Raw genomic sequence first — 288,358 nt, 5'->3', positions numbered from 1 at the left:
ATGATTTGAAAATGATTTGACATTTTCTTATAACTTGTCCTGTTTGCTTTGACTTTATCTATCGTTTAGAACATGCTCTTAAAATAACAAAGTTCAACAATCAGTAATCCAGTTAAAGTATGGATGAAATAGCTACAGTTTTAATAAATGGCAAATATGGAAATAAAAATAAAGATTTAAATGTTTGTTTTCATATATTTATTTGCTATTAGTATTAGATGAAGAATTACACATCTGTTATTTTAAATAGAAAGGAAAACTAGATAATTAATAAGTCTAGGTTTAATTTGTGCTTGTATTATGCCATCTAATCATCAAATGATTTCAGTAAGTTCACAAAAATAAGAAAACTTTTTTTGGTCAGGAGAATATATTAATATCAAATTTTTGAAAGTAAAAATGTGCAGGCATTTTTTCATATCTCATTGGTAAATGTGGACTTATTTAAAACAGAACATCTGACTTAAAGTAAATAATTTGTCTTGACAAAAGAGCTTGAGTCAGGTTGCTAATTAATAGCTTCTCTGCTGTGTACTTAATAGAGCAACAGACTACAACTAGAGAAACCTGGATATCATCCTGGGCTCTGCCATCAACTATCTGAGTGATCTGAGCAATGTGCTGCTAGAGATTTTAATTTCTTTATGAAACAGTGAAAATTATCTAGGCTGACCAGATTAAGAGAAACCAGAATCTAGAATTTCTTTCTCTCACCAAGTAAGAGTTGAGTCGTGTTCAAATCAGAGATTGATTTCAGTTGATCTTAGTTTCACATTTGCCATGGAAACACCACTCAGTACTAATTTTGATCAAACAGAAACATTGGATGCCATGCAATACTTATTACACAGTAGGAGCTTGTTGAGGAAGATTTGCATAATAATGATCTATTTGCTTATTTTTTGACAACAGTTATTTGAAAAGTAGAATCACTTAGCCCTTCCATGACAGAAGCTCCGGAGAGATTCAGAATGACCCAGACATTCAAAATGTCAAAACTTGCTTGAATTCTTAATGAAAAGAAACTTGGTATCAAAAAACTAAAAGAAATTGTGATGAAGTACAGGTATTTTTCCTGTGTCAAAAAATGGTGAGTTCCCTTAGAGTGTAGCACTGTGGTTTGCTCATTGGAAAGGAATGAACGTTTGGGAAATAAATCATCTTTTGGCATTGCCCTTTCACCTTTATACTGTTTAACTACTTATTCCAGGGAACACCTACAGAACAAGTGCCACTTGGCATTTTGCTATAAAATATAATATTTATTTTCAGCTTTCAGTATAGAAAGTGAGTTTATAGTCTCAGGAAATGTAATTATCACTATGTTTGCAATGATTTAAAATATCCATATCAAGGAAGACCACTTATGACATTCAACTGATCTCATTTATTATATTATTATGCAGACTTCTAGCACCGCTATAGTTAATGGCCTCACAGCATCATGTTAGTAACACCATTTTTAATAACCTTAACTCAACTAGATTGAAAATAAATCTCCTTGGGGATTCAGGCTAAAACCTAGTAAACCAGTTTTTAAGTTAATCACATTTTCTGTTTTACATCATTTAAGATCAGTTGAAATTTTAAGATTTAAAAGAAATTTGCCCCCACAGTATAAGTACTGTCATGTATAACCTCAATGATCAAATTTAAATATATTGTGTGCTATAAAGCATTTTAAAATGAATAGCTCTCCTTAATAAGTAATACTGATCATGTGTCAGGCATTGCACTAACCCCTTTTCATATATTTTTCATTGATTTAACATAAAAATTTTGAGGTCTTACTATGTGGCATGCCTATGTAAAGCAATAAGACATGATGAGAATAGACATAAGATCTCTACCTTTATGGCTCTCCCAGTTTATAGAGAAATATATTAATACTTATTATGAATCAATGCAAAATTATAAATGTTATTAAAAAATAAGTGCATACTAGTCTCAGGAAACATAACTTCACGCTGGCATTCTAATTATATAAGTAAGAGGCATTATTACATTTTTCTGGGAAATTGACTTAATCACTATAAACCTAAATCTCAAAAATAAGTAAACCCAAGATTCAAACTGAAGGTATATATCTGCCAATCTCAGGTGGAACTATACTTTGTTATAGTAATAAATAAATTTGTTATATAGATAAGGAAATCCTTTCTCAAAAAAATTTTAAAAACAAATCAAAAGAATATTGAGCCATTCTAGAATACTATCAATAGTTAATACTAATATTTTTATTATTTTTGTGAAAGTATATGTATCCAATTGTCAGACTATGTTCAAACCTTCAATGTAATGTCATCACAATGACATCCAAGACTATCTAAAAATACATTTTTTTCTATTTTCTATTACTCTATCACAAAAATTAGATTGCATGCTTTTTTCCCCAGCCATTTGTTGGGAATTCTTGACTTAAGATGGAGGCAAGCATGTGGTGTATATGAAATTCACTACTGGGGAGAAGTGCAATTCTCAAATCAATTCACAGTAAAAATCCCAAAAGGTAGATGTTCAGAACTGCTAGGGCTGTTATGCAATCCAGCTGCTTCTCACATGTGCAGCTCAAGGTAGCATATTCCAGGGCATATAACAACAGAGATTTAATTATTTAAAAAAGGTAAACAATTCTCCTGAGCAACACTATTCAGGCCTGTTTGACTTGTATGTTTGAGCATATTGACAGAGACTCAGTGTAATAGTATAAAAGCAACCCCGTTGTCTTGGCTCATAGTAAACTATCATGAACCCCACTTTTCACCTACAAAGTGAAAATAGTATCTTCTCCTAAAGTGAAGTTACAAAAAAAATATATGGAGGACATTCGTACTGTACTTGACAATCTTTCTTTTCTCTTTTTCCTCTTATTCAAACATTTTCATTCTTTTCAGCGTCTATCTCATATGTTGAAAGTGTGCCCTACTGCTGCTCTAATTAGAAGTTCTTTCCATGGAAAAGTCATGAATGATGGAACTCATGGGACTGAAGCTCACCTTACTGACTCCTAACCAAGTAGGTCAGATAATCTCTAATATGCTTAAACATCTAAGAATGATCAAAATTTTGTGGGGCAAAAAAAGCCTTAGACCTAAAAGCATATAACCACGGAACTCCTGAAACAAAAATTGAGATGGAATCACTGTAATAATAAAAATAATAATAGATCAGTATAATGGAAGAATATTCCACAAAGAAATGTTATTGTAAGAGAGGCAATTAGTAACTAACTCAGCATTTCAATGCATTAGGAAAAGAATAGTATACTGAGCAAATAGTGCTAGTCCCGGAGATTATGCATCAGATAGAAACAGTGAATGCATTGTTCCTGATATCACATATAATTATTATAAGACTACATAAATTAAATTTTAAGCATAATACAAATAATAAATTTTAGGGCAGAATTTAGAACTACATCCAATCAAGAAACCCAGAAACTATTAAAAAGCAAAGTAAATTTAAATATGAATTTTAAAAAGCAAAAAGATTAACAGTGGCCTTGGGGAAACATGGACAACATACATAAGAAATATAGGTTAACATTAATATGCAGAAGGTTTCAGTTCAGTTCAGTCACTCAGTCGTGTCTGACTCTGTGACCCCATGGACTGCAGCATGCCAGGATTCCCTATCCATCACCAACTCCCAGAGCTTGCTTAAACTCATATTCATCGAGTTGGTGATGCCATCCAACCATCTCATCCTCTGTCATCCCCTTCTCCTCCTGCCTGCAATCTTTCCCAGCATCTGGGTCTTTTCTAGTGAGTTAGTTCTTGGCACCAGGTAGCCAAAGTATTGGAGTTTCAGCTTCAGCATCAGTCCTTCCAATGAATATTCAGGACTGATTTCCTTTAGGATTGACTGGTTGGATCTCCTTGCAGTCCAAGGGATTCTCAAGAGTCTTCTCCAATACCAAGTTCAAAATCATTAATTCTTTGGTGCTCAGCTTTCTTTATAGTCCAACTCTCACATTGGACTAGAATGCAAAAGTAGGAAGTCAAGAGATACCTGGAGTAACAGATCAAAGGCAGAAGGTTTATACTGATTTTAAAAACAGAAATAGAAACAGTTCAATATAAAAGTTTTCAAAGAATCAATAAATATGTGAAAATACGCTGAACTGTTCAGCAGCCAGGGAAATAGAAACTATTAGTACAATTTTAATTGTACTATTAGTACAATTTTAGTTGCCCTAACGTGTCAATTTTCACCCATGAGATTTAAAAGATTTAGAAATATCATATATTGATGATACATTAATCATGGAAACTCTACTGCTGTTTAGAATTTAACTTTGCAATATCTTTTAGAATTATAAATGTGTGTGCCCTTTGATCTAACAATTTTGCTTTTAAGAAAACATCTTGGAGAAATAAAATATTTATAGATATTCATTGACTAAAATAATTTAAAACCATTTAGTTAAATCAATTAAACCTGATGAGTGGGTGGAAGGAAGTCATGATGCATTGATGAATAAGAAAGACAGTTTGCAAAAAAAAGCCCTAGAAAACTGTGATGAATAATCCTTTTTAATGAAAACAATTTATGAGAAAATGGCATGAATATGTTTGTATGTATTTATACTTTGCATTTTATATATGGCTATGGAGAAATATAGTAGACGCTATCAACTGGGACATCAACACTGCTATATCATGAAAATAGAAAGTATAAAATGGAGAGGAAAGAAGACTATTGAGTTTTAAGGAAATACATACTATTAAAACAATTTCAGTGGTTGCATTGTGTCCCTGATAATTTTGTTCACACTGTTAAATTCTTTATCAAATACTCTTTCTGGAATAACCTATATACCATGTATCTTTTGCAAGTTTCTCATAATATACAGACCTATAAGATACTATCATTTCTTCCTAAAGAATTCAAATATGTACAATTGTTTAAGTATCATGCCGGGGATTTCAGAGAAGAAAAATTTTATATCAGCTAAAATCAGGAAATTTTCATGGATGACAAACTTTTAAAGGATATGAGAATAAAAAAGTATTTTAGTGAGTTGGAATATAACAGAAGTTTCATTTGAACTTGTAAGAAGATAAAAAGACATACAGGCACATACACATACAGCTGAATCACGGATAATCCCCCCTTCAGTACTGAGGTAATATTTAAAAACATATCACAGAACAGAATAATATTCAGAAGAAATTGCAGAAGAAACTCTCACATCACAAAAATGGGAAAAATTAATAAGAAGAAAACAACAAAAAGAAAAATAAAAAGAAATAAAAGATTCAGACATGATTCAGTGTCTGCTGGCTCTATTCTTCTCTGTCTGTTACAGATGGAAAAAGAGACTGTATGACTAAATCCCTAATATCTCTCACTTAGTATCATTTAATTTCCAGAAAAAAAACTGACAACCATTGCAGATGGTTAGAATTTTAGCAAAAGAGGAAAAATTGCAAGGAATTTCTATTTTTAAAGAATCACTATTAAAATGAGACCTCTATCTAAAACCCAGATATATTCTACATAATGGTACAATAAAATCTAGCTAGGTGAAATGGACTCTGACTTACAAGTGTAATGACACCTCTTACATGGCAACAGGGCCCTGTCAAAGTTATACTGCACCTACAACACTCTATTTTTCAACAAAGTAAATACAACAGTACTTATTGCTCAAATTGGAGCTTGCCAGGTGGCTCTAGTGGTAAAGAACCTGCTTGCCAATGCAGGAGAAGTAATGGACGAGGGTTCAAATCCTGGGTCAGGGAGATCCCCTAGAGGAGGGCACGGCAACCCACTCCAGTATTCTTGCCTGGAGAATGCCATGGACAGAGGAGCCTGGAGGGCTATAGTTCATAGGGTCACAAAGATTTGGACACGACTGAAGCGACTTAGCATGCACATGCATGGTCAAACTAGTTCTGAGAAGAAGAAAAACAATTCTCAGATGAGATGGTTTGGATGGTGACAATAATTTACTCATGCTTTTGAACTGTGGTTTTGGAGAAGACTCTTGAGAGTTCCTTGGACTGCAAGGAGATCCAATCAGTCCATCCTAAAGGAGATCAGTCCTGGGTATTCATTGGAAGGACTGATGTTGAAGCTGAAACTTTAATACATTGTCCACCTGATGTGAAGAGCTGACTCATTTGAAAAGACCCTGATGCTGGGAAAGATTGAGGGCAGGAGGAGAAGGAGGCAACAGAGGATGAGATGGTTCGATGGCATCACCGACACAATGGACATGGGTTTGGGTGGACTCCTGGAGTAAGTGATGGACAGGGAGGCCTGGTGTGCCACTGTTTATGGGGTCTCAAAGAGTTGGACATGAAGAGAAACTGAACTGAACTGAAGTGAACTACACAAATTAAAGGTTGCATGCTGCTGCTGCTGCTAAGTCGCTTCAGTCGTGTCCGACTCTGTGCGACCCCATAGACGGCAGCCCACCAGGCTCCGCCGTCCCTGGGATTCTCCAGGCAAGAATACTGGAGTGGGTTGCCATTTCCTTCTCCAGTGCACGAAAGCGAAAAGTGAAAGTGAAGTCGCTCAGTCGTGTCCGACTCTTAGCGACCCCATGGACTGTAGCCTACCAGGCCCCTCGGTCCATGGGATTTTCCAGGCAAGAGTACTGGAGTGGGGTGCCATTGCCTTCTCCGAAAGGTTGCATAGTCCTGCCTACTATGTCTCTTTCACTTGTTTTCCTATACTCTGCAAAATTTCCCTTGGCATCTGTTTTTCAAGTTGGTTATACTTTAATTGTCAAAGGTTGCATAGTCCTGACAATTAAAGTATAACCAACTTGAAAAACAGATGCCAAGAGAAATTTTGCAGAGTATAGGAAAACAAGTGAAAGAGACATAGTAGACAGGAAAAAAAAAACAAAACACTCTAATCTGGAATAAGATACAGATTTAGGAATAGGAATATCTTTTCCCAAAATGCTTTGTGCTCTAGGATAATTTAATACGAAAATGAACTGAATATAAGGAAAGTTCATTTCAGTCGATTAGTCATGTCCAACTCTTTGTGATCCCATGGAACACAGCACACCAGGCCTCCCTGTCCATCACCAACTCCCGGAATCCACCCAAACCCATACCCATTGAGTCGGTGATGCCATCCAACCATCTCATCCTCTGTCGTCCCCTTTTCCTTCTGCCCTAAATCTTTCCAAGCTTCAGGGTCTTTTCAAAAGAGTCAGCTCCTTGCATCAGATGGCCAAAGTATTGGAGTTTCAGCTTCAACATCAGTCCTTTCAATGAACACCCAGGATTGATCTCCTTTACGATAGACTGGTTGGATCTCTTTGCAGTCCAAGGGACTCTCAAGGGTCTTCACCATCATCACAGTTCAAAAGCATCAATTCTTCGGCGCTCAGCTTTCTTCACCGTCCAACTCTCACATCCATACATGACCATTGGAAAAACCATAGCCTTGACTAGATGGAACTTTGTTGACCAAGTAATGTCTCTGCTTTTTAATATGCTGTCTAGGTTGGTCATAACTTTCCTTCCAAGGAGTAAGCGTCTTTTAATTTCATGGCTGCAATCACCAGCTGCATTGATTTTGGAGCCCCAAAATATAAAGTCAGCCACTGTTTCCACTGTTTCCCCATCTATTTGCCATGAAGTGATGGGACCAGATGCCATGATCTTAGTTTTCTGAATGTTGAGCTTTAAGCCAACTTTTTCACTCTCCTTTTTCACTTTCATCAAGGGGCCCTTCAGTTCTTCTTCACTTTCTGCCATAAGGGTGGTGTCATCTGCATATCTGAGGTTATTGATATTTCTCCCGGTAATTTTGATTCCAGCTTGTACTTCCTCCAGCCCAGCATTTCTCATGATGTACTCTGCATATAAGTTAAATAAGCAGGGTGACAATATACAGCGTTGACATACTCCTTTTCCTATTTGGAATAATATAAGGAAAACCCAGATACAATTTGAAAATACAGAGAGGGTGGAAAGGAAGGATGGGAGTTCTAAGAAAATCATATTTATATTATTAAAGGAATAATTATTGATGTTCATTCAAAGAATACTAGAGACACAACTGTAGCTGAACAAACTCACTAATATATTTCAATGATGGAGATCTCACACCTTGAGCAACCACGGGATGTCCCAGGAAGAGAAGGTTGGAACTTATTATAGGATTTGATCTGTGCTCAGTGTTTTGGGAGAATGGCTTCAATAAAAGAAGACTTTACTCTGCATTGCATGCTGTCAGAAAGCAGGATAATTCAGTGACTACCTTCATAAATTTTATCAGAGAGACAGAAAGAGTGAAGTGAGACTAAACATGTTACCAAAAGGAAACATCAATCATTTACATTAAGCAAAATAGTAAAACATTTAGTCACTTTTATAGTATGAATAAAGTGCATGTTTTATCTTCATTCAGATGTGATTACAGAGTAATCTTGATTTTGTGTTGATCCATTATTGTCACATCGGAGAAGGCAATGGCACCCCACTCCAGTACTCTTGCCTGGAAAATCCCATGGACGGAGGAGCCTGGTAGGCTGTAGTCCATGGGGTGGCTAAGAGTCAGACACGACTGAGCGATTTCACTTTCACTTTTCACTTTCATGCATTGGAGAAGGAAATGGCAACCCACTCCAGTGTTCTTGCCCGGAGAATCCCAGGGATGGGGGAGCCTGGTGGCCTGCCGTCTATGGGGTTGCACAGAGTCGGACACGACTGAAGCGACTTAGCAGCAGCAGCAGCAGCAGCATATGTACAAGTATTAGAATTTAACAGGACATTTTTTCAGGGATTTGTGAACTTCAGATTAATGTTTCTTTAGTAGAAGAGATAATGGTTCTTAACATTTCCAGTTAAGGCAAAGAAAACAATTATATTTTACAATTAATTTCAGTGTAGGTGTTCTTTTAATTCAGGTTCAGGAAGTCTCTATTTCTTGAGACCTTTCATGTGTAAGACTACCTGAATATCTTCAGTAAGCCTGAATAACCATGTAACTATATATTTTTCATAGGCCAAACATTATTTTAAAAACTCATTTAGACATTGTCTCATAAACAATAGTGTCAAATAGAATGGAAAAATTCTGGAGAGCTATAATGCCTTTTCCCACTGTATATATGACTTGCTTTTTCTGCTTGCCCATCTGGCCAGCTAACATTCTCTAAATATGCTTAGAGAAATGTTTGAGCTAATGTTAACAATGTTATTTTTGATGGTATGATTCTGGATGTATTAGCCATCTATTCTTACACTTTATAAACTAAATGTTTATTAATGTATGCATTTAAAGTGAAGTTTTTTTTTCTTTTTTTTAAAGGGGAAGAATAGAAGCAGTATGGAGCATGGAAAGAAAATTCAGTGGAAAACACAAAATGTATTCCAGGAAAATGCATGAAATGATGAAGGTGTGGCTGCTGCATAAACTGAAGAAAGGTTTCCATGCCAAGCTGAAGGTCTTTAAACATGATCAGTGAAACAGAGGAATTATTGGAAGGTTTTGCATAGAGTAAGCTGTGTTCTTCAAGAGAATTAATAGGCCAGGCATAGCCAGGGGAAACTCTTCAGATAAAGAGACACCTGAAACAAGAAAAACTGCAGTTTCTTTCTTTGACTGATATGAAATAGATAATGAGGCCTGCAGCAAAGGAAAAATAAGGTTTTTGGTTCAGGGTTTTATTTTTCTTTTTCCTTCTAGCAACTTCCTAACATGAATCCTGGATGGAGAATACTGATGCACATGGAAGTGCTAAGGTCATGCTCAGTACTGACTTGAAATATTTGAGAGCTCTGATTTACCCCTGTCCTTAACTCCAAATCAAACAGCCTAAAAATATACTGCAGCTATTCTAATAAACTATGAAACCTAGGAAAATGAAAGAATATAGCACTTCAGAAGTTGTCATCTTAGATATTTTGGCTAGAAAATAACTTGTGTCAGTACATTATGACACTGATGATTTAACCCCTGGCTGGAAAACGAAATAAGCACCATTCTTTACTATACATGTTCCATTTGATGCTTGAAGTTTTTGTTTTGTTTTTTGTTTTTCCAGTATATCTGTGAAGTATTAAAATTTTAAAAAGAAAATCACCAATATAATGTCTGGAAATTTCCCAAAGGCCAAAAGTATTACACAACTCTTTCATTTTCAATAACCTTAATCCTGCTCTAGCTTAAGGCTTTAGGATTGCTTCCTATTAGCAGAACACCTTATAATCTAAAAAAGTTTTACAGAACTATAAAATACATTAATTGAATGACTGCTCTATGAGGGAGGAGTTGTAGGAGATAATGGGATCATATATGCAATTTTCCATGGAAATATGAACAATCTTTCATCTATTGTACTTTCTACTGAGTTTAATATTCTAATTACAAATATTCTATTTTCTTTACCTTGCAAAATATACATTATATGATAAAATGATGAAGTAGGCTTTAAGTTTAAATTATACCTTTAGTCTCATGTTTTTTTCTACTAGGATGTCAAGTCTAAATTTTTAAAGCCAAAGTTATCAACTAAAATGTAGTTCTACAAGTATGGCATATGATTCTTTAATAGTATATCAGAATGCTACATACATATTCAGGGAAAAATAATTCAATACAACCTCTGATAATGAAATCACATCTTAAAACTTAGTGCCTCACCTTACAATCCATATATTTAGAATCAGTTTGTGCTCAAACCTAGGATCACAGTAGTTTACACAACTAATTTAGGAGAAATATGTTTGGCTTTTTTTCCAAACCTTTATTTCAATATTAATGCCTACTTGATAATTGTTATATATATATATATATATATATATATATATATATATATAAAATTTTAACTACAACAATTTGTTCATCTAAGGATGCACTGCTAGAATGTCTAGAAAGTACAACATGTAGTAAAGGATAGAAAATATATTAGGGCAACATCATTAAGGCCTTAACCAGGAAATATAAACAAACACTTTAACATTTCCATTTGTAATCTCAATGGCAACCTTCCATACAAAAATAATAGACTAAAAGTTGTTTGCTTTGTTCACAAATGGTTCAAGATTTACACTGAGAAATCACTAATGAAGGGTTTAGGAAAGATAAGGACCAAGAGAGGAAATAAATAGGTTCAGTTGAATTTTTAAGTTTTTAAATTTGGCAGTCTATAATTTCAGTAAGAGCGTTTTTAATAGATCTATTTCTGTGTTTTTTTTTCCTCTACCCTGTTCAGCCTATCACAGTTATACATACTCTTTAAAGACCAGTTTAAACCAACACCAACATGGAAATCTTCCAGTCACTATTTCACCTCAAATGAAAACTAATCTCTATTTAAGAAGCAAAATGGCCAATAATTGAGTTAGCTCCTCTCTGTTAATTAACACTTGCTGTTTTATTTTTAATTTTAGCAACAGCTTTTCATAATGGACTTTAGAACACTTAAGTAGTTTGCCAAAGGTGATACAAGTTCTACTAGGATTTGAATTTAGAAATACCAGTCTCCAAATCTCATGATTCCTGTACAAACATATTTTCTTTTATTCTGGATAAAACAAAAGAGACTCTCAAAATAGTCAGTATACTCATTCTGGTTATAAGTTACTACTATTCTTATAAACTATCTGATTTGATATCAATAGGATACCTTCAAGTTTCACTGGGAGGCAGTAAAAACATTTATAGCCCCCTGCAGATTCAATAGACTATAAATGTGGGTAGGCTTGCCTGGCAGTAAAACTTAACTATATTTATGTGTAACTCAGAAATTCCACTAAGTGAAACAGAAATAGAATATATAAGCAGTGGAAGTCTTATCCTGAACAGTTGTGTCAATAAAAAGAAAATGTGAGAAAGAAAAAGCAAATTGTGCCCTGCTCTTACCAAAAACACTTTTAGTATACATTACTGTGTGCTTCTCATTTCTGTTTGTGGACTAAATTAAAATATTGGATTTTCCCTCCTAGTAACCTGACCTAGAGTTAGCATGACCTGACAGCAGGGGAAGGATGGTGCATCGATGTCCTCAGGATCCTGACCCTGGGAAGGTCCGGGATCACCACTAACATGCTTAACATACTAGTTGCTCAGTCATGTCTGACTCTTTGAGACTCCATGGACTGTAATCTGCCAGGCTCCTCTGTACATAGGGATTCTCCAGGCAAGAATACTGGAGTGGGTTGCCATTCTTTTCTCCTGAGGATCTTCCCAACCCAGGGATCAAACCCAGGTCTCCCGTATTACAGGCAGATTCTTTATGGTCTGAATCATCAGGAAAGTTCATAACAGGAACTACTGTGATATTCTACTTGGTTTGCTTTTTCTTTAAAAATAACTTATTTTTAAGTGGATCAATTCAAATTCTTAATCATATTTTAAGGAACAGCCAACTCCTCAGTACTTTATCCAATAATTCCTAATTCAATGTTATTTTCTCTTATTTTTAATTTTTAATTTTTTAACGCAGGAATAGCTAAACATTTATCTTGAATAATGTTAATGAAACCCCCAAAATTTTGGATGAACATTTCGTATAACTTTCTTCACAATAACATAGTTTAACTTTTCTCATAGGTACTCATAAATTAATCCATGTCTTCATTCATCTTATATTTAACAATTTACTTCATGTGCCAAATGCATAGTGAGATGAATAAGACCTAGATCATCCCCTAAGAAGTTAGCTATGTTTGCACTGTCCAGTATGATAGCCACTAGGGCACGTGGCTACTGTGCACTTGAAATACAGGTACTTGGAAATGAGAGGTGATGTAAGTATAAGATAATCACCAGACTTTAAATACTTGAAGATTTTGAACAAGTATATAAAATATCTGACTAACATTTTTATACTGACCATGTGTTGAGATGATTATATATTGAATATGCAGGGTTAAATATCATATTATTAGATTAATTTCATCCATTTCTAATGTTTTAATCATTTTACTAGAAAGATTTAAATAACATTTGTGGCTTACACTATATTCCCATTAGACTGCAATGGCCTATAGAATCATAGATGCAGTTTTTAGACTTAAGGAAATATATGTTCTAAATATATACTAGAGTATTAGATACATAAAAATATGTCAATTGGGACTTTTTTTTAGTTTCGTGAAAGATTCACAGCTGAAGTGAATAAGGTACAAATGCACATGATTCTAAATAGCAAAGGAAGAAACAAATGCAGGACTAAGAATAAGGTAATGGGGTTTAGTAACTAATACCTGTCTCCAATGTACATCAAGCATGATAAGGTTTTAGTCACTGGAATATGGGGAATGGTTATGAAGGAATTGCCAGAAATATAGAACACTGAATATAAAATACTCTTCATCCCCATAGTGGAGAGTATGGGGATGCCCCTCTTCCCCATCCCACCTCAAGGCAAGTGAAGAAGGCACCAAGAGAACTTTCAGAGGTTGTGGATGCTTGCCAGGAGGGACACTCATAGCTTACTACTGAAAACATGCTGACTGATCTGCTTAAACTCTTCAGCTTGTCCAGGGTGGACAAAATTCAAAAGCACTATTGGGAGAATCTTTACATAGAGGTAGGGGTAGGGCAGAGCTACCTGTAATGACTTTCCTCCAAAATAGCATCAACAGGAGGCTTCCTTTAACAGTGTGGGAAAAAATAGAGAGAGAGAGAACAATAATGGAAACAAGTTGCACTCCAGTGGTGGGTGAGGGAGAGAGAATACTTCAGTTCCATAAGGCCAGATAGATACCACAAAGGTAGCTGGAATTGACATATCTTAAAAGGCTACTGCCCAAGAGAAGTACCTAGTGGGGCCAAAGGGGTTCCAGAAGAAAGAATCTGTCTTGAGTTCCACTACAGGTTAATGGTTGTAGGTTGATTAATATAAAGTCAGCCAGAGATTGTATCACCATGTTGGAACAGTGAAATTCAGAAAGCTTTTCACAGTTTTGAAAAGATGTACCAATAAGTCCACAAAAAAAGAGCCAGCACCAGAACATCTACTTCTCACCAGCTAATATTGAATCACAGGTGTCAGCTAAGTAAAGAAGTATATGCCCTTCTTCTTCTCATCCTGCTTTACCAGTCCAACTCTAAATGAGCCAGAAGCTGGGAATGAGGAGCTGAGGCAAAATGGAACATGGAGTGTCTGAAACAGATCACAACATTCTTCCCTACAGACTCAGAAAAAAAAAAAAGATCAGGCTTGAGCTGAAGTTCAAGGAGAAGACTGAAAATAAATGTGAGAGCAAAGCTTTGATTTAGACTTTTCCTAAATTTGAATTAATAGAAACAAATATTTTATTTTATATTATTGTATTTTTAATTGTTTTAATGTCTAGAAGTAAACAGAATGTTATGGGATCTACCCAAGATCCCATGGGATAAAAATTAGCATGTGATAAAGCATGTTTGAAATAAGTAGCAAGAAAAAAAATAATTTTATTATATAACTATTCATTTTTGCCTATTACTGCTGCTGCTGCTGCTGCTAAGTTACTTCAGTCGTGTCCGACTCTGTGCGACCCCATAGACGGCAGCCCACCAGGCTCCGCCATCCCTGGGATTCTCCAGGCAAGAATACTGGAGTGGGTTGCCATTTCCTTCTCCAGTGCATGAAAGGGAAAAGTGAAAGTGAAGTCGCTCAGTCGTGTCCAACTCTTAGCGACCCCATGGACTGTAGCCTACCAGGCTCCTCCATCCATGGGATTTTCCAGGGAAGAGTACTGGAGTGGGGTGCCATTGCCTTCTCCTTTGCCTATTAAGTACCTCTTAAATGAGAAATGTGGTAAATTGTGAAAGAAAACTTATCAGATCTGATACTGCCTTGAAATGTTTCCTACAAAACTAATTAAACTTTAAATATTACCACTTCACAAAAATTATAAATCTTTATTTCTCTTAAATAACAATACAAGAAGCAGTTATATCTGCTTAATAATTTAAATTCAAACATAACCAGACAACGTTTCAGAAAAATACATAACCAGCCTAGTGGGTCTCTTCTCACAGAGGTTTCACACCTCTGTAAGGTGTATCTTGAGTCTGTGTGGAGGCAACTTGGATAGAACTAGAATAAACTCATCAAGGAATTATGTGTTTCTCCTCAGTCTCCTTCTTGGGGACATTTGAAGCTGATGGGGCAGAGAAAACCCATGACTGGTCCAGACCTCAGTGCCCATGTACCCAAAAAGGAACAGTAGAGATTGCCAAAACTGGAGGGACTTTATGTCAGTGTTGGTAGGGAGCATATCAGAGTGATGTGCAAGGTTTATTAGAAGCAGGATTCACTTCCAGGTAAAAAAAAGAAACTGCATGGAGATGGCAAGAGCTCCAGGCAACATGTGTGACCTCTGAGAACAAAACACTGTTCAAGTGATAAAATGGAAGCAGATCCCATGATAGACCATCAGCTAGGCAGGAAAGTAAGAAGTGATGTTCAGTTTAGTTCAGTTCAGTTGCTCAGTCGTGTCCGACTCTTTGCAACCCTATGAATCGCAGCATGCCAGGCCTCCCTGTCCATCACCAACTTGCAGAGTCTACCCAAACCCATGTCCATCGAGTCGGTGATGCCATCCAACCATCTCATCCTCTGTCGTCCCCTTCTCCTCCCGCCCCCAATCCTTCCCAGCATTAGGGTCTTTTCCAATGAGTCAACTCTTCGCATGAGGTGGCCAAAGTATTGGAGTTTCAGCTTCAACATCAGTCCTTCCAATGAACACCCAGGACTGACCTCCTTTACGATGGACTGGTTGGATCTCCTTGCAGTCCAAGGGACTCTCAAGAGTCTTCTCCAACACCACAGTTCAAAGGCATAAATTCTTCGGTGTTCAGCTTTCTTCACCATCCAACTCTCACATCCATACATGACTACTGGAGAAATCATAGCCTTGACTAGAAGGACCTTTGTTGGCAAAGTAATGTCTCTGCTTTTAAATATGCTATCTAGGTTGGTCATAACTTTCCTTCCAAGGAGTAAGTGTCTTTTAATTTCACGGCTGCAATCACCATCTCCAGTGATTTTGGAGCCCAAAAATTAAAGTCTGACACTGTTTCCACTGTTTACCCATCTATTTCCCATGAAGTGATGGGACCAGATGCCATGATCTTAGTTTTCTGAATGTTGAGCTTTAAGCCAACTTCTTCACTCTCCTCTTTCACTTTCATCAAGAGGCTCTTTAGTTCTTCTTCGCTTTCTGCCATAAGGGTGGTGTCATCTGCATATCTGAGGTTATTGATATTTCTCTCGGCAATCTTGATTCCAGCTTGTGTTTCTTCCAGCCCAGCGTTTCTCATGATGTACTCTGCATATATGATATACATACTTTGCATATATGATGTACTCTATGTACTCTGCACATACAGAATTGATGTTAGGAGCAGAAAAATTAGTTGCTTATAAGTGCCTGACACTTGAAAAGTATTTATTTTTAATATTTTCTTATATTGTAATGTAAAATGAAAGTACAAACTTCGTAACAGTCAGCATGATAACTCTTCACAAATTAAACATATCTATGTAATCAAGGCCCAAAATAAGAAATAGAGTATCATTAGGGCATTAGATATTTCTTTAATGATCCTTTCCAGTCATTACCATCTCTGCAACGTTCCCATTATCCTGAACATAAAAGCATATATTGCTGCTAATTCACTTCAGTCGTGTCTGACTCTGTGCAACCCATAGACGGCAGCCCACCAGGCTCCTCCATCCCTGGGATTCTCCAGGCAAGAATACTGGAGTGGGTTGACATTTCCTTCGCCAAAAAGCATATATTAGTCTTACCTAATTGTTTTCGCCATTATAAGTTAAATTATATAGTATATAAGTTTTACATCTGACTTATCTGACTCAAGAGTATTTTGTAATATTCATCCAGGTTTTTCTCTATAGTTGTAGGTCATTAATTCTCATTGCTGAATAATAGTTCACTGTGTCACTATATTACAATTTACCTACTACTCTCTTATTCTCACCTTGGTAATTTCTGCTGCTGCTGCTGCTGCTGCTGCTGCTAAGTCGTTTCAGCCGTGTTCTAGTTTGAGGCAATTATTAATAGTGCTGCTATAAATATCCTACCTCATATCTTTAACTAAACCTTCAGATCTATTTCATCTGAGTATATACTTAGGTATAGAACTGCTACATCATGAAGCATTCAATTCAAATTTAGTAAATGCTGATTAACAGTTTTCCTATGTTACTGTAGTAATTTATACACCCACAGGATTGTAGAAAAATTGTGCTGGCTATATATCTTCATTGCACTTGACCTTTCTCTCTGTTTCATTTTGGCCATTCTGATGGTATCACATTGGAAGTTTTGATTTGCATTTCCTAATGACTAATGATGTTAATCATATCTTTATTAAATATTTGGATTTTTTTTATTATTGTATTTTCAACTTTTCTCCTCATTTTGCTGTTGGGTTACTAATCTTTTTTCTTATTTATTAAAACTTCCTCAAGTATTCTAGATGAGCCTATTTTTCATATACATATAAATATTTTGTCCTCTATGTCTTATTAGTATGCAGTATTAATGGTAACTGACTATAGGAGTTATTAATTTTGATACAGTACAACTTCACATTTTTCATTCATAGTTAATTCTTTTTGTGTCCAGTTAAATAACTCTTGCCTACTTGAATGTCACAAAGATGTTCTCCTTTTAAGTTTTCCCCTAACACTGTATTGTTGTGCCCCAGCCATGTCTGAATACCATATAAATTACTCTCGAGTACTGAGGCAAAGTTTCTGTATCAGTTAGTTTGACACTATAACAATCAATGGTTGCTTATTATAAATTGATTGATATACTGTTGCTGCTGTTGCTAAGTTGCTTCAGTCGTGTCCGACTCTGTGCGACCCCATAGGCAGCAGCCCACCAGGCTTCGCTGTCCCTGGGATTCTCCAGGCAAGAACATTGGAGTGTGTTGCCATTTCCTTCTCCAATGCATGAAAGTGAAGTGAAAGTGAAGTTGCTCAGTCGTGTCCGACTCCTAGTGACCCCATGGACTGCAGCCTACCAGGTTCCTCCGTCCATGGGATTCTCCAGGCAAGAGTACTGGAGTGTGTTGCCATTGCCTTCTCTGGATTGATACACTGATAGGATTAAATGCAACCAGTGTTTGGACACGTATCTCAATAAATCCTGATTTTATTTTGTTTTCTTACAAAATATTCAAGGTTTATTTTTAACCCTTCTCTTGCCATTTATCATACCAAACATATTTCCAGGAAATATGACCACAGGGGATATTCTGACATTTATGAGCTCATTCTAGCTAACACATTTCTGACATGTGAAAGTTTATTAAATTTATAACCTATAGATGCTGGAAGGTACTGATGCATCTTAGGGAAGCCAGGTTACACAATCAAGACTGTGATGCTCTATGTGTATGAAAGTGAAAGTTGCTCAGTCATGTCTGACTCTTTGCCACTCCATCGACTTCAGCCTGCAAGGCTTCTCTGTCCATGGAATTCTCCAGGCCAGAACACTGGAGGGGTAGCTGTTCCCTTCTCCAGAGGATCTTCCCAACCTATGCACCAAACCCAGGTCTCCCACATTGCAGGTAGATTCTTTACCATCTGAGCTACCAGGGAAGCCCTTGTGTGTATAGGAGTTTTGATTTTTTTAAAAAAGAATTGGAAATATTTACTTGTGCTGACCTAAAATTAATGCATCTCTCCATATGTTAGATACAAGTAAAAAGAGTAAAAGAAAATTTTCAGCCATTGGTTCAAATTCATTATTTCCCCATTAGGCTCAATAAATCTGCATTTTTCAAAGTCTGATGAATAATATGTGAAAGACAATGTGTTTTATACATAACTAAGACATGTATTCTCTTACTGTCAGTTATTATCTTTGTAATACAACTTTATTTAAGATGGCATTTAATGTCTCAGTAAGATTTATAATGCAGAACATCTGTATTATTTCATAAAATGCACATTACTTACAGCTCTTCATGGTACTGCCTAGTAGCTGCTGGATAGTTTTTTTAGTAATGGCTGGGCTTCCTAGTTTACCTGTGAGAAGAAAACATGAAGCCCAGATGGTCTGCATCAATTACGCTGTAAAAAGTGTTGGCTGGCCTTCTCCTTCCCAGCAGGATTCCTATTGATCTGAGTTCTGTCAGGATCTGATCCAAGGCTTGTGGACAAGCACTTTGTTTCTACAAGTGTCATTCTCCTTATTAGTAAAATGAAGATGTCTGTGTTATTAGCTGAAGTATAGTTGACTTACAGTATTATGTTCGTTTCAAGTGTACAGTATAATGATTCAATATTTTTACAGATTATACTCCTTAAGTTTGTTTTAACTCTATGTTTGCAAAGACCTGAGTTTTCAGGGGCATGAGGACATGCAAACAGAGCTCCAGAAGCTTCTGCCCACTTTCATATATTGTAGTTCTAGGAAAATCTTTATTTAAATATTTAAACCTTTAAGCATGATTAACAAGAATGCAGTTGCTGTAAAGTGTTTAAAAACTCTCAATTTAATGTAAGTTAGAATTGAAATTTTATCATGGCTTAGCTACTTAACAAGTTTTAAGAGAGAAAACAAAATCTCCCTCTCTTGATCACTTCATCTATAAAAAGGGGGATTATAATAATGCCTCATAAGGTAGCTTGACTAGCAAATTAAGTAATCCAAGAAGAGTACTTATTACAGATATTAAAAAACAGTAGACACACAAAAAATATCATCAGTGCTCTTTCACTTTTTGTCGTACATAATATGTATTCTTAATCAAATATAATAATAATATTAAATCGAAATTGATTTTGTTATCAATCATAGCATTTTTATAATACAATAAGTCAAAGGTTACCCTCAGAAAAGCAAAAGAAAAAAGGACTGTGTTAGCTTCCTAGGGCTACCGTAACAAACTATTTAATACCACAAACCAGGTGGCTCTAAATGACAGGCATCTATTTTCTCACAGCTCAGGAAGCTAGAACTCTGATATCAAAATGTTAGCAGTGTGTGCTCCTTCTGAAGGCTCTAGCAAAGAATCCTATCTGGCTTATTCCTAGCTTCTGGTGGATGCCAGCAATCCTTGGCAATGCTGGCTTGCTGTCATATGCCACCTCCTTCAAGGGCCTTCCTGCTATAAGAGTGGGTCTTTATTTCCCATTCTTTCCTTTTATTATAAAAACATTTGTCATTGGCTCTTGAGATTTAGGGTTCGTCCATATCCAGCATGACCTCACCATAATATGATTTCATCTGCAAAGACACGGTTTCCAAATAAGGTTGCATCCACAGATATAGAGGGTTATGATTTCAACATACCTTATTTGAGAGACACAATGCAACCCACAATAGGCTCCACAAAAATGCAGACAGATATTGAGTTTAACATGTTAAATAATTGAAAGTATGCATACCCTAAGAATAATTAGGCATTAAGAAGAGGGAGTTGAAGAAGTCTTGACACAATGTGAACAAATTTAACTATATTGAAAATATGCCTTGTTAATGTATTTGTTGTTGTTCAGTCACTCAGTCATGTCTGACTCTTTGTGACCCCATGGACTGCAGCACCTCAAGCCTCCCTATCCTTCACCATCTCCAGGAGTTTACTCAAACTCCTGTCTATTGAGTCAGTGTTGCCATCCAACCATCTCATCCTATGTTGCCCTGTTCTCCTGCTCCCCTCAATCTTTTTCAGCATCAGGGTGTTTTCCAATGAGTTGGCTCTTCCCATCAGGTGGCCAAAGTATTGGAGTTTCAGCTTCAGCATCAGTCCTTCCAGTGAATATTCAGGGTTGATTTCCTTTAAGATTGATTGGTTGGATCTCCTTGCCATCCAAGGGACTCTTAAGGGTCTACTCCAACACCACAGTTCAAAAGCATCAGTTCTTCAGTGCTCAGCCTTCTTTATGGTCCAACTCTCACATCCGTACATGACTACTAGAAAAACCATAGCTTTGACCAGACAGACCTTTGTTAGTAAAGTGATGCTTCTACTTTTAATACGCTGTCTACATTTGCTATAGCTTTTCTTCAAGGAGCAAGCATCTTTTAATTTCATGGCTGCAGTCACCGTCTGCAGTGATTTTGGAGACCAAGAAAATAAAAGCTGTCACTGTTTCCATTTTTTTCTTCATCTATTTGCCGTTAAGTGATGGGACCAGATGGCATGACCTTCGTTTTTTTGAATATTGATGTCTAGATCACTCAACTTTTTATAATATCCTAAAAAGTCCTCCTTGCATTAATTATTAATTCAGTGTAATTACGGTCAAAATAACAAAATATTTTTGAATATGGATGTGGACTTCAAACAAAGTACATCTAAGATTTATGGAATTGAACAAAGTGTCAATAACAGGCAAGTCAAATTAGAAGGAAAGGAATATGGTTATAGGTCTTGAGCTACTATGCAATGAAAAATTATTAAGCTATCATAATTATGACACTGTAACACTGTCACGCAAACAAATAGATGAATGGACCTAATTAAATAGCACAGAACCAGATCTAAATATACATGAAATCTTGTATTTTGAAAGATACAGTACTATAGATCAGTGGTGAACATTTAAATGTTGCTTAAACGATTGTTTACTCATAAAGGAGAAAAAAATTAAAATCTTCTCTTATGCAACAAATGACTCCAGATAGATTAAAAATAAATATAAAAAGTGAACTTTAAAACTTCTAAAAGACATGTAGGAAATTATTTGTATGATATCTGGGTAGGTAGAATCTCAGAAGAAATTATAAAATCTAAAATGACATATTAAAGGAAAACACTGGTAAAGTTATCACATTAAAATTCAAGTATTTTGAATGACAAGTAAAAACACTGAAAAGATGGAAAGATAAGTAAAAGCTTGTGGAAAACAAATGTTAGAAAGTATCTATAAACCTAAACAAGAAAATGAATATTTTGAAGTATATAGAAAAAATGAAATTTTAATGGCAATAAAAACAAATAAAAACATGAGTAAGCTAAAATATCAATTTGCAGAAAAATTTGAACAACATCATCACATATATACAAAATTAAAAGGATTAAAAAATGCTTGGGAATGAGAAAAAGCCAAGCTAGCAGTATTTCAGAAAAAAAGATTAATAAGAATGATATTATTGTGTTATAATATATATTTCTTCAGATGAAAATTATTATAATGGTAACTTATTATTCTTTATACCTTTCTATGTATGACTTTTCACAATATTTTTAAAATACATATAATAGTAAAATCACCCTCATTCCATTATTATCTTAAATCACAAAAATGCATTTTAGATATCCTAATACTAAATTTGGTGAGGAGGGGATGAAAAGATACCAGCATTTTTTTTTCATTCATCTATAGCTCTTCATTTAAAAATAGAAAAACAAGGATAGCAAAACAAAAATTCATAAACAGCATCAAAAAAGAAAACCAAAAATATACAAGCAACTCTTGAAGTTCAATTTCAGAAAAATAAATGACTCCACCAAAAAATGGGCCAAAGAACTAAACAGACACTTTTCCAAAGAAGACATACAGATGGCTAACAAACACATGAAAAGATGCTCAACATCACTCATTATCAGAGAAATGCAAATCAAAACCACAATGAGGTACCATTTCACGCCCGTCAGAATGGCTGCTATCCAAAAGTCTACAAGCAATAAATGCTGGAGAGGGTGTGGAGAAAAGGGAACCCTCTTACACTGTTGGTGGGAATGCAAACTAGCACAGCCACTATGGAGAACAGCGTGGAGATTCCTCAAAAAACTGGAAATAGAACTGCCATATGACCCAGCAATCCCACTGCTGGGCATACACACTGAGGAAACCAGACTTGAAAGAGACATGTGTACCCCAATGTTCATCGCAGCACTGTTTATAATAGCCAGGACATGGAAGCAGCCTAGATGCCCATCAGCAGACAAATGGATAAGGAAGCTGTGGTACATATACACAATGGACTATTACTCAGCCATTAAAAAGAATACATTTGAATCAATTCTAATGAGGTGGAGGAAACTGGAGCCTATTATACAGAGTGAAGTAAGCCAGAAAGAAAAACACCAATACAGTATACTAACACATACATATGGTATTTAGTTAATCGGTAAAGATAACCATGTATGCGAGACATCAAAAGAGACACAGATAAATAGAACAGTTTTATGGACTCTGTGGGAGAGGGAGAGAGCGGGATGATATGGGAGAATGGCACTGAAGCATGTACATTATCATATGTGAAACGAATCGCCAGTCCAGTTTCGATGCATGATACAGGGTGCTCGGGGCTGGTGCACTGGGATGACCCGGAGGGATGGGATGGGGAGGGAGGTGGGAGGGGGTTCTGGAAGGGGAACACATGTACACCCATGGTGGATTCATGTCAGTGTATGGCAAAACATATACAATATTGTAAAGTTAAAAAATAGATAAATAAACTAATTAAGAAAAAAAAAGAAAATCAGATGACTGGGTTAGCTTCAAAATAACAAACACTGGTAACAGCAGGAACTGTGCTGTGTTCGCAGCTGTGTAAGAGGAAGCAGTGGATCATTTGACTGAACTATGTTCTAAATGAGTTAAGAGGTACTCATTTCAAAGCCTGAATTACCAACCTAAGAATGGCTACTGATGGGGAGGAGATTCACACACTCCACAGAATTTCACAGTAAATTCTGAAGGACCCAGAGCAGTCTGATATCCTAATTCCACAATGTTACCAGTAAACATAACAAAGCCCCACAGGTAAAATCACTTGCTGGGAACTGAATCAAAATTGAGCAGCGACAATTAATAGGGAACTGAAACCAAGAAAACACAGAAAAAAAGGAGTTAGATGGGAATGTAAATTGGTACAGCCACTCTGGAGAACAGTGTGGGAGGTTCCTCAAAAAAACTAAAAATAGAGCTAACATATGATCCAGCAATCCCATTGCTGGGCAGAGAAAATCATGGTTTGAAAGCATAAATGCCTATTCCCACCCTCAGTGTTCATTGAAGCACTATTTATAAAATAGCTAAGACATGGAAGAAACCTAAATGTTCACTGATAGATGGATGAAGAACTGGTACATATATACAATGGAATGTTCCTCAGACATTAAAATGAATTGAATATAGCCATTTGCAGCATCATGGATAGATCTAGAGATTGCCATACTGAGTGAAGTAAGTCTGACATTACTTATACACAGAATCTAAAAAAATGATAAATGAACTCATTTACAAAACAGAAACAGCCTCAGAGACTTAAAGAATGAACCTTTGGTTAAAGGAGAAAAGAATGGGTGGTGTCAGATTGGGAGTTTGGGATTGACATGTACACAGTGATATATGTAAAACAGATAATGAATAAGAACCTACTCTATAGCACACAGAACTCTGTTCAATATTCTGATATAACCTAAATGAGAAAAGAATTTGAAAAAGAATAGATATATGTATATTCATCACAGAATCACTTTGCCGTACACCTGACTCTAACACAACATTGTTATTGACTAAATTCTAATATAAATTACAAATTAAAAAATACAGTTTTACTCAATTAATAGTTTTAGTAAATGTAATGAGTAAAACCTATATCTAATAGATAATCTTCTAGATACAGCAATAAATATGTTTTAAAAAACTGAATAGATTAAAATATTCTAGAAAAAAGTTAATATTCCACTAACATCTTAAAAACAAAGATAATTAAAATAATCCAAAAGGCAATCAAGTAGTAAAATATTTTTTCCATAAGAAACCAAAGTTGGCCAAATATGTTTTCTATGACATGGAATATGAGGAAAATATTAGTAAAAATAAAATTTCACCAGAGCCTTTTGACTTGAAGCAAATGGTATTAGGATGAAAAGAGGGAAAGGGCCATATGGGAAGAAGAAACAGAAATAATGAATGAAAACCAGCACTGAAACAAACATTGTTTGTTAAATACTGACTCAAGATGTTTCATTAAAAGGTATGGTGGTTTTAGTTGCTAAGCTGTGTCTGACTCTTGCAGCCCCATGGACTATAGCCTACCAGGCTCCTCTGTCTATGCAATTCTCCAGACAAGAATACTGGAGTGGGTTACCATTTCCTTCTCTAATTAAAAGGTTAATGGACTTTATTTTGAATGATACATCCACTCGATTTTTGGCTAGGACAAACCATACTTTTTCTTTCTCTTTTGGTTTATTTCCTTTGACCAAACAAACAAACAAACAGTTAATAAATTATGTTGGGTCACTTAAAATTTTTCTAAATTTCAAGTGTTAGACTGCATTTGCCATTCTCCACAATTCATGGAGAAATATTTCCAGTGATTACCAAAGAAGGGTATCCCTTTTTATAAATGTGAAATTCACTCAGTTGTGTCCAACTCTTTGTGACCTCAGGTACTATACACTCCATGGAATTCTCTGGGCCAGAATACTGGAGTGGGTAGCCATTCCCTTCTTCAGAGGATCTTCCCAACCCAGGGATCAAACCCAGGTCTCCTGCATTGCAGGCAGATTTTTTACCAACTGAGCCACCAGGGAAGCCCATTTTTATAAAAGGGCCCCATGTTAAACATCACTCTGCTTGTTGTTTAATTATGTCCATGCAAGACATCACTGTGGTTGTTAGTATTGTTTAAGAAGCTACTGAGATTGTGTCCTGACCATTATTAAAAAAAAAAAAATCCCACTTGCTTGTATACCGTGTATATGAACTAACAGAAAATAAGAAACACCGTATTCTGCAAGAAATGGATTCACTGAAAAAGGCATACAAGCTAAAACCAGAAAATTATAATAAACAGAAGCAGTTTTGCTAGCTTCCTATAAAGCCATTCTTTTAAAGTAATAGTGAATTTAAGTGTCAGTTAAAAAGTCTCCATTTGATCCTTATGTCAATTTATGATTCGTATTTGACGGCAAATTTCAATAGTCTTAATCAACAAAACGATTGATATTATGGACTGCTAGCCTTTTTTTTCTCTAAATATATTATTAAGGATAGAACAATATGCTGAGCTATGAGGATATTTCAATAAATCCCTAGTAATAATTTAAAGAAGCCTCCGTGATGGCTCAGCAGGTAAAGACTCCTCCTGAAGTGCAAGAGACACAGGAGATGTGGGTTCAATTCCTGGGTCAGGAATATCCCCTGGAGGAAGAAACCACGCTAGTATTCTTGCCTGGGAAATCCCATGGACAGAGGAGCCTGGAGGGATACAGTCCAAAGAGTCACGAAGAGTTGAACACAACAGAGCATGAGCACAAGACAAGGATAATATAAAACTGATTTGATGAAGAATATAAATTTTAACATGAAAAGGACACTCTTTCAGCTTTCCATCAACTTATTGGCAACCAATACAAAAGATAAACTTCACGAAGGCTGTCAGGGGCAGATAGCTGGAATACTTTATACTGACTTCTCCAGTTTATTTCATGAATACACTGCATAAATACTATCATAAACTGTGAAAACTACACTGTGTTTGAACATAGTAAACACTTAAAACCACTCTTTGTTAACCATTTTCACAGTTGGTTGTTTGGTGTTCATTCTCTCCTTTACCATATAATTATAACGGTGATAATAATAACATGTGATGGGTATTGAGTACCTATGTCATGACAGGCAGTATTCTAAGTGCTTTATATACACTAACCTATTACAGTTCTTTGAGTAAGGTGCTTTGGTTACTGCCACTTTGGAAATGACAAAACTGTGACCCAGAAAATTAAGAAATTTGCACAAAAGCACATAGTGGAGAGGAAATGAAGATGGAATTCACACTGAGCTAGACCAAACCTAAGGCCTGAAATTTAATCCCTGCAAAGTACCAGCTTCATAGAACAAGGTTTACAGACACTGAAAGAGATGTTTTTCAGTTCTAAAGCCTCACAAACTGAAATACCAAATAGTTACTTGAAGGTATAGTATATAAGGGCTTTCATTTAAAATTACACATTAGACTTAGAAAATTTCTTTCTAAATAAAACACTTATATAGGTCTAAGTTATTTCAGTTTTCAAGCTTGTTTATTTTTAGAGAGTTTATGATATATCTTTTCTTCCTGAGAAAGATGTTTATGTTTTCCAACTCAAACTTTTCTCCTTTTCCAAACTTAAAGTGTACTAAAAACACATTCTGAAACAGGATTTTTAGAGGTGAGCCTGTAAGTCTTGGTAACTTTCCACAGAGAAGTAGTAGATTAGAAAGATCATTCCCTTCTCACTGTCACTTTCTTTGATTATAAACCTAAAAAGCTTATAATCTTTCCAAAATTCTGTTGTCTATCTGGACGTCAGGCTAAAACTTAGAGAGAAGTAGGGCTCTCAGGTTTAAAAAAATTAGAGTATAGTATATCAAATAAAAATTTAATTTCAGATAAACAAGAAATCATATTGTGTTGTATTTTACCTGGCAACGCTTAAGAAGAAGCGTGGAAAAGGTGAAATAACAGAGGCATTTCAATGGTTTGAATAAATGTCAAAATATTATCTACCTAGGCTGGGAAGGATTGGGGGCAGTAGGAGAAGGGGACGACAGAGGATGAGATGGCTGGATGGCATCACCGACTCGATGCACATGGGTTTGGGTAAACTCCAGGAGTTGGTGATGGACAGGGAGGCCTGGTGTGCTGCGATTCACGGGGTCGCAAAGAGTCGGACACGACTGAGCGACCGAACTGCACTGAGGCTACCGATTCTGGGCACATGTGGTATAATGGTGCACTAGTAAATTAATTGTGGGAAAGGATAATAGGGTTGATATCTAGCATCTACCAACTTCCATGGTGTAAATGACTGCAAATGGTACCTCAAGATTATGGATTATCTTGGAATATTTATCAGTTAAAATAGGTCACCAGCAGTTAACATACTCCAGCAGACAGGCCATATGACTCACTACCTACTTTTGGGCACCTCCTAACAAAGACAAATTAAACAGGAAGCCAGCTTGGAAGCTTCTGGTGGTCAGCATTATAAAGGGAATAAAGTATCACTGGACGGTAAGTAGAGGAGCAGAAATGCAATAATATAGAGACAAATCTCTATGTCAGAGCCCTGTTCAGAGAGGCAAACCATATGATTAGGAGGAAAATTTTGAGATCTACTTTAGATCCCATGGATTTTGTTTAATTGTCTTCTAAAGACGATCAAAACGGCAAGCGGCACTGTGGTCCCTCCCACCTCTCCCTCTCCCTCAGGAGTGTAAGGAAGTCTAGAAAAGTATCAAATTCCTATGTATACAGAAGAGCTCAAGTTTGTCAAGAACACATTCTTCTCTGTTTTTTCTCTCTCTCACTCTAACACTCAATGACTCCACTGGATTAATGCTGAAAAAAAATAAGAATACTGGTTTGGATGAATGTCAAAATATGATCTACCTAGGCTACTAATTTGGGGCCCATTTGGCATAATGGTGCATGAGTAAATAGGTTGTGCGAAAGGACAACAGGGTTGATTACCAGCATATACAAACTTCCACAGTGTAAATGACTGCCATAGTACATTTAAGGCCCCCCAAGCTGGCTTGCTAAATTCCTAAATGCTTGATAATTAGCTCTTGCAAGAGTAAAAGAGCAGTTTCTGCACAGGATATACATTGGTCACATTCTATCTCAGGATTAAAATGATAGAAACGTGCTCAAAAGCCCTTTCCAGAAGCAAGTGATGTCCGGGGGTTTTAGATAAGTGTGGTAGAAGGTACAGAGTGAATAAACAATTGCTTAAAACCAAGTAGGGGGGAGGAGAGGAAGAAAGAGATGTCACAAATTAGGATAATTTAAATACTTCAGAAATGTATAAACACCATACTTGTAAGTGTTCAGAGAGATTTCTTCAGGTGTCTCTTTAATCTTCCTGTCTCACAGGACACCTTCCATGATCACTCCTTAATATCTGCACCTACTAGAATACATGATATGCTTCAATTCTCAGTAAACAGTCAAAAATATATTATAACTAACTGCTAATATCTGTGTAAATATCAATCATGTCTGACTATGAGGTCTCTCAAGGTGAGGGCAAATCTTATTCTTATTTGTATCCCAGAATCTTTCAGTCTCTGGTAAATAGATGATCAATAAAATAAAGCTTGGTAGAACTGAGTATCAAAAAGCCTTAAGGTGTTTAGAAGAAAGCTGGTGTTTAGAGGATACTTATCCCATCACTTCACTTTTAATTTCTCCAAAGAAAAAAGAGCAAGAATTTATCATCCTTATCAGAGTGCCAAGTAAACTGAGTTTCGTGCTATTGTTTTGCGTCCTCCATCCCAAATGTTGATAGAATTTCCTTTTTGAAAGCTTTGTTCAGTTATCTCTGTGGTGAACTCACAGAATTGGAGCTCTTGCTGTAATCTTAGTATATGGTTTCTGTGACTGGAGTAGACACCATTTCAACAGGAGTCATACCTTGTGATGAAAGTGTCAAGTTCACACACTCTGATCTACTGAATACAAGCACAGCATGCAACAGATCAAAGTGGCCTGTCAGGGAGAGACTGATGAGAATATATTTCATTTCAGGCCTTATGCCTACTTACTGATGAGAAATAAGAAAAACAAAGGGCATAAATGATAAATTTGCTGAATTTGCTTTAATATCATTCTATAAAGTAATGCCATTTACACTGAAATCAAACCTATGGTTGTCATCCTTAAAGTCACAAAAAATTTTATTTTCTTAAGGAGTAAACTCAGAATCATGAGTGAAATCATGCCATCATCTGGATCATGCAATTGTCATTTCTGAAATATTTTCTCATGCTTTTGAGATAATATGATGTGTTAGCGGCCTCTGAATATATTGAACTACATTTAAATTTAACAATCCTCTGCTTCAATTGAAACAGTCTCAGTAAAGCAGATCATGAAACATAATCCTTAAAACTCCAGAAGTCACAGGTTAAGAATAAACATGATATATATATATAGGACTTCCCTGGCAGTGCAGTGCATAAGAATCCGCCTGCCAATGCAGGGGACACCGGTTTTCTCCCTGGTCTGGGAAGATTTCACATGCCGTGGAGCAAATAAGCCTGTGCACCATGAGTACTGAGCCCACGCTCTACAACTACTGAATCTGGTGCACCTAGAGCCTGCGCTCTGCAACAAAAGAAGCCACCACAACGAGAAGTCTGTGGATGGCAAAGAAAAGTAGCCCAGCTTGCCGCAACAAGAGAAAAGCCTGGGCACAGCAATGAAGACTCAGTGCAATAAAAAATAAATAAATAAATACATATATTTATTTATCTACTATCGGAGAAGGCAATGGCACCCCACTCCAGTACTCTTGCCTGGAAAATCCCATGGATGGAGGAGCCTGGTAGGCTACAGTCCATGGGGTCGCTAAGAGTCAGACACGACTGAGCGACTTCACTTTTACTTTTCCCTTTCATGCACTGGAGAAGGAAATGGCACCCCACTCCAGTATTCTTGCCTGGAGAATCCCAGGGATGGGGGAGCCTGGTGAGCTGCCGTCCATGGGGTCGCACAGAGTCGGACACGACTGAAGCGACTTAGCAGCTTAGCATTTATCTACTATATGTTATACATGTAATAAGTAGAAAAGTTTTATATAGATTTTTTTTCTAAACTGAACCTTATGACACAACTAGCATATGAAAGGTGGAAACATCTTCACATTATTTTAATCAGCAATAAATATGCTTGTCAACAATAGCTTTGAGGTAAATAAAATTATACCAATGATATAACACTCTATTGGGAAAAGAACTCTAAGCAACATTTGTCACATTTGGTATAGGTCTTTTACTATTAAATCTATTGTTTCCATTTGATATTTAGAAATATACCAGAACTTCAATACTACTTTTAGGAAAATCTAGATATCTAGGAATTCCAGATAATTAAGCACTGACTGATTAAATATTAAGCCTCAGAGAAAAGGTGTATGATTCAGAAACCAAAATTGGTATCAATTCCTGAAGACAAGTTTAAAATAAAGCTGAAGATCTGATTATAAAGATTAATTTTAATTGATATAGCAAATAGAAATAAAGTGTTAATGTGAGTTTATTTTAGAAATTTGGCATTTTTACTGTAAGTCATTCATATTAAATTGCCAATTATGTAGTTTTTATTAGACGTGGTCATGCTTATGAAATTTTCCTATCTATTTAACCGAAACTTACTTTGAGGTTAATTATCTGTAGTTTTTCTTGATATTTTTCTTAGTAATCCTATTAAATATTTATATAGGCTATCATATAATATTAAATCATATTTTTAAAATCAGTATGGCATGCATCTTTATTCAATTGTCCTGCAAAGGTGTATTTAGTTAGTAGTTTTAAAGTTAGCTGATGTTATAAGATTGATTTCCAAAAAGACTATAATATTTCACATTCAGACAAGCAATATATGACTGCCTTTTTCCCAACATGCTTATTAATAAAACTGCTATTTTGTAGTTTTTTTCAGTTTTATTTCTGTGATTAGTTCTTTTTAGTATAATTTGCATATTCTTATCCCTTGAATTTAAACAAGATTTTAATTCCATAGAGAATTAGATCAAGTCAACAGATTTGTACCTTTTAGACACTTCTTTATGCATTAAAAAAAGTTTAATATGTGATGTTATCACAACCAAAATTGACATGTTACCAAGTTGAGATAAAATATAATTAAATAAATATACACATAGAAATATAGATATAAAGAGAATCAATGGTAAGTATTAATGAAAAATTAAGGCCGATGATTGGAATATGCAGTTTTAAATAGGATAATCAAAGGAGGTATAATGGATACTATGACTTATGAACAGAAACTTGAAAAGGGATAGGGAGGATATTTTAGATCGAAAAAATTGATGCAAAGGTGTCAAATAAGGACCATGTTTAGTGGGAAGAATTGTCAGGATGTTATACTGAGAGAAAGAAAAAAATCACAAAGATGAGTTTACAGAAATAAGGAGAGAAGATCATGGGGAGCCTGAAGGTCACAAGAGTTTGACTGACTCTGCTTCACATGGGAAACCACTGGAGAGTTTCGTGGAGAGGCATGCTAGGATCTGAAAACGAAAAGTGAAATTGAAAGTCACTCAGTCCTGTCTGAATCTTTGTGACCTCATGGACTTCTCCAGGCCAGAATACTGGAGTGGGTAGCCGTTCCCTTCTCCAGGGATCTTCCCAACCCAGGGATCGAACCCAGGTCTCCCACATTGCAGGCAGATTCTTTACCAGCTGAGCCACAAGGGAAGCCCACTATGATTTGACCTATGTTTAAAATGAGAACATTCTGCCTAAGGTGTTGGGCACAAACTAAGGAAACAAGTTATAACAAAAAGGAGGGACAACAGTTTCAGAACGTCATAGATTCAGTAGGTGAGAAGTGGCTGGGTTTTGAGTATATTTTAAAGGGAATGTCAACAGGTTAGCTGATGTGATTTTTAAGAGAAAAAGAAGAGTCAAAGATGAATATAAGTTTTCTGACCTGAATATCTGAAAGGGAAGATTAGACATTCATTGAAATGAAGAGAATGACCAGAGGAAGAAGTTTAAAGGGGAAGACAAGGGGCTTGATGTTATGAATAATAAGTTTAAAATATATTTTAGATATCCACATGGAAATACTGAACAGACTATTAGATAAATATATCTAGGATTCTGTAGAGAACAAGACTGGATATATAAATTCTGTAGTCATCAGCATACAGATGATATATAAAATGAAGAAAAATAGACAAACTCAACAAATAAGGGAATAATAGTAAATGATAAGTTACTGCACCTTGATCATTAAAAGTTAAGAGTTTGGGGAAATGTGGGGAATTCATTGAATGAAAAGGAAGAGCAATCTCAGTAGAAGGAAAATGAGGAAAATATGGTATCCTGGAAACCAAATGTAGAAAGGAATATTTGTGATCACCTGTGTCAAATGCTTCCAATAAGGAAGATGAAATGGAATAGATTCTTACATTTAGCATATTAAGGGACTTAGTGTCCTGGATAGTATTAATAGTGGCTTTGACAGACTAGAGGAGACAAATGCCTATTGAGAATTGGTTCAAGATAGACTGGGAGAAGAAATTGAAACTTCCTTGTGGAATTCTAATATAAAGACATCAGAAAAATCAGCATGGTTTGAGGCTATAAGATAAAGAGAATAATGTTTTCTCAACATGACCCCTAGGAGATATGGGCAAGCTTAGCAGTTGCACCACAGCACACAAGAGTGAAGTTCTATTATTAAGGGAAGGTATACACAAATTGAGGGAAATTCACATGAGAATATGTTATACAAAACTTAAAAGGAATAGATTCAAGGAACTTCCTTGGTGGCTCAGTAGTAAAGAATCCTCCTGCCAATGCAGGAGACACAGGTTCAATCCCTGATCTTGGAAGACCCCACATGCCGGAGAAGCAACTAAACCCATGTGCCATAACTACCAAGTTTGTGTTCTAGAGCCCGGAAATTGCAACTACTGAAGCCTGCGTGCCCTAGAGCCAGTGCTCTTCAATAAGAGAAGTCATGAAAATGAGAAGCCCATGGACCACAACAAAGAGCAGCCCCCACTGGCCGCAACTAGAAAAAAGTCCACACAGCAATGAAGATCTAGCGCAGCCAAAAGAAGAGAAAAGGATTAAAAAGAATATATGTAAGGAAACAGAGCAACATATGCCATCTTTTTAAAAAAGAAAATTATGAAGTAAAAATATAAAATAGGGGAGAGGAGCAGTGAGAGGAAGGGAGGAAAAAGAGAAGACAGGATTATAACTTTTTTTTTTTAGGAATATTGGTTTTAGATTTTAACCAAGAAATTACTTATTTCATCTTATGGCTTTTACTTCATATGTGTGCCATGTCACTTCAATTGTGTCCAGCTCTTTGGGACCCCATGGACTGTAGCCCACCAGGCTTCTCTGTCCACGGGATTCTTCAGGTAAGTATACTGAAGTGGGTTTACATGCCCTCCTCCAGGTGATCTTCCTGACCCAGGGATCAAAACCACATCTCTATGTCTCTTGCATTGGCAGGCCGATTCTTTACACTAGTGCCACCTGAGAAGTCCTCATTTCATATAGATACATATATGTACACACATAAGTGCATATATATAAAATATATGTGTGTGTGTGTATATATATATATATATATATATACATACACAGTGTATATATGTTTATCTATATTTGTATACACAAACATGTATGTTTTGATTCAAGCCTTTTAAGCCAAAAAAGAAGTTACATAGAAAACTGAGATCTCATTTGTACTCACCCCAGTTTCATTTCTTCATTAGTATCCCTGAGAAAACTAACATCACCAGTATAACATACATCTTTCCAGTTTCTCATTTTATATTTTTCCCAGATATGAATATATTCAGAAACAATACAGAGTGTTTGTGAGTATGTTTCTGTGTGACTCCTCTTATTAACTTGCTTTTCTATCTAACGTTATATTTTCTCTGTCTCTGGTGTTAATATGAAATAATGTCTCCCATTTTATCTGGCAGATAGTAGTCCATAGCACACATATTTGATATTTTAGATACGCCTTCCCTTAATGAGGGACATTTAGTTTGTTCCCAGTTGCTTGCTGGCCAACTGTAAATCACAGCCCTCCACTGATTCAGAATGTAGATGCTTCCTTGCCCCTAGAGCTTCCAGTTCTTTTACATCTGTTTAATGAACTGAAGCACTCTGCGATGATGTTCCATATTAACTCCATTTTATTGATTAGGAAACAAGGCTCAGAGAAATTAAATAATTTCCAAAGATCATCAAGGTGATATGTGGGGAGCCAAAATTTGTATACAGGTCTAGGTCATTCAAGAAATAGTGTTCTAACCAAAGGATTGTATACTATATACCTGATTCACAGAACTGAATCATTATGTCTTTTATTTTCCTATGTTTTCATAAAGAAAACATTTTTCCTAAACATCTAATTTATGACAATGATGAATACCAGTAACTAAATAAGCTAAAATTCAGCTGATAATGGCACCCCATTCCAGTACTGTTGCCTGGAAAATCCCATGGACGTAGGAGCCTCGTAGGCTACAGTCCATGGGGTCGCTAAGAGTCGGACGACTGAGGAACTTCACTTTCACTTTTCCCTTTCATGCACTGGAGAAAGAAACAGCAACCCACTCCAGTATTCTTGCCTGGAGAATCCCAGGGACGGCGGAGCCTGGCGGGCTGCCATCTATAGGGTCGCACAGAGTCGGACATGACTGAAGCGACTTAGCAGAAGCAGCAGCAGCAGCAACTGATAAAAGGTTTTGTTTACAAAAAGAAATATTTTTTGAAAATATTTTACTTAGTTTAAAAGTTACAAAGAAAGACACATTTTTGACTTAAAGATGATAGATTGTGATTGTTTCTAACTCAGTTTAAGACACTCAAATGATAAAGACATGAACACATGGGATTGCTTCTGGGTGAAGGCAACTCAAGTTTATCATCTTCGGGTCACAAGTTTGATTCTTTTCAAGCCTAATGCTGACTGAAAATCACCACCCTTTGACAGCTATATGTCCTTATTATTATTTATTTTTTATCACAAAACAGTAAGAGTCAGCATTTTTATCTCTGTGTATAAAGCCTCAGTTAAAAAATAAAAGATAAAGTGATGATCAGATATTTTCCTCTGAAGACCACAAAAGTTTCTCTAAAAGCTAGAGAAAAATCTTTACAATTAATAAGAGTTCCATATTTGAGTAACAGAAAAAAATTCCTCACTATATATATACACACACACACATGTGCGTGTGTGTGTGTATTTGTGTGTGTGTGTTGTTGGGGGTGGGGAATGGATGAGAGTAGAGAGAAATCCTGCACAACAATGAAAATAGGTAAAAGCTAAATTTACCCAAAAAGAGACTGCTGCAGACTTGGAAATCTTTCATGAATGTATTTTCTAAAACCAGAGATTCCCTCACTCTTCCAACATATTTGCTCTCATTAGAGAAGTTAACAAACTGCAGTCAAAATTCTCCTTTAAAGGTGGCTTTAAGGAGCAGATGAATATCAACTACTGTTTTCATAGAGAAAATGTGGCTACAATTTTCTTGCATACATACTGTAGGAACTGTTCAGTTTTTTAAATATGTAGGATATACAAAACATTGAGCATAATTAATGTAAAAATTTTTAAATATTATGAAAGTGAAACATTTTAATATTAACAGTTTCAAACTGTCCCTAAGATATCAATACAGACTTTCCTATAGATAACTTTTATTTCCTTTTTAAATCACCCTTATTTTCAAATGTATATGAAGCTTTTTAAACTAATACATTCTTAAGAATGGCTCATTCATATCGAATTTCTTAAACAGTGAGTTTTTAAAATCCATTTGTCCATTAAGTGCTGCTGCTGCTGCTAAGTTGTTTCAGTCATGCCTGACCCTGTGTGACCCCATAGACAGCAGCCCACCAGGCTCCCCCGTCCCTGGGATTCTCAAGGCAAGAACACTGGAGTGGGTTGCCATTTCCTTCTCCAATGCATGAAAGTGAAAAGTGAAAGTGAACCGATTCAAATGTATTTTTTTTAATGGCTGAGTAATATTCCATTGTGTATATGTACCATAGCTTCCTTATCCATTCATCTGACTGGAACCCATAATACAGAGTGAAGTAAGCCAGAAAGAAAAACACTAATACAGTATACTAATGCATATATATGGAATTTGAAAAATGGTAACAATAACCCTATATGCGAGACAGAATAAGAGACACAGATGCATAGAACAGTCTTATGGACTCTGAGGGAGAAGGTGAGGGTGGGACGTTCTGGGAGAATAGCATTGAAACAAGTATATTATCATATGTGAAACAGAACACCATTCCACGTTCGATGCATGAGACAAATGCTCAGGGCTGGGGCAATGGGATGACCCAGAGGGATGGGATTGGGAGGGAGGTGGGAGGAGGGTCCAGGAAGGGTAACACATGTAAACCCATGGCTGATTCATGTCAATGTATGGCAAAAACTACTACAATATTGTAAAGTAATTAGCCCCCAACTAAAATAAATAAATTTGTTTAAAAAAATAAAAATAAATAAAATTAAACTAAAATAAATAAATAAATAAAAGGAAGAGTAAACCAAAAAAAAAAAGTGAAAGTGAAGTCACTCAGTCATGTCTGACTCTTAGCGACCACATGGACTGCAGCCTACCAGGCTCCTCCATCCATGGGATTTTCCAGGCAAGAGTACTGGAGTGGGATGCCATTGCCTTCTCCGTTAAGTGCTGCTAATCAGGGCAAAAACAAAGAGAATCTGTTTGCTACATATACGGCAAACATTTGTTTAGCAAATAGATAACTCATATATATCTATAGGAAATAAAATAATAGAAAAGGGGAAGTGAAATAGCGCAGATATTTCACAGAAGAGAAAATATGAATTGCCAATAAATACAATGATTAATATTGTTAGACTTTAGTGCAATGTCATTTAAAACAACAGTAACAAATCATCGCAAACCCATCAGAATGGCAAATTTAAAAGGTTAGATAATGATAAGATGAGGCCAGAATTAACACCAGAAACTTTAATTCATTGTGGATGAAAGAGAACCTTGATACACTCACTTTGGAAACAATTTCATATTACCTAGTAAAACCTAATAAGATCAGGCTTTGAGCCAGCAAATCCAAATCAAGTCTATAACCTAGAGAAACCCTCATTTTTGTTAAGTAAGACCTGTACAAGAATGATCACAGCAGCAATACTTGTAATGACAAGAACCTGGGAACTGAAATTTATCTTGAAACATGAATGGAAGAACGAATAATGGTATATACATAAACTGAAGACTGTGCAGTAGTATAAATGAATAGAATATGTCCTATACTTCATTATAATTGCATCTCAAAAATACAATGTTGAGTGATAAAATAAGTCTCACAGGAATACTAAATGTATGACACTACTCATATAAAGTTTCAAACTTGCAAAATAAACAGTATGTGTTTTACTAATCAAAACAAGTAGTAAGTGAAAGTGAAAGTGTTAGTCACACAGTCAAGACCAAGTCTTTGCAACCCCACCGACTGTTGCCCTGCCAGGCTTCTCTGTCCATGGAATTCTCTAGGCAAGAATACTGGAGTGGGTAGCCATTTCCTTTCTCCAGAGGGTCTTCCTAACCCATTGATTGAACCCAGGTCTCCTGCATTGCAGACGGATTCTTTACCATATGAGCCACCAGGGAAGCCCAAACATGTAGTAAACTGTAAAGGAAAGCAACAGAATGATGTGTACCTGCTCAGTCACTCAGTCATGTCTGACTCTCTTGTGAGCCCATGGACCATAACTCACCAGGCTCCTCTGTCCATGGAATTTTCCAGGCAAGAATACCAGAATGGGTTGCCATTTCCTACTGCAAGGGATCTTCCTGACCCAGGTATTGACATACGCCTCTCACATCTCCTGACTTGGCAGGTGGATTCTTTATCACTGAGCCATTACAGAATGATAATAACATTAAAATTAGAGATGGTGCTTAAATTAAAATCTGTGGGATTGGATTATATACAAACTTTACATGGGGATTTTCAAAGAACTTGTGATATCAGTGTCCCCTTTCTTTGTTATTGACTTCCAGGCACTCAGTGGTGTCTGATCCTTTGTGACACCATGGACTGCAACATGCCAGGCTTCCCTGTCCTTCACTATTTCCCAGAGTTTGCTCAAACTTATGTCCAGTGAATCAGTGATGCCATGATGCCATCCAACCATCTCACTCTCTGTCATCTCCTTCTCCTCCTGCTGTCAATCTTTCCCAACATCAGGGTCTTTTCCAATGTGTTAGTTTTTTGCATCAAGTGGCCAAAGTATTGGAGTATCAACTTCAGCATCAGTCCTTCCAATGAATATTCAGGACTGATTTCCTTTAGGATGGACTGTTTGGATCTCCTTGCAGTCTATGGACTCTCAAGAGTCCTCCAACATCACAGTTAAAAAATATCAGTTCTTCAGAGCTCAACCTTCTTTATAGTCCAACTCTCACATCTGTACATGACTACTAGAAAAACTTCTTTATAGTCTAATTCTCACTACTGTACGTGACTGTATGGACCTTTGTTGGGAAAGTGATGTCTCTTCTTTTTAATATGCTCTCTAGGTTTGTCAGCTTTTCTTCCAAGAAAGAAGTATCTTTTAATTTCCCAGCTTCAGTCCCCAGCCACAGTGATTTTGGAGCCCAGGAAAATAAAATCTGTCATAGCTCAGTTTTTTCCCCATCTAATTGCCATAAGTCCTATTCCTTAATCACTTTTCAATATAAATATATAAGTGAATAGGAAAAGATAGAAAAAATAAGACACTGAAAGATGAACTCCCCAGTCAGTAGGTGCCCAATATGCTACTGGAGATCAGTGGAGAAATAAATCAAGAAAGAATGAAGAGATAGAGCCAAAGCAAAAACAACACCCAGATGGTGATGTGACTGGTGATGGAAGTAAAGTCTGATGCTGTAAAGACCAATATTGCATAGGAACCTGGAATGTTAGGTCCATGAATCAAGGCAAATTGCAAGTGGTCAAACAGGAGATGGCAAGAGTGAATATTGACATTCTAGGAATAAGCAAACTAAAGTGGACTGGAATGGGTGAATTTAACTCAGATGACCATTATATCTACTACTGTGGGAAAGAATCCCTTAGAAGAAATGGAGGAGCTATCATAGTCAAAAAAGAGTCCATAATGCAGTGCTTGGATGCGGTCTCAAAAATGACAGAATGATCTCTGTTCGTTTCCAAGACAAACCATTCAATGTCACAGTAATCCAAGTCGATGCCTGACCAGCAATGCTGAAGAAGCAGAAGTAGAACGGTTATATAAAGACCTACAAGACCTTCGAGAACTAACAACCAAAAAAGAGGTCCTTTTCATTATAGGGGACTGGAATTCAAAAGTAGGAAGTCAAGAGATACCTGGAGTAAGAGGCAATTTGGCCTTGAAGTACAGAATGTAGCAGGGCAAGGGCTGATAGAGTATTGCCAAGAGAATGCACTGGTCATAGCAAACACCCTCTTCCAACAACACAAGAGAAGACTACACACGGACATCACCAGATGGTCAATACCTAAATCAGACTGATTATCTTCTTGGCAGCCAAAGATGGAGAATCTCTATACAGTCAGCAAAAACAACACTGGGAGTTGACTGTAGCTCAGATCATGAACTCCTTATTGACAAATTCAGTTTTAAATTGAAGAAAGTAGAGAAAACCACTAGACCATTTATGTATAACCTAAATCAAATCCCTTCGATTATACAGTGGAAGTGAGAAATAGAATCAAGGGAATACAAATGATAGACAGAGTACCTGAAGAACTATGGACAGAGGTTCCTAACACCATACAGGAAGCAGTGATCAAGACCATCTCCATGAAAAAGAAATGCAAAAAGGCAAAATGTTTACCTAAGGAGGCCTTACGAATAGCTGTGAAAAGAAGAGAAGCTAAAGGCAAAGGAGAAAAGGAAAGTTATACCCATTTGAATGCAGAGTTCCAAAGAATAGCAAGGAGAGATAAAAAAACTTTCCTCAATGATCAGTGCAAAGAAATAGAGAAAAAAATAGAATGTGAAAGATTAGAGATCTCTTCAAGAAAATTAGAGATACCAAGGGAATATTTCATGCAAAGATGGGCTCAATAAAGTAAAGAAATGATATGGACTTAACAGAACCAGAAGATATTAGGAAGAGGTGGCAAGAATACACAGAACTATACAAAAAAGATCTTCATGACCCAGATGATCATGATGGTGTGATCACTCATCTAGAGCCAGACATTCTGGAATGTGAAGTCAAGTGGGCCTTAGGAAGCATTACTACAAGCAAAGCTAGTGGAGGTGATGGAACGCCAGTTGAGCTATTTCAAATCCTAAAAGATGATGCTGTGAAAGTGCTGTACGCAATATGCCAGCAAATATGGAAAATTCAACAGTGGCCACAGGACTGGAAAAGGTCAACTTCATTCCAATTTCAAAGAAAGGCAATGCCAACAAATGCTCAAACTACCACACAATTGCATTCATCTCACACGTTAGCAAAGTAATGCTCAAAATTCTCCAAGCCACACTTCAATAGCATGTGAACCGTGAACTTCCAGATGCTCCAGCTGGATTTAGAAAAGCTAGAAGAACCAGAGATCAAATTTTCAATATCCGCTGTATCATTGAATAAGCAAGAGAGTTCCAGAAAACCATCTATTTCTGCTTTATTGAATATGCCAAAGCTTTTCACTGTGTGGATCACACAAACCATTGAAAATTCTTAAAGATATGGGAATACCAAACCACCTGACCTGCCTCTTGAGAAATCTGTATGCAGGTCAGGAAGCAACAGTTAGAACTGGACATGGAACAGACTTATTCCAAATAGAGAAAGGAATACGTCAAGGCTGTATATTGTCACCCTGCTTATTGAACTTACATGCAGAGTACATCATGAGAAATGCTGGGCTGGAGGAAGCACAAGCTGGAATCAAGATTGCTGGGAGAAATATCAATAACCTCAGATATGCAGATGATACCACTCTTATGGCAGAAAGTGAGGAACAACTAAAGAGCCTCTTGATGCAAATGAAATAGAATAGTGAAAAAGTTGGCTTAAAACTCAACATTCAGAAAAAAAATCATGGCATCTGGTCCCATCACTTCATGGCAAATAGATGGGGAAACAGTGTGAAGAGTTACAGACCTTATTTTCTTGGGCTCCAAAATCACTGCAGATGGTGATTGCAGCCATGAAATTAAAAGATGTTTGCTCCTTGGAAGAAAAGTTATGACCAACCTAGACAGCTTATTAAAAACCAGAGACATTACTTTGCCAACAATGATCTGTCTAGTCAAGGCTATGGTTTTTCCAATAGTCTTGTATGGATGCGTATAAAAAATGTGAGCGCTATAGAATTGGTGCTTTTGAACCATGGTGTTAAAAAAGACTCTTGAGAGTCCCTTGGACTGCAAGGAGATCCAACCAGTCCATTCTCAAGGAAATCAGTCCTGAATATTCATTGGAAGGACTGATGCTGAAGCTGAAACTCCAATACTTTGGCCACTTAATGCGAAGAGCTGACTCATTTGAAAAGACCCTGATGCTGGGAAAGATTGAAGGCAGGAGGAGAATGGGATGACAGAGGAAGAGATGGTTGGATGGTAACACTGACTCAATGGCCATGAGTTTGAGTAAACTCCCGGAGTTGCTAATGGACAGGGAGCCCTGGCGTGCTGCAGTCCACGGGATCACAAAGAGTTGGATACAACTGAGTGACTGAACTGAGTGACTGATATAACTGAATGAATGAATATATGTACAAACAAATGAATGAAACCACAAGACATAATGATGATTCACAGGGGCCAAAAATTGGGAGTTGCTTTGGTTTCCCTTTCTAAAGGCAAGGGGGAGCCAGTACTTTGAAAACTAGAAGAAAAGTATAAGTGGGAAAGAAAGAAAATTAATAATAGTGTAGTGAGTCAAGTATTATGGCCATAGCTGTCTGCAGCAGGAAGAGAATTCATAGTATCAATAATGGCTGTTGGGAATTGGGTTGGTGGGAATGGGGAGTAGACTGAAGGGAAGGATATTTATAGCATATATGCAAAAGTTAATTAATTTGCCTACATACTAATAACGATTTTTACATCAGGAGTTTCTCTGTGAGTAAAATTTTTTAAATGCTTAGTTTCAAAGACATACAGATAGAGCAGCAGTATAAAGAACTGTAAATTGTTGGATAATGACCTCAATCTAGCTCTCTCTTTACCCAAACAGAACTCTTTAACCACCAACAATTATTTCTTAGATTTTTAGCTTTTAGGGAAACAAATGGCAGATCATGATCAATAGAGGGAAAAAATATGTAAATGTAATGCTGTCACTGATAAATTCTGTAAAAGGTGAAGTCATTTCACCCTTTTACTTATAATTATTTGTCAGTTAAATGAGGAGATTATGCAGAATCATATATAAACATCTTCTCTATTATCTTTGATTAGTTCTAATATCTTTGATTCCATAATAATTTACATGACATACTCTATTTTAGTAAATGTGGAGAATGCATCTACAAATGTCTTAGAAATAGAGTCACTGTAATCTTGAAACTTAACTTTCATTTTTTCTAAATCTGTTAAGCATTTTCCTAATCTTCCCTCTGAAAAAGTAAATCCGTAATGAGACACACTGAATTCATCTCACTTCTACAAACAAAGATTAAGGAATGTTAAAATTATTGATTTATGTGTGAGCTAATATAATACCATATCTACAGATAGCAAATATTATACTTCTTGGTGTAAGAAATGAGCAACTTGCAAGTACCATTGCAAGATCAAATTTCAAGAGTATGAAATTTTCATGTTCACAATCAACATTCTATCATAAGGAAATAATAAGCCTTGCTTTTTGCTACTCTAAAGTTTACCTGGCTCCCTAGAAGTTATCCTGTATCTTGCTGAAAAGCTTTGCAGCCAATTTTAAGCCTGAAATTAAACATGCATGATCAGAATTTTGTAGCTCCCTTAGGTTCAATTCAATATGAAGATCATAATATAGGTTTGCTTAGAATCCAATTTATTGAAGGGGATTAGTTTTTATTACCTGGGAGGGTCAGTTAATATTTCAAGTAGAAGCTGAATATACTTTTATTTTAACTTCCCCCTTCTCCTAAAATTTTCTGGCACTAAAGGTGAAAATATCCAGTTCTGATTTCTTATGCATAGCAGAACAATCTGTCACTAATCAGCAAAGCAGACATGTGAGTAATACTTGGACTTTCCTTTCACATTTTAAAGAAAATACAGTCTCATTTGGTAAATGACACAAGGAAGAGAAAGGAAAGCCTGAATTGTTGAATATAAACTATCTCTATGCTAATTGCAGGATGTAATGAGGCCAATAATTCTGTCAAGTCTGCTAGCTTCAGCCTCTATCTCCCTGTACATCCATGGATTTTAATGGACAGCAGTACTGAGGCCACCATTATTACTGCAGTCAAGGAATAGTGGGCAAGTATAGTCAACTGAAACTGTTTTCTAGAATTGAATATTTGATAAATTCATAAGAGCACTGGCCTAAGCAAATTCTCTATGGAGAGGTTTTTTTTTTTCTCACTTAAATTGAAAAAAAAATACTCTACTTTAAAAATCAATGCTCTTATAGAACATGTTGATCAAGATCTAAAGAAATATTATTTAATATCTAACAGAAATGATTAACTCATCACATAAAAAACTCATTATATCATTTTTGATCACCAAAACCTGCCTAATCTTTAGTTTGATCTCTTTTTAAAAATATACCTTCATACAAGAATTGAAGCACAGAATACTGTAAATTTATTCTACTCTTGAAGTTTTTCATATTTTTTGAAAATAGATCATAAAACTGAGGACACGTATGGATATTGGACAGGAGCTGACAGAAGAAATTAGCCAAAGAAAAATGCCTTCCTGATTTTTACATTGTCAGTAAAATAAGTCATAATTGAGGTTTATAATTTTACTACATTGAAACAAAGCAAGCTCTAAAAATTTACCAACAACTGTATGGTATATACCATTTTCTATTCTTTGGCAAGAAAAAGTAACATTTCCTATGACATAATTTAAACATTGTACAGGAGACAGGGATCAAGACCATCCCCAAGAAAAAGAAATGCAAAAAAACAAAATGGCTCTCTTAGGAGGCATTACAAATAGCTGTGAAGAGAAGACAACCCAAAGGCAAAGGAGAAAAGGAAAGAAACACCCATTTGAATGCAGAGTTCCAAAGAATATCAAAGAGAGATAAGAAAGCCTTCCTCAATGATGAGTGCAAAGAAGCAGAGGAAAACAATAGAATGGGAAAGACTAGAGATCTTTTCAAGAAAATTAGAGATACCAAGGGAATATTTCATGCAAAGATGGGCTCAATAAAGGACAGAAATGGTATGGAAGAAGATATTAAGAAGAGGTGGCAAGAATACACAGAAGAAAGGTACAAAAAAGATCTTCATGACTCAGATAACCATGATGGTGTGATCACTCACCTAGAGCCAGACATTCTAGAATGTGAAGTCAAGTGGGCCTTAGGAAGCATCACTATGAACAAAGCTAGTGGAGGTGATGGAATTCCAGTTGAGCTATTTCAAATCCTAAAAGATGATGCTATAAAAGTGCTGCACTCAATATGTCAGCAAATTTGGAAAAGTCAGCAGTAGCCACAGGACTGGAAAAGGTCATTTTCATTCCAATCCCAAAGAAAGGCAATGCCAAAGAATGCTCAAACTACCGCACAATTGTACTCATCTCACACACTAGTAGAGTATTGCTCAAAATTCTCCAAGCCAGGCTTCAAAAATATGTGAACCATGAACTTCCAGATGTTCAAGCTGGTTTTTGAAAAGGCAGAGGAACCAGAGATCAAATTGCCAACATCTGCTGGATCATTGAAAAAGCAAGAGAGTTCCAGAAAAACATCCATTTCTACTTTATTGACTATGCCACAGCCTTTGACTATGTGGATCACAACAAACTGTGGAAATTATGAAAGAGATAGGAATACCAGACCACCTGATCTGCCCCTTGAGAAACTTCTATGCAGATCAGGAAGCAACAGCTAGAACTGGACATGAAACAACAGACTAGTTCCAAATAGGAAAAGGAGTACGTCAAGGTTATACATTGTCACCCAGTTTGTTGAACTTATATGCAGAGTGCCTCATGAGAAAATCTGGCCTGGAAAAAGCACAAGCTGGAATCAAGATTGCTGAGAGAAATATCAATAACCTCAGATATGCAAATGACATCACCCTTATGGCAGAAAGTGAAGAAGAACTGAAGAGCCTCTTGATGAAAGTGAAAGAGGAGAGTGAAAAAATTGCCTTACAACTCAACATTCAGAAAACTACAATCATAGCATCCTGTGCCATCACTTCATGGCAAATAGATGGGGAAACAATGGAAACAGTGACAGACTTTTGACTTTTCCAAAATCATTACAGATGGTGACTGCAGCCATGAAATTAAAAGATGCTTACTCCTTGGAAGGAAAGTTATGACCAACATAGACAGCATATTAAAAAGCGGAGACATTACTTTGCCAACAAAGGTCCATCTAGTCAGGGCTATGGTTTTTCCAGTAGTCATGTATGGATGTGAGAGTTGGACTATAAAGAAAGCTGAGCACCAAAGAACTGATACTTTTGAACTGTTGTGTTGGAGAAGACTTTGGAGAGTCCCTAGGACTGCAAGGAGACCCAGCCTGTCCATCCTATAGGAGATCAGTCCTGAGTGTTCATTGGAAGGGCTGATGATGAAGCTGAAACTTCAATACTTTGGCTACCTGATGCGAAGAACTAACTCATTTGAAAAGACCCTGATGCTGGGAAAGATTGAAGGTAGGAAGCGAAGGGGATGACAGAGGATGAGATGGTTGGATGGCGTCACTGACTCAATGGACATGAGTTTGGGTAAACTTTGGGAGTTGGTGATGGAGAGGGAAGCCTGGAGTGCTGCAGTCCATGGGGTCACAAAGAGTTGGACATGATTGAGCGAGTGAACTGAGCTGAACTGAATTTAACATTTACATATTATTTCCTATTGATAAAAGTATCTTTACAATATGTATTAGCACATTTAATTTTGAAAAAAATTGTAAACTAAACATATTCATTTGTACTTTACAAATGTAGAAACTAGGGTTGACAGAACTGAAGTCCTGTAGCTGGCAGATGGTAGAGCTAGCATGTACTTTCTGACTCCAAAATTAGTTTATTTCCAGTTGTCAGCACTTAAAATTCAGCATGTTTTATAGTCAATTTTATCAATAAAAAATCTCAACTCCAAGATTGAAAATATATTTATAGTAATTATATTTTGGAATATGGTTGTGTAAAAGGATATTATATATATAACACAATAAAAAATACAGCTATTTCTTTCTAACCTCTCTTCTTAGCTTCTGCTTAGAGGAAGAAAAGAGCTATATACTTGGATAAGCTTTAAATTCGTGAATCTCAGCATTTCTAGGTTTTAAGATTCTCTATTAAAGGATCGGTGCTTTCTAACACAAATGGAGACACACACATTATATTCCATGGTTGAAGTTCTTAGGCAAGTTTCTATCTAGGGGTCAACAAAACTGTCGAAACCTATGTACATTGGGCATTATGTTCACTGGATATCAGGGTCCACGTGTGTCATTCTTTATGTCTGAGTAGAAGTGGGTGCCTGGAACTACGTTCTCCAAGCCCTGATCCCACTCCTCCTGCCTTTTGGTGCTTAAAGGCATCTATTTCTCATTTCTTACCATGCCAATGCTCACAGTCATCAGGACTCTGCCTGAGAAGATCCTCTGAATGACTTCTGTGAAACAGAAGTCTGACCAATAATTCCACCCTCTGTGAGCAGGGCACACAAGAACATTTGGATTCTTGCACACTGGATCCGGGCAGCCAGGAACTTACAGCCAGTCACCCCACACTGCTGCTACTCTATCAGTCCTTTCTGATTGGACCTGGCCAACTACAAGGCTCCTCTCAGAGTCCTGGTTCTCAAAACTGTTTGGTCATTAGAATCACTGAGGTGATAAAAAAACACCAACAACCGCCCGATGGTCCAAGACTGATCTAACTATATTCTTTACCATCAGAAAAACTAAATGAGAATTTCAGTGTATGGGAAACCCAACGTTGGTATTTTTAAAGATTATCTAGCTGATTTTAATGACCAGCCTAGACCAGCATCGTACAAGCCTGTGGCCTTCTCTGGGCTGTTTCAGGGAGTCATTACATCACTCCTCCCTACCCTGTGGTCTGGGACTATTCCAGGCCTGTCTGTATGGCTCAGCTATGCCACAGACCCCCTTCCTATGCTCAACTACAGATTCCACCAGAGAAGGAAGAAGTGGAGGACAGAAAGCGTGACCTCCTCACTTAACATATTACATCTTAGACCTCAGTTTTAGTGATTACACCTTAATTAAATATTCCTCATAAAAAACCAATGCTATCCATATCCATTGATTATCAGAGTAAGTGAAAAGTCCTGCCTAAGCATTTATTCACAAATCTTGTTAAATAAGCTATGGAAAAATAACATGATTGGGTTTCAAGTTCCTCAGTCAAAAAGCAAAAAAATAATACTCCCAGAGTCACCCTAAGAGTAAACAGCAATAAAATGAATTTGATAATATACAGTATGACCAAATGAAGAGTACTAATATTATTAAAATAAAACAAAATATACCTAGTATTTTTAGGAAAGAGAATATTTACCTGACTTACTTTAAAGTTATATTAATTTATGATTAATTTTTATTTTATTTTATACTAAAAAATACTATTAATATATGTTCCTTAAATCTCTTTTTGGTCTTAAAAAGATAATACTATGGCTCTCTGTCCTGAATTTAACATTTTTGAAAGTTGATGGGGTTGCAAGATTTCTGTCCTAGACACAGGTCACTTCATCTGAATACTCCACGTGCACATCCAGTTGCTGCCACTTTTATCACTGCAGCACTGTTTTTCCTTTTACTATATTAGCTGGAGGTTAGGTCAGACAGTTTTCCACATGTGCAACATGGTCTAAACCAGTTTTTCACATATCAACTGCTTAAACACATTTTTTAATCATCTGTGTGTGTGTGTGAATCTCTATGTGTTACATCTGTTTTGTGTGGGTAAAACTTCAGGGTAACTCAAAAGATGATTGGGACCTTCTACATGGCTTCCCTTGAGCTCTTTAGCTGTTGCTCTGAAGCCTTCCAAACACTTTACAATACTTTCTCTAGCTTTATGAAGCTGAGATTTTTGATTTAATATTCAACCCAAAGAAACTTTCCCAGTACACTGAGCCTCTACAGTTTTGCCCTGTTTCTCCATCAAGGACATAAGGATTAGGTCTCTTCACCTACTTTTAGAAATGATCCCAGTGCTGTGTTAATTCTCCTGTATAGCAAAGTGAATCAACCATATGTATCAAAAAAAAAAAAAATCCCGTTAATTTGGGTCCCCTTTCCATTTAGTTCACTACAGAGCACTGAGTAGAGTTCCCTGAGCTGTACAATAGGTTCTCATTAGTTATCTATTTTATACACAGAATCGTGAGTGTATATATGTCAATTCCAATCCCCAAATTCATCCCATTTTAGTGCCCATATGTTTGTTCTCTACATCTGTTTCTCTATTTCTGTTTTGTAAATAAGATCATTTCAAAAACACAAATGACCCAATCAAAATATAGGCTGAAGACCTAAATAGACATTTCTCCAAAGAAGACACACAAATGGCCAACAAACACATGAAAAAATGCTCAAATTAAGTGATTGTTAGAGAAATGCAAATCAAAACTACAATGATATATATCACATGCATCAATGCATCAATATATACAATGATTTACATGCATCATAATGATCACCATCAAAAAATATGCAAACAATAAATGCCAGAGAGGGTGTGGAGAAAAGGGTACCCTCTTACACTATTGGTGGGAATATAAATTGATACAGCCAACAGGGAGAATGGTATGAAGTTTCCTTATAAAACTAAAAGCAGAACTAACATATAACCTGGCAATCCCACATCTGGGCATATACCCAGAGAAAACCATAATTCAAAATGACACATGCCCCCCAGCATTCACTGCAGCACTATTTACGTTACTCAGGACATGGTAGCAACCTAAATATTCAATAGACAAATAGACAAAGAAGATATACATATATACAATGGAATATTAGTCATAAAAGGACTAAAACTGAATCATTTGTAGAGAAGCAGATGAACCTAGAGACTGCCATACAAAGTACAGTAAGTCAGAAAGAAAAAATTAATATCATATATTAATGCATATATGTGGAATCATAAAAAAATTATATAGATGATCCATACACATTTTTTTAAATAAATTTATTTATTTTAGTTGGGGGCTAATTACTTTACAATATTGTAATAGTTTTTGCCATACATTGACATGAATCAGCCATGGGTTTACATGAGTTCCCCTTCCTGGACCCCCCACCCACCTCCCTCCCCATCCCATCCCTCTGGGTCATCCCATTGCCCTGGCCCTGAGCCCTTGTCTCATGCATCGAACATGGAATGGTGTTCTGTTTCACATATGATAATATACATGTTTCAATGCTATTCTCCCAGAACATCCCACCCTCACCTTCTCCCTCAGAGTCCATAAAATTTTTCTATGCATACACATTTTTAAAAGCAAAATAACATTACTGTTATGCTCCTGTCACCCTTAACCTAAAAAGTCTTTGCAAAAACAAACACCACTGTAGTCAGTAACTTTATGCCATTTATAATTGAATGTGAAATAACTTTGACATTCTGAAAGTTCAAGTTAGGAAAATAGCAATTGCTCTGATTGATGGGAATAATGGTTTGTGTCCACACTGTGTCCTTCAATGGTACCGCTATTATTATTAGATAAAGAAAAAAAAAAAACATGGCAGGGCAAGGATGAAATTTTCCTGATTTCTTAGAATAGAACAATATTTTTTTCTACTGAAGGCTAAGCTGTCAGCAAACCAAGATATGCCATTTATGTCAGTGTTTATGAGGATATTAAATTTTCTGTGAATTATTTATCACAGTATATTTTTGTCAAAATGTAATTTAATTGCAAATAACATTTGGCATTTTCCAAGTAGCTTATATTTATTTCACTATTAAAATAGAAAGTGATCAGAATTATTTTCAATAATATCAAGGCCGTTTCAATACAACATAAAGTCTACTAATTTAGACCAAGAATTTAAATCTATAATTTACATTTTATAAAAGCATTTTCAGTTTGATATTGTAAATTCTACTTGAAAGAAGAACATTAAGGAGCTCAAGCATATTATGAGCAACCTTTACAGTATTTTATTATAGTTATAACCACATAGGAGATTGTTCTTCTATCACTCTCACTTTAAAATAAAATCAATGTTCTTTAAAACTGAGAAGCTTGTTTATTTAATCAGTATGATATAATTGAGGTTCTCACATATTGCCACATGTCTAATTTTTAAACAGTGATTAGGTGAGTTAAAGAATTTTTAGAAGCAACAATCTGAAGTGTTTCTCTCTTTCAATGGAAGTGCCATTGTCTGTCAACTAGTCTCAAGAACTGATCATTATAATGCATTTATAATGTTACTAATTAAATACTCTTTAAGGATTATACATAAAGCTGACTTTGAAATGATTCTTTAAATTTAATTGTGTAACAATATAGTTAACTCATTCTGTTCTTTAGATCCACATTTTGTGTACATACATGACTACCATTCTAGTATAATCTTCAAGAGGCACTAAAATGCAAACATATGGTCTTTCAAAATAATATACATCACTTGTGTTTTGTCATCTCTACAAGTTTGTAGTCTTCTAGTATTGCTCCTGGGCTAAGCTCATTAATTACTTCTTGGCAGTAGTAAATTCAAAAATTAAATTGGCAATTGGGCAATCATTATATTGTACATATATAAGCTTTTGTTTTACTGCTGATTCAATAAAGATTTTAAGAGAAAAACACTCCTCTGTCCATGGAATTCTCCAGACAAGAATACTGGAGTGGGTAGCCATTTCCTTCTCCAGGGCATCTTCCTGACCCAGGGATTGAACCTGGATCTCCTCCATTGCAGGCAGATTCTTTACTGTGTGAGCCACTAGGGAAGCTCTGGTAGTAGTAAATTCAATAATTAAATTGGTAATTGCACCATCTTTATTTTGTACATGTGTATATATATGCTATGCTAAGTCACTTCAGTCGTGTCTGACTCTGTGCGACCCCATAGACGGCAGCTCACCAGGCTCCTCCGTCCATGGGATTTTCCAGGCAAGAGTACTGGAGTGGGTATATATATACACACACACACACACACATATATATATTTGCTTTTGTTTTACTGCTGATTCAATAAAGATTTTAAGAGAACATTTTTAAAGATTTTTCTTTTTTTTCTTACTGACATAGCATTCTATTTGCTTTTTTAACATTTTCCTTTGGGCTTTAAGAAAATTTTTACCTTTCAAAAACCATTTAAATATATTGTTTCTGGTATTAAATCATTCATCAAGTAAATGTGATCTAAGTCCCTTAATACAGATGATATAACTACCCTAGTCAATAACAAAGTTTAAGGCCTTAGAAGAGTATCAGATAAATATTTCAACTACTTGATTTGACAGATGTCCTGACAGTCATAAATTTTCACACTTGATTAAAAAAAAAATAATTTACCAAGCTAAATGCAGGAGATTTGTGTTCGATCCCTGGGTCAAGAAGATCCTTTGGAGAAGAGAATGGCTACCTGCTCCAGTATTCTTGCCTCGAGAATTCTAAGGACAGAGGAGCCTGGTGGGGTTACAGTCCATGGTGTGGCAAACAGTCAGACACAACTGAGAGAGTAACACTTTCACTTTCAGCATCACTGACTCAATGGACATGAATTTGAGCAAACTCAAGGAGATAGTGAAGGACCGAGGAACCTGGTGGGCTACAGTCCACAGGATGTCAAAGAGTCGGAAATGACTTAGGAACTGAACAACAACAGCCTAAAGTTTGGATCAAAGGAAACGTTTCTTTCCACTAAAAGATGAATGGAAAAGAAAACCTTTAATCTCAGAAGAGAGTGATAAATTAACCAATATTTCCTGCATTTATAGTTGTTAGTCATATCAACTCAGAATATAATTCAATTGAGCACAAGACCTTATCTATTTACTGTTTTCTTAATGTGATAAAGAAAACAGAGCTCAGAGTGAGAGAAATCTACAGGTGAATTGACACTTAGACTCAAACAATATAGATCAAGAAAATAAGGGACATAATAGAGTCTTAGTCCAAAGGATTAATGATTTAGTTCAAGTGACAAAATGATACTAGTATAATTGCTAAGGAAAAACTTGGGCACCTTTTGAGATAATGGAAGGAAAAAAAAATCAGGAAGAAAAAAGGGACTAAATATATTGAAGGTGAAAAGTGAAAGTTGCTCAGTTGTGTTAACTCTTTGCTACCCCATGGTCTGCAGCCCACCAGGCTCCTCTGTCCATGGGATTCTCCATGCAAGAATACTGGAATGGGTAGTCATTTCCTTCCGCAGGTATCTCTCCAACCCAGGGATCAAACTGAGGTCTCCTGCATTGCAGGCAGATTCTTTACCATCTGAGCCACCAGGGAAACCTAAAATATATTGAATATATATCAATATAGTGTGTGGATGCTGAAAACTTTATCTACTAAGTAATTCCCCCTCCAAAAAACCAACAAAATGAAATAACCACAAAAATCTAGGCAGCAGTAATAATATTATCTGTACAGTATATTTATATCATAATACATTATATATATAGTTGACTCCTGAACAATATGGGTTTGAAAAGCTTGGGTTCAATTGCAGATATTTTTCAAAAGTAAATACTACATTACTATAGGATCTGTGGTTGGCTGAATCCTCAGATGTGGAAGAACAGTGGATATGGAGGGCCAGCCAACTGTAAGTTATACAAGGATCAACCCTTACATTAATCAACAGTCAACTGCATTGTCAAGTCACAAAACTAAAGTGATCTAGTAATGAATTTGATGTCCTTTATTCAAAGGAACACAATCCATAGATTGGGGCATGCAGCGCCTTACAAACAGTTGAGCATTGTTCACAAGAGATTTGGGGCAAGAGAGATTTTTACAGAGCTTTAGAAAAGGCACTATGGAAACAGGAAAAGATTAACTAGGAGATGGGGACTTTCCTTATAAGGCCAGCAGGTCCTATTTTCAAGGATAAGATAAGTTAGCTAAAGTTGAAATAGAGGACTACCATTGGTGTATGTTAGGTTTCCTTGACAGGTGTTTCCTGACAGTGTAGACTTAGGCTGAAGTTTAAATTTGTGACATGGGCCAGACTACCGGGTAGCCTCAATTTTCTGGGTCCCAATGGACGTATTAACTTTAATAATACACTATAATGAAGATTCTGGTCCCAATTCCAGTGTATGTACTTAATTTAATGCACAATTTTAAGAAAATTTATTAAATATGTAAATAATATATTCAACATGTATGGAATTAAATATATATTAATATAAATATATATAAAATTACTATTAAACAAACCACTCCACTTATAATTAATTACTTGCCAGGCATTGTTGAAAGGCAAGTGTGCTACAACATTGTTCCTTGAAATATAATTGAATATAAATTCACTTTACCTTGGCCATTCTATCAAGTAATGATTTGCATAGCAAAAGAACCTCATGAAACTAGGGCTCCAACTTGTAATGGATCTCATAGTATGTTTCCCTAGCTTCAGATTTGTTAAGGAGAGTTTATTAGATTGGTGAATCATGAGGTTGGCCTCCTAAAGTAGTGAGCCCTATGGCTTGAGTCTACAATTCTCTCCAATGTAACCTGATAGCACTTATCACTAGACTTGTTCAACAGATGGTACAACAAAGCAGTTAAATTGCGGAGACACTGGGTCAGCTTATGCCTACTTCCTATTGATCTATACACAACCCTTGTCAGAGATCATATGCCTTCCTGCTAACCCCTTTGGTGGGGAAGAGAGTGAGGCTATGAGATGTCAAAGGCAAGGGTACATCAAAAGATGCCCTTAATCCAGTTACTACAGTGCTTAGAATTGTCAAACACATTCCTCAAGGATACTTATCAGAAGACAGACTAGAGTATTAGTCTTGAAATACTAAATCCCCAATGAAAAGTTATTGCAAAATGCATCTTCTCTATTTTTTTATATAAACCACCACCTCAATAAAGTGAAATACTCTCTATATGACTATATCTCCCAAAATCCACAAGTCCCAGATTCGCACTGACTCCTTAGTAGTGTTTCACATTGAGATTTTTGTTTTCTTTTAAAGGGTTAGGAAGAATTTCCATGTGAAGGGGAAGTAGGTTTAGTGGCTAGAAAGCAGAAGGACATATGTATTTATGCTTTGTGCCTGTGAGACAAACCTACTAGTGATAACACAAGGGCAGGAGATTGTGGGAGTGAGGTGCACCATCTTATTTAGCACCAGCTAGCCCATTCTTTTATCTTCTTGCTTTTATGAGAAGAAAAGTCACTTGTTCTTTCAGAGTTTTCTTTTAACAGGATGAGTTTCCCCTCTCCTTCCATCCTTTCTCTCTCTCCTCCTCTCACTCTGTCTCTCTCTGTGTTCTCTCTCTTTCTCTCTCACAAAACACACACACAAACACACACATTTTTTCTTTACTCTTGCCTCTCTCTATACTCTCACTGGGAAAGGGCTATTCAACAATATAAGACAGAACATCACAAGTTATTATTCTCCCCATGGCTGCCTAGGTAAGCTCCAAGAACCCATTTTTTCCTTCTTGGCAATGGTTACATTTCAGAGGAGAAAGCATAACACTTCAGGTCCACACCAAGTCCTTAAATACAGCTTTATGAGCAATGAGGTGCTCAGAGTATTTCAATTTCCACTTAGCTCCTTAATATATTGCTCAACTGTTGGGTCTCTGGGGTAGAAAGGACAAATGAATGATTAGTCACTCAGTCATGTCAGACTCTTTGGGACCCCAAGGAATGTAGCCCACCAGGATCCTTTGTTCATGGGATTTTCCAGGCAAGAATACTGGAGTAGGTTGCTATTCTCTTCCCCAAAACAACTTCCCTACCCCGGGATCAAACTCAGGTCTCCTGCATTGCAGGTGGATTCTTTACTGACTGAGGCACCAGGGGAATTACACCAAAAATCCCAGGCTCCCCTATATATCCCATCACTCATGTGGGAAAATTAGTTTTATATGAGCATGTTGATTGTTTTCGGAGAAGGCAATGGCACCCCACTCCAGTACTCTTGCCTGGAAAATCCCATGGTCAGAGGAGCCTGGTAGGCTGCAGTCTGTGGGGTCGCTAAGAGTCAGACACGACTGAGCGACTTCACTTTCACTTTTCACTTTCATGCATTGGAGAAGGAAATGGCAACCCACTCCAGTGTTCTTGCCTGGAGAATCCCAGGGACGGGGGAGCCTGGTGGTCTGCCGTCTATGGGGTCGCACAGAGTCGGACATGACTGAAGCAACTTAGCAGCAGCAGCAGTTGATTGTTTTGATTGGAAAAAATATAAATTTTCTATATTCAAAATGTAGAAATGTCACCTTACTTAATAAGATAGAGGACAACATGCAGTCATATCCTGTTCATTTTATTCACATTAACTTGAGTAAAAAACTGTTTAGAATGAGGCTCTGAGACATTTTCACTATCAGCCAAAAGGACACAACTCATTGCAGAATGAGAGTATTAGGTTAGAATATAGATTCAGTTCAGTTCAGTTGCTCAGTCATGTCTGACTCTTTGCGACCCCATGGACTGCAGCACACCAGGCCTCCCTCTCCATCTCCAACTCCCAGAGGTTACTCAAACTCATGTCCATCGAGTCGGTGATGCCATCAGCCATCTCACCTTCCGTTGTCCCCTTCTCCTCCTACCCCCAAACCTTCCAGCACTGGGGTCTTTTCCAATGAGTCAACTCTTCGCATGAGGTGGCCAAAGTATCAGAGTTTCAGCTTCAGCATCAGCCCTTCCAATTCAGGACTGATTTCCTTGAGGATGGACTGGTTGGATCTCCTTGCAGTCCAAAGGACTCTCAAGAGTCTTCTCCAATGCCACAGTTCAAAAGCATCAATTCTTCAGCACTCAGCTTTTTTTATAGTCCAACTCTCACATCCATACATGACTACTGGAAAAACCATAGCCTTGACTAGACAGACCATTGTTGGCAAAGTAATGTCTCTGCTTTTTAATATGCTGTCTAGTTTGGTCATAACTTTTCTTCCAAGAAGTAAGCGTCGTTTAAAGTCATGGCCATAGTCAACATCCGCAGTGATTTTGGAGCCCAAAAATATAAAGTCAGCCATTGTTTTCACTGTTTCCCCATCTATTTGCCATGAAGTGATGGGACCAGATGCCATGATCTTAGTTTTCTGAATGTTGAGCTTTAAGCCAATTTTTTCACTCTGCTCTTTCACTTTCATCAACAGGCTCTTTAATTGTTCTTCACTTTCTGCCATAAGGGTGGTGTCATCTGCATATTTGAGGTTATTGATATTTCTCCCGGCAATCTTGATTCCAGCTTATGCTTCTTCCAGCCCAGCATTTCTCATGTTGTACTCTGCATATAAGTTAAATAAGCAGGGTGACAATATACAGCCTTGATGTACTCATTTCTCTATTTGGAACATGTCTGTTCTTCCATGTCCAGTTCTAACTGTTGCTTCACAATCTGCATACAGGTTTGTCAAGAGGCAGGTCAGGTGGTCTGGTATTCCCATATCTTTAAGAATTTTCACAGTTTGTTGTGATCTACACAAAGGCTTTGGCATAGTCAATAAAGCAGAAGTAGATGTTTTTCTGGAACTCTCTTACTTTTTCGATGATCCAACGGATGTTGGCAATTTGATCTCTGGCTTCTCTGGATTTTCTGAATCCAGCTGGAATATCTGGAAGTCCACTGTTCACATACTATTGAAGCATGGCTTGGAGAATTTTGAGCATTACTTTACTAGCATGTGAGATGAGTGCAATTGTGCAGTAGTTTGAGCTATCTTTGGCATTGTCTTTCTTTGGGATTGGAATGAAAACTGACCTTTTCCAGTCCTGTGGCCACTTCTGAGTTTTCCAAATTTGCTGGCATATTGTGTGCAGCACTTTCACAGCATCACCTTTTAGGATTTGAAATAGCTCAACTGGAATTCCATCACCTCCACTAGCTTTGTTCGTAGTGATACTTCCCAAGGCCCTCTTGACTTCACATTCCAGAATGTCTGGCTCCAGGTAAGTGATCACACCATCATGATTATCTGGGTCATGAAGATCTTCTGTATATTCTTGCCACCTCTTCTTAATATCTTCTGCTTCTGTTATATCCATACCATTTCTGTCCTTTATTGTGGCCATCTTTTCATGAAATGTTTCCTTGGTATCTCTAACTTCCTTGAAGAGACCTCTAGTCTTTCCCATTCTATTGTTTTCCTCTATTTCTTTGTGTTGATCATTGAGGAAGGCTTGCTTATCTCTCCTTGCTCTTCTTGGGAACTCTACGTTCAAATGGGCGTGTCTTTCCTTTTGTCCTTTGCCTTTGGCTTCTCTTCTATTCACAGCTATTTGTAATGCCTCCTTAGGTGACCATTTTGCCTTTTTGCATTTCTTTTTCTTGGGGATGGTCTTGATCCCTGCCTCCTGTACAATGTCAGTAACCTCTGTCCATAGTTCTTCAGGCATTCTGTCTATCAGATCTAATCCCTTGAATCTATTTCTCACTTTCACTGTATAATCGTAAGGAATTTGATGTAGGTTGTATCTTAATGGTCTATTGGTTTTCCCTATTACTTCTAATCTAACTCCTTCCTTATCCAGATGAATTAATCAAGGTCCAGGGAGGTTAATGCCTAAAGTCACTTAGCTATTGAGGTGAGAGTGAGAAAGCAGAATTGGGGCTAATCTAGTTGAGCAAACTGATGCTTAGGCCACAGTTATGGAAATATGTGAGTAAGGGATGAAATAAGAAGGGTACTTATATAATTAAATCAGAACCAATCTGGACTTTACCGGAGTTCCAGTGGTTAAGAATCCACCTGCCAATCCTGGGGACATGGGTTTTATCCCTGGTTCAGGAAGATTTAACATGCCGCAAGGCAGCTAAGCCTATTGGCCACAACTACTGAAGCCCATGTGCTCTAGAGCCTGTGCTCTGCAACAAGCAAAGCCCGTGAACTACAACTAGAGAGCAGCCCCTGCTCGGCGCAACTAGAGAAAGCCCTTGTAGCAACAAAGACCCAGAAGATTAAAAAAAAAAAAAAATTCTGATGAAACATTAGTAGAATAGCTTTTTTAGGATGCATATTTTAGTAAAAAGTTTTAAAACATAGCAAATATATTTCAGGCATGAGTATCTGAAGTGCATTTGAAAGGGTTTCCTTGACTTGGAAATCTAGCTACATTTATTTGTGGGTTTTAGAGATGTCTGAATCTGACATAAATGGTAATTATGTCACAGAAGTATTGTTTTTTTTTTTTTTTAATCTGTATGCTATATTTTAAAAAAACCTGAAAGTGTGTATTTTGTTTCTATGCTGCACTGACTTATAAGAGACTATAACTGTCTTTGGAACAACTTTGAAACCAGTGTGCAGGCACTTTAAGATTAATCAAATCAAAACTCTGAATGAGAATGAATGAAAATCATACAGTGGTTCTTGTTTCTTTAGATGATTGAGCACACCAATTTTACTATACAGAGTCTGTAATGGAAAGTGACTTAACAAGAAGCAATTTAGCCATGATCATTTCCTATTTCCACTTGAGCTGAAAATGTTAATCACACATACTGAAGAGAAGTATAAAAATATGGTTGATAATGATGAAGACCTTGAGAATTGAAATATTAAGGGAGAAATATACAAATATTGACATCACTTAATTCAAAAATTTAACCTATAGGCTAGGATACATTACAGAATCCCTCAAACCTATTACCTTACCAATTTAAATAGAGGTAGGGATCATTGGAAAGGTGGTATGTTATACCAACTAGCCCCTTAGATTAATTTAACAGAGCAATGATGGTTATTTAAACAATTTAATAGCTGTGTTGACCTTAAAAATGTCTTAGAAATTAACTTTTGACAGAAGGCCACAATGTCTGTGATATTTTAATAGCAACATTTGAATATCTTCTAAATGCACATGGATTATTAGTAAGCCATTTATCACAAGAATGAGTATATTGATAGAATAAAAAGAAAGGGCAGAGGAAATGGACAAAGAAAAACACAGTAGCCTTCTAAAATCTCTCTACTGCAATCAGATGTTATATATTGGAAAAGCTTTCTCCATTTAAAATAACATTTTATTTGTGGTTTCAATGAATGGTATAATTTTCTTTTTACTCTTAAGTCTGTTGCAGATATAAAAGTAACCAGACAATCAACTCTCCAGAATTCAGGAAGCCTGGGTTGGAGACACAAGAGCTCTACAAAGGGGCTGAGAAAAAACTGTATGTGACTCAGGCCTTGGCATTGTCATCTGAAAGGCAAGGAATCCATGATTTGTAACATTAGCAAGTACTGTCTAATTCACCTTCCCTTGTTGTTCAATCTCCTAGTCGTGTCCAGTTCTTCACAACCCCATTGCGTGTAGCACTCTGAGCCTCCCTGTCCCTCAACATCTCCCAGAGTTTGCCCAAGTTCATGTCCATTGCATCAGTGATGCCATCCAGCCATCTCATCCTCTGACGTCCTCTTTTCCTTTTGTCCTCAATCTTTCCTAGCATTAGGGACTTCTCTCTCTTCTCTGTGGTTTTTTCTTAACTTTTTATTTATATTGGAGTATAGTTAACAATGTTGTGATAGTTTCAGGTAAAGAGAAAAGTGATCCAACTATACATACATGTCTCTATTCCTTTTCAAATTCTTTTTCCATTTAGGTTGTCACATAATATTGAACCTAGACAACTTGTTAAAAAGCAGAGACATCACCTTGCCAACAAAGGTCTGTATAGTCAAAGCTATGCTATGGTTTTTTAGTAGTCATGTATGGATGTGAGAGTCGGACTATAAAGAAAGTGAGAGCCAGAGAATTGATGCTTTTGAATTACAGTGCTGGAGAAGACTCTTGAGAGTCCTTTGGGCAGCAAGGAGATCAAAACAGTCAATCCTAAATGAAATCAACCGTGAATATCCATTGGAAGGACTAATACTGAAGCTCCAATATTTTGGCCACTTGATGAGAACAGCTGACTCATTGGAAAAGACCTTGATGCTGGCAAAGATTGATGGCAGGAGGAGAAAGGGGTGACAGAGGATGATATGGTTAGATGGCATCACCGAACCAATGGACATGAATTTGATCAAACTCTGGGAGATAGTGAAGGACATAGGAGCCTGGCATCCATGGGGTCAGAGAGTCAGACTCGACTTAGCAACTGAATAACAACAATAATATTGAGCAGAACTCCCTGTGTTATACAGTAGGTCCTTGTTGGTCAATTTGGGACTCAACTCCATAGATAAATGAAAAATTAATCTACCCTTATGGTCTCAAACAACTTGTTATATTTTTGTCTTATATATTAAAATTACAACTTCTCCCTACATATTTTTTTTCAGAGTCTATCTCCCCCATAAGGATACAAGATTCAGTGAGGAGGGACCATTTTTTGTCTTCTTTATTACTGTATCCCTAGGGCTTTGTTTGCACAATGCCTGGCACAATTATTACATTCCAATTAAAAAAAATCAATGAATGAAAATAACCCATTGTTATCATTGTACTTCTAGTATATCTGTGAGTTTTCAATTCTCTGTATTTCTGGAATTCAAATGAATACTCTTAACCTTAGCCCAATTCCATATCCCTGGCGACTATACCTGGCTTTTATTCCCTTCTGTTTCATACCAAATTGGCTTCCTCAGTAAGCAACATTTTCTGCATTGATAAAGAGCCTTGCTATTTTCCAGAAATCATAAAGTCACACTGCTGACTAACCCCTTAATTAGATACTTCTTTATATATAGATGCATGCCTGAAATGTAACTGGAGCTTTGAAACACCCTTTTGAACTTGGTTGTGGGTACCACAGGAGAGGAGGGAGGGTAGATTCAGAAAGGAAGTCATGTTGCTTCTAACCTCCAGTACTTTCCCTCTTAAAATTTACTTTTTTTCCTTAATTCATCTTTCTCTATGGAGAAGGCAATGGCAGCCCACTCCAGTACTCTTGCCTGGAAAATCCCACGGACGGAGGAGCCTGGTAGGCTGCAGTCCATGAGGTCGCTACGAGTCAGACACGACTGAGCGACTTCACTTTCACTTTTCACTTTCATGCATTGGAGAAGGAAATGGCAACCCACTCCAGTGTTCTTGCCTGGAGAATCCCAGGGACGGCAGAGCCTCTGGGCTGCCATCTATGGGGTCGCACAGAGTCGGACATGACTGAAGCGACTTAGCAGCAGCAGCAGCATCTTTCTCTATATTTCCAACATGTTATCTAAAGTAGTATATAAGCACACTGCAATTTATAGTTACACTCTCAAGATTTACAAATAATTCCAAATATGTTGCTGTTTCTTCGGACTAGGAATCACAAAAATGAGAATCATCAGACATTTAATAATCTCGTTTATCTTTCACAGCATCAATTATCATCATTGTACTAAACTGATGTTACAATTTACACATGGAGATTTTAATAACTTTAACACTTGCCCCATTATTTTTGTCATATCTTAAGGTATATATAATTCTCTTGGTGAGGAGGTTGTTTTTTTTTTTTTATTGTCTTTAGAAAATACCCATATTTTTAGCTCAGAAACAGTTTTATTCAAATGCACAATATAGTTCATTGGAAAATGCCATCTCTGCCTTCTAGATAACCAACTACCAAAAACTGTAATTCAGTGGATTATAAGAATTTGGAATAGACAAGAGATAAAAATGCTTTTAAGAGTGGAAACATAGAGCATGAAGCAGAATTCCATAATAGAATCTGAATAAAGTCAGACTTGGGTGGAACATAAAGAGACACTTTTCAAGAAAGACTGTATTGTCATAGATTCATTAGGAGTTATAGTGAACGAGATGACAACTAAAGTTTATAGTATGCTGCCTGTCCCAAGATGTGTTTTATTTCTTTGCTTACTTTCTACTATAGCCTTTGGGATAAAAAGTTGAAAAAGTGAATAACGTCGCCACGTCGCAAGAAAATTCAGACCATAAGAAGCATCCAGTTTCCATCCTGCTTCACAGCAAGGAATGCATTTAGACATATCTGAGAACCATTCAGCGTTTCAACCCCAGGCAGAGCTTCTGGACAGCAAACAGAGAAGAGAGCTGGAAGTACAGCAGGGGTAGCTATTTTTTCCACTAGTTCGGACATGGCAATGTTTATTTTTAAATGTCAACAGACACTACGTGACAGTAGCTCTGGCACCTTAGGCAAGTGCATATTTCATAGTCCCAGGTATCAGCTATGAAGTCTAGGTCTCTCTAAAGGACAGGAAACTATTTGAAGAAGGTCAAAGATTTTGTAAAAGACTAATTCTATTTCAAAAATAAAGAGCAAAAAAGAAAATAATGAAGGAGAAGAAGATAACGATTTGTATGACTAACACAGTCATTGCAAATTTCCAATTTCAACTTAATTTTGTAAGCCTTTGCACACAATGTGTTTAATATACATTAAAGAAGTTATATAACTAATCAATACTGGGTAATATTTTAATAACATGTAGAATATTTTATAGTCAAAGAGCAACTATATCAAAAACTACAATATTCACTGATTTTGAGGCTTTCAAAACTTCTAAAATAGGACAGAAGAGAATGTAAATATTTAAAGTATTAATAACTCACAGTATTTGACCTCAGACCACACACAGAGAATTTGGTAGTTAAAGGTATAAAGTAAATTAAATTTGTCTTTCTTCTAATACTGATTTTTTCAGAACAATTTTCTATACAAATACCTGCCATGTTCACCACAGAACTTAAGTCCTGCTTTCTCTCTTTTTTAACCTCATTTTAATAGATTTTAAATCTCTACACTTTACTTTTCTCACATCTTTAAAATATATTCATCCTTTATCATATCAATTCTATGGCTCCAAAGAGGTCATGTGTTAAAGTAATTCTTAATCACTACAGAGAGGGCAACTCCTGGATACAAAAGGTATATTTTACCTGATCTTTGATAACTGTCTAATATTTAACCCAGGCATAAACAAAACTTTACTAAATTTTTATTGTAAATTTTCACTAAGTATTGGCATGAATGCCTAGTAGGAATCATTTAGGTGAAACAACAGAGGATAGCAGTGGGGAATCTGAAAGGTTTTTTTAAAGCTATTGTGCAGGGGCATTTCTTGGCCAGTTTGTGCTGTTATTTACCAAGAATATGCTAGAAAAATCCTAGGCTATCAAATTTCATTCTGCTTTTGAATGCTTGAGGAACTAGAAGAAGATATAAAGTTTCAACCCAATATGTAAGCATAATCAAAGACACAAAATCTGTTAGTAACTGTAGTGGGTTTAACATGACCACACATTCTCTGACACTCTTTGCATTGCAACGTCATGGTTGTCCTCTCCTCTCAAGTCTAGGCTGGCTGGAACCGCTTTAGCTGGTAATGCACGATCCAAACAACATTAATGAATCTCTTGGTCCAGCCTTTAAGGGGACCGAAGGCTTCTGTTTTGTGCTTTAGAGGCTTTAAGCTACCACATAATGTCTGTCCACTCTGATGGAGAGGTCCTGAGACCACATGAAGAAGAAGGGCTCAAATGAACCCAGTCTTTGTTCTGTCCCCGCCAAGATGCCAGGCATTTGAGTGAAACTAACAGGAACCTTCCAGAATAGCCCAGCTGTCAGCTGAATAGCATTCAGTTTACTCTGTCATGCCATGTGGAGCAAAAGTGTCACACAGTTAAGCCCTTTCCAAATGCCTGACCCACAAAAAGTATGAGCTAACATAACAGTCATTAATTTTGGGGGGTGTGATTTATCATTACAGTAACTAATAACCAAAACAATGACAGAGCATACTGTGTCATTTTCACTAGCCTGGAAAACCTGGTCCTTGTACCCACCTGGGAGAATGCTGAACTGCTTTTTCAAAGCAATTCACACAAATCTGTACAAAGTTGCAGACCTGTCCTGTCATCAAACTCTGAAGACCTCTCTAAGTGACAAATTCTAGTCACTCAGTTTGAATAAACTGTTGCGGTACTAGAGGGTTATCATATTGTGATTCTCCAATTGCATAATGAACAGAGAGTGGTTGAGGGAGATGAAGTTAAATAATGTATATACACTTCCTTTGCGAAGCATAAAGTACATGCCAAACAGAAGATACCCCTACTCTCAAGGTTTTATGGCCATGTTTCACTCTAAAATGTCCTGGACTGAAAAACATTTAGTCTGTAACTAGGCAAACTAAAGTCTAACGGCGTTTAAGAAAAGCATTGCTGTAACAACCAACCAAACAAGGAAACTTTTTACATAGATCTGAAGGTAAAGTTTTCTTCAAAAAATTGTTTAAGATGCAAGTCAACCAACATAAAATTCACCTTTTTAAGATGTACCACTCAACGAGTTTTAGTACATATATAAATTTGTGCAGCTAGCACCCATAATTTCAGAACATTATTATTAACCAAAAAATGAAACTCTGGGGACTCTTCTGGTGATCTGCACTCTTAATGCAGGGAGCCCAGGTGTGATCCCCAGTCAGGGAACTAGATACCACATGCCACAACTAAAAATGCTGCATAAAGATCTTATGTATTGCAGCTAAGACCCAGTGCAGCCAAATAAATATTTTAAAACAAAAAAACTAAAAAAGCCCCATGTCTCTGCCCAAAGAAAAAGTAAAACAAAGAAAAAAACCTCTGTACCCAGAAGGCATCTTTTAAGAACAAAAAATAATTGAGCATGGCAATTAGAAAAATAATAATTTAGGACAAACTCATAGATTCAAACATAGCAGGAAACAAATCAAGAGAGTGACAGCAGGGAAAGGGACGCAATGTGTGTATGGAAAAGAGTTGACTCCACAAGCCTGAGACTGCTATTGTCAAAAGGCCTGCTTCAAGGGTTGGCCCTTGGCTTGTGTCTGAGAACTTAACTGGTAAACAGTCACCCACACTGAACTGAAACTTTCTGTAAATGATGGGAGTCTCACTGTGTGTAAACTCTATAAACTGTGATTCATACTGGTGCTTAATTTCCTTCTGAGAGTCTGGAATTTTGATAGGTGACAGGCCAAAAGTGTCTATTCCACCCAATAAAACTTTCAGAATTGAGTCTCCAATGAGCTTCTCTGGTAGAAAACACTTTATATGAGACTTCCCTGGTGGTCCAATGGTTAAGAATCTGTCTTCCAATGCAGAGAATGCAGTTTGATCACTGGTATAGGAACTAAAATCCCACATGACAGGAGGCAACTAAGCCTGCATGCCACAACTAGAGAAGACTGTGTGCCACAATGATCGTGCATGCTGCAACAAACCCAACACAGCCAAATACAACAAACAAAAACACTTAACATGTGTTTTCACAGCCCATTCATGGAGGTAAGCACATCCTGTGTGACTCCACTGGGAAAGGACTTTTGACAGCTTGTTCCTGGTTTCTCAAGACCTTTGCCCTATGTACCTTTTCCCTTGCTGCCTTTTTCCATTGTGTCTTTTCACTGTAATAAGGTTTAGCCATGTGTATGATTGCCCGCTGTGTCTTATGAGGCCTCTGAATGTATCATGAAACCTGGAAATAAACCTGGGGACCAACCAACAAACGTGTTAAAGGTGATCAGTCCTTAATCATTCTCCAAAGCACTTTACAATTCTGCTCTAAGAGCTCTATTATCATTTGAAGAATCATATTCACATTTTAAAAATTAATAGCTAAAACTATGTCCCAATTTTTAGGCTGTATGACTTGTTAGGGAGACAGAAACTAAAGTGTATGGCAGAAATGGAACAGAGGTTTATTATCAAGGAGACTTGGAAAAGTAAATAAATTAAATTCTTATATGCCAGAGTGAAAAAAACTTTTGTTTTTTTTTTCACCCACGCACACGGATAAATACACACATATATAGTTGATGAAAATAGATTATGTAGTTTATATAAATTATATGGAAAATAGTCTCTTCTAGATTTGTCTAATCGGGGACATAAAATTAACATGGGAAGAACAAATGTTATAACTACATATGCGCAAGAAATTGTTTTAAAAAATTCTGATATCACAGAGATTTTCTTCAGATCCACATGAAGGTGAGTGAGTTTACAGGTTTTATGACAATCTTAAGTATCCTATCATGGGATTTAAAAATAAGTAGATTGAACATCAGCAGGCTTCTTTACTAAAGGATGCATTATATGACAGTGGGCTTCCCTGGTGGCTCAGTTGGTAAAGAGTCTGCCTGCATTGTGAGAGACCTGGGTTCGATCCCTGGGTTGGGAAGATCACCTGGAGAAGGAAATGGCAACTCACTCAAATATTCTTGCCTGGAGAATCCCATGGACAGAGGGGCCTGGTGGGCTACAGTTGAAGGGGTTGCAAAGAGCTAGACATGACTGAATTGGCTTAGCACACACACAAAGATTATTACAACTCATTTGAGAGTCATATAAAAATGTTGTCACTTCAACCTCCTTAAGAGACTACATCGGTGGTATTCTGCCAAAGACTACAGAGACACAAGTCACTACCCCTGAATTTGAGTATGCCCGTGATCTTATTTGTGATAAAAGTAAGTAATTTGTTCATTCAGTAAACATTTACTAAAACTCTACTCATCTATGATCTAGATATTATGCTAAGTGATAAGAATTTAATGGTGAACAAGGTGCAATAGCTTGCTCTTAAGTTCGGTGAAGGACAGGGAGGTCTGGCATGCTGCAGTCCATGGGGTCACAAAGTCAGACATGACTGAGTGACAGAAAAACAAAAATTTTTCATATAATCTTTGAATTTTTCATACAAACTTTAAATATTGATCTTCTAAAAAATACACATACTATCTTTAAAATTGTTTTAAGATGTATGTTATAGTGACAGATAAACACACAGGTAAAGAGCACAAGAATTTGTAAATGTTACTATAAGATTATATAGCAGGTTATCAAGGAATGAAATGATCATAGATCTTATTGGTCTGACAAAAAAGTTCATTCAGGCTTTTCCATAAGATTTTATGGGTAAACTTAAATGAACTTTTTGACCAATCCTATACTTAACTCTGCACCTCATTAGTTATTGTCATTGAATTATGTATGTTCCTCTTATGAACAGAAGTGATTAGATATTTTAGATTCAATCATGATCCAAGCAGATATTTGTCAAATGTTAACCAACCACTGAACACTGATGTCTTGGAATATTTTGAGACTGGGACAGGTGTCTAAATGGCTTGTGTAGAGTGAAGATGAGCTATTAAGGTTTTGTCTAGTAAATGTGTTTGAAGTGAAAGTTGCTCAGTCATGTCTGACTCTTTGTGACCCCCATAGGCTATACAGTCCATGGATTTCTCCAGGCCCGAATACTGGAGTGGGTAGCAGTTCCTTTCATCAGGGGATATTCCCAGCCCAGGGATCAAACCCAGGTCTCCCGCAAAGCAGACAGATTCTTTACCAGCTGAGCCACAAGGGAAGCCCAAATGTGTATAAGAAGGGCATTTTTAGACTCTCTCGCCCACTCCTCTAAAAAAATTGCAAAGATGAAATTCAAAGACTTTACTCCTTGAATAATCTGAGACTGCCTATAATCTTCAGGTCAAATAGTAGCACTGAAACCATACAGACCCTTAGTCATGTTGAATTGATGGGTTCTTTCCATTCAACTTAGAGAGTTATTCAGACTCTGCTGTTTAGGATATTCTTAAGTGAAGTTCTATGGTAACTCTATAACATCTAGGTTTTAGAGTGTGTTCACGAAGAATTTCTTCCACTGTTTCTACATTATAGAACACCATATCTAATAAAATACATTCACGAGAAGCCTCTTTTCACACTATTACATACAAGGGAGAGTGATATGATGATTTATTTTTCAACTTCATTTTGGGGTCTTTGTTTTACTTAATGCTTATTTTCACCAGTTATATAGGTGAGAAGGGGAAGGTGCTAAACATCACAATGAATACTAAGGACTTTAAGATCTCTCCATCTTCCTCAATGTAATAATTAAAGTGATGCTCTGGGAGTATAAGGCTTTGCAAGAGTCAGACATTACTGACTGTCTAAGTGCACACACACACATACACAAAGAGTATAGACAAAGTGAAAGAAAAAAAGTGGAAGTGTTAGTTGCTCAGTGGTGTCTGACTCTTTGCAACCCCATGAATTATAGCCGGCCAGGCTCCTCTGTCCATGGAATTCCCCAGGCAAGAGTACTGGAGTGGGTTGCCATTCCCTTCTCCAGGAGATCTTCCCAACCCAGGGATTGAACTTGGGTCTCTTGTATTGAAGGCAGATTCTTTACCATCTGATCCAGCAGGGAAGCCCTGGGAGCACAGAGGAGGCATGATATAATCTTGTGTTTGTGAGAAAGGGAACTATAAAATGTTTATCTCTACAACAACACAAGTCAGCCATAATTATACATATATCACTCTCTCTCTTGAGCCTCCCAATACAACATTGTAAAGCAATTTTCCTCCAATTAAAAATAAAAAATAAATTAAAAATGTTTATGTCTAAACTGCCTTTAAATTCACAGAGACAGTCATTAGAGAAATGTAGCAGAAATAGAAGCAATTCTTATCACTTCTGATGTTTCTTTTGACCTACCAGGTATTCAATTACTGTAACCCACATGGCTTCTCTCTGACCTTTATAAACTCTTTCTGAACAAGCTGTGGGGAAAAAAATACTTTCTGAGATGATAGGCAAAGGCTTGAAGCTATTGAAATGTGCATTATTTTTTATTATATTTTTTGTTGTCCCAGACTGGTGAAAGCTGCAATTCACTAGCGACTGTGAAACATGCACTCATTGTAAGAGGAGTCTTGCCAGACTCTACAGAATAAGAAGGTACAGAGCAGACCTCTGGGGAACTCTGTAGTGTACTCATCCTATTTGTGTTCTGAACAGTAGTCCTATATTTTGGGAAGACTTCCTCCAATTTTTGTGGTCCTAGTAGGATTGTCAGTCACAATATTTGTTTTCCCAGGGATATTTTAAAGGAGTGGTCATTTGATACAGACTCAGAAAATCCTAATACCCCAGACTGTTGTCAATTGTTCTTGGACCACTGCCAAGCAACCCAAGTGTGTTCGATGCCATGGTGCTCTGAGGGTGGTAATCTGCCTTTCAGGAATTAGACACTCTTTTTCCTCTAGGACCGCTTATTTAAGTGATATGAGGCTGGGACTGCCAATTGTCACTTTTTCTGCCATGTGGCTGTACACAAAATTAACTCAAGAGGAGACAGGAGAGAAGATTTAGGGTAGCACTGAGACCCATGTTCAAATCCTTGAGGCTCTTTTATCTACTGAGAGATACTCTCACATTCTCCCCACATTCATGAATCAGAACACTTCCTGTTGGCATAAATTTGTTGCACTGGGTTCCTGCCAATCATAAAAATTCAGTATTTAAGGAACAAATACTGGGCTCCCCTGGTGGTGCTAGTGGTAAAGAACTCGCCTGCTAAAGCAGGAGACATAAGAGAAGCGAGTTCGATCTCTGCGTTGGGAAGAACCCCTGGAAGAGAGAACAGCAACCCACTCCAGTATTCTTGCCTGGAGAATCCCGTGGACAAAGAAGCCTGGTGGGCTAAGTTCCATAAGGTTTCAGAGAGTCAGACATGACTGAAGTGACTTGGCCTTCATGCAAGGAACAAACAGAGGTAGAGATGTCTGCAAAAAAATACTGACATATACTCCATAGAAGTTTATAGCTTACTGAAGGTACGATGACTGACCATATTCAAGGAGTAACTCCCAGGCTGCTCTTCATACTAGCCAATAGAAACCACCGCATGGAGACTATAAAACAATGTAATAGAAAATACATTGATGTCACAGACACAGACCAGGAAGGGAGGAAAAGACAAGAGTAAGCATTTCTGTGCAGGAGTACAGAAGAAATCATGAAAGAAGTTTGCAACAATTTAAGATTTGTATACAATGACTGAAATTCATAAGTAGCACTGGAGAACATTTGAATTTTAATTGTGCCATACTTTAAGCTATTATATTTTTCTCTATACAAGATCTAATAACAAATAATTATTTTCCTAAAATAAAACTTCCTCCTGAAACACCAGGGCCAATATCTTGGCAAGAAGTTTGACTTTTTTATTACTTTTTGCTGGTGCTAGAGCCAACTGATTTTGCCTCCATGCCAGAAATTTTTCTAGCCTTAGGGATACATAATGAGCACGTTTCTACTAAAATGAAACTAAGTTTTCCCATTTTTAAAATGAGTATTTCTAATACATAGAAATAAGCTCAGTAATAGTGAAGTTCCCCCAGAGAGCTTAACAATACAGATAATTTAAATATTAAAATATTATAATTTTGAATATATTAATAATTACAGGACTGATCTAGTGTTCTTTATGAGAACTGAACCTCAAAATTTGAGTTCCAATTACTTTCTTTTGAAGCAACAGAATAATAAAGCCTTGTCTAACTACCTAGAGTTCACACCTGCCCCAAATCCACTGAACCATCTTGCTACAATGTGTGTGGCTCTCATACTCTGTACTCACCTTTCCAGAGGAGAAAGAAACCACTTTATTTCCCAGATTCCCTTGTGACTAGGTTACAGTCACATAATCTGAGTTTTACCAACACCAGCTGACTTTCTGAAATGTGGATGCAGGATGAAGCAAGATGAGGTAATAGCTGCGTGGATAAAACATCCTCTGTGCAAGTAGTGTCCAAAAGTATCTGCTTCTTCCAGAGTAGCCCCCTGTATCTAAGCAGCTGTTGACAGCCCTGTGGTGTGGTGGGCACTGCCACTGAGGACTTTGTCCTGAGGGTAACACCCAGCCTGGTTCCCCCAGCTATTGCAGGGTCTGTGTGTTATCAAACGACATGACATAAAACCATTCAGAAAAACTGCTTGAATTTGCAAGAGTGAATTCAGTTGTTGAAATTTGTGATTAATAATCTAAAAATGTGAAGCTAAAAAAAAAAGATACATAGGAAAATCATGAGTAAACTTTTATATATTATGCAAATAGAAGATGGTGCTAATTTGTGGGAGCTGTTACATGTCTTGCAATAATTCTAATCTGTGGTACTAATGCACTTTTGTTTTTTGTATTTCTTAAAAACAATGAAACAAAAATCTGAACAGATTTTATTAAAATCCCAATTATTCTAGGGTTTTTAACTTTTTTATCTTACCATTTCCTTTTTTAATGCTAGATAATTTGTAATGGAGACTATTGGACATAGGAATAGGACAAATTTGCCTCCCAAATTTTACGTATCACATCTGAAATCGTTCTGTGAAATGAAGAACAAAGAATGCCTTGAGCCTGCAATGCTTTCTGCCAACTATGAAAGGAAGAAGGGCAAGAGTGACTCTGACAGGCTTGTACATCTTCAATTCAGCACCAATCTATGCTGTTTCCCAAGAGGATGCCTAAACAGTATTAGACAATGAAGATATCTAGTAATAGGGTGCATTGATACAGAAACTTTACATGCATGTAAATGAGAACAGTCAACTCCCAGAGGAGTCAGCTAGGAGTCAGAATTTTCTCTCCTTTTAAAAAGAAAACACACACACACACACACACGCATGCACACACACCCTAGAGTAGCAATAGCAGTAGTGGCCACAGTAAGACTACAAATAACTGATTGGATACTATAATACAAACATAATAATTGGATTTTTGGATTCTCAATAAAGCATATTAGACATTTTCAAGAAAACTGTATTGATGAGAGATTATATGGGTTTTAAAATAAAATAAAAATCTGGGAGTGCTCTTCTTTCATACATAAGATAACATTAACTTACCTTTCATTTCTCAGACTCATTAAACAAAAGATCCTTGCACCAGTTGTCCTGCCCTGAATGCATTCCTTGCAACACACACTCAGTTGCATCATGTTACAAACAACTTCTTCTTTGGAAAACTACTCTCTGCTTTTCTTTGCCTGTTTCTAGCTCTGATTTCTGCTTCAGAGGATGAGCTACAGCATGTTCTCCATTTGCAATGAGAGAGCTCATAGAGATCATGCTGGATCTCTGAAGTTAAAGTGCCATCTTGTGCCAGAATAAGGCATCTCAATACGGGCTTTATAAAATGTGAGCAAGACACATAATCATGTCCATACGATAGAGATATATCAAACGCATGCAAAACTCTTAATATCATATTGCTTAAACATGAACATGTTAAGAAAAAATTTATCTGGTTTTGTCTCGTTTTGTTAGCAATATCATGTTAAGCTTCATTTGGGAAGTTTAAATCATGCCTTTTGCACGCATGCTGTTGCCTTTTGCCTCTTGCTATTACAGTACTATCAGCATAAATGGATACTATAGACATCATTCTCTCATGTACAAATAAAGATTGCTTAAGACTTAGGTAAGTTCTTTGAGGACTGAGGGCAAACCCCAGTCTCTCTAATAAATTTGTACTGCCTGTACCAATCATGCTACTTGGAACTGACCCATTCTATTTCAAGAATTTAAATGGCAGCAATGTTCAAAACATTGTACCCAGGAGGGAAGGCCAATGCCAGCACACACTATGCTGCCAATGCACAGTCAGCATTTGCGGGAGTTTCATGCAGCAAACAAAATTGTTTCCTGCATTTAGCCTGACAGCTTTCAAAAGCTGTCTCATGGGACTGGCAAGAGGTTTTATCGTACTCATGCTAACAATGCCACGAGGCTAAAAGAATGTAGGGTTATCATCCACGAGGTATTCATATTATAATTTCTTAAATTAATAATGTATAGGTGAAAATTTTTAAAAGTAAAGACTCTAGATAATATTTCCAAACTGTAGTAAGTAATGGAAACCACGAAATTATACTATAAAACACAGTCCAACATCTGGAATGGGAAAACATCTCCCCATGTAACCTCAACTATGATGAAAGAACAGTTACTAAAATAGATACACTAGTTTATAGGGAATGTGAAATCAAAAGGAAGTCCAGAAGAGACAGATTTGGGGGTCAGTGATCTGAAAGAGTCTTATATAATTAAGAACACTTTTTTAGTTGTTGTTTAGTCACTTCAGTCATGCCCGACTCTTTGTGACGCCATGGACTGTAGCAAACTCCAGGAGATTAGTGAAGGACAGGGAAGCCTGGCATGGGACAGTGCATGGGGTGGCAAAGAGTCAGACAGAATTGAGCACAATAACTGGACTCTAGCCCACCGGGTTCCTCTGTCCATGGAATTTTCCAGGCAAGAATACTAGAGTGGGCTGCCATTTCCTCCTCCAGGGGATCTTCCAGACCCAGGCATCAAGCCTGCATTTCCTTCTTGGCAGGCAGATTCTTCTTTACCACCTAGCCATCTAGGAAGCCAATTAACAGCACACTGGTATCCAAATATAAGGCTTAAATGCACACAAAGGATCAGTTAAATAATTAGTTTTCCTCTTGAAAAAGATCACAAAAAGGATGACTTTGCATCAGATCCACTAAAAAGTATACTATCTTAGTAATTTTTTTTCTATCCAAATTTTATAACGTTTAAACTCTTTGAAACAGCTTTCTTTTTGTTTACAACATAGTCCTTGGAGGACTATGCATTTATTCACTCTCTCCTTCTGGGGCCACTATATGGGCATCAATTGTGTGCCTGGTACTGAGTTTGATATTCAAGATAGAAAGGTGAGTAAGCAAGATCTCTGCCTTCACACTGCTCACAATATTGGGTTAGGGGGCCCCAGGAGCAGAAAGATATTATGGTTTCTCCAGTCAGGGGAAGGGGCAGTGAGTCATAAAAAGAAGAGTCCCCTAAAGGTCATATGAGCAGAGCAATGAGAATAAATGAGTCATCCAATTGGAAAAACGGGCAGTGCCAGGCCAATAAACACAGTGAAATTTCATGTGCAAAGTCTCAGAGAACAGAAATACTGGGTATATAGATAACAAGGAATTGGGGTTGGTGCAGTCATTCCAACATTAATCTTCACAAGATCATACATTTTGGTTTAATTTGTTTTTTTCTTACTATGTTTTATCACTGGTATATTTCTCTTTATATAGTAGGGGCCTTATAGTGACTCTTAGTTTACATTAGGCAATTTAATACTGTTAGAATCAGTTCAGTTCAGTTGCTAAGTTGTGTCTGACTCTTTGCAACCCCATGGAATGCAGCACACCAGGCTTCCCTGTCCATCACCAACTCCAAGAGCTTGCTCTATCACATATCCATCAAGTCAGCGATGCCATCCAACCATCTCATCCTCTGTCTTCCCCTTCTCCCCCTGCCTTCAATCTTTCCCAGCATCAGGGTCTTTTCCAGTGAGTCAGTTCTTGGCACCAGGTGGTCAAAGAATTGAAGTTTCAGCTTCAGCATCAGTCCTTCCAATGAATATTCAGGACTGATTTCCTTAAAGATTGACTGGTTGGATCTCCTTGCTGTCCAAGGGGCTCAAGAGTCTTCTCCAACACCATAGTTCAAAAGCATCAATTCTTCAGCATTCAGCTTTCTTTATGCTCCAACTCTCACATCGATACGTGACTACTAGAAAAACTATAGCTTTGACTAGATGGACCTTTGTCAATAAAACAATGTCACTACTTTTCAAAATGCTATGTAGATTGGCCATAGCTTTTCTTCGAAGGAGCAAGTCTTTTAATTTCATGGCTGCAGTCACCATCTGCAGTGATTTTGGAGCCCCTCAAAATAAGGTCTGTCACTGTTTCCATTGTTTCCCCCATCTATTTGCCATAGGAAATCAGTCCTGAATATTCACTGGAAGGACTGATGTTGAAGCTGAAACTCCAACACTTTGGCCACCCGATATAAGAGCCGACTCATTTGAAAATACCCTGATGCTGGGAAAGATTGAAGGTGGGAGGAGCAGGGGATGACAGAGGATGAGATGGTTGGATGGCATCTCTGACTCAGTGGGCATGAGTTTGAGTAAACTCCAGGAGTTGGTGATGGACCGGGAGGCCTGGCGTGCTGCAGTCCATGGGTTGCAAAGAGTCGGACACAACTGAGTGACTGAAATGAACTGAATTGAACAGATGGGACTGGATGCCACAATCTTAGTTTTCTTAATGTTGAGTTTTAAGCCAACTTTTTCACTTTCTTCATTCACTTTCATCAAGAGGCTCTTTAGTTCTTCTTCACTTTCTGCCATAAGGGTGGTGTCATCTGCATATCTGAGGTTACTGATATTTCTCCTGGCAATCTTGATTCCAGCTTGTGCTTCATCCAGCCCAGCATTTTGCATGATGTACTCTGCATATAAGTTAAATAAGCGGGGTGACAACATATAGCCTTGACCCACTCCTTTCCCAGTTTGGAACCACTCTGTTGTTCCATGTCCAGTTCTAACTGTTGCTTCTTGACCTGCATACACATTTCTCAGGAGGCAGATAAGGTGGTCTGGTATTCCCATCTCTTTAAGAATTTTCCACAGTCTGTTGTGATCCACACAGTCAAATGCTTTGGACTAGCCTATAAAGCAGAAATAGATGTTTTTCTGGAGCTCTTTTGCTTTTTCTATGATCCATCAGATGTTGCCAATTTGATGTCTGGTTTCTCTGCCTTTTCTAAATCCAGCTTGAACATCTGTAAGTTCACAGTTCACGTACTGTTGAAGCCTGGCTTGGAAAATTTTGAGCATTACTTTGCTAGCATGTGAGATGAGTGCCATTGCGTGGTAGTTTGAACATTTTTTCCATTGTCTTTCTTTGGGATTGGAATGAAAACTGGCCTTTTCCAGTCCTGTGGCCATTGCTGAGTTTTCCAAATTTGCTGGCATATTGAGTGCAGCACTTTCACAGCATCATCTTTCAGGATTTGAAATAGCTCAACTGAAATTCCATCACCTCCACTAGCTTTGTTCGTAGTGATGCTTCCTAAGGCCCACCTCACTTCACATTCCAGAATGTCTGGCTCTATGTGATTAATCACATAGAGAGATAACCATCGTGGTTATCTGGGACATGAACATCTTTTTGACTAGTTCTTCTGTGTGTTCTTGCCATCTCTTCTTAATATTTTCTGCCTTTGTTATGTCCATACCATTTCTGTCTTGATACCTCTAACATTTCTGTCTTGATACCTCTAACACTTTGTGCCATAAAATACACTTCCAATTTCACAAGTGTATTATTGGTCTTGCTAGATATGTATTTTGTAAGATGTTAATAGAAATATACCTCCTCAATTCCAAAGCATTCCATAAAACTCAACTTCAAATAAATGACATGGATCGTTACAAATACATATGAGACTTTCTATTATATGCCACCTCTGGTGGCATAGACAGTAAAGAATACACCTGTAATGCAGGAGACCTGGGTTCAATTCCTGGGTCAGGAAGAGCCCCTGGAGAAGGCTACCCACTCCAGTAATCCTACCTGGAGAATTCCATGGACAAAGGAGCCTGGAGGGCTATAGGTCAATGGGATCGCAAAGAGTCGGACATGACTGAGTAACTAACATTTCTGTTGTACAATGTCAGGGATTAGCTGAGGCTGTTCATATCAACACCCAGATGATCTAGACCAGTGGTGGGTACCTGGACTAAAGGATTAGAGGAAATTCACCTGGGGCTTCAATTTAAGGATACTGTGAGCACCTGTATCACACCAAAATCTTTACACATCTCCAGCCCAGTTGGCAAGTATATACCCAAAGACAGAGCCATGAAATAACTAGAGGTAGTTTCTAGCTAGAGGCTAAGGAAAGAAAAATATTGAATGAAAGATGTCTCTCTAAAAATGAATGCCTGTATATGAAAAGATGCTCATCATTGCTAATTATTAGAGAAATTCAAATCAAAACCACAATAAAGTACCATTTCACACTGGTCCAAATAGCCATCATCAAGAAATCTACAAATAGCAAATTAAGCAGAAGATATGGAGAAAAAGGAAACTCCCCTCCTCTGTTGGTGTGAATGCAAAATTAGTCCACCCATTAGGAAAACGGTACAGAGGTCTTTCAAAAAACAAAAAATAGAGTTGCCATATGACCCAGCAATCTCATTCCTGAACATGTATCTGGACAAACTATAATTTGAAAATATACATGCACTCAAATGTTCATAGAGGGACTGTTTACAATAGCCAAGACATGGAAGTAACCTAAGTGTCTATCAGGTGATAAACAGATAAAGAAGATGTGGTATATTTATATAAGGTGATATTACTCAACCATAAAAAATGAAACAATTCTACGTATATATGCATTCATGCTAAGTCATTTCAGTCTTGTCTGACTCTGTACAACCTTATGGACTATAGCCTGCCAGGGTCCTCTGTCAATGGGATTTTCCAGGCAAGAATACTGGAATGGGTTGCCATGTCCTCCTCCATGGGATCTTCCTGACCCAGGGTTAGAAACTATGTCTCATGTCTCATTCATTGACAAGCAGGTTATTTACCACTAGTACCACTTAGGAAGCCCTTAAAGAAATGCATTTTCACTAAAGGACTTTTCTTTTTTTTTGGGCGGGGATGTGTGCACGCTAAGTTGCTTTAGTTTTATCTGAATCTGTAACCTATGAACTGTAGCCCACCAGGCTGCATGTAATTTTCCAGATAAGAATACTGGAGTGTATTGCCATGTCCTCCTCCAGGGTATCTTCTTGACTCAGGAATAGAACCTGTGTCTCTTACATCTACTGTATTGACAGGCAGGTTCTTTACCACTAGTGCCACCTAGGAAGCCCCTCCCATATATGTATGTATGTATGTATGTATGTATATATGTATGTATGTATGTATGTGTGTGTGTATAACTGAATCACTTTGCTGTATAGCAGAAACACAACATTGTAAATCAACTCTGCTTCAGTAAAACACATTTTTAAAAAATCAAAAAGAAAATAAAAATGAGTACATATAGGAACTTAGATAAAATTACTTAGAAAATTACTTTCAGAAAAGTAACTTTATAAAAACAGTTATAAAATGCAAAACCAAGAAAACACCTATTATTAAGATAGAATACAAGGAAAAACTAGAAACCAGAAGGAAAAATAAAAAGATGAAATGGAGATATGAGTATAAAATTACATTTCTGAATGTATTAGCTACCTTCAAAAAGCACATTTGATGTGAAGTTTACATTAAACATAAAAGCAACATTCTTTAGAACAGTAGTTCCAAAATACTAGTTTATATTAGAATTAGCTGGGGTCTTTTTAAAAGGCAACTTTGTGTCACTTTCCCTGTGATTTTGACTTCTGATTTACTCATTTAGAGCTTTTTGAGGGGTAATTTTATTTATTTTTGTTCTTCAATTAAAATCATTCCTTGTTGAAATGTATTTTAACGGTAGTACGGTAATGAAACTGATTTTGAAGAATGTCATTAAAGCTGTACTTTGAGGACAAGTGGGCAACTTTGGATTTCCCCAGAAATAAACGAATGCATACAGCAAATTAGGGAATCTCAAGTCTTATGTGAAGTTAAAAGCTATTTACTGTCATCATTATAATCATCATCTTGTAGAAAGTTTCTTAACAACAACAAAAATCAACAGATTAAAAGGAGATATAGACACACAAAAATTCACATATAGATATCCACACATATGGAGATACACTCATAAAGAAAAGTACATAAAACTTCAGAGACATATTCTTGCATAAATTAGATCAAATTAACAGTCACTTGTGGTAAAAAAAAAAAAAGCATAAATGTGTAATTTGATGCAATTTAGGCATTACTTTCTGATTTTGGAAATAAATAGAATTATAACATGAGATTTATAGGATACCTACATATCTAATAGCAACAGTTCATCTATTTTGAAGTAAACATAATATTAATAACAAATATTCAAATCATAATCAAGCCATAGATACTAGGAATAGTTCCATGAGAAATAGTGTCTTATGGTTATTTCAAAAAAGTCACATTTCACAGTATGTTTTGGTTTCATTTTCATTGATTTACATTATTTACTTGTTGAGGGTATGGTTGACCTTTATATCATCATGAAAAATATGAAAAAGAAAACTAGAAAATAAAAAACATTTTAATCATTAGTATAAAGAGAGAAATAGCTGTAATCCACTCTCCCCTTCATGACTCATACAGGAGGAGCTGTTTTGTCATATGTGAAAACTTAATATTTCTTAATCTATTTATTTCATCTATCTAAACCAGATTCATAAAAAGTAAAACAGAATATACCAAAAACAAAAAAAACCCACAGGAAAACAACAAGAATTAAACGCAGTAGCTTAAAATATATGTGTGTGTCTTGGCATTAAAGCTATCTGGTTATAGGATGGTTTGGTTTTATGGAATGTTAGTTACAAAAAATAGAACTCAACTACATACATTTTAAAAGCAATTTCTTTCTTATTTATAGGTAATATTATAAAACACCCTATATCAAGATTGATTATTTACTGAATAAATCGAAGATGAACCAATAAAAAGTACCTAGAACAGGAATCTCTGTAAACGCCGTTTTAAAAATCATCATTCTTGGACATATCTATTACTTAGTAACATTTAAACTACTATGTAAGATTAATTTTCAAAGTTTTCCTGAAGTCAACTACTTTTCTAAAACATTTCACACACGAATATTTAATATTCTAGCCTTACCAATTTGATAAGAGAATGTTGGCCTTTAAATATAAATGGATTTTAAAACAGGATATCTATTCATTTATTGACCCAAGCCACTTTTTTTTTTTAACTTTCTTGACTATATTTGAGAATCCATCATGATTTCTAACACCAGTGATTAGTATTTATGACAGAATCATCCTAATCTTTACTTCCTGAGTAGTTCTTGAATTTATTTTCAAATAATAATAGTCGTATCATTCCTTTTGTGAGAATAATCACCTTAGATATGTTTCTTCCAGCTTTCTTTCTAATCCTGCCAAATGACACCCTACAGTATCTTCCTCTGAAGTGGAGTGACAGACTGACAGGTGTTGTCAGCAAGAAGTCTGATGACTGAGAGACATGTTTGTCTCCTAATAGATTCAATAAGGCATAAAGGGGAGGGAAGGCAGCAGTGACTGCAGCCTGGGGAAGCCTTTGGCAAACCCCTTCTGAAAGATGTGACATCTCCAACTACTCTGATTGAAGCACAGATACTCACACGCTGCACTGTTGACTTCCTAAAATATTCAGCCAAGATGCCTGATGGCATGTTATTATCTAGAAAACCATGATACATATCATAATGAAGTCCAAATTCATGGGATTTTTTTTTTGTACTTTCAAAAAATGCTGTGGTCGAGTGTTATTAGAAAAAGAACATAAAAATGTATCTTAAGGGTCCGTTATCTCTTATTTCCTTTGCAACTTAGAAACTATGCTCTGAGCATCTTCACAGCAGCAAACATCTTCAGCCTGCTGTGAGTTGTTACACCCTCAGCAAGACTTCCTCCCACCTACATTTAGTTCCCCTAAGAAAACACCATGTGCTGTGTATTCATTTTTTGCAGCCCCTGGATCCTAAGCATAGCTAAACGGAAACTGACCAATTCTGTAATAAGCAACCTCTTCAATTAGTCATACTGTCACCTGTGATAATGTAAGTTCTTTGTGATTCTAATCATCAGCTGTCATTCATATAATGCCAGGTGCCTGGCAAAGCACTCTGTGGAATTTTTCATCCATCTGTCCAGTCTTAGAAATGACCTTCTACCACTTTCTATTATATACATGTTGTCTTTAAATAGGGCATTTGCATAACAAAAGAATGCCTCTGAGTATACTAGGAAGTTGCATGGTGAGAGAAGAAACTGTACTACATTCTTTGTAATACATGTGACATTGAAGGCTATTTCCATTCAGCCTTGGGCCACCAACACTTCAGTGTATTTATTTAAGGGCAGCAAATGCTGTTAACAAGCATACATCTCTCTTTTATCAACTACAAATTTATTAGCAGCAGAAAAAAATCTATAATACAAATAGATATTTGTATTGCAAATACTTAAAGGAGTAACTAATAAGGCCATTTGCGGTCCTAATTTGACCAATTATTATGCTGAGAAATGGTCTACAACCCAGTATGTGCTTTGAAATTAAGCATTTTCAGTAAGTACACAAAGCAGTTGGAACCAAACTAACAGCACAAACTTGAGAAATCTCTCTTTTCATATTGATCCTAGCTTGCATAGTGTTATATAGAAAACTAGCTACAAACACTTTAAAATAAATGATCCACAGGCAATGTAAAGAAATGAACAGCCTCCCAAGGAGAAGTATTCTAACTAGACTGACCATAAAATTAATCCTCCAAACCAAAATACTCCTGAGAATAGAAGAGGCCATTATTAGTAATTACATCAGGATCACATGCATAATGCTGGATGTTCCCAGGCAAAACAAGATGTATGCTCTCTGTGCCTCAACTTCCATTGCTCCAAAGGCCTTAAATAAACACTTAAGTCTTTATCTATTGCATAAAGCATATGTTTCTTTAAATGCTTCCATGATATTGCCCCATCCACCATTCCATTCTTCCATTACATTATTCTAACATGAATCCACTGTCTGAGAATATTGATCTACATGTGTTAGCTGGCCGGGCTCTTCTGAAATTCTTTGCCTGGGGCTATAGGTTCTGCTTGGGGATAATATCCTGCAACTTAATCTATCAAAGGTAAATCACTCTTGTAATACAAGATTGAATTAATTATGTCTTTTGAGGGCAAATGCAGAGAGGTTTTAGGTCCCTTTGTGTTAGGGAATGGAATAAACCTTCCATAAGCAAGTCAGCTCTGAGAAATGGTTCCTTCATCTCTCTGCATTTTTTCCCTAAATAGAATTTTGTCTCCAACTCCTTTCTTACTGACGGTTCAACTATGTCAGGATTATCTCATTGGTCTAGGTCCTGGAGAAGTACTGAACTTAGTTAATTCTCATCTTTCCTAGGAGCCTGAGATTTCATACTATGCCATTCTTAGAAGTGTGTCAACGGACTCTAGAAAACACCTGTGTTCACTGAAAGGACAAACCACACATGGCTAATGGTGGGATGTCTTAGGTGGATTCTTTACCCACTGAGCTACCAGGGAAGCTCAAGAATACTGGAGTGGGTAGCTGATCCCTTCTCCAGGGGATCTTCCCGACCCAGGATTCGAACCAGGTTCTCCTGCATTGCAGATGGACTTTTTTACCAGCTGAGCTACCCAGGAAACCACTTACTCTGAAAAAGAATGTGGCAAGTCTGGTGAAGAATATGGAACACTTTGAATCTCCCTTTCTTGTGAATCCTTCCAAGAATCTTGACAGGTAAAATTCAGTTTTTCCTACAGAATACTTTCATATAATTTTGTGTTTCTCCTCATCACTGAGATATATCTATGTTAAACAGAACACTTATGTTTCAGTGTCTATCCGCCACTGGTTCATGAACTTTTTTCCCCAGCTTTGCTGAGATATAATTGACATAGCACACTGTATAAGTTTAAGGTATACAATGTGATTTGATATACATATATTACAAAATGATTAACACCACAGCAGCAGCTAACACCTTCATCACATCACATAATTACCATTCTTTCTTGTGGTGAGACAATTTAAGATCTATTCTCTTAGCAACTTTCAAGTATGGAATATAGTATTATTAACTATATTTACCATGATATAGATTAGATCCTTAGAACTTATTCATCTTATAACTGGAAGCTTGTACTTTTTGACTAACATTTCACAATTTCTACCCCCCCCCCAGCTGCTGGTAACTACCATCTTTTCTGAGTTTAGAATTTGGCTTTTTATAGACTGTCTCTATAAGTGATATCATAGAATATTTATCTATTATCTGCCATTTCACTTAGCATAATGCCCTCAAAGTCCATCCAAGTTGTCACAAATTACAGAATTTTCTTCTTTCTACTGCTGAATAATATTCCTTTTTGTGTGGAACAGGGGAGGCATGTGTGTGCAGGTGCCATATTTTATTTATTTATTAATTCATCCATAGATGCATGCATAAGTTGTTTCCATATCTTGGCTATCATTAATAATGTTACAATGAACATGGGAGTGCAGATATCACTTGGAGACCGTTTTCATTTCCTTTGAAAAGAAATATACTATATAAGTATACTAAATATACTATACACTCAGAATTGCTGAATGGATCATGAACTTCTGAACTTGCCTTTCCTTATGGTACAAGTAACACGGCACTCAGTGTATGGTCAATAAATGTTAATTGTATTGAACTGACAAATTAGTAAGTAATATTAGTTCAAAATAATGTTAAAAACACATTATAAACAAGAGAAATCAACAGCTCTTTTATTCTAAGATGATGAGAAATAAGTTACTATTCATCTCATTTCTCATTGCTTCTTGCCTCTGTCATTCTTACGCTAGACAGAAAAACAGAAGCAATGGATGTGTATTAAGTAAAACTATACACAAAGTACTAAATGAAGGCACCAGAAATTATAATTATTGGTATCATAAAGCATATATTCTTAAAGAATTATGTGTAAAATTAATTTTAAGCTTTATCCTAGTTTTGAGTAAAACACCAATTTCATACAGTCAACATAATAATAGAACTAGCAAACTATCATAAAGAGATTAACTTGAATATAAGATCAAGAAAATAGAGGTGTATAAGAAGCAGAAACAAACAAAAATTCAATGTCTTATCAACCTCTATATCATTTTAAATACAAGTAAGGTTTATATGCTTCCCAAATGGCGCTAAGTGGTACAGAACCTGCCACCTAATGCAAGAGACATTAAGAGGTGCAAGTTTATATAATGTTATGGCATTATATATATGATTATATGTATATTTTTATATATATGCTTACATATATATATATGCTTATATCTTCTTAAGAGAAAAAAAAAAAAAAAACTTTGCATGAAAGGACTACTACCACCATATAACTGAAAACCCAAGAAATACCAAGCACTGAAAAATCATTATACAGATGTACAAGGGAAATACATTGAGGTTGGGGTTAATCTGGCTCTGAGAGTTAATCATAAAGAGTAACAATTCAACTGGCAGTTAATCAGAAATCAAATTTTGTCTTTAGCATTATATAATTGTTCTTACAGCTCCTGGCATTGCTAATTCTGATCCCTGCAAACAAGACGGAGCCAAACTTTTTCCCACCAAAATTATGATAGGGCCTAAGTTTTTTACCTACTTCATTAAGACTGGCAGATTTTGGAGACTACTGTGCACAGTTTAATGCAAATGGATGATCTCTTTACCTTTATTCTGCAGGCCCTAAGAAAGGTTTTCAGAGGGTGATCAAGTTTGTATCTTCCCAAGTGAAAATCTTATTAGTTACTTGAAAGTACCATTTGTTTGTACATCCCTCTATTAGGAAAATAAATTTTGGAACCAAAGTCATGCAAGGGGTAGTGGAGGGGGTAGAATCATTATATACAATTAGTTAAAAGGGGGAGGGAGTAAGGAGAAAAAAAGGAAGACACTGAACATAGGAAAACTCCACTATGGAATGTTTTAGTACTAATAGAATACAGATGATTCAATATTCAGTATAATTTTTATTTTCACTATAAGCAGTTTGATATAAAACATATAAACGATGTGTTAAACATGTTGTGAATCCCTTTTCTCTTAGGTTCAAGAATGAGTTAAGATTTCCATCTAGAGGAATTTTGTTGTGTTAAATCTCTGGCTTATGGTAAATGGGATTAATTTTTTCACTGAACTTCTGTCCTGCTCTAAGCTGAAAAAAGAAATGAACACATCAGTGAACAGGAATTGGTAGGAGGGTTATAGTAGCATGATAAATGCAGAGAAATATTTTTTCTTCCAATGCATTGCAGATATTGGTTAGCAGTTTATCTGTACAAAAATAAAATGTGACCTCCTATAAAACAGCCAAGGTCAGTGAGCATCTGTCATGGAAGTTAAGGTTCCCTCAGGCCTATTCAGTCTTTTACAAGATTTTTCCCCTTCTTCCTAAGATGAATAAGACCTTTATAAAGGGTTGTAGGATCCACTGAATCTCTCATTCAACTTCCCAGATTTTGTGCATGCTTTCTTTCAAAGCTTTATTGAAGAATAAAATTTAACATGGTAAATTTTGGGGGAAAACGAAGGGAATCTTATGGTATAAAAAAAGTCTTATTTACTACAAATTTTATGTTTCAACTACTCATGTTGCAACTAAGTAATTTTTTGATGCAACTCATAGGGTCACAAAGATTTGGTCACCGTTGGGCTCATAGGGAAAATCTTTATTGACTCTATAATGTTTAAATCTCTCCTTGGAGTAAGAAGAGATACATGAAACAGATTACATATTTGAAGATCCTTTCTTGCTTGGAATTTATATTTATCAATAAATTGTTGTTCAGCTTGGCTATTTATTATACTGCTACTGCTAAGTCGCTGCAGTCGTGTCCGACTCTGTGCGACCCCATAGACGGCAGCCCACCAGGCTCCTTCGTCCCTGGGATTCTCCAGGCAAGAACACTGGAGTGGGTTGCCATTTCCTTCTCCAATGCATGAAAGGGAAAAGTGAAAGTGGAGTCACTCAGTCGTGTCCGACTCTGAGCGACCCCATGGACTACAGCCTGGCAGGCTCCTCCGTCCATGGGATTTTCCAGGCAAGAGTATTGGAGTGGGCTTGATAATTAATTATTAGGTCATGTTTGACAAGATATTATAACTAATAGTTTAAAAACACAGCTTTTTATGAAACAGGAAGGAAGAGGGCAGTGCACAACCTTGAAAAGAATGACATAGCCCTATGACACAGGACATAAACTGATTAGAATCAAATAGGTCCAAGAGGGCAAACAAATCAATTTCTCCTAGACGCTGAGCCTCAGTATATGCTCATCATAACATATCAGCAAACTGAATGACACATCCACAGGCACCATGACAGTTCCAAGGTCAACCATTAAGGTCAAAAGTGGGTGGTGGCCCAATTCCTGGAAATCCCCACTCCTTCCCTCAAATATCTGGAACAATCCTCCCACTCATTAGCCTATGAAATTACCCACTCCTATTAAAATTGACAACTTCATACTTTGGTGCGGCTCTTGCATTCTGTGATGGCCCACACTCTTGGGACTATCTAAATAAATCTACTTCTTATTTATAACATTTGTCTCTCACTGAATTCTTTCTGCAATGAGCCATCAAGAACTTGAACTTCTTTAAGTCCTGAGATAAGTATGTGACACCTTTCTCTCTCTCTACTGTGTGTTGAGTGCCTAGAACCAACTGGCACATAGAACATCTCCAAAAAATATTTGTAGATGGATGAAAACTACAACAATGAATGAATAATTGACTCAGACACTGAACCTACACTACACATCGATTCAAAAGAGCAAAGGCTTATCTCCAGAATATAAAGAAAACTGCGTTCCAAATGGGCCTCAAACCCAAAATTTCACATTTGGTGCATAGTATGCCTGAGGCTATGAGTGCATGCTAAGTCACTGCAGTCATGTCTGACTCTTTGTGTTCCTATGGACTATAGCCCACCAGGGTCCTCTGTCCATGGGATTGTTGTCATGTCTTCCTCCAGGGGATTTTCCTAACTCAGGAATTGGGTCTCCTGCACTGGCTGGCAGGTTCTTTACTACTAGTGCCATCTGGGAAGCTGCTAATTTATTTATTTTTTAAATTTAATGACATAAAATGTCAATAGAAGATATTGAGAGACTCTGAGTACTGAGAAACATCCACTGTGGTGCTTGGTTGTCTTTGTCCCCTCCAGGTGTTCCTTACCTCCCAACAGCCCATGACCTTAGCTTCAAAATCCCCCTTCCAGATTCGATGTATGATACAGGGCACTCGGGGCTGGTGCACCGGGATGACCCAGAGGGATGGGATGGGGAGGGAGGTGGGAGGGGGGTTCTGGAAGGAGAAAACATGTACACCCATGGTGGATTCATGTCAGTGTATGGCAAAACAAATACAATATTGTAAAGTTAACAAATAGATAAATAAACTAATTAAAAAAAAAAATTCCCCTTCCTCTTGCCCTTGATAAAGAGCCAAACAATGGCTGTTGATCTGCAAAACTAATTTCTTCCTCTTCTTAGTAGTACTGTCTCTGACCAACGGGACTCAAAACTAGCCTAATCTTACCTGGCTTCCTTCTATTGAAGCCCTGTAAATTAGTCAGCCATACTTCCCCAATTCAGTCCCTCAGCCCTTTTGTCAGCTTCACACCTGGCATTTTCAAATAAAGATGTATGTTAATGGTACTGTGTATAATTTTCTTCCACAAAAAGAATCATTCATTTCTGAGCTAGTGTAAGCCTCAGATATACCTGACTATGTACACTCAATTTATAAGTAAGTACATTGAGATATCTCCATGAGGAAGATAACGAAAACAAATACTTCTTTTATTTTTCTCCCTCTACGGCTATGAATCCCTAGATACTTAGTATAAAGTGTACATATAAACTTTAAAATTTGACAAAAGTATACTTAGTTTTTGTTGTTCATAAAGAATCTCTTCTTAGTTTACAACTCCTCTCAATTATTTTTCGATATAAGTTCAGTTGAAGGTTAGTTCTTTTAGCTCTGGGCCAAACATGTGAGTATAATTTGTTCTTTGAGGATACTGTGGCTTGGCTTTTCTAAACCTCCTCATGAAGAGGATGAGCACTTTAGGTGAAAAATATGGAGCTTTTGGTGTTCATATTTCTAGAAGTATCTCCAGCATCACTTAGAGCCAATCTAGAAACCCATGATATTCATTTGCAAACAGATTTCTTAACTGACAAAGGGGAATCTCTGCCTTCTGAACTCAGGTGCTTGATTCACCTCAGTGTCAATAGTAGGAAGCTGATTATCAGTCTTTCTGCTAATTCCTTTATTGGTTCCAAGACAACCAGGGTCCCAGAAAGTATCCCCAAATTACAGAGAATATTTAGTAACTGGAGTGGCTTTATCTACCCTCTGTGCCTGGAGCACCTATGCTCTTGCTTACCAAGAGACATAGGTTCAGTCCCTGGATCGGGAAGATCCCATGGCATAGGAAATACCAATCCACTCTAGTATTCTTGTCTGGAAAATTCCATGGACAGAGGAGCCTGGCGGGTTACAGTTCATGGGGTCAAAAAGAGTTGGATATGACTTAGCAACTGAGCACGTCTCTACCCTATGATAAACCACTCCTTACCCTATGCCACATTCTACCCATCGGAGTATTTCTGAGATTACTCTTTTTATCAGTCAGTTGCCAGACACTAAATCCAACAGGTCTTAGCCATGGTCCAAAATACAAACTTCCCCAGTCATTTATCGTCTGCTGAAAGTTTATCCTCAAACTAATCTCTAGTTCCTTCTCCCCAACCTAATCTCATTTCTTCTAAACCTTTAATGTGCCCCCTAAAATGTTTGTCTCCTTGTAAGAAAAATGCTTAGTTGTTTTTTATAATTTAAAATATAAAATCCTACCTTGACTATTAAACTGAGAACACCCCTTCACCTTCTTGCTGTAACTGGATCCTGGTCCCTTCCTAGGGCCACTGATTTTCCCAGGACTTCCCAGAGTGGAGACATTCATACCACTTGACTCAGGTTTCAAAGAAAGGGTCAGTGTTCTACTTTTCCTGAGTCCTTTTTCCAGACTCTTCTGGCATAGCACTCATATTAAAATCTTCCTCCAGTGACAATGAGGACAGCCTGAACTCCACTTCGTCACTGTCACTACTGACCTCCTAATCATTCCTTCTCTTTCAGAGAACTTTCAGCTCTAGCTCATGACATTCCTACTACAGTTCTATTACTCATTCAGAGATGACTCAAACAATGGCCTACTTTCTTAGCTTCTTAAATTTCTCAATTTATGACCCCGTGCTTTCCTCTGTTCCCTTTTATCCACCTAATCTCATGACCACATTAAAGCAGTTCAGCTAATTCTAAATTTTTTCGTTTCGGAAAAGTTATATTACAAAATACCACTTTTCAAAAACTGTCTACTCTTTCTCTTTTGGTCACCCCAAAAGACCTGCTCTTCAACCTCGCAGGGATCCCAGGTTTTTAGTCCCTTCATGTGCTCTCAGTCTCTCAGAACCTTCCAAACTCCGTCTAGTCTAATCAATTTCATGGTATGTTATTTCAGTCCAGCTGTTCCTTTCTCTGACACAGCTACCCAGTAAAATCCAGTTTTTAATTACTCTTTAAAACTGAAAAATGATCATTCTTTTGACCTATACTTGGGTTGTATAGCAATTCTTATGAGAAAAAAGAAATAATAATTGCAATGCTACAGATCAATATCTTCTAAGGTCATTGACAAATTTAGCCAAATTCTTTAAACCACGATAAAGAAACATAGAATGTACAGCTGCATTTCTGAGTGTAAGAAGCAAGACTTTCCAAGGAATAGTAATGGAAAAAAAAATCAAAAATTTAAACAAAGAACTGGTTTTAAGGTAAGTCTTCAAACTTCATATAGATTCTGTTTTAACTTTGATCTCTTTGAGAAATCTTCTGTTTTCTTAATAGCCTTTCATCTCACTTACAAAAGAAATGTCTATCACTCATTGAATTCAGATCATACCATTCTCTTTTCATGAGAATATTTTCCAGGCTCTAGAAAAGGGGGAACTCTCTTTAATGACTGACCACAATGCTATAAACATTTACAATTTTCTTTCTTGTCTTCAGTAACTCTTGTTATGGTTTAACATGTCAAAAGGGGCATTTTGGCCTGCTTTGGTAAGTCTGGAGTACATATATATGGTAGTGGGTGGTGTAATACAATTTTTATTTTAAAATATTTCCTTTTCCTTCTTCAGACAATTTTTAATAAATATTCTAAGGAAGTATTTATTGGCCCTGTCTTCTTTCAGACAATTTTTAATAAGTATTCTTGAGGGAGAATTCCTATGAATGTAATGAGAGTATCGATGAGAAACTCTGAATACTAAAAATGTTTCTCCCCAATCCCTATATTTTAATACAATAAGTTATTTTCAGATATTCTTAATTCTCATTTCTAAAACAACTCAGTATTGAGAAGGAAACCACATCTAAATAGCCTAAGTATGGATTGGTTGTATGATGTAGATTCTTTAACATGAAACTGTTACCAAAAGTACATGTTTCCAAAAGTACTAAATTTTTTTAAACACGTTAAACATTAAGGAAAAAAATCACTATACAATTTTTTGCATATTAAATGTAGCTGAGACTTAATTTATCAATCATATCATATGGAATAAATATTCCAATTACAGCCAGTTGTCATCCTACTTCAACTGGTGAAATGGCTTTTTAACTTCAGAAACAAGTGTGTGTGTATATATCTATATCTATATCTATATATATATCTATATATATATGTGTATGTGCGTGTGTGTGTGTGTATACAATAACTGCTGAACTAACTTGTTTTTAGAGTTATATACACTGCCCACATATAAAAAAGGCTTGAAAATGAAGTCCCGTGAAATTGAGTTATTTTGACTTTTTAAATTTATAATTTAGTCTTGATTAATTATTCTCAAGAACTAAAAATCAAATTTTGATAGGTGTGTGTGCATACACACACACACACAACACCACACATACACCTTTGCCAAAAGAATCCTATGACCTTTTTGTTAATCTTTATTTGTATATTTGTAATTTTTACTATGTTATGTTATGTTACATTGTTATTTTATTGAAGCAAAAGAATGAGAAATAACATTTATCACTGCTACCTAACTTGTTATAAAATCTCAGTTAAAATAACTAATTTACTTAGACATTTGAATTGATTGGTTTTAGTTTTATATTTTGCAAGATAGTCTATAATGTATTCATCATTGGTTTTTTTATACTGATCCTAAGAATGTTTATTAATATATCTACTTCAATTGAAAGTACAATTGCCAGAAATTGAGAAAGGATTTGTAAGTCAGAACATAAGCAAAATATGTCAACTACTACTCCATAATACACAGACATCAGAGGAAAAATCTCTGATATTGTTTCTATATAAATTACATGGAGGAGTGTAAACCTATTTTTATTTAGCTAGCCAAGTTACTTATCTAACCAATTAACTGAACTCAGGCTTTCCACTTGGTACTGAATCATGTGTTGAGAATTAACGTAATGTCACTGAATCTCTAAAATGTGTTAGAGAATAAGATTCCTCCAACAAGTTTTCTAGAAGAGAAGAAAAATAGAACTGGAAAAAAAAGTTAAATTCTGATGAAGTTAAAATAAATCAGATAGGGACTATGGTAATTTAGGAAACAGCTGCAACTTTATTTATGTAATGTGTTGATTTGTAAGCTATTCGATTTTCTCTAATCATTTTTGTTAACGATAATTTACAAATTATTTTAGAAAGGTTTTATGTTTTGGACTATATTAAGGAAAAACAAGAAAAAGGATTTGAGTATATTTAACAAATGGGGCATAGGCCTGGCCATGGTACCCAATCAAACAGGGTGAAAACCAGATTTTGATTCTTTGGACTGTCAACTCCAGAGAGTCTTTCAATGAAACTTTTTCCAGGGAGTAAGTTGAATGCATGTTTTGATTTGGTTTGGAAAAAATGGGGACATTTCTTTTTAGTTTCCATTTGATAGATAAGACATTTAAGGTATAAAATCCAAACCCAGTGTTAAATATTTAGTAATTGTGCTAAGTTTAAATAATGCTCCCTCCAAAAACAATAATTCATGTACACATGGAACCAATGAATATGACTTTATTTTTAAAAAGTCTTGCAGATATAATCAAATTAAGATGCTGCTGCTGCTGCTGCTAAGTCATTTCAGTCGTGTCCCACTCTGTGCGACCCCATAGACGGCAGACCACCAGGCTCCCCCATCCCTGGGATTCTCCAGGCAAGAATACTGGAGTGGGTTGCCATTTCCTTCTCCAATGCAGGAAAGTGAAAAGTGAAAGTGAAGTCGGTCAGTCGTGTCCGACTCTTAGCGACCCCATGGACTGCAATCTACCAGGCTCCAGCGTCCATGGGATTTTCTAGGCAAGAGTACTGGAGTGGGAAATTAAGACGAGGCTATATTGAATAAGAGCATTGCATGTGTGTGTGTTCAGTTGCTCAGTCATGTCCAATTCTTTTGGGATCCCATGGACTGTAGCCTGCCAGGCTTCTTTGTCCTTGGGATTTCCCAGGTGAGAATATTGGAGAGGGTTTTCACTTCCTCTTCCAGGAGAATCTTCTGACCCAGGAATCAAATCCCCATCTCCCTCGTTAACAGGCAGATCCTTTATCACTGTGGTTGCCTAATTCAATAATTGCTGTCCCTATAAGAAAATGAAAATTTGGACACAGGCATACACAGTGGGAAGGTGATGTGAAGATGTACAGGGAGACCATGAAGTGAAGATGAAGGCAGAGACTGCAATGATACTTCTACCAATGAAGAAACTTGGACAGCTGCTTGCAACCATCACAATCTAGGAAGTATCCTTCCCTAGAACCTTCAGAGACAATGTGTCCCTGCCTATATTTCATTTCAAATGACCAGCCTCCAGAATTGGGGGCCAAGAAATTTCCCTATTTTTAAGCTATCCAGTTTGTAGTTCTTTGTTACAGCAGCCTTAGGAAACTAATACATAACCAGGTATGTGTATTCTCAGTTTCTCAGTTGTGTCTGACTCTTTGTGGTTCCATGGACTGTAGCCTGCCAGTTCCTCTGTCCATGGGATTTCCCAGGCAGGAATACTGAAGCAGTTTGCCATTTCCTTCTTCAGCGGATCCTCTTGGCCCAGGGATCAAACCTGTGACTCCTGCACTGGCAGATGGACTCTTTGCCACTAGCGCCACCCAGAAACCAAATACACAGTCACGTCTTTTGGTAAATACAAGAAAATGGGCTCCAGGGTCCCTTTACATACCAAAATTAGTGGATGCTCAAGTCCTTTCTATTAAATAATGTATCTTGATTACTTAAAATACCTAATATAATGTAAAAGCTATGTAAATAGTTGCCTTTGTGCAGCAAGGCAAATTCAAGGTTAGCTTTTGGGAAATTCCTGGATTTTTTTTCTGAATATTTTTGACTGAAGGTTGGTTGAGTCTTGCAGATGTGGATACTGTAGATACAGAGGGCCAACTCAATACATTTACATTCATGATTTTCCCAATGGAATATGTTGCTTCCTAAATTTTGGACTTTCGAAAAATGTCATAATTTAATATGGTGCTCTCCTTATCTTTAATAACTTTATAAAAAATAATAGAATGCAGTTGGGAAGCGAGTTTGCAACATATCTCAGGTGGTATTGAAGGCAGGAAGACAAGGGGACACAGAGGATGAGATGGTTGGATGGCATCACTGACTCGATGGACATTAGTTTGAGCAAGCACTGGGAGTTGATGATATACAGGAAGGCCTGGTGTGCTGCAGTGCATGCGGTCGCAAAGAGTCCGACACAACTGAGTGACTGAACTGAACTGATTGAACTATGTACTCAGGTGGTATAATCTGAAGTGTTAGCCTGTTGAGCAGAGGGCAAGAAAAGGAGAATAGAGATTATGCATCTGAGGATCAGGGGACAAGGCCGTAATAACGCAGAATCTATGTTTAATAGTGTCAGGCATATAAGTTGAGCTCAATATAAGTTAGTTACACTTTCCCCTTCTTTTCCATAAATGGCAGACCATTTTTATAAATAGATGAAACAGTTATAATAGTTGGATAAACTTTAGCTGTATTTTCTAGATAAAGTTAAGGCTTTTAAAGCTTTGTAGTAACACATTGCATTCACAGCATGTAAATTAACATCAATTATTTCTTCATTCTCTTTCACTTAATCAGTTTTAAAAGTCAACTATTGGTTTTTAAAGTCATGCATTTAATACTATAATTTAAGTATTTCATGGGGTTTACTTGTTTTCAATTTCAAAACATTTTAGCTGTCAGGAAAAAAAAGCATAAAATTATAGATTTCAATGTTTTTTAACCAAAGCCTCATAAATCAAACATATTGAAAGATGAGAATCCCCTTATATAATTTCTGGATTAGTTATGATACAACTCGGAAAATAAAATGAACATAGCAAGCACAAATAAGGAAAATGAAGACAGATCATTACGAGCGAGGGGTCACATACAGTTGAAAGGGGCCTCACAATTCATTTCCAGCTGAATGTGGCTCTATTAGAATATGATTCCAAGGATCCATATGTTCTAGTCACTTTTTTCAAATAACCACCAAAATTCAAATATTTATGTAAATGTAACCAGTTTAATCAAATTATAAAATAACAAATGCTTAGTCTCATCACACGGACCACAGCCTTGTATATCTCAATGAAACTAAGCCATGCTGTGTGGGGCCACCCAAGACGGATGGGTCATGGTGGAGAGGTCTGACAGATTGTGGTCCACTGGAGAAGGGCATGGCAAACCACTTCAGTATTCTTGCCTTGAGAACCCCATGAACAGTATGAAAAGGCAAAAGGATAGGACACTGAAAGATGAACTCCCCAGGTCAGTAGGTGCCCAATATGCTACTGGAGATCAGTGGAGAAATAACTCCAGAAAGAATGATGGGATGGAGCCAAAGCAAAAACGATACCCAATTGTGGATGTGACAGGTGATAGATGCAAAGTCCGATGCTGTAAAGAGCAATATTGCATAGGAACCTGGAATGTTAGGTCCATGAATCAAGGCAAATTGGAAGTGGTCAAACAGGAGATGGCAAGAGTGAACGTCGAAATTCTAGGAATCAGCGAACTAAGATGGACTGGAATGGGTGAATTTAACTCAGATGAACATTATATCTACTACTGTGGGCAAGAATCCCTTAGAAGAAATGGAGTAGCCATCATGGTCAACAGGAGAGTCCAAAATGCAGTACTTGGATGCAATCTCAAAAACGACAGAATGATCTCTGTTCATTTCCAAGGCAAACCATTCAATATCACGGTAATCCAAGTCTATGCCCCGACCAGTAACGCTGAAGAAGCTGAGGTTGAACGGTTCTATGAAGACCTACAAGACCTTCTAGAACTAACACCCCCAAAAGATGTCCTTTTCATTATAGGGGACTGGAATGCAAAAGTAGTAAGTCAAGAAACACCTGGCGTAACAGGCAAGTTTGGCCTTGGAGTACAGAATGAAGCAGGGCAAAGGCTAATAGAGTTTTGCCACAAGAATGCACTGGTCATAGCAAACACCCTATTCCAACAACACAAGAGAAGACTCTACACGTGGACATCACCAGATGGTCAACACCAAAATCAGATTGATTATATTCTTTGCAGCCAAAGATGGAGAAGCTCTATACAGTCAGCAAAAACAAGACCAGGAGCAGACTGTGGCTCAGATCATGAACTGCTTATTGCCAAATTCAGACTTAAATTGAAGAAAGTAGGGAAAACCACTAGACCATTCAGGTATGACCGAGATCAAATCCCTTATGAGTATACAATGGAAGAGACAAATAGATTTAAGGGACTAGACCTGATAGACAGAGTGCCTGATGAACTATGGACAGAGGTTCGTGACATTGTACAGGAGACAGGGATCAAGAAAATCCCCATGGAAAAGAAGTGCAAAAAAGCAAAATGCCTGTCTGAGGAGGCCTTACAGATAGCTGGGAAGAGAAGAGAAGCGAAAAGCAAAGGAGAAAAGGAAAGATATTCCCATCTGAATGCAGAGTTCCAAAGAATAGCAAGGAGAGATAAGAAAGCCTTCCTCAGCGATCAGTGCAAAGAAATAGAGGAAAACAACAGATTGGGAAAGACAAGAGATCTCTTCAAGAAAATTAGAGATACCAAAGGAACATCTCATGCAAAGACGGGCTCAGTAAAGGACAGAAATGGTATGGACCTAACAGAAGCAGAAGATATTAAGAAGAGGTGGCAAGAATACACAGAAGAACTGTACAAAAAAGATCTTCACGACACAGATAATCACAATGGTGTGATCACTCACCTAGAGCCAGACATCCTGGAATGTGAAGTCAAGTGGGCCTTAGAAAGCATCACTATGAACAAAGCTAGCGGAGGTGATGGAATTCCAGTTGAGCTATTTCAAATCCTCAAAGGTGATGCTGTGAAAGTGCTGCACTCGATATGCCAGCAAATCTGGAAAACTCAGCAGTAGCCACAGGACTGGAAAAGGTCAGTTTTCATTCCAATCCCAAAGAAAGGAAATGCCAAAGAATGCTCAAACTACCACACAATTGCACTCATCTCACATGCTAGTAAAGTAATGCTCAAAATTCTCCAAGCCAGGCTTCAGCAATACATGAACCGTGAACTTCCAGATGTTCAAGCTGGTTTTAGAAAAGGCAGAGGAACCAGAGATCAAATTGCCAATATCTGCTGGATCATTGAAAAAGCAAGAGAGTTCCAGAAAAACATCTATTTCTGCTTTATGGACTATGCCAAAGCCTTTGACTGTGTGGATCACAATAAACTGTGGAAAATTCTGAAAGAGATGGGAATACCAGACCATCTGACCTGTCTCTTAGAAACCTATATGCAGGTCAGAAAGCAACAGTTAGAACTGGACGTGGAACAACAGACTGGTTCCAAATAGGCAAAGGAGTACGTCAAGGCTGTATATTGTCACCCTACTTATTTAACTTATATGCAGAGTACATCATGAGAAATGCTGGGCTGGAAGAAACACTAGCTGGAGTCAAGATTGCCAGGAGAAATATCAATAACCTCAGATATGCGGATGACACCACCCTTATGGCAGAGAGTGAAGAAGAACTGAAGAGCCTCTTGATGAAGGTGAAGGAGGAGAGTGAAAAAGTTGGCTTAAAGCTCAACATTCAGAAAACTAAGATCATGGCATCTGGTCCCATCACTCCATGGGAAATAGATGGGGAAACAGTGGAAACAGTGTTAGACTTTATTTTTTTGGGCTCCAAAATCACTGCTGATGGTGACTGCAGCCATAAAATTAAAAGACGCTTACTCCTTGGAAGGAAGGTTATGGCCAACCTAGATAGCATATTTAAAAGCAGAGACATTACTTTGCCAACAAAAGTCCATCTAGTCAAGGCTATGGTTTTTCCAGTGGTCATGTATGGATGTGAGAGTTGGACGGTGAAGAAAGCTGAGAGCCGCAGAATTGATGCTTTTGAACTGTGGTGTTGGAGAAGACTCTTGAGAGTCCCTTGGACTGCAAGGAGATCCAATCAATCCATCCTAAAGGAGATCAATCCTGGGTGTTCATTGGAAGGTCTGATGTTGAAGCTGAAACTCCAATACTTTGGCCACCTGATGCTAAGGGTTGACTCATTGGAAAAGACCCTGATGGTGGGTAGGATTGGGGGCAGGAGGAGAAGGGGACGACAGAGGATGAGATGGTTGGATGGCATCACCGACTCGATGAACATGGGTTTGGATAGACTCTGGGAGTTGGTGATGGACAGGGAGGCCTGGCGTGCTGCAATTCATGGGGTCGCAGAGAGTCGAACACGACTGAGCGATTGAACTGAACTGACTGAGTCTCAGAAATTTCAAAATGCAGGAACTGTGACATTTTTTCATATGAATTTTAAATGTGGCTTGGGAGAAGACTCATATCATATATATGTATCTTTGTTATAAAACAAGTCCTTTATGTCCTGTGATATATTGCACCAAATTTGAAACTAAAAATTTCAATTCATTTGGACCTGTATTTTTAATCGACTTCTCTTTTTTGATACAAGATAAAATTTTCAAGTTCAAAATTTAGATAATCTTACATATTAGATTGGAAGAGTATGACATATTATGAATGGTATTAAAGAAGACTTCTTGCACTAGTAACATTTCACTACCTTATCACTTAGTATCAATCTTACAATCTAGACTTGTGAACTAAAAGCGCTTACCATGTTTAAAATTTTCCCCTATGTCTGACTCATACATATTGAAGGAAACACTCTAAGACAGGATGTATTCCTTTACTTGTGCTGGAGCCACATGTACAGTGAGATGGACTATTGTACAATTTGATATGATTTCATCAGTGATGTCACTGGATTTGTTCTTTGGTTGGAAATAGAACATGAAGTGCACTCTCAATGTTGTCAACCTTGATGGTACCATTGGATAGAGTGATCTACCTAGAAAGTGTCCAAAATGCTTAACAGTACTATTATAAAACTCTACAGGTGATCAGAACACTAGTTAGTCCACTTTCTGCTTATATTGTGCTTACTGGATGCTTTAGTTGTGACTAACACTTCTTTGTCAGCTATTTCTATGTAATAACTTGCCCCTCAGTTAGCTCTATTGTATTCAAACAGGTCACATATCCCAAGGGAGATTCTTTCCGAACAAAACACTGAGGGAAAAAATGATACGATGTTTTTGTTGCTTTCATTTGAAAGTTATTTTTCCTCATTTTGTAATGGAAAGTGAAGTTACACTTCCTGTTACTCACTTAGAAAAATGTGTTTCTCCACTTTGTCTTGGCTATGAATAATTTGGCCAACTGTTCTGTCTGGATCGGGTAAGAATTCCCCCCTAAATGCTGGTCCACTTAGCTAAAACTCTTTTCAATTAACACATGAATACCGATAACAGACATGAGACTCAACAGGCCAAAAACCAACTGGACTACATTATACAGCCGAAAACCAACTGGACACTCAGTCATGTCCAACTCTTTGTGACCCCATGGACTGTAGCTCATCGGGCTCCTCTGTCTTTGGGGTTCTCCAGGTAAGAATACTGGAGTGGGTTGCCATTCCCTTCTACAGGGGAGCTTCCCAATCCAGAGATCGAACTTGAGTCTCCTGCATTGTAGACAGATTCTTTAGTGCCTGAGCCAGGGGAGCTCTTATATTATATAGACAAACTTTCAAATATTTTATGATAACAATAAAAATTGAAATACTGTCTCTATTTTTGGTAGAGTTAGCATAGAGGATGAACACAGAACTAAATTAAGAGCCTAAGAGGATGATTCAATTTCAGAGAATATCACTAAAGACTGCTCTGACTTTGGGCTTAACTACTCTTGAGACTTCACGGTTAAATTCTCTATGTTATAAAATTAAATCTGTACTGCTTAGACCACAGGTTTGTGGAAAACATGTGCAAGTAAGACAAAAGAAGTGAAGAAATTTTATAATAATAAAATGTTATCCAAACACAGTGAATCACTACTATTGAACAGTAGTCTTATTTCGCCTCACCCAACTCTCCTTATCATGACTCTTCTGGATACAGTTATGTTTCTAGAGGTCTCACTTCACAGGCTGAATTCTCAAGAACTGATCCCAAACTTAGAAGCCAGCATCGCCAACAGTAAACTATAAAGCAGAGTTTGAAGGTACCTTGAAATCTGTATTTTGGGCAAAGACAGACACTGAAGAAGTATTAAGCAGAACTAGAAATCAGAACTTCTATAAGAAGCACAAAGGATGAGTACAACATCTTCAGAAGTCAGAATCTCAGGATTTTCTAAGACCTAAGAGTTTAGCAGGAGGAAATATTTGTGGGACACTTTCAGTGGGGACATTGAGAAGCTGGGAACAACTGGACACACTCCAGTGTAAGATAAGAATAAGATTCTGGACAGAATTTGGCTTTCATATCCCAACTCAACTTCTACAACATTCCACCATAATGAATTTAAGTCTACGGCTGATTGGTCCATTTAGAAATAAATATAACTTTTGTTAGCCAGTATCAATTTTCATCTAATAAACTGCCATTTGGATTTATGATTCTGTCAATTCTAACCAATGATAAATGAGAGAAAAGCACCAGAAGCAGAGTGAATGTTTTAAAGTCTTTATATTAATTTGTAATGTAATGATATTGAAATAAAACATTGTGGTCCTTGTTATTTACTATTTTTCAATTCCATCTTCCCTTTAACTGCACCCTAAAGTGAGCTGTGTGCACAGATAGAAAATAGAATCTTAAATATATTTACAAATATATTTAAGAGGTCTTAAAATATTAATCAAGTTTATTTAAATAAATGTTTTGTTAAATGAAACAGAAGGAAAACAATAGAACGTTTTGACCCATTCAGGCCATAATATTGAATTAACTTAAAAATATAGTTTTATATAGAATGGTTTCTTTTGGAAATAATTGACATAATTTCTAAAAATTATGAAGCATTAAAAATAAACACATATTTATACTAAAGAAATTGCAAGAAAAAAAAAGACAATTTGTTGCAGCCATAGGTTATACTGAAATTATTCTCAGTACAAATTCTGCTAGGCTTTCAGGTTTCTTTCTTAGGGACATTACATTCTTAAATTTCTTTTTCCATAAATGTTGATACACAATGGAGAACTCTGAATCTCATAGATTAAGACTTGGATTTTTTACACACAGTTATCCATTTGCCACTATATCACAAATTGAGCAATTTATCTTTTTCCCAAGATGAATTGTTTATTCCATTTTCATTACAAGATATATAATCCCTAAATATAGTAAATCTATTTTTACTTCATCCTTCCAACTTATTATTCTTACATTAGTATTATAATTTTGACAACTACCATAGAGCTCATCTAGCATCTAGACCAAAGCTGTTCAACAGAAATAATATCTGACCTACATATGTACCTTTAAATTTTCTAATAGCCTCATAAAAAAGGGATAAAAGGAGCTAGTGACATTAATTTTGGTTATATATTTCATTTAACTCAGTATATTCAAAATTTTTTCACCTGCAATTAATTACATTTCAAAATGTAATCAAATGTAAAAATAATCATTAGTGAGGTATTTTAAATTCTTTTTCATACCAAATATTCAAGATCTAGCATGTATTTTACACTTAAAACAGATCTTAATTCAGACTAGCCCCCATTCAAGTGTTCAAGAGCCATATGTGACTAGTGGCTATTTTACTGGACAGTGCAAATATAGACAAGTAAACCAAAAGAAGAACCAGTAACAGTCTTGAAATAAGATTATCTTTCTAAAAGATATAAAGAGCCATGCAATAGTAGCATTTATGAGATTTTTGGTATCAAAATGGCATTCAAGACTTATTTGGGGAAATAACTTTGAATAGAGTAAAATATATAACCCTACTAGCTAACAACTCAACTATCTCCTAATATAGCTACTTTTATTTTTTTAAAATTCAGTTCAGTTCAGTCGCTCAGTCGTGTCCGACTCTTTGCGACCCCATGAATCGCAGCACGCCAGGCCTCCCTGTCCATCACCACCTCCCGGAATTTACCCAAAACCACATCCATCGAGTTGGTGATGCCATCCAACCATCTCATCCTCTGTTGTCCCCTTCTCCTCCTGCCCCCAATCCTTCCCAGCATTAGGGTCTTTTCCAATGAGTCAACTCTTCGCATGAAGTGGCCAAAGTATTGGAGCTTCAGCTTCAACATCAGTCCTTCCAATGAACATCCAGGACTGACCTCCTTTACGATGGACTGGTTGGATCTCCTTGCAGTCCAAGGGACTCTCAAGAGTCTTCTCCAACACCACAGTTCAAAAGCATCAATTCTTCGGAGCTCAGCTTTCTTCACCGTCCAACTCTCACATCCATACATGACCACTGGAAAAACCATAGCCTTGACTAGACGGACCTTTGTTGGCAAAGTAATGTCTCTGCTTTTAAATATGCTATCTAGGTTGGTCATAACCTTCCTTCCAAGGAGTAAGTGCCTTTTAATTTCATGGCTGCAATCAGCAGTGATTTTGGAGCCCCAAAAAATAAAGTCTGACACTGTTCCCACTGTTTCCCCATCTATTTCCCATGAAGTGATGGGACCTAAGCTTAATTCTTCTCAAATCAAGCCCAAAAGCATATAACAAATTTCACAGTCATCTCAAATGGTAATTATCTGGAAAGTTTTGTAAATATTGTTTAATAAAAAGATAAATTGCAATTCTATATTCACTAGTGTGTCAGCCTTGAAATACATTTTACTCATTATAGATTTTACTCATCATAGGCCTCTTTAGCAGATTGATTTGATTAGTTTTTTCCTAAATGATTTCCTACTTGTCTTCCATGTCAGTCACTCCCATAAGCCTCCCACCACAATCCTTACCCAAATCAGTTCAGTCTCCACAGGGAGTAATCCTTCTAAAATGTAATCTGACCAAGTTATTCTTCTGCTTAAAACCCTCCAAAGAAATCTTGCTCATTCATGATCAAAAATACATAACCCTTACTGTGATCTACATGAGCCAACAGAGATGACCCCATTCTTAGACCTTATCTTCTATCACTCCCTTGACCTCTTGTCACTCTGTTGGGACATACTGGCATTATCACTGTTTCTCAAACACAGCTCTTCATGTCTCCTTCTAGGTAAATGCACTACCATAGACAAGCACATGACTGTCCCTCAGCTCCTTCAGGTCTTTTCTTTCTGACCATATTATAGAAAATTGCAGTGTCATCTCCCATCACCACTCGTCCTTATTCTCTATTTTATTTTTCCTCATATGCTTATGTTGCAGCCACACATTCCAGGAAACAAACAAACTCAGAAGGACAATGCAGATAGTAGACTGCAGTTTATTACACTGGTGGGCTCAAGGCAGAGTCTCTTCTTAATCAAGGACCCTGACCAGTTTTTGTGAAAACCTTATATACCCTAAATGTACATGTCTAAACCCACCTCCCCAAATTCCCTGAAACTAGTCTGAACAAAGGAAAAGAAAGATACAATCAAAGTTAACCTGTGATTCACATGCCTGAAGCCTAGGTAGTTAACAGTGGACAATTATCAATAGGCCTGTGGTCATACCCCAATAAGCATAATAGATTTTATGATTCTATTCGGTTACACAGATAATTAGGGTATTCTTTTAGGGGACAGAGTCTGGGTATGAGCCCTGGGGCTCTTCCATCCGGGGGGTTTGGTTTTCCAGTTGGTATGTCATTTCCATAGATACTGGGCACATAGCTCGAAGTCCACAGTCCGGCCCAAGATGGAATCCTGCTTTCAAGATGAAGCCTGTTCTGTCTGTTTCCTCCTTCACTTATCACTATCTAAAATAGTCTATTTTTAATATTATTAAATTTGTTGATGTTTCTTCTTTTCTAGAATGTCAGCTCCACAAGTACACAGGTCATATCCTATGTGATTTTCTACTATATCCCCAGTACCTATACTAGTTCCTACAACATAGTACATGAAGTTAGTATTTGTTGAATTGATATATTTAAATTTGTGAATTACAAAATCTTTAAAATAATGATAGAAAATGTACAAACATATTTTTTAAATTTTCCCACTATAATCTAATTATTTTGATGATCTAAATGATAAAAAGAATATGTTTTATATATTATTTAGAGACACAATTTCCAGAAAACTTAATTAATCAGTTAAACATAAATGTGCTTGAGAAATGTAGCTTCTTAATCCTTTTAGCACTTTATTGGTGAGTGACAGTGTAGAATTTGAAAAAAAAAAAAAGAGCATATTGTGCATGTCCACAGCTTTAATGGAGAGTTTTCAAAAATCAAACACATTAAAAATAAATTCAAACTGACCTTAAAGATTTCTGAATTTAAATTTCATGTTTTCTTTCATATTACTATAAAGCTAATGTCAACTTTAAAAAAAAAAGAAAACTCTATTTAACCTTCTAAAAATTCTCAAAGATTTTTTTCTTTCTTTTTTAACAAGCAAATGTTTATATTTTTGACAGTTAATATAAACCATAATTGTCACACTGTCTTTCAAAGAACCTCTAAAGTTTTAGAGAAATCTGAATTTCTACTGCCTAAATGTTAAGACTCATTACTCTGTAGTTGTTTCAATAGATGATATAATAGAGCATATAACTTTGAGGACTGAAAAAATTAAAAAACTTATGTCAATATTATATAAAATTTAAAGCTGTGTTCACAAAAGGACTGAATTAAATGTATTTGTAATTAATAATCTGAGGAGTTAAATTTATTTTAGATACAACTTACAGTAGTTTTTATTTGGAGATGCCCATTGATACCTATAAGAACAATCAAAATGAGCTATAAGTTTTGAGAATTTACTATATACTAATCACAATGCTAAGGATGCACATTCCAAAAACTCTGAGAACATACTTTCTCCTTTTGTAATAGTCTATGCAGATGACACCACCCTTATGGCAGAAAGTGAAGAACTAAAGAGCCTCTTGATGAAAGTGAAAGAGGAGAGAGAAAAAGTTGGCTTAAAGCTCAACGTTCAGAAAACTAAGATCATGGCATCTGGTCCCATCACTTCATGGGAAATAGATGGGGAAACAGTGGAAATAGTGTCAGACTTTATTTTTCTGGGCTCCAAAATCACTGCTGATGGTGACTGCAGCCATGAAATTACAAGACGCTTACTCCTTGGAAGGAAGGTTATGGCCAACCTAGAGGGCATATTTAAAAGCGGAGACATTACTCTGCCAACAAAAGTCCGTCTAGTCAAGGCTATGGTTTTTCCAGTGGTCATGTATGGATGTGAGAGTTGGATGGTGAAGATAGCTGAGCGCTGCAGAATTGATGCTTTTGAACTGTGGTGTTGGAGAAGACTCTTGAGAGTCCCTTGGACTGCAAGGAGATCCAGTCAATCCATCCTAAAGGAGATCAATCCTGGGTGTTCATTGGAAGGACTGATGCTGAAGCTGAAACTCCAATACTTTGGCCACCTCACGCGAAGAGTTGACTCTTTTTGGAAAAGACCCTAATGCTGGGTAGGATTGGGGGCAGGAGGAGAAGGGGACGACAGAGGATGAGATGGTTGGATGGCATCACCAACTCGATGGACGTGGTTTTGGGTAGACTCCAGGAGTTGGTGATGGACAGAGAGGCCTGGCGTGCTGCAATTCATGGGGTCACAAAGAGTCGGACACGACTGAGCAACTGAACTGAACTGATGTTTAATCAAATGAGAACCCCAGATAGCCAGTTTGCTAAAACTGAACTTGGCATATCTAGTAAAAGGAAAAATGGCCACCAAAAGATATCCAGTCCCAAATAGCCCTGTTCCCTTATAAAGAAATAGAAACTTTGTACTAAGAGCTGTATTTAAAGATCTTGATATACAGAGATTATATTGGATTATCCAGGTGGGTCTTAAATCCATCCTAAGTATATTCATAAGAGAGAGGCAGAGGGATATTATGCATGCATAAGCAGAAGGCAATATGAAGATATAGTCAAAGATTGAAGTGACTTGGCCGTAAGTAAAGTCACCAGAAGTGAGAAGAAGTAAGACATATAGTCTTCCCTAAAGTCTCTGATCAAAATGGAGACTTGTTGACATCTTCTTTCAGCACAATGGAACTGCTGTTATACTTCTAGCTTCCATAACTGTGAAGAAATTAATTTCTATTATTTTAAATCAATCAGTAATGGCAATTTATAATGAAAGCCATAGGAAATTAACACAGATTTTTTTAGTAGGAAGTAGAGTACTGCTGTAACAAATACCAAATACTGTGGATGGTTTTGTAATTGAATAGTGGGAAGAGATGAAATATGCACCATTAGAATTGATAAAATAAAACTGGTAAATTATTAATTTAGAAAAAACCTACTAGAAATTCTCAAAGAATGCTTTCTTTTTTAACAAGCAAATGTTTATATTTTTGACAGCTAAGCTAAACCATAATTATCACATTGTCTTTCAATATTTTAAATATAAAATTAATAAATAAGATAATACATATATAATATAATATATATATATAAAATCATTGTTTAAAATGCAAGGAAACTAAAATGTTGATTCATTGATGAGGGTGGGACATGTAAAATGGTCATCTACCTGAAAAACAATTTGGCAGTTTCTAAAAAGCTAAACATAGACTTATGACACACAACATGCATAAATATGTATATACATACACTCCAGCAATTTCAATTTTATATATTTACCCACAAAAAATTAAAATGCGTATCTATGATGTTATGAGCTAAATGTGTCCCCTTGTTGAAGCCCTAACTTCCAACATGAAGTTATTAGGAGGTGGGGCCTTTGGGAGGTAATTAAGTTTCTAACAAGTTTAGATGAGGTGATGAGAGTGAAGTTCTCATGATGGGGTACTGCTGCTGCTAAGTCACTTCAGTAGTGTCCGACTCTGTGTTACCCCATAGACGGCAGCCCACCAGGCTCCCCTGTCCCTGGGATTCTCCAGGCAAGAACACTGGAGAAGTGGGTTGCCATTTCCTTCTCCAATCCATGAAAATGGAAAGTGAAAGTGAAGTTGCTCGGTCGTGTCCGACTCCTAGTGACCCCATGAACTACAGCCTACCAGGCTCCTCAGTCCATGGGATTCTCCAGGCAAGAGTACCGGAGTGGGGTGCCATTGCCTTCTCCGCATGATGGGGTGAGTACACTTTAAAAGAAGTGGAAACACACCAGAGCTTCCTCTCTTCCCACACACTAGCACCAAGGAAAGGACGTGAGAGCACATGGTGAAAATGTGGCTGTCTACAAGCCAGGAAGAGGGTCCTAATGAAGAACTTACCAAAACTGCCAGCACCTTGAACTTAGACTTCTCAGCCCCTAGAAGTGTGAAAAGTAATGCCTGTGGTTTAAAAGCCACCCAGTCTGCAGTGTTTTATTTTAGCAGTCTGAGTTGACTAAGATACACACAAATCCTTATATAGTAATGCTCACAGCAGTTTTATTCCTAATAGACCAAAACCTACAACACTCTAAATGCCCATCATCAAGTGAAAGGGTGAATAAATTGTGCTATATCCATTCAATGGAATACTTAGTCATAAAATGAAAGAAAATACAGATACATACACAGCCTAGACAAGTCTCAAAATCATTATGCTGAGAGAGAAGCCAAACACAAAAGAATACCTACTATATGATACAATTGATATGAAACTCGAGTAAAAACAAATGAATTTGCTAGGGATAGAAAACAGTTCAGTGGTTGCCTGGGGCCTAGGTAGGGGTGTGAGGTGGGAGAATCTTGATTGACTAGGTCTGACTAAGGATGGGAGCAAGATAATTTTTTTGGTTTGAGGGTTTCTTGATGGTGAAAGTGATTATATGGGGGGTATGTGTGTGTTTAACATGTGCTTATCACATCTCATTAAGCTATATACTTGAAATGGATATACCTATTTTATATAAATTATACCTCAACTAGGGAATAAAATCAATATCAAAATGTTAAATACATCAATAGTAAATGGAAAAAATGTGTAAAATTTCAAATATGAAAGAATATGAACAACTAGATAGATTAATAAACCATACATTGAAATGGTAACCAAAGATCACCTCACACACCAAAAAGATACCCAGATATAGTTTTATTGGTGAGTTTTCCTGAAAGCATAAGGCATAGAGAATTTCTATCTTATATAAGTTGTTACAACAAATAGTAAAGAGCAAAAATTATCCTACTTATTTTATAAATCTATTGTTACTTTGATTAGCAAAGTGGATTTGGAAAGTATCAATATAAAGAAGAAAATCCACAGGCCAACTTTACTTAGAATTGCAGAGGTAAATAGCCTAAAGAAAATATCAGCTGATTTCCATTATATATAACAATAATAAAAATAATAAAAAGCAGGATCAAAAAGGGTTTATTATTTGCTTACATATATATATATATATATATAGGCATGGAGTGATTACATTTGCTCACAAGTATGGGGCTTTTCAGGCCTCCCTGGTGGCTCAAAAGGTAGAGGATCTACCTGCAATGCGAGAAACACAGGTTTGATCCCTGAGTCAGGATGATCCCCTGGAGAAGGAAATGGCTACCCATTTCAGTATTCTTGCCTGTAGAATACTGAGAAGTGAGAACAGAGGAGACTGGCGGGCTACAGTCCATTGGGTCACAAGGAGTCAGACACTACTTGTGCTAACACTTTTCACATGGGGCTTTCCAGTCACCTTGTAGATTGTGGTTCAGTTTTCCCAGAACAACCTTACCCTGATCTTCAGAACAATGAGGAAGTGCTAGTGTTCCTATAAGAAACTCTCCTTTATTCAGTAGGCTATCCATATCAAATAAAGCTTGACACTTAAGCGCTATGGATGCTTACTATACAGGCAGGGCTGTAATGTTCTTCCACGTCTTTTTGGTGGCTACTCTCCAACTGTTATAAGTCGGTTTTATGAGAAAAGACAGCAAAAGACCTGCATGCCCAGTTAGCTGTGCTCCAACTTCTGCTTTACACACACATTTTTCTTTTCCAGCCCATTTTGTTGTCAGTCATCAATGTTGGGATTGAAATAGGTTGTTCACTGTCCTTGAAGCATGATCGATTCTCACCACTCTATGCTGATAAAAATTACTGGGACTATCTGAGTTACCTCATTTCCTGCTTCACTGCAATGTGCTCATAACTTCTTTATATGTCTCCCAAACTTCCTTTCAATTTGATGCAAACCCTTTCAGTTTGTGTTTCTGTGAGCATTTGCTATCTGTAATGCACTCATGGTAGTTACAAAACTCACGATATCATGTCCACTATTTTTGCTTTTTTTTTTTTTTTGCTTATTTTGGTATGTATTCAGGTGGGTAATGGCATAAATCTCTATTTATGAAACTTTTTTTTCAGTCCCTATTGATAGATTTGTTGTTATGTTAGGCTATGGGCATGGTGTTTTGCCTCTTATTTAAACTAAATGCTGTTTTTCATATGTAGACATAATAATATTAATCTACCATCAACAGGTATTTCAATTTAGAGTTTTTCCCACGTCAAAAAGATGAATGGAAGTTAATTACTTACATTCTTAATCAAGTGCAGGCATTTACTAAATAGATGAATTGAATTTAGATGTACAATCTATTTCCATGAAATAAATTAGGGTATGACAAATGATCTGGCCCTCATGACCATAGACCTCTTAGAGCAAATCAGATATACACAGTATTTTTAAAATACACTTCCTACTACTCTACTAAAAATCCAATTTCTTAAATCAGAATAAGATTGTTCAACTTGAGTATTGCTATCTGTAGTAATGGAAGGTCTCAGTTCCCAGAAAAACAAAAAAAGAGTTAATATTGGGACTGAGAGTATTTATCTTTTACTAATTACTCAGAATTAATAGGGAACCACAGATTTACAAGAGTGTTTAGAAACAGATCTAATCTCATGCTTTCCTCTCTGGTCAGATTGATGTAGTTTCAAACATCTCCATAATTTACAATAGGTGAGGATTCACTTTAATCTCCCTAAACTCCACTTGTTGCTACTGTTGTTTTTTTCATCTTTAAAAATGGTAACTTAAAAATCCGACTCATACCTTTGGGAGGATTAAATGTTATATAAAGGAATTAGCACAATGTGTGGTTTATAGAAAGCACTGAAGATATAATAGCTATGATTACCTATATTAAAAAAAAACATTTATTTCAGAGTGTTATTTAAGAAAGATAAAGTTTAAGCTGAACTTCAGTTTTCAAAATTGTAAAATGGTAATAATAACTGCCTCATAGGTTTCTTGAGAGGATAATAAGAATTTGAAAATGATATGAGAAAGCCATAGTCTAGTATAAAGCTAGCTGTAAATACAAAGAAAAATAGCAGGGTATAGATCTGAATACTTTCTCTCTCATTTGCACATCAACCTGCTGTTTCATTTGTGAAATAAAATGTCTTTAGAAGTCAGTTGTCTCACTTTTAGAATGAGAAGTCTGGAGTTAATTTTTTTGTTTGTTTGTTTCTAACTTTAAAGTTGTATAGACTATTCTGGAAAATTTTCTTTGATTTACCGCTCTTGCTCATTCACAGATTTACACATCCATATAAATCTCTATCATAGAAAATACATTGCATAGCATATAACATTCTCATCTGTATAAAATTTTCATATAACAATCTTTAATATTCTCAGAAATGTATACAAATAGAAAACAGAATTGTAATGAAAAAGTACTTTGTAAAAGACAGCCAATGTTTTTAAAAGTGGTACATCAATGTACAATTGCATTCCTTGTTAATGAAAGAGCACAATTTATATGCTACATTACTGATAAAAATCTAAAGAAAGTTATCTTTTCATTACTTGAAACTCTTCAAACCAGAGGCATTTTAATGGTGATTTTAAAAATTAATGGCAATATATATGATGATTTTAAAAGTATTTAAACATTATCTATGCCTGAATACACCTCTATTTTCTGAAAATTATTTTGAATTACCAAATACTGCCTTAAAAAATATTAAGTCATTGGCAATTAGTATTTTTCTTTTTTATGTTTTCAAATTTTTGCTCTATTTTAATTGCCTAGAAATCCATTGTTTTAGGACTTCAAATACATGCCTATTAATTTTATAGCTATTATTATTTCTTATTATTCACATTGTATATATCTTTGTAAATAACACCATTCTATTTGAATTCAACAATTAATAAATCAAGGTTTTAGTCATATTTTATAATAGTCTATTAGATGTATATTTACTATTTGAGGACAAATAGCAGACATAATATAAATATTACAATGATTAGCACTGCTACATAAACTCTAAACATATTAAAAAAATGTAAGCTGTGTTGAACAATAAAATATATGTGTAAGAATATAACAAAATATAATTTCTTACATGAATTAAGACATTCTGAGAGAAATGATATAAGCATTGAGAACATTTATGGAAATCAAAACGATGAATAAATATTCACATTTTAATTTCAACCTTAATATTAACTTGAAATTCTATGATAATTTTTGTATCCTCTCAAATCATGGACCTACTGTTTTTACGCAGATATTCTAAACTCTAGAATACCTTCTTGTTTTGAATCATTTTATTTTAATACATCATGAATCTTTTTCACTTCATATGAAATATATAGTTTATGTCTGTCTTAACAATGAATAATTCAATGCATCCTTTTTTTAGCGTATACTATTAGAGAATGAGACTTCCTTCGGCATTAGAGATCAGAAACATGATGTAAAATTCACCAGTATTTAAAATATCAAAATACCATAATCTTGTTATACTTTTGGGACAAGAGGAAGAAGAGCATGTATTTCTGATAGATTAAGGGAAAGGGTAAAGGGTTGAAGGACAGAAAGCTTAGATTTGAGCCTGGCCATGCCCTGTATTAACTGGCCATATCATCTAATACACCAGAGTCCTAACCCCTCTCTTTGGGACCCTGAACAAACAGATCAAGTTTCTTTCAAAAAGTCATCCATGTTGGTTCATTATCTTAACCTGGAACAACTAAATGACCAGTCAGGACTGATTGATTTCTCTTTAAATTCAAACCGAAGGTGAGTCATTGTGATCTGTTCCCTTTGATTTCCTATCATTCACAATCCAGTCAGTTAATAGAGGCACTTAGTATGAGCATCCAGTCACAAAGGTGGAAGAAAAGAAAATCGACACCTCCCTGAGTAGAACCTGTGACATAAGAACGCAAAACTCTTTGACAGAAGATGGGCCCAAGGACCAAATGTAACTACTTGAGAAATTCTATCCAAGTCAAGAGAGGGAAAATTGTCCTGGCTTTTTCTTTCCTCCCATCCTCCAGTGCTTTGCTACTGACTTCAATGGCACCAGCCAGAAAGTGGCCTGGGAAAGATAGGGTGCATTGCTCAGCATTTGGGGATACAGAGATCAGATGCGGAGGAAGATAAGAATGGATTTGAGAGCAAACAGGCAAATGTTCAGCACAGGTTCTAACTATATCTCTGGCCTTTTCTCAGATGATAGTAGGCATTTCTGGAAGGAAAGGGTATAAGCTACTGAAGTAACACAATAAAATGTCTCCCCTCAGTCACAAGTTTACCTAGTACTTGATCTATTATCCCATGAGCACTGCTCCTCCCAAGTATTTGCTTAAATGGAATGCATAGAACATTTCAGAAATAAGAATAAAGCAAGAAGCATTGACATCAATGATTCCTTCCTTCTATCCTTATTCCTTTAGCTTTCCCTTGCAGGAGGAGAGGGCGTGTCAAAGCTTAGCTTCCTTTGTCAGGGAGGGATTAATACCAATGCTCTAGGCGGTGGCATTAGACATATCCAGACAAAGGCTATAAATAATCCATCATAATCAGGCAGGCTGGCACCAAGAAAGTTTTCAATCCATCCCCTTACTGTTTCAGCACATGAAACTTTACTTTCAGGTTTGTTTGGTTAGATTGGAAAGCAGTGGAAGTGTATCAGATCCCTATGGCTGCTATAATACAATACTACAAACTGGGCAGCTTTAAATGAAAATGTATTCTCCCATCATTTTATGGAACCAGAAGTCTGAAATCATGCAGCACTATCCTCCTTCAGAAGGCTTCAAGGGAGCATGTTTCCTTCCCTCTTTCAGTTCCTGGTAGCTGTCAGCATTCCTTGTTTGTTTTTTTTTTTTTTTGGCTTGTGACCACATTACTCTTTCTCTTCCCCTCTCTTTTCTCCTATCTCTTCCTTTTTCTTCACAGAGTATGCTTCTTCTTTTGTGTCTATCCCTAATTGCATCAAACTTCACTCGACCTTTCTATAATAAGGGTACTTGCCATTGAATTCAGGTCCCACCCTTATATTCTAGGATTATCACATCTCAGGATCCTTAACTGAAACACATCAGCAGAGATCCTTTTTTCAAGTAAGCTAACATTCCTGAGTTTCAAGGAATTAATTTGGGTACCTCCTGGGGGGTCTTTTTGTAAGTCTACCAGAGCCAGGGATCAGATCTTGCAGTGGAATGTAGATTCCACTGCTGGCCCAGCTTCAACATTTCTCTGCAGGAAAATGGGAGGAATAAAAGGAATCCTACCTTCTCCTCCCTTGTTGATTTTTAGTTTATGTTAATTGCCAGGTCCTTTTCAGAACAAAGCAATTTTAAAACTCAAGACCATGTGTTCATTAGGAATTAAAGGCAGAGACCCCAAAGGGATGACTAGTACACCAAATTACAGTGCAACAAATTGACTCAGAAGACCTTTCTTAAATGAGGAACACACATATAATGCAGTGCATGCTTTTATGTCTCAAATAGCATGATGACGCTGCCCATACACCTAAGAAAATGACAGCATGAAAGGATACACAATGCATTTTTGGTGGTGGTGGTTTAGTGGCTAAGTCATGTCTGACTATTTGCGACCCCATGGACTGTAACCCGCCAGGCTCCTCTGCCCATGGGATTTCCCAGGCAAGAATACTGGAGAGGGTTGCCATTCCCTTCTCCAGGGGATTTTCCTGACCCAGGGATAGAACCTGGGTCTCCTGCATGGCAAGTGGATGTTTTACTGACTTAGCCACAAGGGAAACTCAATGCATTTTTACAAAACCTTAATTCCTTTAATGAACTTAAGTCCCCTCTTCCCTTGCCTGCTCATGAGGAAATTATTATTACTGGTAGGTTGGAATCATGAATCCCAGGCTTGTTCTGCTGTGCAAAACGAAGCCAAGAGCTGACTTCACTATTTCACTTTACCTGAAAATAAAGAATCACAAGTAAATCACATATTCACTCTGCTGCTGCTGCTGCTGCTGCTGAGTCGCTTCAGTCGTGTCTGACTCTGTGCAACCCCACAGACAGCAGCCCACCAGGCTCCACTGTCCTTGGGATTCTCCAGGCAAGAATACTGGAGCGGGTTGCCATTTCCTTCTCCAGTGCATGAAAAGGAAAAGTGGAAGTGAAGTCGCTCAATCGTGTCCGACTCTTCACGACCCCATGGACTGTAGCCTAACAGGCTCCTCCGTCCATGGGATTTTCCAGGCAAGAGTACTGGAGTGGGGTGCCATTGCCTTCTCCAACCTATGAATAAAAACATGAGTCATTCTGAATGATAATTTTCTAGCTGTGCACAGACTATAAACTAACCCCTGAAAACGTCTAGAATCATAGTAGATAGGAATCAGTACCACAATACAACATCTGAGCACCCCCTCTACGACCCATGTCGTGATTGCATTTTTATGCTAATATTCATGAGAATGAGGCACTGAAAAATTTTTGAGGCCTTTATAATCTGCAGAACATCTCTGATATTACTTTCGTATCTCTGTGTATGTACAGAGATATATACATACACTTCTGGAACAATTCAGTAATCACATATATCTCCTTGTTTGGAGGGGATATATTTGATATAGTTACATTTAAATAAAATTCATATCCGTGAAGGGAGAGAGAAACTCATATGGTCTGAAAGGAAGGAGCTAGTCCAAATGAAGAGGTTTAAGACTATCCTTTACCCACCAAGCAATGAACAGACATGCAACCCTAGCAAATTATCACATTAATTTCTTGGGGACTAATGGCAAAAATGCCTGTGACAGGGGAATTATTGCCAGCATTTTCATTTAAAAAGTAAGAAAACCGAGAGAGTAAATATCCCTCAGTGAGTGTCACAATCATGACTTGAACCCAGGGTCTGTACACACAGATTTTACACTAAGGGTGTCATTGTCTTTATTGAATATATGATTTTCATTTAAATTTTTATATGCTGTAAGATCATGAGCACAAAATCACTACACTTTTTTTATCCCTTAATAAAAATAGCCTTTTTCCCAAAGCACCTGGGCATCCAAGATTTTCAGATGCAGAATAAAACATCTGAAAGCATCAAGCATGAAGTCCTTGATTTGAGCACATAGTTCAGTCCAGTTCAGTCACTCAGTCGTGTCTGACTCTTTGTGACCCCATTGCAACATGCCAGGCTTCCCTGTCCATTAAGAAAGATCAGTATGGACTTAAGTGGCAACAACAGAATAAAGGGAATAACAGAGAAGAATTATTATATGCTTACCACATATTAGGGAGAAGGCAATGGCACCCCACTCCAGTACTCTTGCCTGGAAAATCCCATGGGAGGAGGAGCCTGGTGGGCTGCAGTCCATGGGGTCGCTAAAAGTCGGACACGACTGAGCTACTTCACTTTCACTTTTCCCTTTCTTGCACTGGAGAAGGAAATGGCAACCCGCTCCAGTATTCTTGCCTGGAGAATCCCAGGGACGGCAGAGCCTTGTGGGCTGCCATCTATGGGGTCGCAGAGAGTCGGACACGACTGAAGTGACTTAGCAGCAACCACATATTAGACACCACGCCTAGCATCTTGCATGTATTATCTCATTTAATTCTTAAAATGACAATGGAGTGGTCACTAATAACCCCATTTTCAGTTCAGTTCAGTTCAGTCGCTCAGTCATGTCCAACTCTTTGTGACCTCATGAACCACAGCACGCCAGGCCTCCCTGTCCATCACCAACTCCTGGAGTTTACCCAACTCATGTCCATTGAGTCAGTGATGCCATCCAGCCATCTTATCCTCTGTCGTCCCCTTCTCCTCCTGCCTTCAATCTTTCCCAGCATCAAGGTCTTTTCACATCAGTCAGCTCTTCACATCAAGTAGCCAAAGTATTGGAGTTTCAGCTTCAACATCAGTCCTTCCAATGAACAACCAGGACTGATCTCCTTTAGGATGGACTGGTTGGATCTCCTTGCAGTCCAAGGGACTCTCAAGAGTCTTCTCCAACACCGCAGTTCAAAAACATCAATTCTTCGGTGCTCAGCTTTCTTTATAGTCCAACTCTCACATCCATACATGACCACTGGAAAAACCATAGCCTTGACTAGACGGACTTTTATTGACAAAGTAATGTCTCTGCTTTTTAATATGCTGTCTAGGTTGGTCATAACTTTCCTTCCAAGGATTAAGTGTCTTAATTTCATGGCTGCAGTCACCATCTGCAGTGATTTTGGAACCCCATTTTACAAATGAAGAAAAGGAAACTTTAAGTAATTCATTCAGCTTCAGACAGTTAGCAGACATAAGAGAACTGATAGAAGTCACTGGGTTAAGATACTATCAGCTACCTAGGTTGACAACAGAGCGACAAAGGAAGTGATTCTGGGTAAGAAGAGCTTTCAAGACACTGGCAGCATTATCCCATGAGATTAGGAGCTGAGCTGTTTGCATGAGTGGCTGGGTCAACTAATTTAAAGACCATTTGTTTGTTTTCACTGACTCATTTCAGATTTTCTGAATTGAACCATGTAAAGAAACAAAAGTGACACTAATTACAACTACATCATAAATACTAGTGGTGTGAGGATGAATCTTTCTTTACTATGTGTTGCTATTTTAGAGGATTATGATCTTTTCTATACAAAACAAGTACTATATTCTAGGTAGAAGTTAATTAAGATCATACTTGGCTTATTCTGCATGATTTTTCCTTAATAAAATATACATTCATTGTAAGTATGTTTATATGCAGGCTACATATAACATAGAAAACAAATTCAATAAAATAATTTGGTAATTATATGAAGGTTATTCAAAAATTAGTTGAATAAAATTGAAGACATGAAATTAGTGAGAAATTAGTGTTCTCAGAAGTTTGGTGAAAGTGAAAGTCACTCAGTCATGTCTGACTCTGCAACACCATGGATTATAGCCTGCCAGGCTTCTCTGTCCATGGATTTCTTCAGGCCAGAATACTGGAGTCGGTAGCCATTCCCTTCCCCAGGGGATCTCCCCAACCCAGGGATTGAACCCATGTCTCCAGGATTGCAGCTGGATTCTTTACTGACTCAGCCACCAGGGAAGTTTGCTTAATATTTACTACAAAACATGCTTTATAATGAATAATGCTTTATTATAAAATAAGAAAACCTATATTTTCTTAGAAGTTTAGGCTTCAAGGGTAATAGAAAAGAAACATTTCATTGTTTAGATTTGGGTCAGCAATGTATGGCCCATTGCCTGTTTTAACATAGGCCGTGAGTGAAGAGAGGTTTTGAAATTTTAAAGTGATTGAAATAATCCCCAAAAGAAAACAGTCCATGACACATGGACATTTTATGAGATTCAAATGTTAGTGTTCATAAATAAGATTTTTATTGGATACAGTCATTTATTTTTCATTGCCTATAGCTGCTTTCATGTCATAATAGCAGAGTTGAGCAGCTGTGACAGATGATATGGCCTACAGCGCCTAAAATACTTATTACTTGGCCTTTTACAGAAAATTTTCTCTAAACTCTAATTGAACCGAACAATTTCCCCAAACAAACAAAAAAAATTACAGCTACTTATCATAATTTTTATAGTCTTTCTATAAGCCCCATCCTTCACCTTCTCTGTTTCTGTCTCTATTTCTCTAATATTTTCCATAACTGGAACATTAATGATTTTAGGGAAAAATTTAAACTCCTAAATCTAACACTAACCAAACTTTCCAGTTGTTGCTCCTGCGACATTAACTAGCAGCTCCCGACAAGGTGTTCTGTCACTGATTGTCCTCACAAATCTAATGGGTTCGCCCTTCTATTTCTGCCCCTGAAAACTCACCCACTTTCTTCCATCTCTGATTCAAAATTCTTTCTATTGAATCACTGTATTCCACTTTCAGGCAGAGTGCATCTCTCATCCATTTTTTTTTTTAAGCTCTTTTCATAGATGACATTTTGCCATGTATCATGATTGTCTCAATTTTTTTTTTTTACATTACAGACTCTAAACTTTAATGAATATTTTGGAATATTTCAACTACTTTTAAGATATATATTCCTAACCTCCATGTTACAACATCTATCATCTCTAATTAGGGGTCATTTATTTTATAACTTGGGCTCTTTTACTAATCCTCACAGTGCTTTTCAAGTTGTAAGTGCTTGATTTCTTTTTATTGTACCTGGAATATTTGGAAACAAAAACAGTGATATAGAAATCAATGCACATTTATAAAAAATTGCTGAATCATATCTATGTCTCAAAGCATGTAAGTTCTTTATTTTTAATTTATGAAAGGTCCACGAGAACCAGGAAATGGGAATTAGTAAGGGAGGAAGGGAGAGCAAGAGAGAGAGAGAGAGAAAATGGCATTTGAAAGCGATACCAGCAAATACCAACAAAGCCCCTGGTCTGACATCTGCTTTCTAGCCCCAGTCTCCTGATTTGTGCTGAATGAAACAGTAGAATCAGTGCTGTGACCATCTGTACCAATTAACTTAACACTAATGTTCTTGCTGTAGCTGATAGCCGAGACCTCTGCAGCATGATAAAGTGCCTGGAAATTCTATTTGCCATTTTCTGGAAAGGGGTAGGCAATATTGATCAAGGTTATAAGAGCTCATTCAATTCAAAGCAATAGAGAGACATTAAGACAACAAATACTTTCAACTAAATAATAAAAGGGTTGGTGATGCATCAGATATGCATAATTATAAACAATCACTGCCTTCTTAATTGGATGACTGGGAAAATCTCTTTAGCTGTAGGCATACAACTGCCAGGGTCAAAAATGTTCATTGTGTACACTAGTGTCTAATGAACAGTCTTCATACCCATAGCTCTTGCTATCTGTAAAAGTACTCGACCTTTAACCTTTCAGTAATAAAAGCAAACCAGCCTTAATTTGTAGCATGATGAGAAGTGGAAAAGGAACATGCTAGTACTAAAGAAGGAAGATAACTTTTTCCTTAAAACCTATGACAAATTCAAAACAGCTAATTAAGGCACAAAAAAGGTCATCTTATTTCCTGAAGCTAGAAGTTTCTGAATTTATATCTAATACAGTTCAAGCAAAAGTGCAGTCTTAATTTTAGTGCCAGTGGATTGGGAGTTATGTATATTTGTACAAAGATAAATTTTATTTAACTCTATACAGGGCTGATAGACTATTATGTAAGCTGATAAAAATATACTTTGGCATCATTGTAGTAACAACAGCCAATGGAGCACTTGCTTTTGGAAATTGGACCGAGGCTAGTGATCCAGGGAGAGCACTGGTATTTTCATGGTCGTATAGAACTGGTTTTCATTTTTTCTTTTCTGAAATTATCTGGATACTCCTAGTCAATTTCACACAGTCCACTGGGCAGCACATAGTTGCCTATGTCAGCCATCCTACATGATTTTTACAGCAACTTTCTGTAACAAACAAAGTAGATTTTATCCATCAAATATTATCATAGAGTAGGGAAAAATGAAACCTTCAAAATGGATGAAGAAGGCATTTATTCCAATGTACTGCTACACTTAAAAAAGAAAGAAAGGAAAAAAAAAAAAAAACCTAGGTTAAGATTTAGCTTATTTCTCAGATAAAACACTGCAGCAAAATCAGCAGGGAATCCATGTCTGCCAGAGGGTGGTTATAGTGACAGATACAGATACTGCAATCTGGTTTCTTTCTAATTGTTCTATCATTCAAAACACATTTGTGTGAAGATTAAGTGAAAAAGAGATGATACTTAAATATGTGTAAGGTTGAGATATAAAGTGAAAAGCAATCTTATCCCCCAGTTGACTATTTTCTACATTCTTTCCATTGTGTCTCTGAATTTCAATATTGTGTTAAGCACAACCATGTTGTGCTATAATAATAGAGTCTTTCAAAATACCATGGACTAGAACATGAGTTGAGCCTCCATGTTTTATGAGGCTATTTCCCCAAGCAGCCCAGCTTACTATACCTCGTCTTGCCTCAGCTTTAGCATTAGAAGGAAATATTAAGAGTTCCGTCATTGTCTGTGAGGTGAAATACATCTTTGAAGCCTCCATAAAGGCAGGAATGGAAATATTATAAAAACTTCACCAAGGAATTAAAAATGCATCCCACCTTTATTTCTTAGGTTTAAGAGTAAATGCCTAAGACTCTGTTCAGATAGTAAGTTTCAACAAAACATTACATGTAGTGGCTTTATATATATTCTGACAAGGCATACTATTTTTACTAATTTCAATTTGCAAAGCAAAAAAACATACAATAAACACATATAAAAGCAAGAGAAGAATGACCAAATCCAAAACTAAATTATTAGAGTACATCTTTCTTTATTTTACATCCTACTGAATATAATTTTCCTAAACAACATTTGTACTAAAATCCTTTATGTCAGTTGAAAAACAGGATGGGCAATTGATCTGTAGCATCAGTATCTTAAACCCATTAAAATTCATACATATTTTTCAATTTTAGCAAAACTTCAAAGTTTCAAAATTAGAACAACAAATATTTGCTACCATACTGTAACATCCATAAGGGTAAAAACATTTTTGTATTTGCCACTTTAGCCCTACCATAGAGCCTGTCGACTCCAGGACTGGGCCACCTCAGGTCAGACAACTAAGCACAGCCTGACCCATCAGCAGAAAACTGGATTAAAGATATAGGAGCATGGCCCTGCCCACCAGAGCAAGACCCAGTATTTCCCATAGTACCTGCCACCAGGAAGCTTGCACAAACCTCTTATCCTCATTCATCAGAGTGCAGACAGGAGAAGCAAGAACTACAATCCCACAGCCTCCAAAATGAAAACCACAATCACAGAAGGCTAAGCCGAATGATCACTTGGGTCACACCCTTGTGTCACTCAATGAAACTATGAACCATGCCATGTAGGGCCACCCAAGATGGATGGATCATGATGGAGAGCTCTGACAAAATGCGATCCATTAGAGAATAGAATGGCAAACCACTTCAATATTCCTCCCTCGAGAATTCCATGAACACTATGAAAAGTCAAAAGAATATGATACCAGAAGATGAACCCCTAGGTTGGTAGGTGTCCAACAAGCTACTGGGGAAGAGCCCATAAATAGCACCAGAAAAAATGCAACAGCTGGACCAAGGTGGAAACAGCACCCTGTTGTGGATGTATCTGTTGGTGAAAGTAAATTCTGATGCTGTAAAGAACAATATTGCACAGGAACCTTGAATATTATATCCATGAATCAAGGTAAATTGGACATGATCAAGCAGGAGATGACAAGATTGAACATACATTTTAGGAATCAGTGAACTAAAATGGATGGGACTGGGCAAATTTAATTCAGATGACCATTATATCTATTCCTGTGGGCAAGAATCCTTTAGAAGAAGTGAAGTAGCCATTTCAGTCAACAAGAGTCCAAATCGCAGTACTTGGGTGAAATCTCCACAATGACAGAATGATCTCAGTTCATTTCCAAGGCAAACAATTTACCATGACAGTAATCCAAGTCTATGCTCCAAACAGTATTACCGAAGAAGCTGAAGTTGAATGGTTCTATGAAGACCTACATGACGTTCTAGAACTAACACACAAAAAAAGCTGTCCTTTTCATAATAGGGAACTGGAATGCAAAAGTAGGAAAACAAGAGATACCTAGAGTAACAGGCAAGTGCGGCCTTGGAGTACAAAATGAAGCAGGGTAAAGGTTTTGCCATGAGAATACACTGGTCATAACATGTGTGTGACCCTCTTCTAACAATACAAGAGACCACTCTACACATGAACATCACCAGATGGTCAATACCAAAATCAAATTAATTATATTATTTGCAGTCGAAGATGGAGAAGCTCTATACAGTCAGTAAAAACAAGACCTGGAGCTGAGATCTGTGGCTCAGATCATCAGCTCCTTACTGAAAAAATTCAGGCTTAAACTGAAGACAGTAGAGAAAACCACTAGACCATTCACATATAACCTAAATAAAATCTCTTATGATTATACAGCGAAGTTGACAAATAAAGTCAAGGGATTAGATCTGGTAGACAGAATGCCTGAAGAACTACAGACAGGGGTTCATAAAATTGTACAGAGGGCAGAGACCAAAACCATACCTAACAAAAAGAAATGCAAGAAAGCAAAATGGTTGTCTGAGGAGGCCTTACAAAAAGTTGAGAAAGGAAGAGAAGTGAAAAGCAAGGAAGAAAGGGAACGATATACCCAACCAAATGCAGAGTTCCGGAGAACAGCAAGGAGAGATAAGAAAGCCTTCTTAAATGAACAATGCAGAGAAATAGAGGAAAACAATAGAATTGGAAAGACTAGAGATCTCTTTAAGAAAACTGAAGATACTAAGGTACATTTCTTGCAAAGATGGGTACAATAAAGAACAGAAACTATAAGGACCTAAGAGAAGCAGAAGAAATTATAAAGTGGTGGCAAGAATACATATAAAAACTGTACAGAAAAGTACTTGATGATTTGGATAACCACAATGGTGTAGCCACTCACCTAGAGCCAGATATCCTGGAGTGTGAAGTCAAGTGACCTTAGGAAGTTTAGGAATCACTGCGACGAACAAAGCAAGTGGAGGTGATGGAATTCCAGCTGAGCTACTTAAAATTCTAAAAGATAATGCTGTTAAAGTGCTGCAGTCAATATGTCAGCAAATTTGGAAAACTCATCAGTGGCCACAGAACTGGAAAAAGTCGGTTTTCATTCCAATCCCAAAGAAGGGCAATGTCATAGAATATTCAAACTATCATACAATTGTACCCATTTCACATGCCAGAAGCGTAATGTTCAAAATCCTTCAAGCTAGGTTTCAGCAGTATGTGAATCAAGAACCTCCAGATGTACAAGCTAGATTTAGAAAATGCAGAGGAATCAGAGATTAAATTGTCAATATCTGCTGGATCATAAAAAAAAAAGCAATGGAATTTCAAAAAAAAAAAACAAAACTACTTCTTCATTGACTCTGTTAAAGCCACAATTTCTTGTGGATCACAACAAACTGTGGAAAAGTCTTAAATAGATGGGAATACCAGACCACCTTACATGCCTCCTGAAATACCTTTATGTAGAACATGAATCAACAGAACTGCACATGGAACAAGGGATTTGTTCAAAATTGGGAAAGCAGTATGTCAAGGCTGTATATTGTCATCCTGCTTATTTAACTTATATGTAAAATATATCATATGAAGTGCCAGACTGAATGAATCACAAGCTGGAATCAAGATTCTTGGGATAAATATCAGTGACCTCAGATGTGAAGATGATACCACTCTGATGTAGAAGGTGAAGAGGAACTAAAGAGCCTCCTGATGAGGGTGAAAGAGGACAGTGAAAAAGCTGCCTCAACACTCAATAAACTAAGATTGTAGCATAGGGTCTCATCACTTCATGGCAAATAGATGGGAAAAAAAGGAAGCAGTGGTGGATTTTATTTTCTTGGGCTCCAAAATCACTGCAGATGGTGACTATAACCACAAAATTAAAAGATGCTTGCTTCTTGGAAGAAAATCTATGATAAACCTAGACAGTGTTGTAAAAGCAGAGACATCACTCTGCTGACAGTGGTGTGCATGGTCAAAGCTATGGTTGTTCCAGTAGGTTTTGTACAGATATGAAAGTTGGACCATTAGAAAGGGTGAGTGCTGAAGAATTCATCCTTTCAAACTGTGGTGCTGGAGAAGACTCTTGAGAGTCCCTTGGACAGCAAAGACATCAAACCAGTCAATCCTAAAGGAAATCGATCCTAAATATTCATTGGATAAACTGATGCTAAAGATGAAATTCCATTGCTTCTGTGATCTCTTGTGAAGAGCCAGAATATTGGAAAAGACCCTGATGCTGGTAAAGATTGAAAACAGTAAGTGAAGAGGGCAATGGAGGATGAGATGGTTGGATGGCATCAGAGACTCAATGGACATGAATCTGAGAGACTTCTGAAGACAGTGAAGGAAAAAGAATCCTGGTGTGCCGTAGACCAAGAATTTGCAGAGTCAGCCATGACTTAGTGACTGAACAATGAACATCAACAAAGTACAAAAAACTGTTCATGATACAAAGCAAATGCTCAAAAATATTTTTAACTAAAGAGAATAGTAAATATTTTCAGAAGTAAAAATGACAAATATAGCATATTTAGAATTTCTGTGCTTGCCAACCCATAAATTTTTTCCGCTGTATAGAAAAATAAATTCTGGCAATTCCTTTTAAATGATTTTACTGTTGGTTATACTTTATAGTGGTCTTCCCTGGTGGCTCAGTGGTAAAGAATCTGCCTGCCAAGCTGGAGATGTGGGTTTGAACTTTGAGTCAGAAAGATCCCCTGGAGAAGGAATCGACAGAGGAGTATGGTGGGCTACAATCCACAGGATCACAAAAGATTCAGACATGACTCAGTGACTAACCAACAACAAGAAATACTTTACAGTATTATAATTCTCCTTAAATTGTCAATCTGCTATTATGGGTTAAATCCCTTTCCAAATTCTTACACTGAAGTCTTAACCCCTAGCACCTCAGAATATGACCCCATTCAGACATCAGGGTCTTTACAGGAGCAATTGATTTAAATGTCATTATGCTGCTAAGTCAGAGAAGGCAATGGCACCCCACTCCAGTACTCTTGCCTGGAAAATCCCATGGATGGAGGAGCCTGTTAGGCTACAGTCCATGGGGTCGCTAAGAGTCGGACACGACTGAGTGACTTCCCTTTCACTTTTCCCTTTCATGCACTGGAGAAGGCAATGGCAATGGCAATGGCACCCCACTCCAGTACTCTTGCCTGGAGAATCCCAGGGACGGCGGAGCCTGGTGGGCTGCCGTCTATGGGGTCGCACAAAGTCGGACACAACTGAAGCGTGTCCAGCATGTGCTGCTAAGTCGCTTCAGTCGTGTCCGACTCTGTGCGACCCCATAGACGGCAGCCCATCAGGCTACGCCGTCCCTGGGATTCTCCAGGCAAGAGTACTGGAGTGAGGTGCCATTGCCTTCTGCAATGTCATTATGGTGGGTTTTAATCTAAATATGGCCAGTGTCCATACCAAATATGGCATGCAGGGGGAATACCATGTGAAAATGAAGGCAGAGATCAGGGTGGTGTCTACAACTCAAGGAACAATGAAAGATTGCCAGTTAACCACCATAAGTTAAGAGTAGGTGCAAAACAAATTTTCCCTCACAGTCCTCATAAGGGACCAACTCCTTGATCTTGGACTTTTAGCCTCAGGCACTGAGACAATAAATTCTTGTTGTTTAAGGGACACGGTTTGAGGTACTTTATTATAGCAGCTCTAACAAACTAACACATTTGCATAAGTCTTCTATGGTGTTTCTTTCATATCAGGAAATATAATAATTATTCACAGCATGTCACAAATATCACACTATTTTAGTTAATGTGAAAACAAATTTTATTTAAAAACACTGTTATTCTTAACAAATAAGGTCTGTATATTACATTTTCTCCATATTCAACAGAGATTTTTTTCAACCCTAGAAGTTTTTCCAATTACTTTTTTGATACATTCAATGAATAATATTTTGCAGCTTTCTATAAATATAAATTATACAATAAATTCACATGTGTAAGAGAAGACATGTTTCAAGTACTTTTTAAATTGTCTGATTAGCTTTAGACATGTACTTGCTCATGAGTTTATTTTTTTTCAATCCCCATGGGCTATTTTAGCCAAATACAAAAAAAGAATCTTTTCAAACTTGCAAATATTAATATAATAACTATATTTTCAGTTTGGTTCAGTACTCAGTCATGTCCGACTCTTTGCAACCCCATGGACTGCTACACGCTAGGCCTCCCTGTCCATCACCAACTCCTGGAGTTTAGTCAAATTCATGTCCATTGAGTCGGTGATGCCACCCAACCATCACATTTTATGTCATCCCCTTCTCCTCCCACCTTCAATCCTTCCCAGCATCAGGGTCTTTTCCAATGAGTCAGTTCTTCACATCAGGTAGCCAAAGTATTGGAGTTTCAGCTTCAGCATCAGTCCTCCAATGAATATTCAGGACTGATTTCCTTTAGGATGGACTGGTTAGATCTCCTTGCAGTCCAAGGGACTCTCAAGAGTCTTCTCCAACACCACAGTTCAAAAGCATCAATTCTTCTGCACTCAGCTTTTTTTATAGTCCAACTCTCACATCCATATGTTACTACTGGAAAATCCACAGCCTTGACTAGACAGACCACTGTTGTCAAAATAATGTCTCTGCTTTTTAATATGCATCTAGGCTGGTCATAACTTTTCTTCCAAGGAGTAAATGTCTTTTAATTTCATGGCTGCAGTCACCATCTGCAGTGATTTTGGAGCCCAAAAAAATAAACTCTGTTACTGTTTCCCCATCTATTTGACATGAAGTAATGGGACCAGATGCCACGATCTTAGTTTTCTGAATGTTGAGCTTTAGGCCGACTTTTTCACTCTCCTCTCCTCTTTCACTTTCATCAAGAGGCTCTTTAGTTCTTTTTCACTTTCTGTCATAAGGGTGTTGTCATCTGTGTATCTGAAGTTATTGATATTTCTCCCGACAATCTTGATTCCAGCTTGTGCTTCATCCAGCTCAGTGTTTCTCATGATGTACTCTGCATATAAGTTAAATAAGCAGGGTGACAACATACAGCCTTGACATACTACTTTCCCTATTTGGAACCAGTCTGTTCTTGTAATTCACATTTATGAAGATACTATGATATTAAAAAATATTTTATAAATCCCTTAATCCTCCCAACAGCTCTATTGGATGGTATCTCAGGAGTTATTTTTTGCAAATTTAACTGCACATCAAAATGACCAAGACCTGGAGAAACTGGATATTTGACTGTTTTATGAAAAAGAGTTCTGCAAGAAGATAAAATGTAATACACATATATAAAATAGATAAACAACAAGGACTTACTGCATGCACAACTATACTCAAAATCTTGTAATATTTCATAATAGAAAAGAATCTAAAAAAAGCATACATATATACATACACACACACACAGACACACACATATATACACACCTAAATCACTTTGCTATACATCTGTAACACTGTAAATTTGTACTATTAAAAATAAAGTCTTCAAAAATTTTAATACAATACTTTTTTGATGATTGTATACTGCTATTCTATACAACATACTGTATATATATATGATACATATATCATACTTGTACTCTATATAATATACTGTATATGTATGATATGAAGATAATCACCCTAGTATTTTAAATCGAACCCTACCCTAAAGTTTTTTAATGAGACTTGGCAGCGATCTGTGTCTTCAGTTTCAGCTTTGCTTAAATTTTAAACTCTTCAAATTAACTACAATTGGAAAATGTTTGCTTACTTTGCTCAAAGTTCTCGCAAGCTCAGCATGATCTTACAGAATACAAACTCTCAGCTTTCTGCTTTCTTTTCTCTCTGTATGAAATGCTTCAGTAATGATATTCAACCTTTCAAGATGTCTCTTTTTTAATTACTCATCTTTCTGTATGTGTTAGATATCTCACCCATGCTGAGTCATTCTTCCTCATAAATCTGTAGCTATGATTACTCAAGATGTAAAGTAAAATTCAGAGCATGTCACTTAATCTTGAGTTAGAATATGTTTAAAATAAGTGATCATCAACTTATAAAGTTGAAGTGAAGAATTAAATCACATATTTTATGAAATTTTATTTTTAGATTATCTATCACCTTTGCAACTACTCTTGATTTGTTATGAATAACTTTGGAAAACATTTTGGAATTTACTTCAGATGACCTATCACAGTTAATAGTAACTATGCATTATTCAAAAATATGTCCCTAAACATTTTATTTCCTCTTGTTATCCAAAGTTTGGAAACTATGCTCATACTTGCCTTATAAGTGTTATTAACACAACTGCAAAGCTGCTGTAAACAATGACAATATAATTTTGGTAGTTCTTTGTTTAACATAAACTGTCTCTAGTAATGAACATCTGTATCTTCTCTTACTTCAACTGAAAGTGAAGTGAAGGTGTTAATTACTCAGTAATGTCCGACTCTTTGTGACCCTTTGGACTATAGCTCACCAGGCTCATCTGGCCACGGAATGCTCCAGGCAAGAATACTGGAAAGGGTAGCCATTCCCTTCTCCAGGGGATCTTCCCAACCCAGGGATCGAATCCAGGTCTCCAGGATTGCAGGCAGATTCTTTACTGTCTGAGCCACCAGAGAAACTCAATGAGAATGTAATCCTCTAAGGTAGATCTGAGTTGGAGCATGTTTTTGGATTACTTGCTACTATAACTGACTATACTGATGAAAACTGAAAACTCTAGAATGCTCAGATACATTCCTCTATATTGGTAGAAAAAAAAAATAGCTTTCCTCCTCAACCAAAAATGTATAAATAACAAATGCAGAAGTTCACGCTTAGTCACTGATGCCAGTGAAATTATGACTGGCTATACAAATAGTTATCCTAATGATAAAGCAGTTTCTGTTGCAACCTTGCAACAATTTTATACTTCAAATGGCTACTAAATACCCGTATTTGTTTTATGGTGAACATTCTGATGTAGAAAAGTTCTCTGTGGCTCAGGGGCTCTCCATGCTGCCTCACATAGCATTAGTGATTCTGACCTTGGTGGACTGGTTACCTCATCACCATGTATGCATGACCCTTTAAATTGCTGTGAAGTTATCATGCCATGTTTTCATTTTACCTGACACTTAATTGTAGAAAAACAAGACAAACACAGAACCTCCTTCTTTTTAATCACTTCCTTTGTTCCTTTCTGACATCATTAATATCACTTATATACAAGGAACTTATTTTATATTTAACATTAGTGAACATGAATAAATATACTAGAGCTCAGCATATAACAGAATTACAAGGGAAAAACAGAATATCACAAACAAAAGTGAAGAAAAAACCTCAGTTTATGTACCACAAGATAGAATTATTGTTTTTATCGATACTGGTAGATGTATACACATTTCTAAACTTTCCAGTTGCAAACTCCTAGCACTTCCCTGAACAGATAATTTCTTGCAGTTTTAGTGATTACTATAAATTTATCAAAATAAAGGAATACATTCTCCATCAAAAAAATAATGTTTCATTAGGAGTCCTTTGCTCTGGGAATATTTCCAATCCACTGTAAAGAGAATTTCTTGCCTTAAAAATGTAATACTGTTTTGATTTTTAGCAAGGTAGTTTCTTTCATATTAATGTTAATGAATTTGAGATCAGTTTCACACCTGGAAAATCAATATAAAGCATAAGAGCAAAGAGCATTAATTTGTACTAAAACTTACAGCTCAAAGTTACCACTTCTGAATTACTTTCTGTATGTTTTTCTAAGCACGAAGAGGGCAGTAGTCATATGTTAGCTGTTCTGTGCATCCTTAATAAAAAGGCTAACTTAGATCTCTGCTCATTAAATTTATCTTTTCAATTAAATTGCATGAAATTGGATCAGCTGTGTTCAGTTGCTCAGTCATAGACGACCCTTTGTGACCCCATGGACTGCAGCACACCAAGTTTCCCTGTCCATCACCAACTCCAGGAAGCTTGCACAAATTCATGTCCATAGAGTCAGTGATGTGATCCAATCATCTCATCCTCTGTCGCCCCCTTCTTCTCCTGCCTTCAATCTTTCCCACCATCAGGGTCTTTTCCAATGGGCCAGTTCTTCGCATCAGGTGGTCAAGGTATTGGAGTTTCAGCTTCAGCATCAGTCTTTCCAATGAATATTCAGGACTCGTTTCCTCTAGGATTGACTGATTTGATCTCCTTTCAGTCCAAGGGACTCTCAAGAGTCTTCTCCAACACTACAGCTCAAACGCATCAATTCTTTGGTGTTTAGCTTTCTTGATGGTCCAACACTCACATCCATGCATGACTACTGGAAAAACCATAGCTTTGACTAGACTGACCTTTTTGGGCAAAGTAATGTCTCTGCTTTTTAATATACTGTCTAGGTTGGTCATTGGAGAAGGGGATGGCTCCCCACTCCAGTACTCTTGCCTGGAAAATTCCATGGACGGAGGAGCCTGGTAGGCTGCAGTCCCTGGAGTCACGAAGAGTCGGACATGACTGAGTGACTTCACTTTCACTTTTCATTTTCATACATTGGAGAAGGAAATGGAAACCCAATCCAGTGTTCTTGCCTGGAGAATCCCAGGGATGGGGGAGCCTGGTGGATGGCCGTCTAAGGGGTTGCACAGAATCAGACATGACTGAAGTGACAGCAGCAGCAGCAGCAGCAGGTTTGTCATAGCTTTTGTTTCAAGGAGCAAGAATCTTTTAATTTCATGGCTGCAGTCACCATCTGCAGTGATTATGGAGCCCAAGAAAATAAAATCTGTCACTGTTTCCACTGTTATCCTATCCAAATAGTTGCCATGAAGTGATGGGACTGGATGCCATGATCATAGTTTTTTGAATGTTGAGTTTAAGCCAACTTTTTCACTCTCCTCTTTCACTTTCATCAAAAGGCTCTTTAGTTCTTCACTTTCTGTCATAAGGGTGTTGTCATCTGTGTATCTGAAGTTATTGATATTTCTCCCAGCAATCTTGATTCCAGCTTGTGCTTCATCCAGCCCAGCATTTCTCATGATGTACTTTGCATATAAGTTAAATAAGCAGGGTGACATTATACACCCTTGACATATTCCTTTCCTGATTTGGAACCAATCTGTTGTTCCATGTCCAGTTCTAACTGTTGCTTCCTGACTTGCATACAGGTTTCTCAAGAGGCAGGTCAGGTGGTCTGAAATTCCCATCTCTTTCAGAATTTTCCACAGTTTATTGTGATCCACACAGACAAAGGCTTTGGCATAGTCAATAAAGCAGAAATAGATGTTTTTCTGGAACTCTCTTGCTTTTTCGATGATCCAGTGGATGCTGGCAATTTGATCTCTGGTTCCTCTAGCTTTTCTAAATCCAGCTTGAACATCTGGAAGTTCACAGTTCACGTACTGTTGAAGCCTGGCTTGGAGAATTTTGAGCATTACTCCGCTGATGTGTGAGATGAGTGCAGTTGTGTGGTAATTTGAACATTCATTGGTATTGACCTTCTTTGGGACTGAAATGAAAACTGAACTTTTCAGTCCTTTGGCCACTCCTGAGTTTTCCAAATTTGCTGGCATATTGCGTGTAGCACTTTCACAGCATCATCTTTTAGCATTTGAAATAGCTCAACTGGAATTCCTTCCCCTCCAGTAGCTTTGCTCATAGTGATTCTCCCTAGGCCCATTTGACTTCATATTCCAGGAGGTCTGGCTCTAGGTGAGTGATCACACCATCATGGTTATCTGGGTCATTAAAATTTTTTTTCTATAGTTCTTCTGTGTATTCTTGCCACCTCTTCTTAATATCTTCTGCTTCTACTAGGTCCATACTGTTTCTGTCCTTTATTGTTCCCATCTTTGTATGAAATATTTCCTTGGAATCTCTAATTTTCTTGAAGAGAATGAATAAATGAATTCATATGAATGAGTAAGTGAATTTTAAATCAGTTAAATGTCACATATTGATTCATCTTCACTTTATTTAGTGTCAGGTCAGTAAAACTATAAAGATTATAATTGCATTTAGTTATATCAGCCTTAATAAAAAATATTTTAAAATAAATTGAATGATATTTAAGATGCACTAAAATTTTGTAGTAAAAATGCTTTGTGCCTCTAGTAAATAGAAAATGAACTTTACTATGAATAATGAACTTTTACTTTGTCATCTAGGTTCACATTTCCTATAATAAAATTTTTAAGTACATCAGTTATGGACAAAAATATATTGTCATGTAAATTAAAATTTCTTAGAAACAGATATTAATATTTAAGACAGAAGTCTTGATGAAAATTTTTAAATTGTTGAGTTTTGGATATATGAATGATAAAGCATAGATGGACAGTCTGGTTCATAAGAAAGTGCCTGGAGAATATACAAATGCTATGAATTCATTTCAGGTTTGGCGAGCTGTCTGGAACAGCATTGGAATCACACACACGCAGATCGGGTTTAATCCCTGGGTCAGGAGTATCTCCTGGGCATAGCAACCCACTCCAGTATTCTTGCCTGGAGAATCCCTTGGACAGGGGAGCCTAGGAGCCTACCCATAGGATTGCAAAGAGTTGGGCACAACTGAAGTGACTTAGCATGGACGAGGAAGAAAACAGGGAGGGGAACAGACAGTTTCAGCCCTTGCAGCTATTAAAAGAGAATCACTAGAAATATACAAAACTGAGTTTTGAAATACCATTATCTTCATTAGCATTTTAAATAGTAATCCACCATAGCCACCCCCAGGAAGGAGTTCTCAGAAAGAAAGCAGGCAGTGGGCTGCACAATGCACTTTCACGTAGAGTGGGAAGGAAAGGAAGGATGAGGTGACCTCTGGAAGTTGCTGGGTAACCTAAAAGTCAGCTCAACCCTGAAAAACATGTTTTTTTTACAGCTTGCATCTTGTTAGTTTAATTGAGTTCCTTCTTTATTCCAGATAAGCAACAGAGCTCTCTCTCTTTTTTCCCATCAGTGAGTTTCAGAATTTCCAAGTTCCTTTTTTATTGCTTATTAAATGTTTGTCAAATGAGGTGCTTGCTCAGGCCTGTTAATTGGTATGGTTTCCCATTTCCTGTCATAATGACTTGGCCAGAAATGCAGCAAAATAAAGATCTGCTAATTAGTTGTGTGGGTCTGTTACAAGTTATTTCACAGTGCAAATGTGCACAGAAAACATTGAAAATGCTTTTTATCTCTTTTCTTCCTTCTTATTTAATATCTCAGTTTTAAAACCTATGCTTAAAAAAAAAACCTATCGTTAATAGACACCAGTGGCAAAATATAATACAACAATTTTATGAAGTTATACCAAAATTGCAAGTGAGATTAAATATATACAGGATAGTATTGAGGAGAATTCATATGATCTAGAAAAGATAGTAATTTCAGCAGAATTATGCAAAGATACAAACTTTTAAAAACACAACAGCTATGTAAGATGACTTTAAAGTAATTCATTATTTGGAAAGTAAGAATGGAAATAAAAAGCACTCCCATGACTTCCACAAACAATAAGATAAATAATTGGAATGATACAATTTTAATAATGCATCTAATTCCCAATATTTTTCTGCAAAGATAGAGTGAAATTGATAATAATACACCAGAATAGTCTCCCATTCAAATACTAGCCAGGGCCAATCCTGCTTGGCTTCTGAGATCACATGCATTGAGAGTGGTGTGGCCATAAACAGAATGGAATGTTACCCATCAATCCCTTAATTCCATTCATTCTGGCCAGTATTTAAGGCATTTCTGGGACAGAGGTTCCTAAAAGTCTGGTTTTCAGTAGCCAGTAAGACAATCATTGTGGACATCAATGTGCTCAAGAATCTTTTTTTTTTTTTTCATAAATAAAATTTTAATTTGAAATAGAAGTATCTCTTGCATTATTTTCCTATATTAAAAAAAATGCATGCAATCTGCCATGCCTTTCTATATTTGGAACCTAGAATGAAAAATGCAACTTGAACAACAATTGGGTACTTACTCTATGATAGGTACTGACCCCTGAATATTATCATTTAATGTTTTACTATATTTATTAATTGGCTTCCCAGGTGGCTCAGTGATAAAGAATCCGCCTGCCAATGCAGGAGACCCAGGAGATGAGGTTCAATTCCTGGGTGGGGAAGATCCCCTGGAGGAGGAAATGGCAACTCACCCCAATATTCTTGGCTGGAAAATCCCATGGACAGAGAAGCCTGGTGGGCTATAGTTCATGGGGTTGCAAAGAGTCAGATAGAACTTAGAGACTGAGCATGCACATATTTATTAATCACATTTTGCTGATGTGAAAATAAACTCAGAGAAGATGAATAACTGTCTAAAGTCACACAGTATAGAGTGATATTTGAATCTATGTGTGCCTAATTCTGAGAGCTCATTTTATTGAGAACCTATTATATGCCAGGTGCTATTCTAAGAAATTTACATACTTAAACATACTAAACCTATACAACAATACAATGATGGAGGAAATATTTATTGCCTGCATTTCACAGATGAAGAATCTGAAGCACACAAAGGTGGTAACCTGCCCACCACTACCATTTTGTAAGATGGTAGAGCCAAGACATGAACCTAGGAAGTCTGACTGAGGAATCATCTCTGAGTCTTCTTATTTTCCAGCCACTCATTATTTACTGCCTTAGTGGTTTTGTTCATACAAGGAATGCTATTGGCTCCTAATGATTAAGCACTGCTTCAGATACTGTAGATACCAGGGGAAATAGACCAGAATCGAATGGCTAAAGTCTTCAGGAAAGCCTGTCTGTAAGTTTTCAGGTCTAAGCCTTGCAGGACAAGGAGGGATTAACATGAACAAAGAGCACATGTGTGAAGAGCTTTGGGATCTAAGAAAGTCCAGAACACATGAGGTACTAGAAGTAGGTCAAAGGGTCTGGACTGGCTGAGAGCAAGAAATGAGGCTGGAGTGGTGAATGGGGAGCTGTTACTCAAATACACTATGTCATATCTGATAGCTTTTGAGAATTTGAAATCCAGAGAAACTGCATGGGATTATGGGACAGTATCATTCCAAAGAGCCCACGTTGCCTATATACCTGTCCAACTCTAATTTAATGATTACTTTCACTGAACTAAGCTGTCCCTGGGGTCTAAAGGAGGGGGTGTAGAGGGCTCAAGCAAGATTTTCTGCCCTGACAGAACCAAGAATGCAAGAACTAGTAAAGGATTTCCATTCCTCCTAGTCCCAGATAACTTGAGCAAGAACAAAAGAAAGAGAGAAAGAAGTTGGTTGAATATTGTATACGGCAATTTTTGGATTCCAGAAGAAGGGCCTCTGCTACAGTCTGCCTTTGAGAAACTAGGAAAAGGTATGGCTATTTTAAATGATGATTAGAAATAAGGCAACTCCTCTGGGCAGACAGCTTGGTAAGCAGATGGTGTCCTTTGTGTGGAACACTAAGTACCCCTTCTTTCAAGTGAACACAGGCCAGTGCAGTGAAGGCTGGAGGAGAAGAACAAGAGCTGTATTTTGACCTGGATTTTTCTTTTCCTTTATGAACCTGATTATAAGTTGTAATCTTGCTCTGAATGGAAAAGGAGCTAAATAACTATTAGTATCTTTGGGGTAATCTGGCTACAGGAGAACTGCAGAGAGTTCAGCAGATTCCACCTAAATCTAGAATGCTACAGGGTGACAGCTTCTACAGGAGGTGCTCTGATAAGTCAGCTACTGAGGAATTTCATGTTAGAGAAGCAAGCAGACAGACAAATCATAAAGGCCTCTCCAAATGGAATGTAAATACATGAATAGACAGCTAACATCCTGAACAAAAAAATAATTACAGCATTAAATAATGCTTTATGAAAATTGAAAATATTGTTTCTGAATTGAAATATTCCAGAGATGAATTGAAGAAGAGGATGATCATGTTTGAGACCTAATTAATAGGCCCAGGGAGATTGAAAATCTGGCTGAAATTTATGAAGGATAAGATTTTGCAGATAGAAATGAGGAATAAATTAACAAAACTAAAAACAGGGATCTTTCCAATCTCAAAGAAGGGCAATGCCAAAGAAAGTTCAAACTATCACACAACTGCACTCGTCTCACATGCTAGCAAAGTAATGCTCAAAATCCTCCAAGCGAGGCTTCAACAGTATACGAATCATGAACTTCCAGATGTACAAATTGGATTTAGAAGGAAGAGGAATCAGAGATCAAATTGCCAATACCTGTTGGATCATAGAAAAAGGAAGAGTTCCAGAAAAACATACACATCTCCTTAACTGACTACAGTAAAGTCTTTGACTGTGTGGATCACAACAAACTCCAGAAAATTCTCAAAGAAATGGGAAGAGCAGACCACCTGACCTGTCTCTTGAGAAACCTGTATGCAGGTCAAGAAGCAACAGTTAGAACTGGTCATGGAACAACAGACTGGTTCCAAATCGGGAAAGGAGTGGGTAAAGGCTGTATATTGTCACCATGCTTATGTAACTTATATGCAGAGTACCTCATGAGAAATGCAGGACTAGAGGAAGCACAAACTGGAATCAAGATTGCTAGGAAAAATATCAACACCCTCAGACATGCAGATAAAACCACCCTAATGGCAGAAAAAAAAAGAACTAAAAAGCCTCTTGATGAAGGTGAAAGAGGATAGTGAAAAAGCTGGCTTAAAACTCAACATTCAGAAAACTAAGATCATGCCATCCAGTCCCATCACTTCATGGCAAATAGATGGGGAAACAATGGAAACCATAACAGACTTTATATTCTTGGTCTCCAAAATCACTGCAGATGGTGATCGAAGCCATGTTACTAAAAGATGCTTGCTCCTTGAAGAAAAGCTATGACAAACCTAGACAGTGTATTAAAAGGCAGAGGCATTACTTTGCTGACAAAGTTCCATATAGTCAAAGCTCTGGTTTTTTTCAGTAGTCATGTATGGATGTGAGAGTTGGGCCATAAAGAAGGCTGAGCGCTGAAGAATTGATGCTTTCCAACAGTGGTGTTGGAGAAGACTCTTGAGAATACCTGGGACTGCAAGAAATCAAACCAGTCAATAATAAAAGAAATCAATCGTGAATATTCATTGGAAAGACTAACGTTAAAGCTGAAGCTCCAATACTTTGACCACCTGACGTGAAGAGCTGACTCACTGGAAAAGATCCTGATGCTGGGAAAGATTGAAGGCAGGAGAAGAAGGGGACAACAGAGGACAAGATGGGTAGATGGCATCACTGACTCAATGGATGTGAGTTTGAGCAAGCTCAGGGAGATGGTGAAGGACAGGGAAGCCTGGCGTGCTACAGTCCATGGAGTCTCAAAGAGTTGGACAAGACTGAGCAACAGAACAACAACAAAAAAGGAAGTGATGGAGAAGAAAAAATACTTTACCAAATAAACCAAGAATAGATAAAAACACTGACTATGGTAAAGAGGGATATTCTATAGTGGTAAAATGCTCAATTTCCAAACAAAATAAACAAAGTAAGAAAAAAATAGCAAAATAATTGTTCAATATATTAATTAAACACTATTACAAATGCAATTAGAATATGATGACTATAGAATAGTTGCAACATTTTAATAATTATTCCAAAATCTGTTAGAATTAGCTGCTAAAACTAACCAAGGATATAGAGGAAGTGAATAAAATTTTAAAAATCTATTTAATAAATCTACTAAATAATGAATACACATTAGCATGAATAACTACTAACATTTTTAAAGTGCTAAATACTTTAAAAATATTAAAATATATTTTAATATTCTAAAAATATAGAAATAAAGAATAAATTTTAACCTCAAACATTCAACTGCCTGAAAATTAATCAACTTAAACTTAAATATACCTTGAGCCAAAGAATATTTTAAAAATGAAGACTACACTTTATATAGAAAACAATAAAGAGAAAATATTTCATTAAAACTAGTGGAGTACAGCAAAATATACCTCAAAAATGTTTACAACAGTAAAGAATATTAAAGGCATCACCGACTCAATGGACATGAGTTTGAGCAAACTCCAGGAGATAGTGAAGGACAGGGAAGCCTGGCATGCTGCAGTCCATGTGATTGCAAAGAGTCATCAACAGCAAAAAGTAAAGAAAATAAATGCTTAAACTTAAGAATTTTCTTCGAATCACAAAAGATCCTAAATAGCCAAAATAATGTTAAGAAAGAACAGAGCTGGAGGAATCACATTCCCTGTGTTCAGACTCTACTACAAAGCTACAGTAATAAAAACAATATGGTACTGACACAAAAACAGATGCATAGATCAAAGGAACCAAACAGAAAGCCCAGAAATTTATCCATACACTTATGGACAACTAATTACAATAAATGAGGCAAGAATATACAAAGGAGAAAAAGAAGTCTCTTCATTAAGTGGTGCGGGGAAAACACTACAGCTATACGTAAAAGAATAAAATAAAAAATTTCTCCATCACCATATACATAAAAAAAAAAAACAAACTAAAATGGATTAAAGACTTTAATGTAAGCCCAGATACTATAAAACTCCTAGAGGAAACTAAAGGCAGAACACACTTGAACGTAAATCACAGCAATATTGAATCTGTAAAAATGAAACCAAAAATAAACAAATAGGATCCAATCAAACTTAAAAACTTTTGCACAGCAAAGGAAACCATAATCAAAACAAAATGACAACTCACAGAATGGGAGAATATACTTGCAAATGATATGACCAACAAAAGATTAATTTCCAAAATATGCAGAAAGCTCATAAAACTCAATATAAAAAATAATAAAATGGACAGAAGAGCTAAATATGCATTCTCCAAAGAAGAATCACTAATCTCCAAATCAGTATCACTAATTATTAGAGAAACACAAGCCAAAACTACAAAGAGATATCGCCTCACACCCATCAGAATGGCCATCATCAAAAAATCTGCAAATAGTGCTGCAATGAAAACAGGGGCACTTGCATCTTTTTCAATTATGGTTTCCTCAGGGTATATGCCCAATAGTGGGATTGCTGGGTCATATGGTGGTTTTATTCCTAGTCTTTTTAAGGACTCTCCATACTGTTATCCTTAGTGGCTGTATCAATTTGCATTCCTACCAACAGTATAAGGGAGTTCCCTTTTCTCCACAGCCTCTTCATCATTTCTGGCTTGCAGACTTTTTGATGATGCCCATTCTCACCAGTGTGAGATGATACCTTTTTTTTTTTTTGATTTGCATTTCTCTAAAAATGAGTGACGTTGAGTACCTTTTCATGTATTTTTTAGCCATATGTATATCTTTAGATAAATGTCTGTTTACAATAGCTAGGACATGGAAGCAACCTAGGTATCCATTGACAGATGAATGTATAAGGAAGTTGTGGTACCTGTATACAATGGAATATTACTCACCTATAAAAAGCAACACATCTGGGTCAGTTCTAATAAGCTGGATAAACCTAGAGCCTATTATGCAGAGTGAAGAAAGTCAGAAAGAGAAAGACGAATATCATACATCAATGCATATATATAGAATCTAGAAAGACAGTACTGACAATATCACTGCAGGGCACCAAAGGAGACACAAACATAAAGAACAGATTTTGGACACAGTGAGGGAAGAAGAGGGTGGGATGATTTGGAAGAATAGCATTGAAACATATAAATTACCATATGTACAAGTGATAGCCAGTGGGAGTTTGATTATGATGCAGGGAACCCAAAGCTGGTGCTCTGTTAAACCTACAGAGTGGGATGGGGAGGGATAAGGAAGGGGAGTTCAAGAGGGAGGGGACATATGTATACCTATGGCTGATTCATGTTGATGTATGGCAAAAACCATCACAATATTGTTAAATAATTATCCTCTAATTAAAAAGAAAAAAAAGTCTGCAAATAACAAATGCTGAAAAGGTTATAGAGAAAAGAAAACCCTCCTATACGGTTGATGGGAATGTAAATTGGTACAGACATTATGGAGAACAGTATGGAGGTTCCTTAAAAAACTAAAAATAGAGATACCATGTTACCCAGCAGTCCCACTCCTAGGCATATATGTGGAAAAGAGGAAGACTCTAATTTGAAAAGATCCTTGCACTTCAATGTTAACAGTAGCACTATGTGCAATAGCCAAGACATGGAAGCAATCTAAATGATCATCAATAGATAAAGAATGAAGATTACATGGTACATATATACAATGGAAAATTGATCAGCCATAAAAAGAATGAAATAATGACATTTACAGCAACATGGATAGACTTAGGGATTATCATGCTAAGTAAAGGTAAAGGTAAATAGGTAAACAGGCAAGGTAAATAGGTAAAGGTAAGCAGTCAGATAAAGGTCAATATCATATGGTATCACTTATATGTTGCATGTAAAAATACAAATGAAATTATTTACAAAAAATAAATAGTCTTACAAACATAGAGAACAAACTTCTAGTTACCAAAGGGGAGAGGTCAGGGGGAAGGAAGGCTAAATTATGAATTTGGAATTAACAGATACATACTCCTATATATAAGATGGATAAACAAGAACCTACTGTGTAACTTAGGAACTTATATTCCAAATAGTATAATAACCTAGACTAGAAAACAATCTGAAAAAGAATAAATATGTATGTATAACAATCACTATGCTGTATAACTGAAACTAACATAACATAAATCGACTATACTTTAATTAAAAGAAAAAAACAACACAATGGTCTTTCAATGAAAGGAAAAAATACATGTGTAAAAAGAAACTGAAGAAAGTAGAAAATTAAAATAAAAAAGGAACTAAAAGTAATGAAAAATAAATAAAATATTAAAAGATAAAGCTGCTTCTAGTCTATTGATTGCTTTTATTTTATCTAGATTGTTTCATACATTTGATTCCGTTATCATCTCAAAATAGATAGGAAAACAAAGAACCCAAAAAAGCAATGTTCAAAATTAGAAATGGGAAAGAAGACTCACCAACAATACATAATACATTCCAAGTGACTAACATCACATTATTCTTTTTTGTTTAAATACATTTATTTATTTGTAATGGAAGGATAATTGTTTTATAGTATTGTGTGGTTTCTGACACACATCAACATGAATTGACCATAGGTATAATGACAGTTTTCTCAGGGCTGAATTTTAGGGCTTATAATCATGCTAACCTTTCTCTGTTGACTTCAATATAGGGGATTAATGGGGCACAGAGGAGACCTGAAATCAAGGAGTAGCCCTACATTTTAGCCTTTAGGGGTTTTTACTGAATTCCACAAGCTTAGAAATCATTTTAACAAACTGAAAACTGGGTAACTGTATAAGGTCTTAAATTTAATTTTGAGAATGAACACTTTATCTTTCTAATACCTTGTGATATGGCAAGTGCACTGCCTTTAAAAAAGTTGCTACTAACACCTTAATCTGTCAAAATGTATGAGTTTTCGGAAATGCTTTCACAAGTATTATCTCCCTTCATCTTGACAACAGACCTCTGAGCCAGGCAACAGACTTAGAACCCTTATTCCTATTTTACTCAAGAAGAAAACAGAGACCCACTAGAAAGTTAAATCTGGAGACTTTTTCCACATCCCACACTTTACCTCACTTTATTTTTCTCCCTTACATCAATCATCATAAATAACTCTACACCATGTCTGGCTTCTCTGGTGGCTTAGATGGTAAAAAATCTGCCTGCAATGCGGGAGACCTGTGTTCAGTCCCTGGATTAGGAAGATTCCCTGGAGAAGGGAATGGCTACCCAATCCAGCATTCTTGCCTAGAGAATCCCATGGACATAGGGGTCCATGGGATCACAAAGAGTTGGACACAACTGAACGACTAACATTTTCACCCTGAAATATATGATTCCTACTGACAACCATCCAGGCCACTTATACCATGACCAATAATTATGCCATATATATTATACCATTTGTGTTCTATATAGGTTATTTTGTTTTGTAAATGCAAATTGCTTCCAAAATCACATTTTCATAACAATGATAAATTTAATTTTTCTTCCACCCCTCTAATGAAACCACAACTTCTATTTTAACTTCATCTTTGTTTCACATTCTGCACTGTATACAGATATCTAGTATTTCTTGTTACTGATTTATCGTTTGAATTATTTATTGCAAGCCAATTTATCACTTTTTTAGGCCATAATCTCTGTTTATCCACTCTGCTCTCAGTTCTTCATTACAATGAAAACATATAAGAAAGGATAAAAGCGAGACAGAGAGAAGGAAGAACAAAAGAAAGAAGAAAATAATACCCTAGATTAAAGCTTTTTCTCAGTCTTGCAGGTAGAAACAATTGCTCCATCCTATGATTTAAAAACATTTTTAAAAATATCTTTGCAATAGGACTCATACTTCATAATTTTCTTTTTATCGTCAGAGTTCTCTAAATATTTTATTAAAAACATAGTCACAACGCCAACCCAGGGAAGTCACAAAGTTTATAAGCCTTTGAACCATTATCCATATGTAATGAAGGTGGATTTTTCTAGGATCGTGGCTGGGAGGAAATCATGAGCTGCTTCAGATTCACATCAGCTCACACCAAACACTGGTGAGAGGGAAGATCCACCTCTGGGTATAGGGACAGCCCCATCTCTCACTCTATCATGTCCTCATGCAATGGTATGGAGGTGTTTAAAAACGCCCTGAAGGCTGAATATGGAAGACAATCCACAGTGAACAGCTTGAGTAGAATGAGCATACCTCTGAGATCACTTCTGTGGCACAATCCATGGGTAACCAAAGGCAGCTGAAGATGTGTTGCACCCACAGAAGTACAGAAACACAGACTTCAATTTCACATACAAGTTTCTGATTAAGCACTACTTAGGTGGGACTGTAAACTGAAAAATATGTGAAGAGTGCAGGAAAAAAGCTTAGATGATATAAAATAACAGGTAGTTTGAGGGAATAAAAAAAGATTCTAACTGCATAGAAAAGTGAAAGAAAGTGAAAGTGAAGTCGCTCAGTCGTGTCTGACTCTTTGCGACTCCATGGACTGCAGCCTACCAGGCTCCTCCGTCCGTGGGATTCTCATTTAGTGAGAAATAATTTCTACTAGATAAGGCAAAATTGATGGATCATGAAGGACCCTGAATGCTATGAAATAATATATCAGTGGGGAAGCTGACAAAATTGGAGTCAATCTTTATGAAGATTACTTGAAAATTAGTGTATATGATAGACTGGGGGGATAAGATGGATAGGAAGGGTAGTTATGAAGTTACTGTAATAAAGCCGCCAAGAGCAGCTAAGAGAAATGGGGGTAATTACCAGAAGACTGTGGGCTTCACTGGTGACTCAGATGTTAAAGAATCTGTCTGCAATATGGGAGACGTGGATTAGATTCCTGGGTTGGGAAGATCCCCTGAAGGAGGGAATGGCAACTCACTCCAGTATTCTTGCCTGAAGAATCCCTATGGACAGAGGAGCCTGACGGGCTGTAGTCCATAGGGTTGCAAAGAATCAGACACGACTGAGTCACTAAGCACAGAACCAGAAGACTACAAAGACGAACAGGAGTGTAAGAAATTTCCAGAGGTGGATCCCTGTGGTTCTGTGGCAGCTCCATTCAATTACAATCAAACTTCTGGTATTGCAGGAGAAATTCCAGAAGACTGAGGAGTCTACCTTTGGATCCAAAGATGCTTGTTATTGAATATTCTTAATGAGAAGTCTATCCCTATAGGAAAGCTGTCCATATTAGTGATATGCTCTCTAAATTTTTAAGCTTAGTAAAAGTCATGTGTTTTTAGCTATAACCACCTATTAAAGAATATATTTAACAATAAATATTTAAAAAACAGTTATCAAGTGCTATACATTCTCCTATGCTCTGCTGACATAGCAGCAGTGAACAAAACAAAATTTGTGCCCTCAGGTAGCTTATCATCTATAAGAGGGGAAATTATATATACACACACATACATATATAAAATATATTAGGAACATATATATCACATTGAATATCTTGTAAATGTTTATTATACATTATAATACATACAATGTATATAATAAATATTTATTCAAAAAAGACAAAATGTCCTTAATATGTAAATAAAATATCAAATGATGATAAGAACTATAGAAAAAATAAAGCAGGGAAAGAGTATAGTGAGGGTTGGAGGAAAGCTGCAATTTAAACAGGCTGACCAGGGAAGGCTTCTGAAACATGACCTTTGAGTGAGGTCTTAAAGGAGAGGGAGAAATGAACCATGTGGATACAGGGCTCAAGAGAGTTACAACAAAGGAAACAGCCAGTACAAAGAGCCGGAGACAGAAGTGGGTCTAGCATGTTCAAGCAAGTGCAGAGGGGAGAATACAGCTGAAGGAAGGAAGGCAGGAAAAATATTAGTTGGAGTCATGGGTACAGACATCTTGGGTCCAAACTATATATAGGACATTGTAGGTCATTGTTAAGGATTGGGGTTCAGCTTTTACTCTGATAAAGAGTCTCATTGCAGGGTTTTGAGCAGAAGAGTAACAGGATCTGACAAATTTCAAAACAGTGAGTCCATCTGCTACAGATATTGGACTGTTGGGAGTGGGGTACAGAGCAGGATGATCAGTTAGGAGGCTACCACACAGACAGGGTAAAAAATAGAAGGCAGCGGTTTAGACTAGGGTAGTAGTGGTTTAGACCACTGGTGGTTTAGCCTGGTTTAGACCAGGCTCAGAGCAGTCAAGTTCTGTAACTATGTTGAATAATAGAAAAAAGACAAATAACTGCTCCAGTTATTCATGAACAAAACTCTTACAGTAATTCAAGTATAAAGATGAATATTTGGGCCTTAAAGTGAATTTAAATTTTAAAAGTGATTTAAGCCAGATTGTTCAGACACTCCATCTTTCCTGGGCCCTGGTTAATAGTCCATAGTCTCCAAATTTTTTGAGCTGCTCCGAAAGCAAACACTAACACTGACTAACCTAGACAGACTGATATGTGCATACTAATCAGTTAAACATCACCTTTACCCAGGAATATGCCAACATTCATGTGCATATTCAAAGATTTTCCAGCTAGTTCATCCTGAACCCTTAGAATTCTCTTTTGCCTGTTTTTCACATTTAGTACAGGTTCATTTAATTGAATTATGTAAAGAAGATGACAACATATCTGATTTCTAGAGGAATAGTGTCTGTTCTAAAGTATTTTAAAATTCAAAACAAAATTTTAAATTTAAAATGAAGCTTGACAATGTCATTGATATGAACTGCACATCGCGATCAATGAACTGCAAGAAAGCATAACTAAACAGACTAGTTCTGGACCACTTCCTAGGTTAACTAAGGAAAAGTCTGAGAAAATTGATATGCATGGGGCTAAAATTAAAGTGTAATATTTAATATGTATATATTCTTACATAAAGTAAGAATCTAACAATATGTACAATAAAAAACAGTCAATGATTTATTGACTTCTGTTGTATACTTTACTCAAATGAACAAGTAAAGACACACACACTAGTGATAGCAGCAAGGATTTTCAATAAAGTCATTATGTGTAATATTATTAAATTGATATTAATAGAAGTGTATATACTATATTAAATTGTTATAAATTTGTAATTATTATTATTAATCACTGTTTTTCAATAAATTAAAAAGCAGTTGTTCGGGTTGCAGTTCCAGTTGGAATAAGCACAGTCCACAATGTCTTTTCTTCTTAATGCAACTGTAAAACATGGGCAGGCTGCGTGGAGTTACTATTTGAGGAGTCTGAATATTAAATAGTAGCAGGTAGACTGGTGAAGAAGATAGCAATTTGAAATATCAAGGAGCCTGGGGTGAGCTTACCACTTTCCTTTTTCTCCAGTGTTCCAGCCTAAAGTCAGGTAGTTCCAAACCTGGAAGTGGGCATGAGTGTACAGACAGAGAACTCTAGCAGAGTTTCCCTAGTCCCGGTTCGAAGGAATTCTGTAGCTGGGGCAGTAACACCTCCAAGAGGACACCATAGAAACCAAAAAATATTAGAGAATAGAATCTTCCTGTCCAATCAATGCAGCAGTGGCCCCAAACATGGGCTGAATTACCTTTGCAAATCTCCCCTTACAATTCTGTCTTGGCCCCAGATATTGGCACAACCATGGAAGTATATACCAGACTGGGGTTACTAAAACCTTGGCAAAATTACCAAAAAGGGAAGCTCCAAGGAATCAGAAAGTACCCAGGGAATCACAGAGGGCTCAGAAAAGCAAGCCCATGAAGCTATTTATAAAACTCCTGGGCTCCTTTCCCAGAGCTGTGCATGCATAAATCTGATCCTAGTCAGCAAACTAAGACTTTGAGAACTGAACTCAGAAAGCCTTTGGGCCCATACTAGTCACTGACTGAGTTACACTACATGGGCTGTAACTGAACTGACATCAAAACCACAGCCAAACTGAAGCTGACTGAGCTATTATTTCAACACTGCTGCATATTTTGCTAAAATGAAAATACTTTCTTACTGATGAATACCATAATCTAACAGTGTAGTTATTCTATAACAACATATTCTATAACATTTATATTCAATAATATAAATCTGATATTGTTTGATATGCTTTACTCTGTGAATACAGTAGTTAACAGTATTCTCTTAATTGTGAAAATGGTCACTTTTCCTTATTTTTTAAATAAAGGTGCATATTTATTAAAGCAATGCTAGAAAATGGATATATGGCAAATAAAGAAAAAATGGTCAAGATTTCTCACCCATTTGATTCCACTCTTTTTCTGTATAAAATTTTGCTTAGTTTGTTTGTAAGTTTAAAAATTGCTTTTACATCAAAGGTAATTTATAGGTATTTTCTGCCTGATGTTATTTTTAATTCAGACATAACACATGCAGAGGATTGCTTACAGGTTGTTGTCATTTTAGTGATTCAGGAAAAGTGTTTTGGAAATATTTTTCACATTTGTGCATCTTTCTCTCTCTCTGTTTCCTCTTTTCTCTCCACAGATATATTGAAGTGTAATTGATACGCAATGAGTTGCACAAAAAGTCTAAAACTTGGTAAGTTTTGACCTATGCATACACCCTACAAACCTTTACCACAATTAGGATGGTAAACATATACATCAGCCCCCAAAGTTGTCCCTTTGTAAAACTAGCTCCCTGCCCCTCAGCCTCTGCCCTAGGTATTTAGTGATGTGCTTTTGGACACTGAAGATTAGTTTTCACGTTCTGGAGTACAGGTATATTTCAAGATAAATTTAAAATATATATAATTTACTGTGACATATATTCTCAAATTTGCAAATTATGACAGACATCATCAAATTACTGCACAAATAATCTTCAGCAGCAGGTACAAAAAGGTTTGTTTTTGTACATCCTTGGCAAAACTGGATTATATTGAACTTGTTGATCTTTTCTGCTTAAAAAGAAATAAAATGCCTTGCTATTGTTTTCACTTATTTTCATTGAATTAAGAGTGAAGACAAATGTTGTTTCATATTTATTGGTAATGGAAATCTCCTGTTCATGTCATTTGGTTAGCTTTGTATTGGGTTGTACATTTTTTGATTAATAAGATAATTTTTTATTTTCAAACATTAAGCTCCTTTCTCTTATAATTTAATTACATTTTAAAAACCATTTTGTTTTTTTTATAATATTAAAAAATTTAATATATAATAAAGCCATCATGGGCTTCCCTGATGGGATGGCTCAGCAGGTAAAGAAATCGCCTGTAAGCAGGAGACACAGGAGACATGTGGCTCGATCCCTGGGTTGGAAAGATCCCCTGGAGAAAGAAATGGTGACCCACTTCAATATTCTTGCCTGAAAAATTCCGTGGACAGAGGAGACAGGTGGATTATGGTCCATGGGGTCGCAAAGAGTCAGATGCAACTGAGAGACTGAGCAGAGCACAAAGGCACCATATCAATTTAGTGCAAACAAAAGATCAAATTGTTTTATGAGTAGTTTGAGAGTATTGACTGGCATTCTGTAAACAAAAGAACACAAAAAATTTATTCCATACATTCATGTGTGTGTGTGCTAATTCGCCTCAATCTTGTCCGACTCTTTGCAACCCTGTGGACAGTAGCCCGCCAGGCTCCTCTGTCCAAGAGATTCTCCAGGCAAGAATGCCAGAGTTGGTTGTCATGCCCTCATCCAGGGGATCTCCTTGACCCAGGGATTAAACCCATGTCTCTTATGTCTCCTGCATTGGCAGGCGAGTTCTTTACCAATAGTGCAATAAAGTCAAGATGCATTAAGAAATGCAAAAAGAGAAACTGCAAGCATACCAGAAAAACATTGGTAAATGTGCTTGTAATCATAAAGTAGAAAGCTTACCTAAGTAAAATTCAAAACACAAATCATATGCTAAAGTATGTTTATATAAATATTGAGCGTTTCTCTTTATAAAAATTCTTATTTTTTTTTAGTGGTCAAAACTTCATTGCTTATAAATTTAACTAGACCTGGTTATACAAAAATTTATACCCACATGCACACAATTTTCCATAAATTTTATATTCTCTTTATTCCGCTTATATATTTAAATGCTGTCTTAACAATGATGCAATAATTTTTGTGATTAAATTAATGCTTGCAAAATGAAGATATCACTCTAAGAATAAATTATACACTCTGAAACAAAGTATAATTTTAACCAGAATAATTCTTACAAAGCTTTTTTTACTGCTTTGTTAGAACACTCTAACAAGGGTGATGATATTTGGCAAATTAAGAAGTGAGAAGGGTCAACTCATATTTAAAGTGGAGGTAATGGATGAGCAGAGGAAGTAGAGATCAATTGCCAACATCTGCTGGGCCATAGAAAAAGCAAGGGGATTGCAAAAAATCTACTTCTGCTTCACTGACTACGTTAAAGCCTCTGACTGTGTGGATCACAACAAGCTGTGAAATATTCTTGAAGAGATGGGAATACCATACAACCTTACCTACCTCCTGAGACACCTGTATACAGGTCAAGAAACAACAGTTAAAAATGGACATGGAACAAAGGACTGGTTCAAAATTGGGAAAGAAGTACATCAAGGCTGTACACTGTCACCCTGTTTATTTAACTTATATGCAGAGTACATCATATGAAATACTGAACTGGATGACTTAAAAGCTGTAATCAAGATTGCTGGGAGAAATATCAATAACCTCAGATATACAGATGATACCATTCTAACGGCAGAAAGTGAAGAGCAACTAAAGAGCCTCATGATGAAGGTGAAAGAGGAGCATGAAAAAGGTGGCTTAAAATTCAACATTCAAAAAATTAACATCATGGCATCTGATCCCATCACTTCATGGCAAATAGAATGGGAAAAATTGGAAACAGTTTTCTTGGGCTCCAAAATCTCTACAGATGGTGACTATAGTCACAAAATTAAAAGATACTTGTCCCTTGGAAGAAAAGCTATGGCAAACCTAGACAGTGTATTAAAAAGCAGAGACATCACTTTGCTGGCAAAGGTTCATATAGTCAAAGTTATGGTTTTTCCAGTAGTCATGTGTGGATCTGAGAGTTGGACCACAGAGAAGGCTGAGGGAAGAAGAATTGATGCTTTTGAACTGTGGTGTTAGAGAAGACTCTTGAGAATCCCTTGGACAGCAAGGAGATCAAACCAGTCAAAAACAAAGGAAATCAACCCTGATTATTCTTTGGAAGGACTGCTGCTGAAGCTGAAGCTCCAATACTTTGGCCACCTGATGTGGCCACTTATTGGAGAAGTCCCTGATGCTGAGAAAGATTGAAGGCAGGAGGAGCAGGGAGCAACAGAGGATGAGATGGTTGGATGGCATCACTGACTCAATGGACATGAGTTTGGGCAAACTCTAGGAGATAATGAAGGACAGGGAAGCTTAGTGTGTTGCATTTCATGGAGTTGCAAAGAACTGGACACAATTGAGCTATTGCAACAATGGATGAGCAAATATATGCAGTCTGTTTTAAATTTCCCAACAATAAGTTTACAATGTGGGACTTTTTATCTCAATTATATTTTCATAAGCAAATTAGAATATTACATTAAAATTTCATTTGTCATTTCCAAAAAAGTGTACCTAGCAGTACTAAATTAATTCATTTAAAAAAATGTCAGTGTCTGAAACACCTGGCTGAGAAAAACTTATGAATATTTCAGGATTTTCTATTAATCACATATCTATTTTCATTATGTATTTCCTAAAAATAGTGTTTCAAATGAACATAACTTGATACATTTGGCATGAAAAGTCTAGCTAATCAAACTCTTTAAATTCACTTTCATTACTTTTTAAAAAATGCCAACATCTCCTTTAGTGTGTATTTAACAGGTGTTAAAATGTCTGAATTACTATAACAACCAACATTATAGCCTTTGGTCTTAATTTAATTAATATTGAAGCCAACATAGTTTAGAAATATCTTCAATGATTGTTTTTGGCCATTCAAAGTAGAAAGACTGAGAGGTGGTGTTCTTAAAATTGCTTGAGAGAGACAGGAGAAACTTCATGACAAAAGCGTTAGAGGCATCATATGTTCTAGGAAGTCTGATTCTTCATAGCGTTTCAGGTTCTGAGTGGAAGAAGGGAGAGTGCGTGTAGGTGGTGTGGGGACTCAGCTTATATTATTCATAAGGACCAAACTGAAGGCCTTGGATGCAAAGCATTTTTCAATGCTAAGACCAATATTTCTCAATAAAAACAAAATCATGTTCCCTGTTTTTTAGGGCTGAATTGTATTCCAACATATGTATATGACACATTTTCTTTATCCATTCATCTCTTGATGGACAGTTAGGTCATCTCTGTGTCTTTGTTATTGTAAACAGTGCTACATTAACCTGGAAGTGCTAATATCATTTTGAGATTATGATTTCAATTCTTTTGATAAATAACAAAAAAAAATGGGATTACTGGATCATACAGTAAGTCTACTTTTAATATTTTGAGGAACCTACATACTCTTCAATAGCAGCTGTATCCATTTTGCAATTCTATCAACGGTGTATAGGGTTCCAATTTCTCCTCATCTTCATCAATACTTTTGTCTTCTGTTTTTTTTTTTATTGATTTGAAAATAACCATCCTGAGAAAATTTTGCAACAAGCAACAATATGGATGAATCTTGAATACACTCTGATAAGTGAAATAAGCCAATGACATAAAGACAAATACTACATGACCATTTATATGAGGTATCAAAAGTAATCAAATTCATAGAACTAAAAAGTAGAATAGCGGTTCTCAAGTGTTGCAAGGACAGAGAAAAAGCAAGTTACTAATTAATGAACATCAGTTTCAACTGAGCAAGGTAAATAAATTCCAGGGATGTGCTGTACAATATTGTACATATAGTCAAAAAACTATATTGCACACTTACAAATTTGTTAAGTGGGTAGATGTTATAAGAGTTTTTGCCACAATGAGATAAAATTAAACTAAAATTTTTTAAAATGTAAACATATTTTCTCCAATTTTTTATCCAATAAGATAAAATTCAACTAAACTCAAAAAAAAATGTAAACACAGTATTTCTGATTTTTTTCTGCATATCCCCAACATCGAAAAGGATTTTTTTCAGTAGTTTGCATAAAGAATAGATATACTGAACACACTTCTTTACGTTCTATACTACGAACTCTTCTCTCCCTTGAATTCTTGTCTCAAGAATGAGACTGTTCATCTCTTAAAGTTAAGAATATTTGCTGCAGGCTTTGGGGAGATCATCATTTGTTGAACAAATATTAGTTTATTACTATATAACTTTCAGCCAAAGACTGAACAGGAGGAGATATGAGCAGGTATGTGATAGGCATGTTTCTCTGGCATTATCTGGTGGATAGACTGCAAGGATTGTTAGTTCTTACATATGTTCACAAAGGAGAAATGTAAAACAATATAGAAAATACCAGTAATACAAATATGTGAGACACTATAGAATAGGTAGCTGTGATTGAGGATACAAAAATTGAAATTCTTTTCCTGGGTATTCAAAACTTTATTAACACACATTTTGGTGCTAAAATCATCTTAGGCCTCCAAAAGCAGATGAGTTTCTGAATACCACCGTATCATACTCCCTGTGTTTCTGGGCTGCACACAAGGTGGTAATACTCAGTACAAGGAGAAGGAATACATGATTTTGATTGTCTTTTCCAGTCAGATCTCATGGCTGCCTTCTGGACAGATGGTGGTAAATCAGAAGCCCCTATATCTCAGAACAACATTTTAAGTTTAGTTTGGTTTATTTAATGTATCATCTTAAGTGAATGAAAATTTTATCTGTGCCCCTATCCTTCTCAACACTTACTTCACAGTGCTAAAACTCAGCGATGACATGAAAAGGGAGTCTAAGGGGAAGGATGGAGAGGGCTTCACCAGTTGGTTGTAGGAAAGCCCTTAGATTCATATGTAAGTTATCATTTCCCCAGTCTTCCATCCACTTAAAGAATGCCAATCTCTACAGCTATTCCTTGAGGCTCTATGATTTTCTCTATTGTCTTTTTGTCTTTAAGGATGACTCTGACATATGAAACCATCTGACCTCCAAGCGATAGACTGAGGTGATGAGAAGCTCAGTCCTTTATCTGAACATGTTACTTTTTTCACAGCTTAGGAATTTACTGGGAGAATGTTTGGTTTATGGACTAGAGTTTAGTTTATGTTAGCATTTCCATTATAAACCCTTTGGGAGGCTATTTAATATGGCTATCAACTTTCTTAAAGTATGAAGCAAGCAAAGGCTCTGTATAGTTTTTGGTATATATGTTGAAAAAAAAAGGTTTCTCATTTCATATCATCTTAAATAGGTTGATCAGTATTTCTTTTAGATTGCTTATTCACACAGGGAAAATACTATAGTTTGAAGTATACATGGAAATAAAATGCATCAGGGCAATATTACAAATGTGTATGTTAACTGTGAATGATGTCCCACTTTTATTTTCCCATAAACTGATACTAAAGTCATTTAAGGTATACTCCACTGATACGTTTGCTTAAAATAAAGATGGATGTATATACAAGAAAGCATTTTGCTACCTAAGGTATTTACCCTTATTTCAGTGATTCTATATAATATATTTATTGGTAGAAATATACCTTTAAAAAGAAACTTGGAGATCTGTCTTAACCCCTGTCGGCCTTGGTATGAGAGTGCACAAAATAGAATAAGAATCAAAGAGCATTGCTATTATGTCATTTTACACAATTTTTTTTTGTTTGTAGGAAGAAATGTATAAAAGTGATAACTGAAAATTAGTAAACTGGCTCTAGGTAATGTGTTCTGATATTGGAAATTTGGGAATTGTAGGAATATACTGAATTTAGTTTATTTACATAATCTGATACAATGTTCTTCTCTTTCTCAATCACTAACAAATAATATATTATTAATAGGTATTTTAAAGAGATTTAATATGGAGGAGATAAATCTATTCATTTTAGTAATGCATGTCTATTATTTTGCTTGCTTAATTTTTTTAGGAAGATATTTCTTCTATTGTGGGTATGTGTGTTCTCAGTCATGTCCAACTAATAGGGACTTTCAAATGTCCTGGAACAATAAGATCATCAAATTTTGAGAACAGTTTGTATTCGTCTTTTTTACTGATATGTATTGTCAAACATCAAAAGGATTTAATAGCTCCCAAGACAACTATGGGTTTTCTTAATTCAGTTTCTTGTTCTAAGTAATTTAGAGCTTTCAATCTGGTATAGAAAAAAAACACTTTATTATGGCCCAGTCAGATATATTAGCATGGTCATAGAGCTCTAGAAGGAATTAAGATACAAGCTAGAATTTTATGAAATATGAAATAGAATTCCACACAATGATACTATATTTAAAAATAAGGTAAATCTGAATAAAATATGAAATATATTTACCGAATATATTAGTTTTTAGTCTATAGTCTCTGATGTCTTATTCAAGTTTCCTTATAAATTTATAATTTTCTTTTAAAGCACTTAAAAAGTTCCCAATAAACAAGGCTTAAAGAACAAAAAGGGACATGCATGTAAACCATATTTATGTGAGATGAATATTTTAGAAACTGAACTGTAAGACTTTGCACATTGCATTGCAGAGATGAGCAACCTGTGGTATCTGCCATTACTTTGAGTGGCTTTATGGTGTGTTTCCAAATTATAGCACATAAAAAGGTCGAGGCACAAATTCAAGGACAGCTCAAGTCTCTTGTCATCCTCATAAAAAGAGAGAAAAAACAGTTTCTTGGTTTTGTACTTAAGCTGGGGGCAGTGTGGAGAGAAAGGAAAAAGAGAAACAACAACAAAAACATTGAGACCAACAACAAAACTTTGCTGATCTTTGAGCCCAAGGTCACTGCCCCAAGACTTCTTTCCTGGTATTGCTCTGATTCTCAATCATCTCTAAATCTCTCCCAGCTTTGCCTCTTGGAACACTGTTAAGATGAGAGTGATAAGGAAGGTTCCTTCCCATTTCCAGTTCCCCTGCTCTTCTCAAGCCTTAGTCACAGCTACAAGAAATCAGGCATGATTCTTTGTAAGCTGTTAGTTGCTTAGTCGTGTCTGATTCTTTGCGACCCCATGGACTGTAGTCTTTCAAGCTCCTCTGCCCATGGAATTCTCCAGGCAAGAATATTGGAGTGAGTTGCCATGCCCTTCTCCAGGGGATCTTCCCAACCCAAGGATAAAACCCTGGTCTCCTTCACTGTGGGCAGATTCTTAACTGTCTGAGCCACCAGGGGAGCCCTTCTTTGTAAGCTGCATGGATCCGTATTCAGTGGTGAGAGGGGTGGAGACAAGGACTGAATCATTTTTATTTCAAGCATCATATGTGAAAAACACTATCTGACCAAGTTGTTTCCAGAGCTGCGTACAGTTTGCCTTCCTCAAGGGATGGATGTGCAAATGAAAAAGCATTCTTGTTAGATAGTCACCAATCTTTTAAATACATTTGTGGGATTAGTGGTTCTAAATTTCAAAACAGTTGGGTAGTAACAAGTATGTGCCAACCACATATCTGACATCAGCTAAGAGCCCCCCTGCCCTGCATTTTCCATTTATCTCCCACCTTGACTTCCTTATGCCAATGAAAGGAAAAATAGACATTTGTACATAGATACGCTAGTCTTGTATACAAACATAGGCCAAGGTCTTCAGGGAATCCAGTGTCTACACTAAGAAGACAAATTAATGATACATGACCATATTTCTTATATCAAGACTAGTCTTATTAAGACAATCACTAGCCTAGATTACTTGATCTTTTTTGTTATTATTTTTATCTCTGAGTTGAACAGTTCCGAGGGCTAAATCAGTGTTTCAGGTGATAAAAAGATCATCTAATCATAATCATACATTAAAAACACTCATTCCCCTTGCTTTAGGATATTTTCTTCATTTATTTATAAAATAATAAGATATATCCAACCTATATGCAATTACTTCCAAAGAAAATAAGACTATCAGCAAATTAGCCACCTGACCTTCATATTCTGCATTTTAACATTCAGTGAACCAAGCTCACATAACGAGAGAGGAGAGAGTTGGACTGTGACTTGCATGTGTGGATGTGTTTGCATGTGTTCTGTGGCAGTCTTGTCACATTAAAATAAAACTGACTTTCTCTTTCTATCTCTAATGTTTACCTCTGACTAATGAGGGAAAATTAAAAACAAATAAAATAACAAGGAAGAGGAAAGTCATGAAGGTGTTAATTATCCTCAAGGAAGAAATTATGACTTTAGGTTCTACTACCCATAATCAAGAAGTAGCCAAGGAATCATGTACAGTTACTAATCAACTCAGCAACTTGTTTTTTAAAAACAAAAGGTAAACTTTTTGTCAAAGATTTCCCCCCCCGCAAACCTCTCCAAACACTCGCACTGTTCCTTCAGTACTTACAATTTCCCTGGTGTAAGTAAGAGCCAGAGAGGAAGAGCATATTCTGACTTCCATTTCCTGGGTAGACATTACCGACAGCATGGTGCACCCCAGCTACCTGGAAGGAGGCAAAGCCTCGAGCCCATCTAAAGGAAATAAGAGTTCATTAAACTTTATGTAACCTATGTCCCATTCCACCAACATTTTTCAGCTATTTCCTATTTCACCTCTCTTCCACAGCCTGATATAAACAATTGTTGTTTGCCATTCAGTCGCTAAGCCATGTCCGACCCTCTGCGACCCCATGGACTGCAGCACACCAGGCTTCCCTGTCCTTCACTATCTCCTAGAGTTTGCTCAGATTCACATCATTGAGTCAGTGATGCTATTTAGCCGTCTCATCCTCTGCCACCCTCTTCTTCTTTTGCCTTCTATCTTTCTCAGCATCTGGGTCTTTTCTAGTAAGCTGGCTCTTTGCATCAGGTGGCCAAAGTAGTTTGGAGCTATAGCTTCAGCATCAGTCTTCCCAATGAATATTCAGGGTTGATTTCCTTTAGGACTAACTGTTGTAGCCCTGGTTGGCTACAATCCGCAGGACCACAAAAACTGAACACGTGAAAAAAGAAAAAGTCTTTTAAATGTCTGATTGAGTTAAAGTGAATTTGCTCAGTCATGTCCAACTCTTAGTGAACCCATGGACTGCAGCCTACCAGACTCCTCTGTCCATGGGATTTTCCAGGCAAGAGTACTAGAGTGGGTTGCCAGTGCCTTCTCCAGATTAAGTTAAAGAGACACACAAAAAAACTTCAGGTGGTTATGATTTTGAATTATGTGTGTTAAACTGATGAGTTTGAGAAAACAACTGCAAAACCTAAAGGAACATTAACTCAATATTATAACTAGCTCAATATCCCTCTGTAAAAACATATACACACAACCCCACATGTATTCAAATTATAACATGCATACACAAACATGTACAAACACATATGCACATCCAAATTCACACACATGTTCTCAAAAATCTTCACAAACTTTTATCAGAAGACATTTCAACAAAATAAATATGACTAGCACAGGATTCTAACTACATAATGATAGATTAATTTTTTGGTGGGGAACATTTTTTCTCATAAAAGCAAGCTTATATTTACATTTATCTCAAGCATATTTATTTTCCTAATCAAGTTGGGTTGTTAACATTAAAATTATATTTGGCTTTTTTCACACTACTTGGTTAAATTTTCTCCTTGTCTTATAAATGTGGACAGTAGAATCCAAAAAGAGTAAGAAGGATTTTGCACAGTAACTGAAACGGTCACTGGTAGGAACAGGGCAGATATCCTTAATCTTGTGCTCATCCTAGGCTTCTTCCTCTTCTAAACATTGCCACCTCAGTCCTGCCCACCAGCTTTCAGGTTTTGTGACATATTTTCATAAAAATATGATCTTTACTTCTTTCAAAATTTAATTTTAATTAGCTGGCATAACTTATGCAAAGAACAGCAGAGATATCAGGTACCACCTTCAGCTCTATTTGATCAGTTTATCATTTTATTTAATATGCGAGTTTCAATTTCACTTGGAACTTAAGGTATGGCAGGGGACCTTTTGTAATCTTCTTCCTACTCTGTTCATAATTGTGTTTGGGAAGGCAGTTTTTCAATAGTTACATAAATACTTGGATGATCTCATCACATGGCTAATGAAATTTTAAAAGATCTTCCCTGACTACTGTGTAAAGCCTAAATTCTCAGCATTCAAAGCTTACTATAACCTGACCCCAAACTAATAAACTACTTAATATTTATAACACTCAACCCAAACCCAAATTATCTATTTTTTGTCTTTCTTTTATGCACACAGTGTATATTTTCTTACTGTGAATTTGTTCGACCTGCTGTTGTGATTCTTCACTGGAGTCAGAAATCACAATGTTTTGAATGCTTATAGTGTGCCATAGACAGTGTTCAGAACTTCACACGCATTAGCTCACTTTATTTTCACAGTAACTTCAATAGATAGGGCGTGCGCATGCTCAGTTGTGTTCAACTCTACGTAACCCTACGGACTGTAGCCCGCCAGGCTCCTCTGTCCATGGGGTTTCCCAGGCAAGAATACTGGAGTGGGTTGCCATTTCCTTCTCTGGCGGATCTTCCTGACCCAGGGACTGAACGTGCATCTCTTGCATCTCCTACATGGGCAGGCAGTTTCTTTACCACTGAGCCACCTGAGAAGCCCCTGCTGCTGCTGCTGCTGCTGCTAAGTCGCTTCAGTCGTGTCCGACTCTGTGCGATCCCGTAGACAGCAGCCCACCAGGCTCCGCCATCCCTGGGATTCTCCAGGCAAGAATACTGGAGTGGGTCGTCATTTCCTTCTCCAGTGCATGAAAGGGAAAAGTGAAAGTGAAGTCGCTCAGTCGTGTCCGACCCTTAGCGACCCCATGGACTGCAGCCTACCAGGCTCCTCCGTCCATGGGATTTTCCAGGCAAGAGTACTGAGAAGCCCCTATCTACTATCAATAGATAGTATTGAACTATAATTGTACCCATTGCATAAATGAGAAGACAGGCCCAGAAGAGTGTAGCAATCTGCTTAGAAGCATACAGTTAATCCTTGTTTGAACCAGGCTTCAATCCAGAGCTGTCTGTCTCCTATGCCAACATGTTCCTCTTCAGTTCTGGCTCAGGATCCATACTCTCTGGAGCCTATGCAAACACGCAAGGCCCACTTCAAACACTAGAGTGCCAACAGAGATCATGCTTAACTTCTGACTTCATCAAGCTCATACTAAGCATCGTGCTAACCCTGTGCATATCAACTACCGAACTTCATCATGTGACATCCTCACCATTTCACATCCTCACCAACTGTTTTTGTACCTACAACTTATTCTCCCATCTAGATTGTAATCTTGCTGAAGAATTTCTATTTCCCTTTTTAAAATACAATGGATACCGTGGAATACTTTATTTTCCCCCACATAACACAGGGTCTCATCAAATATAACCTCAGGATAAATGATTTTAGAAGTGCAAATTAATGTGATTTTGAAACATAATTAGGAGTCATAACTACTTTGGGCCTCCACTTATTCTTCATATTCATAAATGATACAATAATAAATTAAAAATATCTTGTTAGGATGAAATAGTAATTATGAGGCCACCTACTATGTATTAAGTAAATACAATGTGAGAAACACTCATGAGATTTATTTCTTATACTTGCTAGTAAGTTATTATGCTCATTTTTACAACAAGGGGAAATAAGGAGTTAGAAAGTATAATGAAGTATAAAAATATACTTCGGACTCTGGATGTGAACAAGAGAGCTGGGACTCAAACTGATAACCAATGACTGCAAATCCTGTACTCTTTTCACCATAATTTCTCAAGAAATACCATATGTCAAAGTGCTTTGTTTATTGAAAATAAAGTATGTCTTTGATCTAAAATAATCAGGTATAAACACACAATTTAGTTAATAGTTTTTTTAAAGAAGGAAAAAGATAACTATAACCATCATGAATGCATACCTGCTTTTTAAAGATAAATACTGATGCTTAAATTATGAGAATTAAAAAAAAACTTATTTGATCTTTGAGAAAGTAAGTAGTTTTAGTTGCCCGTTAAACCTTGCTTTTTGAGGAGCAGGACTTGGTCTTATTTATCACTGAATTCTTATCATTTTTCTTTGACCCTCTATAGTCTCTATAGAGACTTCAGAAATAAACACATAACTGACAGGAAATAGTTGTACACTTTCTAGCACTGACACTGAAACAATACTATGTGTGTGTGCTGTACTTAGTCATTCAGTCATGTCCGACTGTTTGCAACCCCGTGGACTGTAGCCCGCCAGGATCCTCTGTCCATGGGGATTCTCCAGGCAAGAATACTGGAGTGGGTTGCAATGCCCTCCTCCAGTGGATCTTCCCAACCCAGGAATCAAACCCAGGGTCTCCCGCATAGCACGCATTTTCTTTTACTGTCTGAGCCACCAGGGAAGCCTAAGAATACTGGAGTGGGTAGCCTATCCCTTCTCTAGGGAATCTTCCTGACACAGGGCTGACAATGAAACAATACTATGCTTATGGTTCAAATAATGCACGGTATGATTTATAGCTAACGTTTCTGCATTCCTTGTAACCATGGTGAAATGTGCTAAATCACTCTGGCATCCCAATTTATCTTCATATACTATTTACATAACACATACTGTAAATGCAGATTCATCAGCCTTAATTCCAGTGTGTTACCTAAACAACTTTCTCATTTCTGAGGAGACATCAGTTGTTTCTATAGAAATGCATATAATATGAATTAGATAAAAGTCATTTGAACAGTTGCACTATAACCTAACTTAATAGAGTTGGCACCATTACAGATGGACTGTATATACAACATTGATCACAAAGGGAATTTATATTATTAGTACGGGGAAAAAGAAATCAATGTTAATTAGCAGAAAAGCCATATATGAGATACTGTATGAAATCAGGAAAATATAGAGAGGTTATAAGACCTTGTACAGAAACAAAATAACCTTGCAGGAACTGCAGAGATTGTACATTACTGCAACTTGATGAGATAAGAATGCAGTAGGGGTATTGGTAAGCATACTTCAGATTTCAGATAATGGGATGCTGTCACCCCTAGTTGCCCTGGCAATAGGACCCTTACCACATAATACAGATGTTATTGTTATTGTTGTTTTTTTAGTTGCTTAGTTGTGTGCGACCATTTGCAACCCCATGGACTGTAGCCCAATAGGCTACCCTGTCCATGGGATTTCCCAGGCAGGAATACTGGAGTAGGGTGCCATTTCCTCCTTTAGGGAATCTTCCTGACTCCAGAATCGAACCTAGGTCTTGTGCATCTCTTGCATTACCTGACGTGTTCCTTACCACTGAGCCACCTGGGAAAACTCATATACAGGTGACCAATTAAAGCCCCCATATTCAAGCCCGAATGTAGATGAACCTGGAACAACTCAAGAGTTAGGGGTGCCAATGTCCACATAGTCGAAAATCCAAGTATCTCTTTACAGTGGTCCTCCCTGTCCCATGGTTCAGCATTCACAGGTTCAAGCAACCTCAGACAGTATAGTACTGCAGTATTATTTATTGAAAAAAATGTCCACGTGTAAGTGGACCTGCATAGTTCAAACCCATGTTGTCCGAGGGTTAACCAATACTTTTACAAGGAAAACCCCTTGCAAATGAAATAAATAGTATTTAGAGATGAAACTACGTGCTGTCTAGCCCTACCATAGGGAAGATCTAGAGATAAGTCTGAAATGGACTATGCCACAGGAAATGAGTGAGGATATGAGAGTATTAGTTTGCATTATTTACGATAGATAAGAGGGTTAGGCTTATCTATCTGCCAGAGTCTCTTGGTATGAAACTGTTGTTTCTCTTACTCACAGTGGTTGAGGTCAGTGTAGATAATTAATCATGTACACTCTATGTCCATTGTATATAGCAAATTTTACCAACTGACACCAATGCTTAGAATGAAATGTAGATTAGTAAGTCATAGAAATATAACATCCTTATGATCTGTGCCAACTGGGGTGTAATCAGTATCAGACACAACTAAAATTACTCGCCTGCTTCTAATTATCACCCAGGAGAGTTGTGTGCACCAGAGAGAACCAGGTGTGGGAGGAGCAGGAAGCAGGCAATATTGAGGATTTGCACAAAATTAGGATATTTTGATCATGATTTTACCATGCACACACACACACATATATATAAAATCTTCATTTAGTGCTTAGATTCACCATGGAACTAGATATATTTGGAGACAAGATATTTCTAATTTAGAAATTTGCATTGTACAACTTGGATTATACATTTTAAGATGTAATATAGTCTTCTGATTTAAAATGTTCAACTCATATTCATTAATGTCATACAGTGACTAAAAAGCACTATAAATCAGACCTTTCAGAATATGAACAATGCAGCAAGAATTGTAACATATCTTTCACACGCCAAGGGAAATAAGTACGGGCTGGGAACTCAGATGTCACTGAAGTCATTGCTTTACTTTTCTTTTGGGAAGTTACTTTTACTTTTTTATCCATGCACAATGTCATCATTGTCTTACTTATCTCATTGCCCATTTAATTTAAAAGAAAAATAGATGTTATGATGCTTCGCATTTTGAAAACGTGTGTGGGGATGGGGTATGGTTCTTGCCAGCGTTCTTAGCCATCATGTGGTACATTTTCCCTTTCCCCTCTGAGAGGATGTACAGAAGTTAGGAAAGGAAGAATGCGAGGCATGTTTAACTGGGTTCCAGAGTTAACTGTGTTTTGACATTTACTTTTATAAAGTAGCTAACAAGCTCCTGACGAAGAAGGTGTGTTTGTGTGTGTGTGTAAGTATGTATGTAGTAAATAAACTGAGAATACTGCTTGCCAAAATACTTAAATAGACCCACAGATATGTAAAGATTCAAGTTGGAGAAGCAACACATTGAATCTTAGATACTGTGTCTTTGGTTTAGACATTCAGTCATGGTCAACTCTTTTGCAACCCCATGGACTGTAGCCCACCAGGGTCCTCTGTACATGGAATTCTCCAGGCAAGAATACTGGAGTGGGTTGTCATTTGCTTCTCCAGAGGACCTTCCCAACCCAGAGATCAAACCCAGGTCTCCTGCATTGTAGGCAGATTCTTTATCGGCTAAGCCACCAGTGAAGCCCATTATGTCTTTAGTAGTTCCTATTCCCAATATGCAATAAGAAAGAAAACCACAAGTACAGTCCTAAAATCACATGTACTCAGTTGCAAAGTGTTCATCCTGGGGATTCAGAATGCTTACAATATGCTTTTATATTACTATACAGGTTAAAACCAAAAATACATAAGTAAATCTTCACAGAAAATTCTGAAGTACCTCAGAACAGATCCAAAGATGAAGAGAGATTACAAGATGCAGCTCGGCTTTCATTTTCTTGCTTTATATCAGCCTGTGCTTTTAGTTTAATAAGTGAGGATCAGCATAAAAAGTCAAGCTACAGGATCCAGACCCTACTTCCCCAGTAATATTAATAATACCCAGATCCAAAATATGACAGATATTTCCAGTCAATATTGGCTTATGGAGACAGAAAGAGAGACTCTTCTATCAGTAAAAAAGTAGGTTCTTAAAAGTAGTCAGCACAATATACAGTGTAGCAGTACGCATATTTATTTATTTTTTGTGACTGTAAGACACTTAATTAACTTTTGAATTTTGTTGTTTAGTCACATTTATATGTAGTAAAAACTCAAATCACTGGGAAATTTTGAGATGTCTGCAATGTTTATTATGACTCAGCTAATTTTTGTTTTGAGTATATCATTAAATTTATGTTCATAATATGGAGAGAATAAAATCCCTGGTCAGTAGAGAATACTAATTTATTCCAGTGATGTAGTTAAATAGCCAATCTATCCTACCAAAAATGCTAAGTGATGTGTTTTTACAAATCTCCTAGGGACTGGAAAGCTATAAACTCACTCAGTAAAAAATTCCTCTTTTTTATACATAATTTTCAACACAGCAGTGACTGTACCCAATAAGGTCTGCCCCTACCCATCCATCTCCAAGAGCTAAGCTCTTTCCTAGGTTGCTTTAAAACTCAAAAACTGAAAAGATAGCAGAAATTTATAATCCAAGCTTCCATAAGTTGCTTTTTCACTCTTTTCAATCATATTTCTTCAGACTCCAAGTGACCCACTGTAACCTTACCACTAAAATGAAGAAGCCTTCTTCCTGCCTTTCCCCATTCATTAACACTTTTTTGAAATTTTCTATTGTCATAATCCTGACAGCCTGCAGGGGTTCACAACAGTTCTTTTTTTTTTTTTTTTTTACAATAAATTTATTTATTTTAGTTGGGGGATAATTACTTTACAATATTGTAGTGGTTTTTTGCCATACATTGACATGAATCAGCCATGGGTTTACATGTGTTCCCCTTCCTGAACCCCCCTCCCACATCCCTCCCCATCCCATCCCTCTGGGCCATCCCATTGCCCCAGCCCTGAGCATTTGTCTCATGCATCGAACCTGGAATGGTGTTCTGTTTCACATGTGATAATATACATGTTTCAATGCTATTTCCCAGAACGTCCCACCCTCACCTTCTCCCTCAGAGTCCATAAGACTGTTCTATGCATCTGTGTCTCTTATTCTGTCTCGCATATAGGGTTATCGTTACCATCTTTCAAATTCCATATATATGCATTAGTATACTGTATTGCACAACAGTTCTTTTTCCGACTTGGATAACTATGTTGGCTTCCCTGAACTCACTTTTATCATTAGGCTGTAGACTGAAAATTCTGTGAACTATCCTATGATTTTTAAAGCCTTTAGAGTCATCATATGTCCTGAGAAAAAGTCCGAAAGACTTTTGTAGCTTAATATAAAGTTTACAAAACATATCTATATAATAAGCTTTACAGAGCTGATGAAAAAGTGATGCTATTCTCTCAATATTTCATGACCTTTAGTTATGTAAACTTACTTGTTACTTGGTATATGACATTGTCAGACTGTTATGGGATATACATATATGTGTGTTCATGTGCAAAGTGTATAATTTAAAGGTATATGTATACATATTCATGTATGTAATGTGTAGTATGTCACTGATTTAGAACACTTTTATGTCAATTTGACATACTTTTATTATTATCCCTATGTTTCAGGTAAGGAAACAAATTCATAGTTGTTAATATTTTGTCCAAGGTCACAAAATTAGTAAATGACAAGAGATTGAAACTGACTTGGAATGACTCCAAATGTGATACTTTTTCTAAAGTAATATTTTTATATTTCCTACAAAATCCCATAAGAATTTACCTGGATACTCCCAACTCAGTGTTGATTTTTAACCCATTTGATCATATTATTTTCTAATACTAGGGCTCCATTCCAAGAACTATTACCTCATTTTTTCAAAGATTGCCTTATAAGGTCAATTTACTTCACTTCACTTCAATGTTTTATACAGCTGCTGGTTCAAATGGCTTTAATGTCACTGTCTGCCAATTTTAACAGCTGTGACGATGTTGACTGGGTTCCAGTTGATTCATTATTCTTTTCACTATGGATCATAGTTTCCTGTTTCTCTGTAGGCCTAGTAATCTTTGACTGGAAACCAGTAACTATGAATTCCACATTCTTAGGTGTTGGGTATTCTCCTGTTCTTATAAATATTCTTGTTTTAAAAAATTTATTTATTTTTTATTGAAGGATAATTGCTTTACAGAATTTTGTTTTCTTTCAAATCTCAACATGAATCAGCCATAGGTATACATATATCCCGTCTGTTTTGAATCTCCCTGCCCTCTCCCTTCCCATCCCACCTCTCTAGGTTGATACAGAGCCCCTGTTTGAGTTTCCAGAGCCATGCAGCAAATTCCTGTTGGCTATCCATTTTACATATGGTAATGTAAGTTTCCATGTTACTCTTTCCATACATCTCACCCTCTCCTCCCCTCTCCCCATGTCCATAAGTCTATTCTCTATGTCTGTTTCTCAGTTGCTGCCTTGTAAACAAATTTTTCATTATCGTTTTTCTAGATTCTGTGTATATGTGTTAGAATACAATACTTATCTTTCTCTTTCTGACTTACTTCACTCTGTCTAATAGGTTCTAGGTTCATCCACCTCATTAGAACCAATTCAAATGTGTTCCTTTTTATGACTGGTAATATTCCATTGTGTATATGTACCACATCTTTTTTATCCATTAATCTGTCAATGGACATCTAGGTTGCTTTGATGTTCTAGCTATTGTAAACAGTGCTACAATGAACATTGGGATACATGTGTCTTTTTCAATTTTGGTTTCCTCAGGATATATGCCTAGGAGTGGGATTGCTGGGTCATAGGGTGGTTTTATTCCTAGTTTTTTAAGGAATCTCCACATCATCTTCCACAGTGGCTGTATCACTTTAGATTCCCACCAACAGTACAAGAATGTTCCATTTTCTCTACACTCTCTCCAGCATTTGTTGTTTGTAGATTTCTTGATGATGATGATTCTGCCTGATGTGAGGTGATATCTCATTGTAGTTTTGATTAGCATTTCTCAAATAATGAGCGATGTTGAGCATTTTTTCATGTGTTTGTTAGCCATCTGCATGTCTTCTTTGGAGAAGTGTCTGTTTAGGTCTTTTTCCTACTTTTTGATTGGGTTGTTTCTTTTTAGGGTATTCAGTTATATGGGCTGATTAAATATTTTGGAAATTAATCCTCTGTCAGTTGTTTCATTTGATATTATTTTCTCCCATTCTGAAGACTGTCTTTTCACCTTGCTTATAGTTTCCTTTGCTGTGCAAAACCTTTTAAGTTTAACTAGGTCCCACTTGTTTACTTTTGTTTTTATTTCCATTATTCTAGGAGGTGGGTCATAGAGGATCTTGCTTTCATTTATGACATCAAGTGTTCTGCCTATGTTTTCCTCTAAGATTTCTAAAGTTTCTGATATTAAATTTAGGTCTTCAATCCATTTTGAATTTATCTTTGTGTATGATGTTAGGAAGTCTTCTAATTTCATTCTTTCACATGTTTCAGTTTCACTTCAGTCGCTCAGTCCTGTCCAACTCTTTGCAATCCCATGAACTGCAGCATGCCAGGCTGCCCTATCCATCACCAACTCCCGGAGTTTACCCAAACTCATGTCCTTTGAGTTGGTGTTGCCATCCAACCATCTCATCTTCTGTCATCCCCTTCTCCTTTTGCCTTCAATCTTTCCCAACATCAGGGTCTTTTCCAATGAGTGAGCTCTTCACATCAGGTGGCCAAAGTATGGGAGTTTCAGCTTCAACATCAACCTTCCAATGAACACCCAGGACTGATTTCCTTTAGGATGGACTGGTTAGATCTCCTTGCAGTCCAAGGGACTCTCAAAAGTCTTCTCCAACACCACAGTTCAAAAGCAACAATTCTTTGATACTCAGCTTTCTTTATAGTCCAATTCTCACATCCATACATGGTGACGGGAAAAACCATAGCCTTGACTAGATGGACCTTTGCTGACAAGGTAATGTCTCTGCTTTCTAATATGCTGTCTAGATTCGTCATAACTTTCCTTCCAAGGAGTAAACGTCTTTTAATTTCATGGCTGCAATCACCATCGGCAGTGATTTTGGAGCCCCCCAAAATAAAGTCAGCCACTGTTTCCCCATGTATTTGCCATGAAGTGATGGGACCGAATTCCATGATCGTAGTTTTCTGAATGTTGAGTTTTAAGCCAACTTTTTCACTCTCCTCTTTCACTTTCATCAAGAGGCTCTGTAGTACATCACTTTCTGCTGTAAGGGTGGTGTCATCAGCATATATGAAGTTATTGATATTTCTCCTGGCAACCTTGATTCCAACTTGTGCTTCTTCCAGCCCAGTTTCTCTCATGATGTACTCTGTATGTAAGTTAAATAAACAGGGTGACAATATAGAGTCTTGACATACTCCTTTCCCAGTTTGGAACCAGTCTGTTGTTCCATGTCCAGTTCAAATTGTTGCTTCCTGATTTGCCTACAGGTTTCTCAAGAGGCAGGTCATGTGTTCTGAAATTCCCATCTCTTTCAGAATGTTCCACAGTTTACTGTGATCCACACAGTCAAAGGCTGTGGCAAAGTCAATAAAGCAGAAATAGATGTTTTTCTGGAACTCTCTTGCTTTTTTGATGATCCCACAGATGTTGGCAATTTGATCTCTGGTTCCTCTGCCTTTTCTAAAACCAGCTTGAACATCTGGAAGTTCACAGTTCACGTATTGCTGAAGCCTGGCTTGGAGAATTTTGAGCATTACTTTCCTAGCATGTGAGATGATGCAGTTGTGCAGTAGATTGAGCATTCTTTGGCATTGCCTTTCTTTGGGATTGGAATGAAAACTGACCTTTTCCCGTCCTGTGGCCACTGCTGTGTTTTCCAAATTTGCTGACATATTGAGTCCAGCATCATCTTTCAGGATTTGAAATAGCTCAACTGGAATTGCATCACCTCCACTATCTTTGTTCATAGTGATGCTTCCTAAGGCCCACTTGACTTCACATTACAGGATGTCTGACTCTAGGTGAGTGATCTCACCAATGTGATTATCTGGGTCGTGAAGATCTTTTTTGTATAATTCTTCTGTGTATTCTTGCCACCTATTCTTAATATCTTCTGCTTCTGCTAGGTCCATACCATTTCTGTCCTTTATTGAGCCCATCTTTGCAATGAAATATTCCCTTGGTATCTCTAATTTTCTTAAAGAGATCTGTAGTCTTTCCCATTCTATTATTTCCCTCTATTTCTTTGCATTGATCATTGAGGAAGGCTTTCTTATCTCTCCTTGCTATTCTTTCAAAATCTGCATTCAAATGGGTATATCTTTTCTTTTTTTCTTTGCTTTTCACTTCTCTTCTTTTCACAGCTATTTGCAAGGCCTCCTTAGACAGTTATTTTGCTTTTTTGCTTTTCTTTTCCATGGGGATGGTCTTGATCCCTGTGTGCTGTACAATGTCATGAACCTCCGTCCATAGTTCATCAGGCACTCTATCAGATCTAGTCCCTTAAATCTATTTCTCATTCCACTGTATAATCATAAGGGATTTGATTTATGTCATACCTGAATGGTCTAGTGGTTTTCCCCACTTTCTTCAATTTAAGTCTGAATTTGTCAATAAGGAGTTCATGATCTGAGCCACAGTCAGCTCCCGGTCTTGTTTTTGCTGACTCTATAGAGCTTCTCCATTTTTGGCTGCAAAGAATATAATCAATTTGATTTTGGTGTTGGCCATCTGGTGATGTCCATGTGTAGAGACTTCTCTTGTGTTGTTGGAAGAGGGTGTTTGCTATGACCAGTGCATTCTCTTGGCAAAACTCTATTAGCCTTTGCCCTGCTTCATTCTGTACTGCAAGGCCAAATTTTCCTGTTACTCCAGGTGTTTCTTGACTTTCTCAGTTTTCCCAAAACCATTTATTGAAGAGATTGTCTTTGTTCCATTGTATATTCTTGCCTCCTTTGTCAAAATAAGGTACCCATAGGTGCATAGGTTTATTTCTCAACTTTCTATCTTGTTCCATTGGTCTTATTTCTATTTTTGTGCCAGTACCATACTGTCTTGATGACTATTTCTTTGTAGTATAATCTGAAGTCAGGAAGATGGATTCCTCCAGCTCCATTCTTCTTTCTCAAGACTGCTTTGGCTATTCGGGGTTTCTTGTGTTTCCATATGATTTGTGAAATTTTTTGATCTAGTTCTGTGAAAAATGCAATTGGTAATTTGATAGGGATCACAGTGAATCTATAGATTGTGCTTGGTAGTATAGCTATTTTCACAATATTGATTCTTCCTACCCAGAAACATGGAGTATCTCTCCATCTGTTTTTGTCATCTTTGATTTAGTTCATTAGTATCTTATAATTTTCTGTGTACAGTTCTTTTGTCTCCTTAAGGCATGAAATTCTTTTTGTTGCAAGGGTGAATGGGATTGATTCCTTAATTTTTCTTTCTGATGTTTCACTGTTAGTATATAGACATGAAGGTGATTTTTGTGTATTGTTTTTGTATCCTGCAACTTTGCTAAATTCACTGTTAGCTCTATTAATTTTCTGATACTATCTTTAGTAATTATCTGTTACTATCAGTATCATGTCATCAATGATATGCAAACAATGAGTGCTTTACTTCTTTTCTGATCTAGATTCCTTTTATTTCTTTTTCTTCTCTGATTGCTATAGCTAGGACTTCCAGAACTATGATGAATAACAGTGGTGAAATAGGACAGCATTATCTTGTTCCTGATCTTAGGGGGAATGATTTCAGTTTTTCACCATTGAGAATAATGTTTGCTGTAGGGTTATCATATATGGCTTTTAATATGTTGAGGCAGGTTCCTTCTATGCCCATGTTCATAATAGTCTCATAACCCTTTGTGTTTCTGCATTGTCTGTTGTACCCTCTCCTTGTTAATTTATAATTTTGTTGATTTGATTCTTCTCTCTTTTTTTTTCTTGATGAGTCTGGCTAAAGATTTGTCAGTTTTGTTTATCTTCTCAAAGAACCAGCTTTTAGTTTTATTAATCTTTACTGTTGTTTCTTTCATTCCTTTTCCATTTATTTCTACTCGGATCTTTATGGTTTATTTCCTGCTCCTAATTTTGGGGTATTTTTGTTTTTCTTTTTCCAAGTTGTTCTAGGTGTAAAGTTAGGTTGTCTATTCGATGCTTTTCTTGTTTCTTGAGGGAGGATTGTATTGCTATAAACTTCCCTCTTAGAACTGCTTTTGCTGCATCCCATAGGTTTTGTGTTCTTGTGTTTTCACTGTCATTTGTTTCTAGAAACTTTTTGATTTCCCTTTTGATTTCTTCAGTAATCTGTTGATTATTAAGAAATGTATTGTTTAATCTCCATATGTTTATGTTTCTTACAGTTAGGAAAGCCAGGCAGCCATGGAAGCAAGGCAATATGGCTGAGTCACGTGGAGGGAGTGGAGCCATCACCATCTTATAAATATTCTGAAGCTATGTTCTAGGATGTAGTTAAGTTTCTTTGAGACAGTTTGACCCTTTCTAGTCTTGTTTTTATATGTTGGGTGGACCTCAGGCAGTAACTAGTCTAGAGCTAATTAATCCCAGTTCTCCAAGTACTTTTCTCTCCAATTACCTCAAATGGTTCTTTGCTTGTCTTTGGGCACTAGCTAGACTGTAAAACTACATCATTGCTGAAGTATTAGGTGGACTTCTTGAAAGGTAGTTTCTGAATATCTAGGAGTAATTAGCTGTAGACTAGGTGAAAAAAGTGTCAAACCATTCTTCCCTTAGCTTAACAGGAGCTCAACATTTCCTATTTAATATTTATTCAGTGATTAAACCTATATTTTAAATTAGCTTAACCTTCTGCTAGGCCCTTTTCCCTTCTATTCCTCCTTAAACTTCAGTTCCTTCACCTGTAATATAAGAAAAATAATAACATTCATCCACCCTGGATTATTATGAAGAAAAAAACTGAAATGGTGCATACGAAGTTTCTTTTCTTTTTTTTTTCTTACATGAAACACTCAGGAGATTTTAACCACTGTTATTGACTACAGTTGAAATTCCTCTGTCTGACAGTAAGGTTTTTTTGGATTTCTCTAGTGGGTCAGTGGTAAAGAATCTGCCTGCCAAAGCAGGAGACATGGGTTTGATTCTTGGGCTGGGAAGATCCCTTGGAGTAGGAAATGGTAACCCAATCCAGTATTCTTGTCTGCAAAATCCCATGGACAGAGAAGACTGGCAGGCTATAGTCCACGGGGTCACAGAGTCAGACATGACTTAGCACCTACACAACAACAGAATCTGATTTTATACCTTAATCCCCATCTACTCTATTAGTTTTGACCTCATCAAAAAAAAAAAAATACTCTGGTCTCATTCTCTTCACTATCTTTACATAGATCTGTGACCTCTGAGCCTCTGCCTTATTTTTTCTATTATTCCTGGACCTTGAAAATCCTTTCTTTCCACAACTTCCATCCATTCAGATCCTTCTATCTCCTATAATCTAGCTCAAGTCATTTTCTCCAAACCCCTTCTGATTTTCCTAACTTCACAGATTTAAATTCTTACAATACATAGAGTCTATATGACATGAATTAGCAATTAATTTCACAGAATTTTTCCCTGTTGATTTTTCACCATGAGATACTTGTCTTCAAATAGATTTATTCCTTATTGGGTTTTTAATTTTTTGTTTTGTAACTATTTATTGGAGTATAGTTGATTTACAATGTTCTGTTTGATTCTGCTGTAAGCAAAGTGAATCAGTTATACATACACATATATTCAATCTTTTTTAGATCCTATTTCAGTATAGGTCATTACAGAGTTTGAGTAGAGTTCCTTGTGCTATAAAATTGGTTCCTAGTAGTTATATATTTTATATATAGCAGTGTGTGTATGTTAATCCCAATCTTCCAATTTATCCCTCTCTCTCTTCACCCTTGGTAAATGTAAGTTTGTTTTCTACATCTGTGATTCTAGTTCTCTTTTGTATAATAGAGAAGTTCATTTGTATTATTTTTCTCATAATTTCTCCTCTGCCTCTCACAGTTAACTGATTGATAATACAAATTTATTCACTAAGATTCTTTAGAGAGAATGTTTATTATTATTTTGAGCTTCCTCCATTTCTCTAAATAAGCATAGGAAATACAGCATTTAAGTAATAGCTCTTTTGATTTACCAACCATACATTTCATATCATATATTTTATTGCCAATAGGCATAAAAGCATTTTACATCGATTTAAACTGCACATGTGCAATTATATGGGGCTTTTACACTTAATGCAGTCATTTTTCATTATTCACAGATTTTGTATTTATAAATTAGCCTACTCACTAAAATTTACCTGTAACTCTGAAACCAATACTCATGGCACTTTCCCAGTCATTTTTGGACACACATAAAGCTGGTAAAAAATATGCTTCACCAACACACATTTCCAGCTGAGGCCAAACAAGGAGACACCCTTTTTTCTTGGTTCAGCTCTTAGTATTGAAAACAACTGTCCTTTGCCAGTCTGTTTACAGCCATGTTTTTGTATTTTTATACTCTCTGTTGGTGATTTCCCTGTTTAAAATGACCCAGGAGTATACTGTTTAAGTCTTGCCTAGTGTTCCTGAACACAACAAGACTATGCTGTACCCTATAAAGCAAATACATGTGTGAGACATTCATGTTCATTCAGACATGAGTTAAAAGCTGTCAGCCCTGAGCTCAGTGTTAATGAATCAATAATACATCTTAAATAAGATATCTGTAAACAGAGACACATATCAAAAAAGGTAATATACTGATGAGTTGATGAGAATATTGTGACCAGAGGATTGCTGGGCTTTGACCCTGTTTTGGGGTTTCCCAGGTGCTGCTAGTGGTAAAGAATCTGTCTGCAATAAAGAAGACATAAGAGACCTGCGTTGGAACACCCTCTGGAGGAGAGAATGGCAACCCACTCCAGTATTCTTACCTGGGAAATCATGTACAGAGGAGCCTGGCAGGCTACAGTCCACTGGTTCGCAGAGTCATACACGACTAAAGTGACTTAGCATGCATGCATGCAACCCTGTTTTTCTCCCAGATTGATGGTTCAGTATTCACTGCATTCAGCATTTGCAGAGTTTGTACAAGACATTACTACTGTGAATAATGAGAACTGACTGTAGTTAGTATCTTATTTTTACATTATTAATGGATGTATCACAAGAATTTTAAATGTTCTCAGTAAAATAGAAGAATTTGATATACAAATGAATATGTAAATTACTTTAAGTGTACATCTTGATAATTTAGAAAAAAATTTGAAATGCTAAATGCTTTACTTTCTTCAATAATAGATAAGTTCTTGCCCTCACTCTCTGAATCTAGGACTTTAAAAGCATCACACGGCTTATTACATCTGACAGATGACTTATAATTTGAACTGAATTAAGTTAAAGAGAATTATGTTTGTTCTGACAATAATCTTCAATGATATTTCACCACTGTCTATTACATAAGGGGTTAATATTCTCTGAAAGTAACACAAAAAGCTCAATTAAGTTATTTTTTAGGACAAAGAAGTCAGATTATACCTATTTTTCAAATGGAGGTAAAGCAATTCCATTGATATGGATGTGTTTGTTTTATATTATTCCAAATGATTCAGATAAAGAGAGGCTAAAATAGACTTTTTCCAATAGTTTTAAATCCTTACTTATTTTCTTTTAAATAGTAGAATAAAGTTACAAAAGAAGGCTCATATTTGAAATTCTAAATATGGAAATCATTAAAATAAATCATTCAGAAAATTAATTTATTTGTAGCTATATATTCAACCTATTTATGAATGTATATGTAATGTTAAATAATTAGGTAATGTATGTAAAATATAAAATTTTGTATACACTAACTGATAAATTCATTCAATTAAAAATATTCACCAAGAGCCATTTTAGGAGCTAGGAAGTAAAACTGTATTAGTTGTAGCCTATGTCTCCAAGAGGCTTACAGTTGATTATAAAGAGAAAAAAGAATCTTAAGCAAATAGTTATGATAGAATGTTATATTTATAATCAGTACTGATTCCTTAATTATAATAAAAGCACCATACTCATGCTAGATGTTAATAGAAAAAAAATAAGCAAAAGTGTTTGATTTTTTTAAAACCAGGCAGGAAATTTTGTTCTCGTGAACACCATTTGTTATATGTGTAGACCCATGGCTCTCCCTAAATAAACCAAAGCTGTTTCCCCAGCAGATTAATTTTGGATAAATACTATTTGTCCAAATTTTTAACATTATCAAAGTCTGTATTAATTTGTCTTTTTTTTTTTTCATTTTCTTCTAGCTCAAAGTCTGTTTATGTCTTTTAGTACACCCAAGTTTGCCAAATATTGTTTGTTGACTGGAAAGGTTCACTGAGGAAAACAAAGTCCCTTGAAACAAAAGAAAAGCAAAGAAAAATGAAAAAAGAACAAAAGGCATAGCTAAGAAAAAAGAATGTATTATCAGAAATACAGAAACAAAACCTCATTTTAATAAGATACTTCTTAAGGACTTCCCTGTAGCTCAGATGTTAAAGAATCTGCCTGCAATACAGAAGACCCAGGTTTGATCACTGGGCCAGGAAGATCCTCTGGAGAAGGGAAAGGCAATCTACTCCAGTATTCTTGCCTGGAGAATCCTGTGGACAGAGGAGCCTGGAGGGCTATAGTCCATGGGGTTGCAGAGTCAGACACATCTGAGTGACTAACACTACTACTAAGATACTTTTTATCATAGAATTTTTTGAAATTATAAAATGTCAGATGTAGAAGCATAGATGAAGCATATGTCTGTAGTTGGGCAAGCTATCAGTGGTGTTGGTCCAAATCTTCCTGTAACATATGTAAGCATGTGATTGTAGCTGCATGTATATATTGACATGAACTCCCAACCAACATTCTGGAAAGCAAGTAAAGTATTAGCCATTTTTAACTAAAATAAGGAATGAAAGCATAGTTGTGGTACACAGAAGTCTAAACTATCTATGAATTTCTTTGACTATTTTGCTGAAAAGTTGGTACTTACACATGTTAGCATATGTCATCCATTAAACAGGTAAATACAATAATTGTGCATACTTTTAGAGTATTGAATATTGGTAAGATTGGAGATTCTCTGAGAGTTTGATAAAAAACTAGGGATACTCTTTCTGGAAACTGACACTTAAACCTAACTCTAGCAGTACATGGGTTCATAATTACAATAAGGGACACTGTATACACATGAGGTTCCATTGATCCCATATTTTAAAATTCTTTTTCTAAAAGACTATGTTGATGGAAGATTGGCCCCCTTTTGGTAATAGGGAAGGCTCTCACTGAGGCAATGAGAACACTAGGTCCTCCTAGAACTGTACTACAGGGAAATCTATTTTGGCTCTAAGGAGAGAGAAACACAGCAGGACAGGCAGAATGAAGAAAACATGCCTTGAATATGCTGATTATGCTTCCAAGGGAGTTTACCTCTCAAGTCATTCAGTTAATTGTGTGTTAACTGAGAGAGATATTTTAGTGACTTCTACTGAGTATAATTAACAATAAGAGAGAGATTCTAAATCAGGCTCTGAGAGAAAGAGAAAACAAAAAACATCTGGAAGGAAAAATGAAAAGATAACATTTTTAAATAAAGAGAATTCTGGAAAGAAGGCTGATTTTATCAGAAAAAGAATTTATCCAGTCAAGTGAAGTTAATGAATCCAAAACCATGTTTAAAAGTATGTCAGAATACCAGTATGCATATTCTTTCTGAGACTTGGGGGAGAAGATACTTGATCCTTTGAAAAAGGATTTGGAAGGAAAAGTATCATTCTGCAGAGCCAATTTTGGCTCTAGACACAGAACTGCAAAGAATATATTTAGCCTCCTAGAGTTAATGAACCATTAATGGAAAAAAAGTAGCACAGAAGTTAACTGACCTTCCAGATCCTGTCAGAAGCCTGTCATGGAAGTGGCAGTGGAAGAGTGACAGAGAGGCAGAGACTAAATGACAATGGCTAGAAAGACTGATTTTAATGAAATGTATCTTTGAGAAACTGATTTGGAACAGATGTGCTTAGTTATTAAATAACACTTTTAATTCTATTTGATTATTTGCTTTCCTCCTGTTGTCAATGTCCTGGTGTCCAGACGTTTGTAAACTTGGCTAGGCGGAGAGAAAGGGTAACGTACATATATATGGATATATGTACGGGGGTGGGGATCCTTCTCACTTGCCACTCCCTCCATCACCCTTCTACACCTCCCTTCAAAACCCTCACCCTGAAGGCTTCTTCTAAGAGGGTATGGTATGTCAGTACTGTCTCACTTGCCAAAGCTGTCACTTGATAAGTAGTCTAAGCGTATCCCTATTTTGGTATTGAACATTTCTAAATACAGATATCCTCTAGGTTAATGCAAATATACACACAAATTATATTGTCATTTATCTCATTTTTATTATCTTATTTTATGGCTGTTTTATTATTTTTAGTATATTCTATATAATTATACAATATAATAACATTATATATTACTGTAACAAGTACAAATAGCAATGATTGGATGAAGGTTATATTAAAGTGAACCTCAATTATAGGGACCTTTAAAATTTTTTTCACTCAAAGCTGTTAGGCACTCAGTACTATGGACTGAGTGAATGTTTTCCCCTCCAAGTTGTATATTGAAGCCCAAATGACCAAAGGAATGGTATTTGGATGTGAAGTCTTTGAGAGGAAGTTGGGTCATAAGGGTGGATCCCTCATATGGGACTGAAAGTGAAAGTTAGTTGCATAGGGTGTCCAACTCTTTGTGATTCCATGGACTACAGCCTGTTCTGCTTCTCTGTCCATGGAATTCTCCAAGCAAGAGTACTGGAGTGGGTTGCCATTTCCCACTAATCCATATGGAATTAGTACCCTTAAAAGAAGGGTCAAGAAAGACAATTTCTCTCTCTGCCATATGAAGATACATTAAGGCTTTTACGTGCAAACAAGGAAGTGAGATTTCACCAGAACCTGTCCATGTTGGTACCCTATAGGTTCAGAGATCTAAAGACCTCCAGCCACCAAAAAGATTAGTGTTGTCTATAAGACACCCAGTCTATGGTATTCTGTTAGAGCAGCTCAAACAAAGACATTAAATAAGAGATCAAGGAGTAAAAACACACTGGAGAGTCAATGAAATAGCCTTCTCAAAGATAAAGGTAGTTCTAGTGTTTCATTATTAGTCCTACCATCTATTATTTTAAGAAGGTTTCTAAGATCTTCCTTCAGATACTGTTGACTGTTACTTTAAACAATTCTAACTTTTGGATTTTTTACAATTTTTTAAAACTGTTCTCTTATTTAGTGTCAATTTTAGAGCCCAGCCTATATATTTGTATTTAGTAATCACAAAACATCATTTAGAATGATGGGAAGTTAGAATCATTAGAATGATTAGAATCATTTAGAATAGAATGGGAAAGACTAGAGATCTCTTCAAGAAAATTAGAGATATCAAGGGAATATTTCATACAAAGATGGGCTCAATAAAGGACAGAAATGGCACAGACCTAACAGAAACAGAAGATATTAAGAAGAGGTGGCAAGAATACACAGAAGAACTATACAAAAAAGATCTTCATGACCCAGATAACCACGATGGTGTGATCACTCACCCAGAGCCAGACATCCTGGAATGAGAAGTCAACTGGGCCTTAGAAAGCATCACTAGGAACAAAGCTAGTGGAGGTGATGGAATTCCAGTTGAGCTATTTCAAATCCTAAAAGATGATGCTGTGAAAGTATTGCACTCAATATGTCAGTAAATTTGGAAAACTCAGCAGTGGTGACAGGACTGGAAAAGGTCAGTTTTCGTTCCAATCCCATAGAAAGGCAATGCCAAAGAATGCTCAAACTACCACACAATTGCACTCATCTCACATGCTAAGAAAGTAATGCTCAAAATTCTCCAAGAAAGGTTTCAGCAATACATGAACCATGAAATTCCAGATGTTCAAGCTTGTTTTAGAAAAGGCAGAGGAACCAGAGATCAAATTGCCAACATCCACTGGATCATCGAAAAAGCAAGAGAATTCCAAAAAAACCATCTATTTCTGCTTTATTGACTATGCCAAAGCCTTCAACCGTGTGGATCACAATAAACTGTGGAAAATTCCTAAACAGATGGGAATACCAGACCACCTGACCTGCCTCTTGAGAAACCTGTATGCAGGTCAGGAAGCAACAGTTAGAACTGGACATGAAACAACAGACTGGTTCCAAATAGGAAAAGGAGTACGTCAAGGCTGTATATTGTCACCCTGCTTATTGAACTTATATGCAGAGTACATCATGAGAAATGCTGGGCTGCAGGAAGAGCAAGCTGGAATCAAGATTGCCAGGAGAAATATCAATAGGCTCAGATATGCAGATGACACCACCCTTATGGCAGAAAGTGAAGAAGAACTAAAGAGCCTCTTGATGAAAGTGAAAGAGGAGAGGGTAAAAGTTGACTTAAAGCTCAACATTCAGATAATTGAGATCATGGGATACAGTCCCATCACTTCATGGCAATGGAGAAACAGTGGAAACAGTGGCTGACTTTATTTTGGGGGGCTCCAAAATCATTGCAAATGGTGACTGCAGACATGAAATAAAAAGACGCTTACTCCTTGGAAGGAAAGTTATGACCAACCTAGACAGCATATTAAAAAGCAGAGACATTATTTGCCAACAAAGGTCCATCTAGTCAAGGCTATGGTTTTTCCAGTAGTCATGTATGGATGAGTGTTGGACTATAAAGAAAGCTGAGTGCTGAAGAATTGATGCTTTTGAACTGTGGTGTTGGAGAAGACTCTTGAGAGTCCCTTGGACTGCAAGGAGATCCAACCAGTCAATCCTAAAGGAAATTAGTCCTGAATGTTTATTGGAAGGACTGATGCTGAAGCTGAAACTCTAATACTTTGGCCATCTCATGCGAAGAGTTGATTCATTGGAAAAGACTCTGATGCTCAAAAGATTGAAGGCAGGAGGAGAAGGGGACAAAAGAGGATGAGATGCTTCGATGGCATCACTGACTCAATGGACATGAGTTTGAGTAAACTCTGGGAGTTGGTGATGGACAGGGAGCCCTGGCATGCTGCCATCCATGGGGTCACAGAGTCCGACACGACTGAGCAACTGAACTGAACTGAACTGAAGCATCATTTGCTAAATTATTATTACAATGACTTATCTCATTCTTTGTATGCTATAAGAAATGAATGGTACATCCTTCTCACTCAAGGTTTGAACCTTTCTTAAGCAATCAGACCCACTTAAGGCCACTGATAACTGACGTGTTGGGGAAAACTAATAAAATCAGGAATCTCAAAGATGGTGTTCGTTTTATGTGAGCCATCAGGAAAGAGACAGAGATCAGCTACAGATACTAATTAACTCCTCTGTGTATTTGCAAACCCACAACAGTCCTAGCACCAAAAATATGGTCACTATAAAAGTTTATTCCAAACCTCAGAGGGCTTATCAGGTGTCCATATCTTGGACACCTCACCTCTTTGATCACTTGTCAGAATTTCAACTACTTATCTCTGAACTCTCTCCTTCCCTTATGCCACATGTACTTTCCTTTCTCTTCTAATATTTTCTCTCCCTACGCTACCACTAACTTCCTTCAGAATATTTCTATTTGGGTTAATGAGGCCAGAAAACTCCCCCACATCTTTTTTTTTTTTTTTTTTTTTTGTGGAAACAGACTTGAATATCCTCCAGGACCTCACACCCAATATAGCATTATTATTATTATTTTTCTTTTTAGCACTCATTACTCCAATCCCAAGTTCCCAGTGTCTCAGCACATGAAGAGGATGAGAAACAAGCCAGACATATCAGAATTCTTCTCATAGCATCATTCTTCCTTTACAATCTTGTGAAAACTCCTTCAGTTTCTACTTCTACTATCCAGCTATATTAGCCTCTCCTCAGTGTTAAGAGCCAGGTAAAAAAAATTTGCTATATTTCTTGGAACCTTTTACTCTTGACTCCAAAGTCTTCAGTTCTATCCTAATTATGTTCATTATTATCAGTGATCCATCACTCATAATGTTCCCTATTTGAACTTCCAAGTTTAAGGACACACCATATAAAAGATTAGAAGACTTCCTTTGTCATTCAGTGGTGAAGACTCCTGCATTCCCAATGCAGGGGACCTGGGTTTATCCTTAGTCAGTGAACTAGATCCCACATACCTCAGCTAAGACTTTGCATGCCACAACTAAAGATTTCACATACCTCAACTGGAAAAAAGATCCCACATGCTAAAACTAAGACCCAGCACAGCAAAATAAATAAATGAAGAAATATTAGGCTTTCCCTTGTGGCTCAGCTAGTAAAGAATCTGCCTACAATGCAGGAGACCTGGGTTCAATCCCTGGGCTGGAAAGATCCCCTGGAGAAGGGAAAGGCTACCCACTCCACAATTCTGGCCTGGAGAATTGCATGGACTATATAGTCTATCGGGTTGTAAGGATTTGGATACAACTGATCAACTTTCACTTTCTTTTATAATATATGTATAATAGGAGACACCTCAAAACTCCCATATGTTGAAAGGAAAAGAATAAGTTGCCTACTAGTTTTCTCTAATGTTTTTTCTTACTCTTTCTAGTAATTTAATTCTTTTAATTATTTATTTAATTTTTCTCTTAATAAGTATTTTTTACAGGTTTTTATAAGGAATGGGCTTCCCTGATGGCTCAGATGGGAAAGAATTTGCTATCATTGCAAGAGATCCAGGTTCAGCCCCTGGATTTGGAAGATCCCCTGAGGTAGGATCTCAAAAACGACAGAATAATCTCTGATCGTTTCCAAGGCAAACCATTCAATGTCACGGTAATCCAAGCCTATGCCCCGACCAGTAACACTGAAGAAGCTGAAGTTGAATGGTTCTACGAAGACCTATAAGACCTTTTAGAACTAATACCCAAAAAAGATGTCTTTTTCATTATAGGGTACTGGAATGCAAAAGTAGGAAGTCAAGAAACACCTGGAGTAACAGGCAAATTTGACCTTGCATTACAAAATGAAACAGGGCAAAGGCTAACAGAGTTTTGCCAAGAGAACGCACTGATCATAGCAAATACCCTCTTCCAACAACACAAGAGAAGACTCTACATATGGACATCACCAGATGGCCAACACCAAAATCAGATTGATTATATTCTTTGCAGCCAAAGATGGAGAAACTATATACAGTCAGCAAAAACAAGACCAAGAGCTGACTCTGGATCAGATCATGAACTCCCGATTGCCAAATTCAGACTTAAATTGAAGAAAGTAGGGAAAACCACTAGACCATTCAGGTTTGACCTAAATCAAATCCCTTATGATTATACAGTGGAAGTGAGAAATAGATTTAAGGGACTAGATCTGATAGAGTGCCTGATGAACTATGGGCGGAGGTTCATCACATTGTACAGCACACAGGGATCAAGACCATCCCCATGGAAAAGAAAAGCAAAAAAGCAAAATGGCTGTCTGAGGATGCCTTACAAATAGCTGTGAAAAGAAGAGAAGCAAAAAGCAAAGAAGAAAAGGAAAGATATACCCATTTGAATGCAGAGTTCCAAAGAAAGCCTTTCTCAGTGATCAGTGCAAAGAAATAGAGGAAAACAATAGAACGGGAAAGACTAGAGATATTTCAAGAAAATTAGAGATATCAAGGGAACATTTCATGCAAAGATGGGCTCAATAAAGGACAGAAATGGTAGGGACCTAACAGAAGCAGAAGATATTAAGAAGAGGTGGCAAGAATACACAGAAGAACTCTACAAAAAAGTTCTTCACAACCCAGTTAATCACAATGGTGTGATCACTCACCAAGAGCCAGACATCCTGGAATGTGAAGTCAAGTGGACCTTGGGAAGCATCACTATGAACAAAGCTAGTGGATGTGATGGAATTCCAGTTGAGCTATTTCAAATCCTAAAAGATGATGCTGTGAAAGTGCTGCACTCAATATGCCAGAAAACTTGGAAAACTCAGCAGTGTCCACAGGACTAGAAAAGGTCAGTTTTCATTCCAATCCCAAAGAAAGGCAATGTCAAAGAATGCTCAAACTACAGCACAATTACACACACTAGTAAAGTAAAGACCCTGATGCTGGGTAAGATTGAGGGCAGGAGGAGAAGGGGACGGCAGAGGATGAGATGGTTGGATGGCATCACTGACTCAATGGACATGAGTTTGAGTCAGCTCCGGGAGTTGGTGATGGACATGGAGGCCTGGCGTGCTGCAGCTCATGGGGTCACAAAGAGTTGGACACGACTGAGCAACTGAATTGAACCGAACTAAACTGAGGGAGGAAATGGCTACCAACTCCAGTATTCTTGGTGGTGGTTTAGTCACTAAGCCATGTCCAACTCTTGCAACCCCATGGACTATAGCCCACTAGGCTCCTCTATCCATGGAATCCCCATGCCTGGGAAACCCATGAACAGAGGAGCCTGGTGGGCCACAGTTTATGGTGTCCCAAAGAGTCAGACAAGACTGAGCAATTAACACTTAAGAGGAATAGTAAACCAAACTAGACCTAATGCTCCAATTTTTTTTCCTTTCTTCCCTTCTTCCCACCATTCCACCCTTCCTTCCTTTCCTCTTTCCATTTATTTTCTCTAAATTACAGCAAAAGAGAATTTTAGGCAGTTAATAATATTGTTTAATGACATAGGATAAAAGAAATAAAACATCTATAGTGAAAATGGAAATTGAAGAGTAAATAAAAACTGTAGTAAAACAAAAGCTCCTCCACACATATAAATTGGGGTCAGAATTTGGTTCTGAGCCTTCAGTGGTGAAAGCAAATGAAGCAGAACAATCTCAGTGACACCATGAGGTAATAAATTTACTCAGATTTACTCAGAAGAAATTCCTCTTTTGCTGGTTCTAAAGTCTGGGGACATTTCTCTTGTTGGTCCTCATTATGTTTAGTCCAATGTTCTCAACAACACCCTGAAATGAAACTAGGGTGTGAAATTGAACATGTCTCAATCTTAGAACATTGTTGGTGAAAGCTCAGGGTAAAAAAGCCACAGTTGAAAGCAATTCCGCCAGTATCCAATATAAAATAAAAAAATACAAAAATCTATTTCAGTCAAGTCTGTTTCAGGATAAATGTCAGACTGGTTAGAGCATCAGTTTTACTTTCAGTGTATGTATGAAACTCAGGCAACTTACGAAAAATAAGTTTTGTTTTCTTTCCCACTGAGAGATGAGATAGATGAGGCCCAGGATGAACAGTTTTTCTCCTGTGGACAGAAACTTCATAAAAGCAGGATGATGGAGGAGGCTGAGCCCTGACAAGATAAGAGATAAAAGACCACATATTCCTCATTTGCAAAGTTAAGGAGACCTCCTCAAATATAGATACAGAGAAAGAGCTATGGGAGGGCAAAAATGGAGAGGGTGTCACCTCATAGTAAGTGATGTCAACTACCCATAGGCTTCTTCACTAGAATCCACCTTGGCTAAGGGATGTACAAGCATACACTGGAGGACCCTGAGATAAACCAAATGTGAACTCAGATCCAGACAAAGCAAGGTGACTGGCCAAAGGAAACCCAGCAAGAATGCCTATAAAAGTGATTCAAACTACCATGAAGGTGCAACTCTCTCTCTGAGCCTGCCCAGATGTCTATCCACATGTACTGTACTTTTTCCTCTTAATAAATACTTTACTTGTTTCAGTACTTTCCATCTATATCTGGAAATTCATTTTTAAATGGCTGACCCATTTAGACTGGCCACTGGCCCTTAGTCCCCAGTGGTTAAGATTCAGTGCTCTCACTGCCACTGCCCAACCTTAGTTTCTGGCCAGGAACCAAAATCCTGCTTAAAGCCTCTGCAGGCCAAGGCTACCCGACATCACCACCAACACTCAAAGCAGTTATCCTTGAATCCTAATATGAATAATACTTATCTGAAGTAATAAATAAGCTGCTTATTCTTTAGGAAAACTTCTACAAAGTTATTTCTCACATGAAGTTTTTAGATAAATTTGCCTGCAGAAAGTAAAAAATTATAATCTCTATAAGAATCTAGAGAACCTACATTCTGAATTACTGACTAATAATAATATTAAAGTAAAAGAATAAAATTTTTCTAATTTTTTTTAATACAATGAAGTATGTAATCAAAATAAATGCCTGAGAATAAGAAGGTTCTATAGGCAGAAAATTTTTACCTCAGAAAATATTTTGAATCTATCCCCAAACAAAAGTAGATGGATGATTCTAAAAAAATCCATTAATTAAAAAATAGATGAAGGGTGTGATAGAAGTGCCTACGTTCAACAGCTCTTTTTAAAAATGTTTAGCCTGGAAAATTTATAGAAAAGCTGTTACTAACCACCTACAAAAAGGGAAGCCTAGGTAGCACAATGATAAAGAATACTTCTGCCAGTTCAGGAGACTCAAGAGACGGGGATTCAGTCACTTGGTGGAGAAGATACCATGAGGGAGGAAACGGAAATCCACTCCAGTATTCTTGCCTGGGAAATTCCATGGACAGAGGAGCCTGGCAGGTCCATAGAGTCAAAAGAGTTGGACATAACTGAGCACTGTCTATACATACAAAATCACCTACCAAAAGACATATATATATATATATATATATATATATATATATCAGTTCAGTTTAGTAGCTCAGTCATGCCCAACTATTTGCAACCACATGGACTTCAGCATGCCAGGCTTCCCTGATCATCACCAACTGCCACAGGTTGCTCAAATTCATGTCCATTGAGTCAGTGATGCCATCAAAACATCTCATCCTCTGTCGTCCTCTTCTCTTCCTGCCCCCAATCCTTCCCAGCATCAGGGTCTTTTCCAATGAGTCAACTCTTCTCATGAGGTGGCCAAAGTATTGGAGTTTCAGCAATATCAGTCCTTCCAATGAACACCCAGGACTGATTTCCTTTAGGATTAACTGGTTGGATCTCTTTGCAGTCCAAGGGACTCTCAAGAATCTTCTCCAACACCACAGTTCAAAAGCATCAATTCTTCAGTGCTCAGCTTTCTTTATGATCCAACTCTCACATCCATACATGACTACTGGAAAAACCATAGCTTTGACTAGACGGACCTTTGTTGGCAAAGTAATGCCTTTGCTTTTTAATATGCTGTCTAGGTTGGTCTTAGCTTTTCTTCCAAGAAGCAAGCGTCTTTTAATTCCATGGCTGCAGTCACCATCTGCGGTAATTTTGGAGCCCCCCAAAATAAGGTCTGTCACTGTTTTCATTGCTTCCCCATCTATTTCCATGAAGGGATGGGACTGGATGCCATGATCTTAGTTTTCTGAATGATGAGTTTTAAGCCAACTTTTTGCTCTCTCCTTTTTCACTTTCATCAAGAGGCTCTTTAGTTCTTCTTCACTTTCTGCCATAAGGGTGTTGCCATCTGCATATCTGAGTTACTGAAATTTTTCCCATCAATCTTGATTCCAGCTTGTGCTTCTTCCAGTCCAGCATTTCTCATGATGTACCCTGCATATAAGTTAAATAAGCAGGGTGACATATACAGCCTTGACTCACTCCTTTCCTGATTTGGAACGAGTCTGCTGTTTCATGTACAGTTCTAACTGTTGCTTCTTGACTTGCGTACAGGTTTTTTTAGGAGGTAGGTCAGGTGGTCTGGAATTCCCATCTCTTTAAGAATTTTCCACAGTCTGTTGTGATCCACACAGTCAAAGGCTTTGGCGTAGTCAATAGAGCAGAAGTAGATGTTTTTTCTGGAACTCTCTTTTTCTATGATTTAGCGGATGTTGGCAACTTGAACTCTGGTTCCTCTGGCTTTTCTAAATGATGCTTGAACATCTGGAATTTCACAGTTCACACACTACTGGAGCCTGGCTTGGAGAATTTGAGCGTTACTTTGCTAGCATGTGAGATGAGCGCAGAAGCGTGGCCGAGAGGAGATAGGCCAGGCCGAGGGCAGGGAGCCGGGGGCAGCAGCTGAAAGGGCCTAGGCCAGGCTGGGGCCCCGGGGGCCGGGGGCGGTGGCCAACAGGGGCTAAGCGGGGCCGGGGGCCGATGGCGGTGGCGAGAGGAATTACCCAAGGCCCAAGGTAAGAGAAACCCAAGTAAGACGGTAAGTGTTGTGAGAGGGCATCAGAGGGCAGACACACTGAAACTAAAATTACAGAAAACTAAGCTAATCTGATCACACGGACCACAGCCTTGTCTATCTCAGTGAAACTAAGCCATGCCGTGTGGGGCCACCCAAGACGGATGGGTCATGGTGGAGAGGTCTGACAGAATGTGGTCCACTGGAGAAGGGCATGGCAAACCACTTCAGTATTCTTGCCTTGAGAACCTCATGAACAGTATGAAAAGGCAAAAAGATAGGACACTGAAAGATGAACTCCCCAGGTCAGTAGGTGCCCAATATGCTAATGGAGCTCAGTGGAGAAATAACTCCAGAAATTATGATGGGATGGAGCCAAAGCAAAAACGATACCCAACTGTGGATGTGACTGGTGATAGACGCAAAGTCCGATGCTGTAAAGAGCAATATTGCAAAGGAACCTGGAATGTTAGGTCCATGAATCAAGGCAAATTGGAAGTGGTCAAACAGGAGATGGCAAGAGTGAACATCGACATTTTAGGAATCAGCGAACTAAGATGGACTGGAATGGGTGAATTTAACTCAGATGACCATTATATCTACTACTGTGGGCAAGAATCCCTTAGAAGAAATGGAGTAGCCATCATGGTCAACAAAAGAGTCCAAAATGCAGTACTTGGATGCAATCTCAAAAACGATAGAATGATCTCTGTTCGTTTCCAAGGCAAACCATTCAATATCACGGTAATCCAAGTCTATGCCCCGACCAGTACCGCCGAAGAAGCTGAGGTTGAACGGTTCTATGAACACCTACAAGACCTTCCAGAACTAACACCCAAAAAAAGACATCCTTTTCATTATAGGAGACTGGAATGCAAAAGTAGGAAGTCAAGAAACACCTGGCGTAACAGGCAAGTTTGGCTTTGGAGTACAGAATGAAGCAGGGCAAAGGCTAATAGAGTTTTGCCACGAGAACGCACTGGTAATAGCAAACACCCTCTTCCAACAACACAAGAGAAGACTCTACACGTGGACATCACCAGATGGTCAACACCGATATCAGATTGATTATATCCTTTGCAGCCAAAGATGGAGAAGGTCTATACAGTCAGCAAAAACAAGACCAGGAGCAGACTGTGGCTCAGATCATGAATTGCTTATTGCCAAATTCAGACTTAAATTGAAGAAAGTAGGGAAAACCACTGGTCCATTCAGGTATGACCTAGATCAAATCCCTTATGAGTATACAGTGGAAGTGACAAATAGATTTAAGGCACTAGACCTGATTGACAGAGTGCCTGATGAACTATGGACAAGGTTCGTGACATTGTACAGGAGACAGGGATCAAGACAATCTCCATGGAAAAGAAATGCAAAAAAGCAAAATGGCTGTCTGAGGAGGCCTTACAGATTGCTGGGAAGAGAAGAGAAGCGAAAAGCAAAGGAGAAAAGGAAAGATATTCCCATCTGAATGCAGAGTTCCAAAGAATAGCAAGGAGAGATAAGAAAGCCTTCCTCAGCGATCAATGCAAAGAAATAGAGGAAAACAACAGATTGGGAAAGACTAGAGATCTCTTCAAGAAAATTAGAGATACCGAAGGAACATTTCATGCAAAGATAGGCTCGATAAAGGACACAAATGGTATGGACCTAACAGAAGCAGAAGATATTAAGAAGAGGTGGCAAGAATACACAGAAGAACTGTACAAAAAAGATCTTCACGACACAGATAATCATGATAGTGTGATCACTCACCTAGAGCCAGACATCCTGGAATGTGAAGTCAAGTGGGCCTTAGAAAGCATCACTACGAACAAAGCTAGTGGAGGTGATGGAATTCCAGTTGAGCTATTTCAAATCCTCAAAGGTGATGCTGTGGAAGTGCTGCACTCGATATGCCAGCAAATTTGGAAAACTCGCAGTGGCCACAGGACTGGAAAAGGTGAGTTTTCATTCCAATCCCAAAGAAAGGCAATGCCAAAGAACGCTCAAAATACTGCACAATTGCACTCATCTCACATGCGAGTAAAGTAATGCTCAAAATTCTCCAAGCCAGGCTTCAGCAATACGTGAACCGTGAACTTCCAGATGTTCAAGCTGGTTTTAGAAAAGGCAGAGGAACCAGAGATCAAATTGCCAATATCCGCTAGATCATCGAAAAAGCAAGAGAGTTCCAGGAAAACATCTATTTCTGCTTTATTGACTCTGCCAAAGCCTTTGACTGTGTGGATCACAATAAACTGTGGAAAATTCTGAAAGAGATGGGAATACCAGACCATCTGACCTGTCTCTTGAGAAACCTATATGCAGGTCAGGAAGCAACAGTTAGAACTGGACATGGAACAACAGACTGGTTCCGAATAGGAAGAGGAGTACGTCAAGGCTGTATATTGTCACCCTGCTTATTGAACTTATATGCAGAGTACATCATGAGAAACGCTGGGCTGGAAGAAACACAAGCTGGAATCAAGATTGCTGGGAGAAATATCAATAACCTCAGATATGCAGATGACACCACCCTTATGGCAGAAAGTGAAGAACTAAAGAGCCTCTTGATGAAGGTGAAAGAGGAGAGTGAAAAAGTTCGCTTAAAGCTCAACGTTCAGAAAACTAAGATCATGGCATCTGGTCCCATCACTTCATGGCAAATAGATGGGGAAACAGTGGAAACAGTGTCAGACTTTATTTTATTGGGCTCCAGAATCACTGCTGATGGTGACTGCAGCCATGAAATTAAAAGATGCTTACTCCTTGGAAGGAAGGTTATGGCCAACCTAGAGAGCATATTTAAAGGCAGAGACATTACTTTGCCACCAAAAGTCTGTCTAGTCAAGGCTGTGGTTTTTCCAGTGGTCATGTATGGATGTGAGTGTTGGATGGTGAAGAAAGCTGAGCGCCGCAGAATTGATGCTTTTGAACTGTGGTGTTGGAGAAGACTCTTGAGAGTCCCTCGGACTGCAAGGAGATCCAATCAATCCATCCTAAAGGAGATCAATCCTGGGTGTTCTTTGGAAGGTCTAATTTTGAAGTTGAAACTCCAATACTTTGGCCACTTCATGCGAAGTGTTGACTCATTTCAAAAGACCCTAATGCTGGGTAGGATTGGGGGCGGGAGGAGAAGGGGACGACAGAGGATGAGATGGTTGGATGGCATCACCAACTCGATGGACATGGGTTTGTGTAGACTCCGGGAGTTGGTGATGGACAGAGAGGCCTGGCGTGTGGCAATTCATGGGGTCACAAAGAGTCAGACACAATTGAGCGACTGAACTGAACTGAACTGAACAGAGATGAGCGCAACTGTGCAGTAGATCAAACATTCTTTGGCATTGCCTTTCTTTGGGATTGAAATGAAAACTGACCTTTTCCAGTCCTCTGGCCCCTGCAGAGTTTTCCAAATTTGCTGGCATATTGAGTGCATCACTTTAGCAGCATATTCTTTTAGGATTTGAAATAGCTCAACTGGAATTCCATCACCTCCACAAGCTTTGTCTGTTGTGATTCATAGCTTTGAGTATAAATATATATATATATATATATATATATATATATATATATATATATATATATATATATGCATCTACACACACATATACAGTCACACATAATATACAATTCTCAAGCACTACAGCATTCTAATAAAAATTGCAAAAAGGAAATAATACCTCATTTATTCCTCATCTTTGACATAAACTGGCCTACTTCTCCTGTTGTCTATAAGAAATGCTGAAGCATTTCAGTTATAATCATCTTGGTTTTAAAGATGTTGTCAGTTATTACATACCAAACTACATTAACATTTCAACACTGCTTTAAATGTGTTTTCTGTTACTATCTTTTCTTTTTCTTCTAAGCCATCTTTTGTACTTATTGTATGTGGGATTCATCTTATCTTCTGGTCATCTGAACAAATGTTGAATATGTTTAAATAGCACATGCACCCAGCTTGACTCCACCACTGCTATAACCATCCAAACAGGTATTTTGAAGAGGAGTTCATCTCTGATATCCATCACCACACCCAGATATCCCCAAGCTTAGTGAGCAACCATAAGCATATATTATGCTGCTAGGAATTCAAGGAATGCATGGTGGGGTTGGATTGTCACTGCTACACCTGGGGACTCAGGTGGTATAGGAGTGGGTGAGGGGAAGGATGACTAAAAGCTGAGGGCAAGACTCAGTTGGAGGCTTCCTCTCTCATTGTCTGGCATTGGGCTATGGTGACTGACCCCATCAGCTACACTTGGCTGAATCCCAGCAAGGTTACTTCTGATGGTGTGCCTTTCTTCCGAGTGGTTCAGGGTTCCAAGAGTGAGTGTTCCAGCAAAGGCAAGGTAGCCAGGCCATCCCTGAGACCTAACCTTGGGATTTCACACGATGTCATTTCTTCTAAACTACCACAGGACCTAATAAAACAGTTCAGTACCAGGAAAAAAATCATGACATAGGAAGATGGAAAACTTGGTACAATAGTCACAGTTGTTTCCATTAAATTTTAAATAAGTAAAATGTACCTTCTAAATATGCCATTTCACATACAGCACTTCCAGCTCAAGCCTTAAAATTATCATTCAAAATGTCTCCTGCATATGTTTTTAAAATTTAAGTTTCTAAAGTATTTTGATTTACAGGCAAGTGTATTTTAAATATACAGGCAAGTGTACATAATAAAAATAAATAATTGTGCACAGCATCTTTGTTGTTGTTTAGTCACTAAGTTGTGTCTGACTCTTTTGTAACCCCATGTACTGTAGCCTGCCAGGCTCCTCTGTATATGGGATTTCCCAGGCAAGAATACAGGAGTGGATTGCCATTTCCTTTTCCAAGGAATCTTCTCCATCCAGGGATCAAACCTGCATATCCTGCATTGGCAGGCAGGTTCTTTACAACTGAGCCACCTGGGAAACCTAACAAGCATCCAATCTTTAAAACTTCTAATGTATTTTTATATTTGCTTTAGAGATACTTTTTCAATAACTGAAACAGAACTGATGGAGTTGAGGCACCCTAAGAAAACTTCTTAATCCCATTTGCCTTCTTACCCCCCCAGAGTTAACATCTACAGTTGATTTGGAGTCTATTGCTACATATTATTAATTCTATTATTACACATATATACAGACATAAAAACATATTTTAAGGCTTTGCCGTGTTTCTTTTTCCCTCATATTTATCAGCTGGAGAGACAACATGGTGCAGGCTAAACTTTTCATTTTGACTTATTTTGACTTGATTCTTAATCTAACATTTCAGGAATGCATGGCACCCTTATTTTTTCTTATAAGCTAACCATCTATACTGAATATTTTTGCTTCTAAAAGAGTAGACACCAGCTAATTATTGAATGATTTGGCTATCTGTGATGTAATTTCATTCCCATACTTTTTCTCTATAGAATATCACACTAATACATGCACATGGACTGAAACATGCAAAACTTTCCTAGGATAAAAAGAGGAATAATAGTAGAAGAACCTCATCAAGCAGTCGGAAGTTTCATTTCAAAAGATCCCCAAAGATCTAGAGCAAAAATAAGAATTCAACTGCATCAAAATGAAGGATTTCTGCCCAACCACAATGTTAAAAAATAGATTAAAAATAAGAGAAAATATTTGTAACATCCAAAACTGATTATACTAATATTGAAAAGGCACTGATACACATACACACACACACACAAAAATCAATTCCACAAATAGATAATTACGCTTAATAACACTAAATTCAGTGGATAATAGTAAGAGAGATACAGAAATTTCAAAGAAGACCTAATAGAAATAGAGATGTTCAATTTCATGTGTCATCAGAGCAATACAAATTAAATGATCAAATACTTTGTGTCCATAAAGTTGTTGTTTAGTCACTAAGTCATGTCTGACTCTTTCGTGACCCCATGAACTTTAGCCTGTCTTGTTCCTCTGTCCATGGGATTTCCCATGCAAGATTACTGCAGTGGGTTGCCATTTCCTTCTCCAGGGAATCTTCCTGACCCAGGGATCAAACCCAGGTCTCCTGCATTGGCAGGCAGATTCTTTACCATTGAACCACCAGGGAAGTCCATAAAGTAGAAAAGTAGTATCAGTTAGTGTTGGCAACAATATGGAATACTGTTGGGTACATAAGAATTTCTGTACAATAACTGGGGTGTGAACTGGTACAGCTATTCTGCAAGGCAATCTGGAAAATTATACTGAAATGACATACATATATGCGTATCCTAGGATTTAGAGGTGTGTATTCTGGGTGTACAATCCAAAAAGTTCTTACTAGGATTGGGATGGAAACTGCACTGTGTGGATTTATTCTAGCAGGCCATCCAGGATGTGTTGCCTGAGATGTTTTTAACTAAGGTTCCTGCATGTCAGTGGCACTGACATGGTCAGGGCACAAATCATGTGGCTTAAGAGTGTTGCTTTGTAGCCACGAGGACATCTGGAGCAATTTGTACTAAGTTGCCAGTACTGTTACCGATGATAGTGACACAGCATGACTTTAACATGGTCTCAGTGAAGCACTCCGCTGGAGAACTCTGTGGGTGAGTTTGGTTAGATGATTTCCCTATTCATATCTAACTAGCTGGATTTACATTGTCATGGTTTACACTTGTTGTTTTAAAGAAGATCGCATGAGCACTATATTCTGCGTCTTCATATGCATTACAAAATATGTCCACATCTAGAACTTTCATAGAATTTGTGCCACTGCAGTCTCACACTGAATGCTGATGTTGAGATTTCCCCTTCTTATATGTGATGTGATTTTTTTTTTTTTGGCCTAGGTGTCCCCACAGAAACCTTTAATATCCAGAAAGATTAACAAGACATGAATCTGTGCTGAATACACTGTGATCAATCTTTTTTTCAAGACTATGAGGCAAATTTTCTTTTGTAACCTTTAATACACTTACAAATTCCTTCAGGGACTCAGTTTTATGTATTCCAATCTCCTTTTTCTTCCATATTTATTATTTCCCCCACTTTATTTTGTTTGATTTTTCTCATGTTTATTCTATATGTGTTTCTGTTCTCAACACTGTCCATTCTTCCTCATCAGATTCAAAAGTGACTTTGTTATTCTGTTTTTCCATTTTTTTCTGACTTATTCCTGAGCACTTTTCATGTCTTTCTAGGCCTTATCACCTCTTGTTTTAGTCCTTATTAATTGGAAATAAGGTCTTTGCTGATGTAATCTAGCTAAGTGGGATTATATGGAATTAGGGTAAGTCTAATACAAAATGGCAAATATCCTTGTAAGATGAGCAGAAAAAACCCAGAGTGAGACATACAGAGAGAACACCATGTCATGACACAGGCAGAAACTGGAGTGATGTATGCACAAGTAAAGGAACACCAGGGATTGCCAGCAACAGCGGAAGCTAAGAGAAAGCCTTGGGACAAATTGTCCTCTCTAGTCCCCAGACATATTCTGCATGTCTAGCCTCAATCACTGTGAGATTATTAATTACTGTGGTTTTAATTTATCCATTTTGGTAATTCTAATGACAGTCCTAGGAAATTAATACAGAGGGCAGCATGATAACTTTGTTTAGAGAACTACCAGCTTGGTGTCATATGTAATCAATTTTATGGAAATTTCTCAAGAATAGAAAATTAATATATAAATCATGTTATAAAAATGATTAAAAAGAAATCTATATTATTTATGTATATTAGACTGAAGATAGTAACCAAAATGTCTATAGAGATAGAAACTTGTCTATCATTCATTATCTCTAAGTGGCTTTATATTTTATTTTACTGCACTCTGCCTAAAATATTTAAATGCAAATTTAGCTGCATAATTCCTTTATTATAATGAATATTAAATGTTTTCTTAAGCAGACAACATGTTATTATAGAATCCTGTTCTAACTAAGAGGAAGTTTTAAGGAATCTTATAGGGTTTCACATAGAATCTAAGAACAAGAAATCAAACTGGGTCTTCCATATGAAGAGGCTAGTGGAGCAGAGAAACAGTAACCACAAATATACAGCATATATTTTCTCTTTGTTCCCTCTCTTTTTCCCTGAGGTTGAATGATCTGTCATTTCTGCTTACCTTCCTTACCTTTACAGATTAGAGCTCTCTGCTGATTCAGCTATTCACATGTTATTTTTTAATGGTCACCCCAAAATTGCCATCTCAGCTTCTGAGTCTACTTGACCTTCCAGGCCCTGTTCCCAGGACTTGGAACTCACTATCTACAGTCTAAATCAAAAATTTTAGTGGAGAAAAACTAGTAGGTCTGACTTGACTTAGACACTGATCTCTGATCCTACAAACTATGTCCAAAGTATTGAATTTATGTGAAACACAGGGCTAAAAACTCCAGGGTTATGGGAAATGCAGGTTCTTTAAAAAAGAGTTATAAAAACAAGAATGAGATATTCAGTATTTCTAATACAAATTCCTAAAGCTTTACAGATTTCATATTGTTTACTGCTTTTTAAAGGCTCATTAAGATATGCTACTTTGTTTCTAAAATTTAGTTTTAAATTTAAGTATGAAAATCTAGGAAATGCTCCATAACTGTTGGAACTGATAACTATAGTTTCCCAACATAGGGAGAAAAATAAATGAGATTTGAAATTAGAAAACCTGGAGACCAAGACCACTGGCACTCATTAGTCATAAGATCATGGCAAGGTTGGCAACCATTTTCAACCTAACATTTGTTATATTTAAAATGCAAGTAAAAATAAGAATATACACTTTAAGCGGTTAAAGTGAAGACAAAAGAAAAGTTCATGTATAACAAAGGGTCTCAAGAATTAAAGCACTATAAACCCTGAATGTAATGTTAAATTGGGCTTCCCAGGTGGCTCAGTGGTAAAGAACCCATCTATCAAGCAGGAGACATGGGTTCAGTCCCTGGGTCAGGAAGATGTCCTGGAGAAGGGACCGGCAACCTACTCCAGTATTCTTGTCTGGAAAATCCTATGGACAGAGGAGCCTGGTGGACTACAGTCCATGGGGTTGCAGAAGAGACGGACATGACTTAGTGACTACATAACAACAATAATGTTATACTACTTTGTTGTCAGCCCTATAACAGCTTATGCATAGCTCTACAACTGGAATATTATAAGTGCCTGCATGTCAGTGGACCAATTTTATTTCTACTACTGTTATATACTGAACTAATTCAGTTTCTTTTAGTTGCATGTAACAAAAACTGACTCTGTCTTAAATAAGCATGGACATAAGCTGGATTAAATTATAGAATCTAAGTCCAAACCAAGTATCAGAATGAGCAGGATCCAAGGTAGCACAGAGACCTTGGCACACCCAAGGAATCTCCACTAGAGAGTATGTGGCATAAACACAATCACATCTCTTCTGAAGGTCCCTCACTTCAAATAGTTCCAAACTACTTCAAGAGAAAATGGGGATACTCAGGTTGGCTAAAATGTCTAACGCTGACTATGTCAGCATGTTATAATGAAAATATAGTACCTGAGGACCTACTTTATTACTGGTGTCAGATTCAAGATGACAAAGTCAATATGACACACAACATCATCTCAAGAGAGATCTGCTATAGTTGAGCAGCAAGGATTTTTATCATTCAATTATATAAATGGCATTTTCCTATGAGTATTCATCTTTTTTCTTTTGATGTGATATCTTAGAAAATTTGTTTGCACTAACGTGTTTTTCCATATCCTTCTCCCTTAATTCTATCTCTCTCATCTTTATATCTCAGTATACCTACAGCTATCCCAACTCAAGTTCAAGCAACAAACTAGGCACAAAGAAATGTCTATGAAACCCAAATCCAAATTCCTGGGATAGGTGTGAGAGACTCTGATTGACCCTCCCTAGGCCAGGTGTCTGCTCAGCCATGGCTGGGAGGCAAGCTAAAATGTTAGACACCTACTTTAAAAAAAAAAAAAAAAAGCCTGCTGAAATGTTTTAAAAAGGGGTGGGTGATTGCAGCCATGAAATTAAAAGACGCTTACTCCTTGGAAAGAAAGTTATGACCAACCTAGGCAGAATATTAAAAAGCAGAGACATTACTTTGCCAACAAAGGTCTGTCTAGTCAAGACTATGGTTTTCCCAGTAGTCATGTATGGATGTGAGAGTTGGACTGTGAAGAAATCTGAGCACCGAAGAATTGATGCTTTGAACTGTGGTGTTGGAGAAAACTCTTGAGAGTCCCTTGGACTGCAAGGAGATCCAACCAGTTCATCCTAAAGGAGATCAATCCTGGGTGTTCATTGGAAGGACTGATGTTGAAGCTGAAACTCCAATCCTTTGGCCACCTGATGTGAAGAGCTGACTCATTGGAAAAGACCCTTATGCTGGCTAAAATTGAGGGCAGGAGGAGAAGGGGACGACAGAGGTGACATGGTTGGATGACATCACCGACTCAATGGACATGTGTTTGAGTGGACTCCGGGAGTTGGTGATGGACAGGGAAGCCTGGTGTGCTGTGGTTCATGAGAGTCGCAAAGAGTCAGACATGACTGAGTGACTGAACTGAACTGAACTGATACTGAGAAATGCAGGGGGTTAATTTTCCTTAAAGAAAACCAATGAGCTGGACAGGCACATAGAAGTTGCAGTTGATAAGCTCTAACCCCTCCAGTGAATTCCAGTGGAGTTTTTACAGACAGCAAGGCAGAGGAACCAGAGATCAAATTGCCAATATCCGCTGGATCATCGAAAAAGCAAGCGAGTTCCAGAAAAACATCTATTTCTGCTTTATTGACTATGCCAAAGCCTTTGACTGTGTTTCACAATGAACTGTGGAAAATTCTGAAAGAGATGGGAATACCAGACCATCTGACCTGTCTCTTAAGAAACCGGTATGCAGGTCAGGAAGCAACAGTTAGAACTGGACATGGAACAATAGACTGGTTCCAAATAGGAAAAGGAGTATGTCAAGGCTGTATATTGTCACCCTGCTTATTGAACTTATATGCAGAGTACATCATGAGAAACGCTGGGCTGGAAGAAACACAAGCTGTAATCAAGATTGCCGGGAGAAATATCAATAACCTCAGATATGCGGATGACACCACCCTTATGGCAGAAAATGAAGAAGAACTAAAGAGCCTCTTGATGAAAGTGAAAGAGGAGAGTGAAAAAGTTCGCTTAAAGCTCAACGTTCAGAAAACTAAGATCATGGCATCTGGTCCCATCACTTCATGGGAAATAGATGGGGAAACAGTGGAAACAGTGTCAGACTTTATTTTTGGGGGCTCCAAAATCACTGCTGATGGCGATTGCAGCCATGAAATTAAAAGACGCTTACTCCTTGGAAGGAAGGTTATGACCAACCTAGATAGCATATTTAAAAGCAGAGACATTACTTTGCCAACAATGGTCTGTCTAGTCAAGGCTGTGGTTTTTCCAGTGGTCATGTATGGATGTGAGATTTGGACGGTGAAGAAAGCTGAGCACCGAAGAACTGATGCTTTTGAACTGTGGTGTTGGAGAAGACTCTTGAGTGTCCCTTGGACTGCAAGGAGATCCAATCAATCCATCCTAAAGGAGATCAATCTTGGGTGTTCATTGGAAGGACTGATGTTGAAGCTGAAACTCCAATACTTTTGCCACCTGATGCGAAGGGTTGACTCATTTGAAAAGACCCTAATGCTGGGTAGGATTGGGGGCAGGAGGAGAAGGAGACGACAGAGGATGAGATGGTTGGATGGCATCACTGACTCGATGGACATGAGTTTGGATAGACTCCGGGAGTTGTTGATGGACAGAGAGGCCTGGCGTGCTGCAATTCATGGGGTCGCAAAGAGTTGTACACGACTGAGCAACTGAACTGAACTGAACTTGTATATTCTGGGAGCACTTTAAATTCAGTGTGTCCAGAAACTGTATTCATCGCACCTTCAGTTAAACCTATGGTCTTTCATATTTCCATTGGAAATTGACATCTTTTTTCTTCACAACTTAAAATACTACAGTCTATTCTGATTGGTCTCTACCATCCCATTTACCATTTTCCATCAGTACATAGGTAAACATTTTTACATCTATAGTGCCTTTCAATTGCCTTTGCTCCTTCATTTACTGAATTCCATCACTCTGTTTCAGACTCTTGGAATCAGGGTCTCCCACATTGCATGCAGATTCTTTACCATCTGAACTACCAGGGAAGCCTCTTATACCTAAGCAGTACAATATAAAATATGCAAAACACACACACACACACACACACACACACACACACAACACACTTCTTTGTCCCTAGAATCTGTTCTTTAAATTCATCCTACAAGTCAATGCCAGAAAAAGTTATTCCCCAGAGATCAGTATCTAGCTTCAATACATGGAAACTGCTCAGTTCCGAATTCCAAAGTCAATGTTTAAAATAATACCTGGAATGTATTCCTACCTGATTTCTTTGTCTGAGCCTCTGTGTGGGAAAAATGTGAGCATTTAAAGCATTCTCTGTTCTGATGATTTGTTAATGCATATAGGACTTCTTCTACATAAACTGAACCTCTTCTTTTTATTTCCACCATAGTTTTGCTCATCTCATTGTTTCACCAAGACATTTCACTGTCTAGACTGGCCAGAATTCTATGCATCAACTTAGGGGGTTAAAGAAAATAATCTCTTTTAAGATTTCTTTCCTTGTATCCTAATCACCACGAAACATGGAAAGAGTCTCTTCTTAATATAAGTAATCACTGCAAATTTTTTGTACCTCTCCTTCATTAAATATCACATTCTGACATAGGTATGTTTTTAATGGTTTTCATCATGCTTTCCTGTCTTGTCCATCAAAGAAGAGAGAGGAAAGAAAGAAAAGGAATGAAAGAGATGAAGGAAGAAAGGAGTGAGAGAAGGAAGAAAGGAGGGAGGGAGCAGTATAAGCTCCTGAAAGAAACTCCTTGAAGATCATGTCTTAGTCATTTATATTTCCTCCTTCAAGACCATCCAGATACACAGAGAGTATAGGTAAAAGCAAGGCTTCTTGTAGTATCAAGATGGAATAGTGTCTTGGAAGCCCACAGGTTATCTGAACCTGCTTTGACCCTCTCTCATAAGGAATCCATACATAAAATGTGCAATAGCAAAACCAAGTCCTCTCATTGCTTGGACTCCATATGGAATACTTTGCTCATGTTGGGTTGACATATGTACCAATACATTTGACTTCCTTCCTCCAAAACCTGACTCTAAAGATCATTCTGCTAATAGATTCACTCAGAACACAAAAATGTGAAGACTAAAGCTGTATCAATGCCAACAATACCTCTCCTCACAAACAATCATAGAGCCAGAGCTTCACTCAAAAGCAAAATGATAACATATTAATACCTAAGGATCAAGTCGATAATCATGATCCAATTTGGCCCCTTCCGTCTGATGAGTTATATTAGCAACTTCAAGCAGAGTAACACTGGGATACTCAACAAAGAGATGGAGGTCGGCTAAGGTTCAAAAGTGCTCCCTACCCCTACACCAGAGGTCAGATTTCCCTTCCACTTCTGGCAGTAGCTTAATAAATATGAATAGCCAAAAATTAATTTGGAATTTAGATTATATAATTTGTTTTTTTCTAACGATTATCATCCCATAGAATACCTATTGTGTATGAATATCATAATAAATTTTTCAAGAATCAAGTTTTCTTCACATAGTTTTTATCTTCAAGATCCTGCATGACTTAGTCCTAGTCTCCTTTGAAACTGAACTTGCTATAAGAAATGCAAGGACAGAGAGCTCAGCTCAGTGTTTTGTGATGACCTAGAGGGATAGGATGGGGGTAAGAGTGGGAGGCAGGCTCAACAGGGAGAGGATATATGTATAGATACAGCTGATTCACTTTGTTGTATGGCATACACTGACACAACATTGTAAAGCAATCATACATCCAACTATATATATATATTTCATATTTATGAAATATATATATGAAATGCAATGACATACAAGGAAAATCAAAGGTTTTAAGAAAACTGAAATTAAAAAAAATGGTAGTAGTGGGAAAGGCAAGAGACTCATGAAATTTACTTCTTTTACAGATAACTAAAAAATAATGCAAAAAAATTAAGCCAGTGGTTCACTAAGCTCTCTTTAAATGCCCTAATTTCCCAAGAGACAAGTGACAGCTTTCAACTTGTTCTATTTCTACTGTTAAGTGTTGTATAAATTATAAGAAAATAGAAGATTGCACTTTTTTTTCTAGTTCTGGATGAGAAAATAGCACTTGCTTAGATAAATCTCCAGAGGCTTCCTTGGACCATTTCTCTATGAGAGAGGACAATTATTATACTTTTGGCAGCTATTGTCTCATGATGAGGGAATACATGTACAGTAATAATGAAACCATGTAAAGAGTGGAATAGATATTGCTTCAATATAGTCAATACTTAGTTTCAAACATTAAGGGCTTGAAAAAAATTACACAGTAACATCTTTCAGAACCCACCTTGCATAAGCACTATATTCTGTTTGACTACATGAAATCTCATGCTAACCTATACTAGAATAGTGGTTAAAAAGATTTAGAAATATCTTCTTCAGATATCTACAAGGTAAATCCTATTTTTTGAATGTTATTCCATTATTTTATAGTTTAACTAAAGTAACAGTTTGTGTACACTATTCATGGTGAAAAAGTCTGCCAAAGCAATATCACCCTCAGCAAATGCTTTACTTCTCACACTTGAGCTGCCAAAAACTTGGCTCTAAGGAAACTTATAAAGTCACTTGATTATATTTTAATCCTAATTACACTGGTCTGTCAAGAGAATTAATGTGTTCCTGAGGAAATAAAGCCTCCCTGAAAGCCTTGAAATTAAGTTTTTGTCCAAATGTTTATAAGCTAAATTCATAAGAGATAGTTAAATGCACTCGAGACAGCTGGTTAGAAAGACAATGTAGGCTGCCTGCATATAAAACTTACTAAGTTGTTTTGATCCAAACCTTTATTTTTGGCAAACAACCACCTACAAATTAAGAATAGAATAACAATCATCCAGTGAGGAAGCAAATAGCTTCTTATGTCTATCTCGAGAGGAAGTAGGCATGTGGAAGAAACACGAAAAGAAATTGTCCTGTGGAACAGAGTAGACAACCACAGAGCAAAGGTCTTCACATAATTTGGAGACAGCCTTCTCCACTGCAATGAACCTCTATGGCAATGAACCTAGAAGATAATAATTCCCTGCCCTGTATTCATACAGAGCATTTATTCTAGAAACACAGACTTTTATAAGAGCATTTTGTGGTAGCAATTTTATAGATGACATTAGAAGAGAGAGTTAGGAGAGTTATAGCTCCAGAAAGTGTACAGACTGCTGAAATACCAAGGAACAGAAACAAGTGTGACAATCCATCACCACAACAAAAATAAGACTTTCCTAGTCATTATGGATTCCAAGATGTTATAAGGAAGCATAAAGAAAATTAAATAACAGTATTACTATGATAATCTCATTAATACTCACTTTTACTACAAAAAAGGAATTGTGAGATACTTTAGAATGTTTATTTATTCAATATATTTATTAACCTCCTACTAAGTGACAGGTACAGCAGATATAGCAATGAATAAGAGATTATTAAAAAACTCTCTGTCATCAGTCCTCTTAAAAATCTAGGAAAAGAAGATCAAATTACACAAACGCAAGTAAGCAATTAACTATTTAATTTACAACTGCAACATCCACTGCGAAGGAGGACAGGAGGCTATCAAAGTATATTAGAGTGGCTTCTGAGTGTTAGACTCCCCACTAATTCATCTTGAATCATCTCCATTTCTGGGTACTTCTTCCTTATTACCATATTCTCTCAAACCAAAAGTAGTCACTTACTGAGGACTTCTCATCTCATTTAATCTATATGACACTCTCAACAAGTTAGATGCTATCATTGCTATAGCAACAGAAGGAAAACAGGACTCAGAGAGGTTAAGCCTAATTGAGTCACCATAGAACATGAGCTGCTGCTGTCCATCTACTGCCCTGGGACCTAATCTGAGAAAAATGATGGTGACATATGTTGCATCCTTCATTGTTTATGGCAATGCTGACACTATTTGAAATGTTTAGGTCTTAGGTCTAAAGCAGAGTTTTTTGTCCACTAACATTGTGTTAGAGATTGGGGAAAATAAGCTATTTTTAAGCTTTTCTAAGGACCAGGAATAGGATTAAGCTTCAGATATTGCAGGATGTTCCAAAGAGACTAATATCCACTGAGAAGCAAATGGGAATAAGCTTTTTTCTAACCCCCACCCCACCATCACCACCAGAATGCCAGTTTTGTTACCAGAGTTAGTATCAGATTATATGTAGTTAACTAAGAAAGATAGAAAATTACTCTGCGGGGGGTTTGTTTGGCTTGTCCATAGTTTCCTAAGAATCTAGACAGATTAAGTCTGTTTTTCAGTGAATTGGACATAATGCAGTGAACTGCTTTCATGATGTGGACTCACATTATAAACTAATGTTTTAGTTGGCATTGCAATACCTCAAGTAAAAGAAACTCTTTCAGTTTTGGGGAGTCATTCACTAAGTAGGAGAATCCTATTTGCTCGAGTGATGGCAATGCTGGTGTCTAAACTGGGATATCCAGATGAGCACAACTTTTTACCTGTTCAGGTATGTCATGCATTACAAGCTGAGGAAAATTGGTTCTCCAACCTGGCTGCGCATAATCATCACAGGAGAGGATTTAGCAAGTGCAGACGGCTTGTTCTCCCTTTCAGATATTATGATTTATTTGACACAAATGGGGCCCAGACATTCGCTTTGTTTTTTGAAATCACTTCTCAAGGTGATTCTAATGATTTAGCCTGGGTTAATAATCAATGAGCTCTATTGGCAAAATAAAAACAGGGTTACCTCACCAAACTCGACTCTCACCTGGGAGAGAAGAGAACATTCTAGTTCTCCAAGGGGGTTGTGGCAGAGTTGATGGTGGTGCCAGTGATAGATCTACTGCATAACTGCTTGTGTGTTTGGAGAGAGACAACTTAGAATCATGTAGCTACATGGCTATAGGGAAATTACATGCCTAGTCCATCTTCAGTGAATAAGCAGGAGTAGAAATGTATTTCTATGAAAAAAAAAAACCAGAAAATTTGAAGTTAATAATGTCTGGTAGTGAGTTTCAGGAAAAAATCACAAAGGCCAATCTAATAAATCTGAATATAAAATTTAAGAAGGCCAGTGGAACAAGAGATTAGTATGAGGGAAGGATGTGAAAAGCTATCTAATTAAATTGGTACTTTTACATTCTGTTCTGCTCTTTTAGCACTCCTCAAATTAACTATCATTTACTAAGTCACAGAGATCATTATTCGAATAGCTTCATTTTTTTTTTTCAAGTGTGAAAATGGGTGTATTTCTTAACAACTCCGGAAATGGGACTTTCTCTCAATGCTTGATTGTGAATGCCTGTGTTAGTAAATTATCACTGAAGAGGTTAATCAAAATTGAAAGAATTAAAATTCTTCCCGGTTTACCTCAGATCTAAGGTCTCAATCATGTAACAGTGAGCTAAAAAGCAAAGACAAAGTCTGTGCCAGCATTTTAGCTCATATTTTCATTGATTTTGTGCTGAGGTTTTGTGCTGTGCAGTGTTTATTTACCTCTGGCCGGGATATTTAACCCAACACAATGCAGATTTTTCACAACTACAATTAGAACTGACACAGTGCAGATTTTCCATTTCTTTGGACTAATCTATGCTCCAGAATACAACACTGATTTCATCATTCATCCCACACAAATATGTATCTTCTTATAAAAAAGTTCTAGAATATCAATGAAATGGTATAGTTCATTTTAAAAAAATTTGCTGTATGACTCACAAACTCAAACAGGGGCTCTTAGCAAACCTAGAGGGGTGGGATTGGGGAGGTAGATGGGAGGGAAGTTCAAGAGGGAGCGGACATGTGTATACCTATGACTAATTCATGTTGATGTTTGGCAGAAACCAACAAATTTCTGCAAAGTAATTATCCTTCAACTAAAAATTAAATAAGTAAAAAAATAAATAAATACTTACTAGGTCCTACCATTAGAGGTAGATATCACCAATCCAAGTTGAGAAAATGATAAGTGTTATTTGATTTATAAAAATAATTGTCAGCTCTCTAACTCACCAAGCATGTCCTGAACATGTAATCTACTTAAATCAAATACAGCCACAGTGTCTTAACAGAAAAAAAAAGATCGTTTATTATTTATTTGTGTACTCAAATAATACACATTCATATTTGTGTAAGAAGTTACACAAATTACACACGTCAATATTCAGAAAGCCTTCAAACTCCAAAGACAAAACTGTGATAAATAGTAATATACAGGAGAAACAATTAAGACTACTTTAAGATTACATTGCTAGAAAATGAAGGAACCAGACTTAAACCAATAAGTTAACTAGATAAAGATACATGAAAAATCCCAAAATATGTGGAGATAAGCAACACACATCCAAATAAATGCAAGTCAAAAGGAAATGTCAAGGGAAATTTAAGAATATTTTGAACGAAATGAAAATGAACATACAACTTATCAAAAAGTTGGCAGTGTAGTGAAAGCAGTGCTTTATAGCTGTAAAGGAAATTTATAGCACTGAGAAATAAAGATCTAAAAATCAATAAGCTAAGCTTTCATTTTAAAAAAGACAGGGGAAAAAAAGAGCAAATAAATCCAAAGTACCAGAGGACAAGAAATAATAAGAATTAGAGCAGAAATCAACAAAACTGAAAACAGGCAATCAGTAGAGAAAATCGATAAGACAAAACAAACAAACAAAAACAGTTCTTTGAAAAGATCAATAAAATTGAGAAGTATCTATACAGACTAACATAAGAAAGAAAAAGAGAAAGGACACAGATGACTAATACAATAAATGAAAGAGGGAGGTCTTTACAGACCCCATGGACATCAAGAGGATATTAAAGAAATACCATGAACAACTCTCTGCCCACAAATTTGATAACTTAGATAAAATGGACCAATTCCTTGAAAGACAAAATCTATCAAAACTCACACAATAACAGAGACAATATAAAAAGCTGTGCACCTATGAAAGAAACTGAATCAATAATTAACTTCCCAAAACAGAAGTGCAAGGCCCAGAAGATTCACTGATGAATTATATCAAATATTTCAAAAAGAATTACCAATGCTCTACTAATCTCTTCCAGATGATAGAAGTAGAGGGAATACTTCCTAACTTATTCTCTGAGGCCAGTATTACCCTATTAAGAGGACCAGACAAATTTTACATTTACTACAGACCAATATTTCTCATAAATATAGATACTAAATTCCTCAACCAATATTAGCAGTTTGAATCTAACAATGTATAAATATAATTAATTAATACCATGTTTATCTGGAGTATGCACAGCTGGTTTAACACCAATAGGCTAAAGAATAAAAGACACATGATCAAATCAATAGATACAGAAAAAACAACCACAATTCACTTATTTATGTCAAAAATTCTCTGTAAACAAGGGATAAATGGAAACTTCCTCAACTTGATAAAGAAAGTCTACAAAAAACCTATAGCTAACGTCATACTTACAGTGAGAAACTCATAGCCTTCCCACTTAGATTAATAGAAGGCAAGATATCACCTCTCATCACAACTTTTCAGCATTATTTGGGAAGTTCTAACTAGTACAATAAGAAATGGAAATAAAAGGTATACAGGTTGGGAAGGAAGAAATAAATCTCTCTTTGTTCACAGATGACATAATTGTTAATATACAAAATCTGAATAAAATACCAAAAAAGCCATCCTAGAACTAGTACGTCATTATAATAAAGTTGTAGAAGTTATTACACAAAACTCAATTGCTATGCTATATTTTTAAAAGAAAAACAAACCTAACTCTAATCTTAAATAAATGTTTTCAGAGATAGAAAAGATAAAAGCATTTATTTTAATTTTATGCCAAAATTTAACAATAATTTTTATACAAGTGGAAAAGTATAAGCCCAGCTCACTTATAAGAATAAATGCAAGTTTCTAAAATACTAACAATAAACTGAAAATAAGCATGTACACTAACAATGCTTATGTTGTAGCTAAGTTGGCTTTACCTTGGAATTGCAACAATGATTTAACATTAGAAAATCAATTAATGTGATTACTCATGTTAAGTAATTATGAGAGAATAACCTCATAATCAGGCTTCCCAGCTGGCTCATTGATAAAGAATCCTCCATCGCAGGACATGAGGGTTCAAACCTTAGGTTGGGAAGATGACCTTAAGAAGGAAGTGGGAACCCACTCCAGTATTCTTGCCTGGGAAATCCCATGGATGGAGGAGTCTGGCTGCTGCAGTACATAGAGAAGCAAAGAGTCAGACAGGAATTAGTGATGAGCAGCAGAAACCTCATAATTAGCTCAAGATATTGTGTTGAAAATCAGTGTCCATTTATATTTTTTCCAATATTTTGAGCAAAATAAAAATTGAGGAGAATTTCTTTAAATAAAAAATGAGCATCTCCTAAAAGTTGATGCATGCCATACTTATTGATGAAATTTTAAAATTTATTTTAAAATCAGAAACATACAAAAATATTCCTTATCACTTCTTTCTCTCAAAAATATACTAGAAACTTGACAAATGAGAGTGGATTTAAAAAAAAAATTCTGATGTTCAATAAATGATGCTAGGGTAACTGGTTACCAAAAGAAAAATAAATAAATAAATAAAATAGGATTATTACCATCACAGACTCAAAAACTAAGTTTAGGTTGATAAGAGTAAACACAAAAAATAAAGGAAATAAGTACATAAATAATATTTCTTCAAAGTCATGTATAAAGTACCATAGAATATCTTAATGAACTTGAAGTAGAAATGAATTTGTTAAACAAGTCACAGAAAGCATGAGTCATAAAGGAAGATTAATAAACTCAGGTGCCTTGCCATTAAATATTTCTGTGTATATAAATGTCATACAAATAAAAGATGTCATGACAAGACAAGCCACATACTACTAGTGAGAAGAATTTGGAAAGCATTTAAACTGTAAAATTCCTAAAATTTTTGAGGAGAATAATAATGGTAACCCTCATACACTGCTCACAGTACTATACACACTGTTAAAATCACTTCAGAGATGATGGAGACATTATCTAGTAAAGCAGAAGTTACTCATCCTCTATGATCTACAAATTACACTTCTAGTTGAACTTCATAGGCAAAACTTTTGTAGTGAAGTGAGGGTAGACCTCATAGTAGCAGGGACATTTTTAGAAAATCAGAAATAATTTGAAGGTCCATCAGAATTATATTTATAGTCAAATGATTGGATACTATATATACAAGTTAAAATGAAATAAAGTTATATATATATCTCAACACAAAAATCTCATTGATATTTTAAACAAATAAACAATGAAAACTTGTATAAATATACTTATCAAATTTTAAATATTGCAAAGCCATGTTATTAGTGATACATACATATAAAAGTTAAAGTAGAAAAGTCATCATATTAAACATGAACACTAAATTTATTTGGAGAGAGAAGAATTGAGGAAGAGATATATTTATAAACACTTTTTAGTGCAGAAAGAAAATTTTTTAATTGTCTTCATTTTGCCTACCTCCCAGGATGTGTACAAACTGTTATTAAAAATATATTTAAGGGCTTTCTTGGTGGCTCAGTGGTAAACAATCAGTGCTAATGCAAGGGGTGGGTTTGATCCCTGGTCCAGGAGGATCCCACATACCGTGGAGTAGCTAAGCCCACGTGCCACAACTACTGAGCCCACACACCCTAGAGTCCATGCCCCATGACAAGAGAAGCCACCACAAATAAATTAACTAATATATATATTTAAAAATCCCTCTGCACCCACCATCATGTTCTACATGGCTTTGCTAGTATTATAGGATTACTTCAAGTCCCTAGGTAAATTGAACAAGGTCACACATTCATTGATCTTCCTGTTGTATAGAAGTAGTATCTTTCTCTCTTTGCTCTTTAATCTGAATTGTGTGTCTGCATTGTCCAAAAGGTTATGTTGGAAGCATTGCTATTCTACTTTTAGAGCTTCATTCTTAAGAAACTGGCAGCTTCAGCTTCCTGTCCTTAGGAGCCCTGAGCTGTCTTATAAGACATCCGACTATGCCAAAGCTGCTATGCCAGAGAGAACACATGCAGGCACTCTGCTGGACAGTTCCAGTTGGGCTAAGCCTTCCAACTGTCTTTGCCAAGAAACTAGACTTGTCAGTGAAGCCATCTGGGACCCTTCAGACCAGCCATTCACTGGCTAACTACACCAAGTGACCTCATTAAACTCTATGAAGAGGAAAAGAATCACCTAATGTCTACTGGATTCCTAACTCCCAAAATTATGCTAAAATAAAATCGTTGTTTCAAGCAATAAAATTTGGCAGTAGCTGAGTAGATAACTGGAAAAATCCTTTGAAAATGCTTGTAAATTCTGGCTAAGTATTAACTCACTATGCTTAAGGCATAGAAAAACAGTTATTCCAGTGTCCTGTAAATGATCATTTCATGCCAAAAAGCCACAAAATACAAAAGCAAGGTACTATTTTGAATTCTTTTAACAGAAATTACTTGCTAGAAGATATTCTTTTCCCCTCCATTATATTTTGCCTATATTCTATTCACACATCATTGACAGCCATGCTAATTTCTCCTGTGTCTGCCATATGGGTCCCATGAAACCTTACAGTTATTTGTATTTCTCTGCTTTACTTCACATATTTCTATTATTTACCATAGGCTGAACTAACTTCATGAATCATTAAAGCATTCTGAAAACAAAAGGAGCAATCTTGAGGTTGATATGCCATGCTGAAGAAATAGCAGATTCAAAGCCCCTAAACAGAAACAACTACAGGGTGAAGAAGAAATGAGACAAAATGCAAAAAGCCCATGGATTTGTGGTAAAAGAAGGCAGAGGTGTAGGGCAAAGTGGCATACTGAGCATGTTAAGATGCCTGCATTATATTAACAGCAATGGAGAATCTTTGGAGAGTTTCAAGCAGTAGCTGCTATTGACTTTTGTTTTATAACAATCCCTTGGTGAGGAGGGCAAATTTGAGGAGTGCTTTTCTATTTTCTCACTGCCAGCCCATTTCTCAACTTGAATCTAGTTCTCATTTTGCCCAATCTCATCTTTGTTGGACTCTATGATTAGCTCACCTTGTCTGTAAGTCTCTAATCATCTTCTTTATCCTTGCAAAGCTCTGTGTTCACACTGCTATTTTAGTATATTATGCTTGATTATAAATAGGGTTGAAATAGCTACACTCTGATGTTCATTTGATACCACTCTGAAATACTGCTTCAATATTCACCTTGTGTTATGTTCTAACTCTTCCTGCTAGGGATGAATGATTTCCCAAATCCCCAAATCTAACTGTGCACAAGTTGATATTTAACTTTTCTCCATATAATCTACATTTAGTTCCTAAAAACTATCATTAGTCCGTGTCAAGGATGAACATGTCTTACTAGCGTTTTTCATCATTATCCTGAACTTACAGCAATTGGTGGTGATCAACCAGGTGCCAGGTGTCCTAACCTTCATATTAGAGACAAAGTTTACAGGAGGTCGTTTTATTTAAGGCATTGATGAGACTTTTATCTCTAAGGAATGAAGCCAAATTTAAAGGTTCTATAATTTTTGGAGATTAGTCACCAGTTTCAAATAAGAATTGATTTTTAAATCAACATTAACTGATTTAAAAATTAAAATTTGACAACTAAAATCTGAAGTTGTAAATTCATGATGAGTAAGATATGCTTTGAAGTCAAAAAATGCTTTGTAATAAATGAATGGAACAAATTAAACTTTAAAGCTTTTGCACAGCAAAAAAAAAATAAAATAAAATAACAAAACGAAAAAAACCTACAGAATGGGAGAAAGTATTTGCAAATGATATGACTGACAATGTGTTAATATCCAAAATATATAAACAGCTTATACAATTCAATATCATAAACAAACAACCCAATCAATTGGACAGAGGATCTGAAAAGATATTTTTCCAAAGAAGGTACATGGATGACTAACAGATGCATGAAAAGATGTTTAACATCACTAATTTTTAGATAAACACAAATCCAAACAACAATGAAGTATCACCTTACACCTGTCACAGTGGTTATCATCAAAAGTTTACAAATCACAAATGCTGTCAGGGATGTACAAAAAAGAGAATCCTTGTATACTGTTGGCGGCAATGTGAATTGGTGACACCAATATGGAAAACAGTATAGAGATTCCTCAAAAAAATAAAAACAGAACTTTCAAAAATTCCACTCTTAGGTATATCTGGAAAAAATTAAGACAACAATTCAAAAAGATACAGGCACCCCAATGTTCATAGCAGCACAAATTACACTTTCTAAGATATGGGATAGATGAATGGATAAAGAAGATGTGGTATGTATTTACAGTGAAATATTATTCAAAATTCTCCAAGCCAGGCTTCAGCAATACGTGAACCATGAACTTACAGATGTTCAAGCTGGTTTTAGAAAAGGCAGAGGAACCAGAGATCAAATTGCCAACATCTGCTGGATCATCGAAAAAGCTAGAGAATTCCAGAAAAACATCTATTTCTGCTTTATTGACTATGCCAAAACCTTTGACTGTGTGGATCACAATAAACTGTGGAAAATTATGAAAGAGATGGGAATGCCAGAACACCTGACCTGCCTCTTGAGAAACCTGTATGCAGGTCAGGAAGCAACAGTTAGAACTGGACATGAAACAACAGACTGGTTCCAAATAGGAAAAGGAGTACTTCAAGGCTGTATATTGTCACCCTGCTTATTTAACTTATATGCAGAGTACATCGTGAGAAAGGCTGGGCTGGATGAAGCACAAGCTGGAATCAAGATTGCAGGGAGAGATACCAATAACCTCAGATATGCAGATGACACCACCCTTATGGCAGAAAGTGAAGAACTAAAGAGCCTCTTGATGAAGGTGAAAGAGGAGAGTGAAAAAGTTGGCTTAACACTCAACATTCAGAAAACTAAGGTCATGGCATCTGGTCCCATCACTTCATGGCAAATAGATGGGGAAACAGTGGAAAAAGTGGCTGACTTTTTCTGGGCTCCAAAATCACTGCAGATGGTGACTGCAGCCATGAAATTAAAAGACACTTACTCCTTGGAAGGAAAGTTATGACCAACTTAGGCAGCATATTAAAAAGCAGAGACATTGCTTTGCCAACAAAGATCCATCTAGTCAAGGCTATGGTTTTTCCAGTGGTCATGTATGGATGTGAGAATTGGACTATAAAGAAAGCTGAGTGCAGAAGAATTGATGCTTTTGAACTGTGGTGTTGCAGAAGACTCTTGAGAGTCCCTTGGACTGCAAGGAGATCCAACAAGTCCATCCTAAAGGAGATCAGTCCTGGTTGTTCATTGGAAGGACTGATGTTGAAGCTGAAACTCCAAAACTTTGGCCAGCTGATGCGAAGAGCTGACTCATTTGAGAAGACCCTGATGCTGGGAAAGATTGAGGGAAGGAGAAGGGGACGACAGAGGGTGGGATGGTTGGATGGCATCATCGACTCAATGGACATGGGTTTGGGTAGACTCCGGGAGTTGGTGATGGACAGGGAGGCCTGGCGTGCTGCGGTTCATGGGGTTGCAAAGAGTCGGACATGACTGAGCAACTGAACTGAACTGATTATTTAGCCATAAAAACAAAAATCTGCCATTTGCAGTAATGTGGATGGACATAATGAATATTACACTGTGTGAAATGTCAGATGCATGAAAACAAATACTGTATGATATCATTTATATGTGGGATCTAAAAACATAATAGAAACAAATGATATGCAATAGAGAAACAGAGTCACAGATGCAGAAAACAAATTAGTGGTTACCAAATGGGAGAGGGTCAAGTTAGGGGTATGAGAATAAGAGATACAATGTAGTATGTATAAAATAGATAAGCAATAAGGATATATTGTGTAGCATAGAGAATTATAGATATTATCTTGTGATAACTTTTAATGGATATTATCTGCAAAAATACTGAATCAATATGCTATATACTTGACAGTAGCAGAATATTTTAAATCAAGTATACTTCAATTACAAAAAAAGTTTTGTGTGTATATATGCATACATACAGCAACAAATTTTGATTTTTTAAAAAATTGTCTTTCTTTTTATGTAATTGAATAACTTGCTAGAATACACACACACACAATAAGGAAACTGTATTGAATCAATACAGATATCTGCCTCCATTGACAAAACGACTGAAGGTGGTGTGATTATCTGGGAATTGCAATGGGTAGACAGGATATATCAATCTGCAGCGACCTAAAGTAAAGAAAGCACTGAGAAATGTTACAAGTAGTTCTACATCTATACAAAGTGATATAATGTCACCTTATTTTAGGAGATTATCAATGGACATTTACCTCTAGAAGCTGGGAATAGCTCTCAGCTGATGGCTGCCAAAATGAGGACCTCAGCCCTTCAAACACAGCAATTATACTCTGCTGACAACCTGAATGGGTGGGAAACAGATTCTTACAGACTCCAGAAAAGAAAGCAATTCTACAACCACTTAAATTGTAGTCTGCTAAGACTCATTCCAGACTCCTGACCTAGGCACTACAATGTAAGTACACTGGAAAAACAATATTACAGCACATGAAATCATTTTAGGAGTTTATTTTCTACTTAGTAAATAATTATTTGAGAAAGAAAAATAAAAGTGTTACTGAAAAACTCTCTTATTTTAGTAGTTTATTCAACTCACAGTCAGTATCTATAATGTAATGTATTATGTTCCAGATAAGAAGCTAAATCTTTGCCCTAAGGGAGTTTACTGTTCAATGCAAATTTCAGCTACTAAGATGGAATATTTGTGGTTTTCCTAGGGAATAATCAGTCATGCAGTTTGTTTCAAGTAGAGGATACGGGGAAGATGTAAGTGATAAAATTTGATTGTTAATGACCAAGATAACTATATATTTATCTAGGTAAGAAATAAAGATGCTGTTGGTTTTTGGAAAACAGTTCTATTATGCTCAAATCTTACTTGGAAGATTAATCAGGAAGTTAATACAAAAGATATACTGCCCAAATAAAAAGAAATTACAAGCATAAATCCCAGGAGTTTATTGAAATAGTTTAGGGCATTCTAGCAATAGGAGTGGAAAATGGATCCAGTGACAAAATAGCACAGAAGTTAGACAAAATTGGTACTTGGTAACAAATCTGATGAGAGAGTGAAGGGAATAGATAACTTAAACATAATTTTCTGTTTAGAATATGAATGACGTAAATATTAGTGACACTTCCAACAGAAAATTGGAACTCACGAGTAGAGGCTGCTTTGAAAAAAATGGTGACATTTGCTTTGGGCCTATCATCAAATATCTCAATGAGAATGAAAAAAATTTACTCAAACATTTGGATGTTTTCTTTTTTCTAAAATGTGCACTTAGAGGATTTTTATATATGATTATTTTATATGACATTTTTATAACATTTATATTATAGTATAGGTATTTGACAACATGGCCTTCGTTAGCTTGAATTCACCTTGTAAATACTTAGCCTAGTAATTTCTTAAGCATGATTGAGATACTAAAGGAGATTGCCAATTGAATCTGCAGATACTTTAACAAACATTAATACTTAACGTTTTTAACAGTGAATATGTTTACACTGTCTAGGAAAAACAGTATCCTGAGATATTTTTAGCAATCTCAGAGCTACAAAGAATAAGCCTACAAATATTGGTATGCAGCCAAACATTCAGTTACCTCAGTGCATCTAAATGCACTACTGTCTGGTTGCCCATGCATCAGTTCAAATCTGCCCTAGACATACTATGCACGCATATTGGCCTGGCTGGTGAATTTGTTCATTGATAGTCCAAACATAGAGCTGTTCCATTTTGTGGTATTATTACAGTCAACTTGCACATACTAATAAGCCTGGGCATTGCTTTATCTGGTCACTATGAATAATATTCTCTAGTTTTTTAGAATTATTTTATAACTTTTTATAGGATATTTGAAATACGGAATATCAGAAAACTGAAAATACTTCAAGTTAAATTTATTCTTTTTTTCCCTACTATTGTCATCTCTTTCTAATTCTAGAGTCAAAAATGGAATTTAAGCTACTAATATGCAAGAAATAGAAAGGCAATATTTTCTTTAGCTAATCTGTTTTCAGTTTTGAAAGAACTGTCTCATGACAAAAAGAAGAACAAAGAAACAGCAGGTAATCTCTCAGACATTCTAAATTGTCCCTAAATTAGAACATTCTTATGATTGTTTCAATATATTATCTTATATTTGTTTGACCCCTGGGACGGACATTTACTTGAGTGCAACAGAGATAACATCATCATCAACTAAAGTACCCTCCTCAACAGGGGAAAGAAATCAATGCCTTTCCTTTTGTTAATCATTAAATTCTAGTTTAATTCTTCTGACTCTATTTGTTTATGTGAATATCTGCAAAGCAAAAACTCAACATTGAAAGTCTAATACTCACTATTCATTAAGAGTTCAGAGTCACATAGATTATAAAATATCCCTCATATCTCTAGGTAATGACTCTGACTCAAGTTCTATCTAATAGTATTTAAATAATTAAATGGATGTAAAACCTTTAAAATTTAAAAATGCAACTATGTGAAGATATTGCCTACATTTATAGCTTGGTGCTAACTGAGAATAAAGCAGGTTGCCTTTATAAGAACTTCTTAATTCATTCTTCAGTATATCTCAGACCTATATAAAGATTGAGAATATATAAAACACAGCTAGGGAAACACTGTGTAAATATTAAAGTTAAGTATTATTCTATAGACATATTTTAAATTATAACTTACTACAAAGAGAAGTCTTTATGATTCATAAAATAATTCAGCATAATTGAGATATAAATAATATGGTTTGATTAATTTCCTATTAAGATAATGTTTCTGAACCTTCAGCTTGAGAACATAGTTTATTCATTGCCTTCTAATCTTGTGCCTATATTAAGCTAATATGTAATATCGAGATCATCATTTTGCAGAAAGTACATAAGAGAAATCAGCATGACATGAAGCTCAATGATATTCTAAGATCATTTTCATTGTTTTTCAGTCCATTATAATTAGGCCTTTTGTTTACTGATGAAAAGGGCACTTTGTTAAGTTATATGAAGGATTCAAATTAAAGGTGTGGTATGGGACATGAGCTCACAATGTGAGCAATATTAGATAACAGTGAAAGAGGCAAATAGTTGATGTAATTTAGTAACTCAATTCAGCAAAAGCATCAAAAGCTTTAAAAATTTCTATAACATTAAACCTAGTCATTCTACTTACAAAAACTGATATTAGAAACTTAAATGTACAATAGAGTAAAATTTTACCAAAAGATTTTCATTGAGATGTTTCTTTAGTGAATAATTTTTAAAAATTAAATATATAACTGGAGTACAGATTAGATATGCATATTATATTCCAAAATGAAATAATAATTATATAAAATTTAAAAATATATCACATGGGACTATTCAAAACTATTAAGTTGGAAATAGCAGGTTGTTTACATTTAGATACAGATAGATTGGTAGAAATATACACACAATGGCATAGTGGTAAAGAACCCGCCTGCAATGCAGCAGACCCAAGTTCAATCCTTGGGTTGGGAAGATCCCCTGGAGAAGAAAATGGCAACCCACTTTAGTGTTCTTTCCTGGGAAATCCCAAGGACAGAGGAGACTAGCGGGCTACAGTCCATGGGGTTGCAAAGAGTCAGACAGCAGTGCACGCACGCACATGGGTGCATACACACACACACACACCTGACAGACAGTGAGGGAAGTCCCTGGTTGCCCAGTGGCTAGGAATCTGTCTTCCAAGTCAGGGGATATGGATTGATCCGTAGTCCAGGAAGATTCCACATGCCACAGGGTGACTAAGGCTGTGTATCACAACTACTGAGCCCACCCTCTAGAGCCTGTGCTCCATAACAAGAGAAGCCATGGCAACGAGAAGCCCACAAACCACAACTAGAGAGTAGTTCCCACTCGCAGCAACTAGAGAAAGCCAAGACCCAATGCAGCCAATAATAATAATAATAAAATTGAAAACAAAATATTGACAATGAATATCTCTGGGTAGTGATAATAATATAATTTTTTTCTTCTTGCTTGCTTTCTTTCATATCTGTGGCATCAAATTCTTTTTTTTTCTATCAAGAGCATACATTTTATCTTTTAATAAGGAAAGACAATTTTCAAAAAAGGATTGAGTCAGCCTACATAAAATATCAAAAAAATAAAACAGGGTAAAATTTTCAATTAACTTTTCTGAAATATTAATATTTTCTACATTATTCTAATTAAAAATAATAATATCACTTTAGTTACTCATAAAGACACGGACTTTGAGGAGTGATTGGTGCTTGGTTATGTAAAAAAATGGAAAATGCATTCTAAGTGGATGAGATTCTTCTATCAAATGACAGTTGAGGAGGACACAGATTTGCTTAGGAAATATTGAGCAATATAATGGAGCTTGATGGAAGTTCAATCAGACAGGTAGATTGCAGCCATTTATGAAGCATATTAAATGCCTGACCAGAGATGTTAGGTTTTATCAGACAGGAAACACTACCTGTCTACCTCAGCCACCTAAATTGGTATCCCTTTCCTCCCTAACTCTTTGCTCTCAGCTGCATTTACCCTCTTCTGCTCTCTGCCTAATCTCTGTCCTGCCTCAAGGCTTTATGCACCTGCTAGTATCTGTCTGGAGTCCCCTTCTTGATCGTCACACAACTGGCTCATTTAGTCACTCAGATCATCACAGCTTGCAGTTCACCTTTAGGAATAAGCCTGACCTGACTATCTACCATGACCAGTCATACACCACATATTGATGTATTTTAATCCACTAAGAAGCATTTACTATTAACTATTTTTAATTATTTGAAGAAAGGTATGGCAACCCACTCCAGTATTCTTGCTCAGAGAATCCCATGGACAGAGAAGCCTGGACCATAGAGTCGCAAAGAGCTGGACGTGACTGAAGCGACTTAGCACAAGCACAATTTTTAATTATTACCTCTCTCTTTTGAATGTACTCTCTTGTAGGCACACAATTCATCATCTTATTCACCACTAAATCCCCAGGACCTAGAGAAATGCCTGTGAAATATCGTGACTAAAGGAATGAATAAACAACTACTGATCTGATATTGACAGAGAGAACTGAAAGATAGCACAATATGGAGGACAAAAGAGATTATTTTTTTCCCCAAAGGAAGAACTCATAAAAGCAATAGCATCTAAACTATTCGTATGAGTTTAGCTTATCTATCACAGGAAGATAATTAATATTGTTCTTACTTACAGTGTATATCATTTCCTAGACTCTCTTAAATATATTGCAATATGACTAGTAATACTACATAGTAATATGACTATTACTGGTTTGACAGTTAATTATATCTTTCTTTACTTAAATTGAAAATAACAAGCAAATGCTGCTTATTTCCTGAAACCCCATACACACACACACACACACACACACACACACAATACCACAAACAGAAACAAGGAGCAATTGCTCTTAAATATTCAGGGACAAAATGATACTAAACTGATGAAGGTTAGTTCTATATGTTGTTGCTGCTTAGTTGCTAAATCATGTCTGAGTCTTTTGCAACCCCATGGACTGAAGCCTGACAGGCTCCTCTGTCCATAGGATTTCCCAGGCAAAAATTCAGGAATGGGTTGCCATTTCCTTCTCCAGGGGATCTTCCCAGCCCAGAGATCAAACCCATGTCTCCTGCATTGACAAGTAGGTTCTTTACCACTAAGCCATCAGGGAAGCCCCAACCATATATGACCAACACATAAAATGAAATCTGAAAAAAATATGTATATTTTTAGGATCAGCTCACATAAAACATTTACATGAAAAATTGAAAGATTAATTTTCATAACATATTCAGAAGATAATTGCATCAATAATGAGTGGATTTAAAATCTTACATGAAGGAATCTTAAAGAAAAACTCATGAACCTGCTTTGTACGATCAATGTCAGACAATGTCAAAGCATTTTCATTTTGAGTGTAAAGCATGAGCTTTGGGCTCATGTTAAGATATATTTTTGATGCTCAAGCTATAAACCACCAATGTTATGCTTTTTCTATGCTGTATTTATTCACTGTGTGACAAAAGCAGAAGTCAGATCATTGAAGAATTGTACTTTTATAGAAGAGTTTCTATCAAGCCTTCAGTTTCTTCCTATTGTAGTATCTTCATTTTCTAAACTTTGATTTAAATCCTTTCAATTCTAAAGGGACTTTCTCAAAGACATTTGAGAATTTGTTTTGACAAATTATTATTACATGTAGATATAAAAAATTATGCACCTCTGGAAATATATGGAACTTTGTGCAAATGCTTATTAGGACCATATGTATGTTTTGTATATACATATAGTTATCTGAGATGACCAAGTGCTTTTAGAACAAAATTATTAATTTAATTATACTATTTAGATTTAAATACACTAAAAAATATACTAAACAACCTCTTTGACTATTAATCATATATTCTAATTTTCCTGATATTGCACATATATGTACCTATGTATTATACATGGATGCAAAATGATACCGAAATCAGAAGTTTCAAAATGGTAAATAAAAACTCAATTTTAAAAAGTATATTTTCTATGAATTTACCTATTCTAGGTATCTCATTCATCAAAACAAAAAGTATGACAGAGTCCACCATGGCTGGGGGAGAAGGAAAGAATTTATTGTTTAGTAGTGCAGAGTTTCTACTTGGGACTATGAAAACTTTTGGAAATGAATAGGCTGATAGTGATATATCATTGTGAATATATTTAATAGTGCTGAATTGCACATTTTATATGGTGAAATGGTAAGTCTTATATTATGTATATTTTGCCACAATAACCTTTTTTCAAAAAAGAAAAAAGTATATTTTATGCTGAGCAAATTCTAGAAGGATAGAAAGGCATACTTGAAAGCAAAAGAGACTTCAGGTATCATTTAGCTTCTTATTTAACAGGCTCCTTATGTAACAGAATCAAAGGCCTAAGCTGATCTTCTGAAATTCAAACAGGAGCAAAATTCCATCTGAATTCAATTACACTCTAACCCACTTTATCTTCAACATATTTAAATGATCAACCAACTGCATATCCCAGCCATATCAGAAACTGAAAAGACTAAAAGGTGAACAAATAATCAAGTCTCCAAATTAGCTCTTCATTTGGAGTTCTCCCCTCTGACTAAGGCACCATCCTCTTTCTAACCAGGCATACCTTCCCTCAGCAGTCACAGATAGGTCCTATTCCTTGAATTCTCCCCAATACTCTTGATTTTGCCACTTCTTTTTACTGTCCTGACCCTGCTTAAAATCATACGGCCTCATTTGTTCCTTCCCTTCTGATACTGTCAGGCCAACTCACATCTGGCCTTCTTGGTTTATCTTATTTGCCACTACAAGAAAACACACTGTACTCTCCTATCCCATTTCAAAGTTTGTCACTTTCTTCATTTACCTATGAACATCTTATACATTCTCTGAATGTAGCTCCAACACTCCAAATACTATAGTATTTTCATATTTTCATGCAAAAATTATTAATTAAATGCTAAATATAGTACATTGCATTGGGTTCCAGGAGATTCAACTATAAGTCAAAGCTGACACCAACCAATTCTGTTCTTACGTAGCTTATAGACATGTAAGAAAGGCTAATGTTAGTCAAACAATGGTAAACCTCTTGAATGCTATTTCTTTCCCAACAAAACAACAGTGTCAGAAGCTAAGTTCTAAGGCAAAATCAATCATGAGGATAAGCCTGTGATTCTGGATCTTATCAAGAGGGTAGAATTGGTTTGCATATATATAGACTGAAGAGGCCCACATACTCATCTCTCACCACAGTGAACAAGAGAGAAGTGACCACTCCCTTAAGAATGACTAGCAACAGGTCACAAGAGGGAACAATTTTATGTGAAGCTTCCTCTTCTGATCTTATCACTGGGAAGGTGACTTCTATGCACTGAATGTTTGATTCCTCCAAAAGTTCATGTTGAGACTCTAATCCCCAATATGGAGGTATTTGGAGATATTTGGAGGTGGAGCCTTTGGGGAGTAGTTAGAGTTAGATTAGGTCATGAAGGTTGGGCCCTAAAGATAGAATCCATGTCCTTAAAAAAAGAATGAAGGAGATATGGGAGTTCTCTTTGTGATATGTAAAAATAAGCCATCTACAAGCCAGGAAGGCTCTCACCAGACACTGAAAGTGCCTAGCACTTTGATGTAGGACTTCATAGCCTCCAGAACTGTGAGGAATAAATGTTTATTGTGTTAAGTCATTCAATCTATCGTATTTTTTTATAGCAGCCTTAATGGACTAAGATGATAACCAAAGAGACCTTAAGAAACAAAATAACTAGAAGAAATGCCTAGTATATATGCCTAGTATATTCATGACCTAGCATATATATATATATATATGTGTGTGTGTGTGTGTGTGTCTGATAAAACTGAGAAATTTAAACAGTCAAGTTGTAGTTACAGTAGCAGCAGGTCAAAAAACATGCCTTAGCTGTCAAAAGATTTTGCAATTACCTGAATATGTGCACTGAAAGAAGGACATGCCCTTATATTTCATCACTGATGTGAACTAGTCAAAATGTGGTCCCATCCTAGAAAATAGAGATCTTTCAATTTTGTTTACCAGAATGAAAAGCACGTGCCACATGGCATGGTCAAATTAGTTAGTTAACAGTTAGCAAACAAACTTGAGTTAAAGATTTCCACTTATAAAGTAAACAAGTTAATGAGATGCAATGTGCAACATGGTAACTATAGCTAATAATACTGTATTACATATCTGAAAGTTGCTAAAAGAATAGAGCATAAAAGTCCTTATCACAAGAAAAATAATTTTTGTAACTATGTAGGGTGATGAGCGTTAAATCTTCTTATTGCAGTAATCATTTCACAATATATACAAATTATCTAAACATTATGTTGTATGCTTGAATCTAAAGTTAATTTACATGCCAATTCTAACTCAATAAAAAAAAATAAAGAATGATATATGGTATGAAACTTGTGGAGCTTTGAGACACTGAAATCAGGATAAAATTTAGAGCAACTGTTCAAACCTAGTGTTGATTTTTTTCTAATAAATTTAGATTCATGCATTTGTTATATAAGCATTTTTTAATTGATTAATAATAAGTATTTCACTTATCAACAGTTGGGTAAAATATCTCTTTTCCATTTTGTAAATAAAGCAGAAAGAATGTAATTATTAGGTAATGAGAAAGAAAATTGAGATTCTACTCTCTAGTAAAGGCCAAAGGAAGAAGGAAGTGAAATTTCCAGACCAAAGTTACAAAAAAAAAAAAGACAAAAAAGTTAATGGTAACTGAAGTATCTAAATTTGTGGAAATTAAAAAAGAAGAAAAAAAAAAACAACATTGAATGCTGTTTGTTATCTCTGGCAGCTTGTCTGAAAAACTTCACTGTAAATTCTAAAAAGGGAAAGGATTGCAAGTGGGCTAGGGGATGGAGCCAGACCCCCACACTCATCCTACATATGCCCCTCTATACAGCCTTCCATCTGAATTTCTCAAATGCACTTTTGCCTCCAAGGTTTCAATAATACTCTGCTGATAATAGCAGTAGCTGAAGAATAGAGAGTGTAAGAAAAGGAGATGCCATTTTCCTTGCTTCCGACTCCTAAAATGGCAGCAGGGAGAAACTGTGGGCCAACAGAGATGCCTGTGAGCCCCTAACATAGCGGAAATGTCCAAGACAATGAAAGCAGTAGGCCCCAGGGTTTCTTCACAGAGGACATAAGGTCCCAGCATGAAAAGAAGCAAACGCAGCTCTGTCCATGAGATTGTGGGCTCCTGCCCTGTGTCCCCAAACCAGCAGGGGCAGAAAGCTCTGGGAGCCTCAGTGGCAAGTATATTGTGACTCTGAATAACATTACCTCCCCCTATTATACTCCGCTTTACTAATCTTTTCTTTTTATTAAATATCTGCATTTATCAATATGATTAACTTTCCAAAGTACCTCAATTCAATGTGTCTGTTTCAGCTGGTAAGAATGGCTTTAACAATTATTGGTGGGTTGACTAGGACTTGGACTCAACAGGGATTTACATTAAATGAGGTCTAGATGCCAGAACATCCTGATCATTATACAGAGGAAAGAGCCAAAGGCATACAGAGATACAAACAGTGGAGTACATATTTGAACTATGTGCAATCTATCCACCAACCTCTCAATTATCTCCCAATTTTGATAATTGCATTAATGAGGGGAAAGTTTCCAAATTCTTAGACAATTTCATAGTTGTACCCTGCAGATCAGAGATGAAAGTGGGAGATGCTGCCATTGGAATAGGGCTTTCTGGGCTGGCAGAGGCCACAGGGCAGCACCTCAGCCACTGAGGCAGGGTGGGCAGAGTTACTATGATGAGCAGTAGATCCAGAGCAGTGGTCAGAACATTTTGAACAACAGACATCTTTGGCTGTGATTAATTGGTCACTAGAAATAAATTAGAAGCCATCTTTCGAAACAGTTTTTCAATATATAATCACAGAGAAACATGAGGGCTTGTGAGCAGAGGTCTGATTTCATCACAATAGAGCCTCATCCTCTCACCAAGTTTCCATTCCAGAGCTAGATCACAGACCCAGAACCCTTTGAATGAAACAGAAACCAGGTCCACTTAAAGGACCCCGTGGTACCATGCCAAGAATGGTGTATAAACATTTCTTAAAGTTTCTCTGAGGGAACCCCTTTGGCCATTTATAAGCGAAAAGTCAAAGTGAAAGTCATTCAGTCCTGTCCGACTCTTTGTAACTCCATGGAGTATACAGTCCGTGGAATTCTCCAGGCCAGAATACTGGAGTGGGTAGCCTTTCTCTTCTCCAGGGGATCTTCCCAAGCCAGAGATCGAACCCAGGTCTCCTGAACTGCAGGCAGATTCTTTACCAGCTGAGCAACCAGGGAAATAAGTGAAGCTAGATGACAAAATGAAAAAAGGAAAAAGCACACACCTTTCAGAGATTGACACACTGACACTGAGTTGATTTAATTAGGCTCCCAAAATACTATTGGGATAATTGGTTAAATTGAGACTTATGGGAATTACATGATAAACTGTGTTATTGCCTGAGTCTATCTCTCAATGGATTTGCCAACCCAGCTTTGGGTAATGTCCCCAGTTATTGAAAGCAAACTTAAAACAAGCACGTAGTGGAACTTATCCATTCTAGATTAGAGAGGTAACGTAGACTCTACAGAATAAAACAGATTGTCAGTCATATGGAGAAACTAACACAGGCTAAATTACCAGGACCCGTGAGAGAAGATGTAAACTCATTTTGCTGGTTAAAAATCAAGAAGTGTACCTCGGAGTGTAGCTGTAAGGAAAGCATGGGAGGTGTTCCCATGGGCAGCCTACTTCATTATTGGCCTTCAACATCAAAATATAACATACTCTCCATAGACAAAGCTCCCAATAACTACCTTAAAAATGTTTGACAAAAGTGATAAATCGATTTTGCCAAAAGCCCCTCTTGGGCAATATTTTATTTCCATTACCAGCTTGTTTTTTCCTCTGTTTTTCCTCAAGGTACATTTAATTTCCTTGAATAAACTCATTGTGGTCACTGTGAACACAACCCTGCACCATTAACAAATGAAAATAGTATAAAAGGACATATGTCTTGTTAGCCATGTTCCCTCAAAAGACTTCAGGGCTGAAGATGGAACCCTGAGTATTACTGTGATTAAATGAAACCCAGTCAGAGGAAACAAAACAATTTTAAAATGTCACTCAAGCCATCCCTGTTGATTTTAATTACTCAGGAATTTAGTTGTATAAAGTTGTGGAATATGGTTTTTGCATTTTGTAGGGCTGATGTAATAAGTATCAGTCAGCTATCAAATAAAATACAATATTCCAACTTTTCCAATGATATAGGTGAGCAAAATTTACTGCCCCAAAACAAGTCTCTTTGGCATGAGGAGTACTTTACTCTGATGATCTTTAAGAAACAGAAGACTCCGGAAGTCTTTTTTTTTTTTTAAAAAAAAAACCTCCTCCTTAGCTGCCTAAAGATTTAGATTAAAAATCTACTTTGGGAATAGAGCTATCACCAGAGATAATTGCACAAATACCTGTGAGATATAGGGGATGGGGAAATCTGTGTCTCATTGTCTCTGCTGCTGCTAAGTTGCTTCAGTCGTGTCAGACTCGGTGCAACCCCATAGATGACAGCCCACCAGGCTCCTCCGTCCCTGGGATTCCCCAGGCAAGAACACTGGAGTTGGTTGCCATTTCCTTCTCCAATGCATGCTGCTGCTGCTAAGTCACTTCAGTCGTGTCTGCCTCTGTGCAACCCCGTGGACAGCAGCCCACCAGGCTCTTCTGTCCGTGGGATTCTCCAGGCAGGAATACTGGAGTGTGTTGCCATTTCCTTCTCCACATTGTCTCTAAAGGCCCCAGAAACATTAATTTACCAAACATTTGCTTTTCTATCTCCACATTACTTGCCTTCCTCCCCTTTGAAGTCCCAAACCTCTATCCTCAACATCCTCTTTTGCCTTCAGCTGAAGAAGGTCTTTAAGTTGAGTGCTTCACCCATCTTGGTGACTTACTGAGTTCAGCTGAATCTTTCCCATGTATACATGTAACACATTAAACTTGTGTTTGATTTTCTCCTGCTAATCTCTTTATGTCAGTTTAATTCTTAGACCAGCTAGAAGAAGCTAGTAGAGAAAAATTTCTTCCTCTCCAATGATACCAATAAATACTATAAATAATAAATTATTACATCAAGAGTATGGCACTTAGTTATAATATGCTGTCTGAATTAAACCAGATTTTTAAAAAATTTATTATTTTAATACTAAATACATCTTATATATCATAAGGTTTTTATAGTAAAACTTTACATAATATTAAAAATTGAAATAAAAGTTTCTGTTGGATTTATGCAGAATATTCAAAGAATAAAATATTGAAAATTCAGAAAGAAAATTATAAATTTACCCAACTAGGAAAAACATGAACTCCTTAAATAATGATGACAAAACATTTCAGGAAGTTTAAAATATATAGTACAAAGTGTGTGCATACAACTACTTCATTTCGGCTGATTTTTCTTGATAAAAATCTAAACTAAAATACATTACTGCAGAAAATATTTTAACTCAAAAATAGTAAAATGTTTAATAAACTATTTTAAACATGCAGTATTTACATTCTAATTTTCCAGCATCTTATAACCTTTTCCTTATTAGAAAAGTTGTTAGCCTATCTAATCCTAGCAACTCTATGAGGTAAGTATTATTTTTTGTATTTTTCAACTAGTAAACTTAAGCCTGAGAAAAATACAATAGCATAAATAACCTGCTAGAGACAGAATTTTCCACTAAATAGACAATATATGGACTCAAGTTTCTTCAGAAAACCAGTGCTGTTTATATGATGCTATTGCTTCTTTTTTGAATCTTTATATTCTAAAACACACATATATATATACACATACAAGGTTAGCACAAGAAATTGTGTGTATTTCTATATACATTTTTAAATCTCCTTGAAATGTATCTCATACAGTGAATTACATTATTAACTATTCATATACCAATAATATTTATTGACAAGTGGATAGTTAATCATGGATACTTTTGCAAGGATATTTTCCTAGCACAACTATTAAGATTTATACACTAGCAAATTTAAATATCTCACATAATGCTTGCATATTATAAATTACTCCTTTGTTAACCAGAGCTATAAATATTCAATTAAAAACACTGTGTTGCCAACTTTTATTTTAATGTCCTCAAATATATTAATATATTCTGAAATATATTAGGGTAAAAGAGTGAGTTCTATGATATTTTGTACATTATACTCCATTTCTTAAATAAAACGTCATTTTAAAACTTATGACTCATGTCATATATAATAAGTTAGCAATACAGATATAAATCAAGTGAATTTTATCAGTTTATCCCACACTGAAAGGTTAAAGAAATCTTTTATTCTATGTGTAAATATTTATGAGGCATCCAGAAATACTTTCTTCACATTCACTATACTTTTGATAACATTGTTTTACATTTTCTACACAAGATAAATAGGGATTCCCTGGTGGCTCAGACAGTAAAGCGTCTGCCCTCAGTGCAGGAGACCCGGGTTTGATCCCTGGGTCAGGAAGATCCCCTTCAGAAGGAAATGGCAAGCCACTCCAGTACTCTTGCCTAGAAAATTCCATGCATGGAGGAGCCTGGTGGGCTACAGTCCATGGGGTCGCAACGAGTCGGACATGACTGAGCGACTTCATTCACTCACTCACACAAGATAAATATGGAACCACCACATATTACATAATATATTGGCTTAAATATATTTGTTTTTTGGTTTTGAAAGTTTGATTAGCCACTATAAAGTGGAGCAAGAGCTTTTAATAAATCCACGCAATTAAGCTATCCCTCTATTGGTCCCACTGCTACCACATTTCTTGTTTTCTCTCCATAACACGTTTTCTGTGTTAACCATTTCTGGAAAAACACACAAGCCTACCAAAAAATTTCTGGTTGATGACTTTCAAATCAAATTGGAACTATTTATGTGATGTAAATGAACTGAAAATCAACTGAGGGAACAAGAGACATTTAATAAAAGATATACTCTGGAATTCCAAGCATACACATGAAATGGTCTAAAATGTTCAGATGTGCCAAATTCATGTAAGAGATGACACTTGAACTGTCAGGTGTTGCCTTATCCTGAATTCTTTCCTGACTGAGTCATTTAAGAACCTCTGTGTTTGCTCTTCATTCCCTTCTTCCCAGGGTATAGAGATAAACGGAATTGGCTAACATAAGTAGCCAACTCACCACAAGCAGAGTTGGCTTGCAAGTAGAGTATTTTTATTATCTTATGAGAACAAATGTTTTGATCAGGAAATAGATCAACTGGAAATCTTTCCTTGAAACACTGCCAGGATGAGTTTAAAAAAGAAGCATGCCCTGCTCTGTACCCTCCAGTCATTGTCCTGTTCAGAATAGATTTTAAAATCTCTTAAAAGATTACTTTATAAGAAATGCTTTATAATTTTAAAATGCATTTAAAATCACAGAAGCAATGAACTCTACATCACACAGTGTTATTACTTTACTAGAGACATACGTAAGAAATACCTTTTTAATATATTAAATAAATATTAAATTACCATCTTAATAATAGGCCTATCAGATCTGAGTTGCTGCTCTGTTGTGTGTAAGCTGCTATTTATTGCTTTGATTGCTTTCCCAAAGATGATCATCACATAAATTATAGTAACATGTGCCTTTAGTTATAAGCAGCACACAAACAATACTCATTATACTGCTTGAATACCTGCCATTACCCTCTCTTAGGCTATTATTAGTGAATAGTCCCTAGTCACCAGAATAAGTTTCTACTCTTCACCATGGTAGCAGCTTCAAACTGCGCATTCTCTTTAGGTGTCACGATACAAGAAGCTTCTCATCACTGTGGCAGGATAATGTTTACTGCTTCACAGCAGATAATGAAAGAAGGGTGTTTGGTCAAGGCCTGCCCTTGCAGCTTGTCAGTTGTTCTATTTGAATATAGGGTGTTTTGGATCAGGCACTGGGTGTCACTAGGGCTTGGAGGACATAACTAACCAAAAAAATCAATGGCCAGTTGTTTTTGAAATGTCAGGGAGAACTAAAGAAATATCTGAAATGTCAAAATGCACTTGAAATAGGATATAATGAACCAAAGGCACTGAAGTAATTTAGGGGTTCATACACAAAAGCCCTGGAGCAGGGTGGTGGAAGTCCTTCAGTAATTTGTAGGTCTGTATTCTATAAACTACTGCAATTGGTTTGGTTCTAAAAAAGATCTTAAGGACACAGAAAGGCATTGAAGAGGAGGAGCAGCAGTAATTTACAGTGGAATAATCAGTAGTCTGGAATAAGACAATAAAAAAGGTGATTAAGCCTGAAATCACAAAACTTCTGGAAGAAAACATAGTCAATAAGATCCTTGACATTGATCTTGGCAATGAGGTTTTTTTTGTGTGTGTGGGGGGATTTGACACCCAAAGCAAAGACAACAAAAGCAAAAATAAGCAATGGGGCTACCCCAAATGAAAAAGCTCCACACAGTACAGAAAATAATCCACAAAATGAACAGGAAACTTGTTGAATAAGATTAAATATTTGTAAATCAAAGGTCTGATAATGTGTTAATATCCAAAATATGTAAGGAAATCATACAACTTAATAGCCAACCTCCCCACAAAACAATTCCATTAAAAAATGGGCAGAAGATCTGAATAGATGTTTTTCTGAAGAAAATGTACAGATGGCCAAAAGGTTCATGAAAAGATTATCTGATGATCAACATTAATCACCAGAGAAATGTAAATCAAAATCATAATGAAATATCATCTCACATCTATTAGTCCTTAGCCTTAAGAACTAAAGACATGATGTGGCTATGAGACAAAACTGCTAGAAAACAAGTTTGCTCAGAACAGTCCCCAAATGGGCTCCTCTTATGTCATTTCTACACTTTGAATCAATCTGGTATGATAAATCTGCAATCATTTTGGTTTTTAAAAGGGCTTAGAAACTTAAAGAAGGGTGATACAGAAGATATTTAACCAGAGAGTTCCTAAAAGTCACCACCAAAGACCAGAAGATGAGAGTACCCACATGTCAGAATAGCTCTTGATTTATCCACTTTGTTCACTCATTTATAAAATATTTCATTAGAATGAAAAATTCCACAGCTAGAAAAAAGCATTCGAAACAATCTAGTCTCACCCTCATCTACTCAAAAGTGTCTTTAAATAATGGAACTTTTAGATAGTTTGTAGAAGGACATGGTTATCTATGTTTCCTCTGACAAGCTACTGTTCACAAATCTAATTTATTCATACATATATTTTATATGTTTGTAACATACCATCTTAGTAAATACTTGATTACATCCCTTCTCAGGTAACTTCCTATCTAGTAGTATAATTCAAGCTAGATACACCAAGGACATTTTATTTATTTGGTTTCCAACTTTGTTGCAGATGATAGAGGTCTGGCCCTCATACTGGGACACTTTATTAATTTATAAAGTGGGCCTCTCTACTGGCTAGCTGTTTAAAACAGAAAAAAGAAAATTTCCTTCTATTCTAAGTTCTTAGTAAAATGCATTTAGCTGAGCTGAATTAGAAGATTCATACATTAAATTCTGCTATGATATCTGTGATGGTTAATTTTATGTGTCAAGTTAATTGCATCATAGGGTGCCTAGATATTTGTAAACATAATTCTGGATGATGTGTCTGTGATGGTATTTCTAAATAATATTAGCATTTGGATTGATGAACTCAGTAAAGCAGATGGTCTTCCCCAAGTGGGTGGACACCATTCAGTACACTGGGGCTTGAATAGAAAAAAGCGTGAGAAGAGGGAATTCTGGGCCCTTCAGGTTCTGCCTGAATGACTGAGCTGGGACACTGGCTGTCTCTTGTCCTCAGACTAGGGTTTACATCATTAGTAACACTCATCTTTAGGCCTTTAGGCTCAGATTAAATTACAATACTGTTTTCCCAGGTCTCCAACTTGCAGATGGCATATCATGAGACATCTTATCCTTTATAATTATTTGAGCTTACTTTAAAACACACACACACACACACACACACACACACACACACACTTCTCCTATTGGATTCTATTTCTCTGGAAAACTCTTAATACAGTATCATTAAACACAAAATACAGCAGTAGTGTGGAGAAATTAAAGCCAGAGTGTATTGCAAACACTCTATGTGAAAGACAGTCTGGTCTTGCACCACTGGAGATGTGGAAGGCTTCAAATGTGGCAAAAGGTAGAGAATGGGCCTTTCAGACATAGGTGATAATATAACTGAATGTAAGTCATGTGTTTAGAGGATCCCAAATAGTCCAGTTTGCCAAAATGAAATAATATATGAAAAGTCTAGAGGGGTGTATGATGGGAGTATACACTGAAGAAGAAGATAAAGTATCAGTCAACAAAGTTATTAAAACTGTAATTGCAAAGAGTGTAAAAACAATTTCCATTCACTAGCTAACTACTATATTAGTATTATTTGCTATGGTGACTGGTATCTAAAGCTTCATTTAACCCTCAAATATGACAGTACAAGTACTATTATCTCTGCTTTGCAGATGAAGAGACTGAGGGCCTCAAGAGTAAATGGTAAATCTGGGACATTAACTTAGGCCAATCTAGTTTTAAAACATAGCAAATTTCTATAATTATATATAAGTAATTTGAATCAGTCTAGTTGAAAAATAATATTCTTACTTCATTTGCATTTTATTTTGTATTTCACTACCCACTTACCCTAAGAGAGCTTCTCAAATAGCCTGACAAGGAAACAATTCATGATTTAATTTTTGTGAACCCTTGTAACAATGAACAACAACAAAATGTCTTCAACATGAAGCTGTATTACAAAAAAACTCGATTAAAATTTTAGAACTTTGGTGATAGGAAAGTGATCGTTATGATTTTTAGTGTATAATCTCCAGCAGCAGTGTGCAAAGGAATGAAACATAGCCTTCATTTACTGCACCCAACACTGAGACACCTGAGTGTGACATGGACAGGAAAGGTAGGTGAAGGGAAGGAACAGGAACATCTTTTGAGGACATGCCCACAAAGCCTGTGCACATGGATTTGTGCAGTTGGTACACTGACACCTGAAGCACACATATCACCATTGCCTTCACCCAGGGAAGTGACAGGAGGATAAGCCATTCACTTTCACCACAGCAAAGAGACAGGAGCTGATGAAACAGGGCAATGAGTGAAAACATTCTGAGTTCAGGAAGAGACACTGAGTTACAGAAAATGTTTAAAATGCACATGGCTTCTACTATGGTGCCCCACTTTTTATAATTCAAGAAAAATAATCAAATTAGATTATGAAATCATCTCATGCAGCATGAGATTGGAAGTACCCATCAGAATGGAATAAGTTGTCCAAAGTCTTCTCAGTGAAAGTTCTCTTCCACTACTGGCTCAGGAAGAAAAGTCAAAGACTATGAGATTTGTAATTGAATGAAGGAAAGAACATCATTAAGAAACAAAAATAGTTTATCTTAGGGAATCACTTTTCTATTTATCTGACATCACAATTAAATTTAGATTGCCATCATATAAGCATAGATTCATTGGGCTTGGTTATCTTCCATTATAATCTAGGAATCATACCAATATATACATTTTCACTGTATTTTTAATATTAACATACAGTACTTAGCTTCTATGTTATATACGATTAACTCAATATGATTCTCAAATTATAAAAACTATCTTTCTATATCCCTTTTTTGCTTTAGTGGACATGTGTTGTGTTGTGTGTATCTTTTTTTTTTAGCCCAGCATCTCTATTCTTTGAGAACCTTTTCCTCCTCACTTTTCTCTAATCCCAGAAGTGACCTTTCCTCTTATCTTGGATGCAAGTTCTATCCAACAGTGACCTAATTAGAACATTTTTCACCTCAGTGACATCTTTTTGCTCCACATGGGGAATCAATATAGAATTTTTGTTGGAATGAGACTGCTGTGCTCTAATCCTGGCTCTGGCACTTATTAAATATGCAACTTTAAACTTTCTATGTCTCAACTCCCTCATGTGCAAAAAAAGAGAGAGAAGAGTACATCTGTCTCAGAGTTTTTACAAAATTAATTGAGTTAATATTTTCAACACTTAGAAGAGTGCTTGGAATATAGTATGTGATATATAAATATTTGTTAAATAAATGTGCTTGTTTAAAATCGAGGAATTATTCAGTGCTCTACTCAAGACTGATGTGTGGATCTGTGGAAAGAAACATGCTATTTTTCACTGTAGGGCATCGCAATAAATAAAAAAGAGGTATCTTATTCCACTAAGGCTACTGTAACAATGTACTACAAAGTAGGTGGCTTAAAAACAGCACAAATATATCTGCCACATTTCTGGGGTCTGGAAATCAGATATCAGGGTGAGGACACGGTAAGGTTCTATGTCTGGTGAGGCCCTCTTCCTGGTTCTTGTATATCTTTTTGTTATGTTCTCACATGGAGGAAGGGGTGAGGAGTTTTCTCACACAATTTTTATTAGGGCATCAATCTCCTGGATGAAGGCTCTGCTCTGATGACCCAGTTACCTCCCAACAGCTTCAACCTCTTATTATCACCTTGTGTGCTAAGTCGCTTCAGTCGTGTCCAACTATCTGTGACCCTATGGACCCTCCTGTGTCCATAGGATACTCCAGGCAAGAATACTGGAGTGGGTTGCCATGCCCTCCTCCAGGGGAACCCAAGGACCAAATCCATGTCTCTTACACCTCCTGCATTGGCAGGCAGGTTCTTTACCACTAGGGCAACTTGGGAAGCCCATTATCACTTTGAGGGTTTGGTAAATTCAACATGCTAACTTGGGAGAGACACAAACATTCAACCATAGAGAGATAAGTTTAAGGAGTCAGCAAATTTCCTGGTCACCACACAGGGAAAATAAATGAAGTCAGCAACATAACTAGCAGCAGAACCAAACTTTGGAGACACACAGAGCCCCAAACACCATGTGAGTCCTTTTGTCCAGCTGGAGCTAATGTCATTTAAGATTCCTCAGATACTGAAGCCAATAAATTCTTCTTTTTTTCTTTGCTAATTTTTTTTTTCAGATGAGTTTCTGTTACTTGCTACCAAAAGACTCCTGACACATCTTACCTCATGTAAGATTTTAATATATTTTTAAGGGAACTTCAGCAAGTTTGCACTTAAAGAATCATCTCAACTTGTAACTTTCAAAAGAGAAACATCTGGCTTTTAGCTGTTCAAATAAGTCCACCCCCTACTTACTAATATATATTCAGTATTTTATTTGGCTGAATATTATGCCACTTCAGTTTTTGAGAGCTAAATTTTATTTCTTAAATATTTATTGAGCAAGAATTAATTTCCTTGCACTAATTAGTTAGCTACCATATCTTTTTGTCACCATAACTCAATTCACTACATGTTACATTAAAGAAGTATTAACTGTCTAATGCCACTAGCAGTTTTACCACAGCAGACATCCAAGAAAATGAGTGATTTGATAAGGCTACATAAAGGTTATCTAAAAGAACTTGAAATAATCAGTGCTAGTAATGTAAGTTTGTACTTGGGAAAGTGATCTTAGAATGATCTTAAAGAGATTTTTTTAAAATCCAGATTCTGTGGATGCCACATTATAAAAAGAAGCAAGACATATTTAAAGGGTAAAAGATTTTAAGTCACAAAAATATAGGTTCAATTCCTGGCTCATAAGGTTTCAGTTGGTTTTGGAAATGTACTTAACCTCTCTAACTTGTATATTTTTCATTCCTAAAACTAGAGAATATAATGTCCACTATTTAAATCTGTAACATGGACTGCATATTACATCAAATCATACAGCATCATGCTAGATATAGCAACAAAAACAGTAACAAACACGTGAGCAAAATATATAAAGATTCTCAACACTACTGCATCAGTCAATTACCAATTAGACAAACATTACACTACAGACATTCTCAAGAAGAATTCATTTAAGGCAAGGAATTGGTTACTCAAAAAACTGTGGAAAGGGCAAGAGATTCAAAGATTAGTGAAAGTTTTCAGGAGAAAAGGAAGTTTCAAGAATTTCAATAAAGCACCACTGATAGCTCAGTTAATGCACCAAAGCAGGAATACCAGTACTAACCTATTTGACCCCTTTCTGTTAACAGAAAAGTGATTCTGCTTCAAGACACTATACCCCCAATCAATATAATTACCACAATATAAAGATTCTGTCAGAAAAATAGCTTTAATTACATCTGTTAAATCTACTTAATTTCATCTGTTAATTAAATTGTAATAAAATGCATTTCCATCTACAATATGAAGTTTGACCTCTTAGATGAAATGAAACGTTGTTGTGCAAGTACACAACCTAAAGGCCTCTAACTGGCTTAACTATGCTCCTCTTGATGAGGCTCAAAATAAAATTTTACTTCTCTACTATTAACTAAAAGCTGTTACATGATAGTAATCATGTCAATCACCAAGATAATCTATTTCCTCACTGTGTATGTGTTAATCACTCAGTCATGTTCGACTCTTTGCAACCCTATGGACAATAGCCTGCCAGGCTCCTTTATCCATAAAATTCTCCAGGAAAGAATACTGGAATGGGTAGCCATTCCCTTTTCCAAGGGATCTTCTCGACTCAGGGATTGAAGCCAGGTCTCCTGCACTGCAGACAGATTCTTTACCATCTCAGCCACCAGGGAAGCTATTTCCTCACTGCTTCATCCTAACTAGTAATACAAAAATTTAAAATGATTTTGCTTAAGATTCTAATTTTGAATTCTATATTTTGAATATATGGATTCACAAGGGTTCATGATTTTTTCTTCCACACATTTATTTTCCTATATTGAGACCTGTGTTCTATATTTTCCTTTCGTTAGATCTCATATTTAGAAAACTGAATATTTATATGATATATTCTCTGAATACTTGTATATCTGTACATATATATGTATATGCATATACCTGTACAGACCTCACAGTGAAATGTTTTCTTGGCTGGTATTTGATTACTGTATTTTCAATAATCCAAATGTGATAGAGATGTAAGCTCCAAGACTAGCTTTAATCATTTCTTCTGCCTTTAAAATTGTATTATTTTAGTGTGGAACTAGTATGATTTCTGAAATTTATATAATTTTTTTTTGTAATTTATATAATTTAATGTTACTTCAGGATATGGCTTTTTATTGCTTTTCTAATCAATCTTGCCTAAGCTTTAGTGTACATTTTCACCTGCTTTCCCCAGTCTGCTAAATTTTTATTTTATTTTAACTATTGCCTAAAACTCAATTCTTCCAATTTCTCCTTCTGTAGCAAGTTATTTCCAAATTAACCCTTCTGGACCTTCAAATTCTCTCATCTTTTTCCTCACGTTTCTGTCATTGTATTTTTCCTCTGTGCTTTGAGATAATTATCCCACTTCTTCTCAAGACCACATGTTCAAATTTAAAGAGTAAATATACTCATCATTTTATCTCCTGGGTTTTGTAATTTGAAAATCAAATTTTACATTACAGAAAGCAATTTGTATAGTATGTTCAAATCTCTTTCTGTGGCTTTATTAAGTTTTGTTTATGTTATTAGTTGCATTTAGCAACATATTAAATTGCATCTGTTAAGGTTATTCTGATAATGTGTAAAACTCTCATTCTGTATCTCCTTCTTTCCCTCAACCCCACATTTTCTAGGACCCACAGGTGAGTGCTGCAATTCCTCTAATGATAATCTGCCATTTTGTTTTTTTAGGAGTATAGGACCAACAATTGTGCTGGCCTACATGCTGATAACATTGTTCAGTTCAGTTCAGTTGCTCAGTCGTGTCTGACTCTTTGAGACCCCATAGACTACAACACTCAAGGTTTCCCTGTCCACCACCAACTCCCGGAGCCTACTCATACTCATGTCCATTGAGTCAGTGATGCCACCCAACCATCTCATCCTCTGTCTTCCCCTCCTCCTCCCGCTTTCAAACTTTCCTAGCATCAGGGTCTTTTCAAGAGTCAGTTTTTTGCATCAGGTGGCCAAAGTATTGGAGTTTCAGCTTCAGCATCAGTCCTTCCAATGAATACTCAGGATTAATCTCCATTAAGATGGACTAGTTGGATCTCCTTGCAATTCAAGGGACTCTGAAGAGTCTTCTCCAATACCACAGTTTAAAAGCATCAATACTTCAGCACTCAGCTTTCTTTATAGTCCAACTCTCACATCCCTACATGACTACTGGAAAAACCATAGCTTTGACTAGATGGACCTTTGTGGTCAAAGTAATGTCTATGCTTTTTAACATGATGTCTAGGTTGGTCATACCTTTTTTTTCCAAGGAGTAAGCATCTTTAATTTCATGGCTGCAGTTACCACCTGTAGTGATTCTGGAGCCCAAGGAAAAAAAAGTCTCTCACTCTTTCCATTGTTTCCCCATCTATTTCCCATGAAGTGATGGGACCAGATGACGTGATGTTAGTTTCCTGAATGTTGAGCTTTAAGCCAACTTTTTCACTCACCTCTTTCACTTTCATCAAGAGGCTCTACCGTTCTTCTTCACTTTCTGCCATAAGGGTGGTGTCATCTACAAATCTCAGGTTATTGATATTTCTTAGTATCATGAGTATTTGGCTTCCCTGGTGGTACAAACAGTAAAGAATCCACCTGCAATGCAGGAGACCAAAATTAAATCCGTGGGTCAGGAAGATGCCCTGGAGAAAAGAACGGCTACCCACTCTAGACATTCATGACATTGTACAGATGGCAGTGATCAAGACCATTCTCAAGAAAAAGAATGGCAAAAAGGCAAAATGGTGTCTGAGGAGGCCTTACAAAGAGCTGTGAAAAGAAGAGAAGCTAAAGGCAAAGGAGAAAAGGAAAGATATCCCATTTGAATGCAGAGTTCCAAAGAATAGCAAGGAGAGATAAAAAAGCCTTCCTCAGTGATCAATGCAAAGACATAGAGGCAAACAATAGAATGGGAAAGACTAGAGATCTCTTCAAGAAAATTAGAGATACCAAGGGAACATTTCGTGCAAACACAGGTGCAATAAAAGACAGAAATGATATGGACCTAACAGAAGCAGAAGATATTAAAAAGAGGTGGCAAGAATACACAGAAGAACTATACAGAAAATATTTTGATGACCCAGATAACCACGATGGTGTGATCACTCACCTAGAGCCAGACATCCTGGAATGAGAAGTCAAATGGGCCTTAGGAAGCATCACTATGAACAAAGCTAGTGGAGGTGATGGAATTCCAGCTGAACTATTTCAAGCACTAAAAGATGATATTGTTGAAGTGCTGTACTTAATATGCCAGTAAATTTGGAAAACTCAGCAGTGGCCAGAGGACTGGAAAAGGTTAGTTTTCATTCCAATCCCAAAGAAAGGCAATGCAAAGGAAATTCAAACTACCACACAACTTCACTCATCTCACATGCTAACAAAGTAATGCTCAGACTTCTCCAAGCCAAGCTTCAACAGTACATGAAGCATGAACTTCCAGATGTTCAAACAGGGCTTAGAAAAGGGAGAGGAACCAGAGATCAAATTACCAACATCCGCTGGATCACAGAAAAAGTAAGCGAGTTCCACAAAAATATCTACTACTGCTTTATTGACTATGCCAAAGCCTTTGACTGTGTGGATCAAAACAAATCGTGGAAAATTCTTCACGAGTTGGGAATACCAGACCACCTGACCTGCCTCCTGGGAAATCTGTATGCAGGTCAAGAAGCAATAGTTAGAACCAGACATGGAACAACGGGCTGGTTCCTAATTGGGCAGGGAGTATGTCAAGGCTGTATATTGTCACCCTGCTTATTTAACTTATATACAGAGTACATCATGTAAATTCTAGGCTGGATGAAACATAAGCTGGAATCAAGATTACTGGGAGAAATATTAATAACCTCAAATATGCAGATGACACCACCCTTATGGCAGAAAGAGAAGAGGAACTGTAGAGCCTCTTGATGAAGGTGAAAGAGGAGAGTGAAAAAGCTGGCTTAAAACTCAACATTCAAAAAACTAAGATCAAGCCATCTGGTCCCATCACATCATGGCAAATAGATGGGAAACAATGAAAGCAGTGAGAGACTTTATTTTCTTGGTCTCCAAAATCACTGCAGACGGTGAATGCAGCCATGATATTAAAAGATGCTTGCTCCTCAAGAAAAGCTATGACAAACCCAGACAGCATATTAAAAAGCAGAGGCCTTACATTGCCAATAAAGGTTCATATAACCAAAGCTATAGTTTTTTCAGTAGTCACGTATAGGTATGAGAACTGGACCATAAAGAAGGCCGAATACTGAAGGACTGATGCTTTCCCACAGTGGTGTTGGAGAAGACTCTTGAGAGTCCCTGGGACTGCAAGGAGATCAAACCAGTCAATTGTAAAGGAAATCAGTCCTGATTATTCATTGGAAGGACTGATGCTGAAGCTGAAGCTCCAATACTTTGGCCACCCGATGCGAAGCACCAACTCACTGGACCCTGAAGCTCAGAAAGATTGAAGACAGGAGAAGAAGGCTATGACAGAGGATGAGATGATTGGATGGCATCATGGACTTGATGGACTTGAGTTTGAGTAAGTTCCAGGCATTGGTGATGGACAGGGAAGCCTGGCATGCTGCACTCCATGGGGTCACAAAGAGGGACTGAACTGAACCGAACTCCAGTATGCTTCCCTGGAGAATTTCATGGACAGAGGAGCCTGGTGGACTATTCTTCATGGCAATCTCCCTTGTTAGATGTGTAGCAGCCTGTCAGGCATCTTTTGAGGCTTCAATCAATTTACAACCAAGAAAAGATCAGGTTGTACCTTGGCACCTGATATCGATATCAAGAGATCCTCATCAGAACTGTTCATGATTCAGTGTAACTTTATCTTATTATCCTCTTTTGCATAGGACAAGTTCTCTACATGAATCCCTGATAAAATCTGCTGATAGCAGTCAGAAGAATAGTGGCTTATGCGAGGGGCAGACTGATCTGAAGGAGACATGAGATAAATTTCTGGCTTGAGGGAAACATTCTGTTCCTTGATTACAGGATATATGCATTTTTTCAACTCACAGAATTTAACACCTTATATCTGTGGGTACCACCATATGTAAATTATACCTCAAAAGAAAGTAAATAGTTCTTTAAAAGTACTAGAAGAAGATAGCAAATACACTATTATATGTTTAGTAAGATATATACCTAGCTATCTTATGCATCTGTGTGTAGGCACAGAGATGTCTTGAATGTTGTTCCTGATTTTCATGGGCACTTGCATTTTTAAAAATTTATTTTTGGTAATTGTGTGTGTTGGTTATTGATTGAGAGAGACTATTGACAGAGACAGAGTCAAAAGAATGGAGTGATAATGTTAAAATCTACTTCTTTTCCAGTGTGGGGTGAACTGACAACTTTGGTATATGGTTGACGGTCTCTAGTCAATGAGTCATATAATTCAGGGACACCCTTCCCCTGGTTTTCTCAGCTTTCTTTTTTATTATTTTTCTCCTCTGAAATTTTCTTCTTCTTCCTGGTATGCTAACATCTCTGTCAATTGGAAGGAAGGTGGGTTTTTAGATACTCTCTTAAGAACTGCTTCTGAATTGTGCTGCCTCACATTTTTCCTGGCATTTTACAGAATTCATTAAAACTTGGCTGCCTTCTTACGTCAATCCGATTCATATTTATAGACACAGCTTGTAGTCCTTTGGTAGACTAAATTGTATTTTAAACAAGAAAAGTGTACAAAGGAAACAGTTTCTGATTAGATGCTCTGGAAACCATTGAGCCAAGATGACTACTTATTCTAAACCTATTGACCTAAGCATGTCCTGTTAGGATGTTAGATAAAACAAGAATAACAAGAAAGCTTACAGTTTATTAGGTTATTTTGGTTTTGGTTTGTATTTACCTTGAATTTGCAAAGAATTACTTATTATTGTGCTAAATATGAATAAATGATACATTTGTGAAAGACAAGCTTGTATTTATGGTCACTAATCCTCTCTCAGGGAGCTTCCCCAGTGGCTCAGTGGTAAAGAATCCACCCGCAATGCAGGAGCTGCAAGAGATGTGGGTTTGATCCCTGGGTTGGGAAGATTCCCTGGAGAAGGAAATAGCAACACACTCTAGTATTCTTGCCTGGATAATCCCTAGGATAGAGGGGCCTGGGGGGCTACAGTCCATGGGGTTGCAGAGAGTCAGACACACCTGAAGCAAATTAGCACACATTCATGCAACCCTTTCTCAAAATGGTAAACAGCCAAAAGACTTTCAGAGATTCATATCTTTGGGAAGAATTACTTGAGGTTTTTTTCTAGGTTGGAAATTATACTCTAAAGAGTTAATAAAGTAATCTATTTTTATGCCAATATTTCCATATCACAATCTCACTTTAACTACAAAATTTTAATTGGAGACTTTTAGATGAAAAAGCTGAGGAAGTGATTGGCAAATGTTGCCTATAAGTTTTCAAATATTAATTCAACTATTTATCCACAATCGGCTCCCACCCATTGGAATGAAAGCAGAAAGCCTCACGCACTATAAAACATCTCTCTAACTTCCATTAGTAAAATATTATTATCCTGTGCAAATACTATGTAGCATTACTGCCCAGAGGCTAAGATTATTAAAGCATTACTATAGAAAAGCTGATGATATGTTTATGATAGAGAGTATACAGATGTCAAGTGTAGTGGTGCTGGGTCTAAAAAGATTTTGAAAACTGTTTTTTTCACTTCTCTATTAGCATTAAAATGCTACAAAGAGAAAAAGGAATCTGACAGCTACATTATGGATTTATGCAAATTACTTACAACAAACTGAACAAAATAGCAGACACCTTTGTACAAGGGGAAAATGTTCCAAAGCAGGTGCACTAGAATTTTTTCATGACTGTCAAAAAGTGTACCCTCTGAACTCATCCTCAAATTAATTTAGAATAATTTCCTCCAAATATAGAAGTTTTTATTCAGACTATCAATTTATAGTAGCCTTCTAAATGCCAAGAAATCTTTAATGTAATGCCCATCTGATTAAGGCACACGATTAACTGAAAAGAAATTCCTTCCACAGTTTCAAGGATTTTTAGTATTAACAATTAACAATGTTCAAGTTTCAATTGTTTTTTCCCTTCAATTACTATTTGGCTATCTCACATTCTGTGTATTAAAAGAAAAGTTAATATCTATATCTATCTACCTCTAACTTATTGCCTTCCACTTTAGAATGTCCTCATGATATGATACAGAATAAATTAGACCTCATTGATTTCTGTTATAATCATAGCTATTGTGTACCGTTCATGTTATGTCTGTCATTTGCTTTATTTACTCTACCAGGTAAATAATGATAATTTTTCCAGTTGTTTTTTTAATAAGTTTTGAATAAAGGGCAACCTGCACTTTATTGGGCTTATTCTCAACTTCTTAAATCAACCTTTAAAAGTTAATATAAACAAATTTTACTGTTACATTCAAGATGAAAACACTTTGACACAGAATTTTTATGATTATTATATATAACTGAAGGTTTCAATTTTCTATCAAATATAGTTAAATTAACAAAATTTCCATTTAAAATTCAACTTCTAAATCTTAAAAACAAACCAAATCTTAGAAAACTAAGTACACAATTTTAAAAGGTCCTATTAATACCCCTTAGTATATAAGATTATCTGTTTATGTAAATAAGCCCATAGAAACTTCTCACTATAAGTTTTGTAGAAAAAGTTATCATTTGCAATAATATAAAATAAAGTGGTACCATGCCAATTATTCTTCAGTAGTGAGAAATTCTGAGTAATGAATTAAGCTAGATACATGCAAACTAATTTGAATAAAAATGCTACAGCATTTATTTCATCATTATTAACTGCAATTGGTATTTCACTGCATATTCAATTGTGGCTTTATTTGTAATAGTTTTTGGCAAACAATGTGATTTAAATAAACATTCACAAAAGACAACATACAAATCACTAAGAAATATACTTTCAAATGTTCAACACCAATAGTATCAAAGATGTTAAATAAAGATATAATCTTAATTCACTTTTGTCTCATCAAAATAATAAATTATTGTAAATACCTATTTCCTGAAGTCAAACATTATAGTTGGTGAGTATGTACATTGTTAAAGATATTGAAGACAGTATGGGCTGCCATATAAAACGCATCAAAACCCCTGGATGGGAGGGAGGTTTGGGGGAGAATGGATACATGTATATGTATGGCTAGGTCCCTTCACTGTTCACCTGAAACTATCACAGCATTATTAATTGTCTATACCTCAACACAAAATAAGAAGTGTATTAAAAAAAAACAATAAAGAAAAATAAAATATCATATGTAAAATAGATGGCAAGTGGGAATTTGTTGTGTGACACAGGGAGCTTAACACAGTGCTCTAAGACAACTTAGCAGGGTGGGATGGAAAGGGAGATAGGTGGGGGTTCAGGAGGGACAGGACATATGTATACCTGTGACTGATGCATGTTGATATGGGGCAGAGGCTAGCACAATATTCTAAAGGAATTATCCTCCAATAAAAAAGAAAAAATAATAATAAATTTAAATATATATATATAAGTATATATATATATATATAAGTATATATATATATATATATATATAAGTATATATATATATATATATATATATATATCTCAAATGAAAGTCTCTCAGTCATGTCTGACTCTTTGTGACGCTATGGACTGTGTAGTCCATGCAACTCTCCAGGCCAGAATACTGGAGTGGGCAGCCTTTCCCTTCTTTGGGGGATCTTCCCAGGCCAGGGATTGAACCCAGGTCTCCTGCACTGCAGGCAGATTCTTTACCAGCTGACTCACAAGGGAAGCCCAAGAGTACTGGAGTGGGTAGCCCATCCCTTCTCCAGTGGATCTTCCCAATCCAGGAATTGAACCAGGGTCTCCTGCATTATAGGCGGATTCTTTACCAAATGACCTAAGAAAACCCTTTACAAAGTACCTATGCAGTAATCTCATTCCTGGGGATTTATTCCAAGAAAATAAATATAATTTTTTTTGCATTTTTGTTTACTATAGTAAAAATATGAAACCGCATTAAAAATCCAACAGATTTATTAAATAAACAATGCCTAAATCTGGAAACAGTACATATATTAAATATTATAAGAGAATGATATTTATTGTTATTGAAAGATGTTCATATATCAAAAATTAAATAGAAAACAATCAATAATAGAATAAAACTGAGAAGAAAGAGTTAACCGACTAGGCTTAACTGTTATTCTTTGAAAGAATTATTTATAAAGTTGTCTCTTGGCTAGCATCTGGAAACTTAGATATTAAGAAGGTTCTCAACACCATTAACTGAGAAGAGCATTTCTGCATAGCTCAGCTATACCTGCTTTTTTTCTGGGAATCTGAAATGTGATTATATTCCAGGCAGAGGGTGCCTACTGGATCATCACACAATAAAACCCTGAGCACTGAGTCTCTTATGAACTTACCTGGTTGGTGACATTTCACATGTACTGTCACAGTCATTTTTGATGGAATTAAGCATGTCCTGTATGACCCTTGAAGTTTGCAGCTAGTTTCCCCACACTTGCCTATGTGCCCTTCCCTTTGCTGATTTTGCTTTTTATTCTTTCATCAAAATAAATCATTATGACTATATGCTGAGATTGCAGACTCCTCCAAGCGAGAAAGGAAAAGGCAATGGCACCCCACTCCATTGTTCTTGCCTCGAGAATCCCGGGGACGGCGGAGCCTGGTGGGCTGCCGTCTGTGGGGTCGCACAGAGTCGGACACGAATGACGCAACTTAGCAGCAGCAGCAGCCAAGTGAAAAATCGAACCTAGGGGTGGTTGGTGACCCTCGACACTGTCTTGCCTGGAGAATCCCAGGGACAGAGAAGCCTGGCAGGCTACTGTCCATGGGGTCAAAAGAGTTGGACACGACTTAGTGACTATACCAATAAGAAAAGAAAGAACATGAAGTTGCTCAGTCCTGCCTGACTCTTTGCGACCCCATGGACTGTAGCCTAACAGGTTCCTCTGTCCATAGGATTTTCCAGGCAAAAGTACTGGACTGGGTTGCCATTCCCTTCTCCAGGGGATCTTCCCAACCCAGGGATCAAACCCAGGTCTCCCACATTGCAGGCAGATGCTTTAGTGTCTGAGCTACAGCTGGCTTACTTGGTAATAATAGATACTTATAAATGAATTTATTTGGGCTTCCCTGGTGGCTTAGATGGTAAAGAATCCACCTACAATGCGGGAGACCTGGGTTCAATCCCTGGGTTGGGAAGATCCCCTGGAGAGGGGAACAGCTACCCACTATAGTATTCTGGCCTGGAGAATTCCATGGACAGAGGAGCCTGGCGGGCTATAGTCCATGAGATCGCAAAGAGTTGGATACGACTGAGTGCCTTTCATTTTCACTGTCGTAAATGAATAAGAAAAAACAAACAGCATGTTAAGAATATAAGCAGTAAACTATATGTGTTTATATATATACATATATATATTTCTTTCTTAATATTAGTTATCAGTAATGCTATCTTGCCTACAATAAATTCTGTAATAAATGAAAAATAAATACTACAGTTACATAAATGATTGAATTATATTCCTTCTGTTCCTAAAATTAAGAAACCTAAACAAATGCAATATTTACAAAAGTTATAATCAGAATCGGTGAGACAGATTATTATCACCAAATGGACAGAAAGAATGTATACAATATTGATTTCCTCACTGCTTTCAAAATATTTGTATTTGCTAGGATATGTAAAAGTGCCCTACTGTTAGTTTGTTTCTCAGCACCTTCAGAAACCAAACATATTAAATTTTGCAAAAGCCAATCTATTTTTGTGTTTGACATTTAAAAAAATTAATATATGACATGGATTTGAACATTATAAGTTTAGTTTCCTCCTGTACTAATTTTCTCAACAAGAGTAATTTCTATTGAGGTCTGAAGTTTATTGATTTATTTACTTGTATATACTCATCTTAATGTACTTATACAAGAAAATTTGAGAAAATCTTTAGGGAAAAATTAACAAATGGATACAAAAGTGAACAAATTCATAAAGACTGGTTAATTTGTTTCTAAAAGAAAATGCATGAATACAAAATCTTAAATAGTGCTTTAAATCTATTTACAACTAACTCTTAATCTTATGAATATTAGTTGCTAATTAGCAAAATGGCTGTCTGAGGAGGCCTTACAGATAGCTGGGAAGAGAAGAGAAGTGAAAAGCAAAGGAGAAAAGGAAAGATATTCCCATCTGAATGCAGAGTTCCAAAGAATAGCAAGGAGAGAGAAGAAAGCCTTCCTCAGGGATCAGTGCAAAGAAACAGAGGAAAACAACAGATTGGGAAAGACTAGAGATCTCTTCAAGAAAATTAGAGATACCAAAGGAACATTTCATGCAAAGATAGGCTCGATAAAGGACACAAATGGTATGGACCTAACAGAAGCAGAAGATATTAAGAAGAGGTGGTAAGAATACACAGAAGAACTGTACAAAAAAGATCTTCACAACCAAGATAATCACGATGGTGTGATCACTCACCTAGAGCAGACATCCAGGAATGTGAAGTCAAGTGGGCCTTAGAAAGCATCACTACAAACAAAGCTAGTGGAGGTGATGGAATTCCAGTTGAGCTATTTCAAATCCTCAAAGATGATGCTGTGAAAGTGCTGCACTTGACATGCCAGCAAATTTGGAAAACTCAACAGTGGCCACAGGACTGGAAAATGTCAGTTTTTGTTCCAATCCCAAAGAAAGGCAATGCCAAAGAATGCTCAAACTACTGCACAATTGCACTCATCTCACATGCTAGTAAAGTAATGCTCAAAATTCTCCAAGCCAGGCTTCAGCAATACGTGAACTGTGAACTTCCAGATGTTCAAGCTGGTTTTAGAAAAGGCAGAGAAATCAGAGATCAAATTGCCAATATCTGCTGGATCATCGAAAGAGCAAGAGAGTTCCAGAAAAACATCTATTTCTGATTTATTGACTATGCCAAAGCCTTTGATGTGTGGATCACAATAAACTGTGGAAAATTCTGAAAGAGATGGGAATACCAGACCATCTGACCTGTCTCTTGAGAAACCTGTATGCAGGTCAGGAAGCAACAGTTAGAACTGGACATGGAACAACAGAGTCGTTCCAAATAGGAAAAGAAGTACGTCAAGGCTATATATTGTCACCCTGCTTATTGAACTTATATGCAGAGTACATCATGAGAAACTCTGGGCTGGAAGAAACACAAGCTGGAATCAAGATTGCCGGGAGAAATATCAATAACCTCAGATATGCAGATGACACCACCCTTATGGCAGAAAGTGAAGAAGAACTGAAGAGCCTCTTGATGAAAGTGAAAGAAGAGAGTGAAAAAGTTGGCTTAAAGCTCAACGTTCAGAAAACTAAGATCATGGTATCTGGTCCCATCACTTCATGGGAAACAGATGAGGAAACAGTGGAAACAGTGTCAGACTTTACTTTTTCGGGCTCCAAAATCACTGCAGATGGTGATTGCAGCCATGAAATTAAAAGACGCTTACTCTTTGGAAGGATGTTATGGCCAACCTAGATAGCATACTTAAAAGCAGAGACATTACTTTGCCCAGAAATGTCCATCTAGTCAAGGCTATGGTTTTTCCAGTGGTCATGTATGGATGTGAGAGTTGGACGGTGAACAAAGCTGAGCGCCAAAGAATTGATGCTTTTGAACTGTGGTGTTGGAGAAGACTCTTGAGATTCCCTTGGACTGCAAGGAGATCCAATCAATCCATCCTAAAGGAGATCAATCCTAGGTGTTCATTGGAAGGAATGATGTTGAAGCTGAAACTCCAATACTTTGGCCACCTCATGCAAAGAGTTGACTCATTGGAAAAGACCCTAATGCTGGGTTGGATTGGGGGCGGGAGAAGAAGGGGACGACAGAGGATGAGATGGTTGGATGGCATCACCGACTCGATGGACATGGATTTGGGTAGACTCCGGGAGTTGGTGATGGACAGGGAGGCCTGGTATGCTGCAGGTCATGGGGTTGCAAAGAGTCGGACACGACTGAGCGACTGAACTGAACTGAACTAAACTATGAAATAGAATTTTTTCCACTTGAAGTGCATACACTTCTGCCGTAGAATCTAAATTTTTGTTGTTTGGCCAAGAATTCATAAACTTCAATGCACTTAGAAATTTCATCTTCAAAATATTTTATGTTTATGGATCAGAAATATAGAATCTTGGACTTCCCTGTAGAGCTCATTGGTAAAGAATCTGACTGCCAATGAAGGAAATACAGGTTCAGTCCCTAATCCAAGAAGATCCCACATGCCCTAAAGAAACTAAGGTCATGAGCCACAACTACTAAAGCCCACATGCCCAAGACAGCAAGCTCTGCAACCTGAGAAGCCACTGTGATGAGAAGCCTGCACACCACAGACAGACAGTAGCCCCCACTCACTGCAACTAGAGAAAAGCTCATTCATCATCAAAGACCCAGTACAGCCGAAAATAAATAAATAAAATTATTTTTAAAAAAGAAATAGAGAATCTTGAAAATAGGTTTAAATTTATTATAATTTTGCATTTGGTACAAGAAAAGTGGATAATGTTCATGTTCGAGATATGAAAACAGCATGAATCTCAAAACTTTAAAACTCAAGTGTTAAAAGTTCCCATTAATTTAGATCTCTTTTATTGTAAAATGGTACGTGATACTTCATATGTCACAAAGCAGAAAGAGAAAATAGAAAACTACAGTTAAGCATTTTTTGCCGTTTCTAAAAAATGTTAAATAAAATCTGCTCATATGTATCCTTCCAATCTAGAGGCTCACATTCTCTTTCAAATATATTTGTATCAACCTTGAATGAACCATGTTAGTTACTCAGTCATGTCTAACTCTTATGTGACCCCATGGACTATATAAACAACCAGTGGCTCAGACTTGAAAGAATCAGCCTGCAATCCAGGAGACCCAGGTTCAATCCCTGGGTTGGGAAGATCTGTAGAAAGGAATGGCTCCCCACTCCAGTTTTGTGGCCTGGGAAATCCCATGGACAGAGGAGACTGGTGGGCTAGGCAACAGTCCCAGGTCATAGGGTAGCAAACAGCTGGACAAGACTGAGTGACTAACACTTCTGCTTTCACTTTCAATAAATCATGTTGCATTTCAGAGTGTAAGTTCTTGCCTGTTAAACTACAGTTCTGATTGGGTATATAGCAAGAAGATTTTCGTTGCTATCGTTATTTATTAGCAATTTTTGGTTTTGAATTTTTGGTTTTGATGGGGCACATTGTGGAAAAACTGCAGAGAATGCTTTTGTTCTATGTTTTAAGGTGTCACTGAAGATTCCTACCCCTTCTTACTTAATGGAAATTTTCTGGGCCACTTTATTGTTTAAGGCCTCTGATTAAATCAAATGCTCTTCAGAGTTTGTTTATTAAGCTTGACTGCCACTGTGAGAACAATTTAGATTGCTTGAAGAATGTGCCCAAATGATGAGACTGATTGACAGCTGAGTGAGATTAAAAATCCCATAAAAGTAAAAGGGAAATATATTTTTTATACCTTTAGGCTTTTTCTTCCTTTTTCTTTACATTTTGAACTGTTATATATTGAATTCTCATCTAGTCTTTAATTAGTTGGATTCTCATTCTATATGAGTAAACCACAGAATAAAGAACAAAAGCCAAATTTCTAAGAAATATTTCTGCCTTCATATCCTTGTTTTAATGGTGAAGTATTGAGCTTTATTCTAATACTAACTTACCAAATAGTTTTTGATTCTTTAAAAAAATGTTCACCATATATAAATTGCAAAAAAATAATTTCATGACTTTTAGGTGATTTACTCATTTTTGCATACTAAGTCACTTCAGTCATCTCTGACACTTTGCAACCCCATGGACTGTAGCCCACCAGGCTCCTCCATCCATGGGATTCTCCAGGCAAGAATACTGGAATGTGTTGCCATGCCTTCCTCCAGGGGATCTTCCTGACCCATGGCTCAAATCCATGTCTTTTAAGTCTTCTGCATTGGCAGGTGGGTTCTTTACCACTAGCGCCACCCAGGAAGCCCCTTGCTCATGTCTAACACCCTTTATTTTCCCATTGGTAACTGAGAATTTCACAATTAGGCCTTTCAGAGTTGTTATACATGATTTATTCTGACGGTAAAGAAGGATTTAGAGGATCTCACTCACTTCTACAGAAATCCACTCCCTCAAAAAGCCAAGAATGAACCAATGTAGGGCAAAGAAAAATTTCCTAAACTTCATATTAAAGCCACGATAACATGGGATGATAAAGGATAACTAGAGAATTGGATGGAAGGATAACTGGACTTAACTTCTAGCCAAACTAATATTATTTTATCAAGTCTTGTATTCTGAAAACATGTTTAAAGAAGCCATAGGAATAATTAAACAGCTACTTGAGAATAATATTTACATATCAAGTTTCCTGAACCAATATAATAAATCTGCTTTTCATCTCTCTTTTCATCACTTCTCCATCAGAAATACCTACTCTGCATAAGGGATACATGTTCTGAACTGTCTAAAGTTTTCTTTGGATAACTATGTGTCTGTGAAGAGCACATTCCCCAGCACAGTCAAGACTGTCTTCAGAATCTATGCCAAGTTTGGGAGGCACCGACATAGGCATAGCTATGTCACAAAAGTCAAGATAACTTTTTAGGTACTGCATTTTTTTATCTTTAGAAACACAGTAAGTGATTGATTCTCCTTGTCCACAAATTTGCAGAATTATTCTAAGTCAATTTAAAAGAAAATTGTTAGACCTGCTGATTAACTCATGTTGCTTTTGAAACAAACACTATAAAAATCTTAAGGACAGAACAACTTTTATGAAGAATTTTATGAAGGCAAATCTATACTACAAATCAGGGTTGCCAGTCCTTGAATAAAATTAATTGTCTACATGAAACTGCAGCTTGTTTCTAAGCTGAATTTTGGAGAGACTGAGCTTCTGAGATACATGCCAAGATTCTTATTTGACTTTCCAAGATAGATTATGGCATCAAAGTTTGTTGTCTTTCAAAATATATATATATATATAATATATATATTTAACATATTATATATATGTTAACATATATATATTATATATATATAATTTAACATATATATTATATAATATTAATATATACATTTTAATATAAACATATATATATAACATATATATATCAGTTCAGTTCAGTCACTCAGTCATGTCCGACTCTTTTTGACCCCATGGATTGTGGCACACCAGGCTTCCCTGTCCATTACCAACGTCTGGAACTTGCTCAAACTCATGTCCATCAAGTCAGTGATGCAATACAACCATCTCACCCTCTATCGTCCACTTCAACTCCTGCTTTCAATCTTTCCCCGCATCAGGATCTTTTCCAAGGAGTCAGTTCTTTGTATCAGGTGGCCAAAGTATTGGAGTTTCAGCTTTAGCATCAGTCCTTCCAATGAATATTCAGGACTGATTTCCTTATGATGGATCTCCTTGCAGTCCAAGGGACTCTAAAGAGTCTTCTCCAACAACACAGTTCAAAAGTATCAATTTTTGGTGCTCAGCTTTCTTTATAGTCCAACTCTCACATCCATACATGACTACTGGTAAAAGCATAGATTTGACTAGGCAGACCTTTGTTGTCAAATTAATGTCTCTGCTTTTTAATATGCTGTCTAGTTTGGTCATAGCTTTTCTTCCAAGAAGCAAGTGTGTTTTAATTTCATGGCTGCAGTCACCATCTGCAGTGACTTTGGAGCCCCTCAAATAAGTCTCTCACAGTTTCCATTGTTTCCCCATCTATTTGGAATGAAGTGAAGGGACCAGATGCCATGATCTTAGTGTTTTGAATGTAGAGCTTTAAACCAGCTTTTTCACTCTCCTCTTTCACTTTCATCAAGAGGTTCTTTAGTTCTTCTTCACTTTCTGCCATAAGGGTGGTGTCATCTGCATATCTGAGGTTATTGATATTTCTCCCGGCAATCTTGATTCCAGCTTGTGTTTCATCCAGCCCGGCATTTCATATGATGTACTCTGCATATAAGTTAAATCAGCAGGGTGACAATATACAGCCTTAATGTACTCCTTTCCCAATGTGGAGCCAGTCTGCTGTTCCATATCTGCTTCTGACTGTTACTTCTTGACCTGCATACAGATTTCTCAGGAGGCAGGTCAGGTGGTCTGCTATACCCATCTCTTGAAGAATTTTCCACAGTTTGTTGTGATCTACAGTCAAAGGCTTTTGGGTAATCAATAAAGCAGAAGTAGGTGTTTTTCAGAGAAGGCAATGGCACCCCACTCCAGTACTCTTGCCTGGAAAATCCCATGGATGGAGGAGCCTGGTAGGCTACAGTCCATGGGGTCGCTAAGAGTCAGACACGACTGAGCGACTTCACTTTTCCTTTTCCTTTTCATGCACTGGAGAAGGAAATGGCAACCCACTCCAGTATTCTTGCCTGGAGAATCCTAGGGACGGCGGAGCCTGGTGGGCTGCCGTCTATAGGGTCGCAAAGAGTCGGACACGACTGCAGCGACTTAGCAGCAGCAGCAGCAGGTGTTTTTCTGGTATCCTCTTGCTTTTTTGACGATCCAACAGATATTGGCAATTTGGCCTCTGGTTCCTCTGCCTTTTCTAAAACCAGCTTGAACATCTGGAAGTTCATGGTTCACGAACTGTTGAAGCCTGGCTTGGAGAATTTTGAGCATTACTTTGCTAGCATGTGAAATGAGTGCAATTGTGTTGTAGCTTGAACTTTCCTTGCATTGCCTTTCTTTGGGATAGGAATGAAAACTCACCTTTTCCAATCCTGTGGCCACTGCTGAGTTTTCTAAATTTGTTGGCATATTGAGTGAAGCACTTTCACAGTATCATCTTTGAGGATTTGAAATAGCCCAACTGGAATTCCATCACCTTCACTAGCTTTGTTCACAGTGATGCTTCCTAAGGCCCACTTGACTTTGCATTCCAGGATGTCCTGCTCTAGGTGAGTGAGCACACCATCGTGGATATATGGGTCATGAAGATCCTTTTTGTATAGTTCTATATATATATATTGCCACCTCTTCTTAATATCTTCTGCTTCTGTTAGTTCCATACCATATCTGCCCTTTATTGTGCACATCTTTGCATGAAATATTCTCTTGGTATCTCTAATTTTCTTGAAAAAAAAATATATACATGAAAAAATATTCCTAAATAAGTTGAACCCTTCTGTCTGAACAAAGGAAGTGACTAGAAGAGTATAGCATAAGTATTTACATAGTCAGAAAAAAAACAAAAAACTGTGGCTATCCACTTGCATTGACAGTATAGGTATAGGTGTTTTTGACTGAACTGACAAGATTTTCTTTGGTCCCGACATATTAATTTAAATAATAATAATAGCAGTTATCATTATAAAATATAGAAATCCAGAATATAAAGCTAGATGAGATCTAGCAACTCAAAATTCCCCTTCATTTATAACCAGAAACCTGGAAATCTTCCTTGACTTTTCCCTTTCTTCCCTCTCCCTGATTAATCTCTCTTCTATATCTATCTTGAATTTATGCATGTTTCCCCACCCTTAATACTACTACTTTTCTCTAGACTATCATAATCTTGTACCTCTTTTACAGCTCACACAAATAATTTCTTGCCCTGATTTTGCATTTGTCATGATGTTTCACTTCCCTCACCACACTGGACTAATATTATCAAAAACATTACCAGCCTTCTCCATCCCCTTATGATGTATAAAGCAGCAAAGAATGTTATTTCCACAGTAACAGTGAGAAAAGTTGGATAAACCACAAGACTATAACTTTGTTGTGTCCATCAAGGAGCTGAGATCATAAGACAACTAGCTTCCATGTCCTGGCTATTGTAAACAGTGCTGCGATGAACATTGGGGTACACGTGTCTCTTTCAATTCTGGTTTCCTCGGTGTATATGCCCAGCAGTGGGATTGCTGGGTCATATGGCAGTTCTATTCCCAGTTTTTTAAGGAATCTCCACACTGTTCTCCATAGTGGCTGTACTAGTTTGCATTCCCACCAACAGTGTAAGAGGGTTCCCTTTTCTCCACACCCTCTCCAGCATTTATTGCTTGTAGACTTTTGGATAGCAGCCATTCTGACTGGTGTGAAATGATACCTCATTGAGGTTTTGATTTGCATTTCTCTAATAATGAGTGATGTTGAGCATCTTTTCATGTGTTTGTTAGCCATCTGTATGTCTTCTTTGGAGAAATGTCTGTTTAGTTCTTTGGCCCATTTTTTGATTGGGTCGTTTATTTTTCTGGAATTCAGCTGCAGAAGTTGCTTGTATATTTTTGAGATTAATTGTTTGTCTGTTGCTTCATTTGCTATTATTTTCTCCCATTCTGAAGGCTGTCTTTTCATCAGCAGACGAGTGGATAAGGAAGCTGTGGTACATATACACAATGGAATATTACTCAGCCATTAAAAAAAATACATTTGAATCGGTTCTACTGAGATGGATGAAACTGGAGCCCATTATACAGAGTGAAGTAAGCCAGAAAGAAAAACAACAATACAGTATACTAATGCATATATATGGAATTTGAAAGATGGTAACGATAACCATATATGCAAGTCAGAATAAGAGACACAGATGCATGGAACAATTTTATGGACTCTGTGGGAGAAGGTGAGGGTGGGACGTTCTGGGAGAATAGCATTGAAACATGTATATTATCGTATGTGAAACAGAACACCATTCCATGTTCGATGCATGAGACAAGGGCTCAGGGCCGGGGCAATGGGATGACCCAGAGGGATGGGATGGGGAGGGAGGTGGGTGGGGGGTCCAGGAAGGGGAACACATGCAAACCCATGGCTGATTCATGTCAATGTATGGCAAAAACTATTACAATATTGTAAAGTAATTAGCCCCCAACTAAAATAAATAAATTTATTAAAAAAAAAAAATAAGACAACTAGCTAATCTGAATTTTAAAGGGAAAGAATCCTCTAAAGAGATATGGGACAACAAGGAGAGTTAAAATACAAGAGGCTAAGAAGAAATTGAACAATTTTCTAAAGATCAAAAGTGCATTAGCTTGTTAGACTAAAATACCCTGGAGACCGAGACACAAGGGGAATTTTGTACACTTGCAAGATCTTTTCCTTGGATTTCCATTGGGTTAGGGGCAGCGGAAAAAAGACCAGAGAGCCCACATCATTGATGCAGGCATGTAGGAGATAATTATCCCACATCAGGGGCATGACTGGTGGCAAGAGATAAACTTCTATAGGAGGGACACCAGATCTACTGCTCTTTTCCTTCCCTAACTAAGCTAACTTTTCCAATCATATTAGACTTCTTTCAATTACTTGCAAGACCTGTTATGCCTTATTTTAAGGCTTCTGAAGATGCCATTCCCTATACCTCATAAATTTCTACCTACTCTTTCTCCTGGATGATTTGCTTGCTGATTCTGTAAATATTCACTTAATTTTGACATACTTTTCTGGAGTAAGTTTTCATTACCTGATTCCATCTTTCCTATAAGAAGATGTAAATTCATGCCTTGGATACTTCATCTCTCATACTCCTTTCTACACTTTGCATGTTTAAATTTACTGACTTTTTCTTTCAGAGTCTAAGCTTCTTGAGAACAGGGAGCAACTCCATCTTATGCAAATTTTTATTCATAGCACCTAACACAGAAAAACTGTTCAATACAGACTATTTATTGACTAAAAAGTCAATACAATTTTTGTGGGAAAATTGCTTGCAGATACTTCAATCTGACATACTTTGTGTTCTTGCTGACTCATATGTCTATCCCTGATTATTTTCTTTTCTTCATTACTTCTGGGATTTTACAGATTAATACATACTCTGCCAGATGTTCAAGCTGGTTTTAGAAAAGGCAGAGCAACCAGAGATCAATCTGCCAAAATTCACTGTATCATGGAAAAAGCAAGAGAGTTCCAGAAAAACATCTATTTCTGATTTATTGACTATGCCAAAGCCTTTCACTGTGTGGATCACAATAAACTGTGGAAAATTCTGAAAGAGATGGGAATACCAGACCATCTGACCTGTCTCTTGAGAAACCTGTATGCAGGTCAGGAAGCAACAGTTAGAACCGGACATGGAACAACAGACTGGTTCCAAATAGGAAAAGGAATACGTCAAGGCTGTATATTGTCAACCTGCTTATTGAACTTATATGCAGAGTACATCATGAGAAATGCTGGGCTGGAAGAAACACAAGCTGGAATCAAGATTGCTGGGAGAAATATCAATAACCTCAGATATGCGGATGACATCACCCTTATGGCAGAAAGTGAAGAAGAACTGAAGAGCCTCTTGATGAACGTGAAAGAGGAGAGTGAAAAAGTTGGCTTAAAGCTCAACGTTCAGAAAACTAAGATCATGGTATCTGGTCCCATCACTTCATGGGAAATAGATGGGGAAACAGTAGAAAACGGGGTCAGACTTTATTTTTCTGGGCTCCAAAATCACTGCTGATGGTGATTGCAGCCATGAAATTAAAAGACGCTTACTCCTTGGAAGGAAGGTTATGGCCAACCTAGATAGCATATTTAAAAGCAGAGACATTACTTTGCCAACAAAATTCCATCTAGCCAAGACTATGGTTTTTCCAGTGGTCATGAATGGATGTGAGAGTTGGACGGTGAAGAAAGCTGAGCACCTAAGAATTGATGCTTTTGAACTGTGGTGTTGGAGAAGACTATTGAGAGTCCCTTGGACTGCAAGGAGATCCAACCAGTCCTTCCTAAAGGAGATCAGTCCTGGGTGTTCATTGGAAGGACTGATGTTGAGGCTGAAACTCCAATACTTTGGCCACCTCATGCAAAGAGTTGACTCATTGGAAAAGACCCTTATGCTGGCAAGGATTGGGGGCATAAGGAAGAGGGGATGACAGAGGATGAGATGGTTGGATGGCATCACCGACTCAATGGACATGGGTTTGGGTAAACTCCAGGAGTGGGTGATGAACAGGGAGGCCTTGTGTGCTGTGATTCATGGGGTCGCAAAGAGTCGGACATGATTGAGTGACTGAACTGAACTTAACTGAACTGAACCTTCTTTATAATATAAATCACATGGTACTCTAACATGGGTTATGAATGACCTCAGAAAAACAGATAACAGAATTTTGGCACATTAAAGACTCCTCCAAATGTCAATTTTTCAGAGTAAAATTATTATTATATCATTTTTGAAAAAGAAATAACATAGAAAGTGTGAAAATTGTGTAAAAAACTGCAAAAGAGGGTAAAGCAAAGAAATAAAGTATTTGTATTATAAATGTTAAACATTTTAATATTGTTATAAACATAATAAGTAATCTTATTTTCTGAGTAGTCTTTCAATAGCACTATTGAAATTAGTATTTTAAATTCTTTGCCAGGGAGAATACATTTATAATTTTTTTTAAAGTTTATTCAATTTTGATTTAATTTATTAAGTATCTACTCTATATGAGGAATTACATAATGTAGTATTACATAAAGCACATAAATAAGTAAATAAATATAACTATTATCTGGTATTCTGAACAGTATTTCTAAATTATTTTTAAAAGCTTTTCCTTAGATTGAAAATTTCATATTTTACTTCTTTAAAAAGTCCTAATTCAGAGATAATTTTAATTGTACTCTAATAAACAGGAACCAGTCATTTTTCTCTTTATATGACTATAATTCTTCAGTGTTCAGAAAATGCAGTATCTAAAAGTACCTAGACTTCTTAGATGCATTATATATAACTGAAAATAGACATATAAAAAAATGAAATGATATAAAAACACTGAAGTGAATTTCTCAAATTTTAAATAATTTTAATATATGATAGGTTAAAAGTTATAGCAAACTCTACTTTTGAAAATAAATTTAAATAAACTTCAAATTCTGAATTTAGATAATTTGCCACATAGATTTAAATGAAGTGTGTAGTGAGAGGTTTATCTTTATTACAATAGCAATAATAATAATTTAAGAGATAACAAAGATAAACAGTACAGTTGATCTTTATTACAATAATATTGTAATATTACAGTTATGGTAGGACAATGATTTCAAATCCAAACATGCTGTAGTTCCAAGACTAAAGCTGATGGTATCATTAAAACTTGTCTGCAACCAGTACAAACATATATTCATATTCGGAACAATTTTTTCAAATAAATTGGATAAAATAGTTATGTTTTTCAATAATTTATAAGTAGTGTATGTGGCAAATTACTCAGAGGTGACTATCTATTAACCACTGTTATCCATACTCATTGATTTTATTGAGAACAATATATCAAGCTCCAGAAAATGTAACGATTACTTTGAGACATTCACACTCCTTTTTCCTGCTATTTTAGAATTACCTGCTGCTTGGGTACCCAGTGGACTCAGTTTTAGGCAATAAGACTAAAACAGACGTCTTACAAGAGATTTCTAGAAACGTTTCTCTTTCCTGCTAAATGGTAAAAACAGCTCAGACACTGACTTTTCTCCTCATGCCTGGAGATGGAACAGGCATCTTGAGGCAAGAAACAAAATGCCAGCCTATGAAGATGATGTAATAGAAAGCCAGAAGGATGAATCCTTAAGCTATTTATCAATGCCAGCAACCAACCAACCTCCGTGAAGTTTTCCTACTATAAAAAATAAATGGGCTATCCATGCTAGCTCAGCAGTAAAGATTCCGCTTACAATGCTGGAGATGCGGGTTCGGACTCCCGGGAAGAAATGACAACCCACTCCAGTATTCTTGCTAGAAAATCACATAGACAGAGGAGCCTGGTAGACTACAGTCCATAGGGTCACAAAGAGTGGAACATGACTGAGCACATATACACAAATAAGAAATAGATAAATGGCAAATTTGTGAGACACATCTTAAATAGTGGTTCCTGATACTTGTGAGTAGATTCAAATAAATATAATTTTTAGAATATATGAAAATGCAGTGTGTGTTAGTTGCTCAGTTGTGTCCAACTCTTTGTGACACCAAGGACTGTAGACCTCCAGGCATGCCTGTTCATGGAATTCTGTAAGCAAGAATACTGGAGTGGGTTGCCATTTCCTCCTCCAGGGGATTTTCAAGACCCTGGGATGGAATCCAGGTCTCCTGTATTGGGGAGGGGGGGATTCTTTTCATCTGAACCACCAGGGAATCCCCAGTGATACTATGCAAAAACAAATGAGTCTATAACCACAGAAGATAAAATCAGTGAGAATCTAATATCAATTAGCTGGACAGAAAACAGATATTTCAAGAGTGTTTTTATATGAATGAATAAGAAAATAAATGGTCCAAAATAAAAGTTTGTTCTTCATGAAACTATTGTTGTCTTTGACAAGATTAAATCTATGATTTGCTTTAACTTGGAACAGATAGTCTTCAGACGAAGTGCAGAGTCCCTTATGTCACTAAATTTTCTGTGATAATGGCAATCTTGCATCTATAAATAAATCCACTCACTCCTCCACCGCCCCCCAAAAAAAGATGCTAAAAAGAACTGAGAAGTAAATATAAAAAATAAACCCACTCAATGCTGTGAACCTTTATCTCATCATATGGTATTCTTCCCTTTAACTGTTATGAACTATAAGATACCACAACTCACCTCCAATCCCAACCTCATTCCCTCTCCATCAGTGTCTGTTATTCAAATCAATTCCTTTGTATAAGTTATTACCATCAAAGTTATATTACTATTGCTTTTTCTCTTATTCTCTCTCTTTTTTTGGCTTACTGGTTTATCTCTCCTCCTCACTAATGAAATAAAAGCTACATCAAGGTAGAGTTGAGATCCTTATTAAAACTGAAAGACTTAGAAAGGTTCCCAAAATATTGGAGTCAATAAATAATGATGAATTAAGAAATGATGGAAGAATGATAATGATAAATAAGCATAGTCCTCACACTATCCAAGTGTCTAATATAGAACAAGGATCGATGAATATGAAATAATTTTAAGAAAACACTCGTATGTTCTTGCTGTCAGAATACTGCAAACTCATTTGCAGTTCAATGCAGATTTACTACAGAATCATTATAGTTTGTATTATAAATGTACAGCTAATTTATTAGGACAAACACAATATTTTTTAATTATTCATAATATGCAAATATTGGGTTGGCAAAAAGTTTCATTTGGGTTTTTCCATAAAATCTAAGGAAAAAACTTGAACAATCTTTTTGGCAAATCCAATATATAAGAATAAAGAATTAATGAAATGTTGCTCACTGTTCATAGAATAAAGTCTTATTTTGAATTAGTGAAAATACTACACTAATGAAAATAATACAGAGTATCTTTAACTTCTCCCAACTCTCAACCATCTTCAGGATTGTGCCATCAATTGCCACTTTTCAACTAGAGATGAAACAACATTCTAAAACAATGAATGGAAAAGAGACCTCATGTAATAGGTTTTTAAATTAAAGAGTTTTTAAGTTTCATTTTCTAATAATTTTACTATGTACAAAATCACAAAGTGTGATAAAAATTCAAACAAGAGAGGATACACAATGAAAAATGTCTTTCTCTCACTTCCAGAATATTTTCCTACTTGAGAGAGGCAAGAGTCATCAACAGAGTCTTATGAATCCTTCTTTTGTTTTTTTCCAAACACACATGAATAAATTATCAAAATATAAGTTCTTATATGTATTGAAGCAGACTTAAGGCTTTTTTATTCCATTTTTTTTTCTGCTTACCCCATATAATTGGTTAGCCACATATTCGGGAGCTCTAACTCACTCTGAAGTCTTCCACTCTATGACTACAGTGTCTATTGATTATCATGCTGGGTATATCCAGATTTTGCTATATCAGCAAAGTTTTAATGAACTGTACATGTGATGCTTCTGTGAGCATCACAAAATACATGCCAGGGAAATTTTCATAAATCTTGAAAAAAAACCCACCATATTTGTTGTACTAGAGTATATTTTGCCAAAAAGGTATGAAAAAAAAAAAATCTTCCTACAACCTTTCTAACATTGTACTTGATCAAAAATAGTTTACTGATGACAAGCTGAAAAGTGGGAAATGTTATTTCATTACTGTCTTAATTTTCACTATTTAAAATATGAAATAGCTCAGTATGGGTGACTCTGAACATTTTTTGGTCTACTTATAAGCCCTTAGTATTTTTTATTCCATGTTTTGACAGTCTCTATGTGCCTTTATTTCTTTCCTTCCTCCTCCCACTCCTTCTCCTTCCTTCCTTTTCAGGGATTTAGTATTTACAGTACTGATTTGTAAGAATTATTTTGGCAAATTAGTCTTTTGTCATAATCAATACAAATTATATTTAATTATTCCCTTTTATTTCTTATCGAATGTTTTTGCTATGCAGAAAGATTTGCGTTTTATGTAATAAAATTTATCACCTTATAACTCTTGACTTCCAGGCGTTCTGTGTTAAATAATGTGGTGAAATGATGTCTTGACAAGTTTATAGTTTTTAATTCTCTTTTCTCACTGCCATTTCCAAGACCTTACTCCTATTTATCTATGTAGAAATATAGGATCTTTTGAACAGAAATGGGAGAATAAAGATTAATGTTTAAGGTTTCCAACAACTCTCCATAAGAAAAACTGAATTCTTCAGCATTAAAATGGAATAACCAAAGTGAAACTAGAAATCAGTCAGTCAGTTCAGTCACTCAGTCGTGTCCCACTCTTTGAGACCCCATGGATTGCAACACACCAGGCTTCCCTGTCCATCACCAACTCCCAGAGCCTACTCAAACTCATGTCTGTCGCTTCGATGATGCCATCCAAACATCTCAACCTCTGTCATCCCCTTCTCCCACCTTAAATCTCTCCCAGCATCAGGGTCTTTTCCAGTGAGTCGGTTCTTTGCATCAGGTGGCTAGAAACTAGAGATAGAGCTATGCAACTACAGTAAATTGGAGAGGAAGTGAAAGGAGATAGAGATATTGCCTTCCCCAAAGTAGTCTTAAGGAGACACAGATGTTACAGTCTGCACAAAATTTAACTTAAAATAGATCACAGACCTAAATGTAAAATGCAAAACTATAAAATTCCTATAAGACAACACAGGAGACAATCTAAGTGACTAAGTATGGGGATGTCTTTTTAGATACAACATCAAATACATGCCCTATGAAAGAAAAAAACTGACAAGCTTAAGTTCAGTTCAGTCGCTCAGTCATGTCCGATTCTTTGCGACCCCATGAACAGCAGCACGCCAGGCCTCCCTGTCCATCAGCAACTCCCGGAGTCCACCCAAACCCATGTCCATCGAGTTGATGATGCCATCCCACCATCTCATCCTATGTCATCCCCTTCTCCTCCTGCCCTCAATCTTTCCCAGCATCAGGGTCTTTTCAAATGAGTCAGTTCTTCGCATCAGGTGGCCAAAGTATTGGAGTTTTAGCTTCAACATCAGTCCTTCCAATGGACACCCAGGACTGATCTCCTTTAGGATGGACTGGTTGGATCTCCCTGCAAGCTTAACTTAATTAAAACTAAGAACTTCTGCAAAAGACAATACTGAGAGAATTAGAAGGAAAAAAACACAGACTGGAAGAAAATATTTACAAAAGACATATGTGATAAAAGACTGTTATCTAAAGCATATTATAAAACTCTTAAAACTCAACAATAAGAAATCAAACAACTCAATTAAATAATAGGCCTGAGACCTTAAAAGATACCTTGACTAAGAAGATACACAGATAGCAAATAAGCATGCATGCAGATGTTGCACACCACAATTCATCAGGGAAATGTAAATTAAAACAAAAACATTGTAATAGGTATGTAGTGTAGAAATACCACTACATATCTAATACGAATGGCCAAAAAGTCAGAGTAGTAATAACACAAAATGTTGACAGAGGTGTGGAGCAATAAGAATTCTCATTCATTGCTGTCGGGAATGCAATACAGTACAGCTACTTAGAAGATAGTTTGGCAGTTTCCTATAAAAACTAAATGTAATCTTGCTACATGATCCAGCAATCATGCCCCTTGCTATTTACCCAAAGAAATTGAAAACTTGTGTCCACATAAAAAGCTGTACATGGAAGTTTGTAGCAGCTTTACGTTAAAATTTGGAAACAAACAAGAGGTCAATGGACTGGAACGATGGACTGGTTCAAAATTGGGAAAGGAGTATGTTAAGGCTGTATATTGTCACCCTACTTCCTTAACTTCTATGAAGAGTAAATCAGGTGAAATGCTGGGCTAGATGAAGCTCAAGCTGGAATCAAGATTGCTGGTAGAAATATCAATAACCTCAGATATACAGATGACATCACCCTTATGGCAGAAAGTGAAGAGGAACTGAGGAGCCTCTTGATGAAAGTGAAAGAGGAGAGTGAAAAAGCTGGCTTAAAACTCAACATTCTAAAAACAAAGACCATGGCATCCGGTTCTATCACTTCATGGCAAATAGATGGGGAATGAATGGAAACAGTGGCAGACTTTATTTTCTTGGGCTCCAAAATCACTGTGGATGGTGAATGCAACCATGAAGTTAAAAGTCGCTTGCTCCTTGAAAGAAAAACTATGACAAACCTAGACAGTATATTAAAAAACAGAGATATCAATCAATTTGCCAACAAAGATCCATAGAGTCAAAGCTATGGTTTTTCCAGTAGTCATGTATGGCTGTGAGAGTTGGACCATAAAGAAGACAGAACACCGAAGAATTGATGCTTTTGAACTGTGGTGTTGTAGAAGACTCTTGAGAGTCCCTTGGACAACAAGGAGATCAAACCAGTCAATCCTGAAGGAAATCAACCTTGTATATTCATTGGAAGGACTGATGCTGAAGCTGAAGCTCCAATACTTTGGCCACCTGATGCAAAGAGCCTACTCATTGGAGAAGACCATGATGCTGGGAAAGACTTAAAACAGGAGGAGAAGGGGATGACAGAGAATGAGATGGTCAGATGGCATCACCGATTCAATGGACATGAGTTTGGGCATATTCTGGGAGACAATGAAGGACAGGGAATCCTGGCATGCTGCAGTCCATGGGGTCACAAAGGATTGGAGATGACTTAGCGACTGAACAACAACAAAGAGGTGTCTCAGTAGGTGATGGCTATGCTGTAGTATCAGACAATGGAATGATTTCAGTGCTAAAATGTAATGTATTATCAAGCCATGCAAAAATGTAGAGGAACCTTAAATACAGATTGCTAAGTGAAAGAACCCAATTTGAAAATGCTACTTACTATATTATCCCAGCTATGCAACATTCTGGAAAAGGCAAAACTATGAAGACAATAAAAAGACCAGTGGTTGTCAGGGGATGGAGTGAGGGAGTATGGATAAACAGGCAGAAACGTTTTAGAGGCAATGAAAATATTTTGTATAATATTACAAATATGAATACATGTCATTATACATTTGTCAAAACCCATAAAATATACAGCATCAATAATTGAATCCTAAAGTAAACTATGGACTTTGGGTGATTTTGATGTGTCAATGCAGATTTATTCTTATTAAAAAGAAATAAAAATGCACCCTGCTGGTGAGAAATGTTGATATTATTAGAGGCAATACTAGGGCAGGAAGTATATTGAAAATCTCTGCACTTTCCTTTCAATTTTGTTTTGAACAAAAAACTGCTCTAAAAAAACTAAGCCTTACAAAAAAGAAAAAAGATAACCAGAAGAGGAAGGCAAAGGGGGAACTCAGAGAGATTGGGGCACGAAAAACTTGCAATCCATTCCTGCTGACTTTGAAGCTGAGGGGTCCAAGTGTAAGGATTAAAAGCCAAGAAAAACAAAGAGTTCCCTGGTGAAAGCCAGCAAAGAAATAGAGACTTCAGTCCTATGACTACAAACAACTTAACTTTCTAATGAGCTAAATGGGTTTAGCAGTGGATGCTTTTTTACAGCCACCAGAGAAAAGCCCAGCCTAGCTAACACTGAAGTTTCATGAGACCTCAAACAGAAAATTCAGTCACATCATTCCAAATTTGTGACTTAAAAAAACTGAGAAAATAAGTAGGCATTGATATCAGCATCACATTTGTGGTAATTTGTTATTTAGTAATAAAAAACTAATATGCATTTCTTGCACACTAGTATAAAAATAATTTATACAATATATACACATACAATGTACACATAAATGATCCTTCCAATGTAATGATTTAACAGCTCCTTGATGTCTTTTCTTTCAATTTATATTGATCTCCACTTCACCTTTGCCACACCCATTCACGGCCATACCATATGCATTGTCATTATTAATACTTTTTTGTTTTGTTTTGTTTTAAATCTGCATATAAGTGGACCTGCACAGTTCAAACTGTGCTGTTCCATGGTCAACAGTGCTCTCCTTAAGTTCTTTGAGGAAGTATTACAATCACTCCTTAAAATACATCTTCAACTCATTTTCTCCTCTTTTGCTTCTCTGCACTTACTTAAATAAGAGCCATGGGTTAAATGTGGTGTCTGCACCCAAGCATCTGAGAACTGTTGGAGATAAATACTACAGCAATGATGTTTTTAGATCCTGATTGCTTGCCTCAAATGGTCCTTCAGTGTTACAAATAATTCCATTGGATTTCTTACTCCAGCCACTTTCACTCTCAAACTCTTCTATTCTAGATCAATGGCCTTCTTTTTTAATTTTTTAAATTCTAAAGATGTTTTCAAAAAATACAGTGTCTTACTCAAATATTTTTAAGATTGCACCTAAAACTTGTCATCACAATTTTAAATATGTTTATATCATATTCATAGGGAAGTAAAATATTAAATAATCTATAAGGTAAATGAAGAATGTCATTAGTTGAAATAAATATTTTGTGTGTTTTTTATAATAGATGCTACATATCTCATTGAATAAAGCACTGAAGATATCATAAGAAATTTCACCTGTGGATTTTATCGAATGCATCCCCTCTGCCAAAATTTGGTAGTCTCACAAAACATTCCTAGTAAGTATATACATTCAGTGCTGCTAAACTATCCTGGGTTGTTGTTCTAAATTCAGAAGGTACCACCATAGGGCAAAACATTCTCATTTCTAATAATGTTAAACTTCATACCTATTCTCTCCAATCAGTCGATACCTTATTTCCTAGTACCACTCAACTTTACCATCTAGGTAAGTAACAATTCCATTTATCTAGTTTTTCAAACCAAAATCCTCAGAGTCATCCTTGCTTTCCTTTTTTTTTTTCAAACTCTACATTCAATTTAACAACATGTCCTCTGAGTCTATCCTTAAAATATATCCAGAATTAGACTCTGTGGCCTTCCCTCTGCTGCTGCAAGGCTTATTCAAGACTTTATCTCTTGTCCAGACTTTTGCAGACCTTCATCATGATCTCTATTCCTCTGTCCTGGTCTACCTCCCTCTACTCTTAATACAGCAGCCAGAGTGAGGTCACTAAAATGTCAGTCAAATCATTTCACATCTTTGTTCAAACTCTTTTAATGACATAATAGGCTCATATTCTCTATCACCTCCCTTTCCACATGTATTCCCATTCTCAGCTTATTTCCTCATCTTCTTCCTTCTCATTCTGCTTTAAGTCCAAGGTCGCATTTACTGCTTCTCAAATATGCCAAGCACAATTCTGCTCTGGGCTTGGGGCTTTGCATTTGCCCTTTTTTCCACTTGGGACTCCCCTCCTCCAAGATATTTACAAGGTTTCAAACTTCATCTACTATAGATTTTGTTCAAATGACACTGTATAACACAACTGTATTAAAGATGGTAACTGTAGAGGAAAAATACACCCCTGCTTGTTCTCCTTTACTTATATGCTCACCATATTTCATCAAATGTGTTGAAGTTTTCCCACATCTAGCAGTTCTCCATGACATCAGCTGGTTGTTGTATGATTTAACGAATTCTGGTACAGTTGCAGAAGACTGCCCCGCCCTTACTTCAGATACCAATTGTAAGCCCCAGGTTGTCACCTATACTTGTGCCCAATTATAAATCAAGATTCCCATGACACTCTCCCTTGAGTTTGATAATTTGGCAGAATGACTCATGGAATTCAAGGAAAAACAAATATTTATCAGTTTGTTATAAAAGTATGTGATTAAGGATACAGACAACCATCCCAAGAGAAAAGATGCAGAGCACGAAGCATGAGAAAAGGGACACAGAGGTTTCATGTTCTCACCAGATAGCCCATACTCAGTACTTCCATGTGTTCAGCAATGCAGAAGCTCTCCAAATCCTATACTTTGGGGATTTCTATGGAGGCTTCATCACACAGTCATACTTGATCATTAACTCCATTTCTAGCCTCTCTCCCTTCCTGGAGGATGGAGAGTAGGGCTGAAAGTTCCAAGCTTCTAGGCATGACTTGGTCTTTTAGGAGCTATTTAGGGTTTCCCTGGTAGCTCAGCTGGTAAAAAATCTGCCTGCAATGCAGGAGACCCTGGTTCGATTCCTGGGTCAAGAAGAGCCTCTTGGAGAAGGGATAGGCTACCCACTCCAGTATTCTGGCCTGAAGAATTCCATGGACTGTATAGTCCATGGGGTCGCAAAGAGAGGGACATGCCTGAGAGACTTAGGAACTGTCTCATTAGAACAAAAGATGCTCCTGTGACCCCAGAAATCTCATAGAATTTAGTAAGTATGTGTCAGGAACTGGGGTCAAAGACTAAATATGAAAACAAAAGTGGCTCCTAGTTCCTAGTGCTCTTATCTCTTAGGAAACTATGAGAGTTTTAGGAGCTCTGCACCAAGAACTGAGGAGAGAGACCAACGTATTTGTGTATGTGTGTATTTCACAGTAACATATTTTAACATGTGGTAAAACCAGTCTCCCTATCCTTCCCTTCTTATATAATTGCATATGTTTATTTATGCATATGAGCTTTAGAATACAATTGTTACTTTCACAGGTATCACAATGAGTCTCAAGATTAATTGATAAGTTAAAAATACAGTGCTCTCCAGTAAAAGAATAAAGCTTTACTCCTATATGTTCAGGTTACTTTGTTATCCTTCAGTAAAATTTTATCTTTATAATCTCATAGATTTGGTTGATGCCCTGTTCAGTTTATTTCGAGATATTTCACTTTTGCAGCTCTGTCGCAAACTGGCTTATTTTTTCTTACTGTATAATTTGTATTGTATACTATTGTATGGTCTGGCTAATAATAGCTAGGAAAATTTGTTTGCTTTGTTTTAGTTCTACAGCCATTGCCTTATGGATTTTTCTTATTGTAGTCACAAATTTTTGAGTATTAAGGTAAAGAATTATGTAATCTGTTATAGTATTTGTTGCTATTTCATATAAAATTTTAAATCTTGTTTTTATTTCCTAACTTCATTGACTAGTACTTCAAGAAGAATGTTAAATAAAGAAAGCAGTAGGATTCTTCCTGTTAATTACTGATTATAGTGGGAATTCCTCTGTGTTTCAAAACTAACTTGATTGTGACTGTGGTTGAGTACATAGTTTCATTATGTTAAGGTTAATATATCATTCCTATTTGATTAAGAGACCTACTATTACTATTAGACATAAATATAAAACTGTATATGATGACTTTTCAAAGTCTATGGAAGAAACACACTTTTTTTTCTACTTGAGCTTTTCATATGTTGAATTATATAAAGCTCCTAATATGAATCCATCTATACATTTAACCAACTTAGTTTAATGGAACTATGTATTGCTTGGCTGAATTTTATATCCAAGCGTAAATCTTAATTTAACAGATAATTTTGGACTCAATTATATTTACTTCTTAATTTTTCTAATTTTAATTGTTTTATGTGCTTTTATTAAATATTTGATTTAATCATCTCTATTTTTGTTTTTTGTCCTTTTTTCTTGCATAGGATAATACTGCTAATCTGTTCTTAGTACATATAATGATTAATTCTATAATTTACACAAGTTATATAGCATTTTCTAAGCTCAATAAATATTATAAAGTTAATTTCCATATGAACTATTTGCCATGTAAATATTTATTGAAAGCCCCTGATGAAGATGCTTCTTAATAAGTCACATTTCCTGGTTTTAGGCAGCCTCCCCCACAGCTAACACAGGGCTTATTCAGTGAACTCAAGAGCAGAAGGTCTATATTCTCCAAGATATGGAGGCCATGCCTGGGCTCAGAAACATGAATTAAACAGACCAAATCTGACTTGGTCTGCAACCACTGCTGTCAGACTATTTTGCCAGTAAATTTAACATACTTTGGGTCACAATATTTTAGGCAATAGCTAGATATTTTGGTGACATATGGGTTACGTATGTGGCCGTGCAGCACTGGAGCGACTGTGAGAGATACCCCAAGTCCAAGGGCAAAGAAGCCCCAGCAAGATATTAGGCACTTGAGTGGTGGCTGCACGGTGCTGGAGTGGCTGTGAGGAGATACCCCACACCCAAGGGCAAAGGGGAAGACCCAGCAAGATGGAAGGAGGGGTGAATTTGCATTTAGAATCAAACCCCATGCCCGCCAGAGACGCTCAGAGAGTGCAAACATACCTTGTGTGCACCAGGACCCAGAGACCCCACAGAGACTGAGACAGAACTGCATTTGAGTGTCTCCTGTGGAGGTACGGGTCAGCAGTGGACTGGTGCAGGGGCAGGAGCTCTGGCTGCAGCAAACTTGGGTATGGCATAAGCCCTTTGGAGGAAGTCACCATTAACCCCACCATAGAGCTGCCAGAACTTACACAGGACCAGGAAATAAACTCTTGTTGGGCACAAACAGAACTTTGTGTGCACCAGGACCCAGGAGATAGGAGCAGTGGCCCCACAAGAGACTGACACGGGAGTGTCCAGGAGTCTCCAGCAGAGGCATGGGTCTGTGGTGGCCTGCTTCAGGGTTGGACGCACTGAATGTAGCAGTACATGCATGGGACCTTTTGAAGGAGGTAGCCATTATTTCCATTACCTCCAGAATAGTTTGGCCCAGGTAAATAACAGGGAGGGAACACAAATCCACCCATCAACAGAAAATTGGATTAAAGATTTATTAAGCATGTCCTCGCCCATTAGAACAAGACCCAGTTACCCCTCAATCAATCTCTCCCATCAGGAAGCTTCCATAAGCCTCTCATCCTTCTCCATCAGAGGGCTGACACACTGAAAACCACAATCACAGAAAATTAACCAACCTGATCACATGGAAGCACAGCCTTGTTTAACTCAAGGAAACCATGAGCCACGCCCTGTAGGGCAACCCAAGACCAGTGGTCCATGGTAGAGAGTTCTGACAAAATGCGTTCCACTAGAGAATGGAATTGCAAACCACTTAAGTATTCTTGCCTTGAGAACCCCATGAACACTATGAAAAGGGAAAAAGATGATACTGAAAGATGAACTCCCCAGGTCCATAGGTGCCCAATATGCTACTGGAGATCAGTGGAGAACTAACTCCAGAAAGAATGAAGAGATGGAGACAAAGCAAAGACAACACCCAGTTGTGGATGTGACTAGTGACAGAAGGAAAGTCTAATGCTGTAAAGAGTAATATTGCATAGGAAACTGGAATGTTAGGTCCATGAATCAAGACAAACTGGAAGTGGTCAAACAGGAGATGGTAAGAGTGAACGTCAATATTTTAGGAATCAGTGAACTAAAATGGACTGGAATGGGTGAATTTAACTCAGATGACTGTTATATCTACTACTGTGGGCAAGAATCCCTTAGAAGAAATGTTGTAGCCATCATAGTCAACAAAAGAATCCGAAAAGCAGTACTTGGATGCAATCTCAAAAACGACAGAATGATCTCTGTTCATTTTCAAGGCAAACCATTCATGATAATCAAAGTATATGCCCCAACCAGTAATGCTTAAGAAGCTGAAGTTAAACGGTTCTGTGAAGACCTACAAGGTCTTCTAGAACTAACACCCAAAAGAGACGTCCTTTTAATGATAGGACACTGGAATACTAAAGTAGGAAGTCAAGAGATACCTGGAGTAAGAGGCAAATTTGGCCTTGGAGTACAGAATGAAGCAGGGCAAAGGCTAATAGAGTTTTGCCAAGAGAAGGCACTGGTCATAGCAAATACCCTCTTCCAACAACACAAGAGAAAACTCTGCACATGGACATCACCAGATGGTCAATACCAAAATCAGATTATTATATTCTTTGCAGTCAAAGATGGAGAAGCTCTATACAGTCAGCAAAAACAAGACCGGGACCTGACTGTGGCTCAGATCATGAACTCCTTATTGCCAAATTCAGATTTAAATGGAAGAATGTAGGGAAAACCACTAGACCATTCAGGTATGACCTAAATCAAATCTTTTAAAATTATACAATGGAAGTAAGAAATAGATTCAAGGGATAAGATTTGACAGAGTACCTGAAGAACTATGGATGGAGGTTCTTACGGAGACAGGGATCAACACCATCCACAAGAAAAAGAAATGCAAAAAAGCAAAATGGCTGTCTGAGGAGGCCTAACAAATAGCTGTGAATAGGAGAGAAGTGAAAAGTAAAGGAGAAAAGGAACGATCTGCCGAACTGAATGCAGAGTCCCAAAGAATAGCAAGGAGAGATAAGAAAGGCTTCCTCAGTGAACAGTACAAAGAAATAGAGGGAAAGAATAAAATGTGAAAGACTAGAGAGCTCTTCAAGAAAATTTTAGCTACCAAGGGAACATTTCATGCAAGATGGGCACAATAAAGGACAGAAATGGTATGGACCTAACAGAAGCAGAAAATATTAAGAAGAGGTAGCAAGAATACACAGAAGAATTACACAAAAAAGATCTTCATGACCCAGATAAGCATGATGATTTGATCACTCACCTAGAGCCAGACATCCTGGAATGTGAAGTCAAATGGGCCTTAGAAACATCACTACGAGCAAAGCTAGTGGAGGTGATGGAATTCCAGTTGAGCTATTTCAAATCCTCAAAGATGATGCTGTGAAAGTGCTGCACTCAATACGTCAGCAAATTTGGAAAACTCAGCAGTAGCCACAGGACTGGAAAAGGTCAGTTTTCATTCCAATCCCAAAGAAAGGCAATGCCAAAGAATGTTCAAACTACCGCACAATTGCATTCATCTCACATGCTAGTAAAGTAATGCTCAAAATTATCCAAGCCAGGCTTCAACAGTACATAAACGTGAACTTTAAGATGTTCAAGCTGGCTTTAGAAAAGGCTGAGAAACCAGAGATCAAATTGCCAACATCCGTTAGATCATCAAAAAAGCAAGAGGGTACCAGAAAAACATCTATTTCTGCTTTATTGACTCTGCCAAAGCCTTTGACTGTGTGGATCACAACAAACCCTGGAAATTCTTAAAAAGATGGGGAATACCAGACCACCTGACCTGCCTCTTGAGAAATCTGTATGCAGGTCAAAAAGCAACAGTTAGAACTGGACATGGAACAACAGACTGGTTCCAGATAGGAAAAGGAGTACGTCAAGGCTGTATATTGTCACCCTGCTTATTTAACTTGTATGCAGAGTACATCATGAGAAGTGCTGGGCTGTATGAAGCACAAACTGGAATCAAGATTGCCAGGAGAAATATCAATAATCTCAGATATGCAGATGATACTACCCTTATGGCAGAAAGTCAAGAAGAACTAAAGAGCCTCTTGATGAAAGTGAAAGAGGAGTGTGAAAAGTTGGCTTAAAACTAAACATTGAGAAAACTAAGATCATGGCATCTTGTTCCACCATATCATGGCAAATAGATGGGGAAACAGTGGAAACACTCACAGGCTTTATTTAGGGGGGCTCCAAAATAACTGCGGATGGTGACTGCAGCCATGAAATTAAAATATGCTTGCTCCCTGGAAGAGAAGATATTACCAGCCTCTATAGCATATTGAAAAGCAGAGACGTTACTTCACCAACAATGGTCCATCTAGTCAAAGCTATGGTTTTCCAGTAGCCATGTATGAATATGAGAACTGGACCCTAAAGAAAGCTGAGTGCCGAAGAACTGATGCTTTTGAACTGTGTTGTTGGTGAAGACTCTTGAGAGTCCCTTGGACTGCAAGGAGATCCAGTCAGTCAATCCTAAAGGAATCAGTCCTGAATATTCATTGGAAAGACTGATGCTGAATCTGAAACTCCAATACTTTGGCCACCTGATGTGAAGAACTGATTCATTTGAAAAGACCCTGATGCTGGGAAAGATTGAAATCGGGAGGTAAAGGGGATGACAGAGGATGACATGGCTGGATGGTATCACCTACTCGATGGACATGAATTTGTGTAAACTCCAGGAGTTGGTGATGGACAGGGAGGCCTGGCGTGCTGCAGTCCATTGGATCTCAAAGAGTCAGACATGGCTGAGGGACTGTACTGAACTGATGAGTTACATATCCTCCCTCCCAAGGCAAATATACAGATATAGATATAGTTATAGGTATAGATATATATATTTTTTTCCTCATTGGAATATAGACTTAGCCAGGATTTGGATTTGCTGCTCTTACTCATTATGCACCTGTACACAATATCCTCTCTCAACTCACTAGTGCTATGTTATCATGCAGAGTACTTCTTCTTTCTTTGACAGTCCATTTATACAGACATACAGCAATTTATAAGCTGATGAAAAACAGTTACAAACACGACTACTGATAACATCCGACATATAAGCTGAGAATACGACTTACACATAGTACCATTTTTTCACAAAAATGGAAGCCCTAAACTCACGAATCAAGAGTTTACTCCATCTCATTATGCAAATCTTATGATTCATTCAATTAAAAAATTTTTTTCCCTACACAGACCTAGTGATTGCAGTACACAAGAGTGAAAAATTCTCAGAAAGTGCAAAACTACGTGCCTATGACATACAACTGATTAATATTTTATTTCCTTTTTCTTCTAGTATTGTTAGTAGTAGTTAATTCTGCAATTTAATTAATATATGGCTGAAAAGTACTGTTAGTGGGACAAACTTAAACTAGAATATAAACGGACATTACCCAGAGATCCTAAACTTAGAGATATTCACAGAAAATGTTCATAATTTGAATTGGTTCCCATTAGAAATGGTTTCAGCAAATTTTGGGTTATATAAAGAAAAGTTGCAGTATGTTATATAGAAGTTTTTCTGCTTTTTTTTCAAGTAAAATTGTAGGGCAAGTATACACACACACACACAAATGTGGAGGTTTTTAGAACATATTGATATACACATGCAGGGCAAAAGGTATAAATGCAATAGAAACTTGTTATGTGTTCACTCAGCACCCAAACAACCTTCCAAATAGAAGAACCTCCATCCCTTTGTATGATTGATGACAGGCAGGAAGTCAAGAAAGCAAATGGTTTCTCTATGCCCTCTAGGTTTCCAAGATATGGAAACATGATCTAGAATCTTACCCTGAGGAAGCAATGCACAGCCTGATATTAATCATGATGACAACTAAAAAGTCCACAGTATAGCAATGAGAAAGCTTTATTCCTGTAATGAAAGTAAGCGGTAACAAGTGTTCTGTAATGGAGGCAGCAACAATAGCATCATAACAGTTGTTTCTTGGCTACAAAAACTATTCTGGCTCATGTTCATTATCTGCACTGGGTACCCCTACACTGCCACAGATTGATTAAGTTACCCACTTCTTTCCAACCAATTTCATTACTTGTGACCAAGATGTTGAGTTAAAAATAGTTATAAAATGTTGTGGATGTTACATTCATTATGGCTCACAGCTGTGAGAGGGAGAAAGAGGGAGTTAAGAGATAGAAATAGAGGTACAGATACAGATAGAAAGGAAGGGAAAACATGAGAGAAAAAGGAGAAGGAAGGGAGAGAACAAAAACTATTCAATACATGCTTCTACCTCTAAATCCAAAGAAAAAATCCCTGCAGTGCTAAAAACCCATTGGTTGAGAAGTACTAATAGTAGCATTTCCTTTGTACTTTTTTTAAGATCAAGGAAGAACAATATAGGAAAGAAAAAAACATTGATGCATTTCTCTGAAATGCATAAAATAACACAACTGAAAAATAATCAGTTATCAAAAAACCTAAAGGGGTTAAACCCATCTAATAAAACACAATTATTTCCTTACTGGGTCAAAAAGAGAGACACAATTAAAGGTTACAAGGACATCAGGGAAATGAAATATCCAAAATAAGCAGATACTTTTACTGACTACATTCTTGGGTTATTAACCAATAAAATTGTAATACTTAGAAATCTATATGTTCCCTAAATAACTCCTGGATCAAAATTAAGATAAAAATGAAATTTGCAACCATACACTAAATAATTAAAAGCAGATTCATACCAAAATCTATGTTATATAACATAAGCTACAAGGAAAATCTATAGGCATAAATGATATAATTATTGAAAGTGAAAAAAAGATGAAAAGAAGAGAGAGAGGGAAGGAGGAAGGGAGGAAGAAAGTTAATTAGATTCATTTAATGTAAAGAAGTAGGATAAGAGAAAAATTACACTCCCAAAAAAGACTGTAATAAAAATTTTAAATCAAGTGAGAATTTTTCAAAAAAGAAAAAGAAAAAATAACAAAAAGGGGAAAATGTTACTAAAACCTAAGGTTGAAAGTGTTGGTTGCTCAGTCATGTCCAACTCTCTGTGACCCCATGGACTGTAGCCTGGTAGGCTCCCCCATCCAAGGAATCCTCCAGGCAAAATTACTGGAGTGGGTAGCCATTCCCTTTTCCAGGGGGTCTTCTCAACCCAGTGGTTGAACCCAGGTCTCCCACATTGCAGGCAGATTCTTTACCATCTGAGCCACCTCTAAGGTTTTTGTTGGTTTTTTTTTTTTTTAATGAATAAAATGGATACTTTCTGAAAAGAGTGATTAATGGTAAAAGAATAAAAGTTGTACATTAAAATAACAAGAAAATTCAATGTACAACTCAGAGAAAATAATGTTGAAATACTAAAAGAAATGGCTCATCTTCTAACAAAATATTTTGTATGGAAATGATGGTTTTTCAAGGTGAAAGAAAAAAAACCCCAACAGATACATGACCATACATGCTGCTGCAGAATACATTCCTGGGGAGTAGACCTTTGTGCAACTGTGTGTGTGGTGGAAGAAGCGCAGAGTGGCCAAAGCCCTGCCTCATCTATAATGAAATCAACACCAGGGACAATGGAGTCACTTCTGTGGACCCCATGGCTCATAAGAACATAGTATGTAATCACTGCTGAGGACGATGAGAAATCAGAGGAGCTCTAAGTAGAAAAGCATCTTGATGACAGACGTGCTCAACCTCTTCAAGGTGATGACAAGAGCAATGCAGGGTGGAGAGGAAAAGGCTGCAACTACACAGGGGGAGCACTGTTGCTGGGGAGGGCAAATGTGAGAATAGCGATGGGGAGTCAGGGACACAAAGGACTTGTGCTTTGCAGGTGGAATTGATAGCAGTTGATTACTTATGGGAAGGTGTAATTAAAGGATGTGAAGATTTCTAGAATTGGCTCCAGGTTTAGGTCATGTGCAGCTGGGGGGCATGCAAAATAAGGAGAATAGAAAGAAAAGAATAGAGTTACAGCAGATTGAGGGAAGGGCCTACAAAATGAACAAAGGGACAAAGCCCACTTGTCTTGTGCTCTGTTGCTGGAAATTAAAGGAGGCCTTTCTGAGCTGTTGCCTACTGTAGTATTTTCACAGTGATGTGTCTCGCAGTACAGACACACAAAGACAAACTGAAGAAGTGGAACTTCAGTTCAGTTCAGTTACTCAGCCGTGTCTGACTCTTTGTGACCCCATGGACTGCAACACATCAGGCTCTCCTGTCCATCACCAACTCCTGGAGCTTTCTCAAACTCATGTCCATTGAGTTGGTGATGCCATCCAACCATCTCATCCTCTGTCGACCCCTTCTCCTCCCACCTTCAATCTTTCCTAGTATCAGGGTCCTTTCAAATGAGTCAGCTCTTCCCATCAGGTGGCCAAAGTATTGGAGTTTCAGCTTCAGCATCAGACCTTCCAATGAATATTCAGGACTGCTTTCCTTTAGGATTGACTGGTTGGATCTCCTTGCAGTCCAAGGAATTCTCAAGAGTCTTCTCCAACACCACAGTTCAAAAGCATCAGTTCTTTGGCGCTCAGCTTTCTTTATAGTCCAACTCTCACATCCATACATGACTACTGGAAAAACCACAGCTTTGACTGGAGAAGGGAATGGCAAACCACTTCAGTATTCTTGCCTTGAGAACCACATGAAAAGTGGAACTTACCTACACAAAATATTCCAAAGCAAAATAGTTTTAAAATGCCAGTTTTTGCTGCGAAAAGTAAGAGCTTATATTTATTAGAATTAAGTTTATCTGAAAGCTACAGAAAACTAAAAATGAGGAATAACTTAAACAATGCAGAAATGTATTTACTTCCTGTACAACCAGAACAGTCTTCTCCTGGCTTAGCAATTCCACAGTCACCCAGGATCCCAGCTTCTTCTGTCTTGTATCATTAACCTTGATGACTTTCACTTCATGGCCCAAACTAACTATTTCATAGCCAGACAACAGGACACATCTCTGTAAGTATACCTTTCAAAAGTTACCTAAGCCAGTTTCCCTTAAATCTCATTATATGTCATGGATGGACACTTGTTCTGCCTCCCTAAAAGGGATAATATTGTTTATATTTGGGACAGTCATGTGCCTATCTAAAGCTGGAGGGTTCTGTCACGGTAGAAGAAATGAATATTGGATTTTGGGGGACAATCAGTTAATTGAAATAAAAAACCTTTTGCATTCTAACGTGCATAAATAATGTTATGCTTTATTAGTGCAATAGAACTCCTTTGTAATGCTCTCCGCATGGAAGTGTTTACATTTAGATTTCTTGAGTTGACAGACTCACCTTATTCCTGTAACGCAATAATAGATTGGTTTTTAACCTTCATTACTCCTTATTTGATACAAACTGCCACAGAAGCTCATGTTTTTGGATTTCCTTGGCATCTTTTAGTTTTTAGCTATTAATAATAGATGCATCAAAGTCTTTTATTGCCTGTTATGCTATACTGCAAATCTGAACAAAGAAATTGAATGACACTCACACAAGTTCTTAGAGCATAAGCAGAAAATCTGTAATCAAAGATGCGCCAATGAAATACAAGAGGACTTTGAAGAATAAGAGCATAAAGCCAAGAAAGAGAAAAGAATAAATCAAGTGAAAGAGAAAAAAAAAAGGAATTTTCTCTGAAAGAAAGAAAAAACACAAGAAATAACATATTGGAGAAGTCAGAAAACATAAGAATGAGCTCCTAAATCCAAGTGATATAATTAGAGTTTTAATAGTATCAAAGCCTTTCTAATCATAATGGTATTAATAGTAGTATATACTATAAAACATAAGTTGAGAAATATTACTAGAAATAGGGCTATATCTAAAAATATGATGGTTAAATAGTCTGTCAATCACTTAGGTTAACTGATTTGTTTTATTGTCCTAGACAATTTAGTCAAAACAGTTCAAGCAGATCAATCACTTACAAAAATTTGAATACTTTCAAATGATGCCTTCCTTCAACTGGAGGTGAAATAAGGAGGAAAGATACTAAGAGTAGCTCTGTTATTCTTGGTTCTCCTAAACTGTCTTGCTTTTAAATACATTTTTTTCCTAAGTGCATGAAATTTAAAACAAACATTACCCAATGCATCCTGGCTTCTTATGGAACTAAGTGAAGGAATGATGAATTATCACCTGTGTTTATTTCAAGGCAATAATGATATAAGTTTAATTAGATTTTCCTCATGTAAGAATGAGTGAAATATAACACATGAAATAGTTACGTCCAGAAAAACATACCACATCTGAATTTTTTTCAACATATAAAATTTACAATTCAGGAAGAAGTTCCTTGCACAGACAAAATAATTGCAATTCCTTCCTTTGAAAAGAAAATTAGAAGACTAGAAACAACATTTAATTAAAATCAGAGATTTTTTGCAATAAAATTTCCAGGAAGAAAACACGTAATTCAGACACTCGTTTTTAAAAACAGCTGCAGAAACCGCTTTCAACAATGAAGTTTCTTGGCTGGAGTGTGTGTGTGTGTGTGTCTGTGTGTGTGTGTGTGTGTGTGTGTTTGTGTGTGTCTGTGTCTGTGTGTGTCTGTGTGTGTCTGTGTGTCTGTGTGTGTCTGTGTGTGTCTGTGTGTCTGTGTATGCGTGTAGCCAGTGCCTTCTCCGAAATGGAATCTAGAAAAATGTTATTAATGAACCTATTTGCAGGACAGGAATAGAGATGCAGATGTAGAGAATGAATTTGTGGACAAAGAGAGGGAAGGGGGTGAGATGAATTGAGAGTACCACTGACGTATATACACTGCTGCTGATGTGTAAAATAGCTAGTGGGTAGTTGCTGTATAGATAGGGAGCTCAACTGAGTTCTCGGTGATAATATAGAAGGGGGAGATGAGGGTGAGGGAGGGAGGCAATATATGTATACATACAGCTGATTCACTTCATTGTACAGCAGAAACTAACAAATTATACTCTAATTAAAAACAATTTTTAAAAGATGAAGAAAGTTTATTTTATGTTGAAATAGGCCATAAGAAATAAGTCATTTCAATAGCTTTAACCTTAAGTTCAGTTTTTGTTTTTTTTAAGATTTCTTTTCAATAGATATATATAAGCATTTACTTGGGAAAGCCTCAGGCACTGCTGCTACTGCTGCTAAGTCACGTCAGTCATGTCCGACTCTGTGCGACCCCATAGACAGCAGTCCACCAGGCTCCTCCGTCCCTGGGATTCTCCAAGCAAGAATACTGGAGTGGGCTGCCATTTCCTTCTCCAGTGCATGAACGGGAAAAGTGAAAGTGAAGTCGCTCAGTCGTGTCTGACTCTTCGCAACCCCATGGGCTGCAGTCTACCAGGATCCTCCGTCCATGGGGTTTCCGAGGCAAGAGTACTGGAGTGGGGTGCCATTGCCTTCTCCACCTCAGGCACTACTATCGTCGTTTTCTGGATCTTTAAAAAATTCTCTTTATTTTTTTTTGGAGAAAATCCTAAGCTTTGATTAATAGTAATAAATTATTCTGAACAAAACATGTCTACAAGTGATGGATAATAAAACCTTACATTTTGGGGGTAATAAAGAATCAAGGCTCAATACTTTAAACAAATAAGACATAATGGGCTTGTACTCACATTGTGATTAGTTACCAGAAAAGATAGTTTACTAATATTTTCTCATGTCACAAAATTACTCCCTGATTTTGATGATGTTTGTGGAGATTACTAAAGAAACTTTACATTCATAGATTTAACATTTATGATTTCAGCAGTTCCCAAGAGATGCAGTGATTCATAGCCTGTAGCAATTTAAATTCTTACTGAAGTACCCATTTTTGTGTGTGTTAATTGTGAGCCAAAATTGCTCTAAAACTAGAAATGCCCTGAGTTAAAATCATAATAGAGGACCAAATTAATTTTTCCAGAATCAACTCAATTTTATTTTTTTATTTAACCTTAATTGTTTTAACCTTTAAAGGGCCAATTTGGCAATGATTTTTGTGATGTTACTTCACTTAACCAATAGATCTATGTAGCTATATCATCCACACTAACATTTATTTATCCTTTTTTGATTCATGACTTAAGTAAACCATTCCACCCATGTGATAAGCAAACTGCATATTGTACATTGCTAATATCTCAGTTTCAAGCAATCTCTGGTTCAACAAATTCCATAGATATATACAAATTATGTGTCCTTTAAAAGTTAGGGCAAAAAAAAAATTTACTTGCATATTTTACTTAAGTTACGTGTGTAAATAAATAAAACATTCCGTTTAAACTAGAAAAACAGCTACGAGTCCAAACCTGATATTTCATGTACTCCAGAGACTAAGCAGCCTCCAAATTTAATAAGATGCAATGACCCTGGAATCAGATTGTCTGGGTTTGAATTCTAGCTCCTCCACTTACCCTTGTGACTTCAGGCAAGTTATTTACCCTTTCTGTGCTTGCATCTTCTAGACTGTAACAGTAAGGACCTCGTAAGTTTGTATTGTGAGAATTAAATCAGATAACGCCTAGCAGAGTACTTGGCACATTCTAAGGGCTCAGTAAATTTTAACTTTGCTGATACTGACTCTTGGGCTAGGGGTCTAATTTGAGAGAGTGGGTTAATTAGGATCTTAAGAGACTTAATTAATTTCCCAGACTATATCTCAGCAGAGTATGAGGTTTTTTTATTTTCTCAGTTACAATACAATCTCATTCATTCAACTGATAGGCATTTATATTCCTCTTTCTATGAAAGTGGCTCAGTCATGTCTGACTCTTTGCAACTCCATGGACTGTATAATCCATGGAATTCTCCAGGCCAGAATACTGGAGTGGGTAGCTTTTCCCTTCTCCAGTGGATCTTCCCAACCCAGGGATCAGACCCAGGTCTCCCGTATTGTGGGCAGATTCTTTACCAGCTGAGCCACAAGTAGAGCCCAGGCATACTGGAGTGGGTAGCCTTTCTCTTCTCCAGTGGATCTTCCTGTCTCAGGAATTGAACTGAGCTCCCTTGCATTGCAGGTGGATTCTTTACCAGCTGAGCTATGAGGGAAGCCCTATAAATGAAGTCAATAAGAAAAATATGTTTTAGAACAGTTATAGCCAAAAAAGAGGAAAGAAACAGAGATAGACAGAAGAGAGTGAAATAGAAACAGTGATAGATAATAGGACATTAGATAGGTGTATTACTAGGTAACTAGGTAGGTAGATAAAATGGATGGATGGATGGATGAGGGGAGAGAGAGAGAGGTGATACACTGATGTTATAGTTTATGTTAACATTTCAGTTAAAAGGTGACTGCAAATTTTATGGGGAAATGACTCAGAATTTTTTAAAAAGGCTAATAAAAATAATAATGATATATTTAAAATTTGTCCCCAAACTAAAATGCTTAATGTGGAAACTTGTCATGTATACCCAAGAGAACAGATCATACAGTTTATAAACCCATTTCAGTTTCCAGTTTGCACAATATTAACATATGGTATTAATTGCCTAATTATATTGGCTCTGCACTCTGAAATTTAAATGGATACAATTTAATATATTATTTCTTCAACTATGGAAAATAAAATTCAGTGTGGGAAATCTCTCTCCATGTCCCTCTCTCCTTTCCTCATTTCCATCCTTTATTCATTAATTACTTCTGTATACAACCTCTCTTTAGTAGTAGCCCATCAGCACCTGAAAAACAGTTTGAAGTCATAGTCACTCAAAAAATGATACTTCTTTATTCATAGGACTCTGACTCTTTGAGAAGGTTACAAATAGTGTTATTTTTAACTTTAAAAATAGACTTGAACACAGGGAACTCTACTCAATACTCTGTAATAACCTATATGGGAATAAAATCTGAAAAAAGAGTGGCTATATGTATAACTGATTCACTTTGCTATGTAGAAGAAACTAACAACATTGTTAGTTAGGCTTCCCTAGTGGCTCAGGTGATAAAGAATCCACCTGCAATGCAGGAGACCGGGGTTTTATCCTGGGTTGGAAAGATCCCCTGGGGAAGGCAATGGCTACCCACTCCAGTATTCTTCCCTGGAAATTTCCATGGACAGAGGAGCCTGGTGGGCTACAGTCATGGGCTGCAAAGAGTTGGATACAACTGAGTGACTAACTCTTTCACTTTTTACTCTCAACAACATTGTAGAACAACTATACTCCAATAAAAATTTTAAAAAGAAAATAATAGAATTGAAGATAAATATCCCATAGGAATCAAAGTACTAAAAATGAATATAAAAATTAGCCTTGAATAACTTAATAGCCCCTGGAGAAGGCAATGGCAACCCACTCCAGTCCTCTTGCCTGGAGAATCCCAGGGACAGAGGAGCCTGGTGGGCTTCTGTCTATGGGGTTGCACAGAGTCGGACACGACTGAAGCGACTTAGCAGCAGCAGCAGAAGCAACTTAATAGCAACTTTGTGTACAAAACAAAAACAAAAAATTAACTTCTTCAGAATCTGAAAGATGTTGTCATAAAATATTTGAGGAAGTATTTACCTTCTTAACTCTTTTCTCCAGTTATAATTTCTTTGTAAATTGGGGATAACCTAATAATAAAATCTGTTGCTTCAAAGTTTGTTCTTAGAACACTCTGTTTGCAATTCTATACCAGTTACTATTAATATGTTTTATCATTTATCAGTGTGCCCTTTGAACTCCCCCATAATCAGGCTGTCCAGTCCTTAAAATATATTGACTGTATCTTATTCATGTTTGTGACTCCAATGCTTGGTCTTCATTTCCTAATAATATGTGCTCAACACACTGGATGATTATTAGGGCATATGAGTAGACTTCACCAGTATTTGATTATAGAAATACCAATAATCACAAACAATTATAGGATCTTCTTGAGAAATATTCAAAGGAAATGATGCTTTGACTGAAAATATTTCACATTGGAACTACTTTATACAAAATGGCCATATGATGTGATCAGCTTACTTTCTTTTTTTTTTTTTAATTAGTTTATTTTCTAGTTTTTAACTTCACAATATTGTATTTGTTTTGCCATACATTGACATGAATCCACCATGGGTGTACATGTTTTCCCCTTCCAATAATAAAGATTAGACAGAAACATTCAACTTGGGTTTATAGTTTCAATACATATGAAAATTTCAGTCACACGGAATATGTTCTTTGCTAGGACATCTACCAGATCAGGATAAACAATTATTTTGCATCCATTTCACATATTTATTTGACTTTTTTCTTGAGTGCTAACTAGTTTGTGAAATACATATAGAGTCCAAGTATGAAAGTTGCTCAGTCATGTCTGACACTTTGTGACCCCATGGATTATACAGTCCATAGCATTCTCCAGGCCAGAATACTGGAGTGGGTAGCCTTTCCCTTCTCCAGGGGATCTTCCCAATCCAGGGATCGAACCCAGGTCTCCTGCATTGCAGGCGGAGTCTTTACCAGCTGAGCCACAAGTGAAGCCTAAGCATACTGGAGTGGGTACCCTACCCCTTCTCCAGCAGATTTTCCTGACCCAGGAATTGAACTGGGATCTCCTGCATTGCAGGTGGATTCTTTACTAATTGAACTATCAGAGAAGCCCAAAACTCTTCCCAAATGGATTTTATAGTCAACAACACAAAACAGGAAATGAACACCTTCAAAGAAGCAGTTACATATTCACACAGGATGTAATGAGGATACAATGGAAAGAATTATCAGTTTTACCTGGATGTGAAAACAAATGTATTAGAAAAAGCAGCATTTAAATAATTGTGGCAACTTTTGAAATACATACTCCAGACTATGCTGAATGTACACAGCATCTGCATCATCAGAATGACTAAGTTTCAAATATAAATGACCACAGTGAAAGTGACTTTTGCCAGTCAAGAAGTCTAAGCATCATAAGCATCTGAAGGCAAAACAAAAAACCTGCTACCAATATCCTGGGCCTATACACCAAACTCTGCTTCATTTTGTTCTCCAAGTACCTATAAGCACATCCCCTATTTCCTAAATAACTCTAAGAATATCACTAGTTATAAAATTTTAGAATCATAGAAATTTATAGAATAGTAGAAACCGAGGTATGTAGTGATGAATTTTCTAGAATAGTTTACTGTTGAATATCAATCAGTGGTGTGCTGGGGCCACATTATTGTTAAAATGTTAGGAATTTTGTGAGCTTTTGCTAAGTTTCCTGCCCCATGTTCAGTGACCACATTGCTAGGAAACCGGCCATTGTGGAAGTCTAAACACTATAGAAACTGTCAAATACTGCAAGTCGGGTCAGGACTCAATTTATTATTTTCCTTATGGTCTAGACTTCAGAAAGTGATGAAGAAAATGTTATTTATGCAGATTAAAATTAAAAGGAGGCATGCTTATAGTCACATTGTTGAGAGCACAGTCAAGGAATAGACTTGCAGTACTCTAAAACTTATCAACTGATTCAGTAAAGACATTGCTTAAGTCATTGAAGAACTAATGCAGTTCCTACATACGTTTTATTATTTCACTTTTGACTTAATTGTCAATATAAACAAAAATATCAACAGATATTTATGTTAAAATTATACTCATTTCTCATTTACAACCATACTTTAGCTATATAGACAACAGACCAGCAAAAATTATGGAAAGCATTATCAAAGAATCAATTGGTTATATAGAATTTACAACAAAGAATATTTTAAGTTTGTTATTTGCAAACTATGAGCTACATATCCTTATATGTCTAAAATTTATAACTATACTTATACAAACATATATACATAAATTCTGTCTATATTCTCAAGTTTATCAAAATTCTTGAAAGAATACATTTAAGCCTAAAAATGCATGTACACAGGTTTTGTCCAGGGTTAGTTGAAGTGAATGGAATTGATGATAACTAAATTAGTTCTATAAACCTTACCCAAGTTTCCATTTTCAATCTCTAGCCTGCCCCCCTTTTATTTGTTCACTTTGTATTTATTTTTCTGTCCCAATTATAACATTTGCTATTGGTGTGTATAATTTTTGGTTCAATGTTTGTCTTTCTACACACACACATAAGCCATTTGGAGTTGGTCTGTGTCTAGCTTGTTCCCTGTCAAATACACAGTATCTAATCACAGCACCTGAAATTGGCAATGGTGGGAGTATTTACATCATGATTCATTGAAAATTGTCATTAAATACTTGTCTTATAAACACGTAAGTGAATGAATAGAAGAATGACTACCCCATCAATTACCTTATATTATTGTTATTTGAGCCCTGGACACTGATTAGAACATTCAGAAAAAGTCTGAATTTGTTAGTAATGTGCAGAAGAAGAATAATTAAGTCACTCTTTTAGTTGAACTCTTTCATAGTATTTAAACACTCAGAACTTCCAGGCAAGGTTTGCACCCTCTTTCCTCTCCTCACCCCTCCATTAAACTTTACCTAATTTGAGTAAATGCTAAAAGAATAGAGAGAGAGGGGCATTTGGAATGCAGGAAATATACAACATTATGCAATTTATAAGTCACCAGTACTTTAAAGGAGGGCATGGCAACCCACTCCAGTTTTCTTGCAGAAGAATCCTATGGACAAGAAGCCTGGTAGGCTAAGCTCACAAAGAGTCAGAAACCAACTGAAGTGACTTAAAAAGATCCCCCCAAAAACCAACAAAAAACAAGTGCTTCTCTCCAAGAATTTCCTAAACTCTCACTTCTGCATGTATAAATCAATAGCTTTGTTATGAGGAGGAAAAAAAAGGAAGAGTGGGTTTTTATGTTTCTTTCAACTTTTGGAACAATTATTGTGTTTATTGGATCTATCTCCCTAATGACTTTCTTAGGTCTGAAGGGGATTCTGGCTTAGACAACAGTTCAGAAACCAGGAAGGTTTTCTTCTTTTCTTTCTCAGAGTTATCAGTCAATCAATGGTAGGCAGTATTGAATGTACCAACTGCCTTTTTAAATGGGGATTATAATTTGAAACCACTTGTTTTTTACAAATTGTAGGACATCTAAGAATTGTTTTAAACACTGTTGTTCAGTTGCTAAGTCGTGTCCAACTCTTTGTGACCCCATGAACTGAGCAGGCCAGGCTTCCTTGTCCTTCTCTGTCTCCCAGAGTTTTCCCAAGCTCATGTCCATTTAGTCAGTGATGCTATCTAACCATCTCAACCACTGCCACCATTTTCTCCTTTAAAGAGGTTTTTAAATAGATGTAAAGGGAGTAGATCTGATAGACAGTGCCTGAGGAACTATGGAAAGAGGTTCGTGACACTGTACAGGAGACAGGGATCAAGACCATCCCCATGGAAAAGAAAAGCAAAAAATGCAAAAAAGCAAAATGGCTGTCTGATGAGGCCTTACAAATAGCTGGGAAAAGAAGAGAAGTGAAAAGCAAAGGAGAAAAGGAAAGATATATCCCATCCAAGGTATCTTTCCAATCCAGGGATTGAACCTATGCCTCTAGCATTTACAGGTGGATGACTTACCACCAACTCCCGAGGGAAGTCCAACTATTCATAATAGCTACATTTAATAATGGCAAAGGAGAAAAGGAAATATATACCCATTTGAAAGAATAGCAAGGAGAGATAAGAAAGCGTTCCTCAGTAATCAATGCAAAGAAATAGAGGAAAACAATAGAATGGGAAAAACTAGAGATCTCTTCAAGAAAATTAGAGATACCAAGGGAATATTTCATGCAGAGATGGCACAATAAAGGACAGAAATGGTATGGATCTAACAGAAACAGAAGATATTAGGAAGAGATGGCAAGAATACACAGAAGAACTATACAAAAAAGGTCTTCACAACCCCGATAATCATGATGATGTGCTCACTCACCCAGAGCCAGACATCCAGGAATACAAAGTGAAGTGGGCCTTAGGAAACATCACTACGAACAAAGCTAGTGGAGGTGATGGAATTCCAGTTGAGCTACTTCAAAACATGAAAGATGATGCTGTAAAAGTGCTGCACTCGATATGCCAGCAAATCTGGAAAACTCAGCAATGGCCACAGGACTGGAAAAGGTCACTTGTAATTCCAATCCCAAAGAAAGGCAATGCCAAAGAATGCTTAAACTACCACACAATTTCACTCATCTCACACGCTAGTAAAGTAATGCTCAAAATCTTCCAAGCCAGGCTTCAACAATACGTGAACCATGAACTTCTAGATGTTCAAGCTGGTTTTAGAAAAGGCAGAGGAACCAGAGATCAAATTGACAACATCCACTGGATCATCGACAAAGCAAGCGAGTTCCAGAAAAACATCTATTTCTGCTTTATTGATTATGCCAAAGCCTTTGACTGTGTGGATCACAATAAACTGTGGAAAATTCTGAAAGAGATGGGAATATCAGACCATCTGATCTGTCTCTTGAGAAACCTGTATGCAAGTCAGGAAGCAACAGTTTGAACTGGACATGGAACAACAGACTGGCTCCAAATAGGAAAAGGAGTATGTCAAGGCTGTATACTGTCACCCTGCTTATTTAACTTATATGTAGAGTACATCATGAGAAACACTGGGCTGGAAGAAACACAAGCTGGAATCAAGATTGCCAGGAGAGATATCAATAACCTCAGATATGCAGATGACACCACCCTTATGGCAGAAAGTGAAGAAGAACTAAAGAGCCTCTTGATGAAAGTGAAACAAGAGAGTGAAAAAGTTAGCTTAAAGCTCAACTTTCAGAAAACTAAGATCATGGCATCTGGTCCCATCACTTCATGGGAAATAGATGGGGAAACAGTGGAAACAGTGTCAGACTTTATTTTTTTGGGCTCCAAAATCACTGCTGATGGTGATTGCAGCCATGAAATTAAAAGATGCTTATTCCTTGGAAGGAAGGTTATGACCAACCTAGATAGCATATTGAAAAGCAGAGACATTACTTTGCCAACAAAGGTCCATCTAGTCAAGGCTATGGTTTTTCCAGTGGTCATGTATGGATGTGAGAGTTGGACGGTGAAGAAAGCTGAGCACCTAAGAATTGATGCTTTTGAACTGTGGTATTGGAGAAGACTCTTGCAAGTCCCTTGGACTGCAAGGAGATCCAATCAATCCATCCTAAAGGAGATCATCCCTGGGTGTTCATTGGAAGGACTGATGTTGAAGCTGAAACTCCAATACTTTGGCCACCTCATGCAAAGAGCTGTCTCGTTGGAAAAGACCTTAATGCTGGGAAGGATTGGGGGCAGGAGGAGGAGGGGACGACAGAGGATGAGATGGTTGGATGGCATCACTGACTCGATGGACATGGGTTTGGGTAAACTCCGGGAGTTGGTGATGGACAGGGAGGCTTGGCGTGCTGCGATTCATGGAGTCAGAAAGAGTCAGACACAACTGAGAGACTGAACTGAACTGAAAGAGATCTGGTAAAGAGATTTTTAAATAGATGAATAAAAACCAATTATGTCAAATTACAGTAGTATGATTTTGATATCAGATTTTGAACGGGAAATCTGGGCATTTAGTCATGAGACTTTTTCATGTTTGTGTAAACTGCTCATTATTTGAAAAACAAAAGAGAGCACATGGCTTTTTTAAATTAAACTTTTTAAATGAAAATCGCTAAGCACAATCATAGATATCCAAGGGAAAATCATTATGTCATGAAGCAGACTTCTGAAAATCAAGATGTAAGTATTAAGGTGCATGAATGTGCATGCTCAGTCATGTCCAACTTTTTGTGACCCCATGGACCATAACCCTCTAGGCTCCACAGTCCATGGAATTTTCCACTCAAGAATACTGGAGTGAGTTGCCATTTCCTTCAGCAGGAGAATCTTCATGACCCAGGGATCAAATTCACATCTCTAGCATTAGCAGGAAGTTTGTTGACCACTGTGCCACCTGGGAAACCCAAATATTAGTGTACTGGAGTTCTTAAAGAACTGTAAAGTGAAAGTCGCTTAATTTACCAAATTCTTTTCTACTTCTTAGACCTTAAGTTTCTTCTTTCCCAGACCCAACACTGTAGAACCACAACATTCCAATTTCTAAATTGATAGAGCTGAAAATCAGTGAATTCAAAGCTTCCTGTGTGAGAGCCATTATAGAAGATTCCTGAATAGTGAAAAATCATCTAGATATATATATATAACTAAAATAAATAATGAAAGGGAGAGTTTATCACTGAGCAGTTTTGAGAGGAAAGGTAGGGTTTCCTTCTGCAGAATCTCCAGGCATCCATGTAAGCATAACATCATCACTCCATTAAAAACAAGCAAAAAGTGAAAAATCTTAACTTTGTAATTACATGTCTGTAAGTTCCAAAAGCATTTTTCTTTTCTTTCCAAAAGTTTCCCATGACAATGGTAACTCCCTCTGGAATGATCATTACTTCAACACTTTATCCCTCAACATCAAATGTGCCTTCCAAATCTTTGTTAAACTCAGCTTCCCAAGGAACCACAACTAAATGAGCATTGTTGCACCTGCTTATGATTCATGGCTTAAAGCATTCTCAGTTAACAAATTAGAATTGAGAAATTTTAGTCTCTAGACTTTAGATGAGATACAAGTAGACAAAGGAAGTAAGAACTCATCGAGTGCCAGAATATCATCTACTAGGAACTTCTACAGACTCAATAATTTGACCAACAGCCATCAACCCAGTGAGACACTTGAAGTAACCATTTATCACTGGATGCTCTGTGTGTAAAATCTTCCACTTCATAAATACATGAAAAAGGACATGTTGCTAGGACAAAAATGTGCATACACTATGGGTGGGGCTCAAGCCTAAGAAGTTTTAAGTGGGAATGTCTCATGAATAAAGTCTCCTTGAGATGTTAGTATGTCCCAACTCACAGCTAAAAAAAGTTCCTTTAGCTTTTTCAACCTTGGATTTGTAGCTCCATGTTTTGAAACAGCTATTGAATTGAAGGCTATTGGAATTAATAAGGTTATAAGCAGTCAACACATG

Source organism: Giraffa tippelskirchi, chromosome 2, assembly GCF_054371585.1.
Source record: "Giraffa tippelskirchi isolate mGirTip1 chromosome 2, T2T-mGirTip1v1.2.pri, whole genome shotgun sequence".
NCBI lineage: Eukaryota > Metazoa > Chordata > Mammalia > Artiodactyla > Giraffidae > Giraffa > Giraffa tippelskirchi.
Note: the sequence above shows the minus strand (reverse complement) of the source record.